The sequence below is a fragment of the Crocodylus siamensis genome, chromosome 5 (genome assembly GCF_052110815.1).
Source record: "Crocodylus siamensis isolate JL-2025a chromosome 5, ASM5211081v1, whole genome shotgun sequence".
NCBI lineage: Eukaryota > Metazoa > Chordata > Crocodylia > Crocodylidae > Crocodylus > Crocodylus siamensis.
Window position 1 is genome coordinate 71,732,460 of NC_143399.1, and position 288,358 is coordinate 72,020,817.

Here is a 288,358-nt window from a genome sequence, read left to right on the forward strand (position 1 = left end):
TCCTCAAAGAGCCCACTTTTCAAGGCAAAAACTACCTCATCTTAGATTGTATTAAAAATTTAGTCATATTATGATGAAAATAGGTGCTAAATGTAATGTTTGCTGAAGTTCTGGAAGGTGCTCAAATACCAAATACCACAGTAATAGGCAAATCAAAGAAGGCCCCAAATAATCTAGAACAGAAGAGATTAAAAGAGAAATCTCAGCAGCTGGTTGAACTACTATGCAGTGCAGCTGGAGGAGGCAGGAGCAGCTTTGAAGCTTTCCCCATCCTCAGGATAGCAGGGAAAGCAGCAGCAGTTTGGGAGGACAGGGGAAGAGGACAAAGCATGCATATGAGCATGGAGGGGAAGAGAGGGATTCTTATGTACTTTGGAGACTTTAAAAAAGTCCCCAAAGGCTCTGGCAGCATGGTGCAGTCCAAAAGGGGCATGCAGTTGTGCCACTGCACCCCCACTTGATCCACCCCTGCTTTTCACATAATTCCTGGATCATCACAGCTACAACTCTAACAGTACTTGAAATAAAATATATTTCATTCAGGTTAAGTGCCGTGAACTTCATTAACCTTATGGAGTCATGCAGCTTTAACAAACTGAGACAGTGGTGCTCAACCTTTTTAGACTCAAGACACCCCTCAGAAAACGCCAGCTCTTAGCTTTCACTCATTTCTTAACTATGGAAAAATAATAGAACAATTCTTCTGTTGCAAAGAACTCAGAAAGATCACAACAAGTCTTTTTTTTTTTTACTTTCTGGATTCCTAGTTCAAACCTATGTCTGGGTTTATGTTGTGAATCAGGTATAGGTGGTTGTACACCTAACTGTACTAATATTGAGTGGCACCCTTAAAAGGATCCCATGTCACCCCAGGATGCCATGGCACCCTGGTTGAAAATTATTAAGAGAGTTCAGCAAGATGGTATCTACTTCTTCCTTCTGATAAATATTTACATCTTATTTAAATATTTTTTCAAGGTTTATTTTTTTCCCCTCATTCATTGTCTTTGGTGTTAAAACCAGTAATTACAGTTATATTCCATCTTGATCAGAAATATATTCAATTGTACTTGTTCTTACTGGAGAAAAAAAATCAAAAACTATATTTCAGCACTGTACCACATCTTATTAAAAATAAAAAATTGTTTTGGTTTATTGCAACTCTGAATTTTTGTGTGCTGCCCTTTTCATTAAGAAATGCCATTCCTACAATATGGCCTGCTTTTAATTACATGTTTTTATTTCTACTTAAACAGCAATTTATATTTAAATATAATTGATTTATAAATCTGAAAAGATGAGAGCCATATGGTGCTCTAAAGATGATGTTTACTGCTAAAAACAGAGGAAGTCAAGGGTTTTATTTGATTGATTTGTTTTTAATGTCTAGATTAAGCACTGGTTTGAAACAGTATTTTAATTACAAACTGGCTGCAAATAGTGTAGGTGCACTATAATAATAGAAAAGAGGTCATTTTATGAATGGCAGAATTATAAAAATACGTATGCATATTTTTTAAACCCTTATCAGGAATTGTTGGAAGTTATCAGTTTCTTCCTTATGTGTATACGGAATAAAAAGTAATAAACTACAATTAAAAATGAATATATTTGAGCTAAATTTATACTAGAAACATAATCTGACAATGTTAATTTGGATTTAAAAATAAACTTCAGTTTTACAGTGTATACAGCCCTTTTGTATTTCATTTTTGTATTTAATTTCTGCAAATATTTGAGTATAATTACTAGCTCAAATGTTTTCAAAAAGTGAATGTTAAACTCAAATGCTTGAGTCTTCACAAAAGGAAATTCTGAATTAAGGGCGAGAAGCCAGATTTACAGTGTTTCCTACACACCTAAATATATAGATAGGTGCCTAGTAGAAATCTGCAAAAGCACCTAAGTGACTTAGATGCCTAACTCAATTTTTTTTTTGACTTTTAGTCAACTATTTACAACTTTGTGATCCACAGCACCTGTGTAAATCTGGCATTACTTCACTGAAGCTAAAAAATGTATTCTGCTTCACAGTGACTTTGAGACTGGCCCAATATGCTTAATTATAGCCTTCATGTTTAACAGTATTGGCTAGCTAGCCAATAAAAAAGCAAGTACGGTGACACTTTCGAAACTTGAATTTAAAATATTTGCCATGTAAATAAATAAGAAAAAAAATACAATCTGGCTTTTACTATTTAAGAAAATAAATTAATAAAGTAAGCAATACACATTATTTTGCAGCCTCCATTTTTTGAGTTATAGAAGTATATAAAAGTATTTTGATCAGGACTCTGGGCACTGTTGCTATTTATTAAAGGGGGATTTTATAAAGTGTTCATTTTTGGCCTGTGTAATGGGGTGCATGTTTCAGGGGCAGGAGTACAGCCATGGGCAGTTAAAAGTAATACCCTGCCTCCTCAAGGGAGGGGAGCTGAGAGGAGGAAGAGGGCAGTGCTAAGGACATAGCAGGGAGCCACTGTATTCTCTTTCTGGGTGTTAATCCTTTGTTCATTGTACAGTTGGCTGTTCAAGTTCTTGTTTTGTTATGGACATTTTTCCTTGTGGGTGTCGGGGTATGGCCTCGTCGGCCTCCCCACGTCGGGACCGCTTAGCGGGCACCAAGTCTCTGCTCACCTTTAGTTGGGTGTTTTACACATGCTTACCTCGCCTGCCACAACTTTGATGTTAGTAGAGTTGGTTCAGACAGTCCGGCGCATGTTGTCCAGATATGAGACTCCTCGGCGTCACGTGGGTCCAGCGTTGATGAGGGCTCCACCACCCCTACACCCTCACCCGTTCCACCGGGTGGTGGCCATCTATCTGGCCCAGCCACACGTTAGTAAATCACTCAGATTGTCCAGAAAAGAAACGTACGGATTAACACAAATGCGCTGGTCAGGGGTCCCTTGGATCGAGGCGGCTGCTTCAGCCTTCTGCAGACAACCTCCCTGTACACCGTGTGGTCACAACCCCCTCTCTAGCTCTCACCGAGGACTTTTCTGGAGGACTTATTCGATCCCTCTGTTTATAATTAAGGCTTCCTGGGGCCGCTCCGCCCCTATTAACAGAGCTACGGTGCCCCAGTCAAGGAGTGCCCTTATACTAGAGTTTATATGGTACTCGGCTCCCGCTGGGTCTCAGCCGCTCCAGGCTGGTAACAAAACAGTCCACTGGCCCGCGAGGCCAGCCACCTGGGCTCAAAAGCTCTGCTGGGGCTTTTCCTTTCCCCAAAGGCTCCTACTGTGCTTGAAAGCTGCTTACATCCGCTGCAATGTGCTCTGGCCAGCTTCAGCTTCAGCTCCGTCACCACCTTCTTCCGGTTCCGCCTCCTTCCTGGCCATCCCCAGCCTCTCTTTTATGCCAGCCCCGGGAGTGCTGGCCCCTCCCTTTCCCACACACCTGGGAAAGGTGAGTTCTCACCCAGCATTTTGGGCCTGTGAGTGCATGACTTGCGACCTGCCACTTGGGCGTGGAGCCCCGGAAAAATAAAGAACTGAGCAACAACCAAGTTGAACCAGATGCTGTTCAACACTGAGAAGGGTAAAGTGCTCCATCTGGGGAAGAAAAATCAGCAACAAACTTACGGGCTTGGTGGTGCTACGCTAGCTAGTACCATGTCCAAAAGAGACCTGGAGGGTCATAAATGACTATAAAATGAATATGAGCAATGAGTGTGATGCTACAGTTAGCAGAGCAAATAATATGCTGGAATGCATCAACCGATGCATCTCAAGCAAAACTAAGGAAATTATTCTATCACTCTACTTGGCATTGGTGAGACTCCAGCTGGAGTGCTGTGTGCAGTTCTGGGTGCCACACTTCAAGAAGGATGTGAAGAAGCTTGAAAGAGTCCAGAGAAGAACCATTTGTATGATTAGAGGCGTGAACAGAAAGCCATATAAGGACAGGCTGACAGATCTGGGAGTATTCAGCCTAGAAAAGAGAAGATTTTGGGTGGATTTGGTGGCAGCTTACAAATATTTCAGGGGGGAGCATCAGGGCCTAAGCAAACAACTATTCCCCAAAGCACCCCATGGGAAAACCAGGAGCAACAGTCATAAATTCCTAGAAGGTTTCAGACTGGGTATAAGGAAAAACTTCTTCACAGTTCATGTGACCAGACTCTGGAATAGACTCCCAGCAGGGGTGGTATAGGCACCTACCCTGGAGATCTTCAAAAGGAGACTGGATGCACACCCTGCTGGGGTTACTTGACTTCAGAAGTCTTTCCTGCCCATAGCAGGGTTCTAGGCCCAATAATCTCACAAGGTGCCTTCCAGCCGTGAATTTGTGTAAACTTCTGCAAAACCACATTACAACCTAATTGCTCTTCCCATTATCTTTAATAGCAGGGAGAAATTACGGTTGTTGAATACTTCTAAAAATCTCCCTCTAATATATAAACAACTAATACAGGAAAGCAGTTGTATGACAGTAATAGTATTTGTCAGGGAGTGACAAGGTCATAGGCAGTCCATCTGAGTGAAGCACACTAGTTAAGTGGGTTACCAGGGTGTAAGACAAGAAGATAAAGATGTCCAGAACATTAAGCTAACAATCAAGGCAATGCTGTAGTCATGGCAAACAGTTAATGCAGCCTGGGAAGTCCAAGACAAGAACCTAACTAAGCAGGAACAGGCAGGAGAGTTCAAGCCAGATGTTCAGAGCATGGAATCAGGTTTAGGATTGTCAAGAAAGCCAGACAAGCAGCAAGACGCTACTACCCAGATAGTTCTCTGCTGTCTGATCTAAGCTTATACAGGCATAGTGGGTGGGGCCTATCCATAAGGGATGACAGCCTGAACTTTGCCTCATTATGTCACTCCCCCCATCACCCTCCCTGTCCCCCATGCCTTTGGATGTGGAAGACATCTTGAATCAATTCAGAGGTGAATACATTCTCAGCTGGTTCCAATATATGGTGTGCTAGTCCATAGCCTTCCCAATCAAGAAAATAGAGGAATTCACCTCTTACTTTTTTACTGGCAAGGATTTCCTTAACAATGTAATCCTTTTGCCCTTGGACTAGAACAGATGGGGATGAGGGAGTGGAAGAGCCTGAGAATGGCTTTTCTAGGTAGAGTTTTAATGGAAAAAATATATAATGGAAAAAATATCAAAGACAGGATGTGTTTTCATGGATGCAGACAACTGCAGTCAAAAAGCCACTGGGTTGATCTGTATCATGATTTGTCATGGACCCCAGTATTGGTGGTCCAGTGTAAGGGAGGGTTGGTTTTAAAGTATTGGGAAATAGTCACACCTTATACCCTACCCCGAAGGTAAATACTTCATAGTGGTGCTGGTCTGCAGAGCATTCATAGGACTCCTTGGTCTGTTTCAGGTGGCTTTTAAGGTGATCTTCAGTATTTTTTAGGTAGCTTACTAATTCTGATGTGGCAGGGATTGCTGAGGTGATGGTCAGGACTGAGTGAAAGCAGGGGTCGAATTCATACCTAACATAAAAAGCACTGTGTTGTGTGGAGCTATGATTTGAGTTTTTATAGGCAAATTCTGCCAGTGGTAGGAGGGAGACCCAGTCACCCTGATAGAAATTCAGGAAGTATTAGAGATATTGCTCCAGCACCTGTTTATTCCATTCAGTCCATCTTTTGGACTATGGGTAATAAGCCAACAAGACATGCAGCTCTACCTTTAAAGCTAGAAGAACTCTAGCCAGAAATGGAATACATTTGAGGTCTCTGGCCTGAGATGATGCTGGAAAGCATCCCATGGAGATGAAAAATGTTTCCCAGGAACAGCTAGGCTGGTTCTTGGGCAGTGGACACACCACAACACAGGATGAAGTGAGCCATCTTGGTGTGTGAATATACCTCTATCATGATTGAGGTATAGTCTTGGCCACTGTGAAAGCTGGTGATAAAGTACAGGGATATTGTAGTCCCAAACTGAGGAGGAGTGGACTGAGGTTGCAAAAACCCAAAGGGTTTGGCTCGACTCGTACTGGTGTGGGAACAAGTTTCACAGGATTCGGTGTATGATGCAGTATATAAGTGCATCTTGGGCCACCAAAAATTATGGATGAGGAGTCTCCTGGTGTTGGTATAACCAGTGTGACCAGCCAGCAGGGTGTCACGGCCAAGTTTAAGCACCTCTAAAGGGGCTGCTTCCTAGGATATATCCCTGATAGTAGGGGATGCACCCTTCAAGTTTAAAATCCTAATTAGGTTGAGGGCCTGAATTCAGTGAGGTGGGTATAACCCTACCAAGAAGGGAACATAATGTAAATAACAGGCAGCAGTGATCCAGGAATCCCCTAATTTTTCTTGAGTCATTGCCAAAGAATTTAGCTCATGGAACCTTAGACTTGGGAATACTGAGTGGCACTTACAGCAGGAATTACAGCCGTTGCTGAGTCTGGCTATAGCTTGAGAGAGGAATTTCTTTGTTGTAAGGCCTCCACTTGGATCTGTAGAGCTTTATTCTGAGCTCTCAAGGTGGCCATTTGGGCCTGAATGTCCTGCTGCTTAACCAGTCCTTCAGAAAGTGTTCCACATAGCCAGAGGACGGTGTCCTCTTTTGTTTGTTTTTCGGTCTGGGCAAACTGTAAAGAGGTTTACTGGGTCACAGGCAGTTAGTCTAAGTGGAGACCACTGGGCTGTGAGGTTTACCAGAGAGTAAGACAAGGTCAGGCTAAGTATTGGTCTGAGTCTAGTATATCAAGCAAAAAGTCAAGATGAAGTTGTGATCACAGCAATTAGTTGATACAGGCTAGAACAGGGGTGGGAAAAATATGGACTGCAAGCTGGACCCAGCCCACCAAGGGAATCTTTCCAGCTTGCAGTGGGTCCCTGGGCCCTTCCCACTACAGGCATGGGAGAACCCAGGACATGGCATGCGCACCCAATCTGACCATTACTGGGTGTGCAATGTGATGGGGGTGGTGTGTAGCTGGGCTTGGCTTCCTAGCAGCCCCCACAGTGACAGCTCACTCTGCCCAGCTGCCACTGACAGTATCTCAACTACAGTCACAACACCTGATCCCATTGCCCAGGCACCCCAGTCGAACCACCCTGCACTCAGTATTGGGGGTGCCAGATACAGCTGGGAGGTGGGCAGGCAGGGTCTCCATGGAGACTAGCCCAGGACCCTGGTGGACAGGGCACACTCAGTCGGGTGGATAAGATGGGGTTGTGGAAGGATGGGGAGCAGCATCTGGGAATGGGATAGGTGGCGGGGGTTGGGGCCAGGATTGTAGGGCAGTAACAATGTGGGGCTGGGGCCTCGAGCAGAGCAATAATCCACTTCCCACATGTTCATGCCTGCAGGGACTTGCAGGGAGAAGATCATAGCTCTGCCCTGGATCACAGCCCTGTGCTGTCACCACCCCACAACCCCAGCCTTTCCCACCCATCCTGCTCCAAAATGCTGCTCCCCACCTGCCCATGGTCCCATCCCATCCTCACAGCCAAGTGTACCCTGCCCATGGAGGCCCCAGGCCAGTTTCCATGGAGATCTCACCTGCTCACCCACTCAATCTGGCATCGCCAGTGATGGGTGCAGGGTGGATGGGCCCAGGACTGCATTGGATCAATTGTGCCCACCCCCTCCCAGCCCACAACAGCACACCAAAACTCCTTAAATGGCCCTCCATCCCAAATGCCTGGGCTAGAAGGAAAAAGCAGGAGAAGGAGGAGGCAGGAACAGGCAGGGGAGTGCAAGCCAAAGGCTCAGAACATGGAGTCACAAGCCAGAAGTTCAGAGCATGGAGTCAGGTTTAGTTTTTCAAAGCAGGCCAGAGGCACAACAAGGTGGTCTGTTGCCCAAACAGGTCTCTACTATCTGGTCTGAAGTTACATCTAGCCAGTGTAGGTGAGGCCTCTCCCTGGAGGATGACTCAGCCTGATTGTCTGATTGCCTCCAACTCAGTCCTGGGATAGGACTGAATTGGAGGCAATCAGACTATTCAAGCCTAACTAGTCATAGCTCATTACAGTATTCATGTAAGAAAGCCAGATGTCTACAAAAGATTGACATGAACCTCCCTTAGTCTTTGGTGCCCTAAACTAGAATTTGATCCAAAAGTCAAAATGTATTTAAATATATGTGAGTGCACCCCAATTGAAAATTTATATGATTTGCTTTATTCACATACTTTAAAATATGATGGGGTAATAATTTGACCCTTTAGCTGCTGTCTCAATATTTTTGTTTTTATTTTTAATATGGGAGGATCGGCTGTAATGGATTATATTTAAATTGTTGTGGGGAAACTTTGGCTCCATTAAAAATCAGTCAGCATTCCTTTCTCCTCTATTCATGAAACAATGGATTTTCATCATTACAAAGATGAAGTAAAAAGTGTGAAAAAGATAGACCAAGTGAAAACCATTTTTACAGACAGGTGATATGAGGAAGACACATGCTAGCCATGTAATATTCAGGGCAGATAAAAATTTGTTTTATAAAATATTTTCCAGAAAATATGTCAATTTTTCTTCTAGGGAACTCTTTTATAGGACCCTCAGTTAGAACCTCCAATCCTTAGAAGCAAATGGCTATAAATATTTTCAAAGGTCTCCTTCTACTGATGCAGACATACATTATCTTTTATCAAAGCTCCCATCAGACTTCAAAGCTGTCAAACTCGGTTTGCTGAGACTGGAACTATTTTTATATATAATTCAATATCTATATCCAATTCATCAACTTTAGATTGTAGTATACCCATGTGAATAAAAGTCTGTCTTCAGTCCAACAGCTTGCAATATGTCTGGCAATATGATGTCAAAAATAAGTTACTACAACTTTAGCCACACGCAGAGAAAAATCCTACATTACCATATTTGCAGCACTAGGGTCTAGATGTTCTTGGGAAGTTGCTGTTATGCTTTTTCTTTTCTATCCTTTCAATTCAACATTCAAGCATGTTCTTATGCCTATCTCCACTCAACAAAGACTCCAAACATACTTAAATACTATTAAAGTCCATGGAAAGTTAAGTGCAGGTAGTTAAATGCTAGCAAGGTATGGATTGCTAAATCAGGGATCTAGGTACATGGCAAAAAGCAAATTGCTTGTGTTTTAATTTATTTTTCAAGCACACATTAAAACACTCATGAGGGGAAAAGACCCAAGGTAGTATATTACAACTCTTTTCACAACAAATATATACTTCAACAGGCTTTTTTAGCTCAAATGACTTCTCAGGTTTCTGAAAGAAAGTCAATTCAAAATTTTATATCAATTTCCCAAAGGAAGGGGAAACATCAATGGACATAGTATTGGGTCTCCTGTCTTTATAACAGTGATTCTCAGCTGGAATGCTGTGGCATCCTCGGGCACTGCAATATCCTTTCAGGGATGCCACAGTACTCAACTCCTATGCCAGGAGGTAAGCATTTATTCCTCCTCTCCCCTAGCACCCTGCAATTGTTCCATGGACAAGTGGCATCCACAACTGCTCCTCCAGAGGCTCCAGCTCCTACTACCAATCCCTGCCCCACGGCCACACTGTCCCAGCCACTCCCATGCTTTAAGCAACAAGCTCTACTATGACAAGGTTATACTTTTCAGCACAGCTCGTCACCTTATTCCCAGGTATGGTAGGAGGGGCTACAGTGCCAGGTGGTTTCAGTTGCCAGCATGGAAGTCCCCGAAGGAGGGCTTTTCATCTGTAAAATGGTGATGGTAATAATTCTTTCTTCCATCCTCTGTTTCTCTAGTTTATGGTCTGCTTTTATCAGGACATGGACATGGTTTTTTTTTTCCAGGTACAGCACCTAAAACAGTGTGGTTCTGATCTTCTCTGTAGCTTCACAGTGTTGTAATATGAGTAAATGATAACAAGGAATGACATGGATGGGAAGTGGCAAATTAATGACCTTGCTAAAGATCATTTCAGCAGTGTAGAGAGTGGAAATGTTTGATTGGAGCTGATATAAAAGAGCAGGTAGCATACTGAAGAATTAAAGTGAAAAAAGGGAATTCAGATAGACAGTAAGTGTAGCTGACTTTGTCTTTTCAAGATCAGGGACATGGGAGCATTCTTGTATTGTGACATAAAGGAGCAAGAGAAAAGTATAGTGAAATATGGAGTATCAAAGAGTTACAGTGAAAATTATGAGAACAATGCGGAAAATTGAGAGCTTGGTAGCAGATCACAGGAAGGGCTTGGGACTAAAGATTTTTATAAACTTTTATACAAATTAAAGATGAAGAAAGAAAATAGGGACTGCTGATTTTCCATACCTTTTACCAGCTTCTCTAAAGAGCTTAGGGACAGCTTTTTCTTTTTAACTTGTCTTGTTCAATATTTTATTGGTTTCAAAGATGAACTAGTCTGAGAAAATTGCTAGACAAGTGTACAACTTGATAGAGGGTCCTTTCTAAGTTTGTGTTATGTGATTAACCTTATAGTTCTTAAACTTTTCCAATTTTATCTAAGACACATATGAAAGTGAGGAGTGAAGACACACTACAAAGGAAAATAAGGAATTAGCCATTGATGTACTCCAGAAAGGAATCCTAAATGCTTTCTTATTTATCTTTGTAGTTTTATATTCTATCTGCTTTTTCCATATAGATAGTTTCTATTGAATACACTGTTCATTCTCTTTCCTTTGGGGAATCTCAAATTTCCAGTTCTATGATATTTTTGCTTTAGTTATTATTAAACCTGTATTAATTTACGTAACTGTCCCTTTTGATATCCTCTTATCTTCTATGCCGAATACACCTTTTCTACAGGAAACTTTTAGATTAGTTTCCCTTCTCTTATGCTTTATGAAAGAAAATTCAACCCTGCCTCAATATTGTGGCAGATCCATCTTGTATTGTAACTGCTGGATTTTAATGGGAACCCATTATGTGCATTCCATAACACTGCATTTCTGTTATGAAAAGCTATGCTTTGGATATATACCATAACACGGCAATGTCAGGATCTTTACACTAGTAGAAATAAATTGCTGACTGAAGTATGTTTTTTAATGCATAGGATTTTTATTGTAGACTTATCTGCCAAATTACTATTCTCAATTCTAGTCTTGTTATTAAGAAAATTAGGTCAAATATGAAAATATAGTTTATTCCAGGAGAATTCCCTAGCTAAGAACCATAATGATAATTGAAGAAAAAATGGCAGTCTTGATCTGGATGTAATTATGTCAGCAACAAAAACCTATTTCCTTTACACCAGGGGCCTAATGTGGAGCCATCACATCTGGTTCACAGTGCTCCCCATGGATCTAAAACTTTGGCAGCAGTGGAATAGTGGCCATTAATATAGCCACCCTCCCCATTGTCAAATCTGCAAATCTCATTCCCTTCAGGGCCAGTTGGAGCCAAGCTATGCCCCATTCCCCAGCAAGACTGGGCCATGCCACACCCCTTCCCCTGTGGGACTATGTCGGGGTTGGCAATTATTTTGGGCAGAGGGCTCCTTAATGAGTTTTGGCAAGCCATCAGGGGCTGCATGACAGGCAGCCCAGGGCAGATGAATATTAATTTTCTAAATTTTTAGGAGCCCCACAGGCTGGATAGAATGGCCTGGTGGTCTGCATTCAGCCCCTGGCCACATTTTGTCCACCCCTGGGCTAGGTTGAAACCTGACCATGCTCCCTTCCCCTCCAGAGCTGGGTCATGTCTCCTTTCCTCCAAATGGGGCTATATCATGCTGCTTTCCTCCTGTGGGACTGGGTTGGCTTTACAGGCCCACTCCATGGCGCAGGGGCAAGTTCCTTTCCCTTGCTGGGCTGCATAGAGGCCAGCCTAAACCCCACTCCCCCACCTTTGTGGACCAGGTACTTCTTGCCATGCCTGGCTGGTGCCAGATTGGGAGCACTGGTTAGATCTGCCCTACAAACAGACAGGGCACTGGGCAAAAAGATTGGGCTCCACTGCTCTGTGCTATTAGGCGAGTGTCTATCCCACCTATTAGACCTTTTGTGCTTTACTGTGATTCTAGTCCATGTTTCTTATGTCCTTAAAATCAATTAATGCAGGAAATGGGTAGACTTTTCCCCCTCTTCCTCCTCGCTGTTTTTTTGTGACTCAGTCTTACAGTCTTAAGGGTCAGATGATGGTGGTTATGTCTACCCGAGACACTGACTGTGCAGTAGCCCAATGCAGAAACACAGTAGAATCACGTGGCAACAACTGTGATGCGACGCTGCTGAGCAGTGGTATTAGGGCTACTGCACAATAACATCATGAAAAAGACGTTTGTCAGCCCACTAACTAAGGCTATTGCAAAGTCTTTTAGTATTGGTTTATACAAGTATAAAATGACTGCACAATAATGACTGCAGTCAATGTCTCATGTAAATGTGTCTGGTTTGTTGTAAAAGTAGATGCATTAATGGATTTTCAGGAATTGAATGGGATGGATTAAAGATCTGGCCCTTACCTTGTGGGATTTCTGACATGTAGGTTGGGAAGACAGATCCTGTCTCTTGTGCAGTCCATTTCATCCACCATTCATTGTTGCTGGAGAAAGTCCCTGCCTGCACAGACACCTGACATACAGATTTTGAGGTGGTAGTGGTTTGTGAAACTAAATTGCCTTTCTTCACCTACTGCTAGCACCTTCTAGTGCCTTTTCCTTACTAACACTAGACAGGATCCCTCCCCAGGTTTTACTGTATCTTTCCTCAGGCATAAAAGAAACCAATCCAGCCATGCCAATAACATACTTGATCAGACAGCATTAGTAACTATTAGTATTGTTATGAAACTCCCAATTTCCTTCTACATTACAGGGTGATGTAGTTTGATTGAGAAATGAATGGTAAAACAGTGTTTTTGTTCTTGTGGTGGGCAATGCTGCCTGTGGTGTGTGAGATCTCTCACCAATTTAAGGCTTGGTGCAATATTTGATAATAAGGCCTTATTAAACTGTGGTGAATCATTGGTTTCTTGGGTATTCAAAGTACTCAGTCAGAACTATGACCCCTGGCCCTAGACCCTGAAAAAATTAAATGGCAAAATATATTCAATTTATCCAAAAATCTTCCCATCTGGAAAAGATGGGCCAAAGTAATGAGTACAAAACCAAGCAATGTATTTCAGTGGGCAAGAATTGAGGAACTCATTTACATTTCACTACAGTGCCACAAGTTCATAACCTGATTCCTTCTCACTTCCCTTTTATCTGGTTCTGCCCAGTCAACCTACCCCTATCTATCAACCAACCAAAACAATAATCAAGTCAAAACTATTTAAAATGTTGCTTCCTGGTTGCTTCTTCTCCACCCCTCTCCTTCAAGGGACCAGCATTGCCACTGTTTTTGCAGTTTATCATGGAACAAAGCAAGATTTCCTGTTAGCTTCTTTTCACAAGATATGGTCCTATCTTCCAGGGCAACAGTTCAGATTTTCTGACCCTCTTTTTTGGAGTCACTACTCTCCTCCCTCTCCCTACCCCCCTCCACATCTGTATGCTTCTTTCTGGACATAGAAAGCTAAAACTGTAGATCATTAGACAGGCAGCACTTTTGATTATGGTCCTTGGGCAGCATATGGTGACACCTCCAAGAAGGGGCTGTGGCATGAAGACATAGATTAATAAAGATGTTGACTAGTTTCCTACAGCTTTTATATCCGAAACTGAGACTATCTAACAAACATGGGCACAGCATATGACAGCTTCCCTGGGCTCTGATAGTTTGAAGCTGGGCAGACAACTCTGAAGCTAAAGGAGAATTAGGGAAACAGAAAAAAGCATGAGCAGTTTGTGGGTCCCAAAGAAATATTAAGAGGTCCACACCCTACATTGTAGGATGCAAGAGAAAGAGTCAAGAAGATAAAAAAAGGAAAGCAGAAAAGGGGAATGTAAGATATAGTTTATTGTGACAGAGAGAAAATTATTGAAGTGTGTGAAAAAAAGGTGTAAGAATAGGAATAATAGAAAGGAAGAACAGTATGGTTATCCTCAAATGTTTGGAAACCATTATCTTATCATTTGGGTTTGCCTCAAGGTTTTTGAGCCTTTAGGCTACACACAGGTTTTGTTTTCAAGTTTTAGTTCACGACCATAAATACTAGAAAATAATGCATATGTTTCAATGAAAGCTAAAATTCTTAACTGGTCACATTGATAATGTCATCTCCATGTGCTGGGGATTTCAATAAATTATCAATTATTGTGAGAGTCCTAATAAAATTTCAAGTGTTATCACAATCAAAGAAAGACAAGAGGAAGGGATAAATAAAGATGGGTAAAATAGCACTCCCTCTGCCTCAACTGTTAAAATAAAGTAAATGGACTGCCCATTTTTAACATCCAAAATGGAGACTCCATTTTCACCTAAAAAGCTAGGCTTGAATTTTTGAGCCAAACAAACTTTAAAAAATTATGACTGCAACTCCACATTATTAGACAATAATACCAATAATAAAATCCCAGGGTATAATAATAATAGAGACAATAAAAACAGCCCTTAAGAAAGAAGATAAAATTAGAAAGTGCACAGTCTACAAGGCTGCTATGGTTTTTGGCTTAAATATTTAACATTTTTACACCTAAAACTCACACATCCTCTCGAAGTAGGCTTTCAGAAAAAATAACTGAATGATAGTGCATGGCAGAACAGTGCTATGTATGAAAAATAAAAGTAGTTTGCAACCAGAAATTAATGATGTATCTCCCAGCTCTGTGGAAGCTGTTAGTATCATTCATACCAGATCAAATCTAAGGGAATGACTAGCAGGAGAGGGAGGCTTGGTCCTTGGAAAGGAAAGCCACTAGATAAGAGGAAGGAGATGGGCCAAGAAAGAGGGACCAATAGGAAGAGAAAAAAATGTGAGGAAGAGAGTGGGGCCAAGAGGAGGACAAAAGGAAGAAAAACTTCATAGGAGTATTGCAAACATGGGAAAGATATTGGATTTAGGCTATGTGGTTAGTGCATAAACCCAGGAAATAAGCTGTAAGGTCCCTTCTCAGTCAAGCTTCTGACTGTAAGTGTGAGAAAAGTAGCATCATTTCTAAGTGTTTCCACCTCTGTGAAATGGGTCTGCTGATACTGAAGCTGTGAAATGGGGATGTTGATACTTCCCAAGAAGGTGGAAGCCTCAGAACAACTGTATTAACATTGGTTTGCTGGGACTTTTTGGTAGGAAATGGGGTGAATCACAAAAAAATCTTGGTCCATGTCTTTCGGTGTGACTCAGACACTAGCAGCAGTACAGATGCCTACCAGTCCCTTCTCTTCTTACCTGTCTGGATGCTTCCTCCCCTAAACAAGGCACGAAGCTGTCCCCCCACTGCACCCCAAGAGAAAGACAGGCAGCCCATGTCCCTGTCTCAACCCCCACTCAAATCTCAGCTGCCAATCCCCCATGGGTACCCCTTCTCCTCCTCCAGTGGCAGTGGCATCTTGTCCCCTTTTCCTCTCTGTATCTATGGGTCTCTGCCTATATATTTCAAGCTGCTTATAGGTGAAACACTGCATTCATCCATAGTCAAAAGCACAGTGATGCTTGTCTGCAAATTGCTCTGTGGGGGTCACAATGCTCCTTCCATATCAACTGGAGGGATGGTAGAAAAGGCAAGGGTGGGGGGAAGCATACCAAGAGGCATGGGGTTAAGCTGGCCCCTGATTTTAAAGGCTGCGTGGATCACCCGCTCTAGAGCCCTGCTTCTCTTCCCACTGTGCTCATTGCAGCTGACATGACACTGACAGCAAATCCCCCAACTGAAGCCTGCTAGAGGGACTTGTTTGCTTAATAAATTCCCCTGCAGAACAGCTCCCCAAGGGCGGTGCTGATGTCACATCCGTTGCCCAGGTCTCAGCACCTCTCCCAGCTGCGCTTCCTCTCCTCGGATCCAAACTTTTTGCGGTGGGCTGGCCGGGGGCGGACGAGAAGGGAGGGAGGCAGGCGGGCGGAGAGCGGCTGGAGGCGCTTCAGCACCGCGGACAGCGCCCGCCTCGCCTGCCTGCCTGGTGGTGCTCCCTCCCGCTCCGCCCTAAGGATGCCTGCGGAATGATCGTCCCCCGGGCGGCTGCTGCTGCTGCTGCTGCTGCTGTTGCTGCTACAGTCGCCACCGCCTCCATTCAGGCTCTGGCGGGCGGGCAGAAAGTGCAAGTGCCTAGCGTGGTCTCCGCAGTGCAAAGGGGACAAATGCTCGAAGAGTAGGAGAGAGAAAAGAACCCCGGGATCAGGATGCAGGCACCCTCCAACATCCTCAATCTTCTGCTTCTGTCCTTGCTGGCTGGGTTGGATCCTTCTAAGGTAAGAGATGGTAAAAAAAAATTATTTGGGGGGGAAGTAAGGGGGGAGGCTGCAAATCTTTCCTCCTCCTATGCGTGAATCTCCCTTACCTGGCAGATGACAAGTTTACCTATCCCAGGAATTCCACTGCAAGGTAAAAGAAATACATGCAAAATCCTGTTGTATGCAGCAGGCAATGCGGGTCTCTTGGGCATTTGGCTGTCTGAGCGGAGAGGCTTTTGTGTGTCAGTGTCCTTTTATTGTCCCGATTAACAGCACTGGATAGTTGATCAAAGAGATGCAATGTTGTTGTCTATATTCATTGAGATGTCTGGCTCCATTGTTTAAAGAGGAGAAGCCACTGTGTGTGTGAGAGAGAGAGAGAAAGAGAGAGAGAGAGAATCAGAGGGAGGAAGGGAGGGAAACTGGTCAATAATGCTAACAACGCAGACATACTGCAGTTTGTGTCCAAAACATTTAGGATGCTCATAACACTTGCAGATTCACACACTCACATGCGCGCACACACACACAAACCCTAACTGAAAGGGGTTAAATCCTGCCTGCTATGGTTTGGCTCTTTTTCCTCTCACTACAGAAGTTTCATTTATTACTGACAAATAAAATCAGCAGTAACAGAAGCCTTATATGGCTAAGATTAGTATGGAAACAATTATCTGTTGCACTCTGAAAGCTATTTAATTCTGGCTGAAATAAACCCTATATTACCCAACCACAAGACAAGGGTATATTTATAGTGGTCAATAAATATATCCATTATGAAGTAACATCTAGTCTGTCAGAAGCACCAGTATCAGCAGTCTAAATGTAAATAAATGTATTTAGAATATAAGCTAAAGTATCACAGGCAAGAAACAGTTTGGGTATCTTTCTCTTCCTCTATTAAGTACAATAACTATGCATCTAGCTACCACTGAGTTTCATTGCTTTCAAGTGCTTTCAAGTGGCACAAAACTCAGATCTGGAATGGAATTTATGACTACTTAAAAGTAAACAGTATCATATATTGTGTATCCTGCCTTGTGTAGATAGTTTTAACATCCTTTAACAATACACTGAAAATCAGAGATGCCCAATACTGTTTAATAGCAATGATGAGTTGAAAGAACAAGGCCTACAAATGTGTGTGTTGTACGCCATAAATTTAGAATTTGTTTCATCCAGCTCTTAAAATGTATATGCCATGCAGTCATCAGATTACTTGCAGGCTTTATAAAAAGACAACAAGAACATTTTATAGTGTATGTCAGTCCATTACTACCAGTAATGCACATTGCGTTGCCACCACTTTTATGGTATGTTTATGAAAGTCATTTTGATGATGCATTTTAAGTACTAAGCAATAATATGATACATTTTCAGCATTTGTAAACAGCACTTTTCTTAACAGGTGTCAAAATTGCTCATATGATAACTTATGTTTTCTACAAAGATGGAAACAATATTCCTCTAAAAATGGAAAGATAGAATTTTGAAATGAGTTCAATGGCAAATTGATTTACAACTGCAGATTGTTTTATGGTGGGCTGTTTTGTTTTGTTTTGTTGTGTTTGGGGGGGATAAATTTGTGTTACATTTATTATATAAAACCTATAAGCTCAAATAGGAGTTAAGATGTCATGGCATCAGTTAAATGTGTTAACTACCCAATAAGTTATATTAATATTTTTATTAAAGTATATTGAATAGCCATTACTTTAATCAGTGAAGGCAAATGCACAACAGTGCTACATATATGTTTGGAAGAGCACATTTTCATTACAGTCAATGACTTTCACATATAGGGGGAGGGGCTTGCAGTGCCCTGGGAGCCGCCTCACTCTTGGGATGGGGGGGTCCGGTAGTTGTGATGGTTGGTTACAGGTGCATGGAATGCAGCGGCAAAGCCCCCGAGCTGTACAGGGACTATCAGCATGGGGGGCTACTTCTCAGCATTTGCAAATCCTGCCAGAAACCTGTGGACAAGTATGTTGAGTATGACCCTATTATCATCCTGATTAATGGCATTTTATGCAAAGCACAGGCTTACAGACACATTCTGTTCAATACGAAGATAAATATTCATGGGAAGCTCTGCATATTTTGTTTGCTTTGTGAAGCTTATGTCAGGTGGCTACAGCTACAGGATTCAAGCCAAAACATAGATCCTGATGACTTAATCAGATATGCTAAGGAATAGGACTTTTATAGAATGGTTGGAATAGCTTCTTTAAAGCAAACTTCATTTTTGGTTGGCATTTTTACTGCCCTATGGGTAGCAAGGCCTGAGATGCTGAAAAGAAAGTCTGACTTCATCTTACTTCTGAAAGCCCTGCTATTGTCTAGTTATAGAAACTTCTGCTGATTCCAGCTGTCCAGGGGAACATAACTACACCCCTTCCCTTTGTGTCTCCATCTCATAAACGTATTTGTACTGATATCTAACTCACAAGTAATTAGAGTTACATTGAACTTAAGCCGAAAGTTTGTTTTGTTAGCCATTCTAAGTGGATTGCTTTTTGAAAGTGATGTTGTTTATTTGTTCCAGGAATGGGATTGAATGTTTGAAAAAGCAGCCTAGTATCCACTTGCTAAATCTTCAATTATTTTGAAGGTCTAAATTAAAATCAACATGGTTATCATTCTCAAAGGATTACCTTCCTCTAGGAAACCCAAATCACTGCTTTCATAATGTGATAAAGAAAATTGTTGGGTAACAAACATTTTCATTGCCAAAGGTTGACTGGAAACAGTTCTGGAATTTCTAGTTTTAATTCCTCACACAAATACAGCTTTTGTAGGTCTTGAGCCATAAAAAAAGAAAAGAAAAGAAAAAAACTCAGCTGACTTCCTGCCCCTAGGGCAGGGGACTGGACTTGATGATCTTCCAAGTTCCCTTCCAGCCATAATGTCTATGAAATCTATACATTTTCTTTGTCTATTTTTCTGCCTTTAGTTACACTTAGCTCCATTAATTTATAAGGGATTACCTGGGATAAATTAAGGGAAATTTTCTATCTATTTTTTTACTCACAGAAGAGTAAAACCACTAATGTATTAAATGAACTGAAGCTGGCATGCTTATTTTTGTGATCTCAAAGCAATGCTTCAGATCAAAAAAACAAACATCTCTCTGTCAGAGATATGCCCCAAAATCATAGTAGATGAAGCTCTCCATCATACATGTCTATAGTCATAAAAGCTAGGATGAGCCACTGGAAAGAGATGGCATAAATTAACTTTTCAAAATCTGCTTCTAGCTCTTTTGCTGCTGCATTATACTCTGTAGAGAGTATAAAAATGGCCTTTTATTCTTGACTACATATGACATTTTAGGAGATATTAAAATGTTCACTGTAGTCTATTTTAATTCTGTGAAGGACTCATGGTCTGAAAAACTAAAAAGTCCTTAGGATAATATGAAAATAAGATCACTTTGTCAAATTTTGCTACTTAGAAGAACTGAACTGGGTTTTCATAAGTCTAAAAGTTGTTGGTATGTAGTTCTTTCAGGCCCCTGGTGAAAATATTTCATGGAGTTAGGCATTTGAAATAAATTGTATATTTGAGAGGTGTACATTCCAAATTGTATATTGCAGTTGTACATTGTATCTTCTGCATTCTTATGCATAATTATTTACATTTTAAGACTGCAAATAATCAATTTTAAATTTCTCTAACAAATTCTACATCTGTGAATTGTATATAGTTGTCTTTATTAAAGAACTTCAAGTAAAGACTTAAAGTACTAAGGAAAATAAAATGATACCTGTTTACTTATTTATTTATTTAATTCTAAAGAGAAGTGGATCAATAATTTCCCCACCCTTCAGACTGGTAAGCATACTTTCCACATGAAATCAGCTGGAAGGACTAAGGGAAGGTTAATAGGTGTTTTTGCCCCAGAAGAATTGTTTTGTGCTTATCTTTCTGCTGAGGGGAATACTTGCATTAATAAACAAACGTATCAACATAACCACTCTTATACATACCTGTTTTTTCTCCAAACAAAATGCTTTAAAGGTTTTAAAACAAAATATGTGAACACTGTACATACATATATACTGAATCACCTTCAATTTTGCTATAATAATAATGTGTGTACAGTAATAGTTGTATCAGATAAGTTATTTTAAAACAGCACTTACAAATAAAAAAAGTTTAGCAACAGATAGGTCACTGTTGACTAAAAGGATCATGTACTGGCCTTTTATCTTGACAAGGTTTCTGTGCTCTAACTTTCTAAGTTATCTCCCAATTGTAAAGTGTTTAAGTATCGCCACCTTATGGCAAGATATTTACCTAGAAAAAATGTAGAGTTTAGTCTTAAATTCCTGAAATACTAAAATGTTATTTCACTAAGTTAATTTCTTTTCAACATTGACACATTTTAAGATTTTTTCTAAAACATGACAGGATTTTGATTCAGCATGGAAATTCTAGAACTAATGAAATGCTTTTTCCTTCTATTTAAAATGTAATGCTGATAACAGACTATCCATTTTATTTTTTTAAAGATGTATTCAAATGTCTTGTCTACTAGTTAGACTATAATTATACTCTAATATTTATATAGAAAAATAAAGGGAAATATAAACACTTATAATAATGTTCTTAAGTAAAAAAAAATTTCCAGTACAGTCTCTAGCTATTCACTAAGACAGGATATAGGTGTAGGGTTTGAACTAAGGTGATAAAAGTTTGTTCCGTGTTACACTTAGATCCAATATCTTAAGAGAGAGAACTATTAAACATTTGGAAATTCCTAAAAGTTGCTGCTAGATGGCATCTCTGGGCTACTTTTTTGGAAGTATGGTTTTTGCAATGACCTTCATAGTCTCTGAAGTGGGTGTTGGTTATAAGGATCAGTTTAGGCAGACTATTATTTGATCTCTGTAACCAAATGACCCACTATATAGCATGACGGAGCAAACATTTCAAAGCTGTGCAGTGCTGATCCATTAAGAAAATAAGCATATGAGGTTTAAAGGATTGTTGTATTTCTGTATAGAAAAGATTATTTTTTAAAATCTGGAACTTAAATAAGTCCAGAAGAACTGTGCTCTATTTCTATAAGTTTCATAATAACTTTTGTGTTTCAATTGTGATTGATTTCAATGTCTTGAAATCTGCCAAGAAGAAATATTTCCAAAGGGCATAGAAGAGTATATTCAGGGGATAAGTAAATCATGGTATTGTATAAGTGTGAAGAAAGGGCAAATTATATTTATGAATTATTTTATATAATTTTGGAAGTTGAAGAAATGAAAAGAAATGTAAGAATATTTTTTCATTACACTACGATGCCTATTACGCATCTTTATTTTGACCTAAGGAACTATTATATTTCAAGATAGAAAAATCCATGAAGTTATATTCTGTGTACAGAAAGAGATCACAGAAATAGCAAATAACCTTTTTACCCCCAAAGCATTCCAGGTAAAAAAGACTTATATTGACTTTGCTTCATTAGTATTACAAGTTAATTCATTCTCATTATGAGAGCAGGAATACTATTTATGAACATGGGTTACTTGTCCAGCAATATATTATTTTTACTGGAAATCATGACTCATTGTCCTACAATCTTTGACAAGTTATCATGTGAAATCTCATTATCTACTACGAAATTAAATATAGCCCATTTCTCATAATATCAGTTAGTAGTCAATAGGAAAATCTGACCTTTGTCATCTAGCCTACAAGCAGAAAGCTCAAAAACATTTGTTCCCAATTGTGGCCAGCTACAACTCTATGAACATTCTCCCATTTCTGAGCAAAGTATTTCAGAAACAAATGTAGAGCTGTCTTCTGCCTAAATGCTTGACCTTTTCTCAGTTGGGCTTCATAACAGAATATGAAACAGGGCTAGCATTGGTCACCCTGGGCCACATCCAGATGAGCGTGGACATTTGGTTCCCTGGGGACAAGTAGTAGCAGTGTACCTTGTGCTCCAGCTACTTGTCCCTGGAGAATGCCTGTGCCACATGCACTTTGGCACATGGCAAGTTGCCCCAAGGGTGGTAGGGAGTCTGGGCTAGCACAGTGCTGGTCCCAGCAGCCTTACCTGGGGCCTCCAAGAGCTGCAGCAGTGGTAATCCTGCTGGGCGAAGCCTGACTGGCAGCCACAGCATGGCTCCAGGTGACCCAGCTCTACTCTTCAGCAGTGCACATGGCACATGCATGCAGTGTTTCGGGGGGGGGGGGGGTTCTGCGGGTTTTTTGACCTCTGAATATCCAGGGGTCAAAAAAACCACAGGAAAAAAAACCTGGAGCAGCGCATGCATGGGTAGCATGTCCTTGCAGCACAGAGAGCTCCTAACTATCTGATATGAGACACTACAGACGTGTTTGTGATGTCACATACTGCACAGCCGTTCTTGTCTGGACTTACCCCGGTATCTGTTTACACCACCAAGGGATAGGGCCGAGGCACTGATATATATATACTGTAAGTTATTTTGTCAATGCTGAACAGATCCTCAAACAATACTTGTTGCACTTAGGAACCTCAAAAGGGTGAATGGATATGTACAAAGCTGTTAATATATTTCCTCCCAATCCAACCCTTCCACCACATTTGCAAAATTACCCAGGGATTTCTTCTGTACCCCATTATGTGTAGATAATGTAATACAGTTGGAGAGATTCTGAAACAATATAGGAGTAACCCTGAAGGTTTCTAATGCTTATGGTATTCTCACAGTTCTCATGATTTAAGGTGCATTTTTAACCTGGTGATATCAGGAAAAAAAATGAGATTTTTCAGCCCTAACACATAACAGCCACTGAATGATTGATTATTGACTCCATTGTTGTGTTTCTAAGTCCTAAAACAGATGCCCCCAGCTCATATATCCACCATCTTCATTTTATGTGGTCCAGTTATAAGACAGTTATGGGGCAGGGAAAGTTCAAGGAAATAAGATTAACACTGAGGAAAAAGAAATGTCCAGAAATAGATGCAGAGAATGTTAGGGGAAGGGAACACAGTATCTGGATTTTTTATTGCTTCAACAGATCCCAGTAACATAGGCTTCCTAGGACCCCTCTATACATTACAATTAACTTGTTCATTCTGGCGTAAATGGCAAGAGTACTACACGTTCCTTATTTAAGGTGCCATAACATGTCAAATGAGCCATAAAAATGCTCCTCATATAATGTAGAACATATTTACAGCTGGCTCATATGGCACCTTAAATTTAATGTTTGGCCAGGGCTGACAATCAAGTGACTGTCACCTCTGACCTCATGTCTCACACTTTACCAGGGCTGGTTTGAAATCCCAGTGCTGTCTTAGGGCTGGAGCTGACAATCACCTGATTATAGGTCCCAGAACCACACTTGCAAGTGAAGGGGGATGCTGGGTTTACAGTGCATATGTAGCATGGCAGGAGGCACAATTGTTGGAACTGGAGATCAGATCCCCAAGTGCCATTAAATGAACATGTACCAACGACTTTAAAACAGCATCCAACTACAGCTCTAAAGATGATCTGTGCTCTGTAGATGCAGAAAAACTAAGCCATATTTATTAATATAATTAGAACTTCCCAGCATGACAGTCATACCAAAATACCTTAAAAAGTCCCATCTCTTTCAGAACACTGCAATCTATACAGTGTGGTAGGTTTATCAGTATAGTGTTATGGAATGTAATTGGATCCCCATTTGAATTCAAGGTCTTAGCCATCATTTTATAGCCTGCAGAGGATGGGACTGTGTCTACACATTAATTTAGGCATGCCTAAATTTAATGCATATTAGCTAATATGCATTAAAGTGATTTAGACTCATGTCTACACATGCACGTGCTAAAGCACATTAACACTGTGTGAGCAGACTGGTGTAGGACTAACTAAAATTTGTTCCAAGTCTGTCCAGACACAACCTCGATGTGCCTTAACGTGTCTACATGTGCATTCATGTTCTTTAGCTATTCACACCTAAATTTGATACTTGCTTTTGCAGGTATCAAATTTAGGCATGAATAGCCTAAAGTCAACTTTTCTTAAGGTGCATTAAGTGTGTGCACATGTAGACACGTGCCCTTAATATGCCTTAAATAGGGCTAAAGCACCTAAAATCATCACATGTAGATGCTCCCTGTATCAACAAAATGACATTCTATCATAACAGCTTGAATCATCAGTCTTTTTGAGAAGTGGTAGTAAAACCCATATGAGTAGGGACAAGGGTTTTGTTGTAACTGCATCTACCTGCTACTAAATGTGAGAGGGAATATTCTGTAGTGAGTATAAAAGTTGTAGCCTTCCTAGAGTAATAAAGTGTTACAGCATTTATAATAGGATGCTTATAGCTACTATAATTTATGACCAAACTATGTTGATAACAATCTCAGTACTCTACTGAAGAGAGAAAAGCACCAAAGGAGACAACTAAAAATGTCACTAGCCTGTTTAATTTTTGTAAGACATTCACTTTATGCCGTATGGTATAAGCAGCTAGAGGGAGACTAAATCTATTGAATGCATACTGTATCTATAAATCAGATGTGTTTCTAAAATAAGGATGATTTTTTTTAAATGTATGTGTATATACATATTTTTAACTAAAAAGTTCAATGTGCTGACTAGGCAAAGTACAGACCTGATTGTCACACTTAATATGAAGTTGAGACCATAATAATACACACTTGAATTTATAGACTAATATTGTTTTAAATTGTATTCAAATAGAATGTGCAAACAAAAGCATGTTAAAAAGAAGTTTAAAGTATTTACACATTTACTTTAAAGTATTTACATATTTAGATACATTGTGATAGGTGATGATCTTTAGGTGATAATCTGTCCTATATCCTGCAGGGTTGATAGGCTGTTTTAATGTACTAGCACAGCAGAATAAACTACTCCTTGTTGAATCCTATTTCATTTCATTCAAGCCTCTTTTCACAGGGATGACCTTTCCCAAGTACAAAAGTTCCTATACAATGATAGCCACAAATCAAATATGTCTGTCTACAATGATTCCATTACAAACTCACTTTATTTCCATTGGGAAAGAATCTGCATTAGTACAGAGAGACTCCTCAATGACTTCTGTAGTGTACAGCAGCAGTGTTCAGATGTATACCTTGAGCACTGATAATTATTTTTGGTAAACCTGCTAAACAGCATATGATAAACAACTTAACCAATGTATGCTGGCAACAGCTGCGTAACTTTACTATGTTAAAACTGCAGGAAAAAAGAATACTTTACATAGAAACTGCATAGATACTGCATACCTTCCTCCTTTCAGTGTTCATTTTTCCTGACAGCTGATAATTAAAGTTGAACATAAAGACTATAATACTTATATTTACACTGCCCTGGAATAAACAGAAGACAATCTACAAAGAATGATGAAGGTAACCCAGAAAATATAGCTGGATGATAAACACTAATAAAAAGATGGGCTCTGCCATAATTAAATTGTTCAGAACCATGTTTTAGAAATTTACAAAAATGCATTATTTTCATCATTGGATGAAAATAATATGAACTGTTTAGCTGATGGACTCCAGTCCTGCTGACTGTAGCCTTATCATCTGCATCCTAAAAATCTGAGCAGGTGTGTTGTCTTTGAAATGGATATGGCAACTTTGTACATTTTAGAAACATTTTATTTCTACTGGCAAATAGTTTTCAGATGTTGATGATGACAAGGATGTGGTCATAAGGACATGGATGTGCTTGGTGCAGGGGGCTGGACCCAACGATCTTCCAAGGTCTCTTCCAGCCTTACAATCTATGAATCTATGAATAACTGTGGAGACAACAGAGTGTAGCCACTAAAAAAAGAAAGGGTTTGAGATATTCTTGGCTTTTGAAGGTTTCACTACTACAGCAAGATGGTACCTGAGAAAAAGATTGGAGACAGTGGTTGGCTAGATTGTCATTGTCTAACATACAAAAACATACTTTTCATGCGTCAGGGAACAGTTTGCTGTAAGCATGATTTGTAGAATATGCAACCGACCTCTTGTTGATACCACAGGCTACTCTAAAAGACAGTGGTTTATTTTTCCTTTTATGTCTATCTAGTGTGACATCTATCTGCTCAATCATGCATTTGTATGGGGGAACAAACTGTATTATGGTTTTGTATTATTTGCTGAACGTGTTGTTATACAGTACTGCATTTTTCATTTGTATTAGCAAATTGAAATCGTCAGGTAAACTACTGTAAGTGGGTCACTCACAGAGCTTCCTTATCAAAGCCAGATAGCTCTGGGCATAGGGTTTCCAGTCAATTTATTTCACATATGGAAATCTTGTCCTCAAAATGAACAAAACACACACTAAAACAAGCATGTGTGCAAACAGCAAACAAACAAATAAAACCAAAACCTGTTGTCTTCCTTTAGATGTTGAGAAAAGCAACCTAGGCTCTGTGCTTCTCCCTCAGAACAAGAGTCTCCTCTCTTCTTTCCCCTTGCACTCTGTGCCTGGAGCTTCTAATCCTCTTTGTGGCTCCATCCTGATTTATTAATTATCATCTCAGCCTTCTGGCCAGGCAGAATATTATCTGCTGTCTACCTGCAGCTTGGGTTACAGCTGAACACCTTTTTACAGTTGCATATATTTATGTTCCGGTCCTTAAATGTTTTCAGGATAGTTCTTGCCGCAGAATTGTGTGGTCTAATTAGACAATAACTGCTGCAAGGTGAATTTTATCATCTGTTTTCATAATTGAGAGACTAAGCATTTTGGTATACTATAATCCAGTTTTAGGCTGTGTTTTTGTGGAGTATGGAGAGAGAAAATTTTCCAGGTTTATGGTTTAAACCGGACTAGATTAGATCATCCAAAGAGTGCATGCTTAAAATTTAGAATTAGGGAGACAACTAAAACCCACTGAGTGGCAACTGAAACCATTGTGTAAAAATGTTTACTCTTATTAGTTCATCCCACTCCTTCTTCTCCCTCCCAGTTGGGTACGAGCTATTTTTTCCAATTGGATTGTGAGCATCTGAGATGATGCTATAGATCAGGGACATTCCACTGGCAGCCTGGAGCTGTCTATCATATGGGCCCCTGCAGCCTTCTCTCTCACTGCTGCACAGCAGGGGAGGGCCCAGAGGACTGGGGCTATGTGCTACTGGTGCTGAATGTGTGGCAGGATGCAGATCCAGGGGCCTGCCCCTGAAACATATGACCTGCGTGGCATGTGGCCTGAGGACTGCACACTGACCTCACATGTGGCCCCCAGCCACACAAAAGTTAGACAGCCCTGCAATGGAGTGATTTTTTTTATTGCTTATAGTATGGAAAATGAAATTACAGACTTCTCTGCAGTGTCCCATTCACTCCATTCCTAATCAGTTTTTGGTTTTCCTAAGCTTGGATTTAATGTCAATGGAGATGACATTTTTGTGATATGGTTACTTGTTCACTGGAAACATGACCAAAACAATTTAAACTATTTCACATGTCACTAAACAGTCGTAAGATGTTAACTTTCAATAACTGTGAAAAGTAGGCTGTGTTAGAACTGGTATCCTAAGATGAGAAAGTTAATATTTCATTACCTCTGATTGCCTCTGTGTGATTGTACTTTCATTCTGTATTCATAAGAAAGGAAAGATACTGTAAATACATTCACTTACAAAATGTCTATTAACATTTGGTAAAGGATTTATTCTATAAGAAACAAAAAAAAGTCTTAATGTTTTTCCCCTATTTGATGTTTTTGTCAAAAAGTAGCCATGTAGTAATTCATAGCCACTTCAGGTAGCCCCAGTTGTATTATGTTTGCTTCTTTGTTATCTTTAGAAATATTGATAACTGAGAACAAAAGCATCAGCCTAATATATTGGCATTGATTCATATGGTTCATTGTAAATCTGAATTCAGAATTCATCTTCAGTATGCCTTCTTTTCACTTGAAAAAAAAGATTTTTGAATGAGTGAAAGAAGTTCTTCATAAATATGCTTTCTTTTCCAAAAGCTAGATAGATACACATTTCTTTGGGCAGTGGTAAATGGAAGCTCCAATTTCATTGGGGCAGAGAAAGAGAAGGATTGTCAGTGACTTGAGCACTGAGCAAAGTGGATTTAAGCAAATTCCACAAATAAAGAACCACATCCATCCCTGTGGTTTCTGGGAGTAATGCTATTTGCACTCATTATCGAGCTGCAAAATTAACTGTATCGAACTGGTGGAAAAGAAAAAGAGCTATCCCACAAGACAGTAGGTTTCAATGTTCCTTTATAACCTGCCAGTAGCAATTTTGCAAATGACTGTTCTTTATGTGAGAGTCAAGGATTTCACTGGGTGATATCATTGGCTTTTATTGGAGCAACTGCATAGCTGGGATAGAGTTAGACAAGCTTTTGAATTCAGTGCATTCTTCTATTCTTTATGAGACTGATGTGCTTATTACATTTTGCCAGATATATTCATGGATAAACTTTTCACAAAGCATCCAGGTGACGCTTTCATTCAGGAAAGCACTTCAGAATGTACTTCAACCCTCTATATACATGATTATTTCTAAATGGGGATTAAATGTGTGTTTAAACACTGTGATAAATGAGAGTGGTTTTGAGAATGGGCCTCAAAATCTGATGAAAACAGAATTTTATCACAAAAACTGACTGTTCGTATTGAGCAGTCTAACTTTAGGGGGTCATTGTACTTATGACAGACTTTCACTTCTGCTTTTTTATTTTCTTTATTTATTTGAATATAGGAGTTGACTTATGCTTTCCTTATAATAAGTAGAAAAAGAATTAATTTGATACGGAGATAGATCGTTTTTGTTTATTACTAGAATGATTTCTGCTTTTTATGTTGTTTCTGTTTCAGTTTCCAGTTATTCTTTTGGGAATCGTCCCTTATTCTTTTCTTCTTATTCTAGTCCTTTCTTGCAGATGCTGGTGAACTTGCTATCTTATAACAAAATGCATTTTTGTACATTTCTGTTCAAAATATTGATTTGGGGCTTTTCTGTTAAAATCAGCCTAGAAGTGGACAAGCCCTACATTTAACAAAGCATGGGATAATCATGCATGGAATAATCAGTGACTAAGCAGTATTGTAAAAGAGGAATACCGAGAAACTTCATTGGAGTTGCATTCTGTTGTATTAATCTTCAGTTAATGTTTTCGGCTCTGGCTGCTTGTTACTCTCAAGCCAACAGAATCAATCCTATTTCCACTATGTTCACTTCTGAGGTCCTTAGTGGTGAAAGCATGCCTATTATTTGTAGCTTGTAGTTAACTGGAAGCCTATTATTTTCTAATTACCTGGTGATAACTCAATATTAAGCTGTTCACTGAGAACTACTGTCTACCACATCATCTGAAAGAAGTCGACTGTAATTCCTTAAATTTAAGGTTTCCATTCCTGCACCACTGAAACCTCATGACTCACTCATTCCCTGGTGTAGCTCTTTAAGTCAGGCTTTTCTAAAGTTATTTTGATAGAAAAACCTAGAGAGAAAGAGTCTTTGTATGCTTCTTATAATGTTCATGAATTGAAGTTTTGGTGAGAAGCACCCAGAATTATTGCTGCTTGGGAATTTGTTTTTATTCCCACGAAGGTTGTGTTTTTTCCTTCAAAACTTTGGTTTCATTCTGATTTCCTGCATTTTTTTTAAGTTTTCCACTAGCTCTATTTAAATGTCTACTTAATATGGAGTTTGCTGCTTGCTGCCGATTACTACACAAGAAAATTCCAGATTAGGTTTGCATACCTGTTTCTGCACATGTTTATTGATTTTTATTCATTGTTTAGCATTTCTGCCCACTCTTTAAAAAAAGATTCCAATTTTATAGGAACTAACTACATGCTAAGTTAAGCATTTGCTTAAAAACCTTGCTGAAGCAGGACACAATAGTAAACCTGATCTTCCTTCTGTTTTTGAAGCAACTTACAATGTTCCTAAACCTGTGAGATGCAAGAATGAAGAAAAAAATTAAGAATTACAAAAGGGAATGGTTTTACAAACAATACCTCTACTATCTACTTTACTTACTTAGCTTAGTTGCAGAAGCTTATGCTTTCAACCCTCTATATTTTTATCATCACATCAGCCTAACATTTACTTAAATATATGTTTCAGTTTGCATTATGCTCAAGATTGTTATGTTTTTTCTTCACTGAACTGCATTTCCTACATCTTTCAATATTTTAATCTTTTTTGTATTATAATCTCTAATAGTCTTGGGGGGTCCCCAAACCACAGCCATTCCAAATATATTTTATTAAAAACCTTGTTTATGCTATTGGTTTCAATACAATATTCACTTTATTCTTGTGGTTCTCCATTTTCTTAGACTCAAGGCACCCCCCCACTAAACATTAGGAAACCTTTGGAAAATGTGCTCACTCATTCTTGCAACTCTTTTGTTGTAAAGAACTCAAAAAGAACTCAACAAGTCAGAATGGTTGAGACTGAATTATATGAAGGTGTTTGCACACAACAGTGTTAATAGCGTGTGATACCCTGCAGCACTCTCAAAAGGAACTCACAGCTACAGCACCTTGGTTAAGAATCACAGCTTTATTTGGTCTAAGTAGAATTCCTTGTCCATTAGCTGTTGTTATTTTTTGTGCAACAAATAGTGTTTATCAATCATTCCACAAACACAAAATTATATTTGACATGTGGGGGAAGGACCATGACTATCTGATGGAGAAATACAAAATGAAATCTGAAGTTGGATGCCCAGCAAATATACATCAATACTCTTTGTCATGCCACATGAAAGGAAAATCAGTAATGTGACAAAAGGTGTGAGAACATGAGATGTGTAAAAAACCTTTGACTAAGGCCTTGTGAACACAAACAAGGGTGCCTACAGACATTCAGGGCTCCACTTTAGCTCAAGGCACATCACATAAAGTGACATGAGCTGGAGCCTCCCCAACCCAACAGACATTCAGGTGCTAGATCGGGGCAGTGGGGCTGGAGCCTGTCTTCACTGGCCCTGGCCAGCAGGTAGGGGTGCTCCATCATCCTCTGAGGAGGCTGCTGAACCACCCTCTCCCCAGCGCTGCCCCTCACTAGCTTCGCAGCTGTCAGTGGGGGAGGGAGAGTCAGGGGGAGCAGCATCACAGAGCTGCCAGCTGCTCTTGAATGGCCAGAGCTCATGGGGATATGGGGTGGAACAGAGCCCTCTAACCTTGCAGGCCCCCCAGCTATCCTGTCAGAGGTACTAGGGGGAGCCAGGCCCATGAGGTGAGGGGGCTCCATTCCACCCTGCCATCTCCCCCTCCCTCCCAGATCTGGCCATTCAACAGCAGCCAGCAGCTCCATGTTGCTGCGGTCAAGAGGCCAGGTTGGGGTTTGGGAAAAGGAGTCCCCCACACCTCACAGGCCCCCAGAGCTACCCCAAATGCGGTACTGGGGGAGCCAGGCTGGCCCCATGAGGTGAGGCCCCACACCCATGTGAAAAATTAACCCTGGAGGGAATATAAGTTCCCTAAGGTGCTGTGCTTTAGAGCACCTTAATCTAATACTTCATTTGATCAAGATTAATTTTTGCATGGTTAGCCATTTTAAAAGTGCTCTTCAGCCATGCACATGTTAAATCATAGATGTAGAGTGCTTTCAAGGACCCAGTCAAGCAAAAAAATGTCACTTGCTTAAGTGCCCCAAGTTACCACAGTTGAAAGAATCTGGGACTGTTTGACACCTCATTTGTGGAACCATAAAATGTAAAATGGTGGTATAAAGGCTGAGCCAATATACATCAGTACCCTTTGTCATGCCACATGAAAGGAAAATCAGTGGTGTGACAAAAGCTTGTAATAGAGTGTGTCACTTTATTTAAGAACGTTTCTCCACCCAGTCATACCTGGGACATGGGTCTGACTGAGTAAAAAAAGTGGGGCTTTTCCCTGCCCAGCCAGACTCATTCCTCTGCAATTATAAGGGAGTAGCTTTGGCTGGGTGGGGAAAAGCAGGGAGATTGCATTGCCTCTTGGCCTAGACCATCAACATCAGAACAAGGGGCAACATGTGATTCACCCAGTTAAGCAGATAAAGTGTGCCACAGCACCACTGATCTACTTCATTAGGTGATGTCTATTTCTAGCTTTTTGGTCTGTTATATTTGGAACTCAGTTAGCTGCTAGCACTTAGAAGCATGGGAATTCCACCAGCAGCAGTCCTATATCTCCTAACTCCTGATTCAGTTATCAGATGCAAGTATGGAAGGAGAGACAAGTAATTCACAGACTAATTCCAAACAGGATCCTTACGGGCCAAAAAGTACTACATGGACAGTCACTAGGTAAAATATAGACAGTGAAGGGCATCTTACGTAGCTTAGGCCAGATGAGGGCAGTTCTCATGACAGACTCTAAGGGTGCTGCCAAAAGTGCAGTTCCAGCTGTAACTCATGGAGCTTTATATGAAGCGCCATGAGTTACAGAGACCCTCCTGACTTAACAGATGTTCACAGTTGGCTAGGGATGGGGAGAGGGGGGAATCAAGCTCCACTTTGGAGCAGATCCAGGAGGAACTTCCTGTTTTCAGCCTCTCCCCCCTACCTCCACATCCCCCTCTCCCAGCTCCAGCGCTGGCTGCAGAATGAGAGGGGGACAAGGGAGCTCTCCTCCCTTCTCCTCCCATCCTGCAGCACCAGGGGCAGGGCTACACTACATCAGCCCAGCCCCAATTGCACACCGGGAGAGAGAGAAGTTTATGAAAGGATTTTGTTTTGGAGTGTCTTCATCTGAACCTTCATTACATGAGGGTTAATTTATTGCATGATTGGGTACTTTTAAAGCGCTCTGCAACCATGTACTTCTGTCAGGGTATGGCTGTAGAGCACTTTCAAGGAGCCGATTGCACAATAAATGTCACTGCTGTCAGTGCCCTACCTGTCAACATACACAAAAAAGGCAGAATAAAAAGGCACCTTATACACTAATTAAAATTAAAATGTATGAGCTGGAGCTCATTTCATTAGATACTCATTAACAACTAAGCAACATACCAGCTAATGCAAAAATAGCTTCTGACTACTGATTAGTCCTGTTTTCTTGATCCAGCCATAGTCCATTTTCATATTTACCATTCCATGCACATGTTACTGTGCAGAATTAGTTTTCCTTGGGTTATTCTCATGGTGAAGTTGGGAAATAAAACAAGAAAAATACCAGCCACTAATGTGGTCCATTTCCCTTTAATTTAAACAGCTTCTACCAGGAGTGGTATTTTAAGCACTGCATCTTCTTGACATCCAAAGTGTAAGATGGGCAACAATAGCTTTAACTGTAAAATAAGCTATATGTATTTGAGTGTGAGTGTTTACTAGCTTCTATTTGTGTTCCTTACAGTTCCTCCTGTAATAAAAACAAATGCATTTGATTCATGAAAAAAATAATTGTATATCTACAAGAAAAATATTTTTCTGTGCTGTGGGAGTCTCTGATATTGTCTGCTCTGATATTTCTTTCAAATATGTATTAAACATTATAGAACAACATGTCCAAAATAAATATTGAGAAGTTTACAAAATTATGGTCTAAGTCATTTTCTGGATTTTCTACATGTCTGCACATTGCAATGTTGTCATGAATAATAGCTGACAACTGAGACTGTGAAGATGTAATTTTATTATTTGTTTCATTATCTTTTTCTTGAAGAGCAGATATTGACTTTCCACATCAGAAATTTTTATCCTAACGCTATTAAGAGATGAATTTCTATTTCCTAAAATTGTCTTCATCTTATTAAGGGCTATAATTATACGTTCTCACGGTGAAGTGGCTAAAGTTCCAGAAATCTTGAGATTTAGTCAGTCGAACGCTATCATACTTGACTGAAAAAGTGAGTTAGCTGTTAAGATGTTTCCTATTACAAGGTTTTTCATAGGACCATAAGTGCTATATCAGATTTTATAATGAGCCACCTACTTTAGAATCCAGTCTTCAACAGTGGCCATTAGTGATATAAAAGACTGGATTTTTTTTAAATCTTACTAAGACTTACTGATATCTGGTGGCAATAAGTTTCACAGGTTATATGCTGGAAAGCAGCTATTAACCATTATTGATTTTAATTTTTTGTCCTAGAATTTCATATGATACCATTATGTTCTTATATTATATATGAGGATCACCAGAAATACCCAGTTCACCCTCTCTAAATCATTTCTTTTTAAACTCCCTTTATGATGCCAGTTCTCTGCCTTCTCATAAAATTAAATGGTTGCAATTTTTCTTTCAGTTCCTGTATCAAGAAGTCTCCCAGTTTTCTAAAACTTGTTGTTGATCACCTCTCAGTCCTATCTACATCTGCTCAATCTTTTTTGAGATAGACCAGAAATGAGAAAAACTGGAGATATAATATTAATTAATATGCTGTCAAGTTTTACACCTTTGGATCTGAAGTGAAAGCAAAACTTCGGAAAAATAAGTAACAATGCAATTCAGACAACATCTATACGTTAGCATCCCTAAAAGTAGGTGAGGTCTTGATAGTACCTTTGGGCATACTTCTACTTTAAAACCCAGCAGGCCCGGAACTACGTCAGGCACTTGAAAAACAGACTTGCAACACATTTTAAGTAAGAGCTTCACAAGCCTTGTCATGACTGACCAGTTCCTCTTGGCAATGTGTATAGGATGGACCCATAGTTCTACTTATTCTCTGCCTGTATTCAGGTATTCAGGTATACCTTCAATACATCTTAGAGGCATCTCCAACTTCAGAGAATGCTGCTAACATGTTCTAGGGTGTACTTGGTAGCCGTGTTGGTCTAAAACAAGAAGACTTACAACAAAACTAGAACACTTGGTTCCAGAATGATACTTTTTATTAGATCAATTGTCTAATAAAAATGATACCTTTTATTAGACCAACTGTCTAATAAAAGTTATCATTTTGAAACCAAGAGTTCTAGTTTTTTCGTATGTCTTCTTGTCTCAGACCAACGTAGCCACCAAGTACACCCCCAAACATGGACAATGCTGAATTTTAGCCGATTTTGGATTTTAAACTTCATTGCAGAACAACAAGAACAGTTGGTCTAATAAAAGGCATCATTTTGGAACCAAGAGTTCTAGTTTTTTATATGTTAACATGTTCTAGCATTTCTCTGACCCCCCAAAATGTACAGTGGCATAAAGCTTGCCTGGGATATGGCTGTGTATATGTATGAACACAGAAAAGGAGATATTATGTGCTGACATTCTTTCAGGCATTAATGGTTTGCTCTTTGAAGCCTTCCAATTCCATTCTAATGCCTTCACCGGAGCCTGATTTTGTTTCTGCCTGTGGCACAAAAAGCAGCAAGCAACTAATTTGCTGAGCCTCATCTGGGGATTCCATCCCAATGTATAGAGCTGGCCCTGTTTTTCATTTACATTGCATTTAACACATTAATCTAATCCCAGAATTAACAGTTTTACACAGTTTAACTAGCTGAGCAAGCAATGATTTATCCATGTAGGTCAGTAAAACATGATAGAGATTGCATCCAGATGAGCGTGCACATGCAGGAACATGAATTTCCCATGGCAGAAAAAGCTGCAGCACAGATTTGTGCCAGTGCATTTTGTCCCAGGGCACACCCTTGCATGTGTACTCCAGCACGTGGCAAATTGACCCACGTGAGGTAAAGGAGACTGGCACTCCACCTTACTTGGGGTTCTGAGGGCCTCCTGGGGCAGCAGCAGTGTCAATCTAGCCATTTAGTGCCTGACCGACAGCTAGAGCATGGCTCTAGCCAGCCAGGCTCCACTTCTGCTGCACTGCACCACTTTTTTAACAGCGGTTTTTTTATACATGTGAGTTGGAAACTACATTTCTTTACCATTCATTTGTTTCAGTTTTGCTTACAATGGCAGTGCCCTTCTCTGCTATACATCTTTATCTAAAGCAGAGTGGGTTGATAAGAAAACTGCTGCCAGACTAAGAAAATGTATTAGTAGAGTAGTACGCCTTTCTCCATTATGGAATTCCAGCATGTACTCATCACATTTGACATGGTGGGCATATACTACCTATCTCCATATTCTGTGGTAGTAAGAGCCAATTCATGATTCTCCAGAGGCTGCCACTACTGACTTTCAGGGGGTTAAAAAGCTGATTTGCATTCTAAGCCTATCTAATTGGAGGTTTATAAAGATAATCCTTACAGACCTTCTGTTGTTATAGTACTGCCAGGCACTGCTAAAATAAATATTCCTTTATTATTTGATGGTTATAAAAATACCTCTTTACCTTGCTTCTAACGCTTCCTACTGTGTTCTGCAATTTATACAGGATGAACCGAGGACTTCAGTTGTCTGTGCCTTAGTATCTTTGCTGATCTCTCTTTGCCCCCATGAGTTATTTTCTCATTAGGCCATGTACATATTCTATTACAGTTCAGTCAGTGAATTTAAAGATCTCCATTGCAGCAAAAAAACATAGTATCTGTGTGGAGAAATTCCAATTACTGGATTTCTATTTCCCTACAGTACCCTAGTGGCCTTTAAACAATTGCTATCCTCTTCCTCTGCAGTGAATGTTGCTACTACAATTCTCTGAGCTATTTAGAGTTTTTCACATTTTAAATGGGCTTTAAACATTCATCAGCTTCCCAGCTGGAACACTGATTCAAGTCACTCTTTCCAAACAAGACATTTCAGTTTGCACTGGTATGTTTGACATAATATTCAATAGAAATACATGAAATTTCAGAGCACAAAGAAGTGTTTGCCTCCTTTTATCACATTCATCTTTCTTCCACCCATTTGCCTATATTTCCTCAGACACTTCCCTCCTGGCTCCTTAGGATGAAAAATTTCTAACATGTACATACTTTTTGTATAGTGGTCTTTTCTTTTTTTATGTTAACACTTAACAGATGTAGAGCATGCAAAGGCTGACGCTGATACAAAAAGAAGTTCCTTTCTACAGAACAGCACAGTAATGGATACTTGCTTCAAAATCTTTCATTCAAAACTTTTTTTAAATGGCCTTTTGGGGCAGAGGATTGTTTGGTTTTACCATTCTTTGATTGCTAAATGGAATAACCAAAAACTGAAAAACTGTCTCTCTCTCGCTCAGATTTTGAATTATCTTGGTTTCATCCCTTTTCTTTCCCCTTTCCCCCCTAAACTCCTTTTTCCCTTTTTCTGCCTTTCTTCCTTGTTTTGTTTTATTCATTTTGTCATTAAAGGGAGGAAAAAGAAAAGAGATATGAGAGGGGAAAGAAGAAAAGAAGAGAAACTGAAAAGGAAAAGAGCAAGAACCAAAAACTGGAAATCTGAATATTAATCTACTTGGAAAAAATGAGATTTTTTTTCCAAAGAAAGTTTCAAAAAATATAGTTAATATTTTTCAGCATGTGGATTCAGCCTCAATGGAATTAAATTCAGGTAGTAGAGAGATAACTGAGTTTCCTAATTTAATTTAATTTCCGTTTTTAGCCTTTGTTGAGACTGCCAACTTGGATGTCAGATGCAATTGTGGGGGGGTTGTTTTGTTTTTGCTCATCAATTGACTATTTTGGGGAGATGCAGACACCTGTTTACCAAATATTGCCAAGAATAGAGCGTAACATAACCTGCTCATTTAACAAAAGCCGGTGATCAACAGTTGAATGGTAATTACTCTTGAAGGTGTTCAATGTAAGTGCTTGAACCACCTCCGCTGGCAGACTGTTCCAGACCTTGGGGGCTCGGACAGTAAAGAAATTCTTCCTTATGTCCAGCCTGAAATGGTCTTGCAGGAGTTTGTGACCGTTCGACCTAGTCATCCCTTGGGGCGCTCTGGTGAACAAACGTTCCCCCAGATCCTGGTGATCACCCCTGATAAACTTATAGGTGGCCATCAGATCACCCCTGAACCTACACTTTTCCAGGCTAAAGAGTCCCATGTCTCTCAGCCTATCATCGTAAGATCTGTTTTCCTGACCTCTGATCATGCACATGGCTCTCCTCTGGACTCTCTCAAGCTTCTCCACATCCTTTTTGAATTGTGGAGCCCAAAACTGGATGCAGTACTCCAGCTGCGGCCTCACTAAGGCCGAGTACAAGGGGAGAATGACGTCCCGGGATTTGCTCGAGAAGCATCTATGGATGCAAGCCAGTGTTTTGGTCACTTTATTAGCCGCAGCATTGCATTGCAGGCTCATGTTCATCTTGTGGTCAATGATGACCCCCAAGTCTCTTTCTTCTGTAGTGCTATCCAACGTAGCACTGCTGAGCCTATAAGGATGCTGCAGGTTTTTCCTCCCAAGGTGGAGAACCTTGCATTTTTCGGTGTTAAACACCATCAGGTTCTCATCTGCCCATTTGCTGAGCTTGTCCAGGTCAGCCTGGATCACCTGCCTATCTTCTGGTGTAGATGCTTTGCCCCAAAGTTTGGTGTCATCGGCGAACTTGGCCAGTCCACTCCTGACTCCAATGTCCACATCATTAATGAAGATGTTGAACAGTATGGATCCAAGAACAAAGCCTTGAGGGACCCCACTGGTCACAGGGCACCACGATGAGTGACTGCCGTCAATTACAACCCTCTGGGTCTGATCACAGAGCCAATTTCCCAGCCAGCAGATCGTGGTGGAGCCAAGGCCACAACTGGGCAGTTTGTCCAAGAGGTGATCATGGGGTACCAGATCAAAAGCTTTTTTGAAGTCAAGATATATGACATCAATCTCTTCTCCCTTGTCCAGGTGATAGGTCACCTGGTCATAGAAGGAAATGAGATTGGTCAAACAAGACCTACCCGCAACAAACCCATGCTGGCTATCCCTTAGGATGTTAGCCTGGGCCAGTCCCTCAAGGATGGCCTCCTTAATAAACTTTTCTAAGATCTTCCCCAGGATAGAAGTCAGGCTAATGGGCCTGTAGTTAGCCAGATCCACTCTCCTCCCTTTCTTGAAGATCGGTACCACATTGGCCTTCTTCCAGTCTTCGGGCACTACACCAGAGCGCCAGGAGTTTTCAAAGATCCGTGCCAGGGGCTGGGCTATGACGCTCGCCAGCTCCTTGAGTACCCTGGGGTGCAGATTGTCAGGGCTGGCTGACTTGAAGGTATCCAGCCTCTCAAGGTGTTCCTTCATGAGGTCAGCATTTATGGAGGGTAGGGGATCCCCATCACCCGGATCTCCCTGTCCCATAGCAGGCATGGGAGTCCCATGGGACTGATGAAAGACTGACACAAAGTACCTATTTAATAGGTTGGCTTTTTCCGGGGCATCAGTTGTCAGTTGCCCCATCTGGTTTAGCAGGGGTCCAGCATTGCCCTTGCTTTTCCTCCGGCTCCCCACATATCTGAAAAAGGACTTTTTGTTGTCCTTGATGCTTGAAGCTAGTTGGAGTTCAGTTGCAGCCTTGGCTTTCCTGGTCTGCTCCCTGCAGGACCGGACCAGTGCAGAATAATCCTCCTTGGACGTGAATCCCATCCTCCGTCCTTTGTGAGCTTTCTTTTTTAGCCACAGGAGGTCCGCTAGGTCCCTGGAAAGCCAGGAGGGCTGCTGTGCCTTCTTGCTGCCTTTCCTCTGTGTTGGAACAGATTTAGCTTGTGCATTGAGGATTGCTTCCTTGAGAAGAAACCACTCTTCTTGAACTCCCATCTCCCTGGGGTCATGGTCCCTAAGGGCCTGACTGACAAGCCTCTTGAGCTAGTCAAAGTCGGCTTTTCTGAAGTCAAGGACTTCTGTGTTGCTGACTGGTGTGCTTTTTCAGAACACTGGCTAACCTCCTGCAGACTGTAGCTCTATGTCCCAGAACACAACCTGTCTCTGTTTTGCTTCAGCTGTATTGTCCCATCAGAACCCCCCAATCACAGCCTGGTCCAATGTGAACTAAGCTTTCCTGACTTCACTCACACCTGGTGGCATCTCAATGTCAGTTTTCTTCAAGATGCCCACTTCTAAGACAGTTTCACACAGAGCTTCATTCTGGCAGACCTGGGCGGCTTTCAGAAGTGACTTTGTGTCCTGGAGGCAGTGGTGAGAGACAGGAAACCCACAAATCAAGATTTACTGCCAACAGTGCATACAGCAGGTAACCCAAGACATTCACTGTAGTATGCAAGAGCTTAAGAGGAATATTGTGGAGCTTGAGGCTGCTCTGAGGGTTGCCAACAATAACAAAGAGATGTATGACAACCTTAAACTCCAGAAAGTGCTTGAGAGAACTGGTTGAGAATGCAGCCCAGGGCACACAAACTTGAGCCCACTTCCAAGAACTCACAGAGACTGATGCCCCAACCCTTTTTTTTCAGTCTGGAGAAAAAGCATGCAGAATTCAAGATCATTGGCCTGTAAAGACTCCATCACACCAGGTGTTCACAGACCCTGAGAAGATCCCAGAGCATGTAATTAGTTTCAACATGGAGTTTTTTCCAGCTGAGCCTGTCTGTCCAGAGGCCATTCAACACCTGCATAAGGGCCTTCCCAAACGCTCCACATCTGGGGCTGATGATCTTGAGCAAAAGCTTCCCTTGGAAAACCTGACTGCTGTCTCTGAGGGCCTCACTGTAGGGAAAGCACTGGGCCTCAGTGGATTACCCAAAAAAATTTCCTGCACCTTCGGATCCCTCCTCAGGCAGCCTTTAAGAAGCCTTGTTGTATATCACCATTTTGTCTAACCTCATTGATGCATTTAATTTCCATAGCCAGTATGTGGTTAAGATAGGAGCCTGCTTGAAGGCTACTTGGATGAAGACTAACTCAAGTTAATGATGAAATCAGTGAAAGCTACAGGTTCTCATCAACTCTGAAGACAGTGCCACATTTCAAAGTATGGATACAGGTATTTAAGGGTTTTCATTTGAAGATGTTGGATTTAGGCTATTGGATAAAGCTGAAGAAAAGAGAGACTGGAAGATGACAGTTCTATTGATGAGGTGATTTATATTTTTTTAAATTCATGGTTATTATATAAAATGAGCAGGCAAATCACTTTTACCAGGTCAGCCTCCTGTAAATTTATATGACTGATAATTACATATACCATGAATAATGTGTAAGGCAAATATTGGAGGTAAGTGGCTGTGTAAATAGGAAATATCAATGCATGTATGACTAGAGCTCCACTGGAACCTCTTTGGCAAAAGCTTTCCCCTTATTCTACATATTTCCTCATACCCTTACTTTACCTAATCTCCAAGTTGCATCATTAACTATGAAGTAGAGGTTGAACATGGTTAACATTGCTGTTTGCTCTACCATTTGCTCCAGAATGCTGTTTTCTACTATTGAAAATGTATTAGCATCACAGTTTAGCAGATAAATGTGCCCAACTACATTTTGCTACCTTATTCCTAATGCGATATATGTAAAATTAGCATTTGTTTTGACTCATGGTACACTATTATTTTAAAGGCTGAACACATCATAACTTTTTCTTCCCCATAGGGAAAGATAAAAAATAGATTGCAGATAATGTAGTTGGAGGTGGGAATAGAAGGAAGAAAGACAAGTATGAGTACCTAATATAGTATGCTGCATGATAAAAGCACTTTAAAAATATACTAAATACACTACCAAGGGTAGAAAGCATACACCAGACAAATAAAACTGGAAGAAAGCCCAAAATCAAAACAACTGTGAAACTAAAAACAATATAGGAAACACTGTAACATCAGACAGAAGTGCCTGGAAAAGTATAATAAAGTTTTGAGGGCTGTCTCTGGGCTATTATAAAAATACTGACTGTTATTAGGAAAACGTATAGTAAAAGTATCACTCATTGTGCCAAGGTACATTGGGCTTTAATTTCATTTTATAAAAATATAAGCTGTAACTTTTTCTGAAGAAAGCTCTGTATTGGTCTCCACCTAAAAGAAAAAAGGGGTGGAGATGACCAGAGATCCAGTACTGGTCTCAAGATACACTGAGCAAATTCTCACTGGTTCTGTAGCATCAATCAAATGTGAGTTAGGGTATATTATGTTGCCACCTTTTCAGGTAAAGTACAGTAAGAATCAACAGGGTACTGTCTATCAAAGTTTCTCTCTTAGCAGACATGCACATCAATACTAGCTACCTATACCAGAAAAAAAATGATTAAAAAGAACAGTGAAGTGATTGAATGATTTTGTCTATGGTATACACTGTTCTTAGCGGAGAGGAGCAAATTGGGGGTGGGGAGAAGACGCAAGAACTGTTCTTCAGCAAATACTCATTTACATATTTAATCACTATTTTAATCAAATATTTTCTGGCAAGGGTAATTGCTGGCAGCCACATGTTTATGAAGCTTAAATAAATATTCAAAAAAATTCCTGAAAGTGAATGAATTCCTGATTTACAATTGTATTTTCACAGGGTCCAATTTTATTAGTTTTGTTATTTACTTGGGGAATACAAACACATTATGTGACTTATTACATCTAATCTATTAACCCAATAGCACAGAATCTAGCACTGGCCATGAATAGGCCTTTCTTACAACACAGAAAGGGTATGGACAGCCATTCAATAAATTGCTTGTGCAAGAGAACTGGTTTAATTACAACCTAACCAATTTCTCTATAGGGAATTTTCTTTTAATGTTTAAACCCAATCAGACTTCTACTGAAGTAATTGAAAAGACTCTCCGGTGTTCCAGGGAAAGCTGAATAGGAATTTTCAGCCTAGGCTAGATCATGTTTTTTCTTGTCTTCATCCTAGGAACTTCTATTATAATGCCTATTCCTGTCCCTCTTTTGTGTCTGCACTCTTCAATTATTGTAAAAGATAATCTCATCTTTACTTACCTATATGGTCATTTGGGTACTCTCTCCAGATAAACAGATTTTATTTTTCTCTCATTTCTTAATTTTTGTCCTGACATCCTAATTATGTCAAGATGTCCAAAATAAGCAAAAAGACCCAACATCTTTCCTTCTGCCCCATTAGCCACACTGGCTGAATCCAAATATCTGATGTGAGTTTACAGTTGATTATTGGTTTGGATTTTGGGGTGAAAGTTTAATTTAACCCTATTTTTTTCATTCTATCAAAAAAAAGCCAATTTCACAATATTGTGGGAAATTGTAGAGAAAACCCACTCTTAGACTGCATACAGACATTTGGAGGGGCTAGGGGAAGGTTAGATTGGGTTAAAAATGACCACCCAATCTAACTTAGTTCTCCCAGATGCAGACCTTACACTTGTTAGGTGGATCTAAGTGTAAACTGTAAAGAAGTTCAGGACAGATTAATCTAAAAATGGCTGGCACAAACTAAGTTAACTTTACCAATGAGATATACTCAGCTTGTATCAGATGGGCCATTTTAGACAAATCTAACTGTCATGAACTTCTGTACAGTCGCCAGCACAGCCCCAGATCTAGGAAGCATAGTTGCTATCCCCAGCTGCAGGGATACACTTTTCCTACCACTTCCCTGGCATCAGGTTATTTTTACTCCCCCCTGCCCAGCCCCTCCTCCCCACCTCCAGATGGACAGCACCCCCCTCACAGGCCACCACCCCCCTCTACCATGTTCACCAAACCCCACATCCTGCAAGCCACTCCCAGTGCCAGTTTTACCATTGTTTGCCAATGCCAGGAGGTAAGCAAATAAGTCAGTATTGGGAAGGGCAGGTGAGATGTGGGGTTGGTTCTTGGGGGGGGTCCATCTGGGGGCTGGGGGGCTAAAAATAGCTCCTGGTGTCAGGGGGTGGAGAAGAGAGCCTCCCAGCTCTTCCACTGATCCTGTAAGCCCCCTGTTCTTGCCATATCCTCCCAGACCCCTCTGATCCTCCCCATGAACTCCACCTACCCCCCGATCCCCCCACAGACACTGCCCCCCCCAGTTCACCCTATGTCCTCTGTAGATAATGCCCCCACCCCCCCTCCTCCCTGGAGCCTGATTGCCTCCCCAAGCCCCCTGCCAGCCACCCCCACTTCCCAACTTACCTTAATTGATTAAATGAGGTGCCTATTTTTAACTCTATCTAACTTTCTCCTAATTTCCCTGACTATCTGTACACAACCTTACAAAATGGAAAGTGAAAGAATGTGCTTAGTCAATGAGCTTCTGCAGAAAATTATCACAGTAGATTTCCACTGCCAGGACTATAAAGAAAAGGCACATGGAGTGAGATAAGACTGATTTTCTTTCAGAATGCATGTCTGAAGAACATGCCAGGAAGAAAACAGAACAGGGAATAATCTACTGTAAACTTCAAGAACCACCCTACAAAATATGAATTACAGCTATTTCCAAGCTTGATTTTTTTGCCCAACCAGCCATGGGTTCCAAATGGTTTGCAACAAATAAACAAATAGTTATTCTCCTTTATAATCTCTAACTAAAGGCGAGGAAATTTTTTACATTTTTTTCCCTATCATTATAATATTGTTTCATGCATAATCATATAGGTACATTTTAAATGCATTTATCTATATTCCTATGGATACAATACAGTGAATGCAAATATTACAAAAAGACCTATTCAATGAAAAGAGACCCCCGCCCCAGTTTTGTTTACATGTTTTTTAAAGCAAGACATATGAATTAAAAAGATACTAAGCCTTTTCAATTGTTTGTCATACTGAACAGAAATATCAATATCATATCAATGATGGCATATACTAGGCAGCTACAACTGGACAGAATAGCATTTCTGGACCATACTACTCACTAGAGTTGGATAACAATTACAAGTAATTTCCACTAAATTTTTACCAAAGTTTTAAAATAATTAATTTTACTCCCAGGATTTCACTTCTGTTTTGTTTGCTTTCCTTGAAAATTTGTGAAATAGAATTTTAAAAGCAGAGTTTTTGAAGCAAGCTAATTTCAAAATCATAAGCTCAGTTATTTGCAGATATATAATTTTAAATTCATATGCTAGCCTTGGAAAAAGTTTCTATCTGATCACTCACAATCTTAAATAATAATTCATTTTGTCCAGGTTAGGCACAGAGAAAAGTTGAAAAAGTCTTTTTAACTCGAAATTGTCTGGTGGCAAGCATGATGTAGAAGCAGGTTATGATGTTTCATATTTCACAGAAGAGTAGAAAGATAGAAAGCTCTTCTGGGAAGGAATGTCTTTTGTGGTATCTCTGTGCTCTGTGAGATGCAAATTCACTCCAACAATAGAAGGAGTTTGATGTTAGCATATCAGGTCGTAAAATGCTTCCTTCTTGTAAAATTGTCAAAATAAAATTAAATGAAAAGTTTATAATTTTAGACCCACTAGATATTTGCCAACAAATTATTTTATTTATTTGCAAGCTTCTGGACAAACTCGCCCTTCATCAGGCATAGGAGAGAGCAAAGACTATAAAAGTTCTCGTAGGTAGAAATCAAAATTCGTATTTCACAGGAGAGTTGAAGGTGTGGTAAAATCTCTGATGATATACAAATTTTGATTTCTACCTATAACTTTTACAGTATCTTCTCTTTCCTATGCCTGATGAAGGGTGAGTATGCCCAAAAGCTTGCAAATAAATAAAATAATTTGTTTTCGCATATCTAGTTGGTCTAATAAAATATATAACCTCTTCCATGAGTTTTGATTCCTTTTTTCTCTAGACCAATCGATATGGTGACAACCTGGATACCTACTTATAGAGACGCACCCAAAGATTTTCCAGGATGCATCTCTGTAAATGGATAAAGTGGGCAGGTTCTCCAAGGGCTTGAGGAGCGCTCAAGTCCCCCAGAGCACCTTCCCAGGGTGGCTTCAGAGTGTGAGAAGCTCAGGCTGTTCATACTTTCTTGCCACAAAGCTAATAGGATCTGTTGCAATAAACGGACAGAATATATTGCTACCTTTTTTCACATCACTAATTTTCCTTTGATGTGGTATGACAAAAGGTAGCAATGGCTATTTGCTCACAATTTGTGCTGCCATAAAAAAAATATGGTAGTACAAATGAGGTGTCAGGCAACATCTGTTTCCACCCAGAGAGACGGAGGTTTGGGACTGAATCAAAATTGAAGGGCATCAGAGAGCCTTCAGATCCTAAGAGTCCCATCTACCCAAAGGAAGCAGCAGTCAGAGCTGTTTAATAATCTATATTCATTCATGCCAAAAAGTTACAAAGTTATGTTTTCAGTTAGAAAAATGCAATCATATTGCGCTCCCAGGCAAATCTCAGAGGGAACAAAATATTTTTTCTTTTTCTCTTAAAAAAAAAATTGCAATTTTTTCTAATTTAGGTTTTCATAGATTTTTATTCATTTCCCCCTTAGAGAATATGTGAAAGGGAAAAGAGATATCTAACACTGAGAATTGTAAATCCAAGATTAGGGATGCTGTGAAGGGAGAATGAATTTAATCTTCCTGTAATAGCAGAGAAAGTGTTTGTGTCTTGAAGGGAGGAGTCAGCCAAAGGAGTTTAGCGTAGCTAATATATTGCTCAGCTGAGTGTGTGATTCTGGAAAGGCTGAGCGTCTGTCAAGGAGCAGAATGATAGAATTAAATGTGGCTTTTCTTGTTAGGCATGTGATCTCTGGGGGGCCTGATGGGTAGCACAGCCTGTCAGGTATGTAGCCCCTCCCCTCAACTCGCTTGCCATGACTTTGATGTTAAGCTATCAAGAGAGGGGGTTCAGTGGAGATCTTCTTGGGAGGGCTTCCTGACAATGGCAGTACTCAAGATTGTTTGGCGCGATGTTCCACGGGGATCTGCCTCCCCCACACCCCGTCCACTCGCCAACTGGATAGGTGATTGTGCAATGGTGGTTTTGGTCCCACAGGCTTGCCTGCAGCCTGCTTCAGGTGGGGATCCATGTCTGAGTGGGCTCAGTAGGCTCTTGTCCTTCCAACGTTGATTCCCCAACCTTCTCTCTCTATCTCTTTGATTTTTTCTCTTTCTTTTTTTGTTTTCTTCAGAAGAAATATTCTCTGGGGAGGAGAGGGATGTGGAGCCGCCTCCTTCCCCCCACCCTCCTACAGGGGGCTCAAACACTTCCCCTGCTGTACCTCTTACAGAGAGCTCAAACACTTCCCCAGTCTGTCTTCCACAAGGACCTGCAGTGCTTCCCCTGCTCTGCCCCCTACAGAGGGCCAAAGTGTTTCCCCTGCTCTGCCTCCAGCAGGGGGCTCAAAGTTTTCCCCTGCCCTGCTCACCGGTGCTGCTCCAGCCGTGCCACTCCTCTTCCCCACCGGAGCCTCAGCACGTCTGATGTGCTGCACACCTACTCTCTCTTCCTCTGGCTCCCCACCCCTGCTGTGGGTCTGTCAGGGCTTTTAAACTTCCATGTGGTGACCGTACTGTTCCCCGCATGGGGAACAGCTGGTTAAACAGTCGGCGTAATGCCAGCTTGCGCGACTGCAGCCGCAGTCCCAGTTCCTGCGCTGCCAGGCCAGCAGGAGGTAAATTTTCCCTGCGGGGGGTCTGTTTCATGGTTTTGGGACCCACTGAACTTGACCCTGCCCCTTTGAAAGCCTGTAGGGGTGTGCCACTGCCACAAGGCATAATTCCTTTTGGACATTCATGAAAAAAACAGTCTTCCCTCATGTCCCCACTTCTTCTTAGATATAGATGGGTCCTATTCTCAGCTGGTGTAGGCACCCACTCATGCCAGCTGAGCAATGAGCATTGCTACCACTCCTTTTTTTTTAAATGCTACATACAATCGTTATGCTAATGACCGTGATCCCACAAAAATCTGAACTCCAAGAACTAGGTTCCATAGATAGATGGCTCTAGCCCCCAGGCAGCCATCCACCATCTGGAGATCACTGAAACATAATGATATACGCACTCCACTCTGTGGCATGCCACCTTCATTAGGCCCTACTACAGGAGTGGCATAATGTATGGCCACAACTACATAGCTTTTTAGGGACCCCCCACTTTCCACCCCTACTCTCTTCCCCATGCACACACACTGGAAGAATACCAAGATCAGATACCTAGGAAAAGGCCCATTTTTCTCAACTTAACTGTACAGAGGCTGGGCTGAGTCAAATAATCTGGACCCATTCTAATGTTAAAGAAAGGTCTGATTGCTCTATATGCAGTGAAGCCCAGAACAACCATTCTTTTCCACTTGAGAGCTTGTTAACAAAAGAAGTCATGTTACTGTTTACTCCTTATTCATCATTAGCTAAATGAAACTGCCATATAAATATTTTAGTATGGCAAGCCCTGGATATTTGAATAAATCAGCACATTCTGACTAGCTGTGTCTGTTGGTATGGGTTACTCTGAGTTGACCAGACATGTATAATTTTTTTTTGTTTGTTTGTTTCAAACAATAAAAAGAATTGTTAGGCTTTGGCAAAGATAAATTGCTCCTGGGTGCTTTCATTGTGTTTATCTGGTGACCTGCTGAGCCACAGATATATTCAGAGAATGACATGCTACTTTCATTTATACTGATGTAAATGAAAAGCTACTTTACAAACATTAATTGAGTTATTACAGTTTTGTATCAGGGTACAGGCAGGCAGAATTTGGCCATTATTTTCAGAAAAGATATGGGAACTCACACAACCTCAGCATATTGCCAGTTATTATTAAGAGATGCCTCTGACAATCACCCTGGGGAAAGCCAGAAGCTACATTTTGAATACAGTGAAATGTATGGAGCTGACTTATACCAGCTGAGTATGTAGCCAAGTATACTTCTATTAGCTATCTCACAATTTTTACTAAAGTCTTTTCAGTATTCACTACCAGCAGTAACTAGGCATTTGCAAAATATAGAGGTTAGTTTTCAAATTCATTTTTCTTCTGTGCAGTAGTATCTTGAACTATATTGGATAGTCCACACAACCATTGCATGGAAATTAGAAAGATACTCCCTATGGTTTTTTTTTCATTCAGAGTGATAAAAGGGGGGCAAGGGGAGAACAACTGAAAGTTTCCCCATTATTAATACTTTTAATCAAATAAATTTGTTAGTGAATTGACTTTATGAATCAACATATGCAGCTCTTATTAACTCTGAAATTTCTGTCAATGGTTTTGCCTGAATAAAAACTATAGTATTTAGTTATATATAAGAAATATTTCCTGATGTAAATCACTGTCATATTTAGTGATGAAGTAATACACTGATATGTGGGGATAAGTAGTATTCTGTTATATATAATTTTGAAACTATAGGTCATGCATATAGATGATATCACACTCATTTTCAGCTCACCCAGACAGCATAGATTCACCAAGAGCAAGTAATGCCTGACCAACTTGGTTTCCTTGTATGATAAGGTGACAGGCTCTGTGGATAGGGGAAATCAATGGATATGATATACCTTGGCTTTAGCAAGGTGTTTGACACTGTGCCCCACCATATTCTCATTAACAAGCTAATGAAAGGTAGACTAGATGAAAGTACTGTTATGTGTATACCGAACTGGTTGGATTATCATACTCAATGAGTAGTCATCAATGGCTCACTGGCTACTAGAAAAGAGGTATCAAGTAGGATTCCCCAGGGTTCTGTCCTCGGTCAGGTATTGTTCAACATTTTTGTCACAGTCCACCAAGAAATTTTGTCTCACAGGTAGAGCCAGGAGTGGAATCAGGGATTACAAATGTTACAGCAAGAGAAGGCAGATCTAAGTTCCAAGCTAGATGGTGGGGTCAGAAACCAAGAGTCAGGAAAAAAATACCAAACTAGGAAACCAACCAGAATCAGGGGGTTAGGAAGCAAGCCAAGGTCAAGCTGAAGCCCAAAGGGCTGGGAAACTAAAGAGGTTACTAAACAAAAGCTGCTCAATGCCAGTAAGTTATGCAGCAGGGTTCAGACAAAGAACCAATCAGTGGAAAAGGACTAAAGCTCAGCTAGTGCTGGATAGTTTGTTAGGTGCAGTTAGCCCAGTTAACCAGGCTGCAAGGAAGGAGCCTCACTTAGCCTGTCTTGATAATCTTCATTAATGATTTGGATGTTAATGATTTGGATGATGGAATTGAGTGCATGCTTCACAAATTTGCAGATGACACAGATTGGGGGAAGCCCAATCTGTGATGTGTGGCTGGTCCCACCACCACCAAATGTGCAGCGGGGCTGGAGTGGTGTGGGGGACAGACTCAGTTCCCAGCAGGCCCCACAGCAGTAGCTCCTTCCAATGACTGCTGCTGGCAGTCTCTGCTACCACCACCGGACCCAGCCTTGCTGCCCAGGTGCCCCAGCGCATTTGCCCTCACCCGCCACCAGGGGGGCCAGATGCAGTAGGCAGGAAGGGTCTCCATAGAAACTGTTTGGGAACCCCATGGGTAATGTGGACTCAGGTGGGGGGATGGGGTGGGGTGGTGAGTGAGTGGGGAGCAGCATTTGGGAGCAGGGTGGGCAGGTGGGGCCCAGGCAGTAACAGCATGGGGCTGTGCTCAGGGTGGATCACAGCTCTTTCCTGGACCCCAGCCCCATGCCCACCAACCTGACCTGCTCCTGGATTCCACTCCCCACCTGCCCACAGCACCATCCCATCCACCCTGCCAAATATACTCTTCCCACCAGGGTCATAGACTGTTCTCCATAGAGCCCTCACCCAACTGCTCCAATAATCTACCACTTAGGGAGCTTTGGTGAGCTGTTGCAATAGGGGGGTGGAGGGAGGGTGCTGAACCTGCCCACAACAGCTCAGCAAAACTCCCTAAGTGGCCCAAATAATTGCCCACCCCTGGAATAACCACATGAACAAATACAAACTGGGGAATGACAGACTACAATACTGCAAACAAGGACATGAGAAATAATACATTTTGGTTGCATATGAGGAGGAACTTTTTAACTATCAGGGTAGTCAAGCATTAGAACAGGCTGCCTCAAAATATTATGGAATCTCCATTGATGGAAATTCTCAAGAGCAGGTTGGATGGAGACTTGGCTGGGGTGGTTTAATCGGGGATGATCCTGCCTTGAACAGGGGGCTGAAGTAGATGACCTTGTGAGGTCCTTTTCAGCCCTATTTTCCTTTGATCCTATGAAACTGAATGCTAATCCATGTTTCCTAACCAATAAAGTTGCATAGGTTTTTTTTCTTTTTCTTGGCCAGGTTGTAACATGATTTATTATAGCTATTATTCCAGTAAATATAACTGCTTTTCAATTAGTGCTGTGAGACTGAGCAGCCAGATAAATGCATATGCATATGTGCACAAGCGTGTCTGATGTACTTTATTCATTGATCTCTCTCATATACAAAAAACACCCCATATTTTGTTTATATATGTGCATATTGCTTATTGGATCCCTGAAAGTGGACCTGTATGTAAATTTATATAATAGAAAAGATACCAGATTTACTATAAACATATAACTCAGAAGACAAATTTAGTGCCAAGATACACAATCACCCATTGAAAACATATCCACTTCTGTAAATAAAATATTCACTTCAGTGTTTCAGAAATATAATGATTATAGTCCCATAAACATATATTAGAAGTATGAGTGGAAAAATGCATAGTTAATGTGGTATACTTTATATAATACATTCATTTTGTTAGATGTTCAGACTTTGTAATTTGTGTTGCATTTCAACAGGGTTACTGTTTGCACATGTGAGTTTTCCTGATGTTTTAAAAGTCTTCCTGGCATTTTAAAGTAAAACTCCTCCAGGCATAGTTTAGTTTGGGTCGCCACAAATTAAAACATTGCGCCCATGGATTCAGTAAGGGCAAACAGAAATGCACTCAAAGATGTTTAATGAGCCCCTTTGTCCACCTGATGGCACTGCAACTTTTGGGTAGTTCACCTCTTTGTCCACCAGATGTTGCTTTGATTTGCAGATTGGAGAGAAAGAGGATGTCTGCAATTTGCTGGTATTTCTGTGTAATGTTTATTTTCAGGCACCAGGTGTAGCAGCTCAGCTCAACATAAATCAATCTGCTCACCAACCTGCACAGACACCTGTGCCGCCTCTGTCCCAAACCTGTAAACATATTTACATGGACAGACTCTTTTCCTCATAATGAACTCTGGAGCAATGCAGCAAGGTTCTCACAAAGTAATACAATTGCAAGGTCAGGACTTATCTACTGGTTTATTTCATACTGGCTAGCCCAGGAATGGGTGAGAAATGGATCACTTGTAGTTAAATTAATGAATTCTGTACATAAAGAATAACTGCCAGGAAGCAGGAAAAATAAATTCTGCTTTAAAATAATAAAAACTAGTTTTCACAATATTTCTTGGATAGATCGTGAAGTTTTTTCTTTGATGAACCTCATGAAGGTTTTGATTAAATAAGAACTAAAGGTCTCCAGCTGGATAACAACTGATAGAAAGAAAGTGTTCTCTGAAGGAATATAGTCCTTAAGATATATATCAATGAATGTTTTAATGGTCACAAATGTGTTTCAATTATAAATGAGAAGACATATATATAAGTTGCCAAGGTGACCTGCAGTTTTTGACCACTGGTTCTGCCAGTTTTTCCCATTTCAGGTGAATTTGTAAAACAATGTTCCTTAAATGGATTGAGCCCCAGGACATCAGTCCTCCATGCCTGGAGTGTATTTTGACAGCTGCAGGACTGATCCTACAGACTTTACCACAGCAAAGAATCAATCACCTTCTTATTGATTAGTTAATAAGAAAGACATAACACATGGAGATGAGAACTTTCCTAAGCCTTCACCACAAAGTCCAACCTTTTTGAAATTCAAAGAGGATTTCTTAAACCTGGCCTTTTTTGAATGCAGAAGCACTTGGTGCCTCTTCTGTTGTGGGAAAGCCAGGCCATGTCCCATGGCATGTCCAACCCTGTTGAAACGAGGGCAGACCAGAAATCTCCCAAGGATCAGTCTTTGCCACACCAGACAACCAGACCTTAGCTGAAGCTGCTGCATTTTTTCACACTTTTCCCTCCCTTCCCTGCCCCCACTCTACTCATCGTCTTCCAAACTTCCACCTATTTACATCTTAACAGCTTCTTTCCTATCTTGGAGATCTCAGAACAGCAGCAGTCTCCCACTTGAAGAAGGCTGCTTGTGTCTGAAAGCTGGCAAATAACTTTTTTCCAACTGTTTAGTTGGTATGATAAAAAATATCACATCTACCCAAAGAACCTTGCTTGCAAATGTCTTTGCCACAAGACTCCTGCTGCTCCTGAGTTGCTGAGCACTCATGGACTGAGTCTACTGTGATAAAAGTTATATTGTTCCCTAACTTAGAAGATATGGGCATTGGGAGATTGATGTTCAGCTAGGGTGTAAACAGTTAGAGCCCAACAAAGGGTCTGCAGAGGTTACCAATAGCTCTGCAATTAGAGTTTGTGGTGCAGCTCACTCACTATCCACCAAAGATTAAACATGGGCAATGTGGCTGGTTTAGTGCAGCCCTCAGCCAGTTTCAGCTCTCTGGCACATGTTCAGGGCCAAGCTAAACAAGTCACTGCCTAATTTTCAGGCTCTTGACCATGCTAAGCAGGAATGAGTGAGCAAGTTTATCTTCCCAGTGTTACTCTCAGCCCTACCCTGGGGACAGTGCAGACATGCCCAGAACAACTTTTCACTCTGCATCCTCAGAAGGAATCCCTGTCTCAAGATTCCTCACTTCTAGAATATGGATAATAAAATTACCTCCCATTATTGCTATGCACATGGATTCACTGACTCATATCTGCCTCTGGCTTCAAAGATGTAATACGCCAAGGACCTTTACTATGATTTTACTTTCCCTTTGATATTTCTACATTGTAGATTGCATGGTACTGCAAAAATAGTCAAGTTAGTTAGTTGTAAGTGAGTTAACCTGGGTACTGGAAGCACTCAGGCTACAAGTATGGAGTTCAGAGAGGGCTCATTTACCTCGCTGAAAAAGAAGGTACATTTCAGGACTTGAACTGCTTCATTTACAGTGAGAGGTAGTTATTCATATTAGTCTCAAATTTAGACAGAAGGCAGGGCAGTGTGACACTTTATAGACGAACTCATTCAAAGAGGCATGACCTATGAAAGCCCATGCTTCTCTGACCTAATCTGTAAGATGACATACTGCCCTACATACTTCATTTAGTGCTAGCCTGTGCATCTCTACACTGCACTGCAGCTAGCACTGTAGACATACACTGATACCTGCATTGCTGTTTAATTTGATATATACTTTTTAAAATAAGAAGAATGAAGCCTGTGCCTACTCACTGCTAGAGCCACAGAACTGACTGTATAACAGATATTTATAAAAGGCCTGATCTGTCAAGCTGCTGAGGCCCCTCAACTTTCAATGATATCCACAGGACTTGAAACTGCTCCATACCTTATGGGATCAGGTCCAACAGATCATGAGCTGCATCCAGTTCCATTAAATATGCTCCAATATTACTTTTAGCAACATTATTCTTCAAGAAATGAGTGAATGTCTTGTGTAGTTCAGTAGCTGTACTGTTTATATTACTAGCAATGACGTTGATACTGCGGCAAGTCATTACCAGCCATGTAAAAAACTAAATTTACGTTACCATCAATTATTTATTTTAGCATTGACATAAGCAGTACAGTTGTGTATATAAGTAGCAATATTTTTAAGTTACAAGAATTAGACTTACAAAGTACAATAGAAATAACGGTAATATTAGAAATGACCCATTTGGATGTATAGGTAGAAAGGGTGACAGTTTGAATTAAAGGCAGATGTGGTGGCTATTACTAAAGGCTGCCAGACATTTTGTACTATAAGGCCTTCCTTTCAATTGCTCATTAGTGCTAAACTGTAACAAATCACAATAATATCTAATGTTGTATATCTTCCTCTGGCTGAACGTTTTTGGAAGGGTTCAGCCAAAATAGTTCCACTGCTTCTTGGAAGAAAGGTAGGGGTAAACAAACTGTTTCAATGTTAAAAAAAGCAACCCCCCACCTTCCAGTGACCTTTTATTTGGAAGCTTTAGCACCCCAATGCTCCAGAGCAGGGACTTGACATTGGACATAAACATAGTCTTTGTCAATCCCATGCAAACTTGTCTAAATATAGCCAATTTATAAGCCTTTGAAAGCTGAGTTTCCATATGTTCAGTAGAAACTTGACACTTCACAGCTAAAATCTCTGAAGATTCTTGTGCGTACAGGGTATACTCAAGTCTTTTGTTGCTCCCAGTGCGAGTGCACGTACACCATCCAATGCAGAGTGACTGAGCAGTCACCAGCCCCATAGACCAGGGGTTGTCAACCTGGAGCTATGCATACCCCTGGGAGTTTTTGGGAAGGCCCCAGGGGATATGCATGGCAGTGCAAAGAAACAAGGACACTTGGGAAGTGGTGGCATGGGGGGCAGGGCTGCTGCCGCCATCCATCACTCTGCGTTGCTGCCGCATGCCATGCGCCACTACCCTATGCCCAAGTACCCTCCACTTCTCCATGCTACCAGCTTTGGGTCTGGCCGGTGGGGGAGGGGAGGGTGCTGATGGCCAGCAGTGCAGAGAAGTGGGGTTACCTGGAAAGAGGCAGTGTGGGGCTTGGGGCCACCACCATCCATCACTCTGTGCCCCCTCTGGGTGCTGCACACCGCTTTCCTATGCCTAAGTATCCCCACTTCTCCATGCCACCGGCTTCACCTGTGGCTGGCTGTGAGTACCCTCTCTCCCTCAGCATGTGGTGGTGGCATGGAGTGTATAGATGGTGATGGGGGCAGCCACTGCATGTGAGCTCCCTGAGCCGCTACCGCACACCAGGGGTGGGGAGGGGGTGCTGATGGCCAGCTGCACATGAAACCAGTGGCGCAGAGGAGCGGGGATACTTGGGTGCGGGAAAGCGGTGTCTGGCACCCGGTAGTTACACAGAATGTGTAGATGGCAGCAGCGTGTGAGGTCCCCACACCACTCGCTTTGCATCTGGGCATCTGTTAGTGTGCCCCCGGATCTGTGCAAGGCAGGGCAAGCTGCTGCTGCAGGCTGGGGCCAGGACTGCACAAGGCTTTTCCCAGCAGGGAGGGCAAACTGCGCTGTGGAGGGCAGCAGTAGTGCTGGCAGGGCAGCTTTGGGATCCCACAAGCTCCATCCCCTCCAGCCCAGTGGCACATCCAAAGCTGGCCCAGCTCTGACTCTGGGCAGTAAGTGGGCAGTGCCAGGGTAGGGAGGCAGCCAGGGGTGATGGATTTGTTGGTGCAGGAGGTGCTGGCACTGGGCAATGACTCCAGGCATGGGGGAAGGGACAAGCTCAGTTCATCTCCCTTCCTATCCCTTCCGGGTTCCAGCCCCCCACCTCCCACCCCTGTGGCCCTTTCCCCTCCCCCACAGACTTTTCCACAGCTGGCCAGACAGGGGGCTGCTGATGTCACTACACAATTCATTGTAAAGGCTATGACATGCAAACATCGATGCAATGTTCTAAAATAAACCATTTTAAATGTAATAAACCTATTTAATTTAATGAGGATTAAACCCTGTTACATGTACAAGCACCCACTGTATGTGTGCTCCAACTTGGGAGAAACTTTACTCCCAAGTCAAAGCACACACCCCATTACTCGGCAGTAATGCCTACAAATGTGGACGCTGATCTAAAAGCCACTCAGCGTGCAGTAACTTACTGCACAGTAGATCCATGTGTAAACATGCTGTGTCATCTACACTGCTACTTTCAAAGCCACTGTGCACAAAGCAGATGCAAGCAGACTTGTTCAAGTGGCATGCTCAGTCTTGCCTAGGAAGAAGTAGAAACATTACCACTAGGACCTAAAATGCAGAAAAAAATGGTTCAGCAAGAAAACCAGGACTAGATTTACAGCAGTCAGCTCATTTCACCAGTGGACACATGGAGTTGTCCTACATAGCCCAGAAGGCAAGCTTGAGTGCATGAGGTTGGGGAGATCCAAATCATTTATAGATTAATAGATTGTAGAGTCAGAAGGGACCCTGAAGGATCATCATGTCTGACCCCCTGCCCCAAGCAGGAAAAGGACCAAGGTCAGACAACCCCAGCCAGGTGCCTATGTAGCCTCTTCTTGAATACCTCCAAGTTAGGTGATAGCACCACCTCTTTTGGCAGCCTGTTCCAGATTCTGGCCACCCTAAATGTGAAAAATTTCTTCCTAATGTCTAACCTAAATCTACTCTTTGACTTAAATCTACTCTCCACTAGTTTGTACCCATTATTCCTAGTTACTCCTAGGAGTGTCCTGGTAAACAGTGCATCTCCAACTTTCTGTTGTCCTCCCTTGATAAACTTATAGGCTGCTACAAGGTCTCCCCTCAGATATCTCTTGTGAAGGCTGAAGAGATCCAGATCCCTCAACCTGTGATCCAGATCTCTCATCTGTGAGAGAGTGAATTGCCAGACAAACTTCTACTATTTGGAGTTCTATAGAACTTCCGTATAAAACTGCAGGAGGCAATTATTTCAAGTGGAGAGCTGCTTACCGAGTTTGGGCAAGCTGTTGAGGGCCTCATGAGTAGCCCCGTCCCTTGACAGGTGCCCCACCCCCTGGCTGCCATCTTGGAACCAGAAGTCCTGCCCCCTAATCTCTGATCTTTGCCATCAGAAGTCCCTCCTCTTGCCCCCAGAAATACTCCTTTCAGAATGGGGTTTCACCAGCTCAGAACCAGAAAAATATCTAATTGTATTCTAAAAATTGAACATCTACAACATTCATTAATTTAATTTTTAAAAAATATTTTAATCCTGATTTACATGTGTTTGTGTAGTGTACACAAAGTTGATCGCAAAATAGCTTAAAATGAAATCTTACTCTTGTGTATTGTGTGGGGGGTGGAGAGCACGGGGGTGGGTATAGATTTGTGGGGGGCTGTGAGTATGTGAGGTGTGGGGAGAGTGTATGTGGGGAGATTTTTGGGGAGGTTTGTGGGGGATTGTATAGGTGTGTGGGGTAAGGGAGCATGTGGGTGCATGTATGGATATGTGGGGTGTGGGTGGGTATGGGGTTTGTGAGGGCATGTGTGTGGGGGAGGTGGCTGGGGTGTGTGAGAGGGTGAGGGTATCTGCATGTGTGGCAGTGCAAGGGGGTGTGTGGGTGCATGTGTATGGTGGGGTGTGTGTGTGGGACTCACCCTATGAACACACACACGCACACACACACTCCCTCACCCTCCCTCCCTCATTGCACACACACTCTCTGTGCCTCCCTCACTACACATACACACAATGTCCCTCCCACACTACCCTCTCTCTCTCTCTCTCTCTTTCTCTCCTTCCCCCATTGCTCTCTCTGTCTCTCTCTCCCCCTGCCTCATTGCATGAATGCACACACACAGACAGACACAAACACAGACACACATTGTCTCTCCCTCCCTCATTGCACAGACATACACACATGCACACAGACACACACCCTCTCCTACTCCTGGCCCTGGGGTACTGGCATGGGTCTCTTGCTCCCATGGTCCAGCAATGCAGCCGGGGGCCACATTGTGCTGGAGCAGCTGGCTGACATACAGGGAAGTAGTGAAAGTGGCCACAAGCAGAGGCTTCTGGTTCAGGTGATGAGGTAGGAGAGGGTTGGGGGGGCAGAGCCAGGCCAGCCTTGGTGCTGGGTCCCGCCAGGTTCCCCTGGATCCTACTGCCCCTGTTCCTGTCATCTTTGACAGGCAGCCAGGAGGAGGTATTTTCTAAGCTTTTTAGGGGCCCTGTGGGCCAGATACAATGGCCAGGAAGGTCAGATTTGGCCCACCCCTACTATAAAATGAGTGCCCCTTCTACTTGCCATACCCACAAGCAGGCTTCAGTTGTTAGAACCATTCACCTTTCTCCTCTGGTAAGTTCACTGTGGCACATATGGCCCTGTGAGTGTAGGAGGAGGTGACACAAGCCATTTACTTTAATGAAAATCCTCTTTCCTTCTTGCCTGTATGTGTATTAGGATCTGTATCAGATCCTCAGGGATTATATAAGTATTTTAGCTCTAGATTTTGTCCCCAGGATACAATCTTCAGCAACGGGCATTGCATTTCTTTGTTGTATCATGAGCAGGTAAAGAAGGAAAAGATGTTCCTCTTTTCTTCCAGGGTCACTGAATTGTGGCTGAACTATGCGTTACTGTCCCCCACACACTGGTGAGTGCATTGGAAGGAAGCAAACCAAGGTTCCGCCCCCATTCTCCAGCCTTCCCTGCCCTCCAAATCTGGCTTAGCTTTCTGAAGAAGAGCTGAGGACTAGCTCTTACTCTGTCTTGTTCCGTCATGCCAGTACCCAGGTGACGTCACCATTTGAACCACAGTTTTGTATATATCTATAATTTGGAAACAAGTATATCAAGGACAAGATATCATTTAGCTGTTTAGATTTATGTGGTTTGGTGGTTTAAATATGTATAAAATAAATTCTGATGTTTGCATATGGTGGGGGAGGATTGGGGTTTTTTTTTTTTATTTTGTTTTTAGCATGATTTCTTCTCTTTTTTTTACAGGAATTTTGAAAAATAAGTTTGTAAGCAAAAGGTCATAACTTGATCTTTCTGACATTCCTGTGGCATTTATATTACCTGAGTTTGGTAAATTACCCCAGTTATTTGGAAGTTTGATTTAGTCTGTTATGAACTCTGGATGAAGATTTGAGATTTAATTCTGTTGAACCTGTTCTACTTTAGTAAGTTATTTTTAATTCGTATGAATTACCTGAATCTCAGAGCTCCATTAACTTTCATTATGCCATCTCTGCAGTTTATAGCATGGCAATGTGCCTAATTTCGTAAATTTGCTGGGAGAGAATAAAGAACTAGGAAAAACAAAATATATGACATGAAACCCATTAATGGTTGTGCATTTTAAAAGGACAGCCTGAAGCCTAATTAACATATTTGGCAGATGCAGTCCTTTGTAATGAGGACATAGGTATAGCTTAACAAAGAAGCTGAAGCTCAAAGATATCTATTTATTAAGCTCTTATATGCATGTATATATAACAATATCCTAACATCTTTCTGAACTAAACACAAAAAGATAATAAAAAGACAGAGATATTATACTAAATGTATTATAAATTCCTTTAAAACTTCCTTAAGTTGTTTCAATTTGTCATTTTGACTGCAAGGCAGTAAGATCTGCATTGTCAAAGATATGCCACAAGTGGAAACAGACACAGGATGTTAGTATGAAAGAGCAGGTGCTATAAGTTTATTAGACCTTTACTGTCTATACAAGATGGTCTCATCCTGGTGAGTATTGAACATCTTCATTTGAAGCCTCATACAATGAAGGTTAATTTGTCACACAATCACAGTGCTCTGCAGCTATGCTCTTCTGTTAGGGCATGCCTTTAGAGTGCTTTCAAGGGGCTAACTGCATGACAAATGTAATTCCTGTCTGCACCTTAACAGTGATATAGGAAATGTGCTTTGCCAAGTCCTTTCTCTCTAGCCAGGTTATCTATTTAAAAATAATATTTAAAAAAATATTTTAAAATATTATTTGCTTTTGCCATCTTCACCCTGTGACAAAGCCCATCTCCCAAACACATGTATTTAATTGCAAAATTAGATATCCATACACTAAGCCTATCAGAATCTGCCAGTGCCTAGACTCTGCTATGAACTTGATCAGCAATTGTTCAAAGAGGTCCTAGTCCAAAACCCTTTGGAATCAACATGAATCTTTCCATTCACCTCACCTCTACAATCTAGTAATCTTATTTATCTTGCTAGCAGACTAGGGCTCATTTAATCACTATCCTAAAGAAAAGTGTCATACCTATAACAACAGTCATATCTGAACGGTACCTCAGATGCATGTTTTTTATCTTATAAAAAATATAGTCACATTATAGAATTGTTGGTGAAATGTTTGGTCACGTTGTCAAACTGTACAACTAAGTTACTGTATACATGATATAATACAGTTATTTGGTTGTACAGTTCGACAGTGTGGCCAAACATTTCACAAGCATTTCACCAAGTTAGGTTTACATTTAAATTTACCACTCACCACATTCCTTTTGTTCCTTTTGTTCTCCTCTCCCCCATCCAATCCCCAGACCCATACCCACCCCATCTCACACCCCAGCCCAAAACCAAAACTTCCCCTTTCCCTTCCCAGTCCCCATTCACTGCACTACATATCTTCAGCTGTCTTCTATGCTGAAGTCCTGCACTTAGGAAAGAACAATCCCATGCACTGGTTCAGGCTAGAGACTGACTGACTAAACAATGTACAAAAAGTGACCTGGGGGTTACAGTGGACAGTAAACTAAATATGAGCCAACAGTGTGCCCTTGTTACAAAAAGGAAGCTAACAGCATACAGGGCTGCATTAGTAGGAGTGTTGGCAGCAGGTCAATAGATGTGATTATTCCCCTCTATTCAGCACTGGTGCAGCCACATTTGGAGTACTGTGTCCAGTTTTGGGCCCCCCAGTACAAAACGGATGTAGACAAATTAGAGAGAAACCAGTGAAGGCCAACAAAAATGATTAGGGGGCTGGGAAAAACTTTGTCACTAGGAAAATAGCAAAGCACTGGAACAGGTTACTGAGAAAGGTTGTGGAATCTCCATTCTTGGAGATGTTTAAGACCCGGGTAGCCAGAGCCTTGGCTGGGTTGATGTAGTTGGGGCTGGTCCTGCTTTGAGCAGGGAGTTGGACTAGATGACTTCCTGGGTCCCTTCAAACCCTAATTTTCTGTGATTCTATTATTCTGTTTTCCAACAAAACCTAAATATTACTAGGGAAGCAAGCACATTCTGTGAAAAGTGTTTTGTCAAGAAACCAGTTTTCTGTTAAAATTGCTTTGATGGAATTTTTCCTGCAAACCATTATAAACCCATATAATCTTGCATTCTCTTGGAGCATACCCAGTAAAGCTGTTTTAATTTCCTTCTTCCCTGCCCCCTGCCTTTTTTTAAAGTTTTCCTTAGCCAAAGAAATCAATGTGCTTTCTAAAATATTAAATGACATTTGAAAAAGAATAAATGCTGCAAGGCTAATTAAATGCCTTAAATAAAGAAATGCCATATATTTAAATACCGTTAAATGTCTAAAATCCAAGGAGTATTTTTTATATTAAACTTTCAGTTCTGCACTGTTCTAGAAATACTATTGAGATGACTTACATCAAAGTGCTTCCTCATTATGGGTGGTGTCACATGACCTTCTTTCAGTGGAAGTGAACAAAAAAGGCTTCAGGCTAATAAAGACATCAGTTCCAGAAGCTCTTGTTCTACTCTCAGAAATCATTTTATTGAATTTACGAAGTCTCATCCACTATTTCTCACAAATGAAAGGGGCACCTCACTGAGTAGGCCAGTATGATTGTGCAGATTTACGAGACAGTCTATGAAATTTTGTGGGGAGAGCCATACAGCCATATCTCTCAGAGAACTACTGTAAAGCATCTGTAGCCTGAAATCCAAGAATAATATTTTGATTACATACAACTGACAACTCATGCTTAGGCTGTAAACCACTTTTGCATCTTAGTTGGTCTTTGTATTGATAGGGTGCTATTTACATTATCATGCCTGACCTGGGGCCCCTAGTACCAGTGGATCTTCCAGTCCGTGGCTTTCCAAGAGGTCTGGGACAGATAAGTGGCACTGACCCATAAAGGTGTCTTCTCGTCACTTTTCCATGTGACAGGACATGGGTTTGTATACCAAAAGTTGCAGAGAGCAATGAGGCACATGTCTGAACTAATAGACCATATAATTTGGATGTCTGATAGTGTTTTAGTGATGCACTACTTAATAGAACTAATGTCCTTTGCTTTTAAAGTTTGAATTCTGTTCTTTTTACTGATTTCTCTAAAAAGCATACATGCTACTGGTGTCTTCCATAAAAGGTTAAAGGATTAAGATTATAGACATAGAAAAAATATTGTCAGGCCAGAGTCTCCAAGTTGCATTATTAACACACAGTGTTTTAAAAGTTGTTTTCCATATTGCAGAAGGATACTTACCTATAATAGCTAAAAGAAGTTTGGGCTGTAAGAAGGTTATATAATATAACTTATATTTGACATCAAAGAGTGCTTTTGGGTGTGAACAGTCAGGCTTTTGTTTAAATATATTTACTGTTAAATTATGCATGGTCTTTGCTTCTTTAATAAATGAGTGTTTGATATACAGTATCTGCAGCAGCCACACCTAGATCTGGTAAATCTTCTGTAAAGCTATGGGTAGAAAGGAGCAACAGTCCATTTGAAGGAAGAGATACTGGGTGATTTGGAGTGTTCAATGTTACTTTAGTACTATGGCAATGTTGGGGGTCAAGACTGGAATAAACAAGTTGATTTTCTATGTGAGTGGTTCTCATTCTTTTTAGACCTAATACATCCCTTCTTAGACTCAGGGCACCCCTCATAAACTGCCAGCTCTTAGCTTTCACTCATTTCTTGACTATAAAAAATATCACTTCAGTTGCAAAGAACTCAAAAAAAACACAGCAGGTCAGAATGTTTTTGACATTATATACAGTGGAAATGCATAGGGGGTGCATGGGGGTGCATGTGCATCCCCTAAGAGAACTGGTGCACCCCATGACAGGCCTTAATGGGCGGGGGGGCAGGGCAGAGCACCGATGTTCCCCCTGTGAGCACCGGTGGGAAGTGTGAGTGCTGTGGCTGCTTCCCAGTCAGGGAATTTTGCCATGGGGGGACTCCTGCCCTGCCCATTGATGTGTTTTTTTGCGGGGGGCCCCCCCAGTTGGCAACATTGGCCGCAGCAGGACCCCCCTTCCCCCTACTCAGTGGGATTGGTCATAGGCCCCCCCCTCAGTCGATGACTGGTCACTGGGGGGGCATGTGCCCCCCCACGTGACTAAGGTGGGACTAGTCACCCATCATTATGGATTCCTATTTGAAATCTCTGGGTTTATCTTGTAAATTGGTTATAGATGTTTGAACACTGGTGAGGCCGCAGCTGGAGTAGTGCATCCAATTCTGGGCTCCACAATTTAAAAAGGATATGGAAAGGCTTGAGAGAGTCCAGAGAAGAGCCACGTGCATGATCAGAGGGCAGGAAAACAGGCCCTATGATGAGAGGCTGAGAGCCATGGGACTCTTCAGCCTGAAAAAGTGCAGGCTCAGGGAGGACCTAGTGGCTGCCTATAAATATATAAGTGGGGTACATCAGGATCTGGGGGAAAGCCTGTTCACCAGAGCGCCCCAAGGGATAACAAGATCAAATGGTCACAAACTCCTTGAAAACTGTTTCAGGCCGGACATAAGGAAAAACTTCTTTACTGTCTGAGCCCCCAGGGCCTGGAATAGATTGCCTCCAGAGGTAGTGCAAGTGCCTACTCTGGACACCTTTAAGAATTATTTGGACATTTATCTTTCTGAGATCCTTTGACCCCAGCTGACTTCCTGCCCCTGGGGCAGGGGGCTGGACTCGATGATCTTCTGAGGTCCCTTCCAGCCCGAGTGTCTATGAAATCTATTAACACCTAACAGTGGTTACATTATGTAACACCTTTGAAAGGATCTCACAGCACCCCTGGGTTCTGTGACATCCTGGGTGTTAATCACTGATCTATGCTTTCAACTATAATCTTATTTGTGCAAAGAACCAGAAAGCAGAAAATGTCCTAGAAAAAGCATAACAAATTCAAAGTACCCCTTTAAACATTAAAATAATTCATACAAAGGCATTTTCCAGAAGTAACTTTGCATCCGTGTCATTTAATTCAAGTAAAATGATCCTCCATCTATTCCATTTACCAAAAATCCATCGATGAAACTGTTAAAAACAGACACAATTGGTCATCTCAGGCCCCACTGGATGTTTTTAGCCAAATTAGAATTGGATTCTTTAGTGCATATTGATTTCCTATCTCCCAAGAAAATGAGAAGCACTTTAGTTCCACACCCACTCTTGTAAGATAAACTATTTTTGTCCTTTTGTGAAAGAAGTAAATGGAAAGCAAGGGCTACTCCATGTTTGTATATTCCCATTTCCATAATTATAGCATGTTAGATTGTGTCCTACAGTGCAATAGCCTGCATTAAAAAGAAACATAGTGAATTTCCCCTCACAGCTTCCCTTAATACTATATTTACTAAGATTACCCTGAATTTAAGACAAGCCCTCTATAATTAGATTTCATATCTGGCAAATTTATACATTTGTTAAAATTTTCCAAGTATAGAATCCAATTATTGGATGTCTGTCTTAAATTTGTCCCCCTCCCTCTCCTACAGCAGGGAAAATAGTGGCTAGAGGGAACAGCTGGCTCCCTTGCCTTCTGCCTCCACCAACTTTTCCCCCCTGTAGTTCTTGCCCCTGCCCCTGCCCTTTTAATGCCAGACCTTGCTTGGGCTTCATTTCTTTCCCCAGCTGCATCCTCAATATGCCTGACTGTAAGTGGGGAAGGGACAGAAGCTAGAAGCTAACTAAACATGCAAGGGACCAAAACTTCGAAATAAACTGACTCTAAAATAAACATACCTGCAGTAATTTGCATATATGCATTTTATCTTTTTTTTCAAACTGCTCCAAGTATCAGCATGGCTGATCCATAAACACACTTTTAAACAGGAATTTTTGTACTTATTAATACATGGCACAAACTATTCATTTTTTGCAAATATATATGTATATGTATATGTATATGTATATGTATATGTATATGTATATGTATATGTATATGTATGTATTTATGTATGTATGTAGAATAGTGCATGTGCTGCAGTGCAGGGTGCTGCAGTATAGGCAGAGTAGGCAACTCACCCTTAATCTGAGGTTTGTGAAAACATCTATGTCTTTTTTGGAGAGAAGTGTCTGGGGAGGTGCAAGAGTGGAGTTTTGAGAAAAGGACTGAGGAGTTAAGATCTTCATAAGCAATATTTTTCCACTTCCAGTTTATCCTCTAATATTGTCAAACTATCTTCATAGCTCCTCTCATCAGTTTTGACATTTGGCCCTAAAATTTTCATCTCCTTCTGAGTAATAACTGAAGTGTTACCTACATGGCTGCTCTGATACAGTTTCAGGCCAGGGTGCAGAGCCATCCATCTAAGTTCTAGAATATATTTGTCTAATGTGGTTGCTTTTAAATTTTCCTTTGAATGGCTTTCCAACAAGAAATATTAGTTTATTAAAACTCATTGATACATACTTGCATTCTGAAATGGCAGTCAGGACATTCTGAGCAATTTAAATGAAAAAGTAACTTTTTATTACCATCCAAAACTGGTCATTCTTATACCACTTCTTGGGCCAAAACAGAGTAGGTAGCAGCATCCTTAAACATGTTAATTCCGAGGTATTCTTTAAATTGTATGACAGGCAGAAAAAGTACAATATTAAAAGACAGCAGCATTATATTGCTTAAATAACGTGCCTTTATGAGGCAGGGGATGTGTTTTACTATTATAATATGATTAATGATATGGAGTCAACTTGCAACAGAAATTCTCTGCAGCTGTTGACTGGAATAAAATCATTTTCCACTGGGAATAGTGAACGATCCATGTAGTGACCTTAATTAAAGTCACATGTAAAGTAAAAAAAAAAAACCCCACTGAAAAGGCCTTTTAGTATTTTACTGATATTTGCAATACTTCCTTAATATTGCTAAGAAAAGTGGATCATGTACATCTTATCTCTCCTTTTTTTTAACAGAGATGCACCACTGTAATGTGGTATATGTGTTGCAATTAAAAAAGACCAGTGTCTCACTCCTCTGGAACTGCTGATCTCTTCTAAGTCAAAGACCCAAGGAAAGCAGATAAGGTGATCATAAATCTCCTTCCCATTACCCCAGTCCCTCATACTGCTGGGGAGCACAGCAGAAGTTAGAGTAGTCTACAATGCCAAAGAAGGATTGGCAGAAAGCTCTAAGAAGACATTCTAAGCTGGATCAAGGCGGGTAATTGCAAGACATAACCTAAGGATTCCTCCCAGCTGAGAGACCACTCTGCCCGGTTTGGACAACTTCACAGTCCCAAGGTGTCATAGCTAGAACCCCTATGTGGCTGAATGGTTCCTAAATTATACCAGCATTGGTATTCCATAATTTTCTGAATCACTGTCCCTCTGGTGTGTTCACTTCTCAGTTGTACTACCGTCCTGTTGCTTGCTAGCGCTATACTGGGCACATCTACACGAGAAGTTTTACTATGCAGCAGACTAATTTGCAGCGCACTAAAGTATCACCGTCTACATGTGCATGGCAATTAGGGCACAGTGGACTAACTTACTGCCCTGCTGGATAGTCTCATGAGATACAAGTAGTATCTGGCAGCACATTGAATTACTGCATTTAAATGCATGTGTAGACAGTGCTGTCAGGATTAGTTTACTTCAGCTCAAACTGAGCCAGAATACATTGAGTCACATTAATTGCATGTGTAGATGTGCCCAATGTTTCTTAATAGCATTCCTATTATACTTCTCTTGAATACGGTTCCACTTGGAATTATCCCCTCCATAGTTTTTACTATTTGAGTTGTAGTTTCCTCATCCCACATTCAATTATATAGTAGTTTCCTTATTCTATAAGTCAACCTACTATATACTTATTTTCTTCCCTGCCTTTTTGTTTCATTTTATATGTAGTCAGTGGAGTCTATTGTGTTCCAACCCTTGGATATTTAATTTATAGTGTAAATATGGTTGGTGAATTTTCTTATATGTTTTCAAACAACTTTCATATAGTTTAAGACAGACTGACTTTATGGATTGAAATTGTTGTCTGTATTTAACTTTGGAAGATTTGTCGGATTTGTTACAGGTGAAATTCAATTTGTTTTTGAGCTCTCATACATTCTGTATCTTTAGCTGTAGTAATAGCCTTGAGCAAGGTAGTCTAGAATTTGTCACCTGCTCTTCAGCATGTGATGAGCCACTTTCTCCCACAGGGATGTTTTTATTTTCCAAGAATAAATAGTGTTCATCTCATTCAGAGCTGTCAGTCTTTTCAGCTCTTCTTAAGGGATCCACAACATTTTCTCCATCGAACCATTTTTGGGGGTTGTTTAACTTAGGTAGTAGGTCTGTGTTTCTTCACTCTCTCTCTCATACACACACACACACACACACACACACACACTTATAAACTACTGTTATTTGTTTTCTGCATGTCTCTCCATAGATTCTTCATGTTGCTGGGGATTGCTTTTTGTCTTACTGATCATTATGGATTTTTGCGCGCTGGAACTGTGTTGTTTCAAAATATTCTGTAAACAAGTTGTCTATTTAAAAATGACAGAATCAGCACATTTACAAAATTACAAAAGCTCCACCTCAGATTGCATCCAAAAACCATCACAATTTCAGTCTGGCATAACTACAGTGAACTACACTCATGATAATGTTTTGTCTCAGAGGCATATATTGAGATGATAGGACTCACTCCCTGCACTTCAGTATGGATAGATCCATATGAACCAAATATCTGAGGACTAGGTGGCTTGGCTGCAGACTCTTGGTTGCCAACCTTATTATCAACATGTTTCACTTAGTTTTAGCAAATAAAGGGTTTCCACGCAGTGACCTAAAGCAATATGTCTTTGCAGTGATATAGAAACTTCATCTTCAGAACAAAATATTATTTATTCATCCTTTGAAGGAAAAAAAGCATAGAAAGTAAGATAAAAACAATAAGAGCCCTATGATTAAGGTGGTTGTAACCTTTGTATATTAATCTCAGGCCAGCCAACTCTGCTTCTCCAGCCTCCTCTTGAAAACCTATTCTGAATCTTTTGTTCCTGAATATTCTGCATGACTAAACCAGTCTTCTCTGTTGTCATATACCAAAAATTCCAGAGCCTGGTAACATTCAGTGTTCATAATACTGATTAACAATTAATTGAGTTGGATTCAAATCATTAAAAGTTCTTCAAAATCAATGTATATACCTGAGTTGGTATTTATTCGAAACCCCTGCATGTGAGAATCAGGCTGATTATCAGCAGACATTTGGCTATATATATATACTAACCTGATTTGCAAGCTTTCTAAAGATCCACAAGTCATTTTCAATCCAAGGACTTTTATTTTTAAAATACATCTTTAAAATACATATTAACAGTTGAAGGGTAGCCTTTTCAAAATGTCTCCTTTTCTATTAAACTTAGTATAACAATATGTTCAGTAATAGTCCACTGTGAGTAAATACTCCTCTATTCTGTGTGATCAAGTCCATTGTCAGAATTTGCCACAGGCAATCTGGTATTTCATCTTGGTTGGTTTCTGACTTAATCTCAGCTAGTTTTGTTCCCATGTTAGATTTCTAAGTACCCTGTACAATTCCTCATCCATTTGTACATCCATATCTCTGACATTGTCATTAATGCTCATCGTAAGTGCTACATTTTCACAGTGTTCTATTTTGTCTTGGATCTCCTTCTACTGTATAAAAATCCTTACACAGCTGTGTGGCTTTTGTGTCACCACAGCAACATGCAATTTCCTTTTCCCGGGTTTTTGCAACACTTAATAGAGGAGAAAGTTGTCCATTTATTTTAAGTAATCTATGTAGTCTTCAAAATTATGTATCCCCCCTGAAATTACATTTTCCTGTGTTCCATTGTTCATTTTCAATATCATCCTAATTTAATTACTATCTAGAGTCATGTAACATGAATCATGCAAACATAATCTTAATAAAGTGATCTTCATTTTCAATTTATCTCTAAAATTATTTTTTTTGTGCTTTAATGTCCCCATATTATTTATGAATAGGGTGGCCATCATAGAGGACAGTCCGGTTGTCCTCTGTCCTCTATTGATAAGAAACCCAATGCCTTTATGTCCTCTATTTTTCTCTTGAAGAGAAAAATGTTTCCTCTATTTTTCCTCTATTTTGTCCTCTTTATTTCCTCTTTATGAAATATTTCCTCTTTATGGCCTCTGTTTTTATCTCGAAGAGAAAAATAGAGGACATAAAGGTGTCAGGTTTCGTATCAATAGAGGGCAGAGGATAGAGTAGCAGAAAACTGGAATATCCTCTATGATGTCCAGCGTATTTATGAAGCACTCTCTAAGTTTTATTAAATATGCTTCCTAATCTCTTTTTCACAAAATATATTGGTCAAACATATTGGTGGGTTTTCTTACAAAAGTCAAAACATTTGCTGTACTGCAGAGTATCTGTTCCCTGAGGTAGAGCTAAGTTGTGGTCAAGCAATAATCAGTTTGTTTTATTAGCTACCCTAGAATATGATGTATATGATTTGGATATATCAATTTGTTCTCTGTTTCTGAAATCTAACATGACTGAGAAGCCACTGAACTAATAACGTATATTTGAATTTTAAACAAAATCAGGTTCTTGATTCCCTGTGATTGTTAAAAATTCCTGCCATACATTTCATAAGAGTAGGGTAGTTCCATTACAATATAGTCTACAATGCTTGCTCTTTTGTTGTAACAAAGGTGAATGTCCCAGGTACACTATTTCCAGCTCACCTGTTAAGGATTCCAAAATTCCCTCCTGCAATATATTTCAAGCATCATTACCCTTCTTCTTTTAGTCTCTTATCACATCAGATTGCTGATAGGGATTCCCCATATTTCATTTATTACATCATTACCATGTATATTGGCGTTACCAATTCTAGCACTGAAATCATTTGCTATGGTGATATTGTCCCTACTAGAGAATTTCATCTATTTATACTCTACCTGCAGAGTTTAAGAATTCTCCTTACTACCCACATTTCCTACTCAGTTTAAATTATTAGATCATTTTTTTCATTTCCTGTGCTAAATTTGTTGGGTAGGTTTGAGGTATATGGATAGTAAGCTCTGCTTCAGGCTTCATGCTGGAGGTGGTTTTATGGGTAAGTGATGTGACATACCTCTTGGGTTTTTTTCTTGTACTCATAAAACACTCACCATAGCATCAAAAAGATGATACAGTCTGCTTTTTGATTGCTGGAACTGAGCATCAGGCTTCCAAGTATGATCATATATTTGTGTATGTAATAATTGTTAAACATTTCAACTGTTTGCTTACAGTAACGATTTTCAGCCAGAGTGCCGTGGCAGTCTTGAGTGCCTTGAAATCTTTTCAAGGGTGTTGCAGGGTGACACTCAATGTTAGCACTGTTAGGTATGTAAGTATGAGTCACAAGATAAATCCTGAGATTTCAAATAGGAATTCATAGTGTTAAAAACACTATGACCTGTTGTAGTCTGGATTCTTTGCAATGGCAGAATTGCTATATTATTTTCCTGTAGTCAAAACATGAGTGAAAACTAAGAGCTGGCATTTTCCAAAGGGTGCTTTGAGTCTAACAAGGACAGTCTCAAGTCTAACGAGCTTCATAACCGTTGGTTTAAATTGACTTTTTAGAGTTTCTGTAAACCTTGAAATTTACCAGAATGTAAACTGAAGCAGATTAAAAACACAGTTCAGCATGCAGTACAGCACTTGTCAATTTAAACTTCCTTTCCCCACACATCTCTTTTCCTCATCATTGTTCTTGAGGACTCAGCTGCAGAGACTGAAAACTAATACATTAGTAGAAATGGTTACATTTGTTTAGGTGTCTTCGCTGTAGAATTGTTTTAAAGTATGTCTTGATCTTTGTCATTGCAATTTTTATAATTCATTCTTATCCCATCTGTACTTTCTCTTGAGATCTCCAAGAAATGTACAGTTGGTTACACTGGTTCACATTATAGTGTTTTAATATGTTTTTAAATGTAACTGTTTTCCCAAAATATTCTGGAGGTGGAAGCAAAACATCAATGGCTGACTTTGTTATGCTTCTGGCTTAGCTGAAACTAAAAATTACTTGAAATCTCACGTATGAAAGTTTTTCTACGCTAAGCCATTTTTCCTTCAGAGCTTCTGGTATTATCAGTCATGAAAGGTGACAAGTATGGTGTGGATTGCTACCCATTGCAATTGCCATTCTGCAGAAGATTCTGCAGTTTTTATTCAGTTCAAACTCAGAACAAATTCAGCTCATTATACTAGAAAATGAAAGACTATATCTCATAACCAAATATATCCAATCGCTTTCCATTAGCACAAACTTTCTCTTCCTATAAGTAGGACTTGTTTACACCATTGCTACACATCAGTACAAAAGAGAAATGAATCAGGAGTCTCATGGCATATAGGCAGAACTTTGCAAGATAAGGAAAGAGTATCTAATCAAAGTCAATTAGAACTAAGCTAAACTTCATAAGGGAGCAAATCACACTCTGCTTAGTGAAAAGGTTTGGATAATTTCAACATAATGGACAACATTTATTTCAAAGTGACCTGAGGAAGGAAACTGTGATACTTAAAACCTTGCTTTGCAAAAGGCAAGACTTTTTGTGGGTGATAGCTACCCTGACTAGCCATGCAGTTTGTCCAATAAAAAATATCACCCACAAAAACTCTTGCCTTTTGCAAAGCAAATGTGATTTCAAAAATTACACCAGAAATAAATTTTGGCAAGCTTTTTAAAAATTCCACATTTGTCCAGAAAGAAGCTTAGACAAGTCTCAGTATAAGCATTACTGAAACCTCCTATAGCATCAGCTGCAAAAAGTGTGAATGGGGGTAAAAGAAAAAGACCTCTCAAGGAGAATCGTTTTAAAAAATGCTATCAGAAACCTCAGTGAAAAGGTAGTTTGGAATATACATCTTTCAAATCTATAGTATCATATAATGTTCTGACTTGCTTGTTAAAATGTGTTTTCACATTACTAAGATTACAGCTATTTGCACAACCACCAAGTTACCTTTAAAACTCTTGTTAAAGGATTTTAACAACTCCACAACCGTGTAATAGTTCACAACAAACAATCTATTCAACCAATTTCACTTCTGCTTGTGTTTTCCTTACTCTATGTGATTTCAGAAGTAGCCTTTTGTAATCTGTTTCTAGAACAGTACAGCATGACTGAGAAGCCACTGCCTGATAAGGCTGTATTTTTCCAAATTAAACAAAACAAGTATCTTGAGCATTTTTTACTGTTCAGTAGGCATTGGTTTTGTCTTAATTGTAAAAATGCAAGTAAGACTTAATTGTCCAAAAGGTAATAGGAAGTAAATATACAAGGGCCAAGATCAGAACTAAAAAAGGCACATTGGGTGTGTCTACAAGAGATGATTTACTGCACAGTAAAGCATCGCCATCTACACATGCTCACATTTACTGCACAGTAAATCAGTCTACTGAGCAGTTAGCTACTACCTATAAATACAGGTAGTAAATTAACTGCACAATGGGTGCATCTACACATGCCCTGGACTGCACAGTTGGTACTGCATAATCATTTAGTACTTGCTAAAGTAAGTACTAAATGACTGCACAGTACCCACCAAATCGTTTTCAACCCTACTGTGCAGTAGCAACAAGCTACTGCATAGTAGCTCATTGCTACTGTGCAGTAATGGCAGTATCACAGCTAGTGCCCACTGATGCTATATTGCCGTAGTGATGAGCTACATCATCATGGCAATGTAGCATTTCATGTAGATGCACCCAGTAAATACATTAACTCCAGCCTAGATTTACTGTGCATTAAATTACTGCAGAGTAAGGGTTCTCGAGTAGGTGTCTACATATGCAGGGATTAGGGAAAAGACTTGCTCCCAGTTCCCTGCAGCCCTGCAATGGGTCCCTGTGGCCACCATGGAGACCATGGAGTTCTAGGCTCCAGCTGCAGCTGCCAGCACATGGCAGCCATCTTTAGAAGCCAGCCCTGCTCTCTGCTCTCTGCTCTCCGGCTTGCCCCTTCCCTGCCCTAACACAGGGACAGCACACGGCAGCTACCTCTTTGCTAACTCTGCTTCCCTGTGCCATGGCTGTTCCAGGCCCTGCGCCTGCTGGTCATGATGCTGGTCCTGCTGGCTCCAGAAGGCACCCCTCACCTAGGCTCCAGGAGAACTGTGCACCCACCAATGGGAGTCAGGGCACTGGGTGTGGGGGTTCCCTGGGTAACTACCTCCTCCTGCACTCCCCGTTCTAGCCCACCTGTACCACTGCTCATGGACTCCATCCTCACTCCCCACCCCTGCACCATGCTTACTGCAGACACACATTAGAACAACAAGTCATTTCCCTCACATTTAACAGACCCCTCTCCCTCCCCAACACACAAAGCCACCCTCCCCACTCCCTCCCCAACACACAGAGCACCTTCACGACCCATCCCACCCACCAACAATTAAAAACCCTCTTCCCAATGGAAACTATGTACAAAGATGTGTTTTTTGTTGAGCCCCAGAGTGGGGAGGGGGAATGGGGGCGCACCTAAGAGAAAAATCCTGCGGGCAGGTGGCCAGCACCCTGGCCTCTAAGCATTCCCCCATTGGTCCATGTGCTGCAGTGAATGCAGTAGGTGGGTGATTTGCACTGGAGTGATGGCAGTCACTGGACCTCTGGTGCAGGTGGCTCCCCCTCTTCCAGGGGCTACCCATGGCCAGCAGAGCTGGCATGGGATCCTGTCCCTGCTGTTGGCTTCTCTGGCTCCACACCTGCATGGAGCCGGGGCAAGCAGTGGGCATTGGCCCTAGGCAGCGGGGCTGGGTGGCAGTGGACCCAGTGCAGGGGATAGTCCAGGTGCTCCTGCCAGCTGGAGGCAGCAAAGGACCTCCACCCAGGCCCAGGCAGGGGCCTACTGTGGAGTAGTGGGTGGATGCTAGGGAGCCTGTGAGGTTAGGGACATGGGCTGAGCAGCGGTGGGCATGCACAAGACTGCCAGGCCCAAGACAGTGTCTAGGACCTGACAATCATAATCCATTGTCTGCACTGCCCAGGCCAGGATGGTATTCTGCTCCCACAGGACCTGGACCTGCTCCTGCTCCAAAGCCAGGATGTCAGCCTGGTATGCCTCCTCCCGGGCAATGTCATCCACCTACCACTTGTCCTTGTGGGCCACATCCTCTTCCTTCCCAGCCTGAGCATTCTGATCCCACTCCTCTGCCACTGTCACTAGCCACTGGAGGAGGAGGGTCCTATCCATGGTGTGCCTGGGGTGTAGGTGTCACATCTGCCAGGCCCCAGCAGTGGGTGGCAGCAACCCTGAGCTGGAATCCCCTCTGGCAGCCATGGCTTCTCCTCTGAGTCTAAATGCTGAACCTGCAAAACCAGGAGAAAGAAGCCTTTTGTGGAAAATTACAATATTTCAGAGATAAGATGCTGTGTACCCAGGGCCATGCGCTAACCAGCCTTAGATCAGAGGTTGGCTATGCAAGGGTACCCAGGGACCATGGTAAGTCAGACCAGGCATGCTCAGGCCCAGGTGGTCACCTGTCAAGCCACATGTCCCTGTGCACTCTCCTGGGGCCAGTGGGTCACTTGGTGCTGGTGGCAGGCAGCCTGCCTCCCCCACCCCTTCCCCATGGTGGGAAAGGCCAGACTCCTGGCAGCACCCACTGCCACAGCTCCAGGTCCTGATGCCCCCACTTCTCCTGCTGGCCAGCCGCTCTGCTGTGCTGCCACACAGTCCATGGCACCTTGGATTGAGGGGCATGGAGGTCCTAGACAACTAGGATGAGGAGTTGGCCATGCATGCAGGCCTTGGACAGGAAAGACAAGGCTATTCTGGGTCCTGCACCAGCTCTCTGCCCCCCCCCCACAGCTGTCCCTCTGTTGCTGGCCCTGGGCATCTGCCAGCAGTGCCCAGCGCAGGAGCACAGCAAGAAACTGACAGCTACACAGCAGAGGCTGTACCCCACAGCACCTGCAGACAGAAGACAGGCTGCCAGGGGTGTACATCAGGCAGGTGGTGCTGGCCCTGCTGCACTGAGCTGGCTGCAGGTGGCCCTGGGGGCTGGCAGGCCTGGACAGAAGCTGCAGCAGGCTGTAGAAAGCTTCTGGCCCAGCCACACACCTGGGCAGAGACAAGCAGCAGCACTGGGATGCTACCAGACAGGCACAGCTCAGCTGTGGTCTGCCCAGGGGAACACACGGGGTCTGCAGTGCCCTCAGGCTCCCTGTGGTGTGTGCCCCCAGACACAAAATGTCTTCAGGATTTTATAGCCTGCACACAGGGGTTGTCATACAGGCAGCTCAGCCCTGAAGCAGGAAAAGGGGTTGGCCTCAGACCAGTCCCCTAGTGGCTGGGCAGCTCCTAAGTTGCATCTACATGTGCATTACTGCACATTAACTAATAATGCTTAAATGTGGTACCTGCATTTGTGATTAAGGGTTTCTGCTGTGCGGTAATTGTGTGCATGCAAATGTGCAGTAATGTGTCTCATGTAGACATGCCCACTGTGCTGTAAAACATGAGTAGACACTGGCCAGGAGCAAATTTGTTTCCATTTAACCTAGCCGGCTGTGAGCCACAGGAGACAGGGAGATCTCTGTCCCCAGTCCTTCTGTGGCTCAGCTCCCTGGCTCCCCCGAGGACCTGGGAGCTGATCAGGGCTAGCACTGTGGGGCTTTCTGCCCCCTATGCTTGCTCCCTGTGTGGAGTTGGCTGCACTGGAGAGTGAGTGGGGGCTGGGAATCCAGCCCTCACTTGTCCCCTAGAGCACCCTGCTCTACTCAGTGGGGAATCCAGCTGGCTGCTCTGGGGAGTGAGCAGAGGCTGAGAATCCAATGGATCCAGTGGAGCTGGATGCTGTAGGGGACAGATGAGGGCTGGATTCCCCACCTCCGCCTCCTCCCTGTAGTTCCATGCCATACTGCACAATAAGCCTGCTGAAGAGCACATCTACATTTGCTCCCAGCCTGCTCTGCCCCCCTGCAGCATCCAAGGGGAGCTGCAGGCTCCCCTCACCATGCTAGCCCAGGGGCTGGCAAGGGCTATAGGGTGATCCCAATGAGCATGGGTCCTTGAGCGTGCTGCCTGCTGCAGTCACCTCTCTCCTGGCCCAGTGCACATCAGGTCCCCTCCCAACATACACAGGGCCAGGAGGCAGCTGCCACTGCAGCTAGCAGAGCTCTCCTGGCCCTGTTCCCACTAGGCTAGCAGGGGTGGGGGTGGGGCCTGGAGCTCCCCCTGGCTGCTATGGGTGTAGATGTGCCCATTCTTTCTAAAGTCAGAGAGATTTTTTTCACTTTTCTTCACTGTGTATGTTCACAACAAAACTTTTACTTGTCTGTAGATTTGTGGCATTGCATCTGGGTTAAAGGAGTTGGATACAATCCCCAAGCACCTTCCTAGGTGTGTTCTAGCTGTTACCACTCTTTGATTTAAGAGACTGTTGTGTGTTATTTTCATACAGAAACAAAGTAATTTGCAATTCTACCTATTGCTACCATGAAAGTTAACAGAAAAATGAAAAACATAAGTGAAATATGGTCTCTCAGTCATCCAGGTTTTGACCTCCACCTTATTTTCTTCAGCTTCTTGGTATTTCACTACCTCTGTCAAATTATTTTTCATTTATGCAGCTTTTAAATCATTTAATTCTGGGTATAGAGCTAAAATTGATCTCCAGGGCTAATGATGATGGGAGTTATTGCTTTATATTGCTATTTAATAGCCTTAACAGCATCAGCACTTTGACAAGTTGGCTAAGGTGTATTGATTTTTCCACTTGCATGTTGATTATCTTTGTTCTTAAGTCTTAATCCATTGTTGTCTGTAGGCAGGCACACCATATTTTTAGTGATTTATTCAATACCAGGAAATCTTGTCTCCTATTTGTCAATGGTTTAATGAAAAATGGTGACTTGGACAGAGGGGTGTTCTTTACGAATTCAAAACAGATTACTACAAATGGCAGAAATGATGGCAGAAATGGTGAGTGTGGCTCATACTTCATGACTCAATTTTATGTTTACACAATTCCAATTATTTTTCCATTACACAAATTTAAAAGCAGAGTGGTGTATCAGGCCCACTAACTGCAGGAGCACCTCATTTCGTACTTGTAATCAGTGCAATTTTGAGGAGCTTGAATTTTTTGTGTTTTTGAGAAGGAAAATGTCTTTCCCAGTTTTCATAAAACAACTATCCAAGCTTTAATTTCATGCCCTTCCTCCTCCTTTTTGGTTGCCTTCCTCATTTTGAATATTGATAACTGTAGTATGCAGAAATTAATGACCTCAAATCCTTGATGATCTGATCAAATGGCACTTGATATTCTTCTGTTTGCTGGTCTCTGGTTGTTACATTCATTAAAAAAATTAGCAAAATTAGACAACCTTTGAGTAGATGTGTAGTCACTTTACCACATGGCAGGGACTACCTGATGTCACAGAAAGAATAAAGGTTCTTAATTCCACCCACAAGGAAAAATCAACAAGCCAAACTCTGGTTTATAATTTCTGTTTGCAAAAAAAATAAATAAATAAATAAGTTTTTTCCAGAAAATGATGTAAAGGATGCGCACACTCCTGATCCAGCAAGTTACTTAAATACATATTCAAGCACCTGAAATGGAAGAGATTATATACCTAATCAGAATTAAATTCTTTGTTAGATTTGTCCTGCAAGGTCCATACTGAGGATTCCTTGCAACATATCTATTTGTAGCAGGTATAGGTTAATTCATTTTTCAGCATGTTTTTTTTATCTTTTTCCTCAGTATTTCCTTAATGCCCAGTCCTATATCATGCAAGTTTTTTTTATTGCTGTTGTTATTGAAGCAAAACTCCTTTTGAGTTACTAGCTGATAGCCTTCTGCTGCTTAACAGTGATTTTCTGTGAACTACATTGCAGCTCAGGTACTGTATGCAGAATTAATATTGTATGTTCTATACTCATATCCTGAGTGGAGTTTCCATTGTTACAATGAAAAATCCATGTGCATAATAAGTATAGAATATAAATTAAATATCTGCTGGAATCTATGAGCCCAGAATATGAAATAGAAATCTGCATTGCAGGTTAAAGAAAGTAATTTGCCCATTTAATCCAAAATTCAAATGTTCAAATGTAAAGCAATTTTAACTGCTTTAAATAAATATTAATACACTCTTCTAATACATTCTTTTGATTTTATTAGTTGTCAGCTCCTTTATATTTTAAACAATCAAACACCATAAAGCCAATCATGAACCATGTTTTGTTTTGTTTTGTTGTTTTGTTAAAGAAAACACCTTGGGCTGGAACAGTTGGAAAATTCTGGGTGATAAATTAAACAGGTATTTGGCTACTAAAGTACAAATGTAGCAAATAAAATTCTAGCAATGAAGCAGACCAGATCTTTGTAAAAATAAAAATGTATCAAAAGACAGCTATAGTATATCCAGAATTCACACAAAATCTCTGGCAAAGTGAAGAGTTGAGATGACAGAAATCACTCAGAAATTATTTTCCCAGTATAAATACATATCAAAATATTATATCATTTTAAACATTCTCTTCTTTCAACTGTAAAATTGAAAATATAAAATTTGGGTTTTGTAAAAAAATTGTATAGCTCTGCTTTATGTCAAGCTAATGAAAATGCAGTTTCATGTTATCAGACTTGATATCACACAAAATATTCATCATTTCATTTCTATGGTTATGCTACTATAACTAGTTTCAAGGTGAAAATCAAAATGTCAGGTTAATCTATAAGGACTAAAATGATAGCTGTTTGTTTTCAAAATAGCCTCTCTTATTTTTGTGCTAATATAGAATCTGAAGTCAGCTGAGGTGCTCAGTATAGCATCTTGTTGTAAGTATTTGGGTGGTACTGTGAGTATGTTATTCAAGTGTCTTCATCTCTAGAATTTAATCTCCAGTTTGGTCTGACAGACTTAAGTTTCTGTGATCTTCAAAGTTTGAGGTTTGTACTATACTGGCCAAGGGATGGATCTAAAGCAGCCAACCCAAGATTGATTGATTGATTGACTTTTTACTGACAACCTGCAAAATTTTTGAAGGCAGACAAACTTTTTTATTGACATGTTTCATAAAATGAAAATGAAAATGAAATCCTTCTGCCAGGCCCTGGATGTCAGTAGCAATGACTGGGTTCAAATTTAGGGATTTAACACCAACATTTAAAGTTTGGCTGGAGCCCCCACCCAGAGGTGTAGGAAAATAAATTTTAACTGGGTGTCCTAAAGTGAACAAGCTTTCTCACTCACAAGCAACTTTCAACTAAAACAGTTTATTATAGCATGCTTTCATACAACTTGTGCCCCGCATGTGCTACAATAAACCCTTTTTATACAGCTGCGTTTAGCATTATGCTTGCTTTCCTTGTCTTCACAAATTCATTCTTTGAATTCAGTATCTGTACTCCAAGCAGACTGAAACATACACATTCTGCCTGCTTTTGCTCTCTTAGCAATACAATACATTCATCCATGTTTTTACAATTATCACTTACTCTTTTCTCAGATGACATTTTTATACATGACACTAACATGAGCTGATGAATAAAGCGTTACTTGACTGAAGCAATGGTTTTATACCATGCTGTCTCCAGCCCAGAAGTCCCCTATTCACCCCCACACTCTGATATATTTGACTGCACCCCACACTGTGCTGCCTCCACCCGGTCCCCCCCACCCCAAACTTAACCTCACTGGCCCCACTGCCACAATGCTGCCACAGACTCCCACCAGTCACTTCTTCCCCCACTCTTGGCCCCATAGCCCTGTCCTGGCTGCACCAGTCCCTCCCTGTTCTATCCAGTACCCTGGTCATGCACCCCTGCCTACCTTCAAGGAGAGCAGCTATTATAGGCTGATGACAGCCAACCAGGTACAGCAGCAGCACATAGCTGGGAAGGGTTGGGAGGCTTTTAGAGACCTACCACAAAGCCTGGATGGAGACCTCCTTGAAAGATATTTACCTGAACTCCCAATCAGACACCTTCCCCTCCCACCTCTTGGCAGTGCTTCCTTTCCCCTCCATGCTAAGTAACACTTCCCCTCCCCCTTTATTCCCTCCATCTACTTATGCTGCTGGGCACTCTGCATGGGAAACTTGCCCACTGCTGCCACTGCTACCATCTCCAGCTGACTCAGAGCTTGAGTGAGAAGCCACAAAGCCACTCCTGTCCTCCTTCAGCTGAAACTATGGGGAGTGGCTGCACAGGAAGTTGGAAGCAGCTGGGAACACTAGCAGTGGTGGCAGCAGATGGGTTCCATGCTCCCTTCTCAGTCCCTTGAGGTGTTCCTCACTATCCCAAGAGGAGGCTTACGGAGGGGGAACCTGCCTACTATTGCCACTGTCCCCAGCTAAGCCTGGGTCCTCATGTAGCTTCTCCCAGCAGCCCCAGCTGGAACAGAGAAGGAACAGTCATGACAGCTTTTTCAGTGTGTAGGTTTCCCCTTGCTCTTCTCAGAGGCATAAGTAGAGTAGGTGAGGAGGGGAGGTTCTGTTAAGCATGAAGGGGAAGGGAAGGGGTGTCTTAACTGTTTTGTGGGAGGGGTTCTTACCTGATTTAGGGACTTTAAAAAGTCCCCAGTTGCTGCTACCAAGGCATGGTCTGCTCCCCCCAGTCAAATGGGGGAAGACAACTGGGAGCATGGGTTGCAGACATCCTTGCAGCACTGATTGCTTCTCCCGCACCCCCTTTTCAATGCACGTGAACATGACACATACTAATACTTAATGACACTTCCCAGCCTGCTACTTTTTCATAGTTAAAGGATTTTTCATCTAACTCAATTTGCAGTGGCTGTGCAGTTAATGATTATAAGCGAGGACAGACATAACAATTGGAATGGTTCCAGGTTAAATTCACTGCTTCAAAATGGAAATGTTTCAGGCAGGAAGCACACATACAAAGTTTCTGGCTGGAACATTTTAAAACACTGAGGCCTTCTCTAGCATCAGCCAAGAGGCTCTAGAGCAGGTTGTAGCTACCTGTGTCTCCACACTCAGCTGTATCCTTCCTAGGTACAGGAGGGGAGAGCTGAGAGCCAGGGACAAGAGGCAAGCAAGTGTAGATCATGGGGGGGGGAGGTGGGGGCTTCTAAATCCCTCTAGCCTCTCCTCTCCCAGTCATAGGTTAGAGACAGATGAAATTGGGGCTGGAGGGCCCTAGGGAACTGGCAGAAAGGTCAGGAGGTAAGCCCAGCCCCATTCTCACTCCCAGCTTGACTTGTGTGTGGTGTCCCTGGGCACACATAAACAAAAGTAAAGCACTTCAGAATAGTACCCTATTTAAAGAGGTACTGTTCTGGAGTGTTTCAGTCCCTTTTCAAAGTTTTCAAAGGGCTTGTTCAGGTACCCAGCTGGCTCTTTGAAATGTTTCAAAGGCATTTGAAACATTGTAATTGTTACTTGTGTCCTTCCCCTAAGTACCATGGATTCAGTCCATTCCAACAACCATCGTGTGTGAATGTATATCTATCCACAATGCCCGAAGCTAGTTGGACTATTTCTTTTCTGATTAGATTAAATGATGGTGATATGAATAGTTCAGGAGGAGATTTTCTCTGCAATGCCTGGGATCTAAATAAATCTTGATTTACTACAATAGTTATGCCTGAATGGGGAGGGGGGGTATTATTTTTTTAATTCAAACCAAATATGTCCTAAAAAGTTTCAGGTTGGCAATTTTAGGAGAGCTAAAGAAATAAATATTTTGACAAACTGCTTGAAAAAGAAAGGAAGAAAAACTACCGTGTTCTTACCGTAATTGGCATAATTGCTTTAGTTCTGCCTATTATTCAAAATTTCAAAGTGTCCCAATAGCCTTATTGAAATGAACTATAATTTCTTTTTTATTCATCCTTCATCTCTGCTGAAATATACAGTGATTTTTGTTTTCTTTCAGTGTTGTGTATTGCTTGATGTCAAGAGGCCTTACCTCATCCCCTTCTTATTCAGAATTTGGCATGAAAAGACCTTTCAGGAGTTACTGAGGTCTCTTATATTCTATGCTACTATATTAGTTGAGTTGTGGTGCTGAACTATACTGAGATTTATGGAATTTTATAGCAGATAAGATTTTCTGGAATTTTCTAATGGTGTCATAAATCCTTATTATGAAATTTACACTGAATTGGGAGACTTAGTAAAGATCCAAACACTGCAAGAGGCTCAGTAATGATGATGATGATGATATCTGTGTTTATTAACTAAAAGTACATGTTAAAAGTTACTAGCTTAGGCTAAGAGTTCAATACTTCACCAACTTATTGGCTGGCCATTTTTTAAAAATCAATTATTTGCAATAAAAAACTTTCTGCTATAAAAAACAAAAGCTAAAATCAACTTCTTGTTAGGTGAAGCCCTTGAATATTTTTCCTTTAGTAAAATCTTTTTATTTTCTGGCTTTCATCTTGATCTTGCTGCATATAAGCTTTCCTTATTAGGTAGTAGTCCTTTTCTCAACTTCTCGTTTTGAAATTGCAGAGTACCAAGCTATCATATGAAGAATATCAACAGGAGAAGAAAAAAATAGCACTGGTGTTAAGACTGGGGCATGAACATAGGAAAATATGGGTCATGCACTGCATATAGAGTGTCTGAAAGTGGAATTTTTTCAAGTGCTGTCGCTTGGGTCTTCAATATTCCTTTACAAGCTCTTACTGTGAATTTACAGAAACTCTCAAAACTTCTATAAAATCTCGACTATTCCATAAGCAGGAATGACCTTGTTTCCTCCCCTTAGCCATAAAACATTACTTTGAATGAATGTCTCTAATGTGACATGGCATGTACCCAGTTTTCTAGACTGCTTTACATTTGAAAGCTGTAAGAGCCTTTTGTGTAAAAAAAAAAGTCATTCATCAGCTTCATGTCAGAACTGTTTACTATGATATAAAAGGTTTGCTGTCCTCCACGACAACAGTGTGTGGTTATCAGAGATTTATCTATAGCACTGCAAAGCAGCCCAAAATCTAATCGTGCCATTTCCCAGGGCATGTGCAACTTTTATAATAGCCTAGAATTGTAATAATTGAAGAATCATTTATCAGTCAGAGACCCCAGATCTCTAGCTCAAAGGATATAGTCTCATTCCTATCTTGGAGACGCATTAAAAAGCAATGATACATTATATGAGGAATATAATGTATGATAATATGATGATATATAAATATGATGATAATATATAAATACTCAGGGCGCGACTACACGTGCATTAAAGTGCTTTTTCTAATGAGCATTAAATTTAGTACCTCCAATGTGAGGTACTAAAGAAATGCACATTAAATTGCCATAATGTACAGTAATGAATGTGCACTGTTTTAAAGTAATGCTTAATGCACAGTTGCCTATTCTACAGTAGCCTATTCTACTGTGCATTACCCTAATCACAGTTTTTAAGTGATGATTTAATGCACAGTAAAATAGGCGCATTAAAGCGCACGAGTAGACACACCCTCAAATGATTAACTTCTGCCAAAGGTATTAGTTCTAATTCTAACTGAGAGCTGCACAAATAGTTACTGCATTTTGAATTTGATAGTCTAAGTCTCAGGAATCACGGCCAATTCTAAACTTTTAGACAGAAATATATGATTAATAGGTGAGATACATCTGTGCTTTGTTTATGACCTATTAAGCAGTTTTTTAAAAGTACTAAATTGTAAATGTTTGGAATCAATAATGAACCCAGACCATTTTGCATATGTCTATTAGAGTTTAGCAGTACTAACTTATATCATATTCATTAGAATAGCTGAACAGCAGTTCTCTTAAACTTAGGGTAACCAATAACCATAACGCTTTGGCTGGGACAGTCCAGGATTCCATACACCACTCACAGCCGTTTGGTCAAAGGTCCAGGGCCAGAGTCCATTGGGGAGGCAGAGTGGCATGGTGCACCAGGCAGGTGGGTGGGCAGGAACCACTACTGCTATATGGAAGCAAGGCAAGCGGACATATGGTCACCCTATCTAAGATGCCATATCCAAGGTCCCTGCTTCCTCGCTTCTACCCAGTGGCAGCAGTGCCTGCCCAACCACCTGCCTGGTGCACCATTTTTCTCTGCCTCCCCATTGAACTCCAGCCCGGGACTTTTGACAAACCAGCCAAAAACAGCCTACAGAATCCAGAACTGTCCCAGCCAAATTGAGACATATGGTCACCTTACTTAAACTCGTCCTTTATCTACTTTTTATAAACAACAAGGCATGCTATTTCTCACAGTCTAGAAACACACCACATAATATAAATCAAGATGTCATCATACAATATTTCTGATGAAAAAGTAAACTCTTAGGCAATTGTAATAAGTATTGACATTTAGTTCATGTTAAAAAACACAGAATATGACATGATTGCTGTAATTTACAAAATTTCACCAATTTTTCCTCCTTACTACAAGTTCATATAATTCATTTCATTGCTTCCCCACTTTATTTTCAATGTTTACTTTTAAAATTATTCTCAGTATATACCTGTTTTCCAATTGCAAAACAAAAAACAACTGTTTTCTTTACTGGCATCTACTGAACCAGACAGATTTGTCTCAGTATTTTGTTATAAATGTAAAAAAATGACAGCATACTACAACACAATGTGTTTTAATTGTTAATCATGAGTCTAGAGAATGTCAAGAGGGAAATACCCTCCTGCAAGAAAACTATTAGTGTGGATAACAAAGAGAGAGGGGGAGTTAAGTATATACATGTAGACATAATAGAATTTCTGCCAATAAAATATGGATATCTGTACTTGTTTGAAACTCTTTGCTGAGCCTGGATTTTTGTAAAATATGTCAGATTTATGAACTACAGTGATCTTCTTTGAAATAAGAAGAAATAAAGCATGCTCAGTACCAAAGGTAGTTTCTAACACTAAGGTTTTTAAGTAGCTCACTGAAGCTATGGTATCTTAAATTACTCATCTGTTTGACTATATTCTGTGAGAGACAAGGGTTTCTTAGGGTGATATGTTTTTTTGGACCAGCTATGTGGTTAGGATAAAACTAAAGAAGCTTTTAAGTGCAAGACATTCTTCCACAGGTCTCTGATTACAGAAACCAAACTACAACATCACTCTTACTCTATATTTTATGCAACTTATGTGAACGCTCTGCCACCTGTGACAGCCATCAACAACAAATCTATTTCATAGATATTTCATAGACATTAGGGCTGGAAGGGACCTCGGGAGATCATCGAGTCCAGCCCCCTGCCCAAAGGGCAGGAAGTCAGCTGGGGTCATAGGATCCACAGAATGCAATAGAAATTATAGTGAGTTATAGATAGAAAAATACTGCAGAGTTCCCCATATATTTGCTCAAGCATTTAAATGAATTTACTTGTGTCCATGACCCTTTTCTATTTGCTTTCTTCAAGCAATTGATTTTTAATGGCATATGTGTTCATGGAAGGAAAATTTTGAAAAGCTCTGCAAAGTCACAGAAGTCAAATTTAAAATTTTCAAACCTACTTAAGACTTGACACCTGAACTGGGACTTATGCAAACTTGAAATGCTTGAATGTTCAGCTAAAGCCTGACTCAAAACTCATAACGTTTAATAGAAAAATGCCAATTGACTTTGATGGTATAGGGTCAGGCCCCCAATTAGGAACAGATACCAAATTACTTTTCATAATCATAACTAAGCAACATTACTTCCGAGAACTGTTTGTTATGAATGTTAACATCTGATTTTCTTTGGCGATAACCCCTCCCAGTCCTTCATAAGTCTCATTAATAGGTCTTTGATATTCACAGGGCATCTCTACATGTGCTATTAAGGTGAAGCAATAAACTTCGGCACTTATTGCACCAGAGTTTATTGGTCCCAGGCACTACATTTACACATCTGCCTAGGACTGCAGTACAATGAGCTGAGTTGGAGCAGCCCAGTTGACTGGGGACCCAGGGGGTCAGCATGACAGGCCAGGGTTGCTCTAACCCAGCTCAACAAGCTGTGGAGAGGCTGGTTGGGGTACGAGGGTGCTTCAGCACAGGTAGGCATCCCCCCACACTGAAGCACCCTTGGGCTCCAGCCAGCCATTTCAGTATCTGCACATGCAGTGGTGCAGAAAAAAAAAACTCTGCAGCAGAGTAGTACTTATATTTACAAGTACTGCCCCGCTGAGAGTTAGTTTCCTGTAACCTAATAGGGCTGTATGTGTACACACGAGATGCTTACTGTGAAACTAATTAGCCTCTCTGTAGTAAACTTCTCATGTAAATGTACACACTATCATCAGTAGCTTTGACATAGACAGATGCTCCCACTGAGCCTTAAAAAAAAACACAGGTTCTTTGCTAGAGGGTGCAAGAACCTGAACCTCCTCTGTTTAAAGTCAGACTGATCATTACATTTCGTCTCAGGAAGCAATTTTGCCCCACAGTCAGATTGGCACAGACTATGGGCCTTTACACCTTTCTTCATACTGGAAAGCATGGTCCTCTTTTTTTGGATCTCTTGAGCATATTTTTAAAAACTACTTCCTGCACTTGCAGTGCAAGTACGTAGAGAGTGACCTTGTCCTCCTGCTTTACCTGTAGCAAGTTAAAGGGTGTTTTTAATATTTTATTCATAGATTCATAGATGCTAGGGTTGGAAGGAACCCCAATGTATCATTGAGTCCAACCCCTGCCCACGGCAGGAAAAAGTGCTGGGGTCATATGACCCCAGCCAGGTGCTTGTCCAGTCTCCTCTCGAAGACCCCCAAGGTAGAGGAGAGCACCACCTCCCTTGGAAGCCCATTCCAGATTGTGGCAATTCTAACCATGACAATGTTTTTTCTGATGTCCACCCTAAATCTACTCTCTATCAGTTTATGGCCATTGTTCCTGGTTATTCCAAGGGGTGCTCTGGTAAACAGAGCATCTCCTATTTCCTGCCCTCCTCCAGTGAATTTGTATACTACCATAAGATTCCCCCCCCACAGCCTTCTCTTGTGGATGCTGAAAAGGTCCAGCTCCCTCAGCCTTTCCTTACAGGGCCTTCCCTGAAGGCCTCTATGAGTGGTCCTCCTCTGGACCCTCTCAAGGTTGCCCACATCCCACTTGAAATGCGGTGCCCAGAACTGAATGCAATACTCCAGTTCCAGCCTGACTAATGCCACATAGAGGGGAAGCATCACCTCCCTGGACCTGTTTGTGATGTACCTATTAATGCATGACAAAGTGTGGTTAGCTCTGCTAATTAGTTTGTCACATTGATGACTCATATTCATCATGGAATCAACAACAACTCTGAGATCCCTTTCCATTGCCCATAGGTGTGCTGGTGATTCCCCCTCCCTAGGTACAGCACCTTGCACTTGAGCTTGTTCAACTGCACCCTATTGTTCTCTGTCCACTTCTCTAACTTGTCCAGGTCTGCCTGGATTCAGTTTCTTCCCATCAGTGTGTTTACTTTGCCCCATAGTTTGGTGTCATCTGCAAATTTGGACACAGTGCTTTCCATGCCCTCATCCAGGTTGCTGATGAAGTTATTGAACAGCACTAGCCCAAGGACCAAGCCTTGGGGGACCCCACATCTTTCCAGGTCAATACTGACCCATCCACCACCACTCTCTGGGTATGACCCTTAAGCCAATTTGCCACCCACATGACTATGTAATCGTCTATGGCACAGCTGTTCAATTTGTTTATAAGAATAGGGTGGGATACTGTGTTGAAGGCCTTCTTAAAGTCCAAGTAGATGACATCTACCTCAGCTCCTGCGTCTAAGCATTTAGTAACCTGGCCATAGAAAGAAACAACATTAGTCAGGCAGGATCTACCTCCTATGAACCCATGTTGGTTGCCCTTCAGCATCATATAACCCCCTGGACTCCTACAAATGTGATCCTTGATAATTTTTTCAAGGATTTTCCCAAGGTGTGACTAACCAGTCTATAGTTACCCAGATCCTCCTTCCTCCCCTTCTTGAAAATAGGGACCACATTGGCCCTTTTCCAGTCCTCTGGGACCTCACCTGAGCACCATGAATGCTCAAACAGTTGTGCCAGGGGCTCTGCTATGACCCTGGCTAATTCTTTCAGTACCCTTGGATGGAGCACATCCAGTCCCACTGACTTAAACACGTCCAGGCCCTCCAAGTGTCCCTTTACTAGGTTGGTGCTGATAGTTGGTGGGCTGGTGTTTCTGTTTCTGTCAGTAATGCATTTGGAAGAGTTGTCTAGATCCATGATCAAGAATACAGAGATAAATAACTCATTGAGGAGCTCTGCTTTGTCTCTCCTATCTGTCAGCAACTGCCCTAATCTATCCTGTAGGGGTCCTATGCTGCCCTGTGCCTTCTTTTTGCTCCCTATATACCTGGACAAGGACTTTTTGTTGTCCTTAATTTTTATTGCCAGCCTAAGTTCTAATGCTGCTTCCTAACTGATTCCCTGCAAGTGCAAGCCAAACAAGGTATACTCCTCCTTGGTAGCTACCCCCTGCTTCCACAGGCTGTTTGCTTGTTTTTTGCCCTTAGGCTTTCCTGGATTTCCCTGTTTAGCCAAGAGGGCTTATTGACCCCTTTGCCCCCTTTTCTATGCAATGGGATTGCCTCCTTCTGCACCCAAAGGATCACTTCCTTGAGGAACGGCCACCCTGCCTGGACCCTCATTTTGTCAATGCTCTTGAGCTTTAGTGCCCCCTAACTAATCTAAGCACTCTGAAGTCAGCCTTTCTGAAGTCTAGGACTTCTGCCCTGCTGGTTACTTTTCCCACCCTTCACCGGATAATGAATTCAATCAATTGATGATCACTATATTGTTTATTTATATATTGTGCCTGTTTGTTAAGGGAGATAGTTGTTTACAATGTTTTTAGGACAAGGTCCAGAGGTGCCACAAGGGGTATGGACAGCCTTTGTGTGTGGCATGCAGCAGATTGCAGAGGGGACAGAGAACACAATCGAAGACAGGGCAGAATATTTTTTTTCTCAACAGTGTTGTCTTTGATATATTTAGGGTGTATGTTAGTGGCAGAGAGAAAGTGATTTCTAATGAAGAGCTCAATACTAAGTATTTCTCAGTACTTATTGTTTCACTTTTTCAGGCTTTCCTTTTCCTTCCTTATGTTTTGTCCTCCCTGCACCTCCTTGCTTCCCCACTGTGAAAATTTCACTTTAGGCTATTTATGTTCAAACTGCTTGTTTGATTTTTTACAATCTAGACCAGGAGTGGGCAAAATACAGCCTGTGGGCTGCAACTTGCCTGCCAAATGATTCTATCCAACCTGCCACTTCCCCTCTAAAGGAGAATTGTATCTGGCCAGCAGCTGCCCTGGTTTTTGGCACATCTGGTCCTTCTCCTTTTCCCTAGCCATAAACAGCTGCAGCAACAGCAGCCACTCCCCAGCTCAACCCACTCCTCAACTCTTAGCATACACTCCAAGGCAGGGGGTTCTGAGCTCCTGGCCAGGCTTCTGTCCGCCAAGGCTGTCTGTGTACCACTCTGACCCTGCAAACCAAATAATCCACCCCAACAAGTTGTAACCCAGGTACACTGGTGGGGGAGGGGGTGCAAGGGGAAAAGGCCAGGTGCCATGGGTTATCCAGGCTCTGCCAGGCTGGAGCTTGGTCAGGGCACAGACACCACGCTGTGTTCCTGTGTGTGGCTTCACACTGTGCCACATGGGTACAGCTGGAGCAGGTGCCATGGCTTCTGCCCAACCCCAACATAGCTCCTACACAACCCTGAGTCACAAGAATGTGACCAGGTCAAGCAGGAGCCATGCCAGTGGCACCCACATGGCCCAAAACCATGTGGGAACACAGCATGGTACCAGTCTGGCCTGGCTGCATGCCAGGGACTCAGGGCAGGGGAGGGGATACAGGGAAAAGGGAGAATGCAGCGTGGCACCTACCTGGCCAGGCTTGGATAACCTGTTGCTCCCAGCCCTGCTTCTCCCTGCATCCCCTCCCTGCCCTGAGTGCCTGGCATGCAGCCAGGTTGGTACCGTATTGTATTCCGCTATACCACCTTGGGCCATTTGAGCACAAGTGGAGCAGCTCCTGCCCACTCAAGTCAAGTGCCAGGGGCTTGGGGTTGGAGAGAAAGGGGACCAGGAGTCACAGATCATGGATTGGTTGGGGTAAGGAGGAAGGAAAGGTGCTGACCTGGCCCACAACAGCTCACTAAAACTCCCTAAGTGGCCCTCAAGCCCAAATAATTGCCCATCCCTAATCTAGTTCCTTACTCATGAGCTAAAATATCTTGAAAGTTCATATAAAATATAATAATGTTGATCCTTGGCTGCTGCAGGAAACTGAGAGATGTTATCCATGTTAGTCTGAAATCTGGCAGAAGGTAGGGCAGGGTGATACCTTAGACTAACTGGTTCAGAAAGACATAAGCTGCCAAGTAGCAATAACCTACTTCATCAGATGTTATGACATCGTAGCATCTCAGAAAACTGGTAGGTGCCCATGATAGCTTGTGTTTTTCTCTGAACCAGTTAGTGCCACCCTGACACCATACCTTCTTGCAGGAAAGTGGTATCCAAGATTAAACCACGTATTATTAATTTGATGAAGCTGCATAAAAGGTGAAAGTGGCTAGTACCAATGGAATCAACTGCAAATTAGTATTTTTTCAAGATCACTTTTGGATTTTGTTCACTATTGTGGATTGCAGAATTATATTTGTAACAAACAAGTATCTTCATATAATAGACACAATTTTGTGAATTGCTTTATTTCACACATACAGCATTCAGAAGGGTCAGGGATTAAAACCTGTGTTCTTCAAGCTCCAAAAATCAAACCATCTTCTTTTTGATGTTAGAGGAAAGGTCTTTCAGCATCTCTTATATGAAGTTCTTTGTCCTCTTTGTAGGTCACTAGGGGCAAGGTAATTGACTCATCTGTACCCATAAAGCTAGTACAACCCTCCTGATTAGCAGTGCCTTCACTTAACACTCATAGTAAAAGCAATAATAGAGTGAAAAGCAAACTCAACAAAAGCACTAACAATTAAATTCTTTAACAAGCAATAATTGAGAGTAGAATTTTATTTTCAATCAACAAAAAATAGAGGAAATAACTGATAATAAGATTTTATTTCTGATAAGTAAAAAATAGATTAAATAAGAATAATTCTTGCTGTAAGTGACAATTTGGAGGAATTTGAAAAAATGTTTTGGTGAGATAATTTATTTCCTGGCATTAAGACACATTTTGACTTATTCTAAAATAAACTTGCTTGGTTGTTTAACTATACCATATACAGAATCATTCTCAAATATATTGGAGACTTAAAAATAACAGTTGTTTGCTTTTTTACATACTAATACACACACACACACACACACACACACACACACACAGATATATACACACATACATAGATATTTTACATTTTATGGTGTCTTTGATCACACACTGAAATGAAAACTATATGGTGCATAGAGATTACTTTCCTCACCAGTGAAATGCAACCATCTCTAAAGTGAAACACAGCATCTGTTTAATAGTATTCAAAGTACTAATCAACAGCTTAGGACAGACTGCAATATCCAACTGCAACTGCAGGGAGCACTTTGCTAGGTAGAATATAATTAACTAAATTGGAATTTAGCCACAATACTAGGATTCACACCTTGCTTTCATGAAAAAATAATGCCCTGGGGAGTTCCTTATTGGCCATATATACTTGTATCCTTTATTCTGTTATCATTGTTTAAAAGTAAAACAACTGTGCTATAATGGTGCTGCAACTGAAAATGCATAGTCACATAATTAGTGACCCCCTCAAACTGTGATCTTCAAGATACTGCAGAAATCATGTATAGTACCACAACAGGGAAGGGTGGCCCTTTAAAAAGGAGCAGACAGCGCTGTTATAGAAATTCAGCTGTAGGTGGCTATCTAATGAGAAAAACTCCAGAGGAGAGTGCAGGAAGCAGTCTGGAACCCAGATAAGCTTGCCACCAGAAGGAGGTCACATGGCAATACTGGACAAGAGCTAAAAGAGAAGGCTAAGAGGTTGGGGGAGTGGTTTTAAGGGGAATTTTGGTTTGGTTTTTTACTTGTTTACTTGTTTCTTTAGTATATAGACTGCTTCTGTATAGAGAACTGGCTGGGGAACTCTCAGGGGAGCAAAGGTAGCCTACAAGCCTGCTTACAAGCGGTGCAGAATGAGGGCAGCCTCAGCCGTTAGCTGTTGAAATGGACACCAAGGCCATGCTGAAGTGTTTGGCAGGGCTGCGTCAGAAGCAGCAGCAGGTATTTCAGCAGCAGCAGTAAATGTTTCAGCAGCTCCAGACTCAACGAGAATTTTGTGTGAAAGAGCAACAGTTCTTCATACTTCAGCTGAGGGATCAAGTGAAGATCAGCACGCAGCCCTTAGCCCAGTCAAATGAGGGTGAAATGCTTACAAAAATAGGGCCTGAGACTGAACCTGAAGCATTTTTAGAGCTGTATCAAGGAACCTAGAAGCAGTGGGCTATGAATCTAGTGCTCTTCCTAACTGGGGAAGACAAGGCAGCTTACTGGGCCATAAGAGCTAAGGCCACATACTCATCATAGCTTATGAGTAGAGATCTACATAAAGCATGCAGAGGGGAAGTAATAATCGCAGATCACTGCTAGCATACAGTGCCATTTTCACGGCCTTCTCACAAGAAGCCCCCCATCTCCCTCACTGCTGATTTCACAGCGACCCCTCCCTACCCCCACTACTCACCACTGATTGACTGAAAGGGACAGGACCACACAAAAGGCAGCCTTCTCAGCCAATCAGCAGTGGAAGGAGGAAGAGAGAGCTGTCATCTTGGCTGCTCCCCTTTGTGCTGGTGGATCTGCATCCACCCTACTGTGGGCTGTAAGGTCAGGCCACAGTGGTCACTGGCTCCCATTAGGGAGCTAGCATTTTATTTTTAGTGGTTGAGGGGGTTTTTCAGCAATTCTCTGCAAGATTGCGGGGAATGCCAGCTTTTGTGGTCTTTTGCAGTTTCTGTGAAAATTGCAAAATTGTGAATTGGGTAAATCCCTACTCATGAGCTGTTTGTTGAAGTCAGGCACTTGGTCTGGGAATCCTGGCTTGCTCCCTGAAATGACAGTGGCAGCTCAGGGCATTCAGTCAAAGCTCTCTGGGAGGGAAGACTAAGCCCAGTGTAAGGGAGCCCACCAACCCAAGTTTCCTTGAGCGTGCCCAGGCTTCTGGACCCCCATGCACCGTCCCCACCACCTTCTCTGGATAGGGCCCTTGTACACTTGGTGAATATTGCTGTAATGTTATATAGCCAACTAAAATATATGGATGTGTTTTAGTTTACTATGTAAAAAAGTGATTTAAGTCTAAATATGCCACTGAACATGTACACTGTTATGCAATTAAATTGTTAAAAAGGGCAACTAAACCACTAAAAGGTGCAATTTCTTCACATGTACAAGGGGCCTTAGTCACATGTACAAGGGCCCTCTTAGTCTATGAGAATAAACAAGTCACAAGGTCAGGCTTTTGACAAAATATGTATTTATATTCCTAAGCCTGTGTTTATACATAGACAGTTTTATGTAGCCCTTTTGAGGGTGAGAAGTTTTGATTCTGTTAAAGTATTCGGTCAAAGGATAACTAAAAATCCTGTATTTAAATAAATACTTTTGCAATAAACATTTAAATCGCAAATGTTTCTGGGTTTCAGCTAGTTCATACTATTAAAGAATGCCCAAGCAGTACTATTTTGGGGGATGTTTAGCCAGGTCCAGAAAAATATAGTTATAGCTGCACCACATTCCAAACTCAGTCTTCCAGCAAGAGTGAGATGGGTTCCTGCTTTTTTTCCCAGCACAAAGAAAGTATCTGGGCAGGATGCTTGTAAACATATCCTTTCCAGCCTCGGCATAAAGCCAGGAACAAACTTGCCCTGAAGCTTTTTACCACCTATGGAGTAGGTCTCTACCAATAATTCAGTAAAAAGGATTTTCTAGTAAGTGCAAGCTATTTATAAATTTTGAACACCTGCAGAAATAAGCACACTAGATGGAAGGGGAAAAACTCCATTAAATTATTTTCTCCAATTAGATTAGTCATTCATTGTTTGCTTTTGCAGGAATAGGATATAGAATTAGAGGTTTTATTGAGAATCTGAGGTAATTGTTAAGGAAAACAGACCTGCAGGAATTAATTCAAAACAAAGCCTTAGTTTCACTTCAACCAATCACTGCTCTGATTTTCCTTTTTATTAACTGAAAACAGTTCCTAAAGTACTTCACTTTCCTTTCTTCTAATACTTGCCAATTTATGCCATAAATTAATCCCATTGTAGATGCAGGGGTCACTAGTGGCAGAGGAGGGGGTAGATGGGAGAAAAATGGATATTCTCCAAGAATGACATAGCCTTTGGCACAGAAGGCCCAACAGATCACTTAAGCCCTTGACAGAAAAATTAAGAGGAAGATACAAATGCCCTACACTGATAAAAATACTACTGTAACTGCACTATTTAGAACTCCTTAAAAATAAATCCAATAGGCAAAAAACAAAATAGGCTCCCTTCATAAGCCCACTACATTTAAAATAAGTGGCAGTTTTGATGTGATGTTTTCTTTGTTCAAATAGGACTGAGCTTGTATTCTCCAAGAAGGTTCTTGATTCTAGAATGTATTTTTCCCTATCTTCTAGTGCAAGGTAGCTTGGCCTTTTGTTGGGAGAAAATGGATGCTCAAATGTAGAAGGTCAATAATTTATTGAATTTTCTAAATTTTGGGGATTGGACTTGAACTGAATAGGCAAAAATATATTTGTTCATTAAGCCCATCTGAAGAAATAATAATGGCAAGTGGGAAAAATGCAGATGTGGTATACTACTGGTGAATGTTCTAAAATGCACTTACTATGCTGCCTCTGAAATATATTTCATTAATAAAAATAATTTGAAAGGATGTAAACTTTGACATTTGGGTGTGGATATGGTTTCTGAACACCGTCTGGCAAAGTAAAAAAAGTGTTGGGTTTGAGGTTCCTGTTTAGACCCTGCTATAAATGAAACTATGAAAATGAAACACTATGCAAATAAAACTGTTAAATGCAAATAAAACAAAACCAATTAATTTTGGACATAACAGTATGATTTTGAACCCTGAAAAAGTTTGGGACTTAGCACTGCTTCCCCTTATTTAGACAGGAAAGGTTCTTTGGGTAGATATGATATCTTTTATTAGACCAGGGTTTGCCAACTGGGGGCATGCATACCCCTAGGGGTAGTTGGAAGGGTCATAGGGGGTATGTGTGGGTGAGCAGGGATGAAGCACACCCCATGGCACAGTGGTGGTGTCTCCCCCAGCACTTTCCCATATATTGCCTCTTACCTGGGGGAAAGGAAGGGGCGTGGTGCAGGGCGCCATCAGCCCCATGCAGCACACCTGTTGACCTAAAGTTAATTTGCTTTTTATACTATTGATATTGCCTATATAATATCCTTTATTGCTTTGTTAATTAATATTTTATAACCAATATCCATTTTGGTTTGCTCAAATAGCTGTGTAACTTAGCCTTAGTTGAGGCTCCATTTTGACTTTTACATTGCTTAGCATGGTTAAATATAGTATAAAAGAAGTAGTGTGTATGCAAGGCCTGTGGTATGTCTGGGGTGTTTGAAAAAAGTAGTGAAAGAAAAAACAGTATGTATGGAAATGTATATGTTAAGACAGTCTGTCTTGCACCTCAGATGGATAAAAATAGCCTTGCACAGCAGAAGGATAGAAATAGCCTTCTGTGATTTAAAAGCCAAAGGTTACAGCAATGTCCAAAGATCAGCAGTTAAGGATTGGAAAACATAAGATCAGGTTTTGTTTTAATGGATGACGAAATTGCTGACTCCAAAGCCCAAACAGTCTGTCAATCATAATATCGTAACCAAAGAGGAGAATCATTTCATCATCAAGGGGACATGACAAAGCAAGACCCATAGACTTGTATGGAGAACAATCACTATAAAGATGGACAAAAACAAAGAGGCTTTGGGTTGGTCCTGCACAGAAGCAGCAGCAGCATTGGAACACGTCCAACAAGACCTGGCTTCATTCTCATTGTTAACATGGCTGGCCACCAAGCTAACCCGAGCGTCTTAAGGACTGGTAATATCTTGATATTTGCAGGACTGTCTGTCTGTCTCCTTTTGGATGTATGTGAATTAATGGGTATGTATGTGTGAGTGTATGAAACAGGAAACACCACTTTTTTGTTGTTCTTTTATTTTGTTTGTCTTATGTTTTCAATAAATGCGGCATTGTGCCTTATCCCCTGCTAAGATTCCCACTTGTTTTTAATTCACACTGTACACCCTGTGTGTACAACACACCATAGTGCCTCCCCATCCTCCACGTGGTTTAATTCTCCCAGCCTTATACTTAATAAACATAAACCAGATTTTACTTTTATGATCAGGTCACAAAGGCAATGGATGCAGGTGTCGCCGTGGACGTAGTCTTTCTAGACTTCAGCAAGGCCTTTGACACCATCTCCCACCCCATCCTCATTAAAAAACTAGGCGACTGTGGCACTGATGCCTACACAGTCAGATGGATTGCAGATTGGCTGAAGGGTCATACTCAGAGGGTGATGGTGGATGGGTCATATTCAACCTGGGGGGGAAGTGGGCAGTGGAGTCCCCCAGGGCTCGGTCCTTTGGCCTGTGCTGTTCAATTTCTCCATCAGCAATTTGGACGACAGGGTGAAAAGCAACCTGTTTAAATTCACTGATGATACCAAAATTTGGGGTGAGGTGAGCACGCTAGTAGGGAGGGAAAGATTGTAGCAAGATCTGGATAGGTTACAGGAGTGGGCTAATATAAACAGGATGTGTTTCAATACTGACAAGTTCAGGGTGCTGCACTTAGGCAGCAGAAACCAGCAGCACACTTATAGAATAGGAAACTCCCTTCTTGAGAGCACGGAGGCAGAAAGGGATCTTGGAGTCATTATTGACTCCAAGATGAACATGGGCCGACAATGTGGGGTCACGGTTGGCAGGGCTAACCAGACCTTGTCGTGCATCCACAGGTGCATCTCAAGTAGAGCCGAGGAGGTGATCCTCCCCCTCTATGCAACGCTGCTCAGGCCACAGCTGGAGTACCGTGTCCAGTTCTGTGTGTCCCATTTCAGGAGGGATGCGCAGAGGAGGGCCACCTACATGATCTGGGGACAACAGGGCAGACCCTACAATGAAAGACTGCAGGACCTAAACCTGTTCAGCCTTCACAACAGAAGGCTGAGGGGGGACCTGGTGGCTGTTTCTAAACTCACTGGGGGGACCAGAAGGGTTTGGGGGAGACACTGTTTCCCCTAGCGTCCCCTGGCATGACAAGGAACAATGGACACAAATTATTGGAGAGTAGGTTTATATTAGACATCCGCAAGAACTACTTCACAGTTAGGGCGGCTAGGAGCTGGAACCAACTTCCGAGGGAAGTGGTGCTGGCTCCTACCCTGGGGGTTTTTAAGAAGAGGCTTGATGCCTACCTGGCTGAACTCATTTGAGTCCAGTTTTTGGTTTGTTTGTTTTTTCTCCCACCCAGGCAGGGGGTTGGACTTGAAGATCTACAAGGTCCCTTCCCACCCTACTTCTATGATTCTATGAAATAAATTAAATTTTAATGCCATATATACTCAACTATATGTGCATAGTTTTAGGGAGCAAATCATTTCATAGGATTCATAAGACCTCAGTAAAAAAAAATTTCAACCTGAGAGTTGAAAAAAATATCATTAAATACTTTTTCATGGGTAACACAAGATATACTAATTTTTTGCTTAAATATATACAGCCTATTTGTACAACAGATATATATCTCTTGGATTATGGTAAAATAGTCGGATCACTTAACTTAAGTCAGGGTTATGCCGTTTCAGTACTGCTGGGGGTTGCATAGTGCCAACTATATGATATGAGTGCAGCCTCTTTGGGATCCATCACAGAGAGGCTGTGTGGACAATATATGCTCCTCCTTCCCCATATGCATCATTCATGGTATGCAGTGACCACAACCTGTCCCCCCGCCCCAGAGCGGCAGAAAGGTGAACCCATCCCCCAGGCTGTGCCACCAGCACATGCCTTCTGCCCCCTGCAGTTCAGGCAGCAACAGTGTTTCATGGGGCCCCCTCATCCCCAATGTGTGGCAATGGGAGAGGTGGTTTCAGGGGCCCACAGACCATGTGTTAAACCTCATTTGGATCATCATTGTTTCTGTGCATAAAGACAGCAAAACTGTTGAAAGAGTGCTTTCTGTGGTCTTATCTGGCATTCTTTGCAGACTCCAAACTCTCCACTTGAAAGTCATTATACTCAGATACATAGTGCTTAGGTGAAGAAAGGCATCTTATTGGAATTCATACATTTCATTTACTTCAGATAAATATATCTCAGTTCATCTGGTCATATTAACAGTAGACAGAGGGAAATATTTTAGAGCTGTAAATATTGATAAATGTTGACATTAGACAAAATATGATTTCAATTTCTCCTTTAGAATGCTAAGTGAAATAATAAATAGCCTTATTCACTAGGCTGGGGCTATGGGCAGGCATTACATTTGTCTTGGGAGAAATGCCTTTCTCTCAGCACAAAAAGCTAGCACAGAACAGTTCAAAGGATTTCTTGTGGAAAGTAACTGTATCTTCTGCAAGAAAATGAGAGCACTTCCAATGAGGGAGACCTCTCTTCTCTTGTTCCAGCTTGAAGGACAGTGCACTTCCCTTGATTGTAGGATACCTCCAGTATCCCGCAGTCCTCCACTCTCCTTCCCCCTATCCTAGAAGAAGGGAGAACATTGACTTCCTGATAGCCTACCCAGCAGTGAGCCATCCAAGAGCCCTGTGGAAACCCTGTTGATCTAAGCTGTGCAGGCAGTAGCACTGATACCTCCTGCCACTGAACATGCTAGGTGACCTCAGGTCTGCGCACATGGTGAAGGGGCCTTCCCCTGTGGCTCAATCCATCCTAGGTGCCCCCAGGAGGCCATCCCACCAATCAGCTGATTGGTGGAACAGAGGACACTGTCCCGTGGTTGTAACCATTCAAGAATACCCGGATGCTTCCAGCCATCGAAAAATGTGCTCACTCCATGCACAGCTCTGAAGAGCCTTCTCCTGGAGCTTTGCATGGGTTGGGAGGCAGCATTCTGCAGCTGAAACCATCCCGGAGCCCTAAAACAGTTCCAACCCCAAGAGAATGCCCCCCTGGCCAGTCCCACCAATCAACTGATTGGCAGAGCTGGCCAGGAAGTGGCATTCTCCCATGGTTCAAACTATCCCAGAACTCTGGGATAGTTCTAGTCATAGGAAAATGCCCTCAACCCATGCACATTCCCAAGTGACACTAAAACTGTACACCGTGTAGGAGGCTTTCCCTATGGCTAGAATCCTCCTACAGCTGTGGCACAGTTTTGGCCACAGGCAAATCTCCTTGCCACTCCATGCACAGCTCCGTAAGACCTTGGAGCTGTCCATGGCATGGGGAGGTTGTCTTGCAGTTAGAACTATCCTGCAGCCATGGGACAATTCTAACTTGTGCAGAGCTTCACCCCGCCCCACCTTTTTTTGTAGATCTTCTTTATAAATACTGATTTAAATAGGCATTTTGATCTGGTTAGGAAGACATAAAGTCCTGGCAGAAGAGGAAAGGATGCATCATTTTCTAAGAGAACATTCCCAGATGCTTTCTGTAAAATTAGTACCAGGCTGCAAGCCTTTGGACATGATAAACTCTGTGATAAACTCCAGGTGACAAGAGAACTGTGCACAGTGCAGGGGGATTCTCCCACAGATGGACCTCTCCTCCACCAGGACAGTCTGTGCAGGGGGTGAGGAGGAGGATGGGGGTACCCCAGGGATGAGTGGAACTGTAGTGTTACCGGTCAGTCCCCCCCAAACAGAAATTCTTAGCACTGGAAATGAATGCACTAGGAAACTTCACTTGCAGGGTCATTCTGTAGCTTTTACTCCAGTTAAACGCCCATTGACTATAAGAGGAATTGTTTTTCTCACAGCTACAACAGCAGGTGCTGGATTAGTGTTTATTTTTCAGATAGGACAGCTAATATTATAAAACTTAATATTGTCACTTGAAATAAAAATGTGACACCACTAAGGTGAGCAGTGAGAAAAATATTTCTGTTTCAGAAGTGAATTGCATTTGTGGTTATGTTCTTTGTAGCCAAGTAAACAAAGCAATAAATATATTGTGGGGCTGGTTAAATGCCACAGGAAAGCTCGAGTTATCTAATAACCACGAAGCTATTTGTTGTAAACATATTCCATCATAATGAGAGAGACGGAAATGTTTTGTCTCATGGAGATTTAAAAAATTCTGTGATAACACTTTCACAGAATTTCCAGTAATTATACAAAAGGGGATATGGATTGAGGCAAATAATTGATTTGCACTGTTTATAATATCCATTACTTCCAATTATTAAAACAGGTAATTTTGTTTACCTGAGAGGCATAAGAACGTATTGTCATTTGAAATCACCCGTTGTTGTTTTGTAAGGAGGTCTTTATTTTCCTGACTCATTGAGTATTATGGCCTCTTTGCTTACAATGTGACATGAGCCCAAATTTATAGAGATTTCAACCTGATCTCCATTTGTTTTACATAACTATGACTTGCAAGAACAATTTGTCCATTAACACATGTTAAAATAAATGTAGAGAAGCAGAGAAGAAACTGAATAGTTCTATTAGTTGCTTTTAGGAGACAGTAGGAAAAAGAGGGCCTCACAAAGGTTCATGCATATGTTACAGAAGCTGCATGTTTGGAAATGTTGCCCAACAGTTTTCAGTATTCCAGTGAGGATAAAACAGCTGGTTGTGTGTACAAGTAGGGACATAATAACCCTTAAAATAGCCAACTTATCATTCATTAACATATATAAGGAAGAAGATTATTTTCATAGACACAAGCAACAGCATATTTCTCAAAGCACCTATGTTTAATAGGCACAAGAAACCTAGCTTCTTACTTGGGAAGTGATTTTTTTCAGGATATCCTTTTCTTGCCAGATAGAAGATTGTGATAGAATCATACTTTCATAGAAATATACTTTCACATTTTTTAAAAAATCAGTTACTGAAGGTAAGACCTATACACAGATGAAGAACTGTAAAAGGTTTATAGCACCACAGCCTGAGAAAAGTCTATCAGCTACTTTCAGATGCTAGCACTTGATCTTACCTCCTCACTTCCCCCCATCCCGTTCTCCCTACCTTCCCTGCACCCCATTCAAAAAAGCACTGTGATTTTCTTCTCTGAATGAGTATTGCATTCCTCCATTATTTTATTTACCTTCTGCCTGCCCATAAGAATGAATTAATCTATCCATGAAGAGGATGGTTGAACATAGGGTGAAAAAAATCTTGTGGCTTTATTTGCCGAAGCACAAAAGGAAGATACATTTGAAGGCAGGTTTGAAATGTAAATAACCATCAAAGGAATATGCTGGGAATGATCATATCAGGTCTATTACTTTTCTCAGTGTAAATCTGAAGGAATTCTACTGATATCAGAGAAATTGCTCCAGATTTATATCCATCTCACTGAGACCATGTTCCAGCCCATATAAGCCTTGTGCCCATTAACCTCTTCAAGACCTATTCAGCTGCCGCAACAATTTCTTGATCACGTCAGTGAGGAGGATTCCAGTGTAGCTTTTTAAATGGAACGATGTTCCATATTTTTGAGCTATCTCTAATTTAACTTTTGCTCAGTAAATACTTCATGAACAGAGGATCATGAATATTTAGTGTGTGAAGTTAAATTTCTGCTGTGTTAATGGGGTTTGCTTGGACATACAGATTGTATGGTCCTGCTTCTGCAAAGTGGATGAATATAAGTCTTTGAATCAGTTTCCTACTGCAAATATTCAAAGATATAATTTCAGATATCTGCTTCCTTCTAATATTAGCTTAAAATGTTCTTGTTTCTGTGAACATTCTTATTCTGTAAATAAGAGCAGAAAAATGGCTTAAATGAATTCAAGTGTTTTATTCCTTCAAACATTTATAGACATTTTTGGCCACTTGTCCAGTTATACTAAAATTCCCACATGAAACACACTTGTAGTGTATAGCTCCATTTGTGGACCCAAAGTCTGTGTTCAGATGCACAACTTGTTCCCAATGAGATGCTTTTTGGCAGTTTGATTTCGCAGTACCTACTTGATAAATAAATGTATATAATAAAGAATATTAGCTATATGGAGTATTATGCAAGCAAAAATATTTCACAAGGACTTTTATTAAAACTGAAGCATCACTTTATGATTTTTCCATTGAATTATTTAAACTGTAATATGAGTGTGAAATTTCTATAACACGGTTCATTTTCTAGGGCAGTTCCAATGAAGACAAAATTGAATATAGGTTGCAAAATGAATAATAATTTTTCTTTAAATTCCCAAGGAAGCAATTTTCCTGGTTATGCTACAAGTGTATGAAGTATTATATGAACATTTACCCCATTTTTCGGGCACATTTTCTTGAAGTTCCACAAGCTCTTTTGGGTCCTATATGTCAAGTTTTAAGTAGGACTTCCAACCCACACAAAAGATGTAACTGTCTAAATTACTGTAAAGACTTAACTTTAGACATTAAGGTTATGATTCTTCAAAGCTAGTGAGAAAATAGATTTGAAGTAGGATTTATTTCAAAGGCAACATCTGAATTTTTCAGATAATGTAAGTCAAAAAGTATACCTTTTTCTAAGCAGTTAACACCCAATGAATTGCAGGGCAACTTTCATTATTGTTTAAATAACAGAAAGAATTCAGAATGCTACAATTAAAAATCCATCTAGCACTACACTCAGTCAAATACCTGCCTGAGCTTTGTGGCCCATTGGGCTAGTGATGTTAAGGCATGCCACTTTCTGTAGCTAGCAGTAAACAAAGGAGTGATGAGGTTAGCAACACATCCAGCCACCTTTCACTCCCCAGCAAAAGACTGGATTACCATATCCAGCAGAGTTGATAGGGAGTGGCTCTTGACCTGACTCTAGAACAAGGTTCAAAGTCACTCCTGTGGGTAACGTGAATACTTCACAGGGTTCACTTCTTTACCATCCTGCAAAGAAGCAGATTCGTAAAGTAATCAGGGGTAGCAGAGCCCCAGCCAACAGCTGCATGGTTCCATGTAGCTGTTCACCATGGTTTTCATTTTTCAAGGGCTACTGCTTTTGTGATCAACTGTGTGAGACTACTGATAAGCTGCAACTTAGTGGCGAAGTGGTATTCTGTGTAGTAAACGCCACAGGTGAACAGCTAAGCAGCTTGTCTGCAATTCAACAAGTGGCTTTGAACTAGGTGGGATATGAACCACCTCCATATAAATCTGTACTTTAACTGCTCTGTCAATGTGCCCCATAGCACAATTCAAGGTTTCACAAATACTTCGGATCATGTATCTGAAAGGATGATGGATTTGCTATCCCATAGACGCTCTTTTCAGGGATTAAAAGGAAGTCTGTACAGACATCCTTGAGTAAGCTCTAAACTTTTATTGTAGCTGCAGCAACACAAGATTCAGCTAGGGCCCCAGCTAGGCTTGTACGTTTTGCATGGAAGCTGGTGGCACTGCAGCTAGACTGCTATCCACACCAAGCTATCTAGTTAACAACTTAGTGATGCTAAATGAGTTGCAGTTACCACTCTGTGTTGCAGTGTTGACAGTTCCTAAGGCTCAAATGATGTAATGGACTCTGTGGCCGGTCCACATGTGCATGGACACCTTGTGCCACCACTAGTTGTCCCCAGGGAATGCCTGTACTATATGCCCTCTGGCATGTGGCAAGTGACCCCAGGTAGGGTAGGGAAGGGAAGGCTGGAGGCAGCACTCAGCTGGCCTGTTACTGAATCATGCAATTTAGCTCTATGTGAGTGGCCTCTGCATGGGGGCCTTACCTGGGGGCCTTCTGGAGCTGCAGCAGCTGCAATCCTGCCACTCAGAGCCTGGCTGGCAGCTGCAGCATGGCTCCAACCAGCCCAGCTCTGGTTTTCAGCAAAGCATGCTGCCCCCACATGCACTACTCCGCTTTTTTTCCCCGTGGATTGTTTTGATCCCTGGATATCCAGGGGTCACAAAAAATAAAACAAAACCCTGCACTGCTCTTTTGCAGCACACTGGACGTGCAATAAGTGGCACGACCATGCTCATCCAGACACAGCCTATAAAGGCAGATTTTTGCACACATGGGGACAATCATGGAGATAAGTCATGTTTCCGGTAAATGCAGATGCCATCCACATGGAGCTAAACTGCATGATCCACAAGGATACTGGATTATAGCAGGAGCTGCACCTATATTTAAAAATAAGAGTATTGCTAGGAATTACAGCTCAGTTGCTTTTACTTAAGGACTAGATAACTTGGTTCAAAAATAATTCAAGCTAAAGTTGTAAAATGTTTTGATGGGTGTTCGGTGTCAAATATCAATCAGCATGTGATCTGTAAATAATAATCATGCCCCTGCAACCTATTACATAGTATTTTTAAGGGAACTGGCCATACAGTGGATAAAGGAAAATCTGAAGTTGTAATAAATTTGGACTTTTGAAAAATCCTTGATTAAATCCATTCCAAAAATAATTAAGGAACTCAGCAATCAGGAGACAGGCAATGTTCTGTCATAAATGACCACCTGATTATGGGAGGGAAAACAAAGAAGGAATATTACCTGATTTTCAGTGTAGAAAAGCATTTGCGGGTCCTCCAAGGAAATATAGTAAGACTAGTATTATTCAATGTCCTTATTAAACTCTCAAAATTGCTGACCAGAATGATGGTAAAACTGGTGGAGGGCAGAAAGTTGTGCATGTTATGTCAAAAAAGGTTGCTGAAGAGCTTCAGAATAACACACTAATTGAGAAACCTCAGCTAATAGACTGATGTAAACGCTTTATTGAAAAAATGTTAAAATTAAAATCTTTACATGGTTCCATAAAGTTAGGAAACAATATGGGATCCTACTCATGGTAGCTACATAAGTACAGAGCCATATAATGTTAAAGCAATATAAATCATATAGTTCACCATGCAATTGCTTGGGTAAATTAATTGGGAAATTTGCACTTGATGCTTGGTAAAAAGTGAGGTACGACCTCTTGCATAGTAGCCACATTAGTACAGAGTTATAAGATTGTAAAGCATCCTTAGACAATGACTTCTGCATGCTGTGTACATTTGCGGGGGTGGGAAAATGTCAATAGCATTATCAGTCTTAACAAGAGTCTATAGTATTATGGGAAGGGGGAAAGTCTTCTTCCCTCCTTTCCCTATTCCCAACTTTTGCTTCCAGTAGATGGTTTCAGTGGACTCTCTTCATATTGTCAATGGCCAGGATATGCTTGACGTAAATATTCTGTGACTATATGATAGTAAGGCACCTTGGAGAAGAACAAGGGTACGTTTCAGACTCCCAAGATACTTTCATTGCTCAGGTCCCATGCTCTAAGCAACCTTACAGTTAGCATCTGCACTGTTACATTGTACTCCTTTTTCCTCAAAGCGTTGGCCAGTGGCAAAAGCCTGGGACAAGTTCTTGAAAAGGACAGTCATATTAATAATTGAGATATTGGAAACAACAGACAAAATCATTCATGATGCTGAAAGACTGTAAATGAAATGTATTGATAAGACCTATTGCTGGTGTCTTTCCAGGCAGTTCAGTGAAAACATCCGTTTAATGCCCAGTGGTAGTAAAAAAATGCGAGAAAGAAAATAAGGAAATATGAGGGCCTTGTTACATATTAAATCATGAGCTTCTGAAATGTTGGTCAGTATTAGCGTTAGCTTCAGTTTGGAGCAGTCACACGTTCAAGCCAGCAGGGATCTGGAGGACTGAAAGGTTAAATTCCCCCCTCCCCTCCCATTCCAGGCTTCTCTTCTGCCCCCTACCCCCCAGGACTCCCTCAGATCCCCCCTGCCCACTCCCACCCTCAGAGCTCCCCCCACTGCACCCCTCTTCCTGCTTACTTGTGGCTGCCTGCACTGTCTGTCCTGGGGGTATAGGCAGGGAAAGGTTAACCTGCCTACCCAGCCCTCACTGCCACTGCTGTCAGGCTGCTGCTCTTCTCCAGGCTGAGCCCCATCCAGAGTACATCAACAGCTGGGGCAGCCAGGCAGGCATGTTAACCCTTCTTTGTCTGTTCTCCAGGGAAAGACAGCACAGGGCAGACACAAGTCAGCAAGACAGGCAATGAGTGAGGTTTTGGGGTGCTGGGTGGGCAGGATGGGACAGTGGGCCTGATCCAAGCCAATGAGGGAGTGAAGAGGGTAGGCTTAAATGAGTGGGAACTGGGGTTAAGAGCTTCAGGAGCCACCTAAAATTAATTTGTTACACAGCAATTTGGGTGGCTCCTGGATCTGTTAGCATTTGGATTGTCCACACATTAACACCTGAAACTGGTTTTAAGCACTCCTTATGGGGTTTAAGGGTAGGATTACCACTGATCTGTACTATCCAGCTCATGTTTCACAAAGGAATATTTGCTGTAAGCTATGCCTTAGTGTAAACATCCCACCCTCCCTAGCATCACAGATCCCCATAAACTGGGGGAAGGGGTTGGGGGGAAGCAGGGGAGCCCGGGGGAGCAGGGGAAATGCCCAGAATGGAGGTGGGGGAAGGGGCTGATTCTTATCATTCAGTCATCCAGGCCCCTGCTGACCTGAGGTGTAACTGCTCCAAACTTGAGCTAGGACTAACGATAATCAACATTTGTGCAGCTCACAGTGTAAGGTGTAACAAGGTCCTAATTCTACCGAACAATATAATTCAACAACTCACTCACCTTGAATACCATGTGGAACTTAAACACTGCCTCTCCTTAAAGCATTCAGAAAGAGAAGTGTTCATGAGAATGTCAACAAACTTTTGAAAGATTTGGACATAGGAAAGATGTAGAAATAGTAAGACATTTTAAAAACAAACTGAAAGATAAAATGTGGACGGTATGCAAAAGATTAGAGATTGTAAATCAGGTATTCCTTCTCCATTCCTTCTTATAACGTACATAAAGACTGTGAATAAAATAAGAAGTCTGTAGATTTAAACACTTTAAATATTTTTACACCACTCCTAACTGAACTATGAAACTTACTAATATAATTGCATGACTCGATCAAAGATCTCAGTGAAGTTCAGATACTGTTTAAAAAATGTTCATCTCTTGGGAATCAGAAGGGATTTGAATATTTCATAAAAGAACAACTAAATTAATTCTAGGGCGGGGGAATACATAGAATCTGTTCTTGTTTTGTTTCTGGTTCAGTCTAGAATCATTGCACCCCTTGCAAAAAGGCGCCACCAAGTGGTCACCAACTGCCAGTCGGTGCTTGCTACACCCCCTTTCCCCCGCCACCAACAGTGCCATGGCCATCTGTGGAAGCTCCTCGCTTCCTGCCACCAACAGTACTGCCACCACCTGCAGGAGTTCACCATGCCCCCCAGCCTCTGGGTGCGTGGCATTCATGGTATACCCCCTCCCACCTGCCCTATAGGAAACTTGAGTTTTGCAATATAAACTGAGTATATGATTAGGTGACTGACACTTTTGAATGTTAAACATTCCAGGCATTTAAGTTATCTAGGAATCTCCACACCCAAAAGTTTGGTCACCTCCAATTTTATCTATAGAGGTGTCAAGATTACAAGAGACTAACATCCTCTCTGAATAAGGCACATGACAGGACGTCTAACAAAGCTCGCATGTAACTTACATGTACATTTAATTTAGCTGAATTGCATACCCTTCTATTACCATATGAAACTTTAAAGATCATTGAGCATATAACTTTTAGTTGCTTACTCTAGTTTCTAGCATACAGGTGATAAGACCTTTTCACATTATATTCTTAGAATTTGGAACTTCCACTCAAATGCTTTTAAAATGTCTCCTGTTTGGTTTCCCTCTCTGACACACATAATAATGTAACTTATCCATGATGAAGGTAAGACCTGTATCCCCAAATTAGGATAACAGGGATTCTTTTGTTGGGTGGAGAACACACCTGTCTCTTCTAGAGAGAATTCTTCCATGTGAAAGTTAATATAAGTTTAACTAGCATTCAGATCAGATAATGTGAATTCAGAAACAATACTCATGCCTAGGAGGACAGATCTCTGAGTCCTTACTGGTTTTTCAATTCTTCATGTCCTTCACTTCCTTCCAACTCATGTTTTTCATTCCCCAGTCCTCCCTAGGTTCACAATCACAAATGTACAGTCATTAATGACATGCAACTACCTACACATGATTGGGTGTATGTTAATGAAAGCAGCTGGTCATGAAGACCTCCCCCTCAGTTAAGTGAAGAATTTACGATAAGGTGCTCCCCACCATTTTGTCTAGCCAGAATACATCCCAGATAATTAAGCTAAGTACTACCCACAGGAATAGGTTTTCATAGATTTCATAGACATTAGGTCTGGAAGGAACCTTGAAGATCAAGTCCAGCCCCCTGCCCCAGGGGCAGGAAGTCAGCTAGGGTCAAAGGATCCCAGCAAGATAAGCATCTGAACATTTCTTGAGTGAGTCCAGAGTAGGTGACTGCACCACTTCTGGAGGGAGTCTTTTCCAGGCCTTGGGGGCTTGGACAGTAAAGAAGATTTTCCTTATGTCCAGCCTAAAATGGTCATGGAGGAGTTTATGACCATTGATCCGTGTTATCCCTTGGGACGCTCTGGTGAACAGATGTCCCCCCCCCAGATCTGGATCCAGACCCCTTACATACTTATAGGCAGCCACCAGGTCACCCCTGAGCCTGTGCTTTTCTAAGTTGAAGACTCCCATGGCTCTCAGCCTCTCATCATAAGGCCTATTCTCTTGCCCTCTGATCATGTCCATGGCTCTCCTCTGGACTCTCTCAAGCTTCTTAACATCCTTCCTGACTTATGGAGCCCAGAATTGGATGCAGTACTCCAGCTGTGACCTCACCAAGGCCAGGTACAGTGGGAGAATGACATTCTGAGATTTACCTGAGAAGCATCTGTAGATGCAAGCCAGGGGTTTGTTTGCTTTACCAGAAGCAACATCGCATTGGTGGCTCATGTTCATCTTGTGGTCAGTCATGAACCCCAAGTCCCTTTTGGCCATGATGCTAGACAGCATAGCATTGCCAAGCCTATAAGCGTGCTGAGAGAGGGGTTTCCCTAGGTGAAGTACCTTGCATTTTTTAGTATTGAACGTCTTCCGGTTTATATCTGTCAACTTACTAATCTTATCCAAGTTGGCCTGAATCATTAACCTATACTCAGGTGTGGATGCTATGCCCCAAAGTTTAGTGTCATCAGCGAACTTGGCCAGTGCGCTTCTGACACCAGTGTTCACATTGTTGATAAAGATGTTAAAGATAACCGATCCAAGGACAGAGCATTGGGGAACATCATGGGTCACAGAGCACCATAATGATTTGCTTCCATCAATTACTATTTTCTGGGTCTGACCTCACAGCCAGTTGCCCAGCCATCAGACTGTGGTGTAACCAAGGACACAGTTGGCTGTTTTTTCCATGAGGAGATCACGGGACACCAGATAAAAGGCTTGAAGACGGGTACCACGTTGGCCTTCTTCCAGTCTTCAGGTACTTCACCTGAGCACCATGAGTTTTTGAATATTTTTGCCAATGGTTGGGCTATGACACCTGCCAGCTCCTTGAGTACTCTAGGGTGCAATCTATCGGGGCCAGATGACTTGAAGATGTTCAGCCTCTCAAGGTGTTCCCTTACAAGGTATACACTGATGTTAGGTATAAATACACACTCACCCTGACCACCCTGCATCATGCTAAGCAGGTTGGCTTTTTCCTGGGTGTCAGTTATCAGTTGTCCCATTTGGTTCAGCAGGGGTCCAATGTTACCCTTGCTTTTTTTTTTTTTGACTCCCTACATATCTGAAAAAGGATTTTTTCTTATCCTTGATATGTAAAACATGATGGAGCTTGGTTGCAACCTTGGCTTTCCTGGTCAACTCCTTGCAGGCATGGACCAGTGCTGAGTACTCCTCCTTAGTAGTTATTCCAGCCTTCCATCCTTTATAAGTCTCTCTTTTTAGGCATAGGGAAAATGCCTGTTCCCTGCTGAGCCAAGGGGGTTGCTGTGCCCTTTTGCCACTCTTCCTCCAAGATGGGATGGACAACCCTTGTGCTGTCAGAATCGCTCCCTTGAGAAGCAACCACTTCTCTTGAACTCCTCTTCCTGTTGAATCATGGTCCCTTAGGGCCTTGACAATGAGCCTCCTGAGCTTGTCAAAGTCAGCTTTCCTAAAGTCAAGGACTTCTGCATTGCTGACTGACTTGCTAGCTTTGCAATGAATAGTATAGATGATCAGCTCATGGCCACTATCACCCAGGTTTCCAACGATTCTTAGGTCACTAACTAGATCATCCCCTTTGGCCAGTACCAGGTCCAGCAACACTTTACCCCTTGTCAGCCCATTGACTTCTTGAGTCAGGTAGAGCTCGTCCACGCACATGAGGAAGCTTTATGACCAATAGGATTTGGACGAGTGCTCTTTCTGTGAGATGTCCAGCTAGTTAAAGTCTCCCATAACAACTGTGCACTGAGAGCATGCAGCAGCAGCCAGTTCCCCAGTGGGTTCCTTGTCTAGCTCTTGTTTCTGGTTAGGAGGTCTATAGTAGATTCCTACCGTGATATCCCCAGTGCCACATTCCCCACATATTGTAACCCAGAGGGACTCCAGTCATCCTCCCTGGGTTCCAATATCAATTTGCAGGGACATGTAGCTTCCCTTGACATAGAACACTACGCCCTCCACCCCTTTTATCTGCACGATCTCTCCTGTACAGGGTATAGACTTCTATACCTGTGGCCCAGTCATAGGTGGAGTCCCACTAGGTCTCCATTATCCCTATGAGACTGCAGTCTTTCTTGCTTAGCAGGGGGACTAGTTCCTCCTGTTTGTTCCCCAAACTCCTGACATTGGTGTACAGACATGTCACCCTAGGCTTCCTTGCACTCCCAGGCAGACATCATTCCAGGTCTGGGGTAGGTCTGGTTTCCCTTGAGTGCCCTAGGTTATGCAGTAGCTGCCTAGTGGGTTTGCATTGGTGGGTATCCACCCATCCCCCAGTGGGCTTTATTTAAAGCCCGGTCAAGCAGGTCAGCCAGTCTGGCTGAGAAGATCCTCCTTCCCAGAGGATAAGTAAGATAAGTTTTATGATAAGAATTTATGATAAGGTTCCACATTCACTGTTTAACAACTGTTTGACTAAGTCTTTGGAGTTTTTCAGTTAGGTTTTGACTCTGAACAATGGGCACTTACACACATGCAGGGAGGCTGCTCCGATGTGCTGTAAATCCAGCCCATCAGAGCAGACTTAATTAATCAATTAATCAAGTGTGCTGAAGCACAGAAATTAACATACTCCAGCAGCCTCCAGCATCATGTGTATCAGTGTCCCTGCGCTGAAAAATGGCTGTGGGGCACTTTGAACTAAAGCTCATCAAATGAGCTTTAGTTCAAAGCGTCCCACCACCATTTTTTCAGTGCAGGAATGCTGATACACATGACACTCAGGCACAGTTAATTAGCATGGCTCGCTAATTAAGGTACCCCTTCCACCTCCCAGAGCATGTTTATAAATACCCAATGAGTCTCAGTCTTATGGCAATGGGTTTCAATTACTTCATTTGTCTTTCTGTGGAAAACAGTCAGTGTTTTCCTGTTTACATCACCATGTAAACTGGGCTTGCAAGCCTATCTTTAAATGAGGTTACCCAGAATTTCTGTTATTCTAAGTTATACATTTACAGCAACAATCTACAGTTCCAATCTTCATATAATGGTGAATATATACAAAATAGAGGCCAATAATGAGTCCTTACACATGAGCCTCAATATAGCAAATAGCATTATACTGAACGGTATGGAGTGTTGTTGTAGCTGTGATGGAGGCAAGGGTTTTTTGTGAAATTTTGGATTGAATAAACTCTACAGTTGTAAGAGCTGCTGGAAAAGTTTTAAGGTATTAAGAGTCTTTACTCAGGTCCAAAGTTGAAAATTTTATTCTCAACTTAGTAAAGGACCAAGTCAGGTCTTGCCAGTTTTCTTCAGTGGTGTTCTTGCTATTGTAAGACTCCATGAGATGTCCTTGAGATGATGTCTCAGTGCTTTGGGTATTTTGTTGTTTTATCCAACAAACAAGAGAATGGTTCTCTTCTTTGAAGTCTTCATACCTGCACAGTCAGAACTAGGCCTTTTGTATTAAGTTCTATGTGTGACGAAAATATTTTTTTATGCAACTGAGCAGATGCAATGACAGGTGAAGAAGGTGGTGCTCTTCCCAGTTATTAAAACTCATTTTTTATACTGCAGCAATAGCTTTCAGTTGTTTATTTTCAATCAGTCACAAGCAAAGTATGCATAAGAGGAGGAGAGAAGGAAAGAAATTATATCTATTTTATACTTAATTTTTTCCCTGACAGTATCCAGAAGTCTGTGAGGATTTATGCATACGAGAAGCCCCATTCTAAGTTGAATGAGTGTGGATTGAGTTGATCTTTTCCAAATAATTTATTACAACTTTTATAGAACAGTTCAAATCAAGCAAATTTTCACAACTGTGGTACAATTTCCTAAATTGGCTTTGTGCCATTCCTGTAATGCTAGAAGGTTCTCTTAAAACACTGGGTTAATCCACCTATTATAATTTCACATCTACAATGTCTTAATCTTCAGAAATATGCCAAAAAGTTATGCATTTTCAAAGAGGAACCTTAAAACTTGGAAGGAAAAAGAAACATCTACAGAGAAGTTAATAAGAAGCACTAATAAATGAATTTTTTCATTCAACACAATTCTCATACATTAGCTATTTGCCCTCCATGTCTGGCAGGACACTCCTTTTTACACAGTGGCGTAAACTTCTCATTGGGTACCTGGTGTGGGCATAAGGAAGCACCATTCTACTTACTCCACTCACCTTCCACCCCCAAATAGACTATTGAATGCAATGCTGCACTGACCAGCTCCTCTGCAAAAAACTGGGTTTCCCCTGCTTCTACAAAGGCTCCTGGGGGCAGAAAGAAGAGGGGAACACTATTCCACTATTCTGCTCACTCCACTTACTCACTCTCCCTCCCCGAACCAGCCCCCAGGTACATTGATTGCTGTGGCACTGCCCAGACCAGCTCCTATGGCAGTGAGGAAACCCAGCACCCTCTCATAGTTGGCACCCAGAGTGGGTGCCTCCCTCACCCCACCTTACTTGTGCTACTGTTTCTACAGATGGGGGAATAGAGAGGATAAATGACCCATCTAAGGGGAGAGAGAGAAAGTCAGAGGCAGTGCTGGATTAAGAGCTTTCTACATTCCAATCATGTCAAACTAGTTCATCCTCAGCACTGCAAAGCATAGACATAGATCTAGATTCTGTATTCAGGATTATTCTTCTCAGAGTGACTGGGGATGGAAATACTGGAGGTAGCACAATTAGTATCTGAAGAGAAGCATGCTTTAGATCTATTTTGAGGGAACTCATATGAGCTAGGGACAGATATTACACACAAACCAGTGTAAGTGATCAGAAACCGGTTTAAACCTGTAACAGAACAGAAGTTCAGTGATTACAGACTAGGTTCAAAATGTCCAAAAAGGGTTTAAGGTAATAGACCTGGATGGCTATAATATCAGACTTAACTGAATTAGGTTAAACCAATCTTTCATACCTCTGTCCGAGATCCAGTCCGAACACAAGGTAGGTCTCAATCCCCCAACATCCCAGGATGTACTGCATTCTTCCCCCATTAACTCCCCTCTCTCAAGTCAGGTGGGTTAGCCTTTGCTTCAGCTTGTATGCTCTAGCTGAGTCAGGTGGGCCTACCCCCAGCTGTCACAGAGTGGAGGCAGCCTCCCCAGCCCCACAGGCAGTGGCACAGGAGCAGGGGAAGGGAGGAAAGTCATCTGCCTGCCTTGGCCAACTGATGAGTGGACAAGTATTCTGCTCATTAATGATCCAATCTGCGTTGCCTGGGCTTTCTGACTGTCTGTACTTAGCCACAGTGCATGGAATGAATGTTTTGGAAGAGGGGAGAGAGACACCCAGCCTCACTCCTGCAACACAGGAATACAAACGAAGTCAAGTACAAGCAGTCCTAAATATCCCATGAGCTCACATTTTTGTGTCTTCAGGAAATATAGCAATAGAGGAATTAGTTTTACCTCATTTCTGTGTTTGAGAAAAGATGAAGGCAGAAGAAAAGTTCCTGTAAAGAAACTGGTTGGTTGCAGCAAATGATTATATTTTTTTCAATTATGGATGGGAAATTTGGGTTGGCTGCTCTAGTCTTCTGATGTGTAGCTGGGTTACCTGCTACACACCAGAGCGCACATGGCACAGGCCTTACCCGGGGACAGGTAGCAGCGACACAAGGTGTGCTGCTGCTACTTTTCCATAGGGAAAAAAACCCATCTGTGCTCATGTGGATGTAGCCCAGAAGTGCATTATTTAGAGTATCAGCAGGAATTATATGTGAAGTCAGTACAATTGGCCAGTTTCTGCAAAACCAATCAATGCTTGCATTTGTTCAGCTTCCTTTTAGCCAAATGCATTAAGCCTTGAGAAGGGCTTTGCAAACCAGCCTTTATAAACAATAATAATATAAAAGGGACCACTCTGGCACTTGAGATTTCCATTCCTTCATACATTAATATTTTATGTACTAAAGAGAAAAAGCCTAGCTCTTTGGCCTTGCCCATGTTTCCTTTTTACCAATTTTTAGATACCAATGGGATTTAAGGCTCGCTTAATTGGGTATCTAATGACCCTCCAACCCCAACATCCTGTGCAGGAAATGTTTGCTGGTATAGAGACAGTAGATCAGATGCCCCTGGTGGAAAGATTTCTTTAGAGATATGAAAGAAGGGAATCCTGAGGCCTAGAAAAAGATCTCTAACCAAACTTAGAATAGTTTTGTGGTTCCTTCAACAGGATCTTTTTATTTCCCAGCTGCCCCCATGACCAGGGGAGGAGTAAAAGGAGCTTAGAGCCAACAGTCTCCCCCAAACTTTCTTGGCCCATCTCAGTATCTGAACTATTAGCATTCATTTTAATATCCCCTGCAAAGGATCTTGAAGAGTATGACTTTCCAACTAAGGTATATATAAAAACCCATGGGCAGTTTAAAGTTGGTTGTCATTCTAATATTTGAAAAGGGGCTTCAAAAAACTTTCACACCAAAGACCTATGTATGAGAGAGGGGGAAATTGCCAAGATTCAATATTTTATTTCATTGAGCAAAATTGATTACTATGTAAGCCACCAGTTTGCCACACAGCTCAAACTCTGTTAATTGTGGTTGATTTGTTAGAAATACAATTAAAAAAATATTTAGCTTCAGGTTTTATTATTACTGCTTTATTAAAATCTAGTGGATTTTCAAGTGCACCCTTCACTGGGTTACACTTTTTTCATTATCCTGAAACGTTTACAATTTTAGCTCAATATGTAATTATAGGAAAATATTTAATATTTAGATTTATGTATTTGCTGCTAAATCTTTGTGCTGAAAGGGCCCTCATAAAATTATGTGGTGACTCGCAATGTGTTTTTCCATTATTTCTTGATTTAAAAAAAGACAATGATTGATTTTCTACCTACCTGGGTTAAATAACAGGGATTGATTGAAATGATTTTAAATGCATTTTGAGAGAATTTGCACACAAGCTCTGAGAATCTGAAACAGGTTTTATGGTAGGTAGTATGCTTAATTCTAGTGAATGCATTCATGAGCTTACATCCTTCTATAAATATTTATCTGTTTCAATTTCATTAAAGATTTTTTTTTCATATCAACTGCCAAAATTGTTTAAGAAAAATATATTTCTTTGGAAGCAAATTCTGAAACAAATTCCAGAATTCCCTTTTGGAACTGATATAATATTCTGTCTCCTTACAAACTTTGAACTAAATTCTCTTTCAAATAAATACTCTGAACAAACCCTTGCTCTGCCTACCCTCTTTAGAAGTGTATCACAATATATGTCCTATACATAAAAATCATCCATCTCACATAATTAGTTGTACGTGGTTTTTTCTGTTGTTAGTTTATAAATATATGACTTCCTTACAAATTATCATAATTTGCCACTGAACTTGGAAATCATCCTGTTACGTTAGAAAGCAGATGTTTTAGAAGCAGATTTAAGGAGTAATAAATCCCTTAACCCTCCTTGAACTGCGCATAATTTATTTTTTGTCTCCTCCAAAGCAGCAGTGATGCCTCCTCTTCTCTTAGTCTATGCCTATACTACTTGTGATGAAATAAATCTCAGTGTGAAAATATGTAATTTATCTAACAAGAAAAATCCGATATGGAAGTATTTTTGTTAGTGCTGGTCTAAAGAATTGCAGATGTATAACAACATACCTTGTAAACTAGGGAAATATTTATATTAGTAATTTAAGTGGCTATACCAAATAACTGATTATTAATGATTGGTAACAATGTCTTGGGGGGCCTGTAATAATCTTTCCCACTCCCCATTACCTCAGATGAATACTGATACAGAGTATTATGGTAAATATGTTCCTATATACCAGTATATTTCTAATGGTGAACAGACTTGAAGGGGTTGTTTTGTGATGATGTCAGGTTTTATATTTTGGACTATAACTATACCACTATACTGGGAGGGGGCTGAGTTAACAAAACGTTAACTGATTCTGGGGCATCTTAAAATCTTGTTTGTTCCCCCACCCATCAGGAAAACCGTAATGAGTATTGGCATATAAAGGATTGCTTGTTTAGTGGTTAGTATAAGGTCATCTGTATAAAAGTATTTGCTGGCAAAGGCAGAAGAACAGAAGCTGAAGAGGCTACATGTGCTTTTAAATGGATGATTAAATCTGGGAAGGTTGATCTCCTTTCATGCTGAGGATGTTGTGTGCTGCAGTCACGCCTCTCACTGCCAGCCCGCACTAGGATGATAATCAGTCACTATGAAAACTCATTAGCTCCACAGCAATGAGTCCTCCACTACTCAAGCTTGGTGCTGTGCTTAGTACCATGGCAATGATCTCTAACTGGATGTCCCAAACTCTCCCATCTCTGGTAGGACTAAATACCACCAAACTAACTACTTCAGATACTCTAGTAAGTAGCTCTGATGTGTTGCAAGCAATCTTAATTATGAACTGATATTTATGCTGCTACAAAGCCTGTGGTTTAAGTTGCTTCTTTGTAAATTTATTTCTAAGCTACTAATCTTCATATTGTCATTTAATGCATGCTGTTCTCCAGACATAAAACTAAATATTTGTGAGAATGCTGTGGACTTACTATGAAAAAGGAAGATATTAAAATAGGATGATTAAGTATTTAAGAACAAAGGACTCTGTTTTGTGGGGGGGAATTGTTAAAACATTTTAAAGAAATGCTTGCTTCTTTTGCCTAGAGTCTTTTCATAGATTCATTGCTTCAGAAAATATGTAGAGTTGTCATAAAGAGTAAGAAATTAAACGTCAGGATTCCTTTCACTTTTCTTTCTAATGTAGCATTATTATCTGTATCAATTTATCACCGTAATATGCAATAGACATTCTTCTCATTTTTCTTAACTTGCAATGCTGTCATGTAAGTGAATATGTTTTAAACATAAAATGACATAGGTACTTTTTAGCTTGGCAATGAGACTTTATTCAGCCACACTGGGAAATAATGTAGATAATAAACACCAGGTAATTAGTTGCATTATTTCATTACTTATGTTTGATGTTCAGATATAACGGAATTGTAAAGCAACTCTGCTAATGTCAAACTGAAAAAAAAAAAGTGCTATTAACTGTTCCTGGATACTTTGATGGGCAGCCTAAAAATTAAATGAATAATTCAATCGGATAGTTGAACTCCGGGACTTTAGAATGGTATTTGTAAAAGACCAAATGAAGTTGAAATAGAATGTGCTATACTAAATACTTAGGAAATAAACAATCTCACTGTGCAATTGAAATCTGATGTATGAGTAGAATAGCTTGCTATTCTGAAGGCTGAACATCTCAATTCTAAATATTAATTCACTAATCAATAAATATTTAGTTTACTGCATATGGATGGGAAAAATTATCACACAAAAAGCTTTTAAAATCGTTACTTATGACGTTATTGTTTTGTTATGCTAGAATACTGAATTGCTGGTTTGATTTAGTAACAGAGTGGAGAAAGGTGGAATCATTATTTGTTCTAACAGTAATATTAATCATCACACTGGCTATTGAATGGATCTCTAGTTCCTACTGCGATTCACAGTGATGTGGGGTTCTTGTTAATTTAACATCAAGTATAAACTCACAAGTAGCAAAGGGACATGGACATACATGATATGGGGGGGGTGTATATGTATATATATATAAAAATACAAAATACACACACACACACATATATATACATATATATACACACATACGTACACACACACACACACACACTATTTCTATAAGGTCAGACTGAATAGTTTCAATGGGGTGTCTCCCTTTGCCTGAAAGGAGTCTACTGATTTATACCCACTGAGAACCTGGCTTATAGTGTGTATAACTTCAAAATGGAGAAAACAACATCTTTAATCTGCATGAACATGGATATTTTACATTTTAGTGAGGCATGGAGTAACTGGAGCATCAGTGAAGTCGGGATATAGGACATAAGCCTTTTATCTGAAGTTGAGCAGACTTGTAAAATTTGGATCGTGAAAAATCATACCATATTCAATACATCATTATTTCTTGAAATAAAGACAGTTTCCCCTGTTTCAAACTCCTTTCAGTGAAGGTTGCTTATTTCTATGGTGTGTAATTTCAGGGCTAATCTTTGATATTTCACCAACATATCTTCCAAGACATGCCAAAGTGCATTCATAAGAAAATTTAAACTTTCTTGTATAAAAATCTCTAATTGTCCTTTTTCAGTACACATTCATTGAAAAGTACACCTATTGTACATGAAGGAATTGAGCAATAATATCCTTTATTCAACTGCTACTTTTGACCTGAACTGGAAGAAACAGTTAAAAGAGTGGGGAGAGGGAATAGAAACACCTTCTCTTTTGTCATAACGCTGTTGAAGTCAGCATAGTTGCCCCAGAAGAGAATTTGACTGTACTTACCTAGTCATATGAACTCTGTTTTTCAGTTAAAAGCATGTAACTGTCCTGTCAGTGGTGACAGTATAGCCAACTATAATGTTTTTATTAAGTATCTGAATGTGCAGAGGGAAAAAAAACTTCTTGGCATGGAGTACAGAAATTCTGTAGCAGGCTGTCTTCCAAGTGTATGTTAAGTATTTGTCTTTTCACGGGGTTTCATCTGTTTCCCTAAAATTTTTAAGAATTAGGACAATGTACTATTGTTCCTTCCCTCCTACGCTTAGTTATTTCTTTTCTTGTCTGCTTACTAAGGCCTGTCAGCAGCAAGCCTGTGTTTGGAGGATGAAGTCAGCAGCTTTCATATGGTTTGATGCCTTCTAGCGCCTTCCCTGGGAGGCTGAGCAGCTTCTTCTTGAGGTTGGGATTAAATGTCAAAGTAGAAAATATGACAGAAAAATTTAAGTGACATGAAGATGTGTTTTATACATGCACACATTTGCATATTTCCTTCTATGCCAACTCTCATGACTGCTCAATCCATCCTAAGAAGTAAAGGAAACCTCATGGTATGAAAATACAGAAAGGTAGAATACAACAAAAGACTAAATTAACCCAATTACATTAAAGCCTAAATTAAACTGGGTAATACTTTATCACTCATTTAAATGGGCAGTCAATGACAATCTAGTTTTCCTGTGTCTGTGGGTTTCTTATTGAATGAGTATACACATAACAGTTAGAATAGCTATTTAAAAAATGTAGTGCCCATTTCTTCTATGACTGATCAAGTTTCCCTACATCTAACAACATATTATAAGAAAATTCAGTGTGGGCACTCAATAAATATGCTTCTTATCAGAAAATGTGTGTGAAATATTTAATATGATCAGAACATATAAATATAATTTGGATAATGCAGTCTATACCACAGCTGTCCAACTTCTAAGTAACCATGGGCTGTAAGCCCAGTGGGCCACACCAGCAGAGGCACACCAGGGTGGGCCCTGGGTATCTAGGCCACATACTGTATGAATAATCCCCTGCTGCATTGCAGAGATATTCCACCTTCACCCTCCCAACCACTGCACTGCATGTCCCCATGGAAGCTCCCCGCCCCCCGCCTCCAACCGAGTTGTGCACCTCTTACTCGTACAGTCTCAGCCTCACCCTCTGTCCCAACAGGCAACGGGGAAGCCCAGAGACTCTGACTGCTGTTGTAACTGGAGTGATGGGGGAGCAGGAGCAGCAGCAGCTGGGGAATACTCAAGGGGCCACAACTCAACTCCTCATAGGCCACATGGAGCCCACAGGCCACTAGTTGGACAGCCCTGCTCTAAACAATATAGTTCTGATAATAGATTGGGCCTGAGTCTAGTTTTTAGTTATTTTATATTGATGCTACCCTACTGATATGCTGGAACCTTTCCACATTTATGCCAATGACAAATGATGCTAAGGCCCAAAGTTTGCAGTGCATCTAAAAATTAAGAATAGCCATCCATGCGTACTCGTGTTGCCAACCTTGTCCAAGCCATTCCTGGGTTTTGCAGATCTTCCTTAGACTTGGACTTAAAATCAGTCTCAGTTCTGCTACCTGGCATTGCTCCTTGGGTACAAGAACTACACAACTTCGATAAAATCATAGAAATTACCCGCCTGAATATAGTTTACAGTGTAAGGGTTGGCTGCTTCAACAAGCTTGAATTGTTCGATCTTACAACTTTACTAGCTATTCAAAACCAATTTAAACTTTTCCTGCAGCTGTAATTTTGTTTAGGTTTTATTCTTCTCCCTTGCATTTAAACTAGACTTCCTGTACCCTAAAAAAATAAAGGCTAGAAGAACATCATAAACTCGGCATAATTTAGCACTGAACCTGAAATATGCCTCTCACAAACCCTAAGGCAAGTTCAGCTGTCCTCCATTTACAGTCATCTACATTATGGGCTTTTATTTTCTTTGCAAAACAGGAATATTCCAGTTTTGATCTTTCAATTAACTCTACAATAAAAAGGTCCCTTTTATCTTCAGTGACTCCTGCAGGAAATTCTTTGTAAGAAATAAAGCCCCTGCTCTTTCCTTGTATTAAGCTGACATGCTAGGAAGGATCATCTGCTTTTCTTCTAGTCTCAGTGTAGACAATTACTGTATCCATCCTGTGTTGACAAACTGTGCACTAAGATACACTGTGCTGAAAAACAAAATTAAACTAATTAATGGCAGTAATTAGCATTTGAGTCTTGCAGTAAAGACACCAGCATTGCATGTACTATATGTAAAAAGAATAATTCCTAATATCAGCTATTCCAAATAGTCAATATTCCTAATATTGATTCATAGTATTCCTAATATTGACTAGTCATCTCTAAATCCAGAATTTAATAAAATTACTTCTATTGCCTATTAGAGTTCATTTTATCTCCTACAACTCTTCCATCATCCTCTCTCTCTCTCTCTCTCAGCTTGACTTGATAAATTTTTAAATATCTTTCAAAATGGAAGTTGACTCACTTTTTTGTTTTTTGACTTATAGCTAGGAGGATAAATAGATAGTGTTTTTGGATATAGGCCACTATTGCAAGTAAACATAAGATAAGGAGAACTTCTGAGTTTTTCCATGATTGCTGAAAATAGAATGTGCTAAGGATTTCCAGTACCTTTAACAGTCTTAATAAATTTGTTTCCTCTTATTTAAACTGGACCTTTTATTTTACTTCCCTCAGGCAATTTATATCTTTTCCTCTGGTTCATGTAACTATACAACTGGAAGACTGTTTTCTGTATGCAGTGCCTTTTAAGACTAAAATGGGTCCCTGCTAACCTGTTTTCAGATGCACTGGCTATAAGTTAGTTCCACATGGCTGTGTTTACAATCTGAGTCATACATGCTTTACTCTCTCTTTGGGGCTTTATATGTATATTTCTTTCTTCCTGTCTTTGTTTCTTTTAGTCTAAGGTAGAAAGTACGCATGCTAAAAGGATATACTGTATTTATTTGAATACAAAATGAGGTTTTTTTCCCCCTATAATTCCATGCAAACCTCATTAAATGCACTATCATCAAACCCCTGCCAAAAGCAGTTTAACTGTTCAATAATGGAAGCCAGCTACGAAAGTGAGTAAATGCAGCCAATGCAAAGCATGATTATAAAACACACAGCACATATTAGGTAAACAAACTGACAAGAACTTACCACAAAGTTAAATCAGCACAGCCTACCTGTGGAAAATATAGGGTAGTGCCCATTGCACTAAGTCCCCCTCAGCACCCACTCTTTTTAAAGTCATAGTGAGCCACTACATTGCATATATTTTGACTTCTTCACTCCCACAGCTGAGCTGTGGTTTTCTTTCACATTTCCAGTGGTTCCTGTTTCTTCACCAGCCTTAAATGTCTGGCAAACATCACCAAATGGGGCCCCAAACAGTTCACCCAGAATCCCTCTATTGACCCCCCTCTCAGCCTGTTGCAGATGATCAGTGTGCCCCACCCACCACGAGATTGCCCTGTGCCTCATACACTTACAGATTTTTGGAGGATCCCAGGACCCATGACAAGAACATCAAGTGCCAGTTATGAGTGGGAGTCTAATTAACACATACATTCTTTGTGGAGGGTATCTGGAGTATACACACATACTGAAAAGTGCTGACCTATGGGGTTACCATGTGACAACATGCTGTGGCTTCTGCTGGGGCCTAGCCCAGTGAACTATGTGGTAAATCGTGAGTGTTTTGACTTTGGGCTGATATCATGCATAGTTTGTATTATTTATATAAGTAAATGCTAAAATACTGCTTAAAAGTGTATTGTATGGAGTGCCTGTGCTAAAACTGGCCATATCTTGGGTAAACTAAATCTATGGGTACTTATAGCAATATGCAAATTGCTATAGGGAGGTTTTTTCCAGAGTTAGTGGGTGCATCTACCTGTGCTATTAGCATACAGCAATAACCTCTGGTGCATATTGTGACAGAGTTTATTGCTCCTTGGCACACCATTTGAACGTGTGTCTGGGACTGCAGCATGTTGAGTCAGGTTAGAACAGCCCCAGCTGACAGGAGGTCTGGGGTGGGGGTCAGCCTGCCAGGCCAGGGTTGCTCCAACTCAGTTCAGTGTGCTGTGGAGGGGCTAGCTGGGCTCCAGTGTGGGGCTAACCAGCAGGTAGCCCCCGCATTGAAACACACTTGTGCGTACACATCAGAACTTATCTGTGCAATGCTGCAGAGTAAAAAACTCCACAACAAGATTATACTTGTATTTACTCCTGCTGTGGAGTTTATTAGTTTCCTGAAGGCAGATAGGCCACACAGGTGGACATAAGACATTTACTGCATAACTAATTAGTCTACTGCTCAGTAAACGTCCCATGTAGATGCGCCCAGTGTTTTCAAGTTTGCCCCTCACTTCCATGTGCAAAAGGAGGTAGGGTATGACAGTAAGGAGGGAGGGGTAGGGGCTGCAGGGGCCAGAAGTTGGGGATGGGGACCAGAGTGCAAGGGGACTACCTGATCCCCTAGATTTATTTTTCCTGCTGTATCAGTCAGAGGGGAACAAATTAAAGGCAAACCTCCAATAATTAGATTCTATACATGGAAAAATATAACTTATTTATAAATTTCCCATGTATAGAATCTAATTAATGGGGGGCTGTCGTATCTTCAGCAAATATGGTATTTGTTCTCTATTAATACCCAAAGAATGCAATCAATGAACATATGCTGTGGAAAACTGTTCTTGTCCAGATTGAATATGACACTTGTAATTATATAGCTTTGTCAGGCATTTCCAAAGAACTGTTAACAAGGTATTATACATGATGGAAAACTGTAACTGTACAAAATTGCCAATTATCAGTTAAGAGAACAATAAATCATAACTAAATGACACCTGATTTTGAGCATGTAGAGCATGTAAGTGAACAAGCATATTTTCCTAGAGTAATTTAAAATAAAATTCCAAAACATATTCATGAATATCACTTTTTCCGTGCTCATTAACTGTATTATTATATTATATTGTTATAGACTCAAATTAGCCCTAAGGAAGGGTGGCAAGTGTATAGTTCAGCCCAAGATCCTGATGGCCGATGTATTTGTACTGTTGTTGCACCAGAACAAAACCTGTGTTCCAGAGATGCCAAAAGCAGGCAACTTAGACAACTGCTAGAGAAGGTAAGTCTTCCAGATGTAGTCCTCTTTTTTTTCTGCTAAAGGGAATAATTTCCTTTCCCTCTGTAAAATAACAAGTGATACTTTTTTCATTAGTAATCTAACAAAAGTTATTTCTCTGTATCCCTTCCCATTTTTCCACCCTTAATCACACTTCATCTCTCTCTTTACACTATAGCTCTGCTCAACTGTGTCATTGATCTGGCAGCTTAATGCTGCATATTCTCTTTTGTATTTCACCCCCTGAATTCTAACTTTCACAAAAGCTCATGTGTCAATATCAAGATACTTTTTCTTCATAAAATTAGTTGCAAATCCCAGTCCAAATCTGCTAGAAGTACAGAGTCAGACTAGGTCCCCTGTCCAAATCATAGGAAGCTTATTCCCTTGAAACTCATTAACAGATTGTAACATATCAATACAAACATTATATTATCTGCACACTAATTTCCTTAAAATATGAATTATTCCAAACAGTTTCCACTTGTTCATATGCTAGTTCCTTAAATACAATAAATTATTGCATCCTGTTCAATATATCTTTCTGCCAGACTACCAGAGTCTTACACGCTGGGTGCATCTACATGTGCCCCTATGGCGCCATTGTTACAGTGCCACCATTTCGTACTTCATTCTGGAAGTACTAAATGATGGTGCAGTAACAGCCCATACTGTGCTGTGCTGGCAGTGCACAGTTATTTTTAGCCACTACATTACCATAGCAATGCGCTATAGTGAGGGAGCCATGACCGATGCGTGCCCATGGTGGCTGTGGGAGCATGGTGGTGGGAGTGCAGTGGCAGCAGCGGGAGTGCAGCAGTTGTAAGTAGTGAGATCCTGCAGATGCTGCCAGTGGTGTTGGAGGCTGGGGGAAGGGGTAGTGAACGGGACCTTTTTGCAGGGGGTGCACCACCACGCACAGGGGATATATGTGCACCTGCATGCACCCCCTATGCATTGCCAGTGGAGGGAGCGCATTGTTATCGCAACATAGCTGTGGCATCAGAGTTTCTATCTGCCAATGCTACATCACTGTAGCTCATTGCTACATTGCTATGGCAATGTAATGTCTTGTGTAGACGTCACCACTATGTTTATTAACAAATGCATGTACAGTTAAATTAATCAAAGGTTAGATGGGTTATATTTATGGGCAGATCTAGGATTTTGAAAGGGGGGTGCAAACGATGTGTTACATCATCACATATAACACAGCACATTTTTATCCAGCTAAAAAGAAACTAGTAGCTTTACAAATATACTAGAGGTCTAGGGCTCTAATTCAGTTTAAGATCAAAGCAAAAACAAATATAATTTTATTGGAAGGTGTATTAATTTTCTATGCCATATAGTATGTACAAAAACACAAAATTAGGCAAAATAATTTTAAACTGTTGTATCTTTAATCCTGTTGTCATTTGAAAGCTTGTCTAAATCTATCCCCACCATGCAGGTGATGCCATAAATAACATCACTCACAAAAATCCTTGTCTTACACATATTTCCTAGACTGTCATCACAGGTGCAACTACATTAGTCCATATAAGGAAATTATATTCAAAGATGTTACTGTACACTTGAGTGCCCAGGGTAGTGCAAGTGGTGGCAACCAGGCCAGCACAACAACTACTGCTATTTATGTGTGCCTTTCCCCCACATCACGCCCCGCCCCCCTTGCAACCAGGGTCAGTGGCTGGGGCTGCTGCCCTGTTTGCCCCCATTCATTGTAGTACTACACAATTACCCCTTATGTTTATCTTGCATAGGAAATTATGAAAAAATCCTGTAGTTATCAAAACACAAACTATTGTTTTGCATCCCCAGTAGCAGTAGCCAAGTTTAGGCTTCTTATATAACTAGGAACCTACCTAAATTGTGGTTTCGTGGATTTTGTGAAGAATGTGAAATCCAGGGTTGCCTGCAAAATCCACAAAACAAAACAACTTAACAAAAATAAGTTTTTATTAAGTCTCCCCTTCCTGAGTGAGTCTCACAGCCTGCCTGGGAGGGGAAGGTACTGGCTGGCAGTACAGCATGAACAGGGCAGCAGACAAGATAGTGCCTGCCCCTCCTTACTCCCCTGAATCCTCTCTGCCAATCAGTGTTCTGGGGGTGGGGCTAAATCAAGAGCAGCCAGCAATCAAGAAGCTGGTTACCCCCTCATCCCTCCTCTTCCCTGGTGTCTCTCAGCCAATCAGCACTGAGGGCCAGGGCCACTATGAAATGTCCGTGAAATATGCCCACAAGTGAGTCCCTATATAGAACCACGGGTGGAGACCATGTTTAAACGAGGGATGAGAATAACACAAAATTTAGGACTAAAAACATATTTGTCAACACACTTTTCAATACTTTATTTCCAAACCTTTTATGGATGGTAACATCACAGAAATACAAATATGGAACCAGATCTTGCACAGGCAAAGCTTATTACTGAGTTCAATTACAGCTGCAAGCATAGAGTTCAAGGCCACAGCATGAAATACTGTAGACATTTGTAGAGTCTTAGCACAATTCCCTGCCCTCTTCTTCCCCTTTTTGAATTTAGATTTGTCTCAGAATGGACTTAGAGGGCACATCCAGATGAATGTACATGTGTGGTTTTCAGTGCCTTAAAGCTTTGAGGTGATGCAAACTGCACACGGCATACATGCATCCATTTGCCACTAATTTGCAGCATGGTGCCAAAATGTGACACCTGGAGATCCCACCAGAAAGGAAGCCTGGCTGACCAGAGCCAAGATCTAGATGCTGGCCAGGCTCCAAGCAGCTGCCTTGGGTCTGCTGCTGTCCCAGGAGACCCTCAGGACTACAGGTAATATTGCTGGGGCCAGCACAGGTGCTGACCCTATCCTTCCCTAACCCACCTAAGTTAATTTGCTACATGCCAGAGTGCACATGCAGGGGCATGCCCTGAGTCAAAAAGCAGCAACACAAATATGTGTCTCCACTATTTGTCCCACAGGAAATGTGTGCCCCTGCACATGTGTGGTTGTCTGGATGCACCCAGAGGAGTCTAGAGAGAAACCTTTCCATTTCAATCTTGGAGTCACTTTAGCCTCATAACTAACAGCAGCCAATAAGCAATTTTATTAGCCAAGGATCACTGGAAAGCAAAAATGGTGTTTGTGTCACCCTCCTTTTCCCCAGCTAAGCAGATGGTCTTCCTCTTTAGGCAAGGCTTAGTGGGTGGTAGAGCCAGCTATGATGGGTTTGTACCAAAATAGTGTTCCTTTAACCTAGGGAAAATCTGAGCTTTCAACTTACTTCATACTACAGAAGCAACATAGGTGAAACAAAATATTTGGATCTGAAGTAATAAATATTTAGGGAATGAACACTGAATTTAAAATAAGTCTTAATTTCTACATGCATGTACATGTATATATCAAGTCCCTAAATTGAAGTTAAAACAGGACTCTTAATTTTGCAAAAAACAGATAAGACCTGATTTTTATCTCACTTGTAAGAGATTAAATTCCAAATAATCCTACCACTAAAGTCACTATCTGGCACTATTTGAACACTAACAGAGATCAAAATCAGTCCAATTATCTTCCAGCAAAGTTCAGACTATCAATATATAACTGCAAGCATCCTGAACAGCTGCCCCCTTTCCCCATTCCTAGAAGCCACATGGCACTTTATTTCTAAGTATGACAGGGGTGTAGGGCATTACAGTGGTAGAAAGGTCAAGGCTCTTGCTACTCATATAGGGAGTTCCTCTAAGATGCATAGAAAATATGGACATAAAGGAATATAGAGAGTGTCTGTTGCTGTCAATACTGCACATATGTTGCTGATAAAATATTTGGAGATGTCATTCTCCAGAGCTTTCACTGTGGCATGTTTCCCAGGTATTTAAATATTCATGACAAAGGTTTTAATCTCTCTCTCTCTTTCTCCCTTTCTCTCTCTCTTTGAAGTCCATACCATGACCTCTTTCACAACTAACCCTTTGATCTGACACACAAAAAAACCTAAATTATCAATCTTCACAAAGTATTTGCTTTTAACTAATGTCTTGGGCAAATATCATCACATCCCTACTTTAGTGTACCCATATGTTGTAGTTCGTAGTAATTTCTGATTAATGTAGCTTCTGGCAAAAGGAAATCTTCCAAATTTTCTCGCAGCTCTCATGGGGTTTACTTGCTTAATTTCAGTAATTAGGAATCTAGAAGAGGAAAAAATATGACTTTATTCCATTAATAGTATCTTCTAAAATGGTAATGACTAGATTATTGATAGCAAACCTATACTTCTTTAAAAAAATATTTTCAGCTGGACATTACATTAAGTTATTTCAGGTTGCATAATAACCATAAAGTATTATAGAACAGTTGTTAGCATAATGGGACATTAATTAAAAATTGTGGATAAGAGCTCAAAGTTTACATATACTTGTCAACACAGTCTTGCCCTTCATGCATTAGAATGGATAGTCAAAATTAATTCTACTTGAGCAAGAACTGAACCACTAATGTTTTCTAGTCATACTTTTTTTTTTCTGCATTGATCAAATGAGTTAAAATAAACTTTGGCCATTAATTTATTGAATATACAAAATCCATGAGAACAATCACAACAAAATGTCCTATTTTACTGTTCTGTTTCATTTTTATAACTAGTAAAGATGTTGCTTTTTCCCCGCATATTTTTTCATTGACAAATGTATGAGTACATACTTAAAAGATTCATAAAGCTTATAAAGACTCAAGCTATCCTTGCCTTAAAAAGGGAAGTGGACAAGTTGTATCTAGAGTTCTTTTCTCCTAATTATTCTTTATTAATTACTTGAATCTTCATTTCTGTCAATGTCTCTTTCTATATCTAGTACTGTATTTGAATAAAGTTATTTATTTTATATCTACGTATAAAACCGTAAACATACCCTCATCCTATGGTATACACACTCTGTGTATAACTGAATTTTAGAGTAAAATCTCAAATGTTATGGGTTGCTTTGCATCCTTCTAAATACACACTGTTAAAATAATGCCCTCTACAATAAATAAAAAAACTTCTCCAACTCTCAACTAATTCTATTCAAAATACTTGAGGCAAGAGCTATCCCAGGTATCATATCTAGATAGATAACAGACATAGCAGCTACTATAATGAAGATAACTCCAGTAATTAAAATCCCTTTATGAAAGAGACAATGACAACAGCCCCTCTTTTTACTGAAGAGAGTTTTAGTTGTTGAGCCATCTTACACAATATGGTTTTAAAGCTTGTCTTCCAGGTAGAATGGTAGAGGCACTTAGAGCCAGATTTGATTTCACCTCTTGGGCATCTCATTGGAATGTAATTCTATTCTATGCAGCTCAGATCATGAAAATCCAATCCAGTCACACTTTAATAACATATCATCATCTTCAATATAAGAGGAAGTCATCAAAAAATCAGTGAAGAGGAGAAAGACTCACTCATCTTTTGCACCCATGTTTTTCAGAGATATGAGCATAATAGATGGAATAGAATCTTGCCCTTAGGACATTATGGGACTGAGCCTGCTAAAGCCTGATCAGTTTAGCAAAACATTAATTATATGTTCAGTTATAAGTCTATAATTTAAATGGGAGAGCTCGAATATAAAGCTAAGGACATGTCAAGATCAGAATATATTATTACTTTATCTGTTTCGTTTTGGTATCTCTTGGCTGGTCTGCACTATGCTTGTGCCAAGTCACGGACAGCCACCAAGAAGTACAGCCAGCCCGGTCTCTCTTGCTCTGTGAGAGCCCAAGCCCAGATATTACACAATGCACTTCAGAGGAGCACTGAACACATGCCTAAAGCTGTGTTCTTGGGCTCTTTGTCCCAGGAATACTTACTACTCAGTGCGTGTATCTATACATGCACAGTTATCATGCAGTATTCTAAATTACTGCTCAGTACAGGTGTGTATCTACACATGCATGCCCATACTGTACAGTAATTATGGTGACTTATACCAACCTGTGTGTAAACTTGACACCTGTATGATACAGGTGTCAAATTTACACCCAATTAGTTACTGTGCAGTAACACACATGTAGATACCTTACTGCGCAGTAACACTGTGTGTATGGACTAATTTGGGGGTAACTTTTGTGCATTAATGCCCTCTACTACCTGCATATGTAGAAGCTGGCCTATTTCTGTTTGCTGAGTAGTAAATTTAATGTGATGTAAATCCACGTGTAGATGCACCGAATCCTTTGAAGGTGGCTACTTGGCCTAATTGCTGCTGTTTGTTATGCATGAAGTAGAGGCAAGTGGCCAAGTGGCCACAGCAGTGCTCCAGGGTTCAACAAAGTGGCAGAATAGATGTTCCCTAAGAACTGCAGTCATGGACCAGGTCACAGTTTTGCTAGGAACTGTACAAATTCAGGATAAAAATGTAATTCTAGTCCCCAAAAGCTTGCTACCTCAAAAATATAACAGTAATGATGCTGATTTGTTCAGTCTACATTAGATTTAGGAAATATTTCTCAAGAATCTTTGGTAATTCTGAATGAAATATTTATAGTGGGTGCATCTACATGTGCAATTAATGCGATGCGAAAAACTCTGGAGTACTATGAGCTTCAGTGAACTGCTCCTGGGGGCAGCATCTAGATATGTACCTGGGATATCAGCACTTTGAGCTGGGGCAGAGCTGGTCTGGGTTGGCAGCAGGCTCAGAGAGTCAGCCCAGGCCTCCAGGCGTGGCACAAGAGTGCCAAACATGTAGAGCTGTATGGCTAGGCAGAAGCCAGGAGTCTGGCCTCTGCCCAGTCACTGACTACATGTGTGTTTCAGCACAGTTTATTACTCTGCTGTAGGATACTACTGTCTCCAACAGTACTGCTGTGCCCTAGCACTGGAGCATGTATAGACTGTGATGCTTTACTGTGGAGCTAATTAGTCAACTCCACAATAAAGCAGATGTGTAAATATAGCCAATGAAGAGTAAAAGCCTAACAGTGGTGCTAAAGCAGTCTTTTGTAAAATGTTATTTAAAAAATACCTTTGTTTGTGAACAAAGTAGGGTTCCCAAAGTGTGCTAGCCTACTTCTTTTAAAGCCAATAGGAATTTTGCCACTGAAGAAGAATCAGGACAAAGCCTGAAGAGTGGGATTTTATTCCCACTCATAGAAAACAGTGAGCTGTACCTTCTTAAAATGTAAGTATCAGCCTTTATTCTGATACCATGATGTTTCACAAAGTATTAACATTTAAATTAGTTCATCACCAGACTGTAAAATACAGGGCTTTGCAAAACTCTTTTTATGATTATTGAAACCTGAAGTGCCACAGTTCTTTAAAGGAGACCCTCTCTCTGTTGCATTAATTTCAGCCATTTAACTCCACTGACTTCACTGGAATTCTCCTGATTTATTTTGGTGTACAAGATCAGAATCACATCTGCTCTCTTAGATATGAGATCTGAATAATGTGAGGTGCTAAATAATTGCTTCCAAAAGTCATGACAGATACATAGCCCTTGAGAGATCAACCTTTGAAAGACTGCCCAACACACTTTAACTTCTGTCTAAATGGCAATTAGTACTTTATTTGCCAAGTGTAACTTCAGGTCTTCCATACACCTAAATAAAGTCAAATTTTAAGATCTTTAACTCACATTCTTTCCCTGTTCCTTCAGACCCTCTGTAAACAGTTTTAGTTAGAGCAATGGCTGAGAATTAAAACTTAAATCAGATCCTGAATAACAGCCATACATTATATTTCCCTGAGCTATTGAATGCTTATGTCTTTTTGTTCAGGAATATTAACTCCTTTATGATTCCCTGCCCTAGGACATTTCTTCCCCTTGCTAAATATTCAGAGTATTCAACAGTTTTCTTTAGGGTATGTATAATGACTTTTGGAAACATTTCTTTCTTATTTTTACTGAAACAATACCACTGATTTCTGTGGGGTTACCCAAGTGTGACTGCCAGAATGTGGCCTGTTTTCCATATGGTTATGCAGTTATGAATTCAAAGCTCCAGTGTTATAAAATAGCTAATAATTGAAGCACTGACTGAAGCATGACATTTTATCTCTTGACATTTACCTACAGATATATTGAAAAAGAGTGCATTTAGAGAGTCTTCTTCTTTTAACAGGTTCAGAATATGTCCCAATCTATTGAAGTTTTAAATTTGCGGACTCAAAGGGATTTCCAGTATGTTTTAAAAATGGAAACACAAATGAAAGGGCTGAAGGCCAAGTTTCGGCAAATTGAAGATGATCGGAAGACATTAATGACAAAACATTTTCAAGTAGGTTTTATTTTAATAATAACTTTGAAAGCCTGTGAGAAGCTATGCACCACAGATTGCTGAACTCTGAGCTGAAAATGCTCATGCAAAAGCAATATGACAAATAAAAACATAATAACACCTTTTATGGTGATAATCTCTTTCTCTATTCAAGTTAACAATATTAGGGAGTGACCAGTAATTATTAAGACTTTATAGAAATGGCATTATAAACATAATCTTATTTTGCTGTATCTATCTGCCTGTCATAATGAGAAGTTTATATTCAGTCAAGCATAAGTAATAAATGAGGAAGTTGAGGGAATTAATAGCAAACAGCTATGGAGCTTTGCACTTTACCACTGTCTGACATTTAGTTGAGCTAAAGAAAAAGAAGTTTATAATAAAGAATTACAATAACTTAATTTCTCAGTATCACTAAAAACTAATTAGAGGTTTGAGGGGGTTTTTCTGATAGTTATACTTGTTTTGCAGTTGCGATTTTTTTTCTCGTCTCACATATGGTATAAGCAAAAATGTATGTGATCAGTTTCTTAATTGGGTAAAAAAAGGTCTAATTACCAATACAACACTAACCAACCTATTTGCTATGAAATCTGGACACATGATGCTTAGAAAATAGTAATGTATATTCTGATGAGGCCATCTAAATTACTCTGAGACCATGTTATAGAGGGATATTAGAGTGTTGCACGTTCTGGATCCAACTGAATAAGAGTGCTGAATGTGTGAGGAATATAAAATAGAGTCTATTAACATAATTTTCATCCTTGGAATATAGTTAAAGTATTATGCCTTTCAATGTGTTCATGTGTGGTCAAACATAAACCCAAAGACATACATGTTCAAAAGTCAGTAGTCAAAGTATGGCACCTAAATACATAATTAATCACCTCCGAGTGTTATGATTTTCCAGAGCCATTGAACACCCAACAGCTCCTGTTAATTTAGGGAATGAATACAATAATAACCTTCCTATGGAGGAAAAAATTTACTTGATCTTTTTAATTAGGCTTAAAGTCCAAGTTTGGATCCTCTTAACCTTTTTTAACATCTCCTGTTACAACATTCATCACCATAATAACACATCTGTGTTGTGCCATTACTCACTTTATATTCTCATTACATTTTCTGCATAAACAAAATATCAGAATTTAAATGTCTGATATAGGCTGTCAAAAGTAGCAGCGTGTTGTACTTCCCTACTCTAACCTTTTAAACATTTGACATTTTTTTTTGGCTGGGCCTTCAGGACCAGCTTGACAGTTTGCCAGGAGTAAAAGACAGATTTCCAGCCAGTCATACTATAGAGTAATATAAAAGGTCAAAATAATACCATATGCTGATGTCTTTCAGAATTTTAATCCACTAAAATTCTGGTACTGCATCCCATTCCTGAGACAGTGAAATTTGTCTATCCTTGCTACCTCATCCAGTATCACTTCAGTTCAGACCAAGCTTAGTACTATTATATAGCCCTGTTCACTCACTATCATCAAATTATGAAATCTCTTAGGATTTGGCTTATTCTCACTGCTGTCAAAGGCAACACTCTTATTTACTTTATTGACAGTAGGATTGGACTCACTTTGGAGAAAAGAGTTTTTAATTTATGGTTTTGTAAAAAGCTAGAAGTTTATGGTTCTACATATGTAGTTTTAGTAGTAAACAATTCTGCTTCTCTTTTTCCATTTTACTTTAATTCATCAGTTTCTGGGTACATACGATGAATGGAACTTTTCTAATGAGTAAAATCTATAGTTCTGAGCAGCAAAGGGAACTTCTGACACTAAATGCATTTACATTAATAACATTTCAATGTGTAATTTAAAAATTCAAACTTCTACAGCTCACATTAGCTATATATTCGGGCTGTGCAAAGCTTCGGTAGCTGATTTGATTCAGAGGAGATTCGGCCCAATTTGGCGGCTGAATCTGAATTGAATTTGGAGACCAATTAAAGGTCCAAATCAAATCAGAAGCCTCCAAATCAATTCGGAAGAGATTCAGCACTGATTTGAAGATTAGGCCATAGACCAAGCAGGCTGCGGTCCTCACCACACTGGCCTCAGCTGCCTCAAGCTAGTAAGTCTGTTGTGGTGGGCAAAGGGGAGAGGGAAGGGGTATGGGCAAGCAGATCAACACCCCAACAGTGAGGGTGGGATTGGAGATGGGGCTGAGATAAGCTACCCGGCCAGACCGAGGGGATGTAGGACTTGGGGAGGGGGGTTTCTGCCACTGCATGCCTCTGCACGCCGCCAGTCTGGGAGGGCATGGGAGTGGACATGTGCCCCCGGATCTGCATCGGTGGGCTGAGCCATGCTGTACTCTAAGATATTAGCATCAGCTGCTTGCCGCCAGGCTGTGCTCCTGGGTAGCTAGCCCCAGTTGCAGCCTAGGGCACATCCCTAGGTCCACCCACCACATAGAGCGCAGTGGAGTGGGGGCTGCAGCCACCCTAAAATTCCCCATGGCCCCTGCCACCGACTCCTCTCCGATCTGGGTGCACGTGCCTGGCCCCATGCCCTGCCACTGCTTGCCCAGCTGGGGTGAAGTCGTGGCTTGTCCAGAAGACATGGGAAAGCTGGGCAAGTGGCAGGAGGGAATAGCCCCCACTCCCAGCACCTTCCACTGCCTGTCCAGAATGCAGCCCAGCCCACCCCGCGCAGATCCAGAGACCCACGCCCATTCCCATGCCCTCCTGAAGCAGCGGCATGGGGCAGCACACAGTGGCATGAGTCCCCCTCCCCAAGTTCCATGTCCCCTCAACCCAGCTGGGATGCTTATCCGGGCCCCAACCCCAATCCCTCCCTCGCTCTGAGGGCATTGATATGCCCCCCCTCCATGCCCCTTCCCTCCACCCACCAAAACAGACTTGCCAGCTGCAGACAACTGTGTCCAGCCTGGTGAGGACTCCTGCCTGTTTATTCTATGGTCAAATCTCCTAAGCAGTGTCAGATCTTCAGATCTGATTCCACTCACTCGAATTGGGACAGTGATTCAAATCACTGAATCAAATCAGTGTCCCTCTGGATCGACCAAATCCAAATCCGAAGCAAATACTTGCTGCTTCACACAGGCCTACTATATATACAATATATTTCCTGTCAATACATATGAATTTTTTTTTCTCTGGAGTTACTAACAAATGCCAGTTGAAAAGAAGGAAGAAGAAAATTATGAAGAACTTAATAAAAAAATTCATATATGTTATAATCACATACAGAAAAAATTATTATGACATGGTAATTATTTTGTACCACATCTGAAAGATAGGCAGGTCAGAGGTATCTATAAACACATCTACCTGAACCTGCCTTCCTGCCCACTCTTTCCTTCAGGGTATAGTCATAATTTTCAACTTTAAAAACTCCCCATAGTATTTATGGAATCCTTTAACACAAATTACATTTAAATTATACGCATTCCTCATGTTTCTGCAATCATTGAAAGCATCATCCCTCCATTTTCTTGGGTTTTTATTACACTGTTCTTTCTAGATTTTTTATCTTCTACCTTGATGACCATTCCCTCAGCACCACCCTTAGCTGATTATCTTTCATCATTTGATGTTCCCAGGATGCCATCCATGGTTTCCTCTCTTTTTCTTCTCTATATTCTCTTTGTGGGTGACCTCATCTGCTCACAGGGGTTCTGTTATTATCTTTATGCTAAGCCTACATCTCCATTCCCTTTTTTCCCTTTTTGGCTAGGCTGCACCTCCTTCTGTCTCTCTGACATTTCCTCCTGAAATCCTGCTGTTCCTTTAAATAATAAATAGAATTGTAAAATGTTTGACTGCATGTGTTATGATAAGGACAAATTTATGTTCCATGAAGAAAAAAAATTAATCACTAGAATTCTCAACAATATGGTGCCTAAACAAGAATCAGTTGCCTTAATGAAATCTACTTATTTTTAGACTATTTATTTTTATTGAAACCTTGATGAGGGTATTAAGAAAGTACATAGCTATGGAAAAGTGGTAAAAAGGATTAGGACCTAGCTAAAAAAGCATTCAAGTAAGGAACATACAATCTTTTTTCAATATGGTAAAGACTTAAACATGGTATAACCCATGGGTGCACCCCTATATGCAAAAGCATAGACTTGCAGCGGCAAAATTAGTAGTGACACAGATTTGTGCTGCTACTGTTTTGACTGCAGCACATGCCCCTGAACATTTGCTTTGATGAAGAATTGCCCCACTTCAGGCAAATTGCCCTTCCCTAGCTCCTCTTGTTGCCTGATGTGCTGGAGAATCCAGGACACAACTAAAGGAGTTAAGATGCTCTGGCCGGCAATCAAAGTGTCTTCCTAGAGGACCAAGTTGCTATATCTGCCAGTTCGTGCTCCTGTCACAAGCTCCATGCTGCTTTTCTTCTCACTGTTTGGTTTTTTTTGCTACTGAGATTTTTCGGCAGCAAAATTTGCTCCCAGACTGCACATCTGCAGCTTGGGGACAGTTTAACATTCCAGTTGTGCAATTTGTGAGGCCACAAAGAGGTCTGTAGCCCCACAAACTGCACATGCCTGCACATCTGGGTACAGCCCATGAATCCAAAGTAGGAATTGTGTTCAATAAACTTATCCATGACTTGGAAAAGCTATCCAGCTATGCAAAAGAGAAGGAATGGTCAGGTAGTAACATCTTTGCTGGACACTAATATGAGTTAGTCAAGGCCATGGATGTGACCTGAATCAAATGATACAACAAGATGATGACAAATAAAAACCATGGTTGATAAATGAGTATTAGCCAGGATGATTTGAACTCATACCCAATGTTGGATTCTAAATCAGATAAGACATAATTGTGTACAGATCAGTGAAAGGATATGTGCTGAATACTGCAGCTGTCAGAAATACACTCAGTAGTAGTTTATATAAGGAATAAAATAAACAACAATAGTTCAGCTATTATAATGATATTGTAAAAGTTGGTGCTACATCTTCCCCCGCAATGAAGCATTAAAGCACAATCACCTTCTTTCAAGAAAGAGGTAGCCAGTGGCCTTTTGTATCCTGTGGAGGAAAAGATAAGTCACAGAAGGTTTGTTTCCTGATTCTTAAAAATAATTTTGTACTTTCAGTAGAAATGGATTATTCTCTTTCAACATGTTTTCCAACATTTGCTGCCATTAATCCTGAGGTTGCTAGAACTTTCTCAATATAACAGTAATGGATCTGAAACTAAAATTAATAAGCATTTTAATAATCAGTCATAAATATTATATTAAAGGGAGTGAGGGGCTTGGAACTCTTTTAAATTGCTCTAATCCACAACTGACTGCTTTTCAGGAGTTGAAGGAAAAGATGGATGAGCTCCTGCCATTGATCCCAGTTCTGGAACAATACAAAACTGATGCCAAATTAATCACCCAGTTCAAGGAGGAAATTAGGAATCTGTCTGCAGTTCTCACAGGGATTCAGGAAGAAATTGGTGCCTATGACTATGAGGAACTACACCAGAGGGTGCTCAGTTTAGAAACCAGGCTTCGAGACTGCATGAAAAAGCTCAGTAAGTGAACAATTTCATGCTAAATTTAATTCCTAGATTGCATCTTCATCACTTCCTTAAAGAAACACACAACACTCTGGTTTCAGTTCTAGATACACAGTGCACCAGATTTTGATTTGTGTTATATTAGTGTAAATACAAAGTAACTTGGCTGAAAGCAAACTGTTTTACATTTCTGTCTGCATCACTTGCTGATGAAACATAGCAATGTGTTTTATTTTCAGTGCTGCTAAAGGCATCTTGTGGGTCTCAGAGAGAGTCTAAGCTTCTGGGAACCCACACACTGACTTCAGTTTGATGCAGTGAGTTCCTGACATCTCTGAAAACAGGCACTTCTTTAATATTGGATAGCTAAAATTAGGGGTCATTTTTTGAAATGTCACCCTTAACCTTCTTGCCCAAAGTATAATTAATACTTGTTTACCTTATAGTCATGATACAAGTACTTATAGAGCCTAGCTCCTTCCAGTTAACGTCAATGTAAAAAAAAGTATCCCCTCTGACTCACATGAATGGATTGGGCAGTAACTCATTAGGGGCCACTCATTTAAAGTATTTTGAGATATATAGATTGACAATGTTATTTAGAAGCAAATATCTATTGTTTACTGAAAGCATTTACCTTCCAGTACTGGCCATCCAGCTGCTTTTATGATAACCAAATTCATTATAAAGCAAAAGAAACACAATAGTGAAATTCTAGGGCACAGACTCATAAGAGCTACCTTCATTTTCATGTTTTGGATGTTTGCTTTCATAGTCAATGGATGGCAGCTGAAATCTGTTATTAAACAGAGAGGTGCTTTCCATAATAAAATAAGTGGGCTTTCTTTGAAGCAATGGGAGAGACAGAAAAAAATAAATCTAGACTGGGTTATCCTCTGAAATTCTTTATTTTCAGCTGTTTCTTTTCATACCAGAAATAGCGTATCAGTGATAGGAAAAATACATGAAAGAATTCCTCAAACAGATTTTTTAAATGAATTTATTCTCCCCTTCAGTACACACATATAATATCAAATTACTATGCTGACAGAAGATACCCAGGTTCGGCCAGGACAAAATACCATACAGGTATTACTATGCATTAGTGAGATAGAAACGTAGAGTAAATGGCAGGGGGGTTTTTTAATGCTCTGTTGCATACATTAGGAATCAGAAGATTGCATTCTATGTTTTTAATTCATCTTGTTTTCATCAGCTGGTCGGGTGAATACTTGTAATACTGATCAATGAACTGACTGCAGCGTGGAAATATTCTAAATATCAGAATGACCTTTAAGTCGTGGATACTTATGCATTCTTCCCATAAGCTTTACTTTCTCTCTCTCTTATTTCCTTAAACAAAGCCCCTTTTCCCTCTGGCCCTTGTAATATGTGCAGTTTTGTATGTTGACAATTGACTCTCCAACTTTGGTGCAGCTAGGGGCTACATACAACACCAGCATGCAGCCCCCAGCTGGCACACTGCATGGGCCAGATGCTGCAAAGATGAGCTCCCACAGTTAACCAGTCCGCCTCCCTGCCGCCACCACAGTGCGAAAGGCAGATAGAGGGTTTCCACAGACCAGTAGTTGGTAGCTCTGCTTTAAAAATATAGGAACATCAACACACCCATGCACTCACAGCATGACACTCATATTGTTCTCTGGTCTTCATATGCCTGTATAAGAGAGATGAATGAAAACTATAATGCAAGCTCAAAAAACCCTCACATCTCTGTATAAATATCCATATACACAGGATTTACAGGAAATCCATCTCCACATTGATTCTGAATTCAGTCTGTAACTCTGTTTTGCTTCAGATATGGATGTAATTATATAATTTCCTCAGGCCTACTTTTCACATTCTTTACTTCTTTTTTCCTTTTTTTTACTTGTGCTTTCAATCCTTTTGTAACCCTCCTTACTTTTCTTTCCTCATCTCTGCCTTCTGCAGCATTCTATATTATCCTATAGGATGCTATAGGATCCTATTATCCTAGGCCACAGTTAAGTGCAATTTTACTCCTAAGATTATGGATTCCAAACAAGAAATCATCTACAGATTGGATTGTGTTAAGTATGGTCTACACAGGGACTAGGGTTTCTTGTCCCATTACCAGGATTAGTTTATGTGACCCCTTTTGTCCATATGGGTTTATTGCTTCTTTGTCTTTCTCCAGCACTCCCACCTTCCCCTCCTTCTTCTGAGGTTTTATAGACAAATCAATCCCTCCATTTTATACACTGCTCTGTACAGGCCTTTTCACAGCACCTGCTAAAGTGAATTTGGGCTTACAAATGGTAATGCTCTATATCTCTGAGCACTATCACTGTTCTGGCTGGCTGAGAAAGGGGCAGGGGTGGGAAACCCTTCTCTGGATTGCTGCCAGGTCTGCATGGCAAGGACAAGTACAAAGTTCAGTACTTAGGACAGAAAAATCCCATGCACCAGTACAGGCACCAGTCACCCATGTCTAGAGAAGAGAAGACTGAGGGGGAATTTAATAGCAGCTTTCAACTACCTGAAGTGGGGGTTCAAATGAGGATTGAGCTAAACTGTTCTCTGTGGTGGCAGATGACAGGAAAAGGAGTGATGGTCTGAAGTTGTAGTAAGGGAAGTTTAGGTTAGATATTAGGAAGAGTTTTCTCACTAGGAGGGTAGTAAAACACTGGAACAGGTTACCCAGACAGGTGGTGGAAGCTCCATCCTTGGAGGTTTTCAAGACCAGGCTAGACAAAGCTTTGGCTGGGATGATCTAGTTGGGAATGGTCCAACCAGAGGGTTGGACTAGATGGCCTCTTGAGCTCCCAAATGGCCTCTTGAGCAACACAAATTTTCTGATTCTATGACACTGTGGCCTGGCTCGAGTCCCTCCGAGGAGCAGCCAGCCAGCCACGGTGGGGGGGGGCAGGGAATGGGCGATGTCACCTGGCTATGGGGAGCGGGACATAACTTGGTTGCAGGGAGGGAAGGGATAGCTGAGGCTAGTTACAGAGCCCAATTCACTGCTGCCTCCCACTGCGGCAGCACGGCCTAGGCTATGGTGGCCCCAAGGAGCAGGGATCAGTGCTCTCTATCTCCTTTAGTCTGCGGGCTGCAACTGCTACGTGTGCCCCCCTATACACACACGCCCCAGCGGTGGCAGTAGAGTTGGAGCAAACTTGTTGCAGAACCTGGAACCCATCCTATGCTAGTGGCAGCACCGGGCACTCAGGGCAGGCTGCTGCAGGCCTGGTCCTGTAACCCAGGAATGCAACCTGGTCAGGACCGGCCCCACAGCCCAAGGGCATAGTTAGTGACTGGCCCATGGCAGCCCACCCCTCCTTCTCCTGGTGGCACAGCAAACTATTATGGTGGCTGGAGGTGAGACACCTGTCACCTGCTGCCTGCTCATGGCAGTGCCAGGGGCTCAGGGTGGGCTGCCATGGACTGGTCACCGCCTATGCCCCTGGGCCATGGGGATAGGCTAGAATGGGCTGCAGTTGTCCATTGCCTTCCCCTGCCACTGCCCATGCCCCTGGCCTGCAGCAGCCTGCCCCAAACACTGACCACCACTGCAAGCAAGCAGTAGGTGACAGGTGCTTCACCTCTGCCTGCTGCGATAAGTTTGCTCCTCCACCACCGCCACTGGGAGCCACACTGCAGCTGTTGCCTGCCTGCAAACTGTGGCCCCCATGTAAAGCTGGAGGAAGGAGGTGACAGGCACTGACCCCTGCCCACTAGGACCACCCCAGCCCAGGCGAGGCCGCTGCAGCGGGGGGCAGTAGTGAATCAGGCTCTGTAACTAGCGTCGGCTCCCCTCCCTGCAGCCAGGTCAGATCTCCCCTCCCCGCAGCTGGCTGGCCACTCCTCGGAGGGTGCTGTGCCCATGTCCCCACCACTGTTGCCTGCAATGGGGGAATTAAACCCCCCCTTCCCTTCAGGCTACTGGCACCTGGTCACCACAATGCCTGGGTGCATGCCTCCAGGTTCACAAGTGCATCCTATCAGTGCCTGCACCACTGCCCCACCCAATGGGGAATTTAAACCCCCGCTTCCCCTTAGACTACTAGGGTCTGGCCCCACCCCTGCTCCTGCCACCAGCCAGAGAGTGAATGGGGATAAGGGGGTTAGGGACCCCTGACAGGAACTGTTTTCCCCCTCCAGGCAGACCTGCAGGCCAGGGTGGGGGTTTAAAGCCTTCCCCAATCATACTTACCTGCCCAGGCTTGGCCATGCCCCTTCCCTCAGCTTAGTTTTCCTCCAGTGAAGGACTCTGTCTAGTGCCCCCCAGCTTCAGGCCTGAACCATTGCAGGCATGTGCCTGCATTTCCAGAGTCAAAAGTGAATGTCTGTTCACTTGCAAAATGGTTCAATCTATGCAAATTATCAAGGGCCACATTTGTGAGAGCCCTGCAAGGGAAGTGAGGTTGGGTTCATGCAAGGCTGATCCTGCCTGACTAACCTGGTCTCTTTCTAGGACCAGGTAACAAAGAGCTTAGATGGGAAGGAGGAAGTCGATGTCATCTTCTTGGACTTCCAGAAGGCCTTCGACACAGTGTCCCACCCAATTCTGGTGGGCAAGCTGAGGGACTGCGGCATTGATGAATGCACGGTCACATGGGTGGCAAACTGGTTCCAGGGGCAAACCCAGAGGGTTCTGGTGGATGGGTCGAAGTCGGCCTGGGAGGATGTGGGCAGTGGAGTCCCCCAGGGCTCGGTCCTTGGGCTGGTGCTGTTCAACATCTTCATTAGCGACCTGGACAAGGGTGGGGAGAGCACCCTGTTCAAGTTCACTGATGACACCAAACTGTGGGGCAAAGTGAATACACCAGCAGGCAGGGACCGCATCCAGGCAGACCTGGATAGGTTAGAGAAGTGGGCGGATCTGAACAGGATGCGGTTCAACAAGGACAAGTGCAGGGTGCTGCACCTGGGGAGAGGGAACCAGCATTATGGTTATAGGTTAGGAGCTGACCCTCTCAGCAGCACAGAAGCAGAGATGGATCTGGATTGACTCCAGGATGATTATGAGTCACCAGTGCAATGAAGCAATAGGCAGAACCAACCACACCCTGTCATACATCAACAAGGGCATCACTAACAGGTCCACAGAGGTCTTGCTCCCCCTCTATGCGGCGCTGGTCAGGCCGCAGCTGGAGAACTGTGTCCAGTTCTGGGCGCCGCACTTCAAGAAGGATGTGGAGAACCTGGAGAGGGTCCAGAGGAGGGCCACTGTTATAGCTGAGGGCCTCTGTGGCCAGCCCTACGAGGAGAGGCTGAGGGACCTGAATCTCTTCAGTCTCCGCAAGAGGAGACTGAGGGGGGGATCTTGTGGCTGCCTACAACTTTATCAGGGGCCACCAGCAGGGACTCGGGGAAAGTCTGCTCACCAGGGCCCCCCTTGGAGTCACCAGAAACAATGGCCACAAGCTGAGGGAGCGTAGGTTTAGGTTAGATATTAGGAAGAACTACTTCACAGTAAGGGCAGCCAGAGCCTGGAATAGGCTTCCCAGAGAGGTGGTGCTCTTACCTTCCCTGGACATCTTCAAGAGGAGACTGGATAGACACCTGGCTGGGGTCTTATGACCCCTGCCACCCCCAGTGCTCCTTCCTGCTCATGGCAGGGAGTCGGACTCAATGATCTGTCTAGGTCCCTCCCAACTCATTGATTCTATGATTCTATGCAGGTTAAACTAACCTGGAAAGACTGAATCAATTCAGTCTCTGGCTTTCTGAATGTCTGTCCCTAGCCCTTAGGACTAGAATCTTATGGAAGGGCAAGATGAAAGAGTCACACTGCACCCCAGGATCTGGGGCCTGAATCTTTACAGGAGTTCTTCTGAGCCTTGTAGTATAATTATCTAGCCAGCATGTGTAATAGCTATTTTGCCCTCTTTTCCCTAGCAGGTGTTTTTCAACAATATAATTGTAATAAAATGCATTATTTATACAATCCTGGTGACTTAAAAGTGATCTTCCATCTGCATTGGCAGCCCTTGCAACATTCATTAGCATACCGTAAGCAATCATTTTACTTTCACTGAAAGTTAATGTTTCCACAGCCCCATGATGAGAGAAACTCGTTCCTTCTACTTGGAATAGGAAAAATGCATTTTGAAGCTCTTGACAAAATGTGGCTCAAATTTTCAAAAGCATGCCTTTTAGCACATATATGCTGTGCTTATATAAACTGTGGTTGTATGCGCATAAAAGTTATATGTGTGTATGCTTGAATCTTGGCTCCCACTCATGAAAGTCATATGTATATAGGATAATATAAGCCCTATGAAATGTTTGTATATATGGGCAACTTTAATAAGCTGTTTTTTATTATCTTCATTTAATTAGCTACTGTGCATTAATGCCATTTAGTAATGACAGATTTTTTAAGTGTTATTTTCTAGCATTCTTATAGTCTAGTAAAACAATATTCTCTCACACAAGGGATGTCTGTGAAATATGGGAAAAACAATCAAACGAGATACTGGACACATTTCTAGCTGTTGTTTTGTAACATGGAATCAAGGTGAAATTTTAAACTAATATTTTTGCTTGGGACCAGGACAGTTGAATAGCTTGTGTAGAGAATGACATTATATCAAAGACAAAAGAGATGTGAGTGCTGACAAGAGATTAGTTTATTTATCATACATAATTATGTTTTCCTATTCTATAGCCCCTTTCCTTTTAGATTCTGAAAAGCTTTGCAAATACTAAGCTATTCAGTACTCTGTGAGGGAGATAAATATCATGAACCCCATTTCATGCAGAGAATAAATGACCTAGAAATTACACACTGAGTCAGTGGCAGAGTAACAACAGAATGCCAACCTTGCATTTCCTAGTATCAAGCTATAATCACTAAACCACAACATTTCCTAGTTTCAGGGTATGCAGGATAATAGATATAAATAAACTAAGTAAAAGAAGAACTGGGGCTCCATCTTGCCATATTGCAAAGTAATCCCGTAACAAATTTGATCCTAGGATAGAAATATACAACTAAAGTACTTGGAAGCTGCTTGCGGACACATTGACAAATATATTCGCTTCCTCCTGCCTTATTTGTTGCTGATAATTCAGATTTGTGTTTAGTATCCAAATAAATATCTAAAATGCTGTATTCATAAAAAAGCATCGCAGAATGTATTCCAGATACAAAAAGGAAAATCAGATAACTAGTTACTAGAAATGTTAGGGTTTTAAATTCCCTAAACGTATTCAGTTAACCTCATTTTAATAATAAATCTTAAATTTAACCTTATAAAAACTTTTAAGTGATCATTATGGTAGGATAGCATATTTTGTTTGTTTTCCTAGAAAATATACCATATATTCACATAGACATGATGAAAATTAGCACTGACTACTACTGACATGCCTAGGTTTCTCACAGATGGGAAGTAATGCTTAACTCAGAGGCAATGTGTAGGGGGTGCCCCCCCTGCAAAAAGGCACCTAAAAGCTGCGGGTGGTCACCGCTTGCCGCCACTTGAGGGTGGTCACCGCTTGCCACCCCACCACCAGCAGCGTCTGCGTGTGGTCACTGACCCTTGGTCAGCGCTCACCACCACCCCCTCCCCCCCGCTGCCGACAGTGCCAGCGGCTTCTGCAGGAGCTCTCCACTGCCATGCTCCCACCACCGCCAGCACAACCATGCCTCCCCAGCTGTCAGGGGCATGCGCCATTCATGGCTCAACTTCTTGGGCCCTCGTTCAGATCGTCATTAAAATCAAAAAAGTCATCATCTTCTTCATCCTCACTACTTGCTCCCACTCTTACTGGGATCAATGTCTCTGCTTGTTTGTGCTTGTTCCCCCTCATGCAGCCAACTGGCTGCCCCATTGACTTCTGCAAATGCACAGAAAATGCCAGCATGAACTAAAGAATTCTGGGACTTGTAGTTCTTAAGAGACCATATCTCATAGGATGGCTCACTACTCTGTCTCTCAAACAAAAACTCCTAGAGTTTCAATAAAGAAATATTGTTCCATGTAAGTCCTAAAGAGTGATTGTGTCAGGAAAAACTCTGGGAAAGCTGAAGTTTCTTTTTTAACCTATACTTTTAAAAAAGTTAAAGTTAACCTTTTTTTTTAACTTGTTAAAGTTAAAAGTTGACAGCTGAAAAATGTAACTAATTAAAATTAAAAGTTAGCCATTTCTTTAGGTTTTTAACTTTTTAACTAGTTAATTAATGAGTTAATTCCCATGACTGTAAATCACGAGCAGCTCTAATAATGAAGTAAACAGAATAGCACTAATATGAGAAAGAAGGCAAATGATACATGGCCAGAGAGGGAATAAAAGAAACATACAGCAATCACACTTAGATGAGCACTAAAAGCTTTGGCTTTTTGCTCTCGTATAAGCTTTTAAGGCTAGGACTTATAAACGTGCTCAGCCTCTGCCTAGCTGTCTCTATTCAAGTCAATAGGAATAGAGGTAAGCCATCACTCATAGCTTTTGAAAAACCCTTCCTAAATGGATCTGAATATACTTGTTTTGGAAAACAGGACTGGAAATCTCACAAAACGTTATTTTCATTAGTATTCCAGAACTTTCTGATATTTGCTAGGGTGGAAATAAAAATGTCACTATTGTCTTGTATTTCTGTTGTGAGAGAACTGAAGGGTAGAAGTAATGTAGCCAAAGTTTGGAAGCAATGATATCAGTATATGGCAATAAAGTATTTCACATCTATTCTGCCACAAAACAAAGCAAAAAGAAGGGAGAGAGGGAGAGAAGGAGGGAGGCCATTCTTGGCCATTTCTTCTATTGTAGAAAATTAATGTGGAAGATGGTTTCTTAGTCTCTCATTTTTCCTATCTCTACTTACATATTCACAGCTATATCACCAAGAGATACTAGTATTGGATAAATCTATGGAGCAGACAGCATTTAACTATCAAGACATTACTATTGGTCCCTTATTAGTTACAAAGGAGGCATTTTCAACTAACAAAATTTTGTGAAAAATACAAGTGTCTCTAATATAGTTGCTAATGTCTGCCATTCATTTTGGAGGAGTTGACAGAGAGGCATAGCTTGGGAGAATTCTATCATTTCTTTTATTGCCCACCCAGGCAGTTAGTAGTCTTTCAGGACTCCTTTTTGGAGAATTCACTCTTCATCTTGTTTTTCAAAGGAAATAAAAAACCTAATATATCTAATGGGTTTGGGGACCAAGAACTCTTCTATATTCTTACCTTAAGGGAAACTTTTTCCCATTCTATGATTTATTATTGACTTGTTTTATTTTGTATAGTTTTTAATCTGACCACATAGTAAAAAAAGGGTTGGAAGCAGGGACGAGAACTGGCAGTGTCAATATGTAAAATCTCCCTTTGGTTTATGGGGTGCATCTACATGAAATGGATACTGCAGAGTTACCTAATTAGCGCCACAGTAAAGCATCACCATTTACAGAAGCAGTGCTATTAGGCCCAGGTGAATAAATTAGCTCCACCATAGGATAGTACTGCCCAACACAAGTGCTAATCTGTGGTGGAGTTATTTACTCTGCTGCAATGCACATACCTGGTGACACATGCTGGTAAGATTGTGACTGGGGCTGGCTGAGACCTGAAGGTGCTTCAGTGCAGGGCTGCCTGCCAGCTCGCCATACACTGTAACACCGTCATGCCCCAACCAGCCCCTATGCCACACATTAAGCCAGGCAAAAGCAGCCATAGGGTGGTAGGCTGACCCCCTGGACCCTCTGCCAGTTGGGGCCACTTCACCTCAGCTCAACATGCTGCAGTCCTGGGTACATGTGTAAACACTGTGCCCAGGAGCAATAAACTCCAGCACGAACTGCACCAAACTTTACTCTGTCAAATTAATTTTACATGTAGATGCACCTGTAGCAGGCTTGCCTTTTGGAGCTTGGGTTGAGTCCCAGGCTTGAAATCTTGCTGTTTTGATTGGTGGAGCCCATGATTGAAGACTGAAACACTCAGGTCCAGAAGACTTCACGGGTGGATCCCTAGAGCATAGAAAATGAGCTGCATGCCCAGCGTGAGGGAACACATCCGGGACAGAGAAGAGAGAAGAGCAGGGCTTAGAAGAGCTGCTCAGCAGGACAAAGCAGTAGCCTAGAAGCACCCCTGAAGACTTCCATCAGCGGAGAACGGCGGACGGCTCCAGCAGCTAGGTTCTCAGTGCGCAGCACGGCGCATGGCATCCAGACCCTGGGACCTGCATGAGGCGGCTCAGGTGCAACCTCTGGCATACGGCCAGAGACATGGTGCACAGGACAGTGCACAGAGTAGGACATTTGGAGCACTTAAGCAGCTCAGGTCCTCAACCCCCAGAATGAGGCTGGGAGCTTGGTGCAGGAGACGCTGCACAGAGGGCCTGGGAGTGGATCGAGTCTGGTGCTGCACGAGGTAGCCCAGGCCTCCAACCCATAGCAAAAGGTTGAGTCCAGGGAGCCAGACGGTGCTCAGGGTACTGAGCCAGCAGACAGAGCAGAGCCAGAGGTTCCAAAAGCCCTGCATGGAGGAGCCCTGTTCCAGGGGACAGCAACCCCCCTCTCCTCCCCGCTGAAGCCCACTGCAGGCAAGAGAGCAGCCTGGCGCAGAGGACAAGGGCCACCCTCCAGGCCTGGGAGCTGTGAGCTGCAGGGAAAAGAGGATTCCCACAGGGGAGGGGCAGTCCCCCCCACCCAGTTAGTTAAGAGCTCCTGAAAGGGGAGGTCCCACTGGGAGGCCCCCCTAAAGTTACCAGCTTCTTTGTAGGGCTTGGGGAAAGCCCAAAGGCATTGGGGTATCCCCTTGGGATTGAGTTTATCTTTGGGGTTCTTGCACCATAAATGGTGTGTCATGCCTTATATTTTGTGAACTGTCATGTTGTAAATTAGTAGATGAGTAGAGTCCTAGTGTCCTAGGGCTCTGCTGGGACCCCCTGTTGCTATTATTTTACCTGTTGTTTATTTGCATTTATTTGTGGCTTATTTATTGTTCACCCATACTTATCTATAGTTTATCTGTTGGCTATCTATGTTTATTTTGGGGTTTATCTGTTTCAGATCAGATACTTACCCGTGACTTACCTGCATCTGGAGCGCTGCTATAAGGTTTTATGGCATTCACCCAGAGGGTATTGTTTGTAGGGTTTTTTAGATATCTTATATATACAAACATAGATATATACAGATGTTCTCTCTCTATATCTATATCTATATCTATATTTATAGAGAGAGAGAGAGAGAGAGAGAGAGTACGTACATCTGTTTATATCCATGTTTCTTTTCCTTGTGATAAGTTAATGTAAATAAATGTGTATATAGTTAAGTCCCCTGACTGTCCTGGCCTGGTTCTATAGGGATGGAAGGAAACTCAGTCGTCTGTAGTTCCCCCACAGCACCCCTTGCAGCTAACAATTCCCTTTGTTTGGAGAAAGGGAGTATATACCGAGCTACCTGGTCTACATACATATGGAGTCCAAGCAGAGTACTGGTAATAAAGGCCCCCTCCAAATTATTGTTTCTCATATTGTGTGTGAGGGGAGGCTCCTCCATCTCTGCAGTAATTTTCTCACATCTGAAAGTCTTTGAACTGCATTAGTGTCTCCCACTCAAGCACTGCAGAAAACTATCAGAAAATGAATTCAGCCACAAAAAAAGGAACTTTTCTGCAGACCACATCTACAGGCATTAATTCTCCCTGAAGACCAGTAGGAGACAGCTCCTCTGCATTCCCTGTAAGTTTGTTTTCAAAGGTGCTGTGTCTCCCCACACTGATATAAATGGTACTCCCTGGGTGTGGCCTGGATGCTGGGACAGAGCCTCTGCCCATGAGCTATACTGTTTTTATATAAGCAACCTGTAATACAAGACATGAGATACAGCAATATTTTGTTTTGTGTGGAAAAGATGACTTTCCAAAAGTAACCCAGACTTTGCCCTGACACACTACAGCAGTTTTATGAGAACAATGCTTGTTTTTTTCTGTACATTAGGATCAGCATTATCTAGCAAGCAACTTCAGCTTGCGAGATCAATTCTAATGCAGCCAAACAAACAATTGTAAGATCTTGTATTGAAGATAAGAATGGAACTTGAGATTAGATCTATTTTACACATAAGTAGTCAAGACAAGGTACCTGTTTGCATTTTTTTCTCAAAGTAGAAAATTGGTATAACTTGTAACCATATAGAAAACTACATTTGCGAATTGGCAAGAGTAAGGTTGAGTTATACTGTTAAAACATTCCTCATGCTTCAAATTTTACTGTGCTATGATGCATCAGAGTTGGGAAAATACAGACAGATTGTTAACATTTTTAAATTAATATTTTAACATCAAATAGATTGACAATTTCACTTATTTAATAGCTTGTAACGAAGCATGGTATGAAGTTCATAAGGAATATTATTGAATAATCATATTTAAATAATTATAATCATCAACAGTATTTCCACACAAAGTGTGCTTGCTACCAGAGGTGGATTGAGGATTTTGAAAACAGACATTCAGCAAAGGCCACTGATGCCACTGCTCACACCCTGGGCTGGGGATGAGCCATGGCTGGAGCCCCCGAGCTGGCAAGGGACACTGGGGCCAGGTAGGGAAAGAGGCAAGGAAGAGAAACCTGCCCACCACCACTACCACTGCTTTTGTTCCCAGACTACATAGCACCTGCTCTGCTGCTCCCTGCACCCCATGCCTAGGGCAAGGCAAGAACAGGTCTGAGATTCCCCCATACATGGCCCATCAGGATTTAATGGTGAAACATCCCTCCTTCCTGCATCTCATCTCTGCCTGGCTTTCTGGTGTCCCCCAGAGGCCTGGAGCATCCAGCTACAGGGAACAACTGTGCAAGGTTCTGGGCTCAGCCAGGGACAGCAGAAGAGTTGGGTTGGTACCTCTTTCCTGCTCATGCTCCCTGCTGGGCCCCATCAGGTGTCCCTTGCCAACCCAGAAGCTTCAGCTGTGGGTTCAGCAGGAAACAACAGCAGCAGCAGCTGGGTCCCACTTCCTGGCCTTGCTCACTACTCGTCTCCCCAGTCCCTGTGTCCTCAGCGTACTGGGAACAGGGTAGGAAGAGGGATCTGCATGCTGCTGCTGCCATCATCCCAGCTGGGCCTGGTATCCCACATAGCTACTCTCCACAACACCCAGCTGGAGTGGGATAGGAGCAGTCCCAGGCCTCCCCACACGGCTTATGATTCAGCTGGGAACAGCAGCAATAGCAAGTGGGTTCCTGAACCTGCTTCCTGCCCAGCCCTCCTGAGTGTCCCCTGCAGCCTGGGGGTGCTGACAGCATCCTGACCTCCTGTCATAAACAGAGATGATGTTACCCGACATGGTTTGAGCCTCCTGCACTCCAGCTGCTGCTGCTGTAGCATAGGTGTGGGTATAGGTTCTGGCTGTTGTGGCTGAGGGAAGACTGCAGAACTCTGAATGGAGACCTCCTCCCCTCTGGCAAAGGTTTCTCAGGAGTCTTCAGTCTGGTGGCCCCTCCAAATCAGCTCCCACAACTTGTGCCCCATTTACCACCACCTCCCATCCCCTAGCAGGAACTTACACCCATGCCTACCCACAGCAGCAGTAGCTAGACAGCATCTAGAGTGTACAGAGCCCAGGCTGTGTCAGGTAAGGCTGCTGCATCCATGCAATATTCCCACCCTTTCCCCCACCCCCTCTGACCAGAGAGTGGAAGTAGGTATCTACAGTGACCACTGTGTCAGAGAGAGCCTGGGGAAATCACACTACCCACAGCCACTCTCCCCTTGCCCCAACAAAGAGCCAGGATTCTCCTCCCTACACCAGCTGTGGGAATCAGAGGAAATATGTGACTGCAAAACTGCTCCCTCCTCTGAATCCACCCCTGCCTGGTATCTTTTAGTGCACATGCATATACAGAACCAATTCTGCCCATGTGTTATGCCTTCAATGTTACATGCAAGAAAATGTTTTTTCAGAATTTGATTCCAACAGAAAGACAGAAGGAAAGTAATGTTATGTCATAGATTCGTAAATATTAGGGGCTGGAAGGGACTTCACGAAATCATCAGGTCCAGCCCCTCTGTGCTTGGGCAGGAAAGACTGCTGGGGTCAGATGACCCCAGCAAGGTGAGCCTCCAGACATTTTGAGGAAGATTTCCAGAGTAGGCATTTGTACCACCTCTGGAGAAAGTCTGTTCCAGATGCTGGATACTCAAACCACAAAGAAGTTTTTCCTCAAGTCCAACCTAAAACTATCCTCTAGCAATTTTTGACCCTTATTCATTTTCTTCCCCTGGGGTGCCTTGGTGAACAGATGTTCCCCCAGCCCCTGATGTGCACCCCATATATACTTATAAGCTGCCACCAAGTCCCCTCTAAGTCTTCTCTTAGAAGTCCCCTCTAGTCTTCTGTTAGTCATCATACTCTGTTGCAGAGAAAGGGAGTCAGTTCATTTTTTCATGCCTTAATTATATTCTAACCAACACTTGGGGGAAGGGAAATTGTGGCTGGGTTAGTGTTTGTGGGTTTCATGGAACTGCAGTGAGAAGGTAGGGGCTATACATCCTGAATTACTTTCCTTCTCTGGTTTACAATTTTTGAATCAATCAGCCCAGAGCTTCACTCAATACTCAAAATCACTACTTAACACGCCAGTTGATTTGTTGAAGTCTCAGAGTAATTGTCTGCTGTGAAGGTTACCTGTGGTGGTCCTAAGTAGTTCTAAATAGTATGAGCTGATCCATCAATCTCACCACTTAGACGAGATGTGCTCTGAGGCCTCTTTGTCATCCTCAGCAGTTCTTTCTGAATTCAAACTACTCATTGATGCTTATACTGGATACAGATATCACCATACAAGAGCAAAACTTGGACTGCTCCTTTTACATTCATAATCTATATGCAAATTAAGACTTAACTCTCTTTTTCTCTTTCTCTTTCAGTGTACTCTTACAGAAAACTGTAACAATATTCTTCCCATCATACACAAAGAAATCTTTTTTTTAATGGAACGCAAGGAGGTTTGTTTAGGGTCTGGACACACGAACATTTGGAGTTCTTTCAAAAGGGAAATGTCTCAAAAGGGCAGCATCTGTTGTGTTTTGTTACATGTGAACTAGCCTGGAACAATACAAATATAGCAAAACCACTCCAATTTTAACATTGCTTCATATGATGTTATATGTGGAATAGTTTTGCTAAGTTTTTATTCTTCCCAGCTTGTCCACATGTAACAATTAGAGTTTAGCATCTACTGATGTTTTTAAATGTTTTTCTCCTGAAAGCTCTAAATGTACATGCCATACCCTTTATGTTCACATGAGTAAGGGTCGTGTGTTGAGACATGTAATATAGTCAATGGGTTGAGAATTGACTGCTAAAAGAAGAGTGAAAACAATTTCCAGTTGGAGTGATGGTGGGGGGAACCTCACTCATCTTAAAGATGAATTTTAAATATTTTATGAAGCAGATTATATGATATACAGTTGCTTGTAAGAGTAAGGAATAGAACCAGTGACCCAGGACATCCCTTCTAGCCCTGTGTCCCTGTATAGTGTCTCTCAACTGGGAGGAGGTTATGTTGAGAGAGTTTGTTCTAAAGGATGTGAAAAGACTGAAGTCACGACTGAAGTATTCATTGGCACTGGTGGTTTCGCTCTTCTTGCAAATCATCCAGCAGAGCATTTACCCAGCACTGTGATTTGTATATTATTACATGAAGATTTGTATTAGAGATAAAATAGATTTATGTGCACCATATTGGAAACTGCTGCTCTGAATCCAAAGTTATCTCTAAAGTGAAAATGGGCTATGGTGGGTAAAGGTTGTAAATAATGTCCCTAATTGGTTCTAAATAGTAAGAATTGATTTATCAAACTGCCTACACAAAATGATTCACATGGAAACACATTCTGTAACTTTTATTATCAGTAACAGAATGAGGAAAGCTGAGATTTGCTACAGGGGCAACACAAAGGGAGACAGCTCCCCCAGTTTATAGAATCAATCTCCATTGAATTATACGGACACCAGAGCTTCTGTCAATTTTTCAGTATTATTAGTTGGCTGTCTAGCAAATTCCTCTTGCGATAGTCACTTTGTAAAACTACAGCATCTTACTTGGATACAAATCATTGATGACCCACATATTCCCCAGACCCACAATCAGTTAACCGAACTGCTGTTGCTGTTCTCTGGGACAGACTTAGCACAAAGAGCAGCAGGCCAGCAGCAGAGGAGCAAGCTGGGTAAACCTTCCCTCCCTGCGTTTTGGGACAGACAGTGCAGGCTGCCACAAGAAAATAGGGGAGGGCAGCAGGGACAATGCCTGGGGGCAGGGAAGATGGTAGGGGAGAGAAAAAGGGGAGCCAGGGACAAAACAGAAATTAGGGGAAGGGGAGGATTCTTACCTTTCAGTCCTCCGGGCCCCTGCAGGGATGAGGCTGAAGTTGGTTGCTTATTCCCAGTTTCTTATTCTCAGTTCCCAGTTTCTTTTTAAAGCTAATCTAGATCCAATAAAAGCTTGTTATTAATGAATTATGCATCCTAAAGAGAGAGAATGTCATTAGCTATGCATATTTACTAATTAACTGGCAAACTGCCATCAAGAATGATGGGGGTGGTGGGCAGGGGAACAGAACAATGCTACCCACCACCCCACGCTGCCGCTACCTGCCAGGAGTGGGGGTGGGGGGGAAGGTTACCCTGTCATCCCCACCACCAGCACCCTGCACCACCACCACATCGAAGGGGTGGCCTGCCCCTCCACCCCCAGCCCTGCCACATGCCCCTGCTGCTCCAGCATGCTGCCTCAGTGGCTTCCTGTTGATGCCATTGGAGGACTGTCTCAAAGAACCCAGACCACAGTCCAGCCCAGCCCAAAGCATGGTTTGGCCATTCCAGGCTTCCAGTTGACAACCCCTCCAGCTACTGTATTAAGTATATGGTCTTAAATTAGGACCTGATTTTTGAGCATGAGGCTGAAGTTTGTTGCTTATTCCCAGTTCCTTATTCCCAAACCTGGAACTGGGAATAAGGAATTGGGCATAAGGCAGTGGGAATATGCAACCAACTTCAGCCTCATCCTCTTGGGTTGAAGTGTGATTGCTCCACACTTGAGCTAACACCAACACCAATCAACATTTGTGAAGCTCACAGTGTAAGGTGTAACAAGGCCCTGAGAGAGATTCACTCTCTTTCTCTTCTTTGATAATAGCCCACAATAGTTCTTGAAAGGTAAATTTTCCAACAGCATCTTATTCCTTGCAGGCTGACATGCAGCTACTTTTTAAGTTCAAGAGCTACATTTTAGGGCAGGAGGTGGTATTTTGTTTCTTCTTATCTTATATTTCACACCAGTTTTTTTTAAAAACATGTGTTTTAAAACTCAAAGTTCTTCTCATATAAAATATATATTTTAGTTATAATTTTGACACAATTCTTGATGGATGCTAATTAGGTACTAATCATGGGGTTTTTTCATTCATTCACCTTGTAATCTTGCCTCTTACTTAAAAAGAAAGGCCAGCAACTAAACATGATGTGTGTAGTGATTAATTACCATCTGATTCCTTCTGCATTCTATGTTTTCCATTCATTTATTCTAAAATAAAATTGTTTTAATACTATTTCATAGGGTTTATGAGTTCAGCACATATCCTTTCCTGGCAAAACTATTTGCTGATAGATCATCTAAGAAAATGAAAGTGCAACTTGACCTGATTGGGGTATGTTTCTCAACTTCTCAAAATGGAGAACTGCAGATTGTATTAGGAGGGTAGGATTCAAACCATGTATGAAATGAGTCGTACATCTTGAAAAGAAAGATGATCACAAACTATATCCAGTTAAAGAAGAGGAGCTATTTAAGGAGGAGCGGGAAGGGGTTATTTTCTTATCAATATGTAGTCTCAATATGCCTTCAACAGATTCCGCAGTTTGTTTGTAAGACAAACATGATTAGCAATCGCACTCCTCACTAGCACAAAAGCTCTCTTTGAAGAGAGCCCACACAGTATAAAGAGAGCATGTACTGTTCATGAAGACCTCAGTTCATATTTGGTATTTCCCTTATATCTCCTTTCCCTGGCCATGGATTGAATTCTCTTCAGTAGCTTCTGATTTATCATCAGAACATTAGCCCTATTATAACTGAACAAAATAGGCATCTACAATACGGTGTGTTCTTTGTCAGTGAAATAAAGTACAAAATTTTGAAATATATATACCTAACCTTTTTATTTACAGATGCTATTTTCCTCTTTCTTTTCCAGCTTGATTACATTATATAAAAAAGGAGTAATGTAAGGATGAAGCATATATTTCTCAGGAGCAACAACAATCATGAAATGTTCCAAAACGTTAATTCATCTGGAATATCTCCCCGACTTCCCCCTGCCCCACTTTAACTTGCTAGTTGATTTAATTTTCTACACCATTCTCTCATATTAAGTTCTTTCACAGTAAAGCAAATCCCCCGTGTGGCTTGTTGGTAATAGGCATGTTACTAATGTCCCCTAAAATATAGATTTTTTTTATATTGTCAGAAAAGTCAGTATTCAAGATCATTGTTTCCTCTCAGACACTCTAACAAGGGTAGATTAGAAGTCAGTTGAAGTTGCCACAGTTCCAGGATAATTTATGCATTTGCTTTCTTACCAGTATCTGGTATGCAGGGTTTAATAAGGTCCAATGGTGATTTCCGTTAAATACTTTACATTTATGACAGTTTTATAACCCGAAATCCCTTTATGTCAGTTATTTACAGCATATTCAATTTTGCTATATTCTAATGAATTATTACTCCCAAAACTCCTCTGAAGGATATACTAGCTAAGTTGACTAGGTAGGGAAATAAAAAAAATATATATTTATCAGGTATGGTCTAAGTTGTGTAAGTTGACTAAGTCACATCTTTCTGTAGGGGTAGTGTGTTATATTTTGGCTTTGTGTTTTTCAATCCACTCCAGAAGCCTGAATGCTGAGTTGCACTGGGAGACATTAGTTGGTATACATGACCAGCAACGTTTATTAGGTCCAGATTCACAAAAAAAAATTTAAACCAAATGGGAGTAAGAGTATCCAATTTATGGCTCTGCACCTTCGTGTTTACATAATCCAAACGTCGTTTATTATGTTGAAATTAATGGTATTATAATAAAAGATTGTTCACTCTGGAAATAAAAAATAGCTGTCTTCTTCTTTAGTTTTTCCATTATGTAAGTGTTGCAATGAACACCGTTTACTACAGGAACATAGTACAAGAAGTGGTTCCCTGGGCCTCTGAGGTCAGCCCCTGTATTTACTTAATCTTATTTTGTTTAAATATAACTATATTTCAAAATCCGTATTTACTTTTACCAAATTATATTTGTATTCCTTTTGACTAGTGAAAATTTAAGCATTCAGACTCAGAGGATGACATTTTTGTTCTAACCCAGCCCCTATTCACCGTGAAGCCATTGTTTGCTTACAATTCTTGGTTTTTTACTAAAGGTGACTCACTTTGAGATTAATCGGAATGATTGGTCCATGCTAGAATTTTAAAAAGATTTCACTGACCACCTTTTGTTTTTCTGATTTTCTAGCATGTGGGAAATTGATGAAAATTACAGGCCCTGTTACAGTCAAGATATCTGGAACCCGATTTGGAGCCTGGATGACAGACCCTTTAGCATCAGAGAAAAATAACAGAGTATGTTGAGCCTCTTGTATAAATCTGAGTGTTTTATTTGTGGTTTGAATCTTTATAAAGAGGCATTGAACCGCAGGTTTTACATGCTAGCATTTATTTAAATGTGTTCTCTGCATTTTCATATTTTGACGTATTTCAGAAAAAGAAAGAAAAAAAAAAAACATATTTTCCTGAAATCATCCTCAGAAAAAAAATTCAGTAGGCAACTTCATTAATTTTAAACTATGTCAAAAAGAATGCATGTTTTTCCATTGAAAGAAAATTATTGTTTTCCATTATATCCTCTATAATGGTAATTTTTATAAGGACCCAGTTCAACTAAACACTTATACAAGAAACGGTAGCTGTATAATCAGTCCCACAGAAGTTAGTGAATTTATCTATATATGTAAAGGTACAGATGTTTCTAGTATTTGGCTGTAAATAAGATTCATCCAAGTCCTTACCTGATAAGCTTAATATTTGAATGGCACTTGGCTATATTTTAGTTCAGTTTCAGTTTATTAGAATTTCCTAAGTATGTTCCTTGAAAACTTTAAGAGATGCGAAAAACTGGAAGGAAATGATATATAGGAACTGTCACGGAGTGGGGTGCAGGAGCGGCCATGATCCCACTAGCGCCCCCTGCCGTGCCCAGTTAGGGCAATCCAGCACCCTCTTTTCTCGCCTACCACGTCTTGTTGGTATATGGTTCTATAAGGGAAGCTGCCACTTATCACCCTGGACACTGTCCTATGCTTGTACTATTCCCCATTCCGTATGGGGTGACCTGATGCACCCCAAGCCCTATAAGCTATGCGTGCCTCCTACCTCCCCTTTAGCATGCCCCAAGCCTCACTGCTCTTCTGGACATTATCAGGTCCTTTTCCTTCCAATGGGCTCAGGCAGCCTAAGCCTGACCTGGCCCCTCTGACCCTTCGGGGTCCCCAACACTGGGAGTCCCTCTGGGATCCTTTTCAGTCAGCACCCCTACTGGGGTTTCTATCAATAATATGCGCCCTGCCCACTCCTGGGGCTTCTCTCTGTGCACTCACCCTCTCCTGGGGCTTCTCTCCGTGCACTCACCCTCTCCTGGGGCTTCTCTCCGTGCACTCACCCTCTCCTGGGGCTGGGGTCAGCACCCCTTAATACCACCCCACACCAGGGCAAACAGCTATGGCTATCTGTCACCACTCGCTGTACCCCGCAAGGCACCAGGAACCCCCAGTTTACTGGGGAGCTCTCATGAGGCCTCCTCACACCTCTACAGCCTCACCCAGCCCTCCAGTGGAACACTAACTAAAGAGAACCAAAAGCCAAACAACTGTAACACAACAACAAGAAGCCTCTTGGCTTATAACATAGGGTCTACGCTCACTTGGCTCTCTCACAATGGCCTCCCAGCCCAGGTTCTCTCCACCCTTACCATGTTGTAGCTGCTTGGGTGGTCAGGCTGCAACCATCCGCTCCGCTCCGCTCTGCTGCAGAGCTCCTGCCCCTCAGACTGCCAGAAGGGAACTGCTGGCTAGGCTTCGGCCTGGGCTGTTTATAAAGGCCCGGCCCTGCCCCCTTCTGGCCACATGACCAACCCGGTCGCCCCAGCAACCGGCACCTGAGCTGCCCCTGGAGCTTGGCAGCTGGTCTTCTCCCTTCTTAGGAACAGGGTACCTGAGTGCCCCTGTGACAGGAACCAAAAACATGGAAACATCTGAAAAAAAACCCAACATTTTCTGGGCATGTTTCATTTCCCAAAGAGGACAGTTATTTATTGAATGAAGTTTCAACTAGGTTTAATTCTGCAGAACTCAGAAGTTACTTCCCACTCCACTTTCCCACCACCTCTGGGATTTCCAGGATCTGGGCACGTTATGACAATACTAATGAGCCCCCTAAGCCAGAAACTCATTCAATCAGAACAATTTGAAAGCAAATTTCTCAAAAATGCTAGGTCATTCCCTACTAAAAGAGTTTAACTCAAGAATTCTAGCTTCATTGCAAAAGGAAACATATATGGATACTTTCTGTATTTCTGTAGGCTTTATGAGCAAGTCTGGTAACTGATACTGCCATAGGATTTTTGGAACTTTTTTTAAAATGTATGTTCAATGCATGATCTTCTAATGTTTCTATTTTAGGAGTTTACTCTCTATTCTTTATTTTTCTTTCAGGTATGGTACATGGACAGTTATACAAATAATAAAATTGTCCGTGAATACAAATCAATGGCAGACTTTGTCAGTGGGGCTGAATCAAGGACATACAACCTTCCTTTTAAGTGGGCTGGAACCAATCATGTTGTCTACAATGGCTCCCTCTATTTCAACAAGTATCAGAGCAATATTATCATAAAATACAGCTTTGACACAGGTCGGGTGCTAGCACAGCGTAGCCTGGAGTATGCTGGCTTTCACAATGTGTATCCCTATACTTGGGGTGGCTTCTCTGATATTGACCTCATGGCAGATGAAATTGGTCTCTGGGCTGTGTATGCCACCAACCAGAATGCAGGCAACATAGTCATTAGCCAACTAAACCAGGATACATTAGAAGTGATGAAGAGCTGGAACACAGGCTATCCAAAGAGAAGTGCTGGGGAATCCTTCATGATCTGTGGAACTTTGTATGTTACCAACTCTCATTTGACAGGAGCGAAGGTCTACTACTCTTATTCCACAAAAACCTCCACTTACGAGTATACAGACATTCCGTTCCATAATCAGTACTTCCATATATCCATGCTTGACTACAATGCTAGAGACAGAGCTCTCTATGCCTGGAACAATGGACATCAGGTCCTATTCAATGTCACCCTTTTTCACATCATTAAGACTGAAGATGACACATAAACTTTATTTTTTTCCCACTTCAAAACAGTGTCATTTGTGATAAACTCTAAAGCATTCTTCAGGATTTCTTTTTCTTTATGTTCTTTTTCATTAAGAAAATAAGCATTTTCTACTGTATGATGTGTTCCAAATATGGCTAGGCCTGTCAAAAATGACCTGTTGGAAATACAAGCATCCTTACTCATGAATCTGCAAGGTCTGTCAAGACCTTGTCATAAAAAGCACTAAAGAAGGTTTATGTGGATGTGGCTAAAGACATAATTCTAAAAAGATTATGATATGCCTTACATTAGAGTCTGAGATGAATGGTGGCTTAAATGCATGAATGTCTTTTTTTTTATCTTTTATCATTTTTTAAAATCTGTTTATAGCTCAACATCAGGAAATATTTTGGTAGCAAGCTGAAGCATAAAATGCATCATTTTTATTATTTGTTCCAAACTGAAAGATGTAGGGATTTGGTTTACTTAGAAATGGAATATGATTCATTTTGCCATCATACAGTTTCAGATGCGGTGCTGTACAGTAAGTTTTTAAATCTCTCGCAAACATTTTATCGATTAAATGTATTTCTACCATTGTAACCACCATTGTGCAATTGTATCTCTTCACTTATGTGAAAGTAAACTAAGTACTATTTTTTATAAAATATATTGAAGCTTAATTGCAGTTCTGATTATGGGTCAATTTTAATGTGGCAAATAGGTCATTGCTCCTGAAGCTTTCAGATCTGTTTCAAACATGTGACGGTATTTTTTTTAACCTTGGCTAGTCTATCCTCCTTACACATGAATGCTACATTCTGGCAAATGATCACCATCAACCTGTCCCTTCAAACTGTCCAGTTGCTACCACTCTTTATCTTACCTGTTTCCGCTCTCCTTTCTTTTTATCTCTTGTTTTGCTCTGACCTCTTTGTTTCCTTATACATTGCCACTCTAATTGGAAGGATCCATTTCACTTATTTGCTTTATAGCTCTCCCTGATTCTTCCCCACTTAGCAAAAGGCTGAATCTCTCAGCATACAAATAGCTCCCATGTATCCCACCCTCCACACACAATTGTTTTCAGAAGAATCAATTTTGACCACTGGCAGCATTTGAATCCCTGTCAAAATCTAAAACTCTTTTCACAGTAAATGTTGTTTCTGTTTAGCCATGAAATGTATTTCACATTCTTGAAGAATTAGACCAGGAGAGCTTGTAATATATTTAACTATTTCTTCTATTAATCTCAGTAATAGTAGTGGTAGTGAAGTGGCTGGCATTAATGTTGTTATGGCCTACATCTCTAGGATACAGATTTTTCAAGTCCAGGTGCTCCCTATGCCATGCTCCTTCCTCTTCAAAGCAGTAGAAATTCTGGATCTCATTAGAATTCTTTAATTTTGTAGCTGATGGTCTTCACTGGTTATTATTGGTCTCTCTTGATTTCTTCCTAATCACTCATAGTCCCAACTATATGTTGAAACCTGATTGCCAAATAAAACCTAGAGGACCATGAAGATACTTTCCTTCAGAAATTCTCCTGCAGTTTTTCATGAGAAGTTCATTGAAAGTGTTCAGATTCCAAACATAACGTTTGAGAGGCAAGGATTTTTTCTGAAATCATTTATTGGACCAACTGTATAGTTCAGAGAGCTGTTTCAAGCATCAAGTATCCTTTCTCAGGCCTAAGACAATGGCACCTGATGCCCAATGGACAGTTAATTACTGAAAGCTTGCTCAACAGCTCTTCCAAAAAATCCTTATCTCTTGTACATTTCCTAGACCATCACAGCTACAACAACACTCCAACTGTCCCACCAACATAACTTTGGCAGTGTTGACTAGACATGTGGGTCACCTGGTATCTTTCTGTTGTATGACTGACTAAGCACAACTCTTAGAATCAAATTTTGGTTCAAATTCTCCCATTAAAAATCCAAAAAGTTCTTTCTTCAGATATTCTTAAACATTCACAAAGATTTCCTCTTTCTATAAACATTTCCACCAGTAACCTCATCTGCACTCTGCTCTGGTATCATGGACGCTGGGGCAAATGTCTGGGAGCCCAGAGATCAAGAGTCCAAGGCCATAGCAGAAGCACTCACAGCCACCCTGCTAGATTCCAACAAATCTACAAATTCTGCTAAATACCTCACGAGGACATGGGAAAGGAAAGGACCTCATATGCTAGAACATTGTGGGGCGCAAACACAGAAGGATATGAATGCAATCAAAGAGGGCTGTAAAGACTTATTTATGAATATGCTTTTCAGTAGCCATGGATTTTTATTTGTATTAACCAGTTACAAATAAAACCAGTTTTTCCTTAGGAATCATAATATCATGTTTTTATCTGAGGTAAACATCAACTTGTTCTAGAACTAAATACTACAACCTACACATCTCAAGAAATATAATCTTTTAAAAAAAAAACCTTACTGTATTGAGAATCAAGACTGCTGTGTATCAAATTACTGCAAACCAAGATTAACTCTTGTGATGCCATGTCACAGACTCAGGGCATCTTTTCTATTTCAAATAGTCAGTCACAGACTAAATAAACCTGTTGCCTAATAATTTGTCATGATGATAACTAGACAGAATAAACTACGACTCGAGCTGAATAAATAACTTGTATCTGGTTCAACTGTTATATTCAGGAACAATCTGTAAACAAACGGCACTTTGTACCAATGGGCTTGTTATTCAACATACTTGATGCATATTTTTGGTAAAGGTAAACAAATTTCTGCCTGTAAGTTGCTTATAAATTCTTTACTAGAATCAGTCCATGCTCAGGTTTAGACCTTCCTATGAACCAACTGGGCACATCTACACGTTCATTAATGTGCCTTTGCTACTGCTCATTGTTTACTATCTCTAATATGAGGTACTACAGAAATGTGCATTAGCCTGCACTAATGCACAGTAGCAAATGTGAATGGGTTTTCTATAATATTTAATACACAGTAGATACATTCTAATGTGCATTAACACATTAGCATGGTTTTTGCTGCAACATGCTAATACACAGTATAATAGACCACCATGCATTAAGGCGCCTCATGTAGACGCGCCCACTGAGTAGTTGCTCAGGAAAGCAAAAATTCTAGAGTTGATTAGTAGCTATTCACTCTAGTGTGGCTTTTGTGTGGGCAGCACAGATAGCTATGTGAATGTGAAGGAAGTGCAGCAAAATGTATTTTGTCAAGTGGGGAAAAAAAGTTGACTAGCCTTATACATGGGATGTGAACTGAGATACTGAGGTTTAGTCATCAAAATCACAGTATGATGACACATACTGTTGGACTTTAATTTCTAAAATGATGTCTTCTCCTGCTGTGATCATACCCTCCCAAGAGAGTCACATCCAACCACAAAATCCAGATCACTAGAAGACTACTATGGGTGAAGAAGACACAGCTTCCACAATTGCTGGAACCATACTGTGGAACTCAACCACAGGAGATAATAATCACCAGGGATTACCAGTTTCCATAGTTAAATAGAAAGGCCATTTCTTCAAGTGAGCTGTGTCTCAATAGTTCTTCTGCAGAAACACACAAATAGGCATACAGGAAATCAGAATAAGTGCAGCCTAATCAAGCTATTTCTTCTACCAATTACAAATAAATTAAATTAAAGATTGTTAATATTTATCTCTACTTTAAAACCACTCAGGCACTGTAATGATGAGGCTATATAAGTGAACACCAAATTCAGAAGAGGATAAAAGGAACAACTATTTACTGCAATTTAGATTTTTGACTGATTCAATAAACAGAGATGTTCTAAATTTTCAGTAAATACTCTTGTCCATCATAGGGTTTTCAAACATTCATATGCATAACTGTGTTAAAACTGTGAATGGATCATCAGTCTTTTATGACATTCATGAGTATTAGCAATTTCAATCTGAGATTCCTTGCAGTCTTTCAATGAAGTCTCAATTGGTGGAATTTATAGATATTGCAAGATGGGTTCCAGCCTTCCTACAGTCATTCTTTTGTTGGAAAACAACACATTTTTAGGTGTCAAACAAGCTTGAAAAAGGGTTGAATGCAAGGAGCACCTTCTTATTTTGTTTATACATGCTCAGCTCCCAGAGGCCGCATCCAGACGATCGAGCACTTGCCTGTTGCGGCATCTGAAAGCAGTTTAAGGCACCACAAGAGGCACGGTAGGAAAGCGTGTTCATCACACTAGATATTTGCAGTACAGACTCTAAATTTGATACTGGAAAGTCCCAGTATCAAAAGAAAAGACAATGAGCCTGTGCAGGGCACGTTCCTGGAGTGTGCCCTGAAGCAACTGGAGACTGGGTCTGCCAGTGAGATACTCTAGCACCCAGCCACCATATCTCTATGCCTGCCACATGCCCCTGCTGCTCCAGCATGCTGCCTCAGTGCTGGAGCAAATAGGAGCAGGGCAAGGCTATGGTGTTGGATCAGACCCAGGCTCTGTCTCCAGTAAGTAGGGACATGGGGGTGGAGGGACTGTGGGTGTGAGGGTCTGGGAGACTGTGGGAGGGGCAGCTCCCCTGCCTCCATTCTCCCCCATGGCACACAGCCCCCCTGCAACAGTAGCAGCAGTAGCAAGCCAACAGGGCACTTGAGGACAGCCCCTGGCAGACTCTAACTCTCATCTGGGCTCCTGGACTCCCAGTACCACATGCAAGAGCAGTGCACCCTTGAGTGGGGCAAGATACTGCCTCCATGGAGTTGGCCCAGCCCAGTAGAGCATGGGGCATATGGAGTCAGGACCTGGCCTGGCCCAAGGGCGTACAGCTCTTGTGTGTGATGGTGGGAGCCTGGGTGACAGCAAGAGCAAGCCCAGTCCTACCTGAGGGCATATGCCAGTGGGCCAGGGCTGGCACCATGCACCATGTGCAGCTACTGGGGGCCTCTGCCAGGAGCTGTCCATAAATGTCTTGATGGCCCACTGCTGCTGCTGCTGATGATGATGATGATGATAATGATGCGGGGGGCGGGGGCTGTGCACCATGCAAGGGGTGGGAGGGAACCCACCCAAACCCACCCCCACACAGTCCCCCTATATCCACAGGAGAAAACCCACCACCACACAGTTCCCCCACATCCACAGTCCCCCCAACCCCACACAGTCCCCCACACCCACTGTTTCCCCACCCCTATGAACCACACACCCACGAACCCTGGAACAAATCCCACACCACTCCTACAAATTCTACATCCACCCACAAACCCCACACCCACCCCCACACCCTTTTTCCTCCAAACACCACACCCCCTCACAAATCTCACATCCTGAATGCCCAACTGCCAGTCAGGATGGGACCTGCTGGTGGGAGCTGCAGGGGCAACTGCCAGACTGCAGCTCTGTCCTGTGCCCACACCAGTGTCCAAGCCTGGGGTCCAAGCTTGGCCAAGCAGTGTCCAAGCACGTGGTCCAAGCCTGGGGGGCGGGGGGTGCTCCTGGTCCCAGAAACTACTTGGGGCATGTGATGGGCTGGGGGTGGGGGTGGAGGTAGCAGCAGGGGTGTGTGTGTGAGAGAGAGAGATGGGGATTGAGAATGGGGGATTGCTCTGGGTAGAAGAGGCCACCAGAGCTAGACTTAGAGCCCTCCTGCCTTCCTAGAGCAGCCTGTGCAGGGGGAAGCTGGCCTGAAACAGATGGGACTTGCCCAGCCCAGTCCCTAAGCCCCAGTTGAGCACTTCCCAGGAACAGCATGGGGATCACTGGGGTAGGCTCCCAAATGTCTTTAAAATTGTAAATATATCAATAAAACACTGCCCAACCTATTTCTCTCTATACAGTGGAGTTTCATTTTAAGCATGGAAGAACATAGATTTTAGGTATTTTAATGAAAAATGTGGGTTTTTTATCAGAGGTTTGAAAAGCGAACAACAGGATCCTTGCTGGTGAGGCAAGTGGCAGGACCCAGGCAAAGGAGGCTGCCCAGAGCCAGCACCAGGGTGCAGCTGGGGGGCAGATGAGGAGGCTGACCTCCTGGCCATTTGACGCCAGGAGGACATGCTTCAACAGTTCAAAGTGGGCCACTGCAACAAGCACATCTTCCGGGTGATAGCTGCCCAGATGGCAGGGTGAGGGCACCTGAAGACATGACAGCAGTGCTGCACAAAGGCCAACTTTTCAGCCACGCTGCACTGGCACCTGGCCCAGACGTGCAGAAGGCTTTGCTGCAGTGTCCATACCACAGTCCAAGCAGCCGTGAGATCCCCATCTGGGTCTGGCAGGCCCACAGCCATGGGGCCACAGGTCTAAGGGGGCAGATGCTGTTGCAGGTGGCAGCAGGTTACAGCCAGGCAACAGCTCCCACTGCCAGACTGCTGCAGTGGGTAAAGGGTACAGAGGCCACTCTAAATTAGGGCAGCTTCAACAGTCCATCTGGCACAAGGGCCTAGTGTCCACAGATACCAACTGGTTGGGCCTCAGAAACTCCCTGAGCTGCTTGCTAAAATAGTTTTTTATACTGCTGGGTCTAGCTCCTCCTGGCTGAAGATCCAGGAGGAGCTGGACAGAGTCAGTTTGCCCCAGGTGGCACAATTTACCCCAAACCAAAATGTATGTTCAGGCATGTATGCTGAGGCACAAATCCCTGACAAAAATTTGTGCCGCTATTTGACCTGCTGCAAGTGCATGTGCCTGCACGTGTGGATGTCCCCAGTGGCCGTGTCCACATGAGCATGGACATTTGGTTGGTTCCCGAGAACAAGTAGCAGTGGTACATCTTCCTGGGGGAACCTTGGCCCCAGCAGCCTTACCTGGGGTCCTGGGAGGCCTCCCAGGGCTACAGCAATGGTGATTTGGCCACACAGAGCCTGGCCAGCAGCCGCAGCATGGTTCCAGGTGGCCTGGCTCTGCTTTTGAGTAGCATGCACTGCCCATGAGTGTGTGGAGAACATCTAAATGTGTTATGTGGTGCCACAGATGTGTTTGCAATGCCATATACCACACAGCCGCACTCTTCTGCATGTACCAGTGAAGTGACTGGGTGTTGCATTCTTGTGAAGTGCAGAATTTGGCCCAAGATGCCAATTTTTTTTTATTTTTTCCCAGAACCAGCATATACAATAAACCTCATCTTTTAAAAAAATCATGTGTATTGAATTGACAGAGATGGTCCCACAAAATGTTCCACTTCTTATAGAAATATGGCTTTGTTTGTCTCTCTGAAAAAAGCTAAAGTTCAGTTTTACCACAGCAACATTTGCTGGGCCCATAAGCAGCCTGCAAGCTGAGCATCAGCAACAGATCCTGTGGAGCTTTGCCTACATCTGTAGTTCCAGACTAGTCAATTAAAATAATTACATTGTAGAAACTTGTTAGCCGTCCAAATAAAACCAAGCTTGTTTGGAATCATTTAGAAAAACAATTAGAGTACAGGACACTAGAAATGTAGAACATGATTTTTGATCAATGAATTCTTCCTGCTGCAAAATGTCTGTTCTGTAGATGTCTTTGTTTCCTTGCATACTCCATGATGTCAGAGTAGCACAGAGAAGTATACAAGGATACAAAAAAGGATGATGGTTAAAAGGTCAGTCTCTGCTTCCAAAAGCAAAATCCATTTTATTTGCTTTTCACATACCAAATAGCTGGTTGTGCTTTCTTAAGGATAATCTGATCAAATTTGTGACAGCAACCCACAAAATTTGCATTTTTTATTAAATAATTCTTACTGAAATAACAATTCCTCTCTCATTTTTGTGTTCTATGTATTTCAGTGCAGTGTCTTAAAACTAATCAATCCTACAGTTGAAATTATGGCTATAGTATAGTGGGTGCATCTACATGAGACACTAAATGTACAGTAGGCTAATTCTACTGAGCATTAGTGTGTCATGGAAAAAGCCATGCTAATAGGCTAATGCACAGTAGAATTTATCTACTGTGAATCAGCATCACTTAAAATGCATGTGCTGGTGCTACTGTGCAGTACCGCTGGTTGCTGTGCATTTAGTTAGTACTTATTACAGGTACTAAACTTAATGCACAGTAACCACAGCACATTAATCCATGTGTAGACATGCCCAGTGGACAAGAGTGTTTTCCGTCAACCCCAGTGTTGAATGAGGGACACTGGGCCAGTCTATGGGCTGGACCAGGACTGACCCCCTGTGTAACATCCAGTAGTGGGTCCAGTCTTCCCACCACATGCAGTACATACAGGCCCCAAGGCTTGCTGTGCATGCGATATGCAGAGCCAGCATTGGGCACATGTTGCCCACAGCACATGAGCTGAACCTGGTACTGATGGATGCACAGTGCATCAGTCCAGTATGCCACATGCAGCCCATGCCCTAGACCCCCTGTGCCACATGCAGCACAAGGCTACAGCTGGTGAATGAATTCAGTCCAGAAACCCACGGGCCAAAACATGTGGCTCCATGAGCCAGATCTAGCCCAGAGATGGCAAGTCTGACACTCCGTGCTAAAGATTTTCTGTAGTTAAGAGCGTCATTTTAAGACAAATACCAAAAGTGGTTGTTAAAGCAGGGTAAAATAGTCCACATAGAGCTCCAGGCTTCAGCAGCTAGATTACTGCTGAAAGACAAGTTTTCTTATTTCAAGCTAGCTTGGGTATCTCTACACTACTCTCCAGTGTACCTGGCAACCTACCTGTGTCACTCTAGAAAGAAGCCTAAACTTCTACCAGCAGCTGGAGAAATTGAGGCACAAAGAAACCTCAAGGACAGCAGAGATTAAGAAACTAGCCTGTACAACATAGGGAACTGACTTCTCTACCTTGAGAACAACTACATAAGCCATGATTTATGCACCAGCAGAACATTGCCTTCCTGTGTGGGCAAATAGCACCCACTCCCCCAAACTGGACAGTGCCCTGAATTCTACGCTGCAAACAATAAGTGGCTGCCCAGTATACATGGAACAGGAAAACATGTTCATCTTGGCAGGAATCCCCCTTCATAACATCAAGAGGTCTGAAATACTGCTTGACCTGGCAATCAAAGCCCAACAGGAAGACCATTCAGTGCATGACGTGATTGAAAAATACCCAACTCAGAAACATCTAAGAAGCAGAAAACTCCTACCAATATCCACCAGAAACATCATAGAGGAAGCAGGAGACAACATACTATCAGCATGGCCCCAGAGAATGTGGAAGGAGCAATGGAATAACAACCACACCCCACTACACAACTACACACAACTACCATCCTCACATAACCTTCCTGGTCATAAACTCCCATGTAAGGCATGGGTAAATCTGAATCGATTGCTGTCAGGCTATGGAGCCTTCAACAAAATCATACATAAAATGGGCCTTACAAACTCACCATCATGCCCCTGTGGCAAAGGAGATCAAACAGCCCATTTTTTGATCCACCAGAGGGATTGAACGGTCTGAAAGATTGAAGTAATATTCATGGATCTTTTAAATGGTTGGAGGAGCTGACTTTCTAAAGTCATACACAAGAAAAAGAAGACTCCAGATGTAGATGTAGATGTACCCCTAGTCAGAGAAGACCCAAGCAGGGTGCAGGGCCCAGAGCAAATCATCTTGTGCGGGGCCCCACCCCCAGAAGTGAGGATGCTGATAGCAGATTCGGCAGCAGGGGGAGGGTGCCAAGTGGCTGGAGGCAGTGGATTCAGGGGCAGATTCAGCAGCAGCAGCGGGGTGCAGGGGGTGCCAAGCAGGCAGATGTGAAGCTGCCAACAGCACGGAGTCACCGCAGCCACTCAGCCTGGCTCTATGGGCCCCCCCACAGTGCGGCGCCCAGGGTGGTTGCCTTAATTCTCCCCCCCACCCCCCACCCCCACAGGAACAGCCCTGCCCCTAGTTATACCAATAAAAAACTTTGCATAGATGAAATGTTACCAGATTAAATTTCAATTTTTATATCAGGATTTTTGTCCCTGAACCACAATAAGCTATGCCAATATAAGCACTTTTACCCTGACATAAATGTGTCCATGTGATTTTAACCAGACTGGCTTCAAAAGTAAACAAGCCCTGAGGCAAGGATTGTTATGGGTGACATCTTTTATTGGAACAACTACATGGCTGAAATAAAGTTAGACAAGCTTTTGAATGCAAGGTACTGAGGGCATCTTTACACATGCTCCAGGGTGGTGGTGGTGGTGGTGCTTTAATTAAAGCTGCTCGCAGGAGCCACCATAGTTAAAGTGCCCACAGTGCCTCATATTTTCAGTGTCCCATGCTTCAGAAAGGTGGCAGGGGCACTTTAAGCAAAGCTCAATGAACAAGCTTTAGTTAAAGCACCCCCACTGCCATTTTGAACCATGGGGACACTGAATACACACGGTGCTGAGGCTTATCATGCTCCAGCAGATTTGATTATACAAGACTGCTCCAACGTGTGCTAATCAAATATGCTCCCATGTGTATAGATGCCCTGAGACACCCAGCCAAAAAATGTTGTGTGTAACACAACCAAAGACACCTCCAATTGTATAAGTGTGTTGTTATAATAACAATGTGTTCACATAATAAAAGGGCTAAAGTGTTTGCATGACTTCCTAGCAAACTACTTACCTTATTGTCATGAAGATGACAAAGGAATTTCAAAGGGAAACGACAAATTGCATTTCCCGACTTCTTATGAAACATTTTTCATTTTGGTGCCTGGGTTGTCTTTAGAAAAGCAGTGAGAGCACATAATTAATAATAAATAAAACTGTAGGGAATTAGATATTGAGTAAATGATGGTAAATGTTATATACTTTTTATAGTATTTTAGCCAATTATTTTAATATATTATCAATAACTTATCTGTTCATTAAGCCTCATAAAATTTCAGGTAGGCAGATCTTATTACATATTCACTTCACAAGTAGTTTAACTAAAGGCAAGAGTGGTTAAAGTAATTTCCTGAAGGTCACTCAATAGGAGATTTGGAAACAGACCCAGAAATTATGGCTTCCCTCTCACTCTTGTTATTCTGAGACAACCATTTTTCATAGCAGAAAAAAGGAAAATAATGGTTGCATCATCTTCATCTTCAACTGCGTTTTGCTTCCCCTATGGAAACAGAGACTTTTGACATGGAAGCCTGGCAGGAATTTAATTGTCTAGAGGATATTCAGCTCAAATGTAGCATCCATTTCTGGCACAGTTCCTTCTTCCCCATTGTACTTGATTCTTCTAAGTTGTTTCCTGAAGTTCTCCCCTAAATGATTCTCTCTCCTTACAATTATACCCAAGATCCTTATTTCCTGTGCTCCAACATACTTTCTTTGTGTTATTTTATATATATTTTCGTTAACTTCTCATAAGATATATGATCTTTTCATTTATTTGTATGCATTCCTTTGTCATACCACATATAAACTTTTTTCAAAACAAACTTTAGGGACTTACTTTGCTCATGGGACAGGAATTGTCAAATGGAGCATTTCAGTAGAAAAAACACAATAAATACTATTTAAACATACAGGATGATTTTATGTTGTCCAGCAGTATGTCATGATAGGGATTTCCAAGAGATGTCGCAAGCTGAGTTTTGGGCTTGACATTTGCAAGTTATCAGACAACTGGAAGGTGGATATGATTTTGTCAGAGACAGTGTTCCTTCTTTCCGCTGTAGGAAAACAATGCCCCAGCATAATGCTAGAGAATATAGGTGGACCCAGAATTTTTAAAAAGAAGGTGTGGAAACAGTAATCAGAATTCCCAGGGTGGCTGCAGACTCCTCCGCCTGCCAGGATGGGTGGAACTTGCCTGGGAAACAGCATGGGGGGACTTTTTAAAGCCCCCAAATCAGGTAAAAATCCCCCAACACACCCTTGGTACCCATTCCCCTCCCCTATATGCTCTGGGACCTTCTCACTACTTGTACTCCTTCCCACCTTCTGTACTTATGCCTCTAGGCACAGGAAGGGGAGACCCCATTCCTATCATACTGTCCTAGGCACTTCTGCTTCACTCAAGCTGGGGCTGCAGAAGCAGCTGCACAAGGAGTTGGACAATGGTGGTGGTGGGTAAGTTTCCCCCTTCTTCCCCCAACCCCAGGGGTGATGTGTAGAGGGTGCATGTGGGTGCACTTGCACCCCCTGAGCGTGGCGGTGCACGCCCTACAAAAAGGCACTACTGACACTGTCAGCGGTGTCTCCACGTAGTCGCTGCTCATCACCCCGCCACCACCAGTGGTGTCTACGGGTGGTCACTGATCTCCCTGGTCAGTGATGCTGCCAGTGGCATCTGCAGGTGATCGCTGCCCCCTGGTCAGTACTTGCCACCCCCACGGCTGCCAACAGTGCCAACGGCATCTGTGGGAGCTCCCACTTACCACCGCTGCACTCCTGCCACCCTGCCCCTCCCAGCCACTAGGGGCATGTGTTGCTCATGCCCAAGCCTCCTCCTGAATTGACAAGGAATGCCCAGGGTACAGGGCAGAGAGGAGGAAACCACTCACTGCTACTACTGCTGCTGTCCCCAACTGATTCCAGCTCCTGCCCAGCTCTGGAACCCTCCCATCCCCCTCACCCCCAAGTCGGCTGACAACAGCAGCAGCAGAAGACAGGGGAGGGGAGAAATAGGAAGGAAGGTACTGCTGAACCCAGAGGGATAGGAAGGTGTGCCAAGAGGGGTGAATTTTTATCTGCTCTGGGGACTTTAAAAAAGTTTCTGAATGCTGCTTCCACAGTGTGGTCAGAAAGGTGAGCTGAAACCATGCTATGGCACCTCCTCTGGATACAGCCCTACTAAGAAGGAATTGTTCTGTTGTACCATCCCTCAGATCCCTCAGAGATAAGAACTGTGGTTTTGACCCTTAACCCACCTGGCTATTAAATATGCCAAAGCACTTTTTTTGCAAGAATGTAGCAATTCCATGCAATTCTGTTTGTTTCTTTTTCTCCCATTTTGCTCAGGCCAAAGTGGGAGTAGTTTGGTGCAGTCCTTTACAGGGTCGGCTGAACTGGCCAGTGCACTGGGAGTTGAGGCTGCAGCCAGAACTGCAGTGAAGAATATGACTCCGCCTTCCCCCTCTTAAAAATAGACCTGCAATGAGAGGGACATTAGAACATCTGCACCCATGGTTTTTTAAAGGAATATAATTTTCCTCTTCTGCTGTATCCATCTGGTTTAAAGTTCATGTGTGGGGTGGTCAGGAGACCAGACTTGGGTATAGCAAGGAAACAGTTTACCAGGAAATTGTCCCGTACCTAATCAGGGGGCAAGCTCTGTTAGACTTGCAGACAAGAGGCAAAGAGAGAGAGAGTTACTCTGGTTTTAAGTCAGAGGAGAGGTGGTGGCTGGCCAAGAATCTGCAAGCCTAAGGGCTGGGTTGACAACATAGTTCAGAGATAAAAATTGTTGGGAATCTGGGGAAGAAACAGGATGGCCTAAGAAGGAGTCCTTGGCCTTGTTAGACTGTATTTTGATGAGGACTTCATAAACCAAACCCCCAAAAGTGTAGTGTTAGAGCATGCACTGTGGCCTGTGAGAGGAAAGGACAGAAATGGGTTGTGTTGTATTGTGTTGTGTTGTGTTGTGTTATGTTGCGTTGCGTTGTGGGGGTCTTAAAGAAACCCACTCTTTGTAATGCTGGTACTCCTTCATATAGATAGTCAAGTAGTTTCAGCCCTTCAGTAGTCTATGTGAACTCTTAGGTATCTAAGGGTGCCTACAGATGTTTAGGCAGCCTAATGGGGAGGCACGCTAACTCATGGCGCTTTACAAAATGCACCATGAGTTACAGCACCATTGACCCCAACAGGCATTGGTGTGTTGGATGAGTGGTGCTCAAACCTGGCTGCACTGGCCCTGGCCAGCAGGCAAAGGCATTCCAGCAGCCTCCCAGGAGGCTACCAGATTGGCTCAGCCCTGCACCACCCCACCCAATGCCTGCCACCCCCACAACTACCCTTGCTGGGTTCTCAGGGGGAGCCAGGCCATGTGGAGTGTGGGGTTCTGTTTCTCCCCCTCCCCCCTCCATGAGCTCCAGCCACAGCAAAGCCAAGCCATCAGCTGTGTTCCATCTCTGTCCAGAGGGTCGGGCAGGGGGTGGATGAGGAAGCCCCCCCCCACCCCCACCCCCACCCGCAGCTACCCTGGCAGGGTTATCAGGGAATCCAGGGTGGACCCATGAGCAGGGGGGCTCCCTTCCCCCCCAAGTCCAGTCTTGGCCCCTGGTCCAGTGCTCCCTTCAAATCAGTTCTCAAACCTTAAACCCTACATATACTAGGTTCCTCATGAGCAGATCCATAGGGATGCAGTTGCACGTCCCTTTGATTCCTGATCCATACAAATTTCAAAACCAACTGCCCAGTCAGGATGGACAGCAGCATTTCTAATCAGGCAGTTGTGTTTATTAATATGTAATATATAATCCAGCAAAGCAGTGTACATTCCAATAGTTATATCTGTTTTTGCTTTGATATAAAATTGTATAATAGAGTACTAGTCCACTCGCATATTAGTAAAGCTTCTAGTATGTCTTTAACTAGAGAAACTTATGTGCTGTGCTATATGTTATGATGTACCACACCACCTGCACCCCCTACCCAGAATCCTAGATACACCCATGACCATCCTTCAGCAGCAGCTGGAAACACAAATTGTACCAGGTAATGCTGTCACTCCCAGCTGTCCATGCAATGTTTACACCATGCCCCTATACCACCCTTCCCAGAGAATGAAGCCAGCACTGCATCAAAAGGAGCTATGCTAGCTGTCCTACAACCACCCTCCCCCCTGCCACCCCAGTGAGGAGCCAGGGCTGTCTTCCCTACATTGGCAGAAGGAATCAAAGGGGATGAGTGAGTGCACCACTGCACACCTACCGGATCCAGCCCTGGCAGTGGTTGTGTTCCTTCTGATCTGGAAGGTATCATGCATTGGGTGTTTCAATGTAGCATTGCCTGATGCACCAAGTGGATAGTGCAGACCCTCCCTTGGCAGAGTTTATTAGCATATGCAGTAACACACTATGGTGTTGACACTGCTCCTAAACTGGGAGGTCTACCATGCCTGTGCTTCATGTGCTGTCTCTGTACAGTGCTGCTTAGCACTCTACTGCAGGGCAAATTGTAGTGGGGGGCAACAAGTAGGTTCTCAACTATCAACAGAAACTGCTGTTGATTTTTTTTCTCCTCTTCTAAGGCACCCATTCATGCCAAAATCTTTTCTGGGTAGAAAGGGGGTTTTAGGTAAATAAGAAACAGAGCACAAGTAATTTTTATGTAAAATGGCAAGTTATGTAACAGGATGAAAGTGTGGGACCAGTCTCAAGTAGGAAATGACTTTATAATGGAGCAGGCTGTTTTAATGCAATTGAAAGTAGACTGCCCCATACTGTATGATGCACAGTTCTATTATAGCTTCCAATGTGCTAAACTCTAACTCAGTGATCCTCTACCTGTTTAGCCTCAAGGCAACCCTGTATAAATTTAGTGATAAATCTGTAAATTTAGTAGTACCCCAGTTCAGAACTACTAATCTAGCCAATGCTAGGTGTCAGAGGCAGGTGGCAGGACTTCTTCCTGCCTTGCCGCATTCTTTCTACCAGGTGTCCCCTCCCTGCCCTCAGCCTGTACCTGAAGGGGCAAACACAGTCTCTGTCTCCAAAGGTGCTCCCCCAGGGTATCACTGGCAACTGGAGCCATCTGTCCCTGCCACAGTGGAGTCATCTGCCCCCATGTCCCTTTCTAGGAGCTCTGGGAATCAAGGAGATGCTGGGAAACAAGATGGATGACCCAGGTTGAAAAACACATCTCCATCAGCCCCAAGTCCACCTAACCTGTAGCAGAGTGTCCTGCTTAGAGCATGCGGGTCACCAGCACAGAAGCCGCTCTGAAGCAGAAGAGGGCAGCAGCAGAAACCTCCAGAGGAGCAACCATGGGCACTGCTAGTCTGCAGGATGGTGGGGCATGTGCTGGGACCTAGATAAAGGAAAGCACTCACCTCCTTGCATCGGTGATGGGTGCTGTTACACCCTTAAAAAGGGATATTAGGTTACTCTGGTTCAGAATCACTGCTGTAAGTAAACCATTCTCTTTGTTCCCCTCTTCCCCATCCTTCCTTCCCCGCCACCATACACTCTTTCCAACACACCTCTCCAGGTTTCCTTTTTTTTTTCAATGCTTTGTTTTTCTCCATTGGGTTTTTGGGTCCGATTTTTGGTTTTGTATTAATCTTCGTCTTCACTTACATCTGCTCCAGCCCAGCTCATCTTGTAGAATGAATTTTAATGGATTCAAAACTGCAAATGATAGTTTAGATGGAATTCAAAACTGCAAAGGAGATTTATTGCTTAGTGAGCTTCATCTGGAGGAGACTGAAATTTATTTTCCCAGTTATGTAAAATTTAGCTCCAGTGTGACTGTAAAACTGCCTGCAAGCAGTACTGATTGTATATCATGGCGTGGTAACCAGGAGTGATTTAAAGCAGTTTTGAGAGAGCTTTCTTTCCTTTTATTTATTTATTTTTAAGGACATATTTTGTTTCATATCAGCTATAGTGAGAAATTAGATTAGAATCATCTTTCACCAAATACTGGCACATGGATCCCATCCCCAAGGTGGCCGACAGCATTTCTGTCCTCAGGCAATCAGGTATCATGGTAATTGAGTGTGCCTCCTGTCAAAGGTGTTTATGCCTTTCTAGTGAAGTCCCAGTTCTGTGTCACACCATGCAGACAAGCCATTTATTTAGAGTTTCTTCATCTGGACAGACTGGGCTCATTGTTGCCTTGGAGGAAATTATTGATTAATGGCTACTTTAAACAATCACTCTCAGTATAGCACTTCAAGAAACAAGTGACTCTAGAGGAGAGTACCTAGGATAAAAGCTTTAGCTCTTAATGAGAACAGAATATAGAATACCTAACAATTCTACAGTGCCTGTCATCTGAGTGTTCCAAGTCACTGTAAAGGTGATAATGAAAGTATTGCAAGATACCAGGGAGTGAGACAGCAGTGTAGGGAGGAAACCAAGCACCTGGGAAAAAGAGAAAGCAGCACCTTCCAGTTGCTGCGGCAATCGCAAATGTGAACATGCAGCTGCCAGGAGCAGCCACTTTTTTTTGCACACTTCCCCAAGTTGGAGTCTGTGGCAGATGTTCCTCTTGCCCTCTCCCCACCCCCATTACACCACTGGAGTAAGGAAATTAATGTCCCCACTTTACAGACTCAGAAGTTGAGCCAGAGAACAGATGAGCTATAAGGACTCTTTGGCCACTGGGTAAATCTACCTGTTGTTTCCAATCCCATGCTTCTGTGTTAAATTGAATATACCACTTTTACATACATATACAGTTTTCCTACTCCTACCTTGACTCTTAATCAGATTTCTATTTTTAAGCTTTGTGTTGTGGTCTGCAAAGTAGGTTCTCACATTAGTAAGGTTTATGTTACTTGACAACTGCACTTTTAATGGGCAGAGGGCTGGGAAACAGACTAAACACTATTTCATTCCTCTCTGTGTATTACCTCTGCTCTCTTCATGTCTATTTATAGCACTTGCTGAAGCTGGCTGTCACCTAAAAATATTAAGCCTCTCTGAACAAGTTAGTGTCTAAATTGCCACCCTGCCCTGCCTTCTGCCTGACTTCAGATTAAGCTGGCTAACTACCTCTGCTCACAGATGACATGTTCTTAATAGGAGAATTGTGAGTGTTGTTGAGTTTACAGTGGATGACTTCTTTTAAATGTTCTAAAAGTTACATTTGCTGCTGTTCAGAGTTCTTCTAGAACAGAATGGAGTCATGTGAGTCTTCTTCCATCCATCTTTTGCATGCCTTATTTACTTGCATACCACATGCATGCTCTCCCCAAATATCAGCCCTCCAAAATTGGGCTGCGTGGCTTAAGCAGGGAAGCAAGCCCCAATAAGGGAAGGTCAGAGATACATTGCTAACCCTTTCACAGACACTGCCAAACTAGCAGTGGCTATTGGATGAGCATTGAAAAGTTGCTACCAATTCAGCAGCAGCTGTGGAAGGGTTAACACTGTAGTTTTTTTTCCCATTGCTGAAAAATGTACTCTGTCTCTTCAGTTAGAACAAGATGTGTCTTTTATTTGGAAGGACGCAGTTTGCAAGAGAATATGGTATTCTGTAGAAGTCACTTCCAGTTTTCAGTGGGTGTATCCATACAAGACATGTTACTGCTCAGTTGCCTAGTTTACTGTGCAGTAAGCACACACATCTACACATGCACATGGTTACTGCATACAAAAAAAACCCTTAATGGTGCTTAAAATTGTAAATGCAGGTAGCAAATTTACGTGTGATTAGTAACTGCACAGTAACACCCATGTAGACATGACCCAGCAGCAAATTTGCCCAGCCACTAGGGGGCCAGTCTGAGGCTACCCACAGTGCTGCAGCCTAGGAGTCTCTCCAGCTCCAGGACTGAGCTGCCTCTATGGCAGCCCCTCACTGCAGGCTATAAAAACTTGCAGTCATTTTGTGTCTTGGGGCACACACACCAGGGAGCCTGAAGTCACTGCAGGCCCTGTATGTCCCCCTGGGTAGAGGTGCTGCACCAGTTTGAGTGGAGTTAATGCTCCAACACCCATATTTATGAGGCCCTACTGGGTGCAATCCCTTGTTACCACCGGCTGTCACAAGTACCAGCTCCTCCTTGTGGCAGGGCCCCAGCTGGGTGCCTGCACACCACACCCCACATGCTGAGGACACCAGGTGCAGCCATATGCTAAGCCACCAGCCACGCCAGCTCCAGACACATGGTAAGCCCTGCACTGTGGAGGGGCCTCCCCACCCATATCCCTGCCCCTGATCCTGACCCCAGGCCATGCCTCTGCCCCCACTCCTTGTCTGGCCAGCCTGCACTACCCTGGCCCTGGGTTCCCTCCCACAGCATGCAGAGAGGCAAGACACAATACAAAACTTTATTGAGCAGCCTGTGCCCCCACAGTTGGGCTGGAGAGGAAGGCACTGATGCCAGAGTTGATGTTCTCCTCAGCAGTAAAGACATGTAGCACTGCTACAGGTAGCCCTCCAGACAGTGGTGGAGGTTGCAGGGCAGCCCAGGTCTGACCCCTGCACAGTGATAGCTCATGGTCCCATACCAAGAATGCAGGTGTGCCCAAAGAACCATGAGGATCAGCAGCAGCAGGGCATAGTGGCTTGGGCACCCCCAGCCTGCAAAAACAGATCACTGTGCACCTCCCAGGGCACATGCAGCAGGTGTACACTTGGAGCACAGCAGTGGTGTGGTAGAGGGCTGGCCTTGGGGTGCTTCCACAGAGAGGGCCTCAGCAGGGAGGGCAAGGGCATGGGCAGCACCTGTCCCAGTTGTCTTGGATCCCTATGCACCCTGAGCCCAGATGCCATGGGCAGGGTGGCAGTGCAGAGCAGGTGGCCTGCATGGGGTGGGGGAAAGAGGGGTCTGGAGCCATCGCAGCAGGTACTGTCAGGAGTCTGGCCTGTCCCACCCTGGGAATGGGCTGGAGGAGACAGGCTGCCTGCAGCCAGCATTCAGAGGCCCGCCAGCCCCAGCCAAGTGTGCAGAGATAGGGGGCTTGGCCAGAAGCCACCTGGGCCCAAGCCTGCCAGCCTGGCTTGTGTACTTGTGCACAGCCAACCTCTAATCTGAGGCCAGGCAGTGCACAGCCTCTGGCCCAGAATATCTTATCTCTGAAATGTTGCAAACTCTCAGAAAAGACTTCTGTCTCATGGCTTTGCAGGTCCAGAATCTTGGAGAGGCCACCACGGCCAGCAGGGATGCTGTCACTCATCACTGGCGTCCTCCAGATGCAGCAGTTGTGCTAGAGGCACATGCAAGACCAGACCCTCCTTCTTTAGTGGCTGATGGCAGTGGCCAAGGAGCAGGAGGAAACCTCAGGCCTGGCAGGAAGAGGATTTGGCCTGGGAGGAGAGGTGGAGAAGAAGACTTGGGAGGAGAGGAGGACTTGGCCTGCCAGGACAGGTGGTGAGCAGAGGACATCACCTGGGAGGAGGCATTCTGGGCTGAGCTCCTGGCCTTGGAGCTGAAGCGGAGCTAGGCCCTGTTTTGAGCTAGGTCCTGTTTTGAGCCATGTAAATGTAAGCGCCCTCAGTACTACTGTAATGCAGCTGCTTTTTTATCTCTGGGAAACAGATATGAGTCACAGTACACTTCACTTCAACTAACCACCCCTCCCTGTACACATGCACATAGATCAAGGCCATGGCATAGCTATATCACTTATGTCAGGGATGATGATATAGTCCAGTGCACTGCTCTTTAAGCAAACTCTGTATTGATACACTGATTATGTAGGTTGGAGGGCAAAGGAGTTTTATGCTCCCCTCAGACTGGCTTAAACAGCTAGATGAGAATCTGAACCAAGACCTAGGCCCAGTATACGCCCTTGATATGAGACTTCCCTTTCTAAGGCTATTGCCACACATTACATTAAGGCATGATTAACCAGTTAATGGATGCGTCTACACATGCAAATATACTCTGGGATAAATCCACTCTGGGCAGGCATCTGCACATGCACAGCCCAGAGAGGGCAACTCCCACCATGTTCTGCCCCCCTGCAGTAGGCAGGGTGCTAGCCCAGGGGCTGGCAGGGAGCACAGGGCCAGGAGTCAGCTGTCTCTTGGAGGGAGCTAGGAGATTGCTTCCTGCCCCTGGGAGCTGTTTTCCTCTGGGGCAGGCTCCAATGGCAGAGCCCAGATGGGGACAGTGTCCCCCTGCCCTCGCAGCAGGAGCTCCCAGCCTACAAAGACATAGATTTCATAGACATTAGGACTGGAAGGGACCTTGCAATATCACCAAGTCCAGCTCCCTGCCCAAATGCCAGGAAGTCAGCTGGTGTCAGATCACCCAAGCAAAATAAGCATCCAAGGATTTCATAAAGGTATCCAGAGTAGGTGCTATAAGCTTCCACAGAGAATCTATTCTAGACTCTGGAGAATTGAACAGAAAGAAATTTTTCCTTATGTCCAGTCTAAAACAGTCTTCCAGCAGTTTGTAACCATTAGACTTTGTCTTTCCTTGGGGTACCCTGATGAACATTCTCCCAGTTCCTGGTGCACACCCCTTATATACTTATAAGCTGCCACCAAGTCACCCCTGAGCCTTCACTTCTCCAGGCTGAAGAGTCCCATGGCTCTCAGCCTCTCCTCAGAAGGCCTGTTCTCTTAACCTCGAATCACATGCATGGTTCTCCTCTGGACATTATCAAGCTTCTCCACCTCCTTTCTAAAGTGTGGAGCACAGAATTGGATGCACTACTCTAGCTGCAGCCTCACCAAAGCCCAGTAAAGTGGGAGAATGACTTCTGAGGTCTTGCTTGAGATGCATTGGTAGATGCAAGCCAGAGTTTTAATTACGTTTCTGGTTGCGGCATCGTATTGGTGGCTCATGTTCATCTTGTGGTCAATCGTGACTCCCAAGTCTCTTTCAGTCATGGTGCTAGTGAGTGTAGCACTGCCGACCTTATAAGTATGATGTGGGTTTTTTCTCCCAAGGTGGAGCACCTTGCACTTCTCTGTGTCGAATGTCATCAGATTTTGATCCAACCACCTTGCAAGCCTGTCCAGGTCAGCCTGAATTGCCAGCCTATCCTCTAACATGACCACACTTCCCCATCATTTTGTGTCGTCTGTGAGCTTAACCAGTCTCCTTCTGACACATGAATCTGGATCATTTATGAATATATTAAAGAGCACTGGTCCAAGTACTGAGACCTGGGGAATGCCACTGATCACCATGTGCTAAGTTGACTTGGTTCCATCAACTGGCATTCTCTGGGTCCAACCACAGCGCCAGTTCCTCAACCATTGGACCATAAGGCAGTTCCTCAATTTTATCATGAGGAGATCATGGGACACCAAGTCAAAGGCTTTTTTGAAATCTAAATATATGACATCAACCTCTTCTCCTTTGTCCAGATGATGCATCACCTGGTCATAGAAGGAAATGAGGTTGGTCAAGCAAGACCTACCTACAACAAAGCCATGTTGGCTCTCTCTCAGAATGTTGCCTGCTGTTAGACTATTGATGATGGTTTCATTGATGTTTTTTTCCAAGATCTTTCCAGGGATTGAGGTCAAACTAACTGGCCTGTAGTTCCCTGGATCTTCCTTCCTTCCTTGAAGATAGGCATCACATTGGACCTCTTCCAATCTTCAGGCCGTCTCCTGAGTGCCACAAGTTCCCAAATATCATCACCATAGGTCATGCTCTGATGTCAGCCAACTCTTTTAGCACTTGAATGCATTTCATCTGAGTCATCTGACTTGTGGATATCCAGCCTCTCAAGTTGTTCCCTCATAAGATCTTCATCAGTTATAGATGTATGATCGCCCTTACCCTGGTAGTCCTGCATCCTGTCAGGCAGGATGATACCCTTAAGCTGATGGAAAAAAAACACAAAGTAATCATTGAGGAGTTTAGCTTTTTCCTGAGTGTCAGTTGTCAGTTGCCCCATTTGGTTCAGCAAGGGTCTGATGTTGCCCTTGGTTTTTTTTTTCCAATTTCCCATATACTTGAAGGAGGACTTTTTATTGTCCTTGATTCTAGTATCCAGTTTAAGTTTGGTTTCAGCCTTGGCTTTTCTGGTCCACTCCCTATAACTGCGGCCAGTGCTGCATAATCCTTCTTAGTGGTAGTTTACTACTTCCATTCCTTATAAGCTTCTCTTTTCAGAGTCAGGAGGTTCCCTACTGAGCCAAGAGGGTTTACCAACCCCTTTGCTACCTTTCTTATGGGCTGGAATTGACTTCCCTTGTGTTTTACGATCAGATTCACCTTGGCTTGAAGGTCCAAGGAGGTGATCCTCCCTCTCTATGCAACACTGGTCAGGCCGCAGTTGGAGTACTGTGTCCAGTTCTAGGTGCCACACTTCAGGAGGGATGTGGACAGCATCCAGAGGAGGGCCATGAGGGGGCAGCAAGGCAGGCCCTACGATCAGAGGCTATGGGACCTGAATTTGTTCAGCCTCCACAAGAGAATGCTGAGAGGAGATGCGGTGGCCATCCACAAACTGGCCAATGGGGACCAGCAGGCTATGGGAGAGTCCCTGTTCCCCTGAGCACTACCAGGAGTAACAAGGAATAACGGCCATAGGTTGACTGAGAGTAGATTCAGGCTAGGTATCAGGAGGCACTACTTAACAGTCAGGGCAGCTAGGATCCGGAACCAACTTCCAAGGGAAGTAGTGCTCACTCCTACCCTGGGGGTCTTCAAAAAGAGGCTAGATAATCACCTAGCCAGGGTTGTTTGACCAAACCCAGCATTCTTTCCTGCCCATGGCAGGGGGTCAGACTTGATGATCTGCTTAGGTCCCTTCCAACCCTACCAACTATGAAACTATGAATATCCTTAAAGAGCAACCGCTCATCATGAACTCCCCTCCCTGTCAGATCATGGTCTCTCAGGGCCTCAGCAAACAACCTTCTGAGCTTGTGAAAGTCAGCTTTCCTAAAGTCAAGAATTTTTGAAGTGCTGATTGCTTTTCCAGCTTTGTGATAGAAAGAGAAAGTGATCAACTGATGATCACTGTCACCAAGCTTCCCTTTAACCCTCAGGTCACTGACTAGATCATCCCCTTTGGCTAGTGCCAGATCCAGCAGCACCGTATCTCTTGTTGGCTTATTGTTCTTGAGTCAAATAGAGCTCACCAATGCAAGTGAGGAAGTTTGTAACTGATCAGATTTGGTTGAATGCTCTTCCCATGAGATGTCAGGGTGGTTGAAATTGCCCATAACAACCATGCACTGAGAGCATACAGCCTCTGCCCATTCCCTAGCAAATTCATGGTCAATCTCTTCCTCCTGCTTAGGAAGTCTGTAACAGACTCCTACAGTTCTTTCCCCTTCACCATGTTCTCCCCGTGTTCTAACCCAGAGGATCTCAAGTCACCCTTCTTGGGTGCCAATCTCTGCCTGTAGGGAAGTGTACTGCTCCTTCACATAGAGAGCTACACCTCTACCCTTCCTTGCAACATGATCCCTCCTGTTCAAGATGTAGCCATCAATACCTCTGGTCCAGTCATAGGTGAAGTCCCACCAGGTCTCTGCTATCCCTATGAGATCATATTCATTTTTGCTTAGCAGAAAGCCCAGTTCCTCCTGTTTGCTCCCCATGCCCATGGCATTTGTGTACAGGCAGCTAAGCCTGCCACCGGAAGTCCTGGGCTTCCTTATCCTCTTAGAAGAGTCTCATCCTTGGGCAGGGTAGGAGTGAGTTCTGTTGTGTTACCTGACCAGCTGATTCTGTGGTTGTCACTTGCAGGGCTTGCACTAGTAATTTTCCACCTGTCCCCCAGTGATCTTAGTTTAAAGCCCTATCAAGCAGGTCAGCTATTCTGGCCAAGAAGAGCTTCTTTCCCATCAGAGCAAGGTGGAGGCCATTCTTGCCCAACAAACTGTTGCCTCTCTCTGAAGTCTGGACTGTGATCGAAGAATCTGAAACCTTCACGATGGCACCAATGCCACAGTCTTCTGTTGACTTTTTCAATATATCTCTAGCTTCAGCTCAAGGACAGGAGGCTTGGAAAGAGCTGCAGAGGAGGGAGAGGGGGAGGGGGAGGTCCCAGCCCCTTTCTCTGATCTGCTGGTGGGGCAGCTAGCAGTGAGCTCCTGGCTGGGCAGGCAATCCCTGTCCAGCTGGGGGCTCTCTGCTAGCTGCCCCATTGGCAGATCAAGGCAGGGTCCTGGGATCCACCCCTCCCCTGAAGCTCTTTCCAAGCCCCGTGTCTGTCTTAATTGCCCAATCATGGCAGTGGGGCTAGGAAGAAGCTTAGGGGCTGGGACCCACCTCAGACTAGGACAGTTCCTGGCCAGCCCTGGGCTTCATGGGGAAGTCTAAATGTGTAGGCCAGAGCTGGCTGAGGACTGCCCAAAAAAGGACAGTTCCTAGCCTGCCCCAGGCTGCATGTGCAAACTTCCCCACACAGCCTGGGGCTGGCTGGGAACTGTTTTAGTCTTGGGCAGGTTCCAGCCAGCTCTATGCTGGGCAGGGAATTTTCCCTTTACAAAGAGCACCCCACCCCAGTTCTGCAATCATTGATTGGGGCTGAGAAATTGTTCCCTGACCCCCAGGAGCTGCCTGCTGCTGGGGAAGACTCTACCACTGGAGCCTAAGCAGGGACAATGTCCCCGTGCCCCCCACATCAGGAAGCTCCCATCCCCAGATCTGTGATCATGGCTGGGGTAGGGAGGCATTGTTCCTACCTAGGGTCTCCTAGTGGAGCCTTTCCCAGCAGCAGGCAGCTCCCAGGGGCAGGGAGCAATCTCCCAGACCCTGGTCTGTGATCACAATCATGGAGCCTGGGCTGGAAGCTCCCTGCTGCTGGGGCAAGGGGACATTGACCCCTCACCCCTTGGCTCCAGTGGTGGACCCCACCCCAGCAACAGGCAGCTCCCAAGGACAGAGAGCAATCTCCCACCCCCTGCAATCTACCATCTCCTGCTGCCTGACTGACCAGGAGCAAAGTTGCTCCCAGTCAGCCATCTACATGTGCCTGACTATGCTGTAATTGCTCAGCAGTTAATTTGCTATTGGCATTTGCTGATAGCAAATTAACTGCCGAGTAGAGCAAATTACTGTGAAGTAAAGTTCTGCATGTGTAGATGGTAATTTGCTCTACTGTGCAGTAAAGCATCTCTTGTAGACATGCCCAATCATGCCTTAAGTTGTAACATGGCCAAACACTAAAGTAAATAATGCCTCCATAAAACATAGAATACACCACAAAGTTATTCCACAATATATATATATATATAATGCAGATTCTTCTGGCACTTTTAACTGAATGTATGGTCAAGTACATCCCATGGCTGGGAGCCCCACCAGCTGATGGGGCACCAAGCCATAGGGGGTGCACCATGTGTTCCCATAGCTATACGCCCTATCAGCAGATGGGGCTTACACCCACACGAATTTCTACTTACTAGTGGAGGGGAAGCCCAGGGTCATGATCTCAGGCACCCCCTGCATCAGTAATAAGTCATGATGGGATCCAATGATCAATCCCACATCACACCTACTGCCATGCATATGCCACATGACAGGAAATGTGATTGTGTGGATTAAACATCAGATCCCATCACGCCTCTACCTGCACATCTGGCAGGAGTCTAAATGACACAAAACAGCTGTTCATCCAGGACACACTCAGCAAACTTGTCTCTGGATACAAATAGGACATGCATTTTAAATGAACTGGATCAGAGTAATAGTAACAAGAAATATTTGCATAACCCGAAACACAAATAGGGAATCACCAGCATCAGGTCTTTATTAAAAGTTGTATCCAGTTGTCTCCCTGATTAAGTCTTCAGCCAGCTTCAACAGTAATGGCATACAGTTAACAAACCTACCAGCTTACTATTCTTCAGACCTCAAAGGTGCAGTATCTACCCACAATCACTGATGTTTCAAAATGTATGTTCATGGCGTATACCCAAGTTTTCAAAGACTCCAGAAGGCAAAGAAGAAAAGCAAAGTGGGGATTTAGGTTTCTTATTGCACCCAAACAGAAATAAAGCTATGAAAGAAGGCAAGGTACTACTTAGTTAAATTATTCATAGGAAAGAACCTATCCCAAGAGAACTTTTGTACTCTCAGGGGGACACAGGAAAATGGTTCAAATACTTCAAAATAGGACCTCCAAAACAGAGTATGTTTTCCCTTTATGAAGAATAAAGGAATAAAATGAAAATCTATATGAATTTCCCTTTGCTGCACATTTAATCTTTCCTTGCAAGCTTTCACATATCTCTGTCAACCCAGTTATCTCCCATGAAAATGACCCTGGTGATACTGTGTTCACATTATTTTTGTCTACTTCCTTTGTAGACTGTTGGATCTTGCTGAAGCTTACCCAGTCTCCCGTCTTTCCTCTGGCTACCATCTTCAAAGTTTAGGCTCCCCTTTCATCTTAGGTTTAGCCTTGGGGAACATCTTTAGCCTTGTTACATTTAGGTAGGGGCAAGTGTGTGTGTGTGTGTGTGTGTGTGTGCACGCGCGTGCACTACTGGTTTGCTTTCCCCATTTAGTTCTTTTAACAATCCCTTTGTTCTAAATGTATCCATTAAGACAAAATATCTAACAGATAACCTGAGGGGAGCATTACATTTACATAAAGGGAGCAAAAAATATATATATATCCCTTCTTTCCCCCATCATATAAAAGGGTACTTTCTTCTGTGCTCCAACTTCTAAAGTTCTGGTTGAGAGCAGAATAGGAAAAGAAACTTCTGAACTTTTAAGCTAAGTACAGATGGTCAAAAAGCGTGAGGCTGAATTGATTCAGTCTTTGCAGGTTAATCTAAACTGCAGAGATTAAACTGAAACAGAAGTGACCAGACATTTATCTTTGTTTAAAGAAACGCAGCCACATGCTTGCAGTGGCTCCGCCCAAAAGCCGGGGGGGGTGCTAGCACACAGGTCTCTGGCAAATAGGCTGTGTGTTTGCTTCCTCTTCCTGCTGCTCCCAAAGTTGAGATTTGCAATCCAAAATTACAACAGCAGGACTCTGCAGGGTTGCTCATCACTTCCTCTTCCTGTTTCCAGGTGCCTCTGGGATTTGTAGTCCACAGTCACAACTAGCAGAAAGTTTGAGCAGAGGAAGGTGTGTTTAACTCCTCCCTCTCTGGCCCCAGACCACATCCTGAATGGTGCACATGCCCACTCCCATGCCTTCCTGGACCAGTGGCAAGAGCTGCCAAAGCAGCCACCAGAACAGCAGCTCCTGGACCAGTGGCATATGGCACCATGCAGTGGCACGAAGCCCACTCCCCAAGTCCCACTCCCCCACCCAAGCTGGGCAGTTTGTCCCAGCCCCAGCCCCAATCCCTCCTTTGCTGTGAGGGTGTTGATTTGCCAACCCCATACCCCTTCCCTCCCCCCTATGCCCACCACAACAGACTTACCAGCTGGGGACAACTGTGTCCAGTGTTGTTGAGGACACTGCCTGTATAGTCTATGGCTGAATCTCTGAATCTCTCCGAGGCTTCCAATTCAATTCGAAAATTTTAGTAGGTCTCCCAAGGCGATTTGGATTTGGAGATTCGGCTGCTGAATCCAGAGCCAACTCACTACCCCGGCCACTGGCATTCTCCAGTGTAGATGCAGGACCCAAAACAGGTTCTTAACCAGTCCTGGAAGGGTGAGAGAGCATTCAGAACAGGGGGGCAAGGACCACCAACCTGCCAGGCCAAGCCATTATGGACCTGGGTCCCACTGCAGAGGAGCAGCCCCACCTCTGCAAAGATAGGCAGCCCCCTGGGCTTGGGTCTAAATACTGGAGCAGGCAACAGTCCACAGTTTTCCTTTATTATACACACAAAAAATCAGGCAGCTGCAATATTTAATTAAACTGAGGGGCATCAATTTCACACATGGCATTCCCCCTGCCATCCCAAGGTTTTGTGTTTGTTAAGTTGAGCCCCCATGGCTTCCCACCCCCTTCCCCACTCTCTCAACATTAACTGAGAAGTAGTTTCCAAGTTCCAGAGTGGAAGCATTCCACAGTTTTTAAATAAGTAAACAGATTAACATTTTGACAGTTTTCACATTTGATTAAAATGAGTCAACTCTCTTCCTCATGCCATTTCCCCCCACAACCCTAGTGTGTGCCCCTGGGTGGGCTTGGGGAGCAAGAGGGGAAGTGTGATGGTGCCCAACATGCCTATTGCTAGCTGTCAATGCCCAATGATTCAGAGAAAGACAAAAACAAGCCAGAATAATTAATGGAAATGGAAGGTAGGGCTGGGAGGGTGGAATCCTTCCTGCTCCCTATGGATGAAAAACAACATCCCTGATGTGTATGACAGAATTTAAGCCAGGGTCGCAGTCAGTCTGGTGATACCACAAGAAGATCCAGCTAGGCAATTTGGCATTGTTCTTTTCTTATGGATATGCTGGGGGGGGAAGGGGGAACGGCACAGAAAAAGCCTATCAGCTGTATTTCTCCTTTCCTACCCTTTCCTGTAAGCAAAGAGAATTACTTCCTGTGACATCCATTTTGAGAAAAGAATCCTGCTGCTCCCTACTTGTTCATTCCAGGCCAGGGAAGGGAGAGTGAATTACAGGAGAAGGAGCAGAGATGACATTCCAGAGGCAGAACACACTGAGGATGGGGGCAGGCAATGGGCAGAGGAAGAGATAAAGGGATGAGAGCTTGTGCAGAGTCAAAGGAACCTTTCTCAATAAATGTGGAAATGGGAAACAAGTACCTATGCCAGAGGGAGATACAAATCAACAAGAAGCTCCAAAATACAACATAAAGAATCTTTATGAGACTTTAAAGAATCTAATGATTTATGGGTCCAACCCCCTAATTAGGGTGGTTGATCTGTGGACGGGTGTGACCCCTCCTGAGAAACCACTTAAGAAAAACCTGTTTTTTCCACGTTTCCAACTAGCTTTGCAGGTTCTAAAGCTTTGGATATCACTGGGCATAGTTTTAAGACATCTTCCAAGTTTTCTCAAAATGAAGCCTATTTCTGTCATCATTGTGATACATCTGAAAGTGACATGGATCACTACTACATGTATTTCTGCTGAAAGGTGTTGTCCCAACTACATTGTTTAGACTTGGGAAAGAAGGCTGTGAGAGGCAAGAAAACCATAGCATAGTTTAATTAGGAAACACTTTAGCAGATAATCAGCAGTAATGACATCATGAGAACAGTTAAAGATGCTTAGTAGTTTGCCGACCATAGCTAGTTGAAACCTTGTTCATTAATGACTTATCTCACGTGAAATGAAGTGCTGGCAATATAGGATGGGTGGTACTATGTACAGTTATCTTGTTCATGAAAGACGTGGATCACGTGGAGAATGTTTTCATAAACAAAGCACTGCAGGCTGTCACTGCCCTCCTCCTCCTCTCCAATTCAATTAACAACATGCTTTTTTTTTCAGTACTTTCTATTTTTCTCTAGCTCCTCTGGTTTGGATTTGTTCTTTCCCTCCTTTCTCCTACACATTGTAGCAGGGGTGCTGAATACTAATGAGCTACCACTGTATGCATCCTCAAACAGTATAATTTGTGGGCGAATACCTGAATAGCCCTTGTTTTTTCTGGAATACCGTATGAAAAGGGACCAGGGGAGGGGTATTTTTAATTATGCCTACCCACCTCTAGTATCTCAGCCCTGATGTATCCATAATGTTGACTGTGTTATCTGAACTCAATCAGGCAAATACATTCATAAAAAAGAAAAGGATCCTCTTATTATATAATGTACCTCAGATCTTTAACAAAGCAAGCAGGAACCAGTTAGAGGCTCTGATTTTTTTTTCCTCAGCCTGCTTTTTCAACCTTTTCAAAAGGCTGAAAACCACAGAACAACAAGAAAAGCTACCCTATCTTCTGCTGGGATTTGTGTGTATATGTTTGTGTGCCTCTTTATTGGTTTCAGTTAATCTTTGCAGGGAATTAAGAGCAAAGAAACCTTATTACCACTACTTTCCTATATAAGTTACCAAGCAGCTGTATTGGGTCCCAGTTCACTGGATCCATGTTCTCTTAGGCTTATCTTTGCCTAACAATCAGCACTGTCTCTTCTCTTGACCTTTATGATTCATTTTCTGATCACAGGCTTCTCTCTGCAGTTAGATTTGAGATACTGAGTGTGGACTAATGGGGCTGGGTGGACACAGGGAAGATACCAATGTTCAGAATCAATCTGAGGGGGCAGAACTAAAGTAGGGACTCTGAGAAGAGGATTGCTTTGGAGGTAGCATGAATGCTTCTGAAAGCTGGACAAAGGATAAGCAGAAGAGGCAGTAAGGGATAGGCAGTAGGCCTGTGTGAATAGGGAAGTATTTGATTCGTATTCGGCCAATTCAGAGGACAGCGATTCGATTTGGAGATTTGGATCACTCTCCTTAATTGATTCGGCCGAATCAGCTTCAAAAGATTCAGTGCTGATTTGGGGAGATTCAAAGATTCAGATCAGCTGGGGAGAGACAGGCACAGCAGGTTCTCCCACAGCTCCTCTGGCTGTGCCTGCCTATCCCTGGGTGTGGGGAGCCATGGGAGAAGCCCCCATGGCTGTCCTGCCTGGCCCCATCCCCTGCCTGGCCCCAGGCTAGTCCTGTCACTTTGAAAAAAAAAAAAAGCCACACATTCACCAGCGGCAGGAGCCATGACTGGGGCCTCTGGGTGCTCATGGCAGAGCCCCGCCTCACCCCACGCAGTACAGAGCAGCAGGGGGCAGTGGGGATTGCCCTGCCCCCCCACCACTTGGCACCTGCACGGCAGCAGCCCCACGGCATGGGTGCAGCGTGGCTTGGCAGGGCACCGTGCACTGTCTGGGAGCTGGGGCTACTGGGGTTGAGTGGTGATGGGCTCCAGCTGACATGTGGAGCCACCCAAGCTCCCACACAAATTGAACGAGGGGCTGGGAAATTGAACCTTAGGCTGGGGAATTGAACTGGGGACTGAGGAATCAAAGAGGGAGCTGAACTTTCTCCCAGTTCCTGGTTCGATTCCCCAGCTCTCCGATCTTTCCCCCAGCTCTTCCAGGGGGTTGCCGGGTCCCCGCATGATGCAAGATGACAGCAGGCTGCCAACTGGGGATGGTGGCAGCTCTGGACTATTTCCCCAGCTGTCAGCAGCAGCCTGTGTGCAGATCCGGGGGCCACGCTCCCCTGGGAAGGGCTGGAGGAATGACCAGAGAGCTGGGGAATCAAACTGTGAGCTCTGGCTGTCTTGTGGAGCTGCCTCAGCTTCCAGACAGCACATGGCACCCTACTGAGCCATCCTGTACCCCTGCCATACAGCAACTGCCCTGCAGGTGCCAGGTGCAGGGGGGACAATCCCTGCTGCCCTGCACTGCATGTGGGGGCTCTGCCACAAGCGCCTAGAGGCCCCAATTGCTGCTTCTGCAGCCAAAGTGGGGTTTTTTGTTTTTTTTTAAGTGCCAGGAGGCTAGAGCTGGGTGGGGGATGGGGCCGGGCAAGGCAATCATGAGGGCTTCTCCCACAGCTCTTCTGGCTGTGCCTGCCTCTGGCCCAGCAGAGGGAGAAATGGGGGCTCTTCCCTGCTGCCTCTTGTCCAACCGGCATGGGGGGTGCGATGCAGGCATGGCTCACTCCAAGCAACAGCAGGACATAGCCCCCGCTCCCAGTACTGCCATGCCCGCATCCCACACCCCCCACATACCCTCCCTGAGTAATGCGCCCCCTGCCTTGACTGAGCAGCTTGTCCCAGTCCCAGCCCCAATCCCTCCCTTCCCCACACCCCTTCCCTCCCCCCTCCCCCAACCCCAACAGGTTTACTAGCTGGAGGCAGCTGTCAGCTTCCTGTTTATTCTGTGGCTGAATCTCCAAATCAGCCGGATCTTTTTCTGAAGCTTTTCAGAATTGATTTGGATGGCTCGAATCGATTAGGAACTTTTACTTGGTCTCCCGATTCAATTCGGATTCAGAGATTCAGTCCCCAAATCAGGCCGAATCTCCTCTGAATCGAATCAGCCACAGACACTTCACACAGCCCTAACAGGCAGCACCAAAAGACCAACATCAGATTTCACAGTACAGCTGGAAAGATAGGATACACCGAATATCACTCACATTGGGAATGGGCAGGGAAAGGTCAAAAATCAAAATAGAGACCAAAAATTGTCTTTAAAAAAAATAATGTTGTGGCCTTAAATTCATAATATTTATTTCTAAGGTGGGCAGCCATTTGCAATTCTTCCTAGGTGAGTGCTCATTTCTGGTTACAAAAGCACTTTGATGGATGGTGTGTTTGCATCAGTAGATTGTTCCAAATCTAGATGTAACACCTGCATTGCCTGAACTGAAATCACATATTCCTACAGTAACAATGTGCTAAGGCTGAACAGCAGAATCTGCAGAACCCAAAAGAATTCTCAGTTAAGGTTCATTTGGTAGTTTATAATTCACCCCCTTAGTCACTTCAAATGTAAAATGAATCTTCCTTTATATAATCCCATAGTCTATTACGTGTTATGTAAATCACCTATTCTATGGCACATCATTCACAGTTGGACTTAGATCAAGCATGAATGATTTTTAACAGGACTAATTAGCACTTTGTCTAAGTCTCATGACACTATACAATTACTGCATGTGTTGGAATAGTTGTATGAATGAAGTGAGTCTTTACATGTTTGCCACCTGATCTCTTCCAGATGATGTAGGAGAGAGGGAAAAATTCACTGTGCAGATTTTGAACAATGAGCAAACAGCTACATCGGGTCCACAAAAAGTTAATCAGACTTCGTATAATATTATTCTAATTTGTATGCCTCTCGGATACCTTGTTCATCTGCTACTAAATAGGGATTCCTTTAGTCTGCCAAATAACCCATTTAAATTAGCATGCATTTACATACATTCCCAAACAAATATGCTGTCATGCTTGAATATTATACAGATCCAACAATCAGCATTATCAGTTAAAATAATATTCACTGGCAACAATGGGCCCAATCTATTAACGAGCCTGAGCCCCCTACAAAAAGGTTTATTCAGCAGCTGATAGAGCATTTCATATATTTAGTCCAGGTCATATGGAGGGGTCACTTTAGTTCACCTAGTTATGGCTAGGTTATTATCCAAGGGTGATGCTAAACAACTTTTATTAGAGGTTAACACTTTTAATTAGCAGGCCCAGATAACCTGTACCCTATGAAACCTGACTAGGGAGATCCCAGATCTGTTGATAGAATCATAGAATCATAGAAAACTAGGACAGGAATGGACCTCCAGTGGTCATCAAGTCCAACCCTTCAACAGGCAAAATCATCCGTTTCAAAACCATCCCATACAAGTCCTTGTCTAACCTATTACTAAAACTACATAGTTGTCCATGTCACACAATCTAACCTGCCACCAGTAAAAATAATAGTGGTTGGTGTTTTGCTGCCACAAGAGTTGTCAAAATACGAGAGGTCAAAGAATATTGGATCTTAATTACTATTACGTCTTGGAATACCAGGAAAAATCCAGAAGCCTGAAAGTGTGTGAATGTGAATTAATTTTAAAAGAGCAAACACATAGTCCTGGGAAATTATAAGCCAGTCAAAGAGGATTCAGTTGATAATATATTAAAAGATTGAAAGATAATCAATGCCAATCAACACTGTAGAGACTGACACCATGCCTGACACTTTTCAATATTTTCATCAGTGATCTAGAGCATATATGAAATTACTGCTGATAAAATTTGTTAATAAAATAAACATTAATAAATAATGATGAAGATGAGACAGTCACACAGATGGGACTGGTTTGATTGTTAAGCTCAGTCAAACAAAAATGCTTTCTAATATAGTCAAATAAAAAGGCGAATACCTAGGAACAAGGAATGCAGGCCATACCTGCAGAATGGGGAACTGTGCCCTCAATCAGGGACTCTGAAAAGGACTTAAGGATTGGTATGGATAATTGAGTGTCTGTATGTATGTTCTGCACACTTAAGCAGAGATCACTGCCTGAATTGCATTACTGAGTGTTCCTGTTTGCCGTTCTGCTTTACCCATACAGTATTAGGAAATGGTAGTTGTTAATAAAGATGGTTCCCCTGTTCTTCCTTGTGTGATCTCTCTGGGACAAGAACCCCGCAGATACACAACACTGGTGACAAGGATGACATCCCAGTGGGTAGGAAAGCTTCTAGTGCTTCAGTCAAAATAACAAAAGAAAATAAACGTTCAGTGATCCATGTAGCAAGTGAGAAGGGGCCTCAATTCTTTTCCTTCCATATATTAGCCTGTGTAGTTGCTCTCTACTCAATATAGCTACTTCAGGCCACACTGAAGAATTTGATGTAGCCAGGTTTGTCCACCTATGACTCTTACGCTGATTGGCTAGACTTTTATCTGAAAGCTAGTAAGATTACTGACAACCAGAAATGTGCAGTTCTACTGAGCGTCATTGGCTCAGTTTTTGATATTAGATATTTGCTCCCTTGTGTCCCCAGGCAAACCCCGTACCATATCATACCACAAGATTCTCAAATTGCTAAAATATCACTTTGCACCAATGCATCCAAAACCATTCACAGGTTCCATTTCAATCAGTGAAATCAGTTGCCAGAGGAAAGAATTGCAGCATATATAGGTGACTTGCATCGATTGTCTATGAATTGTAATTTCAGCATCCATCTTGACTAATGCCAGCAGTGTTGTGGCAGAGACAGTGGGACCAAGGCTGCAGACGGGCAGAGGGGCAGAGGCAGTGGGAGGCAGGCAGCAGCTGTGGCTCTGGCCTGCCCCCAACCCCTCCCCCACAACTGTCATACTCAAATCCAAGACAAGGGACATTTTCCCCCATGTTTACTCATTCCCTATCCCTTTATTCATTTCAAAAGATCTTTGCTGGGTGTTTCACATAAAAATGCTAGTAAAACAAAAAGCCACTTTCAGTCAGGGAGTTGACCTTAGGACCATCTCAGTCTATTCTCAGTGGTCAAGCAGCAGACACCTTTGAGACACATAACCAGGATGTTCTCATACCTTCAGGAGTGCCCATCAGCTCCAACCATTCTGGGCATGTCTTTCAAAGGTGCATCTGACTGAATCCAGGGTCAGTGTGTGTCCCAGAAGGGCGTTTATTAAAACCTGGTTCTCCAGCATCAAAACAACTCACCAAAGCAAATTTGTTTCAGGCTTACATTATAATTGCCTTAGTGTGCTGAAACAGGAATTGGGTATTTGAAGATTGCGACACCAGATCTGAAACCAAGTTCATAAATTTCATAGATTTTATAAACATTAGCGTCTGGAAGGGACCCCATGAGATCATCTAGTACAGGCCCCCTGCCATAGGCAGAAAGTCTGCTGGGGTCAAATGATCCCAACAAGACATGCATCCATGAGAGATGCTAAAAGTGTGGAGGGATCGCTACACTTTTATCTCTACCTATTTACATTTTTGCTGATGTCCCTCCACGCTTTTAGCATCTCTCATTCATTGGCGTCTCAAACCAGCAGAGACTCCCTATGCCTAATGAAGGGCAACTATGCCCGAAAGCTTGCTAAGAACATTTTTCCAAATACTCAGTTGGTATAATAAAAGCTATCACATGTCCTCAAAGGACCTTGCCTGTAGCTGACAGCTGCTTCATAATTTTTGAGAGCTGACCAAAGTACTGGTTAAAACCATTCAGTGTTGCCAGGCCCAGCAAACACAAATTCACAGTGCTTTAAAGTCAGAAGCAAGAGGAAGGACAGATGTGACAAAGCTTTGAGAAGGCTAAACATGGGCTTAGTGTCTGTGAGTTTGGTATTCCAGATTCTATTAATGTGAACACTGAAATCAAATTTAGGAATAAATGTATCATACTTATTTTCTTTACTTCGGAGTTGGACCTCTACCGTGTATACTTTTTATTGCTTAGGTAATAGTTAAAAATATCTTTGGGCAAGAATTCCCACTAGAGCTCTTGTATTAAGTTCAGGCTTTTTTACTGAAAGTGTTACTAAATCCCATTAAATCCTATTTTCATTCAGTCATCAGCAACTCTGTGCATATATAGAGGGAAAAAAGGCTATAAGGGATTATGCTCGTGAAAGAACCATAAGCTATGATTCTTGGCTCATTCTTTAACAACAAAATAACTTGCTGATTCTTAAACTTAGTTTTAATCTTCCTGAGTCGAGAGGATATTGAAGAAGCTACTTTAAAGCTTTTCATAAAAGTTCATACAGAAGAACTTCAGCAAGATCCAACCATGTGAAAAACTTTCAGTTTTTTGCTAAGTGTAACTTGAAACTTCGGTAGAACAAAGGTAGGGAATATAAAATGCAGGTGTGTATTAGAAATGTTTTCAAATGCTCTGAACATTGGTGAAAAATGAAGACTGTTGATAAATATTTCCCAAGATGCAGAAAAAGAAGCTGTATATATTGTGTTAACAAATCTGATATGGTTTAATAGATACAGGGTGTGTCTACATATGCATTTACTGCAGCCTAGATTTACTGTGCAGTAAGATACTGCAGAGTTTGGGTTTTTGGGTAGGTGTCTACACATGCAGGGATTAGGAAGAAGATTTGCTCCCAGGCCCCTGAAGCCCTTAAATGTGCCCCTGAGGCCACTGAGGGCAGCTTCAGGTTCCAGCTACAGCTGCAGCTGTCAGAACATGGTGGGCATGTTTAAAAGCCAGGCCCACACTCTGCTCTCTGGCCAGCCTCTTCCTTGCTCAGCAGAAAGTGTAGCAAGTGCAGAGACAGCACACAGTAGCTTTCTCCATGACCAGTTTGTGTCCCCATGTTATGGCTGCCCCAGTCCCTGGCCCTGGCAGTGACTGCCCAGTTCCTGGCCCTCCACTGATGACTCATATCCATCATATCTATCTTTGTGTGTTGTAGTCCTTTGTGGGCAAAGACAGCCACATCCAGTGGCGGGGAGCAGGGGGGAGAAGAAAGAAAAGAAATGGAAAGAAACAGGGAGGGAAAAAAGAAAAAAGGAGAAAAAAAAGAGAAGAAAGAGAAAGGTGGAGGCTAGGTCGTATGGGTACATAGGTAATTTATAAGCCCAATCTCTGCCTTAAATGATCTTCTGCAGCAGGGGCAGGAAAGCGATGAGGACTGAGTATGAGAGGTTTTTGTTTTCCTGGCCACACATTTCCTCATTGGTTCTGCCATGTGTTACTGTTTGAAGGCCAGTGCTCTGTTCTGAATTGATGACCTCCAGGCTGAATGGTCACGAGCGTACTCCATTTTACAGTTCACCGTAGAAGATTTTCTTCAGAAGGTGAGCATCAGGCAGTCTTGAAAGGTGGCTAGCCTTGAAAGAATATCCATCTTATTGTCCACTGTAACCCCCAGGTCCTTTTCTGCAGAGCTGCTGTTTAGCCAGTCGGTCCCCAGGCTGTAGTGGTGCATAGGATTCTTCTGTGCTAAGTGCAGGACTTTGCATTTGTCCTTACTGAACCTCATGAGATTTCAAGGCTAGCCACCTTTCAAGAATATCCATTAAAGGAAAAAAATCTGCATTTTTCCTTAGTGAACAGAAAACCCAGATTCCTGGTAATAACAAAATATATATCGGTATTAAATATAAAATGTAACAAAAAGATTGTCTTGAGTCAGCGTGCACTCATTTTCTAGAGAAATGCTCCATTCCTTTCTTGACTGCTTAGGAATCAGGCAAGTTAGTCCTTCAGTGCCTGAAGAGGTCAGATTATACTTTAAAACAGTAATCCTCAACCTACAGCCTTCCGGCTAGATCCAGTCCATGGATCCATGTCATTCAGCCATGGGGCTCCTGAGGGGTCTAGAAACTGGCATCAGGGGAGTGGTGGCAACGTTAATTACCACAGCTCTATGCAATTGCAACAGGAATTAACACTGGCACTGCTCCCCTGCCACCAAATTTCTGGACCCTGTGGATTGCCCCTCAGGCCATATAACAGCCTGTAACAAAGAACTTTTAGAGCCTGTGGCTCTGCTCCCTCACTTCAGTTCTTTTTTCTTTTCTTCTTTCTCATTCTTTGTCTTCTCATATGTCTGCCAACTTGGTTGTTTGCTGCGTACATGACCTGGCTCAGGTCAGCAGGGGTGGATGTAGCCTCATCATTGTTCTGAGTTCTGACTACACAGCATGGGGGCTAGGCTTAAGCCAATGCCACTCCAATAGGTAATGCTGATGTTTTTCAAATTCATTGGTCAGCGTCAAATACCACCTGTCCCTGATTGGGCCCAAGTGATGAGGTCAGTAGGGCTATTTAAGAGGGTCCCTCCATGTTGGGTGCAGGGGGGAGCAGACATCTTCTTGACACAAAATCAAACCATATTCCTCCAGAATCCTCTGGATGTTACTGTGAGTAACTTATCTGAATTGTAGCTAGTAGCTTAAATCTAAGTGTTCTAGACACATACTAAAAGAGCCAAAAAGCCCCTTATACTGTTTTGTTCATGGCTGTTTTCTTTCAGATATTCTTTTTGGTTTGTATTCCTTCCCTATGCCTTCCCTCTCTAGTCAATAAAGCTATCTATCAGAGTAAGCCTGGCAGTAAAAGTTTGAGAGGGATTAGGCAAGCCTTTCTGCTCCCTTTGCTCAGCTAACTAAGGGAAGCTATTTTCTATGCTTCAGGCTATAAGAAGCACCCAGATATAACTTTCTGGGACTAAGCAACCCCTAGGTTTACAGGGTCTGTGTACCCCAAGTGGCAGTAACAAAGACTGGAGCTCGGGTGGTGGCAGAGGTCACCCCAGGCTTGTGGGTATGCTCTGGGAAGGATGTTGGCCAAAAGCTGGCACCCCTCGGGAGGCATCCGAAGCTTGGTTTTGGTCACACACAGTGAGGAGGGTGGCTCAACACCAGACTGCCTACTACTGGCCCACCATACAGTCAAGTTGGACCAATGGCTGCATTTGGAGTGCGGGGTTGGGCCGACACACAGAGTCAGGCCATGGCAGATCAGGAGGAGAAGGTACGTCTGTAGCCCAACCAACCTTGTACCACTCACTCAGCCCACAGGGCTGTTCTAAAACATATGACTCTATAATCTTATGACTTAAAAATCTATGTTATTTGCTTCAGGTAAACAAACAAATACTCTAAACTGCACAATTAAATTCCCATTAAATAAATTGAAAAAGAAAGTTCATTAAAGGTTAATTACTATAAAAATACTAATTTTGAAGTCCACTCAAGACTTCACTGTGTAAGCACTATTTGTGATTATTTTATGTACTCCATTAGCACAGTCAGCATGCTTTATGTGGTATGTGGCTACCTGAGATGACTATATCAGACGGCTATGTAGAGCGAAACTGTAATTTTGACTGTTACTGTAGCAGACTTGTATTTCTTCTCAGAAGTGTTTAACATAAATAGTCACATTTCCTTATATAAGTGCAGCATTTTTCTATTGTATATTTTATAAAAATTGTGATAATATAGACTCAGACAGTAGAACTGCCTATAAATTTATACTGAGAGGAGTCACACAGCATGACGTATTTATTTAAGAATATTTAGAAAAAGATGTGTCTTATATTTCCATTTTTTCATCTTTTGTACTAAAAATGTAGCTGCATTCACTTAAAATATCTTTCTTTACAAGATTTCATTCAAAATATTTTGAAAAGTTAAGAGATCTTTGATGTCATGTTTCATCTATGAAAAACTATATTTATTCAGCATCTACCTGAGAGAGAGAAGCTGTGCTCTTTTCTTCCCTCAACAATATACTTAATATTACCGAAATATGAAAGTTTTGCAGTTCTGCAGTAGCTGTAAACAGGCAATAAAAGGGAAAGCTTTAGATTGTCAAAAGGAAGAAAATACTTCAGGTATTCATTTTGATTTTTATACTCTAAACCTTAATTACAGTGCAGTACAGCAAACAAAAATAGATCAAATTCAGGTTTAATCACTGTTTTATCTAACAAAATCCATTTCTAATTAACTGGATTTTCTTGCAATCTAGACTTTTGCCAGCTTATTTTCTTGCAATGGAAGTGTGTCTTCCCAGAGAGTTCTTTGGTTCAAATATTGGACAGGAAGATGGACATTGATATAGCTTCTGGTTCGTTTCTCCCATATGAGATGTGTTGGGAGAAAGGCCAACGTTCATTACTTCTCCAGATGTATAGTAAGGTATGGTTTGTTACCCTTGCCAGCCCAATCCACAACTTTTGTGCACTTTTATTTCCTTAATGCCAAAATAGGTTTCTCAAAGTATTGAGAGAAAGAAGATGCATGTACCCAAGATGCTTTACTGCACAGTAGACTAATATACTGCACAATAAAGTGTCAACAACTACATGTGTACAGAATTTATTGCAAAGTAAATTAGTTTACCGTGTGTTTGGCTACTACCTGTATATATAAGTAGCAGATTAACCATGCAGTAGCTACTGCATAGTAGCACACATGTAGACACTGATCTGGGTGCAAATCTGAGCCCAGTTAGCGAGACCAGCCTCCTGCTTGAACCAGAGCCATGTGGCTGGGACTTTCTTCATCCACATGGCAGGGATGGCTCCTTGGCTGTCTCAACCTGGCCTTTAGACCCCTGGCCTGCCACTGCCTTCAGGAACAGACTCAGACTGCCACGACTGCCTGCTATGCCCATCCAGTAAGCCCCGCAGAGGGAAGAGGGCTGGGGTGGGGCAGGGGAAGGGGGTGTTTTGGCCATCCATGCCCATGCCTTCTCACCCACCTGCCCCCAGGCTGCACACTTGGAGCCAGAGGCCCTACACAGGGGGAGTGGGGCCCCACTTCCCCTCCCCTCACTGCCCCTCCCCTCCCTCTCTGGGTGAGCTTCTCCCTACCCCCAGAGTTTCCCCCTCTAACATGCAGGGATTGGGGAGGCAGTGCAGAACTTTATTGAGCAGCCAACACCCTACCAGCTAGGCAGCCAAGGACCTGTTACATGCATAGAAACTCATTGAAGGCAGTGGCAGTCTCCTCCTTGGCTGCAGAGGTCAGGCACTAATAGCATATGCACAGATACCCCTCCTGACAGTGGTGCAAGTTGCAGGAAAGCATAGGTTTCAGGCTGAAGAGGGATGGGGAGGACCACATGCCTTCCAGGACAGGTTCCTCACTCTGTAGTAGAGGCACATTGCCTTCCTTGAGTGGATGCTCAGGGCCCAGGAGCAGGATACTACCATGGTGACCTGGGCAGTGAAAGCAACAGAGGAGGACTGTTGAGTGCTGGACACCTTCATGTTGCTCACAACCCAGCCTCTGGCCCCAGCCCTGGCCCCACTGGCAGCCATCCCCAGCACAACCTCCAGCCCTAGCCATGTCTGACCCCTGTCACCACCTGTGGCTCAGTACCAAGCCCCCTAATGGGTTGGGATTACATGCATCACCATCTGCAACAGCCAAGGCCCCCCAACCCTGCTCCTGAGCAGGACTCCTGGTGGTTAGGCCCCCTGCCAGGGCCACCCCATGCCCCTTGTCTGGACACCATGTGGTCCCTGAGTGGATGTTGCCCACAGCAGGGCCAGCACCACACATGGGCCCTACTGGCCCCAACCCCATAGGAGAGAAGGGGGAGGAGACTGCACAGTCTAGACAGCAACTGTCCTCACCCCTGTCCAGGCCCCCAGTCCACTGGCCTTGCCTCAGCATCCAAATCTGTGATGGTGTGGCAAGAGGCTGGGGTGCTGGGCACCTCTCCTCATGATCTGCCCCATAAGCACCTCCCCACCCAGGAGAGCGCACACCACACTGTGCATAGTTGCACAGGGAAGAGGGTACTTTATTGGTGGTGAGTGGTGGGGTTAGTGGTAGGGTCTGTTGTTGAGCAGGAATGGAAAGAGGCAGTCTGTTGCTGGGAAGGGAGTCTGTTGTTGGAACAGGAAATAAATACTGTCTCTTGAAACTTTCCATAGTATTTGTGATCTTGGGGTTGCCCTGTGAGCATGGACAGCCACTCAGACACCATAGTGCAAGGGGGTGGAGGATGAGGAGATGACCCACAAGCACCTCATGGACATGATTCCCTGTCCACTGCTGCAAGTGGTGAGGGCAGGGAGCATCCATGGCATGCTGGCCACAGGCTCCTGGGACAGTGTCCCATGCTAGCCTGAGCCTGACCCCGCAGCCCCCTGCTGAACCTGCTGAGATTCTCTGGAGCCTCTTCCAGGCTGAGCCTGCCCCCCTGAAGCCCCTGCCAGCTTGAGCCTGCCCCCCAAGCCCCATGACAGGCCAAGTCTTCCCCCCCAAAGCCTCCTGCTAGCCTAGGCCTGCCCTCAGAGCCCCCTGGCACCCTGGCAGCTTTGGCCAATGCCTGCAGCTGCCCTTGGTTGCTGCAGTGTGACAGAACAAGGCAGGAACAGGCCTGTATCTGCCTAGTCCCATAAGGAGCAAATCTGTGCCCAAGATGGCACACATGTAGATGTGTTCCTGGGGAATGCTTATTGCTCTTATTTTACTGTGCAGTAAGCCTAAATTACATTAATAGCACATGTAGATGCGCTTACAGTATAAAATGGTACAAAATCTGGAGTCCCGATGTGGTTTCTGGAGAGGATGGAGGGAATACGTTGGAGAACAACAATCCCTTATTCATTCCCTTGTCTAATCATCATTACAAATGGAGTCCTGTAATGGGGTTCCCATGGGGCAGAGGACTGAGTTAAGAGCATCTGAGTGAATCTACATGAGAAGTTTACTGCAGAGTTGCCTCATTAGCTCTGCAGTAAAGTCTCTGCAGTAAATTCAACCATGGGTTAGTACTTATGTTTATAAGTACTGTCCTGCAGCACTACAATGCATGTGCAGACAATGATGGGGCTGGTTGTGGCACAAGGGTGCTTCAGTGCAGAGGCTGCCTACTGGCTAACCGCAGCACACTGAGCCAGGCTCGGTTCAACATGCTATGGTCCTGGGTACACATGTAAACATGGCATCCAGAAGCAATAACTCTGGCGTGAATGGTGCTGGAGTTTATTCAGGCATGTTAATTTTGTGTGTAGATATGTCCTCTACAGTATATCCAAGACCCCTTCCTCATATCCCTTCTCTCCTCCTCACAGCCAAGGCGTTTTAGACCTCCCTTCATCAAAAAAGAAAAGAAAAGAGCATTTGGCTCTAAACTATTACCTAGTTCTTGTTATTTTGGTAAAGGCTATGAAGGTCAAATCCACTCTTTCCTTTCTTCCCTTCCTTTATCACTGATTTACCTCTTTCAAGAAGCAATCATTAGAGTGAAGGTTTCATATCCAAATAGCAGTGGCAGTTGTTGAAATCAATAAGTGATTTTCTTTACTTACTTCTTACCCAACATTATTTAGACACTGGAATCTTCTCTTGGTCACAGTAAGTGAAAGGTGGCTTTCACAAAATGGCAGCCTCTTTCTTTTTTCTTTTTCTTTTTTTTCCCTGAGCCATAAACTTACGTTGGAGTACTTGCACATCATTTATAAGTGCATACTTCTTAATGTTCTGGGCAGGCTACAGAGCTTTTTTTAAATCTAAGATACTCTGAGGAGTATAAATACACACTGTGGGACAAGAGTAGATTTCATAGACATTGGGGTGGAAGGGACCTCAGGAAATCATTGAGTCCAGCCCCCCACCCAAAGGGCAGGAAGTCACCTGGGGTCGTAGGATCCCAGCAATTTAAGCATCCAGTTTACTCTTGAACGTGTTCAATGTAGGTGCTTGAACCACCTCCGATGTCAGGCTGTTCCAGACCTGGGGGGCTCGGACAGTAAAGAAATTCTTCCTTATGTCCAGCCTGAAATGGTCTTGCAGTGGTTTATGACCGTTTGACCTCGCCATCCCTTGGGGTGCTCTGGTGAACAAACGTTCCCCCAGATACTGGTGATCACCCCTGATAAACTGATAGGTGGCCATCAGATCACCCCTGAGCCTGCACTTTTCCAGGCTAAAAAGCCCCATGGCTTTCAGCTTCTCGTCATAAGGTCTGTTATCCTGACCTCTGAGCATGCATGCGGCTCTTCTCTGCACTCTCTCAAGCTTCTCCACATCCTTTTTGAATTGCAGAGCCAAAACTGGACACAGTACTCCAGCTGTGGCCTCACCAAGGCCGAGAGCAAGGGGAGAATGACGTCCCGGGATTTGCTTGAGAAGTATCTATGGATGCAAGCCAGCATTTTGGTCGCTTTACTAGCAGCAGCATTGCACTGCAGGCTCATGTTCATCTTGTGGTCAGTGATGACCCCCAAGTCTCTTTCTTCCCTAGTGCTAGCCAGCGTAGCACTGCTGAGCCTATAAGGATGCTGCAGGTTTTTCCTCCCAAGGTGGAGAACCTTGCATTTTTCGGTGTTAAACACCATCAGGTTCTCGTCTGCCCATTTGCTGAGCCTGTCCAGTTCAGCCTGGATCACCCGTCTGTCTTCTGGTGGATGCTTTGCCCCAATCTGGTGTGGATGCTTTGCCCCAAAAGAGCTCTGTTGGTGTACAATAAGATGTATAGACTTTTTGCTACAGTAAAGGTCTTTACATTGATGAGTCCTGAGTCAAATTCACTAAAGTTAATAGAAAGACTTCCACTGATTTCAGTAATTATTGAATCAGATGCAGAATGCTTACTAGTGGGTCCATGTCATTATTTTTTCGTTGGGAAATATTCCATTATTGTTTTTGAAAATACTATATTTACTCAAATGTAAGAGTAGGTTTTCTCTCCATTCAGCATAGGGGAAAAAATCTCCTTGCCTGGCATTTGCATACAAGGAAACCTAATTAAATATGTTGTCTATCACATTAAACTGCTGCCAAAAGCAGTATATGTTCAGTAAGTGAAACCAACTATGAAGTTGATTAAAAGTAGCTATCACTAAATATAACTACAAAACACATAGCCCATATTGGGAAAACATACTAATGGGAAAACATACTGATTCAATTATCTCTGTTTTTTCACCAGACTTAAATATCTAGCAAACAACACCAAGTGGGGCCCCAAACATTTCACCCAGAATCCCTCCATTGCCCCCTCTCTCAACCTGTTGCATATGATTAGTGTGGCCCTGCCCTCAACGCGGTGAAGCCAGACCAGGTTACCCTGCTCCTGATCTGCATATACATTTTTGGAGCATCCCAGAACTTGCGACAAGAACATGCAGTTCCAGTCATCAATGGAGGGCCAGTTAGGACACAGTTCTTGTGTGGGAGTGGGGAGTATCTAGAGTACACACACATACTGCACAGTGCTGAGCTGTGGGGTCACCATGGTTTGAAATGCTGTTGACTTTGCTGGGGCTTAGCCCAATGAGTTATATGACTTTAGAACATCTCCTTCTTCTCAGCCTTAAATAAATTAGAGTTTAACTTTTGCACTGCAGACAGGTATGCCTGCGAGGGTCAAGCAAGACTAGGTGGCATATAAACTCTAAGGGTTCTAGCCTTGGGGCTTGAACATAGAATGGCTGCCATGTATTTGGAAGTATCTGAAGACCCACACTGAATGGTCTGGGTGGTAAGTTACTTGCTGGTGGCTGTGCCACACAGACCTGAATGACTGAGCTCTCCTTAGCCAATAGAATTTGCAACTGATTTGGCTAATGTAGCCTGAGACACAGATTTTTTGTCAAACTGGATGGGAAGTGAAGCAGATGAAGGCAACAGATTAACGGCCTCCCCCAAGGAAACATGCTTGAACTGCTGTTATATAACATCTGTTCGAATGACAAACCAATTGATTTGGAAACAAAGCATTTCAGCTATGCAGATGACCCATGCATACTAGCCTAAAACACTGGCTTTGACCATGCTGAAAAATCCCTAAGCAAGGCACTAATTGGTTTAATCTCATCTTACATGAAAACCAACTATCTGCCAACCCAGTGAAAACACAAGTATTTACCTTCCATCTGAAAAACCATGAGGTCAACCACCAGCTCAACTTTACATGGTCTGGGACCGCACTATTGCACTGCCCAAATCCAGTTTACCTTGGAGTTACCCTCAACCAAACCTTCTCATACAAAGAACACATCATAAATACAAAAGCAAAGATGAGCACTCAGAACAACATTCTACATAAGCTCACTAACTCAAAATGGAGAACTAACTCTTCAACCATCTGAACCACTGCTCTCACTCCCAGCTTTTCCTCTAGCAAGTATGCATGCCTGTATGAAAGAGATCTGTACATGCTAAGCACTTTGACCCCATTCTGAATGATAGCTTCCAGTGTATTACAGGCTGTTTGAAGCCTACCAGTCTAAACAGTGTAGACCTGCTGGCTGGCATCACTCCACCTGACATCACAAGAGCAGTGGCCAGCAGGATATAATGACTGAGACAAACTGAAGGTGTGAGATACCTGATCTATTACCATCCTGTAGCACACGAATGTCTGAAGTCACGCAGGAGCTTCCTCATCAGCACTCAACCTCTTGATGCCACACCCACAGACACACAATTACAGATAAAGAATGAGAGGCTGAAGAAAATACCTGATAGAAAAAAAATGTACATTTCAGCAGTTGAATCCTTACTGTGGCGGAATGCTGGGCTAGCGATTCCGGCACCGCTTGGGGAGCCACGGGCTTTACGGAGCAGCTTGTGGGGTGGGATTGGAGGTAGCTTTATGACTGCCTTCGAGGTTCACCGAGTTGACGCAAGTAGATGACTTAGAGTAAGTTGTTAGTTTTCTGTAATAAGTTTGTAGGATGTCTGTTGGTTCACGGGGTTCCAAAGTAAGCCCTTGCGTTCTAACCTGATGGGCTAGGTGCAGCTGCCAACTCCTTAAGTCCCAGAGCTGGTCAACAGCTCATTGAGATAGGGTGTTAGTGGTAGAAGTTATTACGGAGTAAATATAAGGTAAAATAAAAATTTGTTTTATTCACTCACCTGGCCTCACCTTCTTACGAATAAGAGGGGAGACCGGCTGGAACGAAGTTGCAGTAAATATAAGTATAGAAAGCGTAGATATGCTGTCTAAGCTACGAAGAGAGGCAGTCAAGAGGTGGAGTCTCCGATGTTTCTTCAGTTACAGTATGCCGGATACAAAGGAGGTCTGTTGGCCCACAGGGTTCACTAGCGAGCCCTTGCTTTCCACCCCTTGCAGGATAGGTGCGGCTACTCACTAGTTAGTCCTAGGGCTGGTCAACAGCTTATGAACGGGATGGTGGATAACAAAACTGTAACACAGTGAATCGTTGTTGATTGTCGGATTTTTGAGGCCTTGGTTTTCGCTGGGATATGCCCAGGTGGGGAGGCTGAGGACTGGCTACAGGGTGATCAAGCCTGAAGGGTCATCCAGTCGTCGTCTCTGCCACTTCCTGCCTCTTTACCTCTTTTATACATGTTGGTTGGACTGCCTCTGTGACACTAACTATGATATAAGCTAAGCATACAGGGATAGGATAGTTTCTTTTACATAATAGTTACTAGGTAGATTTTCTACATAAGTTTCATTTCTGCAGGAATGACACTTACAGATAAGAAATGAAACTTACAGAATACACATGTGCAGCTTAATACAAGCGTGGAAAAGTACAAGGTTTTCATTTTGATTAAAAGCCAAAACTACAAGGTCACATAAATGTAAGAGTGCCGCATGGCAGTTATACAGAAATAAAATAAAACATTTACACTTACCACCATGGACTCATGAACCATGGCTAAGGTGGCTCAACTGCCTATGGAGCACAGTAGGACGTTCAAAGGAATTTATGAAGAAGTGAAGCTATACCATTGGTTGAATGAAGATAGGCTACATGCTTGAAGATAGAGGTGGAGGACCTAGACAGGCTAGCAAATTGGGTAGATTGGAACCTGATGAAGTTCAACATTAAGAAATGTAAAGTGCCCCACCGGGATGAGCAACCCCCAACACACCTACAGGTTTGGTGGCACCAAACTGACTAGCACCATGAATGAAAGGGACCTGGGAGTAATACCTGGTGGGATTCATCCCATGACTAGGCGGTACATATCGAGGGCTATAGATTGTACAGAAAGGACAGGGTGGGGAAAAAGGGGGGAGGAGTTGCGCTTTATGTTAAGGAGCAATATACATCAACCCTCATCAAGACAGAATCAAAGGATGACGAAGTAGAAAGACTGTGGGTTAGGCTAAATGGGGGGCAAGGAGAAAAGGATTTGGTGGTAGGGGTCTGCTACAGACCCCCACATCAAGGGGAAGAAATAGATTTGGGGCTCCTGAGGCAACTCTCAGAGACCATAAAAGCTAAAGAGGCGGTAGTCATGGGGGACCTAAACTACCCGGACATCTGTTGGGAGACACAGACAGCAAAGTCCTACCACTCACGCAGGTTTCTAACCTGTGTACAGGACCTCCACCTGACGCAGGAGGTACATGGTCCCACTAGGGGGAATGCCTTACTGGATCTGGTATTGGCAACGGGGGATGACATAGTAGGGGACCTACAGATCGGTAGCCATCTGGGGGACAGTGATCACCTAAAAATACAATTCAACATAAGGCGTCGAGTGGGTAAGGTAACTAGTAGGGTGAACATGCTGGACTTTAGGAAAGCTGATTTCAGTGAACTCAGGCGATTAGTGAAGGACGCACTACAGACTAGTAGTTTTAAAATGATGGGAGCCCAAGAAGGGTGGCTGTGCCTTAAGGAAACTATCCTTCGAGCACAAAGCGAGACGATCCCCGTGAGAGGTAAAAGAGGGAAAGGGGCCAGGAGGCTTCCCTGGCTGACCAGAGAAATCCAGGGCAGACTAAGGGCCAAAAGGGGAGCACATAAAAAGTGGAAACAGGGAGAGATCACCAAAGAGGAATATACCTCTTCTGCTCGTGCTTGTAGGGAGGCAGTTAGACAGGCCAAAGCTACCATGGAGCTGAGGATGGCAACCCAAGTAAAAGACAATAAGAAATTGTTTTTTAGATATATAGGGAGTAAAAGCAAGGCCCAGGGAGGAATAGGACCTCTGCTAAATGGGCAGAAACAATTGGTGATGGACAGAGGGGACAAGGCTGAACTCCTCAACGAGTTCTTTGCCTCAGTGTTCCTAAGCGAGAGGCATGACAAGTCTCTCACTGGGAGTGTAGGGAGGCAGCAGCAAGGCACCAGACTTCCATGCATGGACCCTGAGGTGGTGCAGGGTCACTTGGAAGAACTGGATGCCTTTAAGTCGGCAGGCCCGGATGAGCTCCATCCGAGGGTACTGAAGGCACTGGCCGACATCATTGCAGAGCCACTGGCGGGAATATTTGAACGCTCGTGGCACACGGGTCAAGTCCCGGAGGACTGGAAAAGGGCCAATGTGGTTCCCATTTTCAAGAAGGGGAGGAAGGAGGACCTGGGCAACTATAGGCCAGTTAGTCTCACCTCCATCCTTGGCAAAGTCTTTGAAAAAATTATCAAGGCTCACATTTGTGAGAGCCCGGCAGGGCAAGTTATGCTGAGGGGAAACCAGCATGGGTTCGTGGCAGGCAGATCATGCCTGACCAATCTAGTCTCTTTTTATGACCAGGTTACAAAATGCCTCGACGCAGGAGGAGGGGTAGATGTCGTATACTTGGACTTCAGGAAGGCCTTTGATACGGTATCCCACCCCATACTGGTGAACAAGTTAACGGGCTGTGACTTGGATGACTGCACAGTCCGATGGGTGGAGAATTGGCTGGAGGGTCGCACCCAGAGAGTCGTGGTGGATGGGTCGGTTTCGACCTGGAAGAGTGTGGGCAGTGGGGTCCCTCAGGGCTCGGTCCTTGGACCGATACTCTTTAATGTCTTCATCAGCGACTTGGATGAGGGAGTGAAATGTACTCTGTCCAAGTTTGCAGATGACACTAAGCTATGGGGCGAAGTGGACACGCCGGAGGGCAGGGAGCAGCTGCAAGCAGACCTGGACAGGTTAGACAAGTGGGCAGAAAACAACAGAATGAAGTTCAACAAGGAGAAATGCAAAGTGCTGCATCTAGGGAGGAAAAATGTCCAGCACACCTACAGCCTAGGAAATGACCTGCTGGGTGGCACAGAAGTGGAAAGGGATCTTGGAGTCCTAGTGGACTCCAAGATGAACATGAGTCGGCAGTGTGATGAAACCATCAGAAAAGCCAATGGCACTTTATCGTGCATCAGCAGATGCATGACAAATAGGTCCAAGGAGGTGATACTTCCCCTCTATCGGGCGCTGGTCAGACCGCAGCTGGAGTACTGCGTGCAATTCTGGGCGCCGCACTTCACGAAGGATGCGGATAATCTGGAGAGGGTCCAGAGAAGGGCCACTCGTATGGTTAAGGGCCTGCAGGCCAAGCCCTACGAGGAGAGACTAGAGGAACTGGACCTTTTCAGCCTCCGCAAGAGAAGGTTGAGAGGCAACCTGGTGGCTGCCTATAAGTTCATCAGGGGGGCACAGAAGGGAATTGGTGAGTATTTATTCACCAAGGCCCCCCCGGGGGTTACAAGAAATAATGGCCACAAGCTAGAAGAGAGCAGATTTAGATTGGATATTAGGAGGAACTTCTTCACAGTTCGAGTGGCCAAGGTCTGGAACGGGCTCCCAAGGGAGGTGGTGCTCTCCCCTACCCTGGGGGTCTTCAAGCGAAGGCTAGATGTGTATCTAGCTGGGGTAATGTAGGCCCAGCACTCTTTCCTGCTTATGCAGGGGGTCGGACTCAATGATCTATTGAGGTCCCTTCCGACCCTAGCATCTATGAATCTATGAATCTATGAATCTAGACCACAGTATGTATGAGCCAGCAGTACTCTGCTGTAGCCAGTAGAGCAAAAATAATACTCTGGCATGCATCAATCGATGCATCTCCAGCAAAACCAAGGAGCTGATTCTTCTGCTCTACTCAGCACTGGTGAGACAACAGCCGGAGAACTATGTCCAGTTCTGGGCACCACACTTTAATAAGGACATGGATAAGCTTGAGAGAGTCCAAAGAAGAGCCACCTGTATGATCAGAGTCTTACATGGCAAGCCATATGAGGAAAGGCTGAGGGATCTGGGACTCTTCAGCCTGAAGAAAAGAAGGCTGAGAAGGTACCTGGTAGCAGCTTACCGCTACACTGGGGGAGTACATCAAGGGCTTAGAGAGCAACTGTTCACCAGGCACCTAAGAGGAAAACTAGAACTAATGGCCACAAACTCCTGGAAGTCAGCCACTTTACTGGGTCCACCTGACCCCCAGTTATCTTTCCTGCTTGGTGCAGGGGGCTGTACCCGATGATATTCCAAGGTTGCTTTCAGCTTTACAATCTATGAATCTATGGTTCAACCACTTGTGAGTCCAGCACAGAGCCTCAGACTATGCAACACCTGCCACAACGTCTGCTGTTCAAAGGCACACGTATAATGAAAAATCTTGCAAGTACAATAAATGAGCATAAGCATGTGTAAAAAAATGATCAAATGTGATGTAGAGACATGAGAAGAACACAAGTACTATCCTATGGAGGAGCTTTTTACTCTGCAGCAGTGCACATGTAGATGCTGGTGGTGCTAGCAGGGGCACAAGGATGCTTCAGTGTGGGGGCTGTCTCCCACCTAGCCCTGCCCTGAAGCACCCTTGTGCCCCAACCAGTCCATCTACAGCACACTGATCTGGGTCAGAGCAGCCCTAGGCTGGCAGGCTGACCTTCAAGTCCCCTGCAAGCCAGAGCTGCTCCAACCTGGTTCAATGTGCTGTGGTCCTAAGTACACATGCAAACATGGTGCCTGGGAATAATAAACTCCAGTGCAATATGCACCACAGTTTATTGCTGAGTATTAATTGTATGTGTAGATGTTCTCAGTGTTTTCAAATTTGCTTCTCACTTCCATGTGCTCAGGGAGAGCAGGCTCTGATAGTAAGGGGGGCAAGATGCTGTAAGAGGAAGAAGTTGAGAGGGCAAGTGTCCACCTGCCCCCCCCCATGGATTTATTTTTCCTGATGTAGTAATGAAAGAGGGAGAAATTCAAGGCAAACCTCCAATAATTATATTCTACACCCGGAAGACTATAACAAATGTATAATGTTTCCATAGATTGAATATAATTATTAGGGGGTTGTCTTGTATATAGGGTTGTCTTATATTTGAGTACAGTAAATGTTAAGAAAAGAAAGTTATCTAAGTCTCCAACTACCCAATTAACAGTTTGAAGGCTGGACCTCAGACCTTTTGATAATTTACTTTTTTATCTCATAGGTCTATATTTCAGGTTCATGTACTGATTCACTAAGGCATAGATTATAAATTAATTTACAAGTTTTCCACACACTAAATAATGAATTTAATCATTACAGTAAGCTCAATACTTTCATGATTCATACTTGAAAGATAATAGAAAAGCAGTCAATGTGAAACTAATAATTTAAGGTTTGAGTTCCTTTTCCCCTATTTAAAGGAAAATGAATTGAATGAAGCATTACAAGGAATATATTGCTCTGATTGTTATTGCTTGTGTATTTTAGAATATCACTTCAGGTTAAAATGTTAAATCCTGTGTATTCATGGAAGTTCTGAAAACTTAATCCCATAGGACTCACAGATCAGGCTACCCTCTGTGCAGTTAGAGGCAAGTGTTATGTTGGATCATGGATGTCTAGGTCTGGAGCCACTTATGGGAATGAAAAAGTCACATGGGATCAGGAAGAGCTAGCAAAATCTAGGGACAAACTGAGTCAGGAGATCAAGCAGAGAGAGAAGTTGGAGCACAAGGTGGTTCAAGAAGCTGAGATATCAAAGAGGGAACAGTAAGAGCACAAGCAAGAGGGAACAGCAAAGCAGTCTGGGATCCATTTGAAGCCTATTGCCCAGACACTGTTTGTTCTGGGTCATGGGTTTATTATATATGGAAGCAGTAGAGGGCCAGCTGACCCCAGCTAACCACTCCAGTAACAAAAAGTGGGCAGAGAGTTAGGCCATCCTTGAGATCATCCTGGGCCAACCTAGGCAATTAGCTGTAGGGTGGCAGGCTGGGATGAGCAAATGTGTTGGCCAGACAGAGGCTCCATATTTGAGGCTAAAACCTGACAGCAAGGGTTTGCAGTACCAAAAAGTACATTAAGAGCTCTCTGTGCCCCCCAGTATACTATAAAGAAATGATCTTTGGTTGTTCTGTGTGTCCAGAGTGGCATTTGAGACAAAGAAAGATGCAAGTGGCCAGTGTTCACAGTGGTCAAAACCTAAGAAAGAAAGAAATTTAAGGGTTAGGCCTAACACAGAGGACTCTATTTCTTGTGTATAATTCTATATACTCTGCCTTCCCATAGGAATCAGGATTGTCCAGTCAATCATCTTCATTTCACTGTGTGTAGGTGGAAGTTCTTAAATAAAATGACAAATTAAAATTGTATTTTTTATAATGTAATAAAACCATTGTCAGACAAATACAATGGAACTATTGAGCTGGGTCCTTCATATAAACCAGCACAACTGTATTGAAAGGGGATCAGACTTTTAATGTATAGTTATATGAATAACAATGTTTTCATGTCTTCTGTTGGTTAGAAGTAGTGTTACATATGACCTTAGAGATTCTTACATCTAGAGATTGCAGCCTAAGGAGTATGATGCAATTGACAATTTTTCCAACAGGGAAATACCTCTATAGTTGTCACAGTCACTGCTCTTCACAGTCACTTTTATTCCTCCCCCGCCTTTTTTGTATAATTGTACAAACCAAGCATCTTTGAAATCTTGTGGTACCATTTCCTCTTTCCAACAGGGCAGTATAACTTCATGAAGCTTTTGAAGTAATTTGTCATTGGCACATTTGTAAATTTCAGCAGGCAAACAGTTGCTGGATGCCTTGTTCTCAGGAATCAATTTTAATGACTTTCTGAAAATCTTCTAATATAGGCTTATTGTCTAAATCCATCATAACTTCAAACTGTGGTAATCCTTCAAGTTCTTTGTGTCTGATTTCAATCTTCCTGGAGTATATAATTCCATAGGGCACATCCACACATACAGGCATGTGTGCTTGCAACAGCTCAAATAGAAGCAGTGCAAATTTGAGCCAGGGCTTTTAGCCTCAGTGCACGTGCCTGGACATGCACTTTGGTGTGGTGCAAGTTGTGCCACCTGGGGCAAAATAATCCTGCCTGGCTCCTCCTGGATCTGCAGCCATGGGGAGACAGAGCCTGGGGCCAGCACAGGTGCTGGTCCCAGCAGTGTAAAAAGCTGCCCTGGCAAGTAGCTCAGTCTACTCACTCTCAGGAGCTTCTGAGGCCCAGCCAATTGGTACCTGGGGACACTACCTCTTGTGCCAGCTGGACTGCTGAAGCAGCCCTGAGAGTTCCCTGCACCCTCTACCCACTGCAGCAGTCTGGCAGTGGGGGTTGCTGCCTGGCTGTGACCTCCTGTATGCCTGCCAGGCCCAGATGGGGACTACAGCCAGTAGAAGTGTCTGCCTCTCTGGGCCAGCTGCCAGTGGGCTGTGGCTGCAGAGTTGGCCTTTGTGCAGCACTACTGCCATGCGTGCCCCTGCCCAGCCATCTGGGCAGCTATCGCCCAGAAGATGTTCCCAGTGTGGTGGCCTGCTTTGAACTGTCAAAGCATGTCGTCCTGTCCCCAGCTGGCCAGGAGGTCAGCTACCTCCAGCTGTGTCCAAGGTGCTAGCTCTGAGCATGCTTCTCTGCCAGGGTCCTGCCACTTGCCTCCCTAGCAGGAATTCTGGTGTTCCTTATTTGAAAACTGAAAAATCCCTCAGAAAAAAATCCCGAAGTCACTCTGTAAAATACCCTGAAATCCATGTTCCTGCACAATTAAAACAAGAGACCACGAGAGAGAGAGAGAGAGAGAGAGAATGCAAGAGACTGGGACAGAGATCAGTTGGGCAAAGTTTTATTGATATATCTACAGTGTTAAAGCAATTTGGAAGCCTACCAGTATTTCCATCATCATGATAAAAGCGATTCTAAATACCTATATATTTTACTGTTTGCCTTTGCTTTTCTTACCATAGAGCAGTTAGAGCTCCCCCTGACCCCTTCACTAACCAGGATGTGTGGACAGCTGTTCCTGGCAGCAGGTCTCATTCTGTCTGGCAGCTGGGCATGCAGGATGTGTGCTGGGGGGATGTGGGGTTGCAGAAGCGGGGTAGGAAGAGTGGGGGGTGGCTGTGGAAGGGTGTGGAGAGCCGTGGGGTGTGTGGGTGGATCAGTGGGGAGCAGCTGCTCAGCAGGGGTGGGTCCCCTGCCCCCTGCAGGGTGCAGGTTCCCCACACAGCTCACAGACTGCCCCCTACAGGGCTACAGCCCTCCCACAGGGGCCACATCCTTCCACAAAGGCTACAGCCCCCCAACAGGGGCCACATGGCCCCCAATAGGGCCTACCACCCTGCCCCCCTTCAGGGCTCGTGTGCCCCACTCCCATGCATCATCTGGACGCACCCATAGTGTTCAATCCAATGCTCAAGTTGTTTTTGTTTATCAGTAATGACATTTCCACTTAAATCTTTCAGCAGACCTGTTTTCTTCTTGACTGGACCAGTTGTTCATTTGATGCCTTCATACATTCCACGACTGTCACTGATACCAGCTGCTTTCTAAATATCATCACAGTGTCAGCCAAAAATCTTGGGCACATCTCTTAGCCTTCTTTTGCATTTCTCTTTAAGCCTTTCTCAAATTTTCTAGGGTTATTGTGTTGGGAGATTTCTTATAGTTGGTTAGCACTGTTCTTTTTTTCTCAACCAGTGGTAGAAGTGTTTCAGAGTGCTCTTCAAACCAGTCTGCATTTTTCTTGCATTTTTTGCCAAACACTGTTATAGCAGTATTGTACATGTTATAGTTTCATAGTTTCATAGTTTCTAGGCATCTGACTAAACCTCTCACATGTACACTATCATTCAGTGGATCAACAGTTGCCTACTACATATAACCGTAGGAACAGCCTCATTTTTCACTTTCAAATGATAACAGTCTAAGACAACACGAGGCAATAACATTAATATTTATACAACAAGCACTCCAGAGAATATTTTAAGAGGAGCATAATGACCAGATACTAATATTTACTCAAAGGTGTAACAACACAGCCAGACTTACTTGGAACACACAGGGGTAGCATTGACTTTTGGCTGCTGCCATGCCACCAGCACAATTGCACCACTGCAGTGGCAGCGGTATTTTTCTGCCTCCCCATCCAAGTCAGTCTCTGGGGCCACTGCTCCAATTACCTCACCCTAGTTACAGTACTGCATATACTTTTTATCTGGGAGAAGGTCAACATGAATTTTGAAGCACTGGGAACTAGAGTCAGTCATGAGTCATACTGATTTTTAATTACTTAAATTGGATTATATGCCACTGGTTGACAGTAAATTTGCTTATAATAGGGTTGTTTCAAAAGCACATGGGCACCTAACTCACATTTATTTTAATTGGAGAGGTACATTGTTGGGTTTTTTCTTTCATGTTCCACTGAAAAATCAATTTCACCCACAAAGTACCAATGCAGACGTGAAATATATAGCCCTGTCTGAAGAGGAATTGAGGCCAAGGCAGTCATGGGACAAAGTTGTTTGACTACAGTATTATGGAAAAGTTCTTATCACAGCAGGTTTCCACCATTTTTAATAAGTGTATCCCTGGCAGCCAGACACGTGGGGGGGTGGCATGTGACCAGATGCGGGGGGGGGAGGTGGCACAGGGCCAAATGCAGAGACACAAGGTGGTGGATGGCAGTGGCAGTTGCCGCCACATGCAAACTTTCCCCTCCCCCACATCCAACCAGCCAGTTGGCACCTGTGAGGCCCTCAGAGGGGCACCACATTGCCCCACCCCAGCCCTGCACCTGGGAGGCAGTGGCATGGGGTGGTGAGTGGCAGCACCCCATCCCTGCCCACCCCTGGGTACCCCATAGGGCCTTCCCAAGTACCCCGGGGGTACATGTACCCCCAGTTGACAACCCCTGTCCTATCACACAGTGGAATAATATCAACAACTTAAAGCTGTCCTCCATTAGCAGAACACAGGGGAAGAACTGAAGGCTTTGGAGCATATCCTGTACCCTCCTATGTGGTGAATCCTTCTGGGATGTAGTGGCTCCTATTTCATAGATTTCATAGACATCAGGGCTGGAAGGGACCTCGGGAGATCATCGAGTCCAGCCCCCTGCCCAAAGGGCAGGAAGTCAGCTGGGGTCATAGGATCCCAGCAAGATAAGCAGCCAATTTACTCTTGAAGGTGTTCAATGTAGGTGCTTGAACCACCTCCGCTGGCAGACTGTTCCAGACCTTGGGGGCTCGGACAGTAAAGAAATTCTTCCTTATGTCCAGCCTGAAACGGTCTTGCAGGAGTTTGTGACCGTTCAACCTCGTCATCCCTTGGGGCGCTCTGGTGAACAAACGTTCCCCCAGATCCTGGTGGTCACCCCTGATAAACTTATAGGTGGCTATCAGATCACCCCTGAGCCTACGCTTTTCCAAGCTAAAGAGTCCCATGGCTCTCAGCCTGTCATCGTAAGATCTGTTTTCCTGACCTCTGATCATGCACATGGCTCTCCTCTGGACTCTCTCAAGCTTCTCCACATCCTTTTTGAATTGTGGAGCACAAAACTGGATGCAGTACTCCAGATGCAGCCTCACCAAGGCCGAGTACAAGGGGAGAATGACGTCCCGGGATTTGCTCGAGAAGCATCTATGGATGCAAGCCAGCATTTTGGTCGCTTTATGATGACCCCCAAGTCTCTTTCTTCCCTAGTGCTATCCAACGTAGCACTGCCGAGCCTATAAGGATGCTGCAGGTTTTTCCTCCCAAGGTGGAGAACCTTGCATTTTTCGGTGTTAAACACCATCAGGTTCTCATCTGCCCATTTGCTGAGCTTGTCCAGGTCAGCCTGGATCACCCACCTGTCTTCTGGCATGGATGCTTTGCCCCAAAGTTTGGTGTCATCGGCGAACTTGGCCAGTCCACTCCTGACTCCAATGTCCACATCATTAATGAAGATGTTGAACAGGATGGGTCCCAGGACAGAGCCTTGAGGGACCCCACTGGTCACAGTTCACCACGATGAGTGACTGCCATCAATTACAACCCTCTGGGTCTGACCACGGAGCCAATTTCCCAGCCAGCAGATCGTGGCGGAGCCAAGGCCACAACTGGGCAGTTTGGCCAAGAGGTGATCATGGGATACCAGATCAAAAGCTTTTTTAAAGTCAAGATATATGACATCAATCTCTTCTCCCTGGTCCAGGTGATAGGTCACCTGGTCGTAGAAGGAAATGAGATTGGTCAAACAAGACCTACCCGCAACAAACCCGTGCTGGCTATCCCTTAGGATGTTAGCCTGGGCCAGTCCAGCAAGGATGGCCTCCTTAATAAACTTTTCTAAGATCTTCCCCAGAATAGAAGTCAGGCTAATGGGCCTGTAGTTAGCCAGATCCACTCTCCTCCCTTTCTTGAAGATCGACATCACACTGGCCTTCTTCCAGTCTTCGGGCACTATACCAGAGCACCAGGAGTTTTCAAAGATCCTTGCCAGGGGCTGGGCTATGACGCTCGCCAGCTCCTTGAGTACCCTGGGGTGCAGATTGTCAGGGCCGGCTGACTTGAAGGTATCCAGCTTCTCAAGGTGTTCCTTCACGAGGTCAGCATTTATGGAGGGTAGGGAATCCCCATCACCCAGATCTCCCTGTCCCATAGCAGGCATGGGCGTCCCATGGGACTGATGAAAGACTGACGTAAAGTACTTATTTAATAGGTTGGCTTTTTCCTGGGCGTCAGTTGTCAGTTGCCCCATCTGGTTTAACAGGGGTCCAATGTTGCCCTTGCTTTTCCTCCGGCTCCCCACATATCTGAAAAAGGACTTTTTGTTGTCCTTGATGCTTGAAGCTAGTTGGAGTTCAGTTGCAGCCTTGGCTTTCCTGGTTTGCTCCCTGCAGGACCGGACCAGCGCAGAATAATCCTCCTTGGAGGTGAATCCTGTCCTCCATCCTTTGTAGGCTTTCCTTTTTAGCCGCAGGAGGTCTGCTAGGTCCCTGGAGAGCCAGGAGGGCTGCTGTGCCTTCTTGCTGCCTTTCCTCCATGTTGGAATAGATTTAGCTTGTGCATTGAGGATTACTTCCTTGAGAAGCAACCACTCTTCTTGAACTCCCATCTCCCTGGGGTCATGGTCCCTAAGGGCCTGACCGACAAGCCTCTTGAGCTTGTCAAAGTCGGCTTTTCTGAAGTCAAGGACTTCTGTGTTGCTGACTGACTTGCCAGCTTTACGGTGGATGGTGAAGGTGATCAGCTCGTGGTCACTGTCACCCAGCTTCCCATCAATCACTAGGTCGCTGATTAGGTCGTCCCCCGTAGCCAGTACCAGGTCGAGCAGCGCTTTGCCTGTCATTGGCCCATAGACTTCTTGAGTCAGGTAGAGGTCATCCACGCACGAGAGAAAGCTTTGCGACCGCTCGGATTTTGCTGAGTGATCTTCCCACGAGATGTAAGGGAACCCATGACAACCAAGGTCCTGGAGCAAGCGGCCTCAGTCAGTTCCCGGGCGAACTCCTGGTCAAGCTCAGGACTTTGAGTGGGAGGTCTGTAGTAGACTCCCACCCTTGTGTCCCCTGTGCCGTATTCCCCATGAATTTTTACCCAGAGGGTCTCTAGCTGTCCATGCCGGTCACCAACATCAGCCTGCAGGGACATGTAGCTTTCCTTCACATAGAGAGCTACACCCCTACCCCTTCTGTCAACACGATCCCTCCTGTACAGGGTATAGCCCTCCATACCCGTGGTCCAGTCATGGGTGGAGTCCCACCAGGTCTCCGTTATCCCAATGACATCATAATTCTTTGCACTGAGCAGGAGGATGAGTTCCTCCTGCTTGTTGCCCAGGCTCCTGGCATTAGTGTACAGGCAGGCAAGTGTCCCCTTGGGGGCTCTTGCCTTGCCCACAGATTGTGCCAGGGCTGGGGCAGGGGTGGGCTCCCTTAAGTGCCTTTGTCTGCTGGCTTTGCAAGGGTTGCTCAGTGGGCCAGCAGTGGCAGTAGTCCCCCCATCCCCCAGCGGGCTTAGTTTAAAGCCTGGTGGAGCAGGTCAGTCAGCCTGGCTGAGAAGAGCCTCCTCCCCAGGGGGGAGAGGTGGAGGCCATCTCTTCCCAGCAGCTCGCTGCCTCTCTCGCCAAAGAGTGGGGTGGGGTCATGGAAGCCAAAGCCTTCCCGATAACACCAGCTCTGCAGTCTTTGGTTCACTGTGTGGATCCTCCTCTCCCTCCTCAGCCCATAGCCCGAGACTGGGAGGATCCACAAAAACACCACCTGAGCTCCCAGACCCCTAAGTCCTGCTCCCAAATCCCAGTAGCACCTCATGACCTGGCTGGGGGTGCTCCGAGCTGTGTCATTGGTGCCCACATGAATAAGGAGCATGGGGTAGTAGTCTGTGGGCCAGAGGAGCTGTGGGATCCTCTCCACAATGTCTCGGATGCGGGCCCCCGGGAAGCAGCAGACTTCCCGGGCTAAGGGGTCGGGGCAGCAGATTGTCCCCTCAGTCCCACGCAGGATGGAGTCTCCCAGAACAAACACCTTTTGCTTTGTCTTGGGGAGAGCGGGGGCAATAGCTGTGGTTGAGCCTGGGTTGCCTGTGGGAGCTGGTAACTGAGCAGGCTCTGCTGGGGCAGCAAGAGGTGCGAACCTGTTGCTAAGCTCCGGCGAGGGGGGTCCTTGGTGCAGCGGGCCTTAGGGCCCTTGACCACCTTGGTCCATGCCCCTGACTGGGCAGAGCAGGAGGTCCCAGAGTCCTCCTTAGTCCTGGAGGGAGATGGTGCTCTACCCTGCGGCTCCCGGGGGAGAAGGGCCTGGCAGTAGGAGTCTATCTCCTGCTCGCAGTCCCTGATGGCACGCAGTCTCTGGACTGTGGCCTGAAGCTCCTCCAGCTGGCGTGCCAGAGACCCCAGTAGGGAGCAGACCCTGCAAGGGGAGGTGGCCATGCTCCCAGGCCCCAGAGCCTGAAAAAGGGACAGGCAGCCCCCGCAGCCAAGAGCCAGGGGCTCCGTCTGCGTGGAGCCTGGAACCATGGGTTCTGTCTGGGTGGCCGTCTCTGAGGTGGCTATGGCTGGGGCTGACTACTCTGGGGGGGGTCGCAGGCAGGGTCTCGTGCCCTCCCATGCCCTCTCCTGCGCGAACTCCGTGCTAACTCAAGCGCCTGTTTATGCAGCCTGTTCACATGGCTCCGGTCACGTGGCTCCCTGGGGGGCTGGGCCAAGTAGGGGCCTGGGCAGGGGCTTGACCCAGCCAGGCTCCACGCAGCCGCCTCGTCCCAGGGAGCGAGGAGTTAACCCCTTCCCACCACGAGCCCGCTTACCTCCAGCTGTGCTGGGGGTTGGCAGGGGGCTCTGCGGCTGCTGAGGGGGTGTCTGGGGGGCTTCGGGGGAGCGGGGGCGCAGCGGGCTTCACCCACACATCTCTCACTGCTCCGGAGCCTACTTGCTCCTGGAACAGTTATTTTTACCTCCCTCTGCCAAAAAGAAATAACCAAACATCTAGCATTAAATTTATTTAAAGTCCCAATTCCCTGAAAATTCAAATCAGTCTTCTAAAATAATTTAATTCAATCGAGCACCCCATATTGCTGATGGGAATGAATTTCCACTGTGGATCTAGCCCTTTGTCAAAAATTGCCCATGTTGTAGGCAACTGTCAATCGTCTGGATCAGGAATTGGCAACATTTTTTGGCCAGAGTGCTGAAAAACACCATAATGCCTACCTTGGAAGGTGCCAGAGTGCCAGCATGCCAGAAAAACAAAATGAGGGCAGGTGGTACATGGCAAGATGCCCTACTTGTGCCCCTTGCCCCCCACCCAAAGCCCGTGCCCCCCAGCCCCGCTGCCCCTGCCCCACAGCCCAGGCTCTGTGGCTGTCAGCAGCTACTCCAGCTCTGGGTAGCTGCTGGAGCCGGGCTGCTCCCAGCAGGGTTTGCAGTGTCCCAGCTGCCTGCTGGGAGCAGCCCGGTGTCCAAGTTAGCAGCAGCTACCCACAGCTGGGGCCAGCTGCAGCCACAAGGTTGCAACCATCTACGCCGAGCTCTGGAGCCCAGGCATCAGCTCTGTACTAGCGCATGCACACACACCTAGGAGAGGCCAGTGGGGGAGGGGCCTGAGGCAGCGCAATCCCGGATTCTCCCCTGCTTCTGGTACAGAGCTGGTGACTGGGCTCTGGAGCCCAGTGCAGCTGTTTTTAGCCAGAGAGCTGCAGCATGCAGCAGCCAGGCTGCAAACAGCTGCACCAAACTCCACAGCTCCAGCATCAGTCTGCCCTGAGGTGTATGCACAGTCAGCCTGGAGTTGATGCCAGAGCTATGGAACCTGATACAGCTGTTTGCAGTCTTCCTGCTGTTTGCTGCAGCTGCCCAGAGCCCAGGCTGCCTACAAATAGCTGCACTGGGCTCCAGAGCCCAGTCGCCAGGTGCGTACTGGGCGCAGGGGAAAAACTGGGGTTGCACTGCCTCAGGCTCCTCCCCCACTGCACATTCCAAGCACATGCACACACCAGTACAGAGCTGATGCCTGGGCTCCAGAGCCCAGTGCAGCTGTATGGAGCTTCCTGGCTGCAGCTGGCCCTGGCTCTGAGTTACTGCTGCCAGCCGGGAGCCTGGACTGCTCCCAGCAGGCAGCTGGGATGCTGCAAGCCCTGCTGGGAGCAGCCCAAGCTCCATCACTGGCAGCAGCTACCCAGAGCTGGGGCTGGCCATGGCGTGCCAAGCAAAATGGCCTCATGTGCCATGCTCAGCACACGTGCCGGGGGTTGGTGACACCTGGTCTGGATCATGGTGTATGTGTAAAAAGCCTACTCAGGTGCCTGATGAACCTGCTTGTACAGAATCCTGCAACCATCACACCAAGACCTTTGATGCATACACCTCGGTTAGAGGATGGAGGAATGGAGGCTGTCCAAGACCTACTACCCACCCCGCCTTTAGACCACGGAGACAGAATCCAAAGACCAGACCAAGTCCAGATGTTCAGTGAATCAGTGGTTTCTGCCACTGAGCAACAGATAAGAATTGTTCCTAACAACTTGGCAAGAGCATGTTTGTGCCAAGATAATGTCCTTAGCCTTTATCCAACCAATGACTATACACAGTGTAATGGGGGACTAGGGTTTTTAGGTTCCCCACACTTGCCATACTCTGGAGGTTACAACATTGTGATATTTTATAGAATCCAGTCCACCATGAGTAGCCCCACCACATTGCCACCAAGCCCTCCAGTCAGATGCAGTTTCCAGTCATACCCAGGACCTTTTGACCATGTACCAAATACGTAAAAGAGACTTTTACACCATTTGACAATGCTGTTATATGTTGTTCCCAAAAATAAAAATTCTGATCAAAATTACATCCATTAAATGCATTCTGCTCTATGGATAAGACTAAGAGCAAAAATTAGCCCAACATTGTCATCTCAACATATTTTTACATTTAAAGTAGAAGCATTTCCCTTTCCACAGTTACCCATTCAATTTCACCCTTTATCCCTCATTAGACTAACAGACTATGGTCAAGCTTTCATCTGATTCAAATATTATACAACAATTCATTCTAGACAGAATAACTGTAAAGCTTTCCAATCCTCTTAATTTAGCCATGTCAAATTAACACAAATGTCTTTAAGAACATCTAACAAGTAATAATACTTCAACAATTTGAAACATAAGGGTGTCTCCAATAATGGGACATATGCCAATATATAGTCGCAAGAACAGTGGAAAAATTTAAAAACTCAAAATTATTTAATAGTTCCATTAATTTAGACCTCGCCTTGACTTTTACATAGGCAAAAAATTTCCAAGAGCAACAAGAATGTGAAGAATGCTTTTTAAAAAGATTTAGAAGCATCAGTAACCACTGCTGTTAAACAGTAGAAATTTCTAGTTTGCGCTTTCTCAATTCCTCCCATTTGTATCTCTAATATACATGCAGAAATGCCAACAATAATTATTTTAGCAACATTCTGTGTCTCCTGCTTGCCTGATATGATAATACAAAATACCCATCTTGTTCTTAGTCAATGTTTATTCATTCCCTTTCAGTTTGCATAGCTGAATGAAATGTTAGAGTCTAGCATAATGAGAATTGTTCCAAACCCCAGGACAAATGTCTTGCCATAAGGAAAAAGTAAATCTTTAACAGGCTTGCAAAGACATTTCATCTCAGGTGTATTGCCGGTTCTAGCACCTGCTAATTTTTCATATGCATAAGCATAATGTATTTTTGTTTGCTGATTTTTACCTTGATCAGGCTCAAATCTGATTTGGAACTTATAGATTTTAAGGGTAGCACTACTGATTAGACCTTGGCCAGATCCAGGATTTCAGAAAGTGGGGTGCAGGAGCAGCTAACTGGGCTGTAGGGGGGGGATTCACCCCAGCCCCCAGCCTTCCTCTGCTAGAGTGGCCATGTATCCTGGTTTGTTCAGGACCACTGGCGATGCATAGGGGATGCACACAGGTGCACCCCCTGAGGTTGGCAGTGCACCCCCTATGAAAAGGCACCACAGACACTGCTGGCAGAGCCTGCAGGCAGTCACCACTCACCACCACTCCCCCTCACCGCCAACACCCCCAGCAGCATCTGTGGGCAGTCTGCGATTTCCGCTGGCCACCATCACCAGTGTGGCAGTCTGCAGATGACTGCCAACTGCTGCCCTCCGCTGCTGACAGAGCTGCAGCTGCCTGCGGGAGCTCCCTGCTTACCACTGCCATGCTCCTGCCGCCGCCAGCAATACCACCACCTTGCTGTGCCCCCCCAGCCTCCAGAGGCATGCGGAGTTCAATGGCCAGGACACTCCAAGATTCCATAGCCCAGTCCCAGATGGTTGGCCAAAACTCCTGGCCGGAGCCTGGCAGGGAGGCAGAGTGGCATGGTACTCTGGGCAGGTGACTGGGCAGGCACTGCTGCACCTATGCAGGAGCAAGGACATGCCACTTGTGGGAAGGGTGGCACCTGCTCCAGTCCCCCTGCCTTGATCTGACCTAGAAGCAGTGGTGCCTGACTGGCCACCTGCCTGGCACACCATGCCACTTTGTCTCCCCAGTGGACTCTGGCCCTGGACTTTTGAACAACCAGGTGGGACCAGGCTATGGAATCCTGGAGTGTCCCAGCCAAACCAGGATGCATGGCCACCATACCTCCCCCACACCAGAATGGGCAGACTGCACAGCAGGAGCAGCAGTGGGGACTTTAATCCCCTTCCTTTCCCCTCTGTGCTCATCTTTTCTGTTTCCAAGTCTGTTTCTAAACACTATTAACCCCTTCTTTCCCAAAGTACAAGCTAATAATGGAAATTGAGACACATGACATTATTGCATCAGTTTTTAATGCAGAAATATTACAAACAATACTATAGTTTGTGACAGCAAAGTCCAAATCCAGGTCCTCTTTTAGAAGATAAATAGCATTCACATGAAATTTTGAATAATGTTTAGAATCTCTATATGCAGTTCTGAGCATGCTCAGAAAGACCCACTCTTGACATTTACACTTTCATTTACACATGGACATTTACACATGTTCCAGCCAGTCAGATGTGTAAAGTCCATATAAAGTCCATATAAATCCTAGAAAAGTTAGTTTCAGAAAGACTGTGAATAATGACTGGGGGATGCAAGACCACCTACCTTGTAGCCCAATAGTCCAGTGATTAGGGAACCTTCCCAAGGAGTGAAAGATTTAAGTTCTAGGCTCCCCCCACAAGAATCTCTGAACATTCATTTTTTGGCAGGTATAACGTCTGCTGAGAATATTTTCCATGCTTCTGTGAGGAGCCAATGCCCCAGCTGAAGGTAATTAGACAATCAGATTGAGTCATCCCTCAGGGTTAGACTTCATCCAGGCTGGCATATAAGATCAGACCAGACAGCTGTTTGGACAACAGATACCCTTGTTGTGTCTTTGGCCCACTTGGTATGCCTAAACCTGACTCTGTTCTGAACCTGTGGCTTGGACCCTCCTGTCTGTTCCTGTTTGCTTCTGTTCCTGTCTTGGACCTCCCAGCCTGGATTAACCCATTTATCTTGACCATGATCTCATCTTGATCTTTGGCTTGATATCCTAGGCTTGAACTGATACCTAAGTTGACTCTTGTAACCCCCAACCTAGGATGCTCCCTTCAGACTGACTGCCTATGAACTAGTTACCTCCTTGCAGCCATTTTTGAAGCTCCTCCCTCCTTCTGGGCAGCAAAGAGGGACGGATATGAGGAATCAGGAAATCAGCAAGCTGGAGGGAGTTCAGCATGTGAAGGTAGGCATTGAGATGAGCATGTTGGCACCGGATTCAAGATCCAGATACCTTGTTCCAGGTGGGCCCAAACCCTCACACTGACCAGAGCCTCTCAATTCAATAATAGGCAGATTTTATTGATATACATTGATAGCAGATAAAAATAATGCAAACAATTCTATATCTACTAGCCCTGGAGCTGTCATCAGAATCAAGGTATGTCTGGTCAGTATGCAAGCTTCACTCTGAGGTTCTTTCTTGAATGTCAGATGTCAGCAGCCTGGAAGTTGGTGGCTGAGGCCCACCCTCCCCCAGTGGGGGTATGCCTTCTATCCATGGTGGCCCTGGCCTCAGGCCCCCCTCTAGGGGATCCTTTGCTGCTCTGAAATCCCTTCTTTTGTATTATTTTCCCCTTCTGATGACTCTTCATCCATGGGCATCACTGATTGGTCTCTCAGTGGTTGTCATACTGTCCACTTTCTGTCCTGTCAGTATAATCATTTGTTTCACAAGCTCATCACATGCACACATCCTAATATGGGTTTTATCAGTCTTCTCCTAATTTGATTTGTTCCCCCAAAAGTGGAAAGCCCAAGGGCCCTGCAGTTGGGCACTGAGACCTAGTACTACCTTCTCTCATATTACGGAACACTGCGGTACATGACTTTAATTTCCTAGACTATGTGTCTGCTTGTTGCTTGTCTGTCAGACACAGCAGACCATGAAGAAACCTGGTCACAAAATAGGCTTTTAGAGATCAATTAACCCTTGCTGTTGTCCTGAACCATTATTCTAATGCATATCTACTTTACCTATAAACCAATTCCCAAAAGCAAGCCTCTAAATACTACTTTATAGCCATCGAAGCCATGAAGAGGAGGGATCCCTGGATTCTGATCCCTGCCCTATATAGGAGGCAGAAACTATTCTACTGCTGTCTATCAAATGACTACTAAATGCAGAAATACCCTTGGCGTCGTCTCCAGTAGAATGTGTCTTGGTACCTACACCCCAGTGATTAGGGCATTTATCTGGGAAGTGGGGGATGGAGGTTCAAAACCCTCTCTGCAGGGGAGAGATATAGAACCTATTTTTCCCACTGCCTAGGCAAGTACCCTACCGACTAGGCCACTGGACCAAAAGTGGAGAGGGGTTGCCCTTTCCCCTCCATTTTTGAGTTACACACCTTACCAAGTGAAGTAGGATCTAAATTCCATGCAAGTGGGCATGTCTACACATGCATCTGAGCTGAGATCAGTTTACTCGCAAGTAAACTACTTGTGAGTAAATGCTCCCAGGCAGGTGTCTACACGTGCAGGGAGGTGGCAGATTTGCTGCTTTTAGCAGCAAACTGGTGCCACCTCCTGCAGCCCTGCAATGGGCCCCTACCGCTACCAGGGGGGAGTTTGCAGTTCCAAATGCAGCTGCCAGCTGACAGCAGCCATCTTGAAAGGCAGCCCTGCTCTCTGGCCATCCATTTCCCTGGCCAAGAAAAGTGTGCACAATGGAGGGGCAGCATGCAGCAGCTCTCTCCTCACCACCTCTACTGTAGTATGCTATGGCTGCTCCAGCCCCTACCCCTGGTAGAAATGAGCACTGTCCTGGGCTCCTGCTGGCCACCATGCTGGTCCTGCTGGCCCGATGCACCAACCAACAGTTGGCCCACTGCCATCTTAGCCCTTCCAGCTATGCCACATTCCGCGACTACCTGCCTGGCCGCAGCATGCCATCCCAGGGCTGCTGCCACTGCACAGCTGCCATCTGGACCCTGTCCAGCTGGTCAGGCCCCAGCAGGGATGCCAACAATGTGCTGCTGGACACTACCACCAGAGCCACCCTCACCCTCCTGGGCATCCAGCCCTGCCACTCTGGGCCCACCAGGCCAGCCAGAACTGGTGACTGCATGTCATCCAGCACACCTGGGATGATGAGCAGTGGCTGGAAGCATTCTAGATGACCTAGGCCACCTTCTGGTACCTCCTGGAGAAGCTCCGCCCACACCTGGAGTGCCAGGACACCACCATGTTGCCACCCTTCCCCATAGACACCCAACTGCTCCTTGCCCTACTCAAGCTGGCCACGCCCACCACCCTTCACTATGTGGGCCATCTCTCTGATGTGGGCAAGGTCACTGCTGGGGAGGCAGTACTGGAGGTGTGCTGTGTCCTCCAGGACATTCTGGAGCACATGGTGCTCCACATGCATGACCCCTTGATGCTGCTGGCAGGGTTGCATGCCTTGGGATTCCCCCAGTGCATTGGGGCCCTGGATAGAACCCACATCCCTGTCATCTTCCACCCCATGGCAACTGCCCTTACTAAACTGGAGGGTCTTTCACTATGTTGTGGTCAAGGCCTTTGTGGATCACTGTGACACCTTCAAAAATGTTAGTGCTGGCTAGGTGGACAGTGCCCATGATGCCTGTGTGTTTCACAGCTCTGTCCTGCCATGTCTGGGGTAGAGCAGCTGCTTTGTGCCAGCGGTGCCAGACCTGTATCTGGGTGTGGTCATGGTCATAGATTCATAGATTCATAGATGTTAGGGTCAGAAGGGACCTCAACAGATCATCAAGTCTGACCCCCTGCATAGACAGGAAAGAGTGCTGGGTTGAGATGACCCCAGCCAGATGCCCATCCAACCTCCTCTTAAAGACCCCCAGGGTAGGGGAGAGCATTACCTCCCTTGGGAGCCCATTCCAGACCTTGGCCACTCTAACTGTGAAGAAGTTCCTCCTAATATCTAGTCTAAATCTGCTCTCTGTTAGCTTATGGCCATTATTTCTTGTGACTCTCAGGGGTGTCTTGGTCAGTAAAGCCTCACCAATTCCCTTCTCCGCTCCCATGATGAATTTATAGGCAGCCACAAGGTCACCTCTCAACCTTCTCTTGCGAAGGCTGAAGAGGTCCAGGTGCCCTAGTCTCTCCTCATAGGGCTTGGCCTGCAAGCCCTTAACCATATGAGTGGCCCTTCTCTGGACCCTCTCCAGGTTATCCACATCCCTCTTTGAAGTGTGGTGCCCAAAACTGCATGCAGTATTCCAACTGCAGTCTGACCAGCGCCCAATAGAGGGGAAGTATCACCTCCTTGGTTCTGTTTGTCATACATCTGCTGATGCATGATAAAGTGCAGTTAGCTTTTCTGATGACTTCGTCACACTGACAACTCATGTTCATCTTGGAGTCCAATAGGACTTCAAGATCCCTTTCCACTTCTGTGCTGCCGAGCAGGTCATTTCCTAGGCAGTAGGTGTGCTGGACATTTTTCCCCCCTAGGTGCAGCATTTCTCCTTGTTAAATTGCATTCTATTGTTTTCTGCCCATTTGTCCAACCTGTCCAGGTCTGCCTGTAGTTGTTCCCTGCCCTCCGGAGGGGTCCTTCCCCTCCTCATCAGGGACCCCGCCTACCTGCTCCTGCCCTGGCTCACATGGCCATACTGGACAGTGGACCCCTGCCAGGCTCATTTTAACTTGCACCTGGGCCGGACCCACACCCTGGTTAAGTGTGCCTCTGGCCGCTTCAAAGGATGCTGGTGTACCCTCACCACCCACCTCAAGTTCGCTGAGGACAACCTGCCCTGGATCATCATCCATGCTGCCTAACATATGTGAGGCACGGGGAGAGCTGTTTTGTGAAGCCTGGGCAGAAGAGGTATGGCAGACAGAGGACAACTGTCAGTGGGAGCACCAGCTGCAGTGGCAGTGACAGTGGCAGCTCGTCCACCCAGGGCCAAGGTGAGTCACACACCTGCCCCTGGGGGCCTGGGAAATATGTGCAAGAAGCACTAGCTGACCACCTCCTCCTGAACTCCCCACTGCCCTGGGCTCCTGCTGGCCACCATGTTGGCCCTGCTGGCCCAATGCATCAACCAACAGTTGGCCCACTGCCCTCTTGGCCCTTCCAGCTATGCCACATGCAGCAACCACCTCCCTGGCCGCAGCATGCCATCCCAGGGCTGCTGCCACTGCTCAGCTGCCATCTGGACCCTGTCCAGCTGGACACTGTAGCTGTCCTAGACAGTTGTCCATGGACCCCCCTGCCCATCCCCAGCACCACACTAACTTCAGACACATCTCAGAAGAGCCTGGGCCCAGGAAGGGGAGCTGGGTGGCAGGGGACCTGGGCAGGGCCTCAGATTGGCCTCAGATCAGTTAGGCAGGCAGGCAGGCCCAGGCCCAGGTGCCCGCTGGCTAAGCCCCTCATCCCCACTTACACTGCAGGGCAGGTGGGCCACTGGGTGCTGGTTTCAGACATCCTGCCTCCCCTTCCCCATTCCCAGGGTGAGGTGGGACAGGCCAGGCTCTTGTCAGTACCTGCTGCCATGGCTCCAGACCCTGCTGCCCCCCATCCTTCTCCTGCAGGTCAGCCACTGTGCTGCCACCAAGTGCATGGTGCCCTGGCTCAGTGGGCACGGGGTTCCCAGATGACTAGGATATGGAGCTGTCTGCACCCCCATCTTCCCCACCAGGGCCAGCCCCCACTACAGTAGTGCTCTTCCCCAAGAGTGCCTCTGCTGTATGTGTCCCAGGTCCTGTCCAAGGGGCTGTTTGCATGAACCAAGGGATGCCCAACCCACTACACCCTGTTACTGCTGAGCGCAATGGTGCCCCAGGAGCATCTGTGCAACCCTCACCTTCAGTGGCATGGGAGACAATCCCAGGTGGCCCTGCAACCTCTGCCACTCCCTGGAGGGCTACCTGTGGCTGTGCTACACTTCCCTGCCCACTGCAGCTGAGGCCATCACTGCAGTGATCAATGCATTCCTCAGCATGTGAGAGGCCCATGCCTGCCTAGCTGTGGAGGCATGGCTACTCAGTAAAGTTTTGCACTGTCTCCTGACTCCCTGCATAGGGTAACCCAGGGCCCAGGGGAGTCTAGCCAGGCCAGGCAGGGACTGGGGAAGGGGCATGGACTGGGGGCAGGCACCAGGATGAGGAGGGCCCTGCCCCCTAGTGCAGGACTTAGCACATGGCCAGGGATGGTGTGGCCAGCCATTCTGCTCAGTCCTGCCTGGTGACAACAGCATACAACTCTAGGCAGACTCTTCAGATGGTAGAGTGCAGCATGTGGGCACCTGGCCAGGGCCCCTCCTGGGAAGGAACTGGTACTACTGGTAGCCACCAGTGGTGTGGCCAGCCATGCCTCATGGCCGGGGATGAAGCTGTGAAGCTGTTGAGGCAGGTGCTGGCCCGGGCTCACTGAGTTGCTGGTGGATACTGCAGCTGGGTAGCTCAGTGGGCTGGGCTGCTAGATGCCTGAGGGGCCTTCCCCCAGTGACATGTCACCTCAGGTGCCAGGATGGAGTTGGGGTTTGGGCAGGCTGCCCATGCTGCTGCAGACAGGAGTAGAAAGATTGCCATGTAAAGGGCATGGACTTCTGGGCACTCCCTAACCAATGATTATGGTCAGTCATGGTGACCCACTGTGCCCACAAAGCCTTGACCTTTATGTGGCACTGCTATACCGACTGGTCATGCCTGCACTCCTGCATTCAGCCTGACAGCCCATCATTCACATGGGCATTGGATCACCCATTCCATGCAAACTGGCACTGCACCTCCAACTTGCCCCACAGTGCCACATGGTGCCTAGTCTCCTACATGGACTAGTTGGGGCCTTGGGGGGCAGGCACTGGTGTTGGTGATGAAGAGGATATTGGGGCTCCCACACCTGCTCTCTGGGCCTCTGCATGGCTGTCCCTGTGCTGCTAGGCCTGGGCAGCTGCTTGCAGCACCCAGTGTAATGCCCCGCAGCACCTGAAGGCTCCATGCAGGCTGCTGGTGGTTGGCTGTGGGCAGCTGGTGCTGGCCCGAGTGGCCAGGAGCTGCATGCAGCTGGGCCTGGGTGCTGACAGGCATGGCAGGATCCTGGATCAGCCTGCAGGCCTGGATGGTACGGACCTGGCAGCCATGTAGCACTGTGGTGCCAAGCAGTGGTGCAGGGGTGCAGGTAGGCTAGTACACCTAGCCTGCAGCCTGCCCAGGGGACACAGGGCCTGGAGTGGCCACAGGCTGCCTGCATTGCCCCAGTGCTCAAAATGCCTGCAGGCTTTTAAGGGCCTGAGGCTGGGGCTGCCATAGAGCCAACCCAGCCATGGAGCAGGAGAAGCACCCAGCCCCAGAGTCCTGGGGCTAGCTTCAGCCTGGCCCCCTAGTGGTAGGGCTGACCAGGATCAGATTTGCTCCCAGTTGACACAGTTACTATTTGCGAGTAAATGTATTACTTGCATTTGTAAGTAGCAAACTTACTCACAAGTAGAATCATTTACTGTGCAGTAAGTATGCACACATGTAGATGCATGTGCTTACTGCACAGCAAACTACACTACTGCGCAGTGAACTGTCTTATGTAAATGCACCCAGTGACCCAAAATGTTATAACAGGGCTAACTTAACTGCACAAGTGCCAGCTTGAACAGGGATTGAATCAGCATTACACTGGAACAGTTATGCTATATTTGTATCATTCCCAGCTTCATAGTTTCATAGTTGGTAGGGTCAGAAGGGACCTGGAGCAGACCGTCAAGTCTGACCCCCTGCCATGCAGGAAAAAGTACTGGGGTCAGCAAGGTGTTCATCTAGCCTCCTCTTAAAGACCCCCAGGGTAGGAGCCAGCACCACTTTGCTTGGAAGTTGGTTCCAGACCCTAGTCGCCCTGAGTGTGAAGTAGCGCCTCCTGATGTCTAATCTGAATCTACGCTCTGCCAGCTTGTGACTGTTATTTCTAGTCACTCCTGGTAGTCCTCAGGGGAACAGGGACTTCCCCAGTGCCTGCTGGTCCCCTCTGACTAGTTTGTAAACAGCCACTAGATTCCCCCCTCAGCCTTCTCTTGTGGAGGCTGAACAGGTTGAGGTCCCTTAGCCTCTCCTCATAGGGCCTACCCTGCTGCCCCCGATCATGCAAGTGGCCCTCCTCTGGACCCTCTCCATGTTGTCCATATCCCTCCTGAAGTGAGGTGCCCAAAACTAGGTGCAGTACTCCAACTATGACCTGACCAATGCCGCATAGAGGGAAAGGATCACCTCCTTGGACCTACTTGAGATGCATCAGTGGATGCATGACAAGGTACTATTGGCCTTCCTGACTGCACCCCCACACTGTCAGCCCACATTCATTTTGGCATCGATAATGACTCTAAGATCCTTTTCTGCCTCTGCATCAATGAGAAGGGGGTTCCCCAGCCTGTAGGTATGGTGCTGGTTCTTCCTCCCCAGGTGCAGCACCTTGCCCTTGTCAGTGCTGAAACCCATCCTGTTCTCATCTGCTCACCCCTGTAAACTTTCTAAGTCTGATTGCAGCCTAGTCCTCCCTTCTAGCATGCCCACTTCCCCCCACATCTTAGTGTTGTCTGTGAACTTGAACAGGGTGCTTTTTACCCCCTCGTCCAAGTTGCTCATGAAGACGTTGAACAGTGCGGGCCCGAGGACTGAGCCCTGCGGAACCCCACTGCCCACATCCCCCCATGTCGAATAGGACCCTTCCACTACCACTCTCTATGTGCAACCCTCCGGCCAGTTAGCAACCCATTTGACTGTGTAGGTGTTGACACCACAGTCCCCCAGTTTCTTAATGAGAATGGGGTGAGAGACAGTGTTGAAGGCCTTCCTAAAGTCCAGAAAGACTATGTCCACTGCTACCCCCTCATCTACGGATTTTGTGACTTGGTCATAGAAAGCCACCAGGTTGGTCTGACAGGACCTGCCTCTAATGAATCTGTGTTGGTTGCCCCTAAGCATAATCTCCCCTGCTGGCCCCTCATGGACATGTGCCAGGATAATTCCCTCAAAAAGCTTACCCAGGATTGAGATAAGACTAACTGGCCTATAGTTTCCTGGGTTCTCCCTCCTTCCTTTTTTGAAACTGGGAACCACATTGGCCCTTTTCCAATCCTCTGGCACCACACCAGAGCACCATGAGTGCTTGTCTACAAATAATGGTGGGAACATAAAAGCGTATAACCCTTTGAAACATCCCCCTTTTGAAATGGCTCCAAAAGTACATAAATACATACTCTAATGTATTTAGGAATTGTCTGGCAAATTACTCATCTACTGAAAATATACTGAAAATTGTTCATCATCCATACCACCTCTTTCTACTCCACTAACCCAAACCTGGTACAATTTCTGGGATTCCATATCACTCTCACATAAAGATGTGACAGATAAGGGATGAGGAAGAGGGGTTTGACTCCTAGCTGTATACGTGTACCAACTTAACTTCCCACTTCTGTTAGGAGAAGCCTACTCCAAATTTGCTTCAAATTTTGGTTTATCAGGAAATTGGTTCCCCTAGGGAGCAATTCCCAAAGACATAGCAGGGCAGCTCCATGCCCAAGGCAGCTGCGATTCAATCATGATGCACATGGCACCATTACAGTGATGACTAATTTTGTACCTCCTGTACAAAGGCAGCACCTGGTACTGGTCCTCCAATACCCCCTCTTATGCTACTGATCATTCTTTGCACTTGATACTGGACCCTAGGAAAAGCCTGCAATTTACTTGCCTCCCTCTTGCCAAAATGATGGCTGTCTTGGTGGCCTACATTCTGTACATTTTACTTTATGCCTCTTAGCTGAAGTCAAAGCTATGCTGGAGGATCATGAGAAGCCCTCCCTGACAACAGCTCCATGCCCATCTTGATCATTACCTATCTCTCCAGCTATGGGCATTGAGGAGAGCAGTAGGCCCAATACCCTGATTTCCCACCCCATGCCCAGTGAAAGCAGTGTGGGATATAACTAAAGCTCCTGTCTGTGGAGGTACCATACATGTGGACAGTCAAAATGTATCACACCTCACAACCTACCCTGACATGACCTGAAGGAGGTACCCAGTGATAGCAGCACCAAAGTAAACCTACAAGCCTGGTGCACCCTGTATAAGTTGTCAATCACCATGAGAACTGGTGACTTCCAGTAGTAGCTGCTGCATGGGCCCCTGGCTACTGGCACCTTTGTCCATCACTTAAACCCAGTGTCATCAGCTGCCTCTGTCTTTCTGACTGAAAAAGGTAAAGAAGATTCTCTTTTACACCTTCCTGGACTGCTTCCAGCTGAAGCTGCTCTTGGCATGCTGGACTTGAATTTCTCTGTGGTTGTGTACATTTTCGCATCCAGTACTGAGTGGCCAAAAGGAGCACAATCTGCAGTTTGTTGGGCCAGGCCAAAATGACAACATTGAAGAACTGCAAAAAATAGCTCTCAGGGAACCAGCTCTGATGAAACCCTCCAATACTTCCAGATCCAGATGCAAGTTTCCTTCAAATTTGGATACTTCACCTTGCAAAATATGTGTACAATTTTGTGTCACACTGGGCCATCAAGGGGGCACACTGTAAGATGAAAGATGGATGGCTTGTTCTAAATAACCTCATGGAGGGCACTTGGGGGTGGCAGTTTCCATCTCTGGTGATAAGGATGTTCTATTACTGATGAGTGTTTCATGGTCATTTTGAGAGGAGGCATACATTTTTGCACTTTTACCTTTTTTAAACTTATAATAAAAGTTAAAAGTAAAAAGAAGTCTGTCTTCCTTCCTTCCTCATTTTGAAAATCTGTACTTATTGAAATGCACCCTTTAAGGGAATTACTGCGGGGATTAGTAGAAATTCTCAAAATCAAATTAAATTTTACTCTGCATAATATTAATGATAGTTCATGCCTTTCTGAATTATTACTAGGACTCTGAAAATCTCTGTACAATGTTAATTCTGTAGGTAGAGCACTTTCCATTGAGAAGTATAGTGTATTCAGATACAAAACAGTTACAGATTTCAGAAATGATTGTTAGGGCCTCGTTACACTGTGAACCACACAAATGTTGATCAGAGTTAATACTAGCTTGAGTTTGGAGCAGTCAAACATTCAGGCAAGCAGGGATCTGGACAACTGAAAGGTAAAAATTTCAGTCCCCACATACCCTCTAGCTCCAGTTCTGAGCTTTCCTTCCCTGCCTGTTCTCCTGGGACAGCGCAGAGTGCTTAAAACTGGTTTCAGGTGTTAATGTGTGGACAGTATAGGTGTTAAGAGCTCCAGGAACTGCCCAAAATTTCTGTGTAGCAAGGCCCATTACAATACAGCACATTTTAAATGCTGAACAAAGAAATTATTCTGTATAGATAGAAAGTAAAATCTTCGTAAGGATGGCATGACAATGCACCCTGTTAATCATGAAGCATAATGCATATAAAAACTAAGGAATAGAATTGTATACATTAGTAAATATTAAACTAAATGTTTATGGAGATTGAAAAGAGGTCCAAAATTGTCTATGAGGTTACAGTGCCATAACATACATCTGGCTTGCTCAAAAATAAAATCAACAGGAGTAAAAATAATAAATAATATTTGCCAACGTGCAATATAAAGGCCCTGTGAGATTCTTATATTTGGATATTTGAGTTTGTTTCATATATGATCATTTACACTAGTCTTTCCTCAAGATCTGTGAAGATTAAAGCGTGAAAAAGAGAAAATTACCATGAGTAAAATCCTATCCTTTTCAAGTAAATGGTAAAACTCCCATTGACTTGTAATCATGATTTCACCCCATCCACCCCATATGAGGGTGTAATGCTGACAATTCTATTTGCATAGTCTTTCCTGCTTGGACAGGATTTTAAAAAGAGTCATCTTGTGAAACATGTTTACAAAGTATATAATCTCCACAGTGGAAATTAATGTTAATAGTGGTAGACACAGAGTTTGATTGTTTTTTGCCCAGTGGTATATACGGGGGGTTTCTGTCTTACTTAGAACAAATGGGATTATTTTTTCCTTAAAATTAGAACCACAGCTGTGGTTTTGAAAAACATAAAAGGCAATTTATATTCTTTTTAATGGATTTAACATTGATCGCACTACTGTTTTCAGACTCCTGTGTTTGTGATAGTCAAAAAAATATATTTTAGAACATTCAAGGAACATAAAGTATGGAATTGACGGTTTATATTTTTTAAAGCCAATAACCATGGAGGGTTTTTTTTCCTTTATGGCTCACCTTGCATACAATCCAATCTTATGCAGTTTTCTTTAGTGGCAAAAAAGCAATATCCTGCTAAGAACATTTCTGAGAACAGTAATTGAGTGAATCAGCTATGAATCCTAGCCCTGTGCTGGTCTAGCAAATATATGGCATTAAAGAATAATTGTCTTCACTTTGCAGTAACATCAACAGCAATACTTTACAGATAAATGCAAAACAATAGGGTTAGCAAACCCATATACATTTCAGCTCAGCTTGAATCTTAACTATAACTGTTTCTGTTAATGTTTAACAGGTTTGGCCCCAATTCTGTAAGTTTAGTATTGGCAATTTCAAATCAAATCATGCAAAAATTTATAGTTCAAAACTAATTGGGTTTTGTCGCAAAAATAACTATTTTAGTTGTTTATCTAGGCACATGTAGGAGTAAAAGAAATGTCCATTTTGGGGAGAAGATTCATATACATATTTGACAACCACAACAACTTTCTTTAAAATAAAAGCTAATAAAACAATTAAACTATAAACTGACTACTCTTTTCGGGGGAAAAAACTAAAAATTCATAAGTATTTTTAAAATTGAAAATTATAATTTGGCATATTCTATGAACTAACAAGACCCCAGAACAAAAACTTTTTTTTAACATTAACACCATGTTGAAATTTTGTGACTTCTTCACAAATCTGGATAAGGGGAGTAGTAGCTTCCATTTGAATTATTGCATATTTATAATGTCAAATTGCATTGGTCCACAAACTGATTTTAATTAAATTGCTTTGCTTCATTCTTTGGATTGTGTTAGTTGCAAAATGGAGTTTCCAGCAAGACCAGAACAGTCTAGCTGGGTTATGTCTATGGTGCCATGGCATGTTTAAGCTATTATGGTAGGGACTGGTTTTGGCTCTGGAAGATGAACAGCAAGGAGACAGTATCCCTGAGATCCCTGACATTATCCTTCAGTAACAGAACTTGTCATTTATCAATATATCACAGCTGTTACTATGCTGCCTATGTCTACATCCACTAGCCTTTTTATTATTCAGGTTAATAGGCTTGACTCTTCTTTATACTGCCAACAGCCATCTAAATTAACCACACATTCTCCATAATATGTACCATTGTGAATGTTGACACACACACATAAATACACTTTCTCATCCTGAAACCGAATCTTAGCATGTGTACAAGTTTTATGTTTCTACCAGTGGAAACGCAGTTCCAGTGGGAGAAACCCTAGGTGTACAAGTGTCCAAACTGTTTCTACTGGACCAAAAGTGACAGGTCTAGTAGCAACTTCCACTTCATCCCACAAAGTAGAAGTCACCTCTTATGAAATTTTGACCACAGGAAGGAACACTTGTACATTTACTTTTCCAGTAGAAGCCTCCACATTGCCCTCCAGCATCCCAGAGTGCAGTGCTCCAGCCTACCACTCCCCTTCCAGGTACCCAATTTAGGACTTGGCAAATACCAGTATTCAAGCCAAGTCACAGAGGAGACCACTCCTTCTGCCAGACACAGGGCTAGGAAAGCCAAGCACTTCTCCACAGCTGTGAGGCTGTGTAGCTGTTAAACCAATGGCCAGCCCCTGTAATTTACATGCTGCCCCCACTGCCCAGCTGGGCAGTAGTGGTAGTATTTAAAGCCTAGTGCCTGGGAACCAGTGTAAGAAAGCAGTCACCTCTCAACCCCAAGATGGACTTCCTGGTGTGAGAAGCAGGCAGGATCTTGCCCAGCTGCTTCAGTTCCTCCCAAGACCAGTCTAGGAGGGAAGAACAGGGGAGGGGAGCAGGGGTAATGCTTCCCCAGGGACTGCCTGGTCTGGGGATTAGGCTATTTTCCATGTTCCCCTGCTCCCAGCAGGGCTGTGGGTGTCAGATTTTATGTGCCTCATGTTACCTGTCAGCTCTGTGTTCCAGAGGGAGCCCTGGCACCCAGCTTGCTGGACTTGATTGACTAAAACTCAGTTGCTGGGTTAGGGAATGCTGAAACAAGAGACCAAGTCAGAGGGGGTATGGGCAACATTTGAACAATGGTTAAGGGTTTATCACAGCATCCAGCCCATCGGAGCCCTGGCCATAGGGGGATCGGCTTGTACAGGCTGATTGACCCAGTTTGGCTCAGACGTGCCCTAATGAACTGAATGCTGGCCCATGAGGGCGTCAGCTGGACACCCAGCCAGATTCAGAGGTATTCTGTTCACCTGTGTGCTTATGTCTGACTGCAGTTTATCACTACCTTAACTGATTCCTGGCATAGGAGGATGTCAGCTTGTACATGCTGATCAATCCGGCCAGGTCAGGCATGTCATGTGTGGGTGTGCGTGTGTGTGTGCGTGCGTGACTGATTAGGTAGCTGGAGGAGCCCAGCCCCACTGAAAATGAGCCCTGCAAGATAGCTCCACTGGGGGTAAGGACTTCCAGAAGGGAGAGATACAGCTCCGTACAGAAACACAAGTAACACAAGCAGCACATGGATAGAATTACAGAATCCCTAGAAACATATTCCTAATAAATGAGCACACCCCAAAGTGATGGGCAAATCTGGTAACATTCATGGGACAGATGCTGCCCCTCAGATGGCACTTCAGTCCTGTGCCCATAGCCTCACATGCTTTGGGCTACAGATATAGGCTTTAAAACATGGAGGGGGGAACCTAACAAACCTCCCTTCTCCATTGACATGGACCAGCCACCCCTTCCCCTATAGTTTCCAGAGCCCCTGACAAATCTCCATCATTGACCCAGAACCCACAGACCCCAGCCCCACTGTTTCTGGAGTCCCCTAACCCACACCCTCCCTACTGGCACCCTACCTGAAGTGCCAATCTCTATTGGTGGCAGGAGGGTTGGTTGGCCACATTCCCTGTGGGAGCCACACTGTTTGGGTATGGGAGGGGACTAAGCCACCAGATCCCACCTCCTGTATTAAAAGTGCACAGTCCCTCCTGGGAGCAGAGCCCATTGACCTCCCCCACCCCCTTCACTGACAGGGACCAGCCTGACCCAGACCCTGCCAAAACCACTGACCCCAGACCCATCCCCCTCCATGGAAGGGAACCAGCCCAAACCAGACCCACCAGCACCCAACCTGGCAGCAGTCAGGCAACACCCAGCCCACGGACACCTAACCAGACAGCACCCAGGCAATACCTATCCTGTCAGCATCCAAGCCACCAACACCCAGCCCTGACCTGACAGTACCCAATCCTTCCCAGACTCACCCAACTTGCACAAAAATTAAGTTCATCAGCTGGTGTCAGAGAAGTAAGGATCAATTGGGCTGCTGGAGGGGAAATGGACAGGCTCAAAAAGACAGAAGACACACCCTCAATCTTCTGTTTGACAGCCTGACAGCTGTGAGGGAGAGAGGGTGTCCAGTCAGCCATGACTTGTGCCCTCACCTGCTGTGGCAGAAAGCCACCTTGTTTCTCACCAAAATCTCTGCCCTGTGACACTGTGACTAAAATCTCTGAGCTGCAACCATTTGATTAGGATGGGCCCAGCACACAGGGGACCGCACCCTCGGCCTGTCTATTTAGGTAACTTGAGCTGGCTGCATTCCTGAGGGAGGGGGGAAACCTGCTCCCTCTGCCTACGTGACTGGCATCAATTACCTGGGTGGGGGGTTTCTACCTGGGGAGCTGGAATCTGCCTGGTAACAGGTGATGTATTTCTAATTGGTTGGCTGACAGCCAACTGGGGCTGACTTCCACTGGACCAGGTGAATGAGGTCACAGGGGCTATATAGGTTGGGTGGGGGGAGGAGGCGGGCTCTCTTTGGCCATGAGGTGAAGCAGCAGCAAAGCAGGGGAGACAGAGAAGCCTTACCATCTGGACCTAGCTCTCTCTTTCTCACCCCAAGACTCCAGAGGGGAAACGGAAGAACTCTGGAAGATGCTTGGGAGTAAGCTACTCAATCAGATTAGATATTTAGCTGGCAGTAACACAGATGCGTAATCAAAAGGCTACCTCAGCCACACTGTTTGCTCTTTAGGATTTCTAAGATATTGCTCAATCCTGTACCCTAGTTTACCCTACCCCTTGTAATCAATAAAGTTCTCCTTTTTGACCGGTGTGGGAGACTTATTGAGGGGTGGGTCTAAATTATGCCTAAGAGACCCCTTAGGTCTGCGGACTAAGGGAGACTTTACTTTTTGCCCCCTTGACTTGAGGAAGTGCCCCAAGTGCCTGTACCGGGTCGAGTACCCATCGGACTATTAGGCCTGTGTTTCCCTGAGGACACAGGGCCGAGGCAGTCCCTTCTCGGGGTGGTGGTGGTGATGTTACCCCCAAGCTAGCAAGTGTGCTCCAGGAGAGAGGTTGGCCAAGCATAAGGCACCCCTAGGGAGGCATTCGGAGTCTGGAAGGTGGTCGGGCGCAGGGAGGTGGGTGGCTCAACACAGGAGTGCCCCCTACTGGCCTGCCATACCTGCTGTCACCTGTCTCCAGATCCACAGGGGCAAAGCAAGCTCTGGGTTACATGCTCACCATCTATCTTCAGAACGTGTAACCAGGCTCTAAAATACTCGTACAGGTTCCTTCTGGTAGACCTTCCAACTTCTTAAGCTAAACTGGTAAATTTCCACTGGGTTCATTTGAATGCTTACACACACACACACTTAACTAGATACAGCATGACATGTGACCAGACAGCACAGTATAATGCCTCATGCTTTTGGGGTCATGATCTGAACAATGAATCAGTAACATCATCTGTCATTCTATTCTTTTTTTCAGTTTGGCTGTTCAGCTGTAAATATAATCTGCATAATGAGAAGCTGTTATTTGGGGTTTGTTTTTTTTAACTTTTTTGTTGAATCTCTGGGTATTCACTTGTATTGAAAATGCCTCTTTATGTAATAAACATATTCCTCCTGATTCCTGTGCTGTGATAAAAACTGTCTGCCATGGCATGTAGGGAAAGATAGGAAAACCTCCTTCACAAAGACAGACAAACTTCTACTTGGCAGGGTAAAAATGGAGTGGTGTTTTCTATTGTTGCAGAATATCAGGTGACTGTGTAATGAAGGCAGGTTTATCTTGAGAGTAGGCAATGCCAGTGCTCCATGATTTTCACTTGGATTGAAATTGATCTCCACATAGATTGAAACTGAAACTTAGGTCAAACAGCAAAGCACAAATTCATGATGAATAATTATGGTATGGTTATTAACTATAATCAGGGCAGGCATTTATTTCTAGCAGTAAGAATTTCTTACCACTGGAAAAACAGCTCAGAATTCGGAGTGTATATACATACATTCCAGCCCCCTGGATGGAAAGCTATGCAGGAAATCTCCTCTTGGGTCAGCCCCACCCTTAAGGGAACTCATTGATTGACACCCTGCCCTCTCCCTTGCCTAACAGGCTGACTACAGGCAGTTAGCAGCTTCTGAGGGCTTAGAAAATGGTATTTAAAGGTTTGTTTTTTGAGAATTGGCTTATAGGTATATATACATGCATTAGAATGATTCAGGATGGGCAGTACGGGTTAATTGATTTCTAAGAGTCTGGGTCACAGTTACACAGTTTCACTGAACCTTGGAAACAGACAAGGCCAACAAGGGCACATAGTCTGGAAAACAAAGAGGGCATGTACCATACTGTTCCATAATGTTAGCTGGTGCCACCTTATCTCATAAGGCCCCAGAGCAGGAGGGCCTGAGTCCCGCTTTTGGGGAAACAGACCAAATTAGGAGAAGGCCCAGAAAGACCAAATTACTATGTATGCATGTGATGAGCTTGGAATATGCTGACACCACAAGACATGGATGTATAACAACCAACCAGTGATAGCCACAGATGAAGAGTCATCAGGAGGGAAGGAGAATACAAAAGCAGAGACTTGAAAATAACAAAAAGTCCCTCGCCATTGCTCCTCCCCATCCCTCCATCTCCCCAAGAGGCTTCCCACCCCCCAAAAGGGTCCCTGAGGCCACCATAGACAGAGGGCACACCACCAGTCAATCTCATCCACCCCACTGGAATGGTGGGGGTATGGACCTTGGTATTCCACCTCCAGACTGCTGACATCTCATACCTAAAAGAGAGCCTCAGAGTGAAGCGTGCATCCTGGCCAGATGTACTTCAACTCTGATGACAGCCCTAGGATTTGGTAGATACACAGAATTGCTTGATTGTTTGTATTGCTTCTTTTCTGTTGGCTGGGAGAGGTCAGGTGGCCAGGGGCCATTCTCACTGGCAGCAGCTCTCCTCAGGCTCTAGGAGGGTTCCCATGCAGCACAATGCTCTCCCTTCTGCCTATCAACAGGGCTCTTTAACCTGCTTATAGATGAGTTGCCATCAGAGAACTAGTTCTACCTCCCTCCTTCTCCCCTGGAGAGATGGGGAGAAAAGAACTATGTGATATTGGGTGTCCTTGACACCTGAGAGAAGTGTACAGCTATTAAAGTTAGTAAGGGGGAGGAAGACCTAGAAAGCAATCTATCTTCCTTGAAGAAGAGCCAGTTCTCTTCCACATGGAATTCCTTTGATGGCGGTATGCCTTCTTTTTGTGCCAACACAAATGTAATGCCTGTCTGTGGCAGACAGTCAAGAGAGAGCCCTAAGTTCTAGTACTGAGCGTGGGCATTAAATAACATTGGAAAGACTGTAAACTAGAACACACCACAAGTAAATTGAAATAGCTCAGGGAAGTGGCTTGAACATTTTGAAACTTTCCAAGACAGCAGAACAGGAAGTAAAACATTCCACAAAAACAACTAAGAACTTCATAGTTGAGTTGTGAGAAGGAACACTGAGAGAATCCAAAGTTTGGAACTCTTTTTTTCCCTCTGGAAAATATTTCATCTTTTATTATTCTGCTGGCAAGGTGTTCAGCATGTATATCTTCAGGAATCCGAAGAAGAAGAAATATACTATTTTAAAGAGAAGAAGCTTCTCATCTTGAAAGTGACCTTTCAAGTCTGTTAGCAGAGCAGAAAAATGTCTCCTACCTGAGTACAGATCAAGCAGTAAGTGCCAGTGGGCAGAGGCTGGATCCAGGATGGGGATGCTTTGCAGTAGTCAGCTGCACCACTATTTCACACTTCCTAGCAGCCATGCTCAAATTGGCAGAGAAAACATGAGATAATCACCATGTCCCGGGGACCTAGGATGGGACTTACCAGCGATGGCGGAGAAACCCGCGTGGTGCGTCTGCCACTTGTTTATACCAACGCGGCTGGAAGATGACATCATCGTGAGCGAGCGGCCGGCGGGGATAAGAGCGGCCATGGGAGAAAGGCAGGGGAAGGCGGAGGAACCAGGACCGGGTCCCGCAGCAAAAGGGGCAGAAAGCCCCAGAGCAGGACAAGCTGCAAACCCCTCAGCCAGAGGGGCAGAAAGCCCCAGAGCGGGACAAGCAGCAGATTCCCCAGTAGGAGGAGCAGACAGCTCCAGAGCCGAGCAGATGGCAGCTTCCCCAGTGAGAGGGGCAGAGAGCCCCAGAGAGGAGCCACAACCCGTTCAGCCAGAGGAGGGAATAGCAGCAACCACCAGCTGCAGGGCATCGAGTAAGCAGAAGCAGGCAAGGAGGCCGGAGACAGACCACGAGAACAGAGAAGCCAGCGAGGTGGAATTTCCGGATTACAGACCCGAAGCCTGCGAGACTCACAGGTTGAGTGTCGGGGCAGTGGTGCAGGGACACGACCCTGCCAGAGGAGGCCAGGAACCGGAAGAGCCCTGAGAGGGTGCCGTCGGGCAGAGGTCGCCACCAGTCGGCTGTGGTCAGAAACCTATAGGGCTACTGGAGAGATTGAGCGACAGATATTGCCCAAGAGGACCCAGGGAGATCCAAATAGGAAGCCCCATCCAGTAAGGGGCTGTGGGGCCAAGCTTTAAGTTGTTTGCAGGTTTTGTTTCCCAGTTAAAAGGGGTACCCCGGCAGGAATAGCCGAGGGGGCACACTCAGGGAGATAGAGTCAAAGATATTGTAGGGGAGCCCTACCTGTGCTGGGACCCAGTGTCAGGTCAAACAGGATAGGGGGAAGTAGAGGACGAGGCAGGCCGGCACAGGAGTAATCCTATGAGGGCAGGTCAGGCCAAGGGGAGTTGCTGGCCCATCAGCAGGAGGTCAGTCCCACAAAAGAGGGGAGAGCACTAAAGGTGGAGTGAGGCCGGAGTGCAGGGGTGGCGGAGCCCTGCAACATGACCGCCGAGGGATCCCAGGCTGTGGAGCACACACGAACTGTCCTTAACTGAACCTAACAGCAAGTCGTGGTGGGCAAGAACTAAGGCGGGGACTGGACGTTAAGGGACCTACTCCAAACCCGTAGCAATCCGGTGTGATCAGTGGCGTTTCCCCCCACCAAAGGCGAACCACCTATGGGGAGGGCCCCAGTCCAGCAGTCACACACCACTTCTCTGACTCTATAAATAAGTATATTACTGGATTTTGTCTAAAGATTGCTTTTGGCTACTAAAGAAGATATTGGTTTACCTTGTCTTCCAAATGCTGTTTGGTACATAAAAGGCAAAAACAATGTACAGATTTCCCCTGCCAACCATAGTTCTGCCAACCATGGTTTTCAGTATCCACATTTAATATTCTATGTACCATGTTGGCTACCATGGTATACAGTTTTGAGTAAACACAGTTTTCTGTGGCTGCCCATCAGCCCACCACCTGCCATTTTTCCCATAAGCCTTTTGTCTTGCCAACCATAGTTTTGCCAATCACAGGCACTTTTAGGAACCTACCACAGTGGTTGATAAGGGAAACCTGTAATTGCAGACTGAATAGACCTTCAAAGGTATTATGCAGCCCTTAATAATCCTTGGGATAGAAAAATAATTATTGTCTACATTTACAGGTGGTGAAATGCTAAGAGTTTCCCAAAGCCACAAAACAATACAGTGGCAAAACAGGTCCCGAGTTTATCAGGAACTTGTAGTTCCCGGTTCTGTATTCAATCAAGCAGACAATGCCATGTCCATGAATTGGTTAAAAGGAATCTGTCATAGGTTTGGAATCACAAAAATGGCCTGTTTGATTTTGTAAGTCCTTCTCTCTTTTCACTCCAACAGTTAAGAATCTAAGGAGAAGACCCTGCACCTTCTGATAGGTGCTGATTATTCTAACTTTCAATGATTTCAGTGACAGTGGATTAACTCTTCTTGAAAGTCCTATGGTACCACGGAAGGTGGAGCCCAGTGTGATGCACTGGCATTTAAGCCTATACATTTTACCCAAAAATTTACCTAGAAAAAGCTATGTACTTTTTTATTTGATATAATGTAGGGCTGTACAACTGGTGGGCCACAGACCACATGTGGCCCACAAGAGATTAAATTGTCACCCACAGGGTGCCATTCCTTCTGACGCTCCTGCTGCTGCTGTCATAGCCACTAGGATCTCTGGATCCACCTCACTACTCCAGCTTCTTTTTCCTGCCCCTACCCCTCAGGGCATGGAGGTACAGCCTGGAGGGCCACACCCTGCATGTTACGCAGTTCACAGCCACTCAGAAGTTGGACAGTCTTAATCTAATGTATCTTCTCAAATAGTGCTAATGAATTTTATGTTCAAATATTATGAGAAAGAATTTTAAATATATATACTCCTGCACTATATTGCCATTATGTGTGCCAGATAAGACTAGATTAGTATGCAAGTGAGGCCACTGAATGTCTGCATTTTACAATTTCTTCCAATTTTTCAGGAATGTCTCTGGCAGGAACAAGCTCTTTTATCTAAGGCAATTGAGTTGTGAGAATTTAAGAAACTCCTAAGGGTTTCATGATACTTTGTAGGATTAGCCCTCCTTTAATTGCTGTGCCTTGGTAGGAGAATGGGCTTAAATTACTAGGGCCTATTTGCGTGATTCTCTTACCAACACTAAACACAACCATGCTGCCCATGTATTTCAGGTGATATCAGTGGAACCACTAGCAGAATAAAGTCCATAATACTGAAGATTGATCTAACATCAGATGCATAAGGAACCACACACTGACTTTTCATAATTAAAAGCCAGATGTGAAATACTGGTATCAGTAACATCAGTGACAAATTTACATGGTCTATAAAGGAAATATAAAAGTTGATAAAACATTTTCACAGAATTTGAAAATAAAACTGGAGGAATTGTGATAGTCTCATTAGTATTAAGTACCCTTATTGCCACAAAATGGAATAGATAGGTCTTAATATTTATTTGTGCTAAGCACAAAGTCACACTCAAAAAAGCTCAGTGACAGAAATCCTTCAAGATGTCTGCAACTGTAATATTAAAAAGGAGTTAATTGAATTGCAAATCAGTTCATATCTCCAGCCTGTTGACTTTCTCTCTTCTCATCCCCTCTTGTTAGAGCAATCCTCAAAGGAATCAAATTGCAAGACTTATGCAAGTCATCTTACTCATGGTCACATTTAAAATTAATGGGGTGAACTACATGAGCAAGTCTCTTGGGAATGAGCTCTCTTTCTTTTCATTAAATCTTTTTTCTCTACAAAGGAGTTCTAGAAGAATCTCAGTTGTGTTTATCATTATTTTCATGGTGCTACATGTTAATCCAAGTGGTTAGAATGGACCTTTCTTTAAGAGCTATTGTATCATGGTTACCTGAACAAGGGCCACCTTGTTCGCAAGAGAGATTAGAATTTTATGCGACTTGTTTGCTGGGTATTTACCTTGAGATCTCTTAGAAGGGATTCGTTTTCAGAAAGGGCCCATTCTAATTCCTTTAGCATTGTCTCAAGCTGTGCATTCAAAATCATTACTTATTCTTCACCCTCTAACACAGAAAAGTTCTAAAAGGGTTAGTTAATTCGCATTTAGGAATTATTTGTTCCCACTTATGCTTATAAATATATATACACAGAGCTTTGACTTAGGAAACAGCAACAGGCTAGGCCTACTTGTCTCTTGTTTAAGTTTGGGTATTGATACATGTAATAGTCGGACCATTCCCAAATATCATTGATTAGGAACTAGTTTACAATTTTCATGAGGCAGAGATGTCTACTTATACAGTGCCTTTGCATTCTAGATAGACTGGTCACCTGTCAGGTATTGAAATGTTATCACTCTGACATCAGGGGGTGGGAATGAGCACCCAGTGCAGCATGCCTCTCAGTAGGCAAGTTGGTGGGAGAAGTGCTTGAACCTATACTTTGCAGGTATGGATTGGCACATTTTCAATTTTCTGCTTTCCCTTCTTTCCTACATTTGAGCTGACTGAACTCTGCTGCAGTGTGCTTGGGAGGGTGGTACAGTGTGGACTTCTAGGATTTAAGGGAGTCATCTGGTCCAACCCCTTTATAACAGGGACCCCTAACCACATTACACACAGAAAGAGTAAATGCAGACTGAAAGGTCATAAGCCACAAGCTTGCTAAGTAACGCAAAACCCCTGCCTAACTGGGAAGCTTTGAAAAGGAAAGAGAGAGGCCACTTTTAGGCAATGAATGCTGGGGTTAGAAGAGGCAGAGCCAAGGGGCAAAAAAGCTGGGATCCAGAGCAGAACCAGGCAGTCTGGCCCAGACTGTGCCAGAGGTTGGAGCTCAGGTGAAGAATACAGAAAGGCAAACAGTCTGGAAGGGCTAGGATTGCCATTAGTTATGGAAGACAAGGAGACAGTGTGGAAAGGCATCTTGATTAGGTTAGCTTATTTAATTTTTGAACTGGTTTATTATTTCTTCTATAATGGGGCAAGGTATACTCCTGTTCTCAAAAGCTTGCTGCAAGGCCTTGGATGGCTAGAAAGGGGAGAAAGGACACCATTAATGCCACTAACAAGGAATGCATAGTCTATTTTGAGTTTGATTGAGTTGACCATGGGCCATCAACCCCTGGGGAAACATGGTGTAATACTAAGCTCTGGAGAAATTAACTGGTGGCTTAATTAATGGAGAGGGAAGTGGTGGGATTTGTATCAGCAGGCTGAGAGGGGAAGCAAGCTGGATAATAAGTCTGGGCAAGTGCCCAGACTTGTTGCTGGTTATTTCTTGGCATAGGCTTATTCAGTGTTTTACTGTTAAGGCCCTGGAGCTGCTGGTGGGCTCAACTGGGCCTAGGATTGTTTTGGGTTCCATAATGACTAAGGAATTAAGTTGGCTTAAGAAAGTCTGAGTGAGACTCATTAAGGTCCAGAGACTGTTTGACGTAAGGGCCCAAGTCAGTTGGGGACCTAGCAGAGCCTGGGGCTGCTGTGAATTTAATAAAGCACCTGGGACTGATTAGCTGATTTGGAGGACAAGAGCCTGTGTAGGCCTAATAGGGCCTTAAGCTATGGTGAGCCAAGACAAACCTGGGAGGCAGCAGGTAACTACTGGCAGGTGTGCAGACATCCATCTGGATTGGGCCAGACAGGTATCCCTATGATGAGCCAGCCAGAGAAAGGCACCAAACCTGTTACTCAAGCAGGACTGAGGACTGCCTCCCAAAATTATAGTGATTAAGATCAAAGGCACAGCACTGAAAGCAAGGTAGGTTACTGAGGAGCCAGAGGGCACCAGTAGGTCTCAACTGCCTGCCAGAGGGCAGCAATGCCTCAGCAGAGAGGAGACCTGTCACGCTTTGCATGAATGTAGAATGCTACTCCTAAATCATCTGGCAAGACTGAGGGCTGCCTCCCAAAAAAAAAGAAGACAATTTTGGGTGTCTTTCGCTTTCCTTCCCTCTGCCCCCACACCACCCTGTATTTGGTGAAGAACCAGTAGTAATGGGGAGAGGTCATGACTTTTTGGAGACCATTACTGGTGCAGGTGGGATGTCAGGTACACACACAAAAAAAAGAAAAAGTTACAATTGTCGAGGTAAGGCCTCAACCGCCTCCCCGCGTCGGGGCCGCTTACCAGGCGCCAAGTCTCCGCTCACCTGTAGTTGGGCATTTTACACGCGCTTGCCTCACCTGCCACGACTTTGATGTTAGTAGAGTTGATTCAGATGGTCCAGCGCATGTCGTCCAGATATGAGACTCCTCGGCGTCACACGGGTCCCACGTTGAAAAGGGCTCCACCACCCCTACACCCACGCCCGTTCCATCGGGTGATGGCCGCGTATCTGGCCCAGCCACGTTTTCGTAAATCACTCAGAGTGTCCAGAAAAGAAATGTACGGATTAACACAAATGCTCTGGCCAGGGGTTCCCTGGATCGAGGCGGCTGCTTCAGCCTTCTGCAGACAACCTCCGATATAACCCTGTCCACCGTGGGGTCGCAACCCCCTCTCTAGCTCCCACCAAGCTCTTCTGGAGGACTTATTCGATCCCTCTGTTTATACTGCAGGCTCCTTCTCTCCCTCACAACGATGATCAGAGATTTTTATCCTTCTGCCTCCAGGAAGGGATCAATATAATCAATCTAAAGGGACCTCTCAGGTGAATGAACTTGTGAAAACTGGTGGTGGATACAGAGAGGACACAGCAGTGAGGTCATGTACCCCTTTGGTTCTGAGCTTATCAGCATATCAGCACAACACCCAGTGAGAGAGTCTCATATGCCATGAGCTCTATGAGCTCATGAGCTTGCCAGTGCAGGGTCAGCCCAGAGCTCCTTCCTGGATGCAGCTCCAGAGCTCAGAGGGTGAGCACCACTGCTGTTCACCCTTCCCCTTTCTCCTCCATGTATTAGCAGCAGAAAAATAGAAGGGACAAATGGCCCTACTTTCATGTAGCTCCAGAGCCCAGAGGATGACCAGCAGCCACTCACCCCCTTTTTTCCCCTGCTGGAAAATTAAGTAGTGGGGAGGAACAGAGCAAGCAGCAGTGATGCTTACCCCATGGGCTCTGGAGCTGTGTGTAAGCAGGGGCTGTGCGCTGACCAGCCAGTGAGGTCATAGACCTTGTAACACAAAGAGAGGTCCCAGCAGGAGCTATGGTGATGTGCCTGTGAGCAGAAAGAACTGACTGGCATCCAAGATCAAGGCTAGGGCAGTGGAGTCGCACCTTCTTCAGCTGTGGAGTGCACCCACAGTGAGTTCTCTTCACCGAGTATGCATGGCACAGCCAAATGGAGTGCAATTGCATCTGATCCTGGATCCACTCATGGTGAAAATCAAACCATTTGAGGCAGGATCCTGATTCTCTTTATTCTTTCTAGGCAGTACCTCACTACACAAGTGGTCCTTTAGAGTTCTTAGGGGTTATTCATGAAGTTATATATTTTAAATGGGAGTAAGTGTTCAGATCTTGCCATGGAAAGTTGTTCAAGATACTCACAAAACTTTGCATCCTGCCAGGCATAATTCTTTTTACACATAGATGGTGATCTTTTCAAAAGGCATCCTTAGATATGACATAATACTACTTCGTGTAAGGTATGCAGGAGTGCTGTTTGTCTTGCATTAGCTGCATAATACTAAATGAAAATGATAGATTCCAGTGCTTACTTAATGGCAGACTGAATCCTAGAATTAATGTATTTCAGCTTTATAAATCGGGGGAGGAAATGAAGCAATACATATGTATTACCTGGTTGGATAGTACTTTATTCCTCAAATAAATACCACCGAAATAATGAGACTATTCACACTGTAAGGTACAACTCAATGCAAGTCTGCTGTTTTTATTTTCCCCCTTGTACTTGGAACAGCAACTGTATTACACACTACTGTTGGGAACAGATGAGAACTATGCTTTAGACAGACACTGTTGACATTAAAATAAAAATGACTTATGAGATCATCAGGCCTTGAGAAGGTCAAAACTTCATTGAGAAAAATCTGTGTTGCAGCTGCTGCTACTGGGTCTAACTTATAAATTGTTGTGTGCGTGTACTTCCTGCTGGCAAGTTACATCCTTCAAATTTGTCATTGGACAAAAAATACCGCCAACATTTTGGCAGGCTGCTGAATTTATTATCCCTAGAAGTTCTGTGGCCTTTCAGTGTTTTGAAGCCCCCTATGGTAGTAAAGCATTTTCTTGCCAATCTTTACCAAATAAAAGAATGGCATTTTTACCAAGGAAACAGCAAAAAACAAAACAAAATAAAAAAGTAATGGTTCACCGTGTTTTCCCTTGTAACAAATGGCAAGTTCTAGCCCCAGTTGACAATAGTCCATGAAAAATCATATCATGTTTTACCAGCCAGGTGAATATAGTTACCACTTCTCTTTTTCTAATGGAGTCAAAATGCATTTTATATTTGGTGTTATTTTCTCCATGTCTTTTTCTAATGATCCACAGACATTTTTAGCTTTTGTATGCAATAACAATAAAGGACTAATGTAATAACCACAGGGAAGAAAACAGGATGTTTAACCACTACATAACTCATTCATAACTATATAATTCCTGTGCAGATGCTCAAGTAACAAGTCATTATTAAAGGGTGTCAGAGGACTTACAATCACTACTAGAGTGCATGAAGAGACAACGTAAGTGCTCTAGACTTTGCCAGCAGATTGACGAGGATAATTCCATCCCTAAAGGATTGTATACCTTTTGGGCAGAAATCATATTTTGACATGTTTGTAGCAAAGGTACAAGTTAGTCTAAAATAAAAATGAGTAACATTGTAGGAGGGGTGAATAAATTAAGGAAATGGGGAGGGCTTAACCTGAAAGTATCCAAAGGAAGAGTGGGTTAACAATAAATGGCAAGATCTAGTTTTAAAGGTTTATTTATAAGATGTTCTTAAGAAATGTAATTCTACTGAAATCCTAGATTTCCTAACAACTAAGGTCACAGCTTTCTGAAGCTTTTTCTCCCAACATATTAGTTACTAACAAATTGTAAGATGGGCTACAATTAATGGATAGGTTTCATATTTTACTAGCTGCTTCATTGTGTCTGCTGGTTAGTTTTGGGTTGAAAACACATTTTACAAAAAAATCCATTAGTAGTAGAGAAGCTGCATGGCACCACAGAAGACTTGAAGGATGAGGCAGAGGTCTTGGGCACATGTTCATTTGTAGTGCTACAAACATAAGAGTACAGGGGGGTGGGGTGTAGATGTGCAAAGCTCACTGGTCAGAGCTGCCTCAGTGCAAAGTTGCCTCAGGCATACCCTTCAGCCAAGAGGTGCTAGGGCAGGGGTAGGCAAAATATGGCCCCTGGGACAGATAGGGCCTGCCAAATGATTGGATGCAGCCTGCAGGGGGTGGCTATTGATTGATTCAATCTGGCCTGCAGCTGCTCTCAGAGAGCTCCACAGGAGGCTGAGCCCAGCCCAGGGCAGCCTGCACTGCACTCCAGCCCAGCCCTGGCCAGCATGGACAACTTTTAGCAGAGTTGCTTCTGGTGTGGCTGAAGCCTCCTGGGTGTTGCTTGCCTCCCCTCACTCTTCCCAGCAGCTCCTCGTCCTGCTCATGCTGCACCATTCTAGGCCAGGAGGAAGCTTCAGCCAGGCAGCTCCTCCCCAGCAAGTGGGTCTCTGGCTTCAGGTCCCAGCTGCCTTCTACCTACTCTGCCAGCCCAACATGTGCAGCAAAGTGGGTGGAAGGCAGCCAGGAGCTTCACCTGGGCAATTCCTGCCCCAGTGCATGGGGCTCCAGCTCCCAGTGACCTTCCACCTGCTCAGCTGCCTGTACCAGGCATGCAGAGTGGGTGGATGGTAGCTAGGAACTGGAGGCAGAGGCCCATGTGCTGGGGCAGGAGCTGCACATACCCCCACATGCATACACCCCCACATATACCCTCCACTCCCCCTCCTACAGGGTAGGGACCACCCCACAACCTCACTCCATGATCTTGGCCTCACCTGCCCATGGCACTCCCAAACACCACTTTCTGTCTGCCCAAGGCCCTGTCACACAAAGGGAGTTTTGGCCAGATGTTCCAATGCAGGAGTGGGGGGGGAAGCTGACCCAGCCCACAAAAACTCCTCAAACTACCTATGTGACCACTGGGCCTGAATAATTGCCCGACCCTGTGCTAGGGGCCTGTTCCTTAGCTTCCTGCTTTTTGGTTCCTAGAGTAGCTTGATGGGCTCCAGACAGGCTCACTGACTGGTTTGCCTGATCAGCTGCTGCTGCTGCTGCTGCTGCTGCTGCTGCTGCTGCTGCTGCAATAAGTGCTGATCAGCAAGGATTCTGATTAAAAATTTAAAAAAAATTCTCAAATTCTCTGATAAAAACCTCAAAATCTGTGATTAAAATGAAACACCATTATTTTATATATATAAATTGAACACAATGTTTTCTTGATATAGTTACAATTTTAAAGGAATTTGAAAGCTTACCAGTGCCTCAATCACTATAATAAAGTACATTTTAAATACCTATACATTTTGGTTTTTTATCATGGAAAAATCAGAGCTCTCCCTGCCCCCTTCACAGAATGCCCCTCACTCCCAAGCCACAATCACCCAGCCCTGCTCGTACTCCTCACTCTCCAACCACAGCCCCCTTCCCCCACAGCCCTGCTGGAGGGGGCACCCAGCTGCCAGGCCTACAGGGCCATGAGCCCAGGTCTGCAGCCCCCCACCCCCACAGAATTGCCTGAGCCCCAGCTGCCTCCTGCAGAAAGCACCAGCTGCTGCAGCATAATGAAGCATGGAGCATAGCTTCCCCTCCCACCTGGGTGGCACAACCAGAGTATAGCCCATGGGAGGCTCAGGGGGGGCAAGTGGACTGCCCACTATAGTCTCAGGCAGGGGTGGTGTGGCTCCCCAACACCATACACATTCCCGGGGACACATGGAGGACCCATGCCCCCCAGAACTGTACAGCGGGGGAAGCTGCCCACTGTGGGCTTAGGCTCCCTGCCCTGCTATTGTCCCCTAGGGCCTCTATACTGCAACAGGTGGGACCCAGGAGGGCAGGGCAGAGCAGGGTCTGGCAGAAAAGCTCCTTGCTGCCGTGAGCTCTGTGCTGCCCTGGCAATGTGCCCCTGCCTGACTCACAAAAGCCACTCTTGCTGCCGGGAGTGCAGGGAGCAACTCACCAGGGTGACACAGGGCTTGCAGAAGCAAGGAGCTTCCCTGCCTGGCCCTGCTCTGTCCTGTCTGCTGCACCAGGTCATGCCCTCTGTGCCACAGAGGCCCCAAGGGAGGACAGCATGGCAGGGAGCCCAAGACCTCAGTGGGCTCCTGCCCCCACCCTGTGCATAAATCTGGGGGCACGGCTCCCCCATGTCCCCCCAGGAGTGTGCACAGTAAGTAGCACACACCCAAGCCACCCATGGCCCTGTTTCACGCCCTGCCGGGGCTGGTGGCCACACATTCTGGCCCCAGAACTCAAGCCCTAGGCACTACCTGGCAGTGCAATAGCCCCAGCCCTTCCCAACTCTCTCTCCATCCCTACTGGGGCCTCAATCCCACCCCCCCATAAGCAATACCTAGGGAGAGGTATGGGGGGCATATGCCCCCCCCACCCCACCTGAGATTGGCCCTCACCAGCCAGAAAGTAGGGGCACTGAGTGAAGCACCAGCTTGTTAGAAATATTATTAAAAATGTATAGTGAATAGAGTGTTGTTAGAACTGCACAGTTTGTATCTCGTACCTGATAAGAAGAAACACCACCAAGGACATCTCGCTAATTTACTATCTCTTTGTAACACTAAATCACACATACCTTCAAACTCCTCTGCCTCTACTCTTGTAAACTACAAAGGCTGTGATTTAATTGGCTGTGTCCTTGGGAAAGAGAGGGGTTTGAACTTTTGGTAACCTGGAGAGCTTTCTAAGCATGCGTAATTAGCTAATGCATATATGCCTATCCGCCCCGCATACTTAAGTAGTTAATTATAATGCACATGCGACGGATGACGTGACGTCATTTCATATATGTTTGTATGAACCGGAAATGAGTTGTAAGAGTTCCTGCTTCTGCACACGTGCCCAGGAGGAAAGGGATAAAACCCAGCTGAGAGTTTTCCTCAGAGGCAGAGTGTGGTCTTTTGTCTTCACTCTGACCCTATTTGCAAATATACCTTTTGTGTTGCTAATAGTGTGTGTCTGAGAGTTCTTCGCCTCCCGAAAAACGAACCACAGCATTTTTCCAACAAGCTGGTGCCCCCTCCTCTACCCCTACCCCTAAAATTGGCACCAGTGGCACTTCTGGTTTTGCCACCAGTGCTGTGAGTGGCCACTGGGGGACCCACCCCCAGAGTCTGGAGGCACCAGTCACCCATGCTCCTCCTCCCAACCCCACCAGACCTACCTGTGAAAGCTGTTCTCCAGGCTGCCTGGCAGCCATGTGCACATACATACACATGGGGCCTCCTGCCATACATGCCTGGCAAGAGAAATTATTGTGAGATAAAGCATTAGATCCCATCACGCCATGTTGCCAGTGGAGGTGGAGCCCAAGATCAAGATCCCAAGCTTCCTCTCTACTAAGTAACCTTCACTCCTGTGACTGACAGCCCCAACAGCTGACAGAACTCCCAATGAGGCCTGAGCCACTCATTGCCCCTATGGCTGAGAGCTCCGATCACTGACATATTTTGTTTAATAACTTGGTTGTTTATTCTTGGTTTTATTCTGCCATTAATTGAATGAACAAGTGGCCAAGTCACCACTTAAGATGTGATTAACGAGTTAAGTGTAACATGTCAGGTGCCTAATATTAAGAACTCTAAACAAACCTTTGTGTGAGGCACATTCTAATTTCTCAAACAATCCATAATTAATCAAGTCTTTTTTGAGGCCTAATATCCTTATATACAAAAGCAAAAGCTCAGGCTATCCCTAAAATCATGTGAAATTCTCTGCTGTCTCATTGTTTCTATGGTGAGTGTGTCCCTTGCAGAAAATGTCCTCCCTCCTTTCTCAGATTCTTTTTTGAGCATATGCCAAATGCTGGCATCCAGGCTACCCAAGGGAAATAGTACATCAACTCCAGAAAGTTGTTAACATATGGCTGAGCATGTACTGTGCCATTATTATGACAGCTTGTTTGAAAACAGAGAAGACGAGCAGGAGGAAGAAAAAAGTTCACAGCTTTTTAGTTTTCCATGAATGTTTTTTAGAATGTTAAGCTGCTAGGATCAATGATGTTGGTAGCTTTAAAAGGCAACAAAGTACTTCAGCATGGTATACAGTTAGTGTAGTTTATTTTGTTCATTTTTATCACTGGCAACTATAATTACCAAATGAATCCTAATGCATAGGTCTCTAAAGGACTTATATCAGTGGGAAAGAGATGCCATTGCAAAGACTGTCATGCAAAGCTCTAAGACACATTGTAACGGGGCACCTCTCAGGGCTGGGCCTCATGCTGGCCCACTTACCTGTCTCTATGGGCAGTCTGCCCAGTCTCGCCTGCCACAATTTTGTTGTTCCCATAACTTGATGGTATAACGCAGGAAGCTACCCATTCCCTCCCCCGATGCCAGGGGATACTATCTGCGGCTCCAAACCTCCCCTACACCACAGCCCATGCCTCACAGATGGCAACATAGTTCTTAGTGTCTCCGGCCCCATACTGGGCCTTATAATCCTCCAGTCTGGATTCCAACTGGATTCCTGCAATCTAGCGGCCTACTCCGCCCTCGTTCTGGGATGCCTAGCTCCCTGCACTCATCCCCCTTTCAGGTGTGTGCCCCCCCCTCCCCCAGGACCTTTGGCCACACAGGCCCTGGCCTCACCTTCAAGGCCAGTCAAAACCCCAGGCCCTTGGCTCTGGGCACCCTTCACAGTGGGCCCCTGGCCTTTTGACCTTCTGGTCCTGGCCACAGCATTGACCAGTCAAGGGTGCCTCAAGTCAGGCATCTGAGTAGCCTACTCTCTCACATGGGTCTGCCTTCTTGACCCTACTGTAGGGTTACCCACCCAGTTGTGGAAGCTAGGTTTATTAAGGCATCCTGACCCACCTTTCACCAGGGTGGTAACTGGTCTGGCATTTCCTTGGGGCTCCCACACCACTAGGAGCCCCACCAGGCTACTCAGCCCCAGAAGAATGCAGTTTTAGGTCATGCTCAGGGCCAAGAGCCTGCTAGCCATCCCCATAAGCTCTTGTCCTTACCTCCTAAGTTGTTCCTGCTGCAGCTCAGCTAGGTGATGTTTTCTGCCTAGGCTAGCAGCAGCAGACTGCAGCCTTTATATACTAAGTTCTCAAAATGGCTGCTGCCATCAGGCACTTGCTGGATGCTTAACCCAGACTTTAAAGTGGCAGGTACCAACAGTGTCCTACCACACACATACCCCACGTCTTTGATGTACCTCTTCCTTCCCTTTTACTTCTAGGTTGAGATTAGTGCAGGATCTGTTTCTCCTACTCTGTCAGTAGGGGATTCCAGGCAAAGGCAATTTTATGCTGATAAACTAGAACCAGAGTTCTCTCATGTAGTGCTTTTCAGGCTGAATGACATGGACCTGATCTACTTAAGCAAGTTCTTCCAATTATTTTTTCCCCTTCATTGTTTATCTCACAGAACTGGTGATTCTAAAACTACATGAATTTCACAAATGTTTTCAAATGAAATATCAATAAACTATTGTTTTTATTATGTGCTTAACTTTACTACCAACATGACCATGGTTTCCTTAAATATCCCTTCTCAGCACTCTGGTCTTCGTCACTGTTACTCCTTATTCCCTTCCCTACTCATTTTGCTTTTACAAAACTTCCCAATAATTTCATTCTTCTCCAATACTTCCTATTCTTTCTCCCTCACTCTTTAATAGGTCCCAATGAGATGTTTGTTTTTAATTTTCTTTCCACCTCTTGAATAATTAAATAGCAATAGTAGAATTCAGAGAACCCATATTTTTCATTGTACTGCTCAGTGGATTACTCAAAGATAAAGTACACTGAACATCTCATATAAAAACTTACATTTTCCCCAAACTTATTTAAAAAATTGGATAGCTATGGAAATTAACTAGATTGAGATTGTTTCACTGACATATATTTCCATCAAAAATGCTGATTTGCCAAAACTAAAACTTTTTGAAAAAAATATCTCTCATCTAAAACAAAGGCTTCTCTGGTCCAAAATGGAATTTCTGAATAAAGAAAAAAAAGATATTAGAAGAGAGTTTCATCCAATAATAGCTAATAGCCCAGTCATTGGGGCATTAAGTTAAGATGTGGGAAACCCAGATTTAAGAAATAAGACCATAAGTGTTGGCGCAGAGTACCTGCTTAGAACCAGTTCCAGAGTCTATTTCTGCTCTCTCTTTCCTTCTGCTCTCCCCCTCCCCAGCCCCCCATTCCCCACAAGGGGGAAAGTAGCAGGTAGGTTTCAGTGGCAACAGCAGCAGCAATGCTCAGTCCCGGCCTTCACAAAGTCAAGGGGCTATCTGCCTCCACTACTCGACTCCTCCTTCCCCTGCTGCTGAATTGGGCAGTGGGTGGAAAGGGAAAAGGAAAGGCAAACAGTAGCAGGGTCCAGAGCTGCTTGAAAGAAAAGACTCCAGGCAGAGCCTACACATATGAGCTCCCAGAGCTCCCAGAACATGCAGAGCTCTCAACAGCTTGCAACCACATCCCATTCAGCTGTGTGACATGGGCTGTGAGGCATATGTGCGTTGAGTTCTCTTCCTTGAGCATGTGCCACGCAGCTGAGGAATATGTGGTCACACCTCTATTGCCAGAACTCGGGATACACATGGAAGTACAGGTGGTGGAGAGTTTTGAGATAAAGCATGAGATTGATTCACCAGATCACTCATACGTGGTGTGACGTAACAGGTAGATAATATACATCTAAGTTCTGGTTAAGAAGTTGATTCATTTTAAAGAAGCCTGTTCTCTTGAGGCACTTGTACATGTGATGGGGGCAGTAGTCCTCAGGGTTTTATTCTATGCCCCTACATTGAAACAGTGGAATTTGAATTAAAACCCACCATTTCAATTTTTCCATCACATTACAGTGAGGGGCCTGCCCACAGCCAGGGGGGCAAGCTGCCAGCAGGCTGAGTGGCCCCTGAGCTGTGGGGGGGCCCTGGTCCTACCCTCCATGGAAAGAGCACCCCCAGGGCCACCTGGGCAGGCCACTAGCAGGCCAGGTGCTGCCCCATCTTGCTGCCCCAGCACCTGGCTCAATCCAACTCTTCCCCGACCCCAAGCTGGGTCAGCACTCAGCCCACTAGCAGCCCACCCGGGTGGCCCCAAGGAGTGCCACTGCTATGGAGGGAAGGACCAGGGCCCCCTGCAGCTCAGCGGCTGCTCGGCCTGCCATCAGCTCATCCCCCAGCTGAGAGGCAGGCAGGCTCCACTTAAAAAAAAAGTATCAGGCCCCTCACAGCTTCTGCCTTCAACAGGCTCTTGGAGCTGGCAGGACATCTGGGGCCATCTGGGAATGGGCTAGCTTGCCCCTGTGGCAATACAGGAAAGCAGCAGGAGGGCATCTGGGTTTCCTGGTAGCTGAAGAAGGCAGTGGAGATGGTGCACAGGGTGTGGTGCTGCCCAGACCAACGGCTGGCTGGGTGCTGCCCCAGCTCAGAGGCACCTGATCCAATGCTTCCCTGAGCCTGCCTATGCTTCAGGTGCCCCATGCACCATCCCTGCTACCTTCTCTGCCTGGCAGTACACCCAGCTTGCCCCTGGAGCAGTTCAGGGAGGCAGCAGGACTATGGCGGGGTGTACTGGCAGCCAGACAAGGCAACAGGGATGGTGCATGGGGGGCTGGAAGCCCAAGTGGACTCAGGGAAGTGTTGCATCAGGCACCTTCAAGCTGGGGTATCACCCTGCCAGCTAGCAGCCCACCCAGGTTTCCAGTGCCCTGTGCACCATCCCCACCACCTTCTCTGGCCCGCAGCAAACCCAGCCACCCTCCTGCCACCTTCCTGCATTGCCCATGGGGCAAGCCAGCCCATTCCTGGGTGGCCCCAGACACCCTGCCAACCACAGAAGCCTGCTCAAGGCAGAAGCAGCAAGGAAACTGATCCTTTTTATTTTTTTTTCAGTGGAGCCTACCTGCCTCTACCACAGCCAGGGAGTGAGCAGACAGCTACATCTCTGCAATTTGCAACACAGCAAACTAAACTAAATTGAGATGTAGTTTAGTTTGCAATGATGCAAACTCATTTAAAATCTGCAAAACTCTTGCACGTGTATAGCATGATGCCATTAAGTCACACAAAGTGACATGTTCATCACATGTATATGGTAATGGTGTCACATGTACAAGAGACCTTGTAGACTCCCCCAGGGAACTAACAATACTTATCAGGAACCATATTCTAAACTGTAAAGACACACTCCCCACTTCCAGGAAAAAGGCTTATTTTGCCAACCCCAGAGAACCAGAATACCTCACAAACTGATGTGGCAGGTAATTTGGTCTATGTGAGTGAAAACAGACATCTCTTGGTGTTTCATTTATGCTGCCATAAATTTTTTGAATAAATATAAGTTGATACCCTTTATTACACCATATGAAAGGAAAATCAGTGGCACAACAGAAAGCAGTAACAGACTCTGCGGCTTAATTGCAGTGAACATACATTACAATGCTCTGGGCCTGGCTGAGCAGGAAAAAGCCATGGTTCCCTCACTCAGACAAACCTGTGCTCTAAGTCTGGCTGGGCAGGAAAAGCAGGGAGATCACATTGCCCCTTGTCCTACACCATTGTGTGGGGGGGAGGGAGGAGGCAATGTGTGTTTTGTCCGGCAAAGCAGATCAGCTATGCTGTGATAATTCAAATGTGCCATTGTACTCAGGGTAGAGTGCAATGACAGTGACTTTAACTATTTTGTCATCTTTATAAATAGTATTTTTGTTTTTAATGAACCATATGGATCAAATTTGCAGTTTTCAGAAGCCTTTGTAACTGTATTTTTCACATATTTTTCAAATAAAACTACTTTTGCAGTTCAATTTGACCTCTACAGTACATTTTCCCTCTCTACCCCACAGTAACTCATTAATTTACAAAACTATGGGAGTGATACTGAGTTCTTTAGGGTATTGATCAACTTTTGGTAGCAAATACCTTGACTTTGTAAATGTATGACTTGCTTTCATCCCTTAAGGTCGCACTATGTTCTTCCAAAAATAAAAGACTGTACTGGACATCCAAATGGAGCAACCTAATAACCCATCCACAGCCATGTATGTACAGTCACTGTGATAAATCAGTTGCTAACAGCTAGTATCAGAAATGGAACCCAAAACATTTGACTCCAACAAAATTAGTAACACACCTGCTGTGCTAAATTAATGACTCAGCTAATTCAACAACTGCAAAAGTGTATATATATATACACGCATACATACATACATGCACACACATCACACATTAGCATTCTGTCCAGTATTTTAACATATTCTATCCAGTGGCAATGAAATTATACATGCTTTTGGACTACATAATTCTAGAAGAGAAAATAATTTGGTTTCCTGTCAGCCTGGATTTATATTAATGTCAGGTCATGGTCTCTCACAAGTTTGCAACCAATAAAGTTTGCTAAAATGAAAGCCTGCTTTTTGCCATTAAAAAATTATATGGAAATTACAAAACGTTCATGAATCAAGCAAAACTGAATGTCCAGAGCTAAGCACCTTAAAAAAAATCTTTAAATAATTCATGCAAAACTACAGTGAATTACTTTCAATTTATCCACCCCAGTTGTCATGCTCTTCTCATCAAAACAAGGAAAGCTTATATTTTACAAAAACTATTATCAATTAAACATCACAAAGCACTGTAACCACAGTCTTTGCATTGTCCTGGTCTCTCTAAAGCCTAGTCATGCATTTCAAGATGCATCATCATGACCTTGTATTTTCTTACAGCTTCTATACTGTCACAAAAAAGTTGTAGGGACATAACTGGAGCAAAATGTGCTTACAGGTATATAATATACCACAGTGCATGCTTTAAATCTGTCTGTCACTATTTTTTGTGCAACCTGCTCACATAGATTTCATAGACATTAGGGCTGGAAGGGACCTCGGGAGATCATCGAGTCCAGCCCCCTGCCCAAAGGGCAGGAAGTCAGCTGGGGTCATAGGATCCCAGCAAGATAAGCAGCCAATTTACTCTTGAAGGTGTTCAATGTAGGTGCTTGAACCACCTCCGCTGGCAGACTGTTCCAGACCTTGGGGGCTCGGACAGTAAAGAAATTCTTCCTTATGTCCAGCCTGAAACGGTCTTGCAGGAGTTTGTGACCGTTCGACCTCGTCATCCCTTGGGGCACTCTGGTGAACAAACGTTCCCCCAGATCCTGGTGGTCACCCCTGATAAACTTATAGGTGGCCATCAGATCACCCCTGAGCCTACACTTTTCCAGGCTAAAGAGTCCCATGGCTCTCAGCCTGTCATCGTAAGATCTGTTTTCCTGACCTCTGATCATGCGTGTGGCTCTCCTCTGGACTCTCTCAAGCTTCTCCACATCCTTTTTGAATTGTGGAGCCCAAAACTGGACGCAGTACTCCAGCTGCGGCCTCACCAAGGCCGAGTACAAGGGGAGAATGACGTCCCGGGATTTGCTCGAGAAGCATCTATGGATGCACGCCAGCATTTTGGTCGCTTTACTAGCCGCAGCATCGCATTGCAGGCTCATGTTCATCTTGTGGTCAATGATGACCCCCAAGTCTTTTTCTTCTGTAGTGCTAACCAACGTAGCACTGCCGAGCCTGTGGAGGAGTTCCAAATCTAGATTCATGGCTTTGTTTAAGGACCTAATGTGTGTGATCTTACAAAATCTTCATGAATGCAAAAAGAGTATACCTGGTAGAATCATATATTTTACCCCTACTTTTTAAAAATAATGTTCTGGATTTAGATGATTTTAAGATACTCTTTTGGAAGAAAATTGTCACTCTGCCAATTTGTTGTGAACTTATTCTTCCTAAAACTTTCAAACCATCTTAAAAGGCATTTGAATACTCATTTCCCATAAATTGTGCCTTTATCTGTACAGCACATGAGCTGATTAGTATTTTTTAGCAAAAAAAAGTGATTAAAACAACCTCCTTGAAGTAAAAGGGTTTGTCAGAGAAACGCTGGCCAGAATCATGACTCTAAAACAGGGATGGGCAACTATAGGCTGGAGGGCTGCTTAATTTGTTTTGGTAAGCTGTTAGGTGCCCCTCCCCCTGGTTGCAATCTTGGGACCAAAAGTCCTGCCCCCTCCCCCAACCCCTCACCTTTGCCACTGGAAGTCCCTCCCCATATCCCAGATCACATACTAAAACCCCAAATCATATACTAAAAATCAAACATCTACTATAATGTATTTTAATTTATTTCAAAAAAATATTTTTTGCACAGTGGCTCTCAGAGCTGTGCTAATTAGTGCCCCAACCCATGGCGACTGCCCCTACTATAGCCAGAGGAGATTCCAGGGCATCATGGACCATTGTAGCACCGTCACGCATGTGAGTGCCAGCTGGGTGGGCAGTGAACATGACACCCACATGTTCCATAATTCCATCCTGCCAGCCCTGGTGCAGAGCAGCTGCTTCACACTGGGGGTGCCAGACCTGCAGCTGGACACTGTGGTGGCCCCGCCCCTCCCCATCAGGGACACTACCTACCCACTCCTGCCCTGGCTCAAGTGGGCCTACACTGGCCAGCTGGACCCCTGCCAGGCCCACTTTAACTGGTGCCTGGGCCAGACCCATACGCCTTTGGCTGCCTCAAGTGACACTGGCACACCCTCAACCACACACCTCGAGTTTCCAAAGACAACCTCCCCCAGGTCATCATCACAGCCTATGTGCTGTGTAACATCTGCAAGGCCTGTGGGGCTGTGTTCCATGAGGCCCAGGCAGAGAAGGCATGGCAGGTGGAGACTACCTGGCAGTGAGAGCACCACCTGTGGTGGCAGTGATAGCAGCTGGCCCACCCCTCTGAGTCTCAGGTGAGCCACACACCTGCCCCCAGGGGCCAGGGCACCAGGTATGAGAGGCAGTAGCTGACCACCTCCTCTTGCACTCCCTACTGTAGCCTGCCTGGACCACCACCCAGAGACCCCCCTCCCACCACCACCAACCCCAGCACCATTTTCACTGCAGACATGTCTCAAAAGAACAAGTTTTTATTTCCCTCACATCAAACAGCCCCCTCCTCTGCCCTCCCCAACAAACAGAGCCTCCCTTGCCACACAACAACAGAGCCCCTCCCCCCCACTACCAAACCAACCCACCAACAATAAAACACTCTCTTCCCCATGGAAACTATTTACAAAGTGCTTTGTGCCATCGCCAGGATGGGTAGGTGTGGGGTAGGGGTCCTTAGGGGGCAAGCCTGAGAACAGGTCACCAAAACCCTGGCCTCTTGCTGTTCCCCCACAGGTGAATATGTCATGGCGAGCCCAGCAGGTGCAGGGCTTGCCTGGGGTGATAGCAGCCAGTGGTCCCCTGGCAAGGGCAGCTCCCCCTCTGGTAGCCAGTGTCCAGGGCCAGAAGAGCCAGCATACACTCCTGGCCCCACTGCTAGACCCACTCTGGACCTGAGCGCATGTAGAGCTAGGTCAAACAGCAAGCCTGGGCCCATGTGGGGGGCCTGGGTGGCAAGGGACCCAGGGTGGAATCCAAGGCAGGGGCTCCTGGCTGTTGGAGGCAGTGCAGGACCTCCTCCTTTGCCCATGGGGGTGGGGAGAGGTCTGCTGCTGGGAAGCAGACAGTTGCCAGGGGACAGATAATGCTATGGCCAGGCAGCGGGCAGCATAAAGTTGACCACCAAGATGGTGTCCCAATTTCTTAGGTAAGATGCTGTCTACCAGGAGCTGTGTACTGCCCAGCATCAGATCATAGATCAGCTATGCACAGTTGCCCAGGGACCACAGTAAGTCAGCTGGGCAGGGCTGGGCCCAAGCAGCTGCCCACCAAGCCCCCTGTTCCTACTTACTCCCAAGGGGCAGGCAGGCCACTGGGTGCTGCCTGGAGTCTGCTGCTGCTTCCCCATCCCCTTTCCAGGCTGGGACAGACCTGGATCCTGGCCACACCTGCTGCCAAACCCCACTGTCCCCCATACCTCCTGCAGACCACCCACTCTGCTGTGCTGCTCCCAAGCCCATGGCACCTGGGGTTAGGGGAATGGGGGTGCAGGACTCCCAGATGCTTGGTATGAGGAGCTACCTGCACCCCCACCCTCCCTGGGGCCAGCATCCATGTGCCAGTGCTGTGCCCCTGCTGTGCATGCTAGAATGGGACCCTAAGCTTTGATGGTGCAGGGGACAAGCCCAAACTGCCCCACAACCTTTGCCACTGCCTGAAGGACTACCTTTGGCTGTGTTATATGCCCCTGCTCCCCATAAGTAACACTAAAAAATATTATTGAGGGGGATGGATGGTGCGGAGTGTGCCTGCCTGACCTCACCCCTCCCTCCCACAGAGCTGTTCTGGGGCTGACACGTGCTGGTGCTGTGTATGTAGCAGCGAGGCAGAGCACAGTGTGGGCACTAGGTGTGGTGCTGCGGTGGCAGTGGTGCTGGATCAACTTCTACCAGCCGAGTTTGGGGGAGCTAAGCCCCATTAGCCCCGGCCTTCAGTCACCTATGCTGCCCCGTGCAGCCAAGTAGGACATCACCACCAGTATTGTGTTCCTTGGTGTGTGAGAGACCCATGCCCACCTACCTGTGGGGGCACAGGCTGCCCAATAAAAGTTTTGCACTGTCTTCCACCTCCCTTCATGCTCTGAATCTGGGACCAGGGAGCTGCAGCCGGGCCAAGTGAGAAGGTGGCCATGACCAGGGGTTGGGGCAGAAGCAGGGGAAGGAGCTGGAGGAGGAGGGCCATGCCCACAGTGTGGGGCTTACAATGTGGCCAGGGCTGGTGCTGAGGGTGTGCAGTTCTAAGCAGTGTCCTATGACAGTGGGATGTGATGTGTTGGCATCCAATTGGAGGCCCCCCTTGGAGAGGATCTTGAACTGTTGGCAGCCAGCGATGAGCCAGTGATGCCTCATGGCTGGGGCTGAGGTTGCAGATCTGTTGGGGCAGCCACTGGCCTGGGCTCCCCAAGCTGCTGGTGGAGGCTACAGCCAGGGAGCTCAATGGGATGGGCTGCTGGAGGCCCAAGGGTCCCTCCCCTGGTGACATATCACCGCTGGTGTCAAGCTGGCATGGGGGCTTGGGCAGGCTACTGGTGCTGCTGTACATAGCACGGCTGCAGCCTGGGTGCAAGGATTGCTGTCAGTTGCCACATAAAGAGCACAGACTTGTGGGTACTCCCTGACCAATAATTATGGTTGGTCACGGTGACCCACTGTGCCCACAAGGCCTTGGCCTTTATGCGGTACTGTAGTGCCAACTACTTGTGCCCACCCTCCTGCATCCAGCCTGACAGCCCCTCATAGAGATGGGCATTCCAGCACCTGTCCCACACGAACTGGTGCTGCATCTTTGCCTCACCCCACAGTGCCACAAGGTCACCAGTCTTCTCCTGTGTCCAGTTGGGGCTCAAGGTGGTGGGCACATGCATTGGCAAAGATGACACCATTGGGACTCCCATGCCAGCTCTCTGGGCCTCCACATGGCTGCCCCTGTGCTGCCAGGCCTGGACAGCTGCCGGTAGTGCCCAATGGAGGGACATGGCATGGGACCAGGAGCTGCATGGTGAGGCAATCCCCCACAGCACCTGAAGGCTCCAAGCAGTCTGCTGGGGGTAGGCTGTGGGCAGCTGGAGCTGCCCCCAGGGGCCAGAAGCTGCCTGTGGCTGGGTGGCTCTGGTGTGCAGGAAGGCCTGTGGCCTGCCCAGGGGAACACAAAGTCCTGGAGTGGCCTCAGGCTGCCTGCATGTGCCCCAGGGCTCAGATGTCTGCCATAGAGGTGGCCCAGCCCTGGGGCAGGAGTGTCTACATGTGTGTTACTGCACATTAACTATTTGTGAGTAAATTTGCTACTTGCATTTATGGGCAGCAAATTTACTCACAAACAGCAATTTTTACTACGCAGTAAGCATGTGCACATGTAGACATGCACGCTTACTGTGCAGTAAACTATGCTACTGCATAGTAAAGCGTTTTGTGTAGACATGCCCAATAATACTTTCCCCCATTTCTTCCCTGCCTTCTTGCCTGTCCCCTTCCCCCAATCTCCTTTTCACAGAACAAGTCAAGGAAAGATATCAAATATTCAAGCACATTGTAGTTTTGGTCTGTTTTTTAACTGTGATTAAACCAGCTTTATGTGAACTGCTGTATCAAACTAAAATAATATCCTATGCTCATTGTCCTTGCTTTGACCTTTTAATTATCTTGATTTTATCAGAAGACAATTTGCAGAATCCATTGCAGCAGAACTGCACTTGAAATGAAGCTGAGGGAGCAGCATACCAGGACTGTGTGCACCTTTAAAATTTACTCCTTGCAAAAAAAATGTTTTGCACTAAAATCTCCTCACAAGTTGGGTTTTGAGGAAGCTAATATAAAAAAGATTGAGAAATTATACATACATTTATTTCTCCTGCCCTTGGAGATTATAAACACCCTGAGGCAGCTCATTTTTGTAGAGTGTTTGCTGTCATGAAGCAATGAAGTACAAATGGAAGCCAATTGAACTTAGCAATTTGTTTACCAAGGAATACAACAGCTGGAGAAAAATGGAGTATTTTAATAATTAGCCAGTCACGTTAGATAAGGGACATGCTGGTATATGATCTAGCATTATAATAAGAAGTCTGCTGCTTTGGGATTATAAAGGATTAGTAATTAACCTCCTTCAAGATCAAGAAATTTGCCTCACTGGATCTGGGGACTGCTGGAAACTATACATAGTGCAGAATATTGTTCTGCTTTCTCAAACCCTCAGGCAGTTCTTCTGTTCCTGTAGAGACATTACATTTCTCAGTATCAGTGTCTGGAAACCATTTTGACATATCCACTGATCCTTTCCTCCTCTGAAATGAAAGTTTCATAAACTAGAAACAAATTCTTTATTGATTACATATCTGCTGTCTAGAGAAGTTAAAATTCAGGTATTCACATATGCATGTACTAGGTTTATGCTTGGGAATATGTAATGGGAATTCTTAAATTCAGATAAAAATTTTATGCTATATAATGGATAATTCATGCCAAATGCAAATGATGCATTTTAATATTTGTGGGAAAATCCATTAACTATTGCTTGCTGGTACATACAAGGAAAAAACAGAGTTTTCATTTATAATTTCTCCACAAAATGAGCCAAATTGTGTCTGTTTGTATTAAGCCAAAATTACTGCTGCAGAACTTTCAGCCTTGCATAATTCAACATCCATAAGAGGACTCCACTATATATTTCAGCTAGTTGTCCAATTTTCTGGTTACCCCAGACTGCAAAAGGCTTCAAGACAGAGCTGCAAGTGAGAAAAAAAGGGGGAGAGAGTAATTTCACTGCCTAGGACCTTGCACAACAAAACTCATCTCTCCATTGTTGACTTATAGAACACTTCTTTGTCTTGTTTCCTTCTGATACACATTTAATGGGACATTTTCCTTACAATTTTCCTCCTACTATTGTTGGTACATCTTCAAAGTTGATGTTTTTATAACACTTGTGGTTTTATGATAACATCAGTGAAATCTCAAAACCAACTGCCAGAAACCCTAACACAAAAAGTATAGAAATAAAACTTATCTTTGAACAGCATGTCTATCTGTCTTGCCAATATTGCAGCTGTCACTTTTGGCAAAAAGAAATGTCTGTCCTTACAGAAAAGAAGCCAAATATATAATACAACTCTGTATGTTTAGGACAACTGTTGTATAATTCATAATGTTGAGAAATAAAGTATAATGGTGTTTGGCCTTTCTTCTTTACAAAACGTTTTTTTCACCCAATCAAAAGGCGATGAAGAACTGAAAAATGGAAATTGTTACATAGATCTTAATTTGCTAGCTGGCATGTTATACTAGACTTCAGTAGCTATATTAGAGTGTAGTAGCCTCAAGATGTTATAAGCTAAACAAGACTGCTACAGCAAGTAAAATAAATGTAAGGGGTTACATAGCCACTTTGCCCTCTGCCTTCCCCAACTTCTTGCCCCTGCATCCATTATCCTCTCCCCTTCCCCTCTCCCCCTCAGACCCTGCTCTCCCTGAGCAAGTGGAAGTGAGAAGCAAATTTGAAAACACTAGGGAAGCATCTACATGTGCAATTAATGTTATATTGGTTTACTGCACAGCAGGTGACCTGTTTCTGACACAGGTTGTGGAAGGGCCAACCAGGGGTAAGGCCACCCTGGATCTAGTGCTGGCCAAAGGTGTTGACATCATAGGTGACCTAAGAATTGGTGGTACTCTGAGAGATAGCGATCATGACCTGGTTAGGTTCACCATACAGCATAAGACTGGGAAATCAGAGAGCATTCCAGGACTTCAGGAAGGCAGATATGGCAGGAGCCTGACTTTTTCTTGCTCCCTATGTATCTGAAGGACTTTATGTTGTCTTTTATTACAGATGCCAGCTTGATTTCCATGCCTGCCTTGGCTTTCCTTGCCTCATATCTGCAGGCCCTGGTGATACAGGTGTATTCCTCGCTGGTTGCTGAGTGATTCTTCCATTGTTTATATGCTTCTTTTTTCTTTTTCAAAATCTCTCTAATATTCCTGTTGAACCAAGTGGATCTAGTGACTCCTTTCCCATTTTTTGTCTGCATGGGGATGGTCTGTTTTTGGGCCGTGAGAATTGCCTCCTTAAGGAAGCTCCACCATTCCTGAACTCCCAAGTCATCTGGTTGCTGGTTGCAGAGGGCTTCTCCAACTAGCCTCTTTGGGACCCCTACTGAATGCTCGGGGCAGCCCACAGTTGATGCCCATGAAAAAGCCAAGCTCCTAAATGTATACTTCACTACGGTATTCCTGAAATCAAACAGGGGCTGTTGACCTGATCAGAGGCCCAGGGGACTTGGGAAACACAACAAACTATATGAAATCAGTCCTGAACAGGTGAGGGATCTCCTGCAGCACTTGGAAGTCTTCAAGTCTGCTGGGCCTGACAACCTACACCCCAGAATCTTAAAAGAGCTGGCTGAGCTAATAGCAGCACCACTGGCACTTCATGCCAGGGGTGCTGGAACTGCAGCTGGGCAAGGTGGAGCCCTCCCAGCTGCTGCAGGGGGGCCTGGAGTAGGCTACTGCCATGAGTCCCGCCCCTCCTCATCAGGGACCCTGCCTACCCACTGCTGCCCTGGCTCATGCAGCTCTACACCAGTCAGCTGGACCCCTGGCTGGCATCTCTCAACTGGTGCCTGGGCCAGACTCACGCATTGATGGAGTGCATTTCAGCCGCCTGAAGGGATGCTGGTGCGCCCTCACCACCTGTCTCAAGGTCACTATGGCCAACATCCCCCAGGTCATCATCACAGCCTATGTGCTGCATAGCATCTGTGAGGCCCAGAGGGAGCTCTCTCATGAGGCTTGGATGGAAGAGGCCCAGCAGGTGGAGAATGCCTGACACCAGGAATTCCAGCAGTGGTGGCAGCAGCAGTGAAGGTCCCCTGCACTGAGGCCCCAGGCAAGCTGCACACCCAGAAGTGGGAGCCAGGGCATCAGTTATGAGAGACACAGGAAGACCACCTCCTCCTGCACTCCCATGTAGGCCACATTCCAGCCACAACACATACCCCAGCACCACCCGCACTGAGGACAGTTTCATGCAAAGCACTTTATTCCCCTCCAGAAACACACAGCCCACCTCCCCCTCCCTGCCAAACAACAGACCCCACCTCCCCCCCACCCTCTCAGACAATAAAGCTCCATCATCAACTACCCACCACCAAAAAAGCACCCTCTTCCCCAAACAGACTATGTGCAATGTTCAGTGTGCTCTCCTGGGGTAGGTGACAGTTCCTGGAACATTCAGGCTGCAGATTGTGGCTCTGCCCCAGCTCTGGACCATGCTGTCACCAATGCAAGGAGCCAAGGAAGAGCTGCGATCCACTGCCTGCATGCCCCTGCCTGAAGCATGTAAGCTGCAGAGCATAGCTCTGCCCTGCCTCTGAACCACGCTGTCACCACTGCAAGATCCCAGTCTGACCCTGGAGCAGCTCCCCATCCTACTGCGTGCCCTTCCGGTATTGCTGGGGTGGTCTTCATGGAAACCCTGGCCCCACATAATCATAGCATGGCTGCTGCTGGGGCCTCCATGAAAACTGGCCCCAGCCACACATGCAGGGGCTGCTGGAAAATGGAGTTCTGCCACCAGCCAGATCCACCACTTTGCCCACCCTCACATACTGGATCGAGCTGCAGCCAGACCAGTCCCATACACCCAATCAGGCCCCAGCCAGGCTAGTCCTCCACACCTGACCAGACCCCAGCCAAGCTGGCCTTGCACACCCAATCATGACCCAGGACCATGCACGAGACTGAGGCTATGAACTGGATCCAGCCTGCAGATGGACACTACACCACTTCACCAGCCTTCAGGGTGAAAAAGTTCGGCACCACTGGTATAGAAGATCCAAACTGTTTTGAACCAATATTTGTCAAAAACTAATAAATCACCAAATCCTTATGGCCATTCATAATCAATAAAATATTAATAAGATAGCACCACAAAGTGAGTTGCTAAAAACAACTCAAACTGTCTGTGAAATGTTGATAGATTTAACAGCACAAATAAAGTTGTGCTTTTCAAATCTGTAGTAAGAAATTTGCATAAAGTAGACAAATATTCTAAAATCTCTAGATAGACTTTAGAAGATAAAAATCTATGTGTATAAGACCCATGCACGCCACAAGAAAAAAAATGAAATTGACCTGTCAGAAAGGCAAGGAAGTGAAATATGGAAACTATCAACATCGGCGTGGTGGGGAAGAAGTCTGAAGAGATGAGAGAACAAATGTGAAAATTGTAGAAAGATGCACTGAAAATGACAAAGTATCAAAACAGCCAATGGGAGCTAAAAAGAACCTTCTCTAGGGAAGAGAACATATTAAAAGACAGAATTCTAAGTTGGGAACGAATGATATGGCTTTGTGTATTACATACTTGCTAGTCTTCCTGTGTATTAGGATGGTCCACTCTTGTTCCCTTAATAATGGGGGGGAGGATTAAGTACACCTTGTTCTCCTGGATTCCTTTTCCCCTCAGACTGACCTCCCAGGGAATCTTGCCCATCAGTCCCCTTCCAGGGTCCTTACTGTGCTGCACTCCTTCCTTCCTTTCCTCAGGTTCTGAACTCAGTCATCTCATGGTGACTGCTGCCCAGGTTGCTATCAGTTTCTACATTCCCCATATATTCCTCCCTATTTGTGAGCAGCGGGTCAAGGCAAGCAAAGCCCCCAGTTGGCCTCTCCAACACTTGCACCAGGAAGTTGTTACCAACACTCTCCAAAAACTTCCTGGATTGCCTGTGCGCTGCTGTTTTGCCCTCCCAGCAGATGTCAGGGTGTTTTGAGCACCCCATGAGAATCAAGTGATCTGGAAAATTCTGCTAGCTTTCTCTCTATATAGACACAAAAATATTTTCCTCTGATTTAATAGGGTCACCTATACATACATTTTTTTCTGAAATTAAGTGTATAATTATTATATGATCAGCACTTGTGACATTATTTTATTACAGTATATTCTTATTTTCTCTTGATAATACCATAATTTGTAACTCTGTTGCTTTTCTTTTTATCCCGTTATCTACCTTATACAATAATTATGCCCTTAAGCAGAGTTAATTATTATAATTTTTCACCTCTTGTCTTACTTAATATAGTGTACATTAAAAATCTTTATATTTAATACTACTTTTGTCTAACATAGCCAGCCATCCACTTATATAATAAGATCTAGTCACTCTTATCATGTGTATACAATTATCAGCATTCACTGATTAAGCACAATCCATTGTGCTAATTATAAATCAACTTTATATCTGGATATTGAGAGGAAAAGAACTGTCCTCTACAAACCATCTTGATACTGTCAGAGAAATTGATTGTCCCTAGACTTGACTTATTGATATGATTTTGTCAACATTTTTATCAACATTCAATATTATCTTTTTAACAATTCACTAACTGCTCATAAAAAGATCTCCATTTTTCTAAATCACCTGTTAGTTAATTAAAAATACCTGGTGTCAGTCTTGCATTGACTGACTTTTGTACACTCTGGAGGCATATTTTGCAAGTTATTATCCCAATGAAAAATTTTGAGAATACAAAAAAAGATTCTGATTCTCACTTTTTTTCTAGATGGCTGTGATGTTTTCTTGTTGGCAAATATAGGGGTAAGGTGATTTCCCCTTGGCTGGCATTCTTTGCAATGAACTCTCCTTAAAATACAGGAAAATGCCCACTCGATCATCAGTGACATCTTAAAAGATATGAAAAATAATGTTTTCTGGCAGGTTGACTAATAAATGTGAGACTTTTCTCCTGATAATGTTAGCTCTGAAACTGTCACTCTTACTACCCCACTGGATTTTAGGCACTTAATAAAGTAGCAATGAGGGCAGTTGATAATGTACAGTAGGATGCACGAAGCCCTTGGCAATGCTCTTGGAGAGAATCAAGTCTCATATTGCTGTCAGAGTTACAAGACAATCTTTTTCTAAGACTTATTCAAAATGTTGGCTTTATAAAGGGCTCCATAGGCTGGAAAGTTTACAAGTGACAGCAGAAAGGAAACACCAGATTATGAACTGTAAGCCACACATACCATCACTGTATTTTTAAACATACAGGAGTGGGAATGGATGTAGGAACCTCAATATTGAGGATTATTGTAGACTTTAATAAAAACCTTAGGAATACCATACTTACTGGTTTCTGTTGGCTCCATATTGCTTTTGTCATGCTCACTTAAACTGACTTCAGTGGAGTTACACTAGCATAAAACAGATGTTAAGGGCTTGAGAGGCAGGTTTGTCACAAATCAGGCCAACAGACTCTTAACTTTGATGACTAACTTTTTCTTTACAAATTTAATGAGTTCACTGAGCGAATGAAGTGTGATGTCCCATTAAACACAATGCTGACAACAATTCATTCCTAGGAGCAGTTCTGCTAGTGATTGATTATATTTATTACAATGGTAATGTTTAAGTAATGTGAACCTCACAGGAGATAAAATAAGTTATGAATTTCTGACTTTAATTAAACTGAAATTATGAGTTACCATAGATAGATTTGGATAAGTAAAAGCATAAAAACAAAAAGGGTGATAATTGGTTGGGTGGCAGCATTACTGAGAAGGACCTTGGGTTTTACTGAGAATCACAGACTCAACCTGATTCAGTAATATGATACAGCTGAAAAAAATGTGCATACAGTTTGACACTGCAATAGGAGTATTTGATCTAAGACACAGGAAGTGCCAGTATCACTCTGCTGCTTGTTCTCATCTAAGTATTGGGTATAGTTCTGGGCTCCATATTTTAAAAAAGGATGTGAAGAAGTTACAGAGGGCCCAAATGTGGGCAAAAAGAAAAATTTTTAAGGGTTTAGAAAGCCCAGCATATGACAAGTTGAGAGAACTAAGCATGTTTATTTTGAAGAAAAGGTGATTAAAGGATGATGTGAGAGTAGTCTTCAGTATCTAAAAGGTTGCAGTAGATAGGTGGAAGAACAGCACTTCTCCCTTGCAGCAGAGAGAAAGACATGAAGCAACAGCTTGAAATTGTAGCAAAGTAGACTTAGACTGGATATCAGGAAAAATTTCTTCAGTTGAAACAATGAGGCAGTGGAACAGATTGCCTACAGAAGTGAAATCTCATCATTGGAGGTTTTCAAAAAGAGGTTGGGTAAGCATTGGTCAGGAATGATTTAGGAGTACCTGTCACCACACAAGGCAACAAGGATCCCGTGTATCCTGGGAGCAAGGGGATTCCTGTGTGTGAGGAGGCGCATGGGTGATGACACCATAAAAAAGTGTCTGGGGCTCCAGCACAGGGCAGCACATGGTAAGGAAGCAGTGGCAGCCCCAGTTTCTAGGAGCCTCCTTGCAGGCAACGAGGGTGCTGGAGAGCTGCCAAAGAGCCAGCAGAGAAGACCTGGAGGAGTCTCTGCCCCCAAAGACTGAGAACAGAGGGCAAGCATCCAACTGGTGGGACCCACCCACAGACTAAGCCTGGGGATTGGATGCTGGCTGTGTAAATCCAACACCTTCCCCTCTCTGCCCCGCCCCCTGGGTACAGCATCATTTGGGACACTCCAGGGTTTTCCTTTTTCAGTTCTTCTTTTTTTTGGTTTCCATTTTTTTTTAAATCAGAAACAGGAGCAGCACGAGAGAATCCTGGCATGGCTCCCAGAGGCCCGGCAAAGGAAGCCAGGGGCCTGAGCTTATCCCACAAGGGAGCCCGAGTGGCAAAGAGATGTCAGACTATCCTGACCATGGCCTGGGGAGCAGGCCACTACCATTGTCATAGACCATGGAAACGCATGGTCAGTAAAGACACCCCACACACAGCAGAGGGCAACATAAGCTTCTGCCTCATGTGGCAACTCAGCACATTATCATCACCGCAACTCCATCTTTTAATTATTCATTTATTCATGCCTGGTGTGCGGTGATAGGCCACCCTGCAGACTATAACTTTGGAAAGATTTCTGCCTTCGGTGGAGAGCTCCGTACATGCCCAAAAGGTTAAGTCAGCGATTTGGCCAGTCGCTGACCTCTCCCCACTGCTGTTGAAAGTTTTCAGGTGTATTCGTTCTGCCGGCTCGTCCGTCCTTCTTGTAAAGAGCTCTCGGACGTCTAAAGACCAAAGTGATCTGTATACCTTACTTAAAATCTGCATCAAGCAGTTTTGTAATCTGAGCAGCAAAACCTCTGCATGCTGTGCTAAATAAATCAACCTCTCTTCCTTACGCTGGGACCACAAGTTCTTTTCCTGCGCCTCGACTACAACTTCCCTTTCTACGCTGCAACTATCTGTAGCGTAAGTAAAATAAACTTTCTGTGTAACCAAACGCTTTAAATCTCCTGACTCCAACTCGCCGCTACTACCCACCTGTCCGACTACCTATCCCACCCGTGTCCAGCCAGTCGTGCCGACCAAGGCTCTCAGGTCAGGGGTACGCTGGTCCTCAGGGCATGACACCATTAAGTCATTCAACCAACCCATTGGTCTGTGGGTGGTACACTGACGTATGGATGTGGGTGACTCCAAGGGTCTGGGATATGGCTTGCAACATGCCTGATGTGGCAGAAATACCACCGTCTATGTCCCTCTCCAGGAATCTGTCCCTGCCAGCTTGGGACACTGGGGTTGAATTCCTAAGGCAGGGGGGATTTTCCTCCCTGCCTACATGACAAAAGCCTGGTCCTAGGGTGTGGTCCCTCTGGTCACCTGAGTGGGGGGAGGGAAAAACCCCTGCTCATCTGCCCAGTTAACCAGTGATGCTTTTTAAATTGGTTGGCTAGTTGCCAACACTGTGGGCTTCTATTGAACTAGGCTGCTGAAGTCAGAAAGGCTATATAAGAGCCTGGTCCAAGAAGAAGAGGCAGAAAGAAGCCATTTTTCTAGCATGGCACAAGCATCAGGACACAGGGAGAGAATCTGATCCATCTGAAATGCTCTCTCTCTGGAAATCTCCGAGCCAGATCTCTACCACCTTCTGAATGATACTTGTAAGTGTTTCTAGAGAGCTAGTCAGCTCACAATGGTGCATTTGCATATCAAACGGCTACATCAGCCAGACTGTTTTGCTCAATGGTAAATCCTTGATAGTGCTCTACATCTTACCGTATTCTACCTCATCCTTTTAGGACCAATAAAGTTCTCTTTTGTGACTGGTGTAGGGGACTTATTGAGGGGTGGGTTTAATTATACCTAGGAGGCCCCTTGGGTCTGCGGACTAAGGGAGACTATCTTTTTTTGGCCTCTGACTTGGGGAGGTGCCCCAAGTTCTCGTATTGGGTCAGGTACCCATAGGACTATTAGACCTGTGTTTCCCCAAGGACACGGGACCTAGACAGCCCCTTCTTGGGGTGGTGACATCACATGTTACCCCGAGACTCTGCAGCGGGGCTCAAAAAGGGGTCTGCCAGGGCTTAGGCACCCCTGAAGAGACACATGGAGTCCAGAAGATGGACAGGCATAGTGAGGTGGGAGGCTTAATCCAGGAGCTCCCCCTACTGGCCCACCACACCTGACATAACATTTAGGACCTGGTCAGTCAGGAGTTCTTGCAGAATGCCCATTCAAGATATCCACTTGACCAGTTCCTCTGTGATGTAGGGGGCAGTCACTGAGTGGTGTGGCATCAGGGTAGCATGTTGTGTAATATATAAAAACTAGAATGCACTGATTACCCATGCTACTTTTGGATAGGGTCCCACTACATGGTACAGCAGTATGGGGGGGAAGCCAGCCCTGGGATGCATCCCCAGAGTGGCCCCCAGCAGGGAGAGTGGTGACACAGCCAGCCCCTCACCGCAGTTCTCCAGAACCCCTGCATGCCCCAAACCTGGGCATCATGGACTGAGTGGCAGTGCAGCAGAGAGGTTGTCCTGCAGGAATGGGGGTGGGCAGCAGGATCTAGAGACATGGCAGCAGATGCTGCCAGAAGCCTGGCTTATCCCACTGTGAGAAGGGAGTGGGGAAGGCAGGCTGCCTGCAGCCAGCACCTAGCAGCCCACTGGCCCCAGGGGAGCAAGCTGGGATGAGAGACTAAGCCAGCAGCCACCTAGGCCTGGACCTGCCTAATCAGACTTACCATGGTCCCTGGGCACCTGTGCACAGCTTTTCCCCAATCTGAGTCCAGGCACTGCATGGGTCCTGGTGCAAAGCATCTTATCTCTGAAATACTGCAAACTCTCACAAAAGGTTTCTGTCTCTTACCTCTGCAAGGGCAACATCTGGATGCTGGGGAAACCTGTCCACAGAGTGGATGTGGGTTCCAGGTTGCCTCCACCCTCCACATGTACCAACTGTGCCAGCACACAATCAGACCCACCTGCTCCAGCAGCTGGCCACGGGGCAGGAGGTGCAGGTGCTGGTCTGACACCTGGAGGATATTGCCCAGGAGGAGTCATTCTGGGCTAGGCTCCTAGCCCTGGAGCACAAGCACCTGTAGCTTCTGCAGGAAGAGATTACCATTGAGTACTGGACAGCAGAGGCTGCAGATGACAATTGTCAGGTCCTTGATACCATTCTGGGCCTGGTGGTTGCATGCATGCTCCCCACTGCCCAGCACCTGTTCCCAGTCACACCGGCCTACAAGCACCTGGCACCTGCCCCTGGTCCCCTGCCACCCACCTGGGCCCAGCCCTGCAGCTCACCCTGAGGCTGCTCCCCTGAGGATCCAGAGGTGCCAGGCATATCACCACCAGGGAACACTGGCCCCACCCCCAGACAGTCAGAAGGGTTGCCGCCCACCCCGAAGCAGCAGTGGCTGCTGTCGCCAATGGATGAGCCCAACACTCTGTGGTCACTACAGCCCCTGGACTCACAGGGGAATGGCCCAAGGGGGTGCTGGTTGCCTGCACTCTGGGCTCTTCCCCTTAGGTTCCTCTATCCTATGCCCCAACCCCACTCTGGGCAATAAAAGATTGCAAGATTCTTGTGTAGAATTTGTACATTGGGAAGTCATTTTTTTATTGGAGGGTGGTGAGGGTGATGGAGGAGCTTTGTTTGTTGGGGGGGAGAGGGTTCTGTGTTTTGAGGAGGGAGGAGAAAGAGAAATCAATGTGTTGAGGGGGAGGGATGGGAATGGGTGTTATGAGGGGAATAAAGCTTTTTCTTTCAACCACATGCATGTCCTGAGAATGGTGCTGTGGGTGAGCAGGGGTTCAGGGGTTTGTGGGCAGTGAGGCAGGTGGGTTAGAGTGGGGAGTGCTATAAGAGGTGTTCCACCATGGCCTCCTGCATCAAGTGCCCCCACTGGTGCATGCATGCCTTGCTTGGGGCCTCTCCAGAGGAGACCCACCACTGGTGGTGTCACTGCAGCTCATGCTTCCATTGCCAGGCCACCTCTGCCCGATGTGCCTCTTCTGCCCAGGTCTCCTGGAACACCTCTCCCCAGGCCTGCAAACATTGTGCAGCATGCATGCTGCAACAATGACCATGGGGACAGTTTTCTCAGCCACCTCGAGGAGGGCCATGAAGGACTGCAAACAGCTTTTGAGCCCGCTGGAGGCATATTCAAGGAGGGCATTGGTTCAATCCAAGGCACCAGTTAAAATGGTCCTGCTAGGGGTCCGGGTGCCTGTTGTACAGCCTCATGAGCCATGGAAGTAGCAGGTAGACTGGGTCCCTGATGAGGAGTGGGATGCCAACAGTGCCCATCTCTATGTCCTCCACCCCTGGCACAAAGCAGTCATTCTCCACAAGCACGCCAAGTCCCAAGTTCTGGAAAACATGCGTGCCACACACGCTGCCCACCCAGCTGGCATTAACATGTGTGAACATGCCCTGGTAATTGACAACTGTCTGGAGGACCACTGAATGGAAGCCCCTGTGGCTATAATAAGGAGGACTGAGTGGGATGCACAGGTGATGGGAATGTGCAGAACCCGTACCTGGAACCCTGCTACCATTGCCTTGGGGTCACAAATGCAGATAACCGTGTCTGCCAGCACACCCTGGAGGGCACTGCACATCTCCAGGACAGCCTCCCAAGTGGTGGCCTTGCCCACCACAAACAGGTACCTCACATACCACAGACTGGCAGAAATGGCCAACATGACCAGCATCGATGACCAGCAGGTGCCACTGGGGAGGGCCCGGCAAATCTCAGTGCCCTGGCACTCCATGTGGGGCAAGAGCTGGCACAAGAGGTCATCAAAGGTGCTCCAGGTCATTCTGAAGGTGCTGACCCATTGCTCATCATCTCAGTCACATTGTACAATGCACTGCCACCAGTCCAGGCTGGCACAGTGAGCCCAGAGGCAACAGGTTTGGACGGCCAGGAGGGTAACAGTGGCTCCAGCAGTAGCATCCTGGAGCCCTCTATCATTATGGCAGGCAGCAGAAGCTGTGCCATGGTGGGGGCTCTGGGAGGGGGTGGGACACATCATCCAGGCGGTCACTATGGGTGGTGGAGCTAGGCAGAGCAAGGTGGCCATGAGCCAGGAGCTGATTACAGTGGTGGGCCAACAGGTGACCACAGTGGCCATGAGAATCTGGGGACCCTGTTTCTGGGTGCTAGGGACTATGACAGCCATGGCTGAGAACCACATGTCCTGACATGTGCTGCCTGTGTCCTTGCCCCGCTGCTTCTCTAAACACAGGAAGTATCTGCCCAGATTGCACAGTGCAGGGCTCTGCTTTTAAGATGGCTGCCAAGCACTGGCATCTGGGTCTGGCGTCAACATGGCTGCCAAGTGCTGGTAGCCACTGGCCAAAGCTAGAGCTCCCCACCAGTGACCACAAGGAGACATGGCAGGACTGGAGGGAACTGGCATTAACTTTAGTGCCAGTTGCCTACATGTGTAGATACCTGTCAAAAATCAGTTACTGCACATTAGGCTAATGCGCAGTGACTTTAATCATGACTAAGTGCATAATGTAGACGGCCCCAGAGAAGTGTATCACATTGTACATGACTTTTATAGATTTAACAAAAGCCTTTCACACAGTTAGGTGATCAGCAGTTTACACTGTTCTAAAGAAGCTTGGCTGTCCACCTATAATGCTAACCCTTGTGAAATCCTTATACAATGGCATGAAGGCAACTGTATGAAAACCAAGAGTCTGACTCATTCAACATCAACAATGGAGTGAAGCAGGACCGCATACTAGCTTCTATATTCTCTGAAGTTTGAGAGTGTGTTTATCTCAGCACTAGACATGATGAAGGACTATTTAACATTGCAAGGTTCAGACCTAAGACAAAGCTGAAGGAGATCATAAGGTTCCTTTTGCTTGCAGATGATGCAGCCCTTACAGCTCACAGTGTTGATGCCCTACAACAGCTCATTACCAAGTTCTCTGACTCATGCTAAACCTTCAGAGTAGCAATAAACTTGAAGAAGTCTAAGGCTTTTCAGAACTGGTTCCAGATATCAGTTTAGATGGTACTTGTCTGGATGCGGTTGACCAATTTTTCTATCTTGGCTCTACTGTAACCAGAAATGTAGATCTTGATGCTGAGCTTGCTAGTAGAATTGGAAAAATATCCAGGAACTTTGGTCTTCTGCAAGACAAAGTCTGGAACATTAACAAACTGTCAACTAAAGTGAAAATCCATATTTATGAGACGTGATTTATCCATTCTTCCATATGGCTCAGAAACGTAAACAACCTACCCCAAACATATCAAAAGACTAAACAACTTTCATATCAGACGCCTGCATAAAATTATTTGAATAAGATGGCAAGACAACATGCATGTAACAAATATGAAAGTGTTAAATCGCACTGGCATGTCATCAATACGAACATTGATTAGTAAGAAAAGACTCAGGTGGCTTGGTCATGTCAAGCAAATGCTGGATTATGGGATCCCAAAGAATGTGCTCTGAAGCTTGTCAAGGGCCTAGCAAGAGAGGCAGACCACTGCACAGATTTTGGGATGCTTGCAAAAAGTACTTGGCATCCTTTTGAATCTCTGTGGATGATCGGGAAAGGATACAGAATGTCACTGGTTGGTGTAGTCAGCTTGCAAATGAAGCGAAGTGCTGCAAGGTGGACTGGATCAAGTTTTGCAATGACCAGCATTAGAGAAGAAAGGAAGAATCTACCACTTGGATTCATAGCATTGCTAGTGAATGTGCATGCTGTACCTGTGGGCAGGACTGTCACTCATGCATTGGACTCAGCAAGCATCAAAGAACTCATCGATATATACACCATGCTCTGTAAAGAACGACGATGTCAGTTCATTGAAATCTCTACTCAAAACCTTTAAACAGACCTTCACAGGTTTTTTAACATCCATTTTAAGACTGGAGATAGTAATAAAGGTAAGGAAATACCACTTATTTATATATCAACATTATGTTAACCAGGATTGATCACTGCCACTGCACATATACTTTCACTGACCTGTCCACCAAGGGTTTTTTTTTTTCCTGATTGTTGATCATTGAAATATGTAAGTAAAAACCCAGTAGGCATGTGTTTTGTTTTAAAACAAACAGCATTCAAATAGATCAACAAGATCATTAAAATGAAATTTTCAAAAGAATTTGAGACAGGTCCTTTCCTTCACCTGAACCCAACAAAAAATGCTTGACTTACTTAATCTCTCTGAGATTTTTTGAACAGTAAAGATAAAAGAATCTTTCCAAAAAGATTTCCTTAAGCAAACCTCAAAGAAGCTCTACCCTATATGCTAGAAAAAGACTACACCTTGCAGATTGTCTAATTCATTAGTATATGAAAGAACTATCACTTTTATGTAAACTGATTTTTAGCTGCCATTGTTGCTTAATAATTTTATTAAACCCTTCTGAAGCAACCCACAAAGTCATGTAGTTTTGATTAATTTAAGGAGCCTACTGTTTGCTCCCTCTCAGAGAAATTAATAACGAGAGAATGGTTGGTATACTCAATGGTTAATCAGTTCCCATTTTGAAAATTATTTTTATTTCTTAACCATGTTCAGATTCATAATAGACCTCCATCTCTCACCATGAAACTACCTGGCTTTATTAATAAGTGTTTGTTATTAACTTTATCATATGTATTTCTAAGTCCAAGTAAGTATCTACAAGTTTTCCTTTACCATCTATTTTGTTGACCTCTTTGTAGGCTGGAAAAAGACATATTATTTTTATAAAAGCTATTTTGGTTTGTTATTTTCATATTAGTTCAGCTGGGTATTTATAACTCTATCTTTAATTATACTTTCCATTAACTTCTTTGGACTTAATCAAGGCCGATTGGCCTGCAGTTCTCAGGATAAGTCCAGAGGCCTATTATAAAGATATATATAAATAACACACTATCTATCCTCCAGTTCTCTGGCATGCCTTGGCAACTTTCCCATAAATCATCATGATAATAATAACGTGACAACAAATATCTTGTTTGGAAATCTTAATATAAAGCATGCAAGAATGCTAACAACTGCAAAATGTATATGGGTCACCCTGCAGTGCAGTACTCCTGTTATAAATCAGCAAGCTTTATACCAATCCAAAGAACCTGCTAATGAATTTAGATGCAAAAATAAAATTTGTTGTAATTTATTCGGAGCTCCAAATGATTTCACTTTGAATTCACTGCCCTTCAGTTTACTGTTTTGATTTGTTATGTTTTCCTGACACTAGTATTATAGTAAACAACTGTCTATAATACTAGTCATACATAACAGGGCAAAATTTAAGTGACCATTGGCAGGCAAAGTTCTTTGGGTATATGTTATAACTTTTATTTGACCAACTAAATAGATGGGGGAAAGTTCTTTGCAAGCTTTCAGGCACAAACACCCTTCCTCAGGCACAGGGAGACTCTGCTGGTGTTGTGTGTCCTCCAGAGTAGTAAAGTAACACATTTACAACAATCATGTCTGTGAAAATGCAAATGTGTGGAAGTTTGGAAAATAATGGGTAAAGATTGGGGGTGAAGAGAAGGAAATCTGTCAAGGAATGCAAGTAATCAGCTGGAGGCAGGCTACCCGGGGTATCAGAGATCAGAATGTGTCATAAATCCAATGTCTATATTAAGTCCATGATTTTTGTATCAAGTAGATTTATGAAGTGAAGTTTGTAGGCCCATCTATAAAAGGTGTTTTGTAAATTCCCTTTGAGGATTAGAACTGAGAGATTGGAGAGGGAGTGATTGTCCTGTGAGAAATGGACATGCATAGGTAATTGGATATTTTTGTCTTTGATGGATTTTTGATGTGCATTCATTCTTATTTCTTATATATAGTGGTTTGTATTTTATCATTCTGAATATTGATCACTGTGCCTAAAAAGGAGATGTTGGTGCAGGAATATTCAAGAAATTGTTGGTGCAGGAGTATTCAAGAAGAGTATTCGGGAGTATTCAAGAACCTGATAGAGGGATGATGACTGTGGAATTTCTAATGGAAATCAAGCGAAGACTGCAAGTTTTCAGTCCAGATAATGATGATGTCATCTATATATCTTAGGTATAGCATGGGTTTGATGGTGCATTTCTTGAGGAATTCTTCTTCCAGGTAGGCCACAAAAGTTGGCATATTGTGGGGCCATCTTGGTGCCCATAGCTATGCCCATGGTCTGCAGGAAGTGTTGGTTGTTGAAACTGAAGTTGCTGTGTGTGAGGATGAAGTGTATAAGTTCAGTGATATCTTAAGGTCTTTACTTCAAGTTGTAATCTTGCTCTTGTAGATATGTAAGGCAGGTTTGAATGGCATCCTGGTGGGATGTTGGTATATAAGCTGGTGACATCCATGGTGGCTAGGAGGATATTGCTGGGAAGGTGGTCTATGTTTTGAAGTTTTTGCAGAAAGTCTGTTGTGTCCTGAATAAAACTCAGTCTTTGGGTGATAAGAGATTTTAGGCTGGATTTGATGAAACCTGATATTTCTTCAGTTAGGGTTTCATGGTTGGAAATTATACGTCTTATAAAATTTAATAACATTTAGTTGGTCTAATAAAAGATATCACATCAGCCCAAAGAACCTTGCCTGCCTATGTTCTTAAACCAACATGGCTACAACCATCAAGCCCAGAGTGACCACTGGAGAATTTCTGTAGTAAGCAAACTTTCAGTTCATACATGCAATCATATTCACTCAATAAATTGAAGCTATGAATTGCACTAGTTTAATCAGAAAACAAGAAACCAGGGTCCGTTTTACACATGTTCCTGGGGTGGAGGTGGGGGTGGAGGTTTAATTAGAGTGGCTTTGAGAGCTGTTCTAATTAAAATGCCACTGTATCTCCTGTATCAGCATCCCTGTCCTTAAAAATGGTAGTGGGGACATTTTAACTAAAGCTCATTCAATGAATTCTTTTGCCACTTTTAAGTGCATTAATTCATTTTAATTAATCAATTAATTGAGCCTGCTCCAACATGCTGGAAAGTGCATTAGAGCAGCCTCCACACTCATGCATAGGCACCTCAGATGCCCCATGTTTTAAAGCTAAACTACCCAACCAAACTTTAATTTTGCATGTTGTAACAATAGTCTCTTTGCTCATACTGAAAAGGCCAAAAACTGTTCACTGAAATTATTAGTTAAACAAGTCACTTTAATTTTAAAAAGTAAAAATCTGCAAGCCAAAAGAACACAGAAATTTTCAAATGCATTTTTACCTTCTGTTTTTTTAGGAATTATTGAGCTAGCACTAGCATTAAAAACTTTATAAGAGAAGAATAAAAGCCGTATGTGACTGTAAAATGGTGAATGTGCCAAAATATATTTATAAAATGAGCTTGGATTTGGTTAAAATATATTAAATGAGATAAAGCAATTAGCAGATGATCTAAAGGGCACTATATCAACATTTCTCTTCCTTCCCTTTTCTATCTCTTGTTACATTTATTAATACAGGTTAATAGCTGATTGTATTAACTCACATATCACATGCACCCTTTTCCAAAAAATCACCTGTCCAAAATTGGAGGGCATGTCTTAAGTGGGGAAACTTAAGCTTTTCTGCCTGGAATAGAAGCATCATGCTTTAATTTCTGCTCCACTAAGCAGAAACAGTAGTATTTTTATTCATTCAGCTGAGGGAGTCAGTTGATTTAACAGCTTATTAGTCTTCACTCCACAGGTGTTGAGAACCATTTCTCCTTGATATTCTTGATGTTCAACTAATCAAGCTAGCCTTTCTTCTGGCACTATTGCTGTCTAATAGCTACTCCTAGTCTCTCATCTCCTATTTCATAGATCTCTAGATTATTTTTAGCTCTTTTCAAAATAGTAGATCCACCCAAGAAGGCAGTCATCAACCACAAGTAAGGTTACTGCTTTTGTTTAAGCTAAACAGGGAAGATGAGTTAGATTAAGTTTAGTCTCAGTCCCTGCTGTAAGTGGCCATAACTCTGAAAAAATCTCTTTTTCTTCATTCTGCCTTCCTTATTTGGGCATGTATGGTGTGCAAGAAAATATGGTACTACAAGCTAGCCTGTGCCTCTGCCTCATTTAGCTAAAATTAGCACAAGGGTTTTCAACATTTTTCAATAAGCATACTCCCAGCATCCAGACACAGAGCAGTGTTCCCCCAGCAGTTGGATGCAGAGTGGGGGTGGGGAGGTGGGGAAGGTGTGGGGGTGGCACGCAACCAAACGCGGGAAAGTGCGTGGTGGTGCTCCATCCCCGCCTGCCTGTGTGTACCCTTAGGGCCTTCTTGTGGACCCCTGTCGACAACCCATGATTTAGCACATTGGGGCTCAG

At 43.9% G+C, this 288,358-nt stretch overlaps 1 protein-coding gene and 1 pseudogene across 3 annotated transcripts; both read left to right on the forward strand.

Annotated features, from left to right (window-relative positions):
- The first annotated feature begins 15,815 nt into the window (after positions 1–15,815).
- Positions 15,816–163,629, forward strand: OLFM3 (olfactomedin 3). 3 transcript variants are annotated; one of them, XM_090048910.1, is made up of 6 exons: positions 15,816–16,197; positions 124,641–124,787; positions 132,884–133,039; positions 138,341–138,560; positions 158,068–158,174; positions 160,322–163,626. In XM_090048910.1, the coding sequence occupies exons 1-6, from the start codon at positions 16,129–16,131 to the stop codon at positions 160,997–160,999; spliced, it is 1,377 nt and encodes a 458-aa protein (XP_089905036.1). In that variant the 5' UTR covers positions 15,816–16,128; the 3' UTR covers positions 161,000–163,626. The 3 variants fall into 3 exon arrangements, with proteins under 3 accessions (XP_089905036.1, XP_089905037.1, XP_089905035.1); XM_090048909.1 differs by lacking the exon at positions 15,816–16,197 and adding an exon at positions 117,233–117,628 and having other exon boundaries at positions 160,322–163,624; XM_090048911.1 differs by lacking the exons at positions 15,816–16,197; positions 132,884–133,039 and adding an exon at positions 117,219–117,628 and having other exon boundaries at positions 160,322–163,629.
- LOC149864217 (protein ARV1 pseudogene) lies at positions 18,044–18,736 on the forward strand (annotated as a pseudogene).
- Positions 163,630–288,358: the final 124,729 nt, after the last annotated feature.

Coding starts and splice junctions, on each gene's coding strand:
- OLFM3 (XM_090048909.1), top strand. CDS start 117,500: ATGAGTCCTCCACTACTCAAGCTTGGTGCTGTGCTTAGTACCATGGCA. Junction 124,788..132,883: donor TTAGACAACTGCTAGAGAAG/GTAAGTCTTCCA, acceptor TTCTTTTAACAG/GTTCAGAATATGTCCCAATC. Junction 158,175..160,321: donor CATCAGAGAAAAATAACAGA/GTATGTTGAGCC, acceptor TTTTTCTTTCAG/GTATGGTACATGGACAGTTA.